Source organism: Xenopus tropicalis, chromosome 5 (genome assembly GCF_000004195.4).
Source record: "Xenopus tropicalis strain Nigerian chromosome 5, UCB_Xtro_10.0, whole genome shotgun sequence".
NCBI classification, from domain to species: domain Eukaryota; kingdom Metazoa; phylum Chordata; class Amphibia; order Anura; family Pipidae; genus Xenopus; species Xenopus tropicalis.
In genome coordinates, this window is record NC_030681.2 from 62,154,335 (window position 1) to 62,437,943 (window position 283,609).

Genomic DNA, 283,609 nt, shown 5'->3' on the forward strand with positions numbered 1-283,609 from the left:
ATTAATGTGGTACCCGTTGCATCCCCTTTATGATATTCACAATAATGGTGTGGGACGCTATGATTGGTCTTTTTGGCTTTGATATTCCGAATGTGTTCGCCTATTCTACATCCGACTGACCTTTTAGTTCTCCCTACATAAAACTTTTTGCAAGGCAAATTAGCAGATAAATAATATAAATATCTAACTATCTATTAGAGAAATATCGCCATATACATATTATTTAGGAAGAACAAACTGACAGGCCCCACATTTTTTCCGCTCACATTTATAAGTGATATTAAAATATTCATGTTCTGAGTGCCAACTCACTGCCCCTAAAGACATACTGACCAACTAAGGCACGCCCTTTATGTCCAAAGTCACCAGAGAAATGTGTAAATTATTTAAGGTGACCCAGTTTTGAACCTCAGTGTACCATCCTCAAACAGATGGCTTAGTTGAGAGGTTTAAAAATACCCTAAAAACTATGTTAAAAAGAGTAGATGGAAGGATCTGGGACTATCTTTTGCCATACCTAATGTTTGCTATTCGAGAGGTGCCCCAGTCCTCCACAGGTTACTCACCATTAGAGTTGTTGTATGGTAGACATCCCCAGGCTAGATGTAGCCAGGGAAACCTGGGAAGGACAAACAACTCCCTTCAAAAGTGTCATAGAACATCTTCCTCAAATGCAGGATTGGATAGCTGCTGTTGAGCCCTTAGTAAGGGAACACATGGAACAGGCTCAGCAGGCACAATAAAGAGTATATAACCGCAATAAGCGAGTGCGTACATTTTCCCCAGGGGACTGTGTAATTGTCTTGGTGCCTACAGTAGAAAGTAAGTTTTTAGCCAAATGGCAGGGGCCTTTTGAGATTGTTGAGAAGGTTGGGGATGCAAACTACAAGGTTCACCAGCCAGGTAAATGGAAACTAGAACAGATTAACCATGTAAATCTTATCGAACCTTGGAAAGACAGGGTGTCTCTCTCTGCTGAACCTGTCCACCAGGGATCCAGTACATCTGGAATACCAGAGGTAAATTTTGCTGAAACACTGAGGTACAGAAGAAGGAAGTGAAAGAGTTTGCGATAGAAATAAAGACTTACCAGGTTGCACCTCTGTAATACAGCATATATGACCGAACCTGGTGTAAATTTAAAATAGAGTGCCTGAAGCCAAATGAGAAGCAATTTCAAAAGAGGTTAAAAAAATGCTTCAACTGGGTGTCATTGAAGAGTCTCATAGTGACTGGTCAGGGCTGTTTTTAATTCCAAAACAGGATGGGAGCTTACGTTTTTTGTAATGACTTTAGAAATTCAGAATTCTGTCTCAAAATTTGATGCATACCCAATGCTGTAGGTTGATGAATTAATTGAAAGACTTGGGGAAGCTAGGTATTTAACAACACTAGATTTGACCAGTTTTGCAATTGGAAAAATAGTGTTATTATTTTACTATTAAGCAGGAGCTGCTGTTTTGAGTGATTTTACAACCCTGTAAATCTGAAACCTTATTTGTGCAATTGGTATTGTAAGGGATTGGGGCACAATGTCCTTGTCCTGGGTTAGAGAGGGAAAAAGATCTCTGTATTAGTTAGAGTTGGAGAGGCTTAGGATTTGTTGTTTTCTGTATTTCTTTTTTCCCTACTGCACCCAAACGTCTTTTCCCCAGTGAGACCATGGTCCAACTACCTGAAATCTAACAATATATACCATTACACAATATATCAATTGAAATTCAAAAAATGTGATTTATTTAATCACATTTGAATACACCCTCGGGTACTGAGAGAGCTAGGGGCAGAATTGCAGTGGCCCTTGTTTCTGATATTCTCAGACTCGCTCTCATCAGGTATGGTACCTAGGGATTGGAAGAAGGCGAATGTCACTCCCATATTTAAAAAGGGAGTAAGATCTCAGCCTGGCAATTATAGGCCTGTAAGTTTGACATCCGTGGTGGGCAAGTTATTTGAAGGCTTGTTAAGGGATCACATTCAAAATTATGTACTGGAGAATGGCATTATGAGCAGTAATCAGCATGGCTTTATGAAGGACAGGTCATGTCAGACCAATTTAATTGCTTTTTATGATGAGGTAAGTAAGAAGCTGGACAGTGGGGATGCAGTAGATATAATCTATTTGGATTTTGCCAAAGCATTTGATACCGTTCCCCACAAACGACTGCTTTCTAAGCTAAGGTCTATTGGTCTTAGTGAAGTCGTTTGCACATGGATAGAAAACTGGCTACAGGATCGGGTACAGAGGGTGGTTGTTAATGGCACATTCTCTACTTGGAGTAAGGTTCTCAGTGGGGTCCCTCAGGGTTCTGTACTGGGTCCACTTTTGTTTAATTTGTTCATAAATGACTTAGGGGAGGGTATTATGAGTAATGTATCAGTGTTTGCAGATGACACAAAACTCTGCAGACCAGTCAATTCTATCCAGGATGTGACATCCCTGCAGCAGGATCTTGACCAACTGGCAATCTGGGCAGCTAAGTGGCAGATGAGATTTAATGTGGATAAATGTAAGGTCATGCACCTGGGATGTAAAAATATGCAAGCCCCGTATACCCTTAATGGGACTGCACTAGGCAAATCCATAATGGAGAAGGACCTTGGAGTCCTTGTAGATAATAAACTTGGCTGTAGCAAGCAATGCCAGGCAGCAGCTGCAAGGGCAAACAAGGTTTTGAGCTGTATTAAAAGGGGTATAGATTCACGGGAGGAGGGGTTATTCTTCCCCTTTACAGAGCACTGGTAAGGCCCCATCTAGAATATGCTGTTCAGTTTTGGTCTCCAGTGCTCAAACGGGACATTATTGAGTTAGAGAGGGTCCAGAGAAGGGCAACTAAGCTGGTAAAGGGTATGGAAAGTCTCAGTTATGAAGAAAGACTGGCCAAGTTGGGTCTGTTTACACTGGAGAAGAGGCGCTTAAGAGGTGACATGATAACTATGTATAAATATATAAGGGGATCATATAATAACCTCTCTAATGTTTTATTTACCAGTAGGTCCTTCCAACGGACACGAGGGCACCCACTCCGTTTAGAAGAAGGGAGGTTCCATTTAAATATTCGGAAAGGATTTTTTACAGTGAGAGCTGTGAAGTTGTGGAATTCCCTCCCCGAATCAGTCGTACTGGCTGATACATTATATAGCTTTAAGAAGGGGCTGGATGGATTCTTAGCAAGTGAGGGAATACACGGTTATGGGAGATAGCTCTTAGTACAAGTTGATCCAGGGACTGGTCCGATTGCCATCTTGCAGTCAGGAAGGAATTTTTTCCCCTCTGAGGCAAATTAGAGAGGTTTCAGATGGGGTTTTTTGCCTTCCTCTGGATCAACTTGTAGTTAGGTAGGTTAGGTATAGGTATTATGGTTGAACTTGATGGACGTATGTCTTTTTTCAACCCAACTTACTATGTTACTATGTTACTATGTATTTAAAAAATATCTTAAACAATATGTTGGTCAGACTAGTTGTCCTCGGAAAGAAAGAATAAGAGAACATGTACATAATATAAAGAATATTAGATCTGAAACTACTGTACAGGGCTGTGGAGTCGGTAGATAAATTCTTCCGACTCCAACTCCTCAGTTTCTGATACTTCCGACCACGACTCCGACTCCACGACTCCGACTCCACGACTCCGACTCCTCTGTTTTTAATATGCTAATGGATTTTATACATCCAGGAAGGGGAAGGGGAAGGGGCACTTAAAACACAACTGAACTGATAATAAACTGATAGACAATTTTATCTATACTCCTACTCCTAATGATTTCCCTAGAATCCCATAGTCATGTTTAAAGTTTAAGCTAACATTACAGCTGAATTACAGCAGTTTTTCAAATGTTTTAAAGCTTCAGTCTTAAAGGAACAGTAACACCAAAAAATAAAAGAGCTTTAAAGTAATAAATATATAAATGCTCTGTTGCCTTGCACTGGTAAAACTGGTGTGTTTGCTACAGTAAAACTACTGTACCAGTGCAGGAATGGCTGCCCCCGGGGCTACACAGCGGGGTATTTATATAAATTATAGTAGGGTTTCTGTAGCAAACACCCCAGTTGTACCAGTGCAGGAATGGCTGCCCCCGGGGCTACACAGCGGGGTATTTCCAAAGAAGATTTCCAAAGCCTTGAACATCCCACGGAGCACTGTTCAAGCGATCATTCAGAAATGGAAGGAGTATGGCACAACTGTAAACCTACCAAGACAAGGTCGTCCACCTAAACTCACAGGCCGAACAAGGAGAGCGCTGATCAGAAATGCAGCCAAGAGGCCCATGGTGACTCTGGACGACCTGCAGAGATCTACAGCTCAAGTGGGGAAATCTGTCCATAGGACAACTATTGGTCGTGCACTGCACAAAGTTGGCCTTTATGGAAGAGTGGCAAGAAGAAAGCCATTGTTAACAGAAAACCATAAGAAGTCCCGTTTGCAGTTTGGCACAAGCCATGTGGGGGACACAGCAAACATGTGAAAGAAGGTGCTCTGGTCAGATGAGACCAAAATGGAAATATGGTGGTGGCAGCATCATGCTCTGAGGGTGCTACTCTTCAGCAGGGACAGGGAAGCTGGTCAGAGTTGATGGGACTCCGACTCCAGGTACCCAAAATTGCCTCCGACTCCGACTCCTCGACTCCAACTCCACAGCCCTGCTACTGTAGCTAGACATTTTGCGGATTGTACAAATAGATCTTTAGACTTATTTACAGTGACAGGTAAAGAAAGAGTCAATATAGGTAATAGAGGTGGAAATACTTGGATACTTGGCTTTAGGGATTTTTCATCTAGGTACCAGTTAACCTTTGAGCAAATTTCTTTATAAAAACAGCAGGCACAACTCCAAATCACCACCAGAATAAAATTAAGGATATTAGGTTTGTATTAAAAAGCAAAGTTTATTATTTATACACTGTCATGATATAGGCCTGTAAGGGTTAATCAAGCAGGCCAAGGTATCCTAAAATCTTCCAGAAATGTGCCAGAAAGAGATATATAACAGGCCTCTGGTCACTAGGGTCTGGAACCAGCCACGTGTAAAGGCCTCACAACCTGGAATGCCCAACTCTAATCCCTGGCTGATAAGGGCCATGCCATGTGGGGGAGTGAAAGCCCACGTGGGGGTGACTTAGAGTTCACATTGGAACCCATCTTAGGTGATGTGGAGGTCACACCATAACCCAAACTCACAAACATTTATTGTCCCAAAACCCATACCATTTATACTAGAGGTACCAAAACCTGAGTATATGTGTAATTTACGATGGCCTTTTATACAAGTCCAAACATCATTGGATTTGGGCACTTGGTTTGTCAGATAGGAATATCTGGGCAGGGGCAGGTCAGACAGTAGTGATGTTTAGTCTGTAAAATAAATAGTCAGCTCTTCTGACTATACTTTGATATTCTGTGGAGGACCAATTTCTATTGGAAGTTTATCCTGTGGTTTCCCCTTGCCTCCAGGACTAGAAGGACTTTGCTTGGTATAGTATAGGACTTCTATATTTTTCTCTTTTATTTTAAAACTGTTTGTACTTGTTTTATCGTATGTCCTTTTTTGTAACATCTTGTTTTAAACTTGCACTGTTATACTTTTTATAATATTAAATATAAAATGTAATAAGTTTGTCCTTGATGCTCTAAAACGTACCTAACCTCAGAGTGTGTAACTGTGTTGTGTGCCTTAGCCCTCTGTATGCTGTGTGCTGATTAACCCTTTGACTGCTGGTAAGGAGAGTGTGTGTGTCGGTTCTTTACATTAACCCTTTCTCTACCAGTGTGCTTGGCATCTCTCATCGCCAGTGTAAGAAGTATGAGAGTGGTGGCAGCAAGTTGTGTATGAGTTTGTGAGCATTGGTTGGTCTTTGGGGTGCTGGGATGCTAGTCTGACCTGTGTGTCAGGTGTGTGAGACTGAGCAAGGGACCCTTAAGACAGCCACGCCTACAGTCACGTGCGTCTGAAGTGCCGTAACCATGACAAGTTGATTGGCAGTGGTGTTATTTAGAGCATTGCTTGGATTAAGTAATTGAACCTTGCACTAAAGACTGTGAATCCTTGAGAGGAGGAACAAACTCAGTGCAGACTAAATTTTTTTTAAGACATACGGGTTGCAAATAGTTTCCCTTCCCTTCTTGTTTTTCTTTTCTATCTTTTATTTTGGTAAATTGTTGCAAGATGGCAGCATTTTATAAGAGGCAAACCAAGGAGACCCTCATCAACCTTTGTGAGCAAAGAGGCATTGATGCAGCTGACAAATCAAAGGAGATGTTGGTTTGTGCCTTGGTGGAACAGGAGCAGCAGACCTACACCCCTGAGTCAGGAGACTATTCCACTCAGGACATGCCAGTGATGAACTCTGTTCCGGGATCCTCTCAGCGAGAGGATAGTAATAGCTGCAGTGGGCAGGGTGACAGGAATTCATCCTTACAAGCAGCTTTGCAATTGTTGGGTTCAGATGACCCCCAGCTGCGCCTTCAACTGATCCTGCAATATCAACAGGCGGAAGCAGGAAGAGAGGCAGCAGCGGCAGAAAGAGAGGCCGCAGCAGCAGAAAGAGAGGCTGCAGCAGCAGCAGCCGAAAGACAGGCGAAACGCCAGTATCAACTGGAGTTAGCAAAGCTCCAGCAACAGAGATTACCCCCACGTTCCAGTGAGTCCTCGGAATTGCGCCCTTTGATAACCTCTGCAGATAAATTTCCAGTCATGGATAAAGATGGTGACCTGGATACCTTTTTTGCGTTGTTTTGAAAGAGCTTGCAGACAGTATCACTTACCCCGTGAGCAATGGGCAATTTTTTGCCACCAGAGTTTGATGGGGACTATGATGCTATAAAAAAGCTCTAATAAAAAAATACCATCTCACCCCAGAGGTGTATCGTAAAAAGTTCAGGACTGTACAGCGTGGGCCTACAGACAGCTACTCTGATGTTGTGAGTAGTCTGAGAACCACATTTAAATCTTGGCTGAGGGGACTCTCTGTTACCACATTTGATTGCCTGGAAGATCTGATGATAAAAGATCAGTTTTTGCACACGTGTCCTGTGGAAGTGAGGCAATTCATTATGGACCGTGAACCCAAAAGAGCGGATCAGGCAGCAGAGATAGCAGACACCTATGCTGCAAATAGGATGTCCAACAACTGCAAAGCATCTTCACCAAGCTGCCGGGAGAGACCAACAGGAGAAACAGCACACAGCAATCCAAAATCTGGTGAGAGTTCATCATTTTGGGGGTCTGTTGCATCTGTGGGGCAGAAGGAGACCCGCACATGTTTTTCTTGCAACCAGACGGGCCATGTGAGGACTGACTGCCCTCTAAAGAGGGAACCAACTCCACCTGTACAGCCAGTGGTAATGCCTGTGTCGGGTAAGATGGAGAATCTATCTCACCATATGCAGCATGTAACTGTTGGTCACAAAGTAACTCAGGGACTAAGCGACTCAGGATCTAATTTTTCTCTGGTGCGTCCAGAGATGATAAACACTGGGGACATTATTCCTGGGAAGACTTTGTCCATAAAGGGAGTGGGTAGGAGCCACCCAAAGGTGCCTGTGGCAAAAGATTTCTTGGATTGGGGTGCGGGGAGAGGTCTAAGGGAAGTGGGGGTAACCAATGAAATTCCTGTAAGTGTGTTGTTGGGGAATGATTTGGGTTGCATGGTAACTGCTTATGTGCCTTATGACCAGGTCGCACTAGGTCCAGCCATGCTGGAGTGTGGCCACCCACCTCAACAGGTAACTTTTAAAAGTAAAATGCAGCAATGTAACTGGGAGGGAGGACTGGGACACAGGAGCCAGTGTCAACCAGTGCCTGAACCAGTGGTGTCCCAGGGTGGGCATCAGAAGGGAGAGGGGGAAAAGCAGTTTCCCCTTGGAGTCTCCCTGGTGCAGACAGGTAGCGTACCTGCAGTGAGGGATTGCCAGCGTGTAATCTCTGATCCTGTATCCAGATTGCCTGAGGTCTTGAGTGGGGGTCAGCAGATAGGCCAGACTCAGGAGTCAGTGCAGGAGAGTGGGAAACAGGTGGTTAGGACTCAGAGTAGGGTCCTGGTGGACAATGCAACTCAGACTGGGGAGAGCGATGGTAGCTGTGGGCCAGGTATAGCTCCAGTACCAGAACCAGTACTGAGGGGTGGCCTAGTAGTCAGTAGTAAGGAAGAATTGCTGACAGTACTGGGAGTTGCCCCTGAGGCAGATAGCAACAAGACAGTCCAGGTTTTCAGGTCCAGGTTTCCAGCCTAGGACTGGTCAGTGGAGACTGGTCAGGATTCCATAAAATGGGTCGAAAGCTGCCAGAATAGGCCAGATGTCTAGGGAAAGCAGAATGTTACCTAGCATTCAAACCTGCACTCCATCCGGTGGCACAAATGACAAAAGGGAAGTGGAAAGTGTGTCTTCTTTATCACACTCAAGCACCTGTGGTTATGTGGGCACAGACCTCAAGGAGAGAGATTTCAGGCCTGGGAGGTAGTATTATGCCTAAGAATGGGTAATGTGGATGGATATTTTGGTATTGACCTGGCTATGTGTTATAGATGCATGTTATTTATTGTGGCAAGGTTATGATTGACCTTTGAGTCATGATATAGGCCTGTAAGGGTTAATCAAGCAGGCCAAGGTATCCCAAAATCTTCCAGAAATGTGCCAGAAAGAGATATATAACAGGCCTCTGGTCACTAGGGTCTTGAACCAGCTATGTGTAAAGGCCTCACAACCTGGAATGCCCAATTCTAATCCCTGGCTGATAAGGGCCGGGCCATGCCATGCCATGCGGGGGAGTGAAAGCCCACATGGGGGTGACTTAGAGTTCACATTGGAACCCATCATAGGTGATGTGGAGGTCACACCATAACCCAAACTCACAAACATTTATTGTCCCAGAACCCATTTATACTAGAGGTACCAATTTATACTAGAGGTACCAAAACCTGAGTATATGTGTAATTTAAGATGGCCTTTTATACAAGTATGTACCGTATTTTTCGGACCATAAGACGCACTTTTTTTCCCCCAGAAGTGGGGGGAAAAAGTCCCTGCGTCTTATGGTCCGAATATACTTTAAAAAAAAGTTTTTACTTGCCCGTGTGGTCTCCGTGCAGGGCCCTCCTCTATTCACTGGCGCTTAGCTGTGGCGCTGTGCGCATGCACAATGACGCGCATGCCCGTCATTGTGCATGTGCACAGTGCCACAGCTAAGCGCCGGTGAATAGAGGAGGGCCCTGCACGGAGACCACACGGGCAAGTAAAAACATTTTCTTAAAGTATATCTGTAGGCTATATGCTGGTACAGATGGGGGCAATATGTTGGGTGCTGCTGGTACAGGTGGGGGGCAATATGTTGGGTGCTGCTGGTACAGGTGGGGGGCAATATGTTGGGTGCTGCTGGTACAGGTGGGGGGCAATATGTTGGGTGCTGCTGGTACAGGTTCGCTTTTAATGCACATAAAATATTTTAGGACAGTATTTGTTTCAGAATCTTTTTTTCTTCATTTCCCTTCTCTAAAAACTGGTGCGTCTTATGGTCCGGTGCGTCTTATGGTCCGAAAAATACGGTATGTATGTATATTTTTATTTATAAAGCGCTACTTATGTACGCAGCGCTGTACAGTAGAATACATTAATACAAACAGGGGGTTAATAAGATAATAGATAAATACAAAGTACAACAATAAATACAAATAAATACAAGATACAGTTACAGTTGCAATAAGATAAGAGTCAAAGACACAAGAGGATGGAGGTCCCTGCCCCGTAGAGCTTACAATCTATATGGGAGGGTAACTTACAGATACAAATAGGCAAATATAAGTGCTGTAGGTCACAGTGGGTGACATTACAATATAAGTGCTATTTCCCAGATCAGGTGCTGGGCGAGTGCTCCAAAAGGTAGTCTTTTAGTTTAGTTTTAAAAAGACTGAGGGAGGATTCTCTCCGGAGGGAATCAGGAAGGGCATTCCAAATGTAAGGGGCAGCAAGGCAGAAAGGTTTAAGGCGGGAAACAGCAGTAATAGTGGGGGGCGCAACCAAACGGTTGCTCTGCGAGGAACGAAGGAGTCGGCCAGGAACATACGGAGACACAAGGGAAGAGATGTAGTGAGGAGCAGAGGAATGGAGGGCTTTGAAGGTTAAGAGAAGGAGTTTGTAAGATATTCTTTGTTTAAAAGGAAGCCACGATAAGGACTTTAGCAGGGGGGCCTGAACTCTCCTGGATGAGAGGAGGAGAATTCTGGCAGCAGTATTTAATATAGACTGTAGGGGGGAAAGATGGGAGTTAGGGAGGCCGGTTAATAGCAGGTTGCAGTAGTCAAGTCGGGATAGGATGAGCGCATGCATGAGCAGCCTGGCTGTTGCAGTAGAGAGAAAGGGACGGATTTTGGCAATATTGCGTAAGAAAAAGTGACAGGTTTTGACAGTGGAGTTAATGTGGTTAGAAAAGGAGAGACTAGAGTCAAAGATCACCCCCAAACAACGCGCCGAATCGACAGGGTTGATGAGGGTGCCATCAAAAGAGATAGAAAAGGGGGGGTAGGACCAGGTTTAGGCGGAAAGATCATTAGTTCAGTTTTTGTTAGGTTCAGTTTAAGGTGGCGTTGGTTCATCCAATTGGAGATAGCCAGGAGGCAGTTAGAGATTTGAGTCTCAGTTTCAACTGTAGGGGTGAAGGGGTCGACAAATAAATTTGTCCAAGTCCAAACATCATTGGATTTGGGCACTTGGTTTGTCAGATAGGAATATCGGGATCATCTAGAATTGATGAATTTAATTTCATATTTCTATTATGTTCCCACAAGGAGCTATGGACATTTGTATCATTGGTCCAGTCCATACACAGGAGGCCATAAAACTCACACTGTGTCCTGCTAATGGTGACACCCCTTGCATTCCTGAGGGAGGGGGGAGTGTCCAGTTACCTGATCCCCTGCAAACTGGGATAAATAGTCAGCTCTTCTGACTATACTTTGATATTCTGTGGAGGACCAATTTCTATTGGAAGTTTATCCTGTGGTTTCCCCTTGCCTCCAGGACTAGAAGGACTTTGCTTGGTATAGTATAGGACTTCTATATTTTTCTCTTTTATTTTAAAACTGTTTGTACTTGTTTTATCGTATGTTCTTTTTTGTAACATCTTGTTTTAAACTTGCACTGTTATACTTTTTATAATATTAAATATAAAATTTAATAAGTTTGTCCTTGATGCTCTAAAACGTACCTAACCTCCGAGTGTGTAATTGTGTTGTGTGCCTTAGCCCTCTGTATGCTGTGTGCTGATTAACCCTTTGACTGCTGGTAAGGAGTGTGTGTGTGTCGGTTCTTTACATTAACCCTTTCTCTACCAGTGTGCTTGGCATCTCTCATCGCCAGTGTAAGAAGTATGAGAGTGGTGGCAGCAAGTTGTGTATGAGTTTGTGAGCGTTGGTTGGTCTTTGGGGTGCTGTGATGCTAGTCTGACCTGTGTGTCAGGTGTGTGAGACTGAGCAGGGGACCCTCTAGACAGCCACGCCTACAGTCACGTGCTTCTGAAGTGCCGTAATCGTGACATACACAATTATACATAAATAGCCTTACGTGTTTCTTGCCTCACAGGGCACTTAAAGGACAAGGAAAGGTTAATATAAATTAAAAGTAAGTCTAAAGGCATTCTTTTTAAGTACTTATTGCATATCTAAATTCCCAGATCCCTGCTAGCTTGGCAAATTGGACGACTTCAGAACAGTTGGAGAAAAAAACAGCAAGATACCCTTTTTACTTTATGGAAGATTTTTAATTCTACCATTGAGATTATTTCCCAGATACCATGTCATGGATTTAGATTCTGTATGGCAGTGGAAAGACATCCCCAAACTATGCCTTCAAAACCATTTTTACAAATGGGACAACTTCAGAACACTTGAAGGAAAAAAAAAGCAAGATTCGCTTATACTCTATGGAAAAAATTTTAATCGTACCAATTAGATTCTTTCCCAGATACCATGGGAAGAGTTTTGATATTGTATGGCAGTGGAAAGGTATTCCCAATCTACTCCTTCAAAAACATTTTAAGAAATGTGACGACTTCAGAATTGTTGGAGAAAAAAAAGCAAGATTCCCATGATACTATATGAACCTATTTTAATCCAACCATTGAGATTATTTCCCTGATACCATGTGATGGATGTTGATTCTGTATGGCAGTGGAAAGGCATTTCCAAACATATTAACATAGTAAGTTGGGTTGAAAAAAAGACATACGTCAATCACGTTCAACCATAATGCCTTTCTGAAGGACCTACTGGTAAATAAAGCATTAGAAAGTTTATTATATGATCCCCTTATATATTTATACATAGTTATCATGTTACCTCTTAAGTGCCTCTTCTCCACTGTAAACAAACCCAACTTGGCCAGTCTTTCTTCATAACGAAGACTTTCCATACCCTTTACCAGCTTAGTTGCCCTTCTCTGGACCCACTGTAACTAATGTCCCGTTTAAGCACTGGAGACCAAAACTGAACAGCATATTCTAGATGGGGCCTTACGCTGGTAAGAGCGCTGGCTCTGTAAAGGGGAAGAATAACCCCCTCCTCCCATGAATTTATACCCCTTTTAATACAGCTCAAAACCTTGTTTGCCCTTGCAGCTGCTGCCTGGAATTGCTTGCTACAGCCAAGTTTATTATCTACAAGGACTCCAAGGACTTCTCCATTATGGATTTGCCTAGTGCAGTCCCATTAAGGGTATAAGTGGCTTGCATATTTTTACATCCCAGGTGCATGACCTTACATTTATCCACATTAAATCTCATCTGCCACTTAGCCGCCCAGATTGCCAGTTGGTCAAGATCCTGCTGCAAGGAAACTACATCTTCAAAAACATTTTGACAAATGGGACGACACCAGACTTGGAGAATAAAAGCAAAATTCCCATGATACTCCCAAACTACACCCTCAAAACATTTTGACAAATAGGACTACTTCAGAATAGCTGGAGAAAAATAAACCAAGATTCTCTTGATACTCCATGAAAGATCTTTTAATCGCATCATTGAGATTATTTCACAGATACCATGTGATGGATTTTGATTCTGTATGGCAGTGGAAAGCCATTCCCAAACTACACCTTCAAAAACATTTTGACAAATGGGACGACTTCAGAACACTTGGAGAAAAAAGCAAAATTCCCTTGATACTCTATGGATCTATTTTAATCCTACCGTCAATATAATTTCCCAGATACCATGTGATGGATTTTGATACTCTATAGCAGTGGCATTCCCAAACGACACCTTTAAAAACATTTTGACAAATGCGACGACTTCAGAACACACACACACAAAAAAAAGCAAGATTCCCATGATACTCTAGGGATGTATTTTAATCCTACCTTTTAGATTCTTTCCGATATACCATGTGATGGATTTTGATTGTGTATGGCATTGGAAAGGCATTCCAAAGGCATTCCGTTAAGATTATTTCCCAGATACCATGTGATAGATTTTGATTCTGTATGACAATGGCATTCCCAAACTACACCTTCAAAAATATATTGACAAATGCATGGGACGACTTCAAACACTTGGAGAAAAAAAGGCAAGATTCCCATGATACTCTAGGGAATATCTATTAATCGTACGGTTGATATTTTTTCACAGATACCATTTGATGGATTTTTCTATGGCAGTGGAAAAGCATTCCCAAACTACACCTTAAAAAACATTTTGACAAAAAAAAAAAAGCAAAATTCCCATGATACTCTATGGATATTTTTAAATTCCCAGATACCATGTGAAGAATTTTGATTCTGTATGGCAGTGGAAAGGCATTCCCAAACTACACCTTTAAAACATTTTGACAAATGGGACTACTTCAGAATATTTGGAGAAAAAAAAGCAATATTCCCTTGATACTCCATGAAAGATCTTTTAATCGTATCATTGAGATTATTTCACAGATACCATGTGATGTATGTATGTATGTATAGCTTTATTTATATAGCGCTACTTATGTACACAGCACTGTACAGTAGAATATATTAATACAAACAGGGGGTTAATTTAATATAATAGATAAATACAAAGTATTACAATAAAGACAAATAAATAAAAGATACAGTTGCAATAAGAGTCAAAAACACAAGAGGATGGAGGTCCCTGCCCTGTAGAGCTTACAATCTATATGGGAGGGTAACTTACAGACACAAATAGGCAAATATAAGTGCTGTAGGTCACAGTTGGTGATACTACAATAAAAGTGTTAGTTTCCAGATCAGGTGCTGGGTGAGTGCTCCAAAAGGTAGTCTTTAAGTTTAATTTTAAAAAGACTGATGGATTTTGATTATGTATGGCAGTGGAAAGGCATTCCCAAACTACACCTTCAAAAACATTTTGATAAATGGGACACCTTCAGAACAGCTGGAGGACTTCCTGTTTGGCGCCGGTTAGGATTGGAGGCTCAGGGATAAAGCTCCTGTTTCCCACGGGTCAAAAATCTGCATTAAAAAGCTACTGTATATAGTTTTTACACATAATCTTCCCCCTGAGGTGGAAGAGAAGCCGAGGTAGTGACAGGCTTTTTTTTTTTTTTTTTAACTTCTTTTATTTTGCTCGTACAACTGTTACATTTGTAAATTAACATTTGTGATGTATACATATGTTGTTCATCTTTAGCTTTATACATGGTTATTTTCTTTTCCAGGAAGAGGGGAGGGAGAAGGGATCGCATCGTGGTCTTCTTTCAGTGAACCAGGTAAGAGGGGAAGGGTGGGTAAGAGGGAGGGGAGGGTAAGAACTGGGAAGGGTTAAACAATAAACATATAGCTTGCTAAAATTGTCAGAATTATACAGTGTTTGTTTAATTTCTGTATTGACACCGGGTTTGTCTTTTCTTTGTTAGGTATTATTAAATTGTTTGAGCTTTAGTTCTCTGGAGGGGGATGTGCTTATAATAAAAAGGAGAGGAGGTATTGCTATAGGGGGGATGGCTGTTTTCCTATTCTAGCCCACTGACGTGACACTGCCGTTAGGTGTTTCTATATTATTTTCTTTTTCTTGATATGTGGTCCATGGTTGCCATATCATATTGCATTTCTCTTGTTTGTTTTCTTTTCCAGCCGCCATTTGTTCCATTGTTGCTCTCTGGTTCAAACTTTGTTTGATTTGATTGATATCACAGGGGCCTCCTGTCTTCCAGTGTTTTGCAATGTGCATTGTTGTTGTGTTGAATATATGGAATAACAGTTTCCTCCATGTTTGTGATGTTTTTTCTGGTAGATGTAGTAGTAAAGCTACTTCAGGTTTGTTCGGCAGTGGTTTTTGCAGGTCTATTGTTATTAGGTTATACACCTGTTTCCAGAGTTCTGCTATTGGTGGGCATTGCCACCACATATGCAATAGCGTGCCTGTGTGGCCACATCCTTTCCAACATAAGGGAGAGTATGTATTTGTGATTCTGTTTATTTTTGTTGGGGTTAAATGCCACCTGTAGAGCACTTTCTTGTATGATTCCAGGTGGTTTGTACATCTCGTTGCTCCAGATGTCACTTCCAGTATAGAGGACCATTGCTCTGGGGTTATTTCAATTTGCAGCTCTCTCTCCCATTTTTCCATAAATGGGTGTTTGTGATCAGGGGGCAGTTCAAGGAGGAATCGATAGCATGCGGATAAGATTCCTCTTGGGCCATTTTGTGCTATTCTGCATAGTTGCTCAATTCTGGTTGGTTGGCGTTTCTTTTTGTAGTTTTGCATGTTTTTTTGTAAAACATTTGTAATCCGATTGTATGTAAAATATTCTTTGTTTGGGATTTGGTATTTTTCTTGTAGTTGTTGAAATGTTAGGTAGGTGTTAATTGTGTATAAGTCCGCTATTGTCCTGATACCTTTGTCAGACCATTGTTTTAATGATAGATCTTGTATCAGTAGTTGCATGTTAGTGATCGGAGTTATCGGAGAAGGAAATTGTCCCAGTTTTCCATTTTTGTTAATTGTGTCCCAGTTTTGTAGAATTAGTTTGGTCGTTGGTAGTATTGACTGGTTTTTCGGTCTGTATTTGGGCGGCAACCATAGTAGTTCTGGCAATGTCAGGTTATTGAGAAAGTTCGTTTCTATGGCTATCCATTGTCTTTGTGCTATTGGGGAATGCATCCTGACGGCAGTCTCAAGCAGTGAGGCTTTGTAGTAGTATAATAAATTTGGGATCCCCACCCCCCCACTAAGGTTGGGTTGTTGTAGCACTTTGGCTGCTATTCTCGGTTTTTTCCCCTGCCAAATGAACGCATTCATTTGGGATTGTAGTAATTTGATGTATCTAGGGGGGAGTTGAATCTGTACCGTTCTAAATATATAGAGAATTCTAGGTAATACATTCATTTTGACCGTAGTTATTCTACCCCACCATGATATGTTTTGTGACCTCCAACTGTGGTAATCCTTTTGCAGTTTCTTTTGTAGTGGTGTATAGTTCATAGAGAACATCATTTCAGGGTCTTTAGGTATTTTAATTCCTAGATATGTAATGGTTTTTTCTTTCCATTCAAATTTGTATGTTTGTTTAAGTGTTTGAAGAAGTTGGGGTTGGAGATTTATTGGTAATGCTTGTGTCTTTCCCGGGTTGATTTTATACCAAGAAATGTGGTAGAACTCTGTTAGTTCATGCATAAGGTTGGGTACTGCTTGATTTGGGTTGGTGAGTGTTAAAATGATGTCATCTGCAAATAGTGCAATGTTTTGCTGATTCTGTTGTGTTGGGACCCCTGTGATTCGGTGGTTCTGTCTGATTTTGCATGCTAAGGGTTCAACCATTAGTGCAAATATAAGGGGCGATAAGGGGCACCCTTGTCTGGTTCCATTTGAGATTTTAAAGGCATCTGACAGGATGCCGGATATATTAACTTTTGCTGTTGGGGTTGTATATAGGGTTAGAATTGCTTTAATAAAAGTGTTTCCCAGTTGAAATTTACTTAATGTTTTCTTCATATACTCCCAGTGGATCCTGTCAAATGCCTTTTCGGCATCTAATGATAGTATTAATGCAGGGAGTTTTTGTTGTTTAATTATGTGTAATATGTTATGTAACTTTCTGGTGTTGTCTGGTGCTTGCCGATTCATAATAAATCCCACTTGATCGTTGTTTATTAATGAGGGGAGAATTTTGTTCAATCTTTGTGCTAATATTTTTGAATATAATTTAAGGTCTGTGTTCAGTAGAGCTATGGGTCTATAGTTCGGACAGCTGTCTTGTGGTTTGCCTGGTTTGGGGATAGTGGATATATGTGCTTGGAGAAACTCTGGGTTTATGTTCCCTGTGTCCATGATAGCTTGAAAGGTTTTGAGTAGGTGTGACGCTATTATATTTTTGAAGGTTTTGTAGTACACGTTCGTAAATCCATCGGGGCCTGGGGCTTTTCCTATCTTTAGTTGGGTGATTACTTGTAGTACTTCTTCTGGGGTAATTGGGGCGTTGAGGTATTCTTTTTGGGGAAGGGTAGGGTGAGGAAGTTGTATTGAGTTGAGGTAGTCTATAATTTGCGTTGATGTGGGTTGGGGTTCATTCCTTTGGTTTTCTAAGTTATAGAGGTTTTTATAATATGATGCGAATTCATTAGCTATTTGCGTTGGGTCTGTTATTTTGCTGTTATTTTTTGTTAAGTGAGATATTCTATGTTTGGCTTGTTGGATTCTTAATTTATTTACTAATAAGCGATTCGCTTTGTTACTATGGGTATAATAGTATTGTTTTAACCTTTTGAGTCTGTATTCTGTCTTAGCTAATACTAACTGTGTTAGGTCATTCTTATCTTTTTGTATTTGTTTTTTGAGTTTTTGTGTGGGGTTTTTATGGTATGTTATTTCTGCCTGTTTTATTTTCTGTTCAAGACTATTTTGTCTTTCTTCATTTTGCTTACGTATTCCTTTTGATATGTTTATCAGTTCGCCTCTCAGGGTTGCTTTATGGGCCAACCAAATTGTTTGTGGGCTCATGTCTGGAGTAGTGTTATGTTTAAAGTATTCCTGTAGTATTGTTTTGATTTGATTTTGCACCTCTGTGTTTGTTATTAATGTTTCGTTTAAGCGCCAGGGCGCCAGGTGTTTTCTTATGTTGGTTGGGTCTGTTTCTATTCCCACTGGGGCATGGTCTGACCATGTTCGTAGTCCTATCCAGGCTTTAGTGGTTGTTGTTGTGGTTTGTCTATCTGTTAATATATAGTCTATTCTGGAATACATATCGTGTCTGGGAGAGTAAAACGAAAATTCCTTGTTTCTTGGGTTTTTTGCTCTCCATACATCTACTAACGCTAACTTATGAAATAAATCTCTTGTTTTTTTAGTAATTTTTTCTTGTTGTTTGGTGGTAGTGGTTTTGGTATTTCTTTGTATGTCTAAGTTGGGATCTAGTATGCAGTTATAGTCACCCGCTACTATGCAACTGCCTTTTTGATATTCTAGTAAACTTGTTAAGGTTCTCGTTATGAATTGTAGTTGATTATCGTTAGGGGCATATAGGTTTATTAATGAGTACTGTTGGTTTTCTATTGTTGCGATTACCATTAGATATCTGCCCTGTGGGTCTGCTATTACTTGGTGTTGTTGGAATGCCAGCTTAGAGCTGATCAATATGGATACCCCTTTTGATTTCGTTTTGGAGTAAGCATGGAAGTTGTATGGATAGTGCTTGTTCAAAAAGTTAGGGTGGTTTGATCTTTTGAAATGCGTTTCTTGGTAGAAAAGTACGTCTGCTTTAGCTTTGTATGCCTCATGAAGTGCTATATTTCTCTTTTGGGGTGTGTTTAACCCCCTAGCATTTAATGAATAAAACCTTACCATGGTTATATAAATTCTTGTGTTGTGCTATATTCAATACATAATCACATTTGTTTTGGACAGTGACCCGGTGTCTTTTGATCAAAAATAAACATTTAACATACATAAAATAACATAACTTGATTAACTTTTTTACCAAAATATTCTTTCTTTTGGCATGTGCAAGACAGGCATTTAAATATAACTTTCCTTTAGAGTGGTATTTAATGGTTGCTGTCTTGTGGCGCAGTGGTGTTTTAGCGGGTCTGCGCCTTAATGTGTCCTTAAGCTTCATGGCTTGTGGACTGGGGGGGTGAGACTGATGGTTAGTCTCCCGGGTTGGTCTGAGTGTTAGTCAGCCCTGGAATATTCCACTTGTTGTGTCTATGTGGGAATAAAGTTGTGACCTCGGTTAGTTTTTATACTCACGCCACCTGCCATTCTTTGCTTAGCTTCCTTGGTGATGCTGTGTTTGGTGAGGTGCGTCTTGTAGGGGATTTGTTGAGATCTAAATCCCAGCTTTGCATAACTTTTTGCGCTTCTTCAGGTGAGGACAGTGTTGTTAGGGTTCCATTTCTGATAACTATTAATTTCACAGGGTAACCCCAACGGTATGGGATTTTCTTTTCTCTGAGTTTCGTTGTGGTATCCATGAATGCTCTCCTTCTGGAAAGTGTTGTTTGTGATAGGTCTGTGTAAATTTGTAGCTCCGCGTACTTTGTTGGCCAATTTTCTTTTTTCCTTGCTGCTTGTAAGATCTTTTCTTTGGTTTTGAAAAAGTGTATCTTTGTCAGTACATCCCTTGGTGCCGATTCCGGTGCAGTTCTGGGCTTTGGAATGCGGTGGATCCTATCGATCGTTAGGTCCATTTGGGGTGTATCTGGTAAAATGGCTTCTAGTAGGCCTTTCAAATACATTTCTAGCTCGTGTGGGGGGACCGATTCTGGTATTCCTCTTAATTTTAGGTTGTTTCTCCTAGAACGGTCCTCCAAGTCCGCCACTTTATCTTTTAGTTTACCTACTTCAGATTCAAGTCACGCATGCAAGATCATTATGGGCCGCCGCGTATTCCGCCATTTTGGTTTCTATGTGCGCTGTGCGGTCACCTATGTCTTGCACTTCTTTGCGTATATCATTTGCCAATTGTTTTATATCGGCTTGCAGAGTGTTTTTTAAGTCCAGTATCATGTTTTTTAGGTCGTCTATTGGGGATGTATCTGAAGGCTGCGCAGTGTTACCTTCATGGAGCTCTGTCTGTGTATCCAAGATGGCGTCCGCCTGCTGCAGTGTCCCAGCTTGTGGAGCAAAGTATGCCGTCACCTGCTGTGGTGACTTTTTGTTTTGATGTTTTGGAGGCATAGCGAGTAGCGATCGCTTATTAATCCTTTGGGGTAACTTGTGCTCGTTTTATAACGCTTTTTCCCACCGCTTTTGGGCTGCAACTCAGAGAGCTCCGGACTCACGCGTCCATTCTGGATGCAGGCTAGCTCCGCCCCCCGTGACAGGCTTTTTTTTAACAGTATCTGTGTCGAGTTTGCAACATTTGTTATAGGCTGCTGACATTGTATCAAATGGCCTCTGCCTGACCCTTGTCAGTCGAGTTGGTAACAGTCTGCTAACATTGTTTCAAATGGTCTCTGCTTAAAACTCGTTGTCTTGAGGTGGAATTGAAGCCTGATGTAGTATCAGGTGTTTTTTTTTTTTTTTTTTTACCATACTCCTCATCAAGTAGCAACAGACAGCTGACATCATTTTCCAATGGCTGCTGCATAAGCCACTTCTCCTGAGGTACTGTTTAAGCTGCTTAGTACTGTTCTGAACTTTGGAACCACAGTGCTTTTTGCTCATTATTCATGAAGCTACTCTGCCTTTTCATATAATACTTGAATGTGTTCCAAATATTACTCTGTTATATTGGTTTCTAAGTTAGTGAACTAGTGTATTTAACCTGAGTAATTGCTACTTTACCTGCAGCTACCCAGAATTACTATTGTTTCTCAAAATACTAGTTCTGTCTTTACCTTCTACCTGAGAGATACAGTATATCAAGGGGGAGGAGGGGAGGAGAGAAAGGAGGAAAGGAAGAATAAAAAATAGAAAAAGAAAGGAAGGCGCGAGAGCAGGGTGAAAACAACTCTTGACTATTGTATGTGTGTGTATATATATATATATATATATATATATATATATATATATATATATATATATATATATATATATATATATATATATAATTTTTGTATTTTTTTTTATGGAAACATATTCTCATACATCATCTATGGCTTCTAAAACAAATGTTAAAACATATGAAAAAGTCAGGAATAGTCCTGACTGAGGACTATTCTCTCATTGCAGCGGAAGTTGCCAGGCTCATCAATCCTGTCATTGAGGTTACTATTGAAAAGGCTATTGATAAATTACAAATAAACATTACCAACATCTTTGAATAACTCAGCAACCACAAGAAATGTCTTGATGAATTTGATTTAACAGTTTCTCAAATTCAGAATGATACACTGAACTTGCAGTCTTGGTTGGATTTTTTGGAAAAACAGGCACAAGAATTAAAACTGAAACTAGACGATCTGGAAAACAGATCAAGAAGAAACAATCTTAGATTTATCAGCATACCAGAGTCTTTCCAGAATGATTCTCTGTATAATCTTGTCTCCAAAACAATTCCTCATAAACTTGGACTTCCTCCAGAATGTGGCAATTTCAAGATTGAAAGATTATACAGGATTGGTCCATTCAAATAGTTGACAAAAGTGGATGCTTCTAAAGGATCATTAAAGATTCTTGTACCAGAAGGCAAGAAGATTTTGAGTTTTGCAGGGTACATTAGAGAAAAGTTGATGTTGCAGTTTATCAGCGCTTGGCAGACCTTTGAGAATTCAAAGGAGAATTCAATTATTCACTCAGTTGACATTCAAAACCCAAGACCAAGAGTTGTAATTGTCAAATACTTGTTTCAAGCATACAAAAAAGCGAAAATGCTAGATTTAGAATGAAAAAGAATCCTTTTTTTTCAGGATTATTCACTCTTCCTTTCTCAAAAACGTAAACAATTCTCAAAGGTCTGCCAAGCGCTGATAAACTGCAACATCAACTTTTCTCTAATGTACTTAATGTACTTACATACTAAACTAATTTTAGCAGGTGACTTAAATGAATCTTATTTATGGTCCCTTGACAGAACTGACTGGAAATTTAAAGATCATTTCAAAAAATCTAAACTTTTACACACTGGCCCAAATGATACTTGGAGAATTTTCCATCCAACAGAGAAAGACTTTACCTTTTTCTCCTATCCCCACAATATAGGTACTAGAATAGATTATATTTTGACGTCAAATAATTTACTAAGTAAAATTATAAGAGCTGATATAGGTAACATCAATATATCTGACCATGCGCCAGTTTCTATCCAGTTCTCCAATTCAACAACATCTAAAAGTTTTGTTTCTTGGTCCTTCCCTAGTCCTTTGAAAGATAACCCTGACTTCATCAAAATGCTTTGAGATAGATGGGATATGTTTTTAATTGATAATAAAGACCATTTAGATAATCTCCCATTGTTTTGGGAAACTTGGAAAGCTGTGATTAGGGGAGAGATTTTATCTTTTAGGTCTCATTATTATCGTAAGGTACAAAAAAACTTTCTAAACTTAAGTAAAAGGCAAAAAGATTTATATCTTCGCCTTAAACAATTTCCCTCTTTGGAGAATGCTTTAAAATACAAAAAAGTTACTGAAGACCTCAAGACCTGGATTGACTTTAGAAACACCTTTTTTCATTTGAAAAGATTTTATTTATTTTTACAGAAAAAAGAAAAAACAAAAGAAGCAGGCATATTAAGAAAACATTTTGTACAGTCTGGTTATTGTATTAACAGTAGTCCAAACAGTGTCTTTAATATTGGGTCATAAGTAGACAGGTAGATAATCGTACGCTCCTCATGCGTTAGTTTGTTTCCTGTCTATTTGCCTCCTGCTGACTGTCAGCGTTTGGCCATAGAGATAAAGTTCCAAATTTTCCTCTTATGCCTTAACCATAAAGAAAATTTATTACAGAATAAAGAAAAAAGAAAAAAGAGATGTAATAACAGTAAACAATAATAAAAACCTTTTTGCGTACATTATGTGGTGTGTATATTTTTTATTCCTGACTGGGTATTAGGTATCCATTGGGGTTTTTGCGCGGCATTATTGTTTTTTTGAGTACACTACTATGGGTCCTGATCTATACCCGTGTTGATAGGGTGTCTGCTTATATATGGGTACCATATTTCTCTGAATTTCTGTACTTTATTGTTTATCAGTGCCGTAATTGTTTCCATTACCATGATTTCCCCCAGTTTGGCTTCTATTGCAGCCCATGCTTGGGGGATTGGGCCTTTCCAATGTCTAGCTATGACCATTCTTGTGGCTGAGCATATTTTAATTATCAAGCGTTTAGCACTTTCATTGTGAAAGGCCTCTATTGGGAATAGGTTAAGAAGGGCGATTTTTGGTTCTGGAGTCAAACCATAGCATGCATTAATTTCCTGAAAAGCTAACTCCCATACATTCTTTGCTTGTGGGCATTCCCACCACATGTGCATGTATGTGCCTATCTCCCCGCATCCTCTGAAGCATGTGGGGGGTATATTATTTTGTATTTTATGCAGCTTTTGCGGTGTCATATACCATCTGGCAATGGTTTTATAGCCATTTTCTTTTAGTAAGGTATTAGTTGAAATTCTGGAGATATTTTCGTATACCTCTTCCCATGCTTCTTCCTCTATGGGGTGGTTTAGGTCCGTGGACCATTGTTCTTGAAATTTGGGGGGGTTGCTATTAGTTTCATGTATCATATGGTAGTATATGCGGGATATTGTACCCTTAGTTTTCATACCTTTTTTGCATTCAGATTCATATTTCGAGTAGCTTCCGTCACATCCTCCCCTCAGGAGGGTATTCACCCAGTGTGTTATTTGTAAGTACCGAAAATGTTCACGTGGGGGGATGTTATATTTTTCTTTCAGGGTGTTAAATGACTTGACTCTGCTCCCAGTAAGTAAATCGCCTACTTTTGTAATTCCATTCTGTGCCCACCATCTGAAATCAGATATTGTAGTACCTGGTAGGAAAGTTGGGTTTTGGAGTAGTGGTGTCATTAAGGATTTTGGTTTGCATAGTTTGTCCCTATATTTATAGGGTGCCCATAATTGTAGTGAATGGGCTATACATGGTGGCCCATGTTTCAGGATTGCTGAGGGGGTGGGTTTCCACATTATCTCAGACAGTTTTGTGTCTTGGATCAGCGCTTGTTCTAACGTAACCCAGCATGGTTGCCCATCTAACATGTGCCATGCTTGTACTTGGGCAAATTGGGCTGCTTTATAGTATCCGAACAAGTCTGGAACCCCTACACCTCCTTTATATTTACTTTTCTGTAGTAATTTTCTGCTTATTCTCGCTTTTTTTCCTTCCCAAATGAATTTATCCATGGCACGTTGTAGTGACTTTTCCTCTGTTTTGGGGTATTTGATTGGGAGGGTGCGGAAAAGGTACAGGATTCTAGCTAGTATGTTCATTTTCATACAGTATATGCGGCCCATCCATGATATGCTGTACCCATGCCATCGCTGTATATCCTTTTTTAGCCTATTAGTGGGGAATAATTATTCTTTGATAGGTCATGTGAGTTCTTAGTGAGCATTACCCCCAGATATTTAATTGCTTTTGGCTTCCATTTAAAATGGCAAGATTGAGCCATTGCTATTGCTCTATCATGGGGTATGTATAGGTTCAGGGCTTCACATTTTGTTAAGTTTATTTTGTACCCTGATATTTTACCAAATTTGTCCAGTTCTCTATATAGATTGGGGAGAGCTATCTGCGGGTTAACCAGTGTTAGTAATATATTGTCCGCAAATAAGCTTAATTTATAGATGTCCTCGCCAATTGTTACCCTTGTGATGTCTGGACTTAGCCGTATTGTCTGGGCTAGTGGTTCAATGCATAGCGCAAAGACGAGGGGTGACGAGGGGTGACAAGGGGCAGCCTTGTCTTGTGCCGCTCCTGATTTCAAAGGGGGGTGACCTCAGTGGGCCTGTTTTAACTTCAGCTTTCGGATTGGTATAGAGGTGTTTGATCGCGTTGAGGAATGGGCCTATTATACCAAATGCTTCTAAGGTAGTGTTAAGGTACCGCCAATCTACGCGATCAAATGCTTTTTCAGCGTCTAATGATAATAGGATGGTTTGTTGTTTGTTAGCATGCACTTGGTCTATTATGTTTATCATTCTCCTTATGTTATCTGCTGCATCTCTGCCTCTAATAAAGCCAACCTGGTCTGGATGTATCAGGTTTGGTAGTAGTAGATTTAGGCGTTCTGCCAATATCTTTGCAAAGATCTTTATGTCGGTGTTTATTAATGAGATTGGGCGGTAACTTGAGCAGAGTTTGGGGTCCTTACCTTCCTTATGTATTACTATTATTTGAGATATTAGCATTTCTGGGGGGATGGGGGTTTCTGTCAGGAATGCATTATATAGTTTCACCATCTGCGGGGCTAGGGTTTCCTTGAATGTCTTGTAATATTTCCCTGTAAAGCCATCTAGGCACGGGGCTTTTGATGGTATCTATAATCTCCTCTATTGTAATGGGGGCGTTTAAGAATGTTAACTGGTCATGGTTGAGCTTTGGGAGTTTACACAATTGCAGATACCTGTTAGTACTCTGTGTTACGTTTGCTGTTAGCTCAGTTTTTCCCCATTATATAGTTCAGAGTAAAATTCTACAAAGGCGCTATTTATCTGCTTTGGGTTGTTAGTTATTGCACCTGTTTTTGATTTAATTAGGGGTATTGTTTGGGCTTTCCGGAGGCCTCTCAGGCTCCTGGCTAATAGGGTATCCGGTTTGTTAGCTTTTTCGAAAAATTGTTGTTTTGTCCATAGCATAGCCTTATATGTGTCTTCAGATAGTGCTAGGTTAAGTTCTGTTTTTATCTTTACCAGCTCTGGGTATATTTTGTTGTCCCTATGTGTTTTGTGTTGCATTTACTAGGTTTTTTAGTTCCGCTTTTAGCTTATTTATCCTTTCCTGTCTTTTTCTTTTCCGGTGTGTGGCAATTTTTATCAGGGTACCCCTTATTACTGCCTTATGTGCTTGCCACACCGTAGGGGTGGGGGTATCCCCTGTATCATTTTCTAGGAAGTAGTTTTCCAGGTCTGCTAATATGCTTGTGACCACTTCAGGGATGAGGAGTAGCATTTCATTAAGTCTCCACATATAGTTAGGGCGTTCTGTTAGGAGATCTACTAATGTGGTAGTGACTATAGCGTGGTCTGACCAGGATATTTCACCTATGGTGGACTTCGCTATTTTACCTGCGTGGGGTTGATTCAGTAGTATGTAGTCTATCCTTGTGTAAGTCTTATGGGGATGGGAGTAAAAAGTATAGTCTCTCCCTGTGGGGTTTGCAAGTCTCCAAGTGTCGATTAGGTTATGTTCCCTCATAAGGCTCTGCAGTCTGCTTCTGTTTGGGTGAGATTCCCCTGCCTGTGCTGGGGAGTATCGATCCATATGTTTGTCAGCTATAGTGTTGAAGTCCCCTGTAATTATTACTAAGGGTTTTCAGTTTGTGTCCAGGATCGTTGATATACCTTTGTAAAATTGAGTGTCTGCCTGGCTTGGGGCATATACATTACCCAATAAACATTCTTTTGTGTTTAGCGTGCCCTTTAAAAAAAGATACCGCCCTTCCTGATCAATTATTGATTCTTGCAGTTGAAAGTTGAGATTTCTGAGATTTCCCTGGGTGTGTCGCATGGTATATGTTTGGGAATGCGGGATCCCACCATTTGGGGATTTGACCCGTTTTAAAATGGGTCTCTGGTATCATGACTATGTCCCCTTTGCATGCCTTATAGTATCTGAGGGCTTGCCTTCGCTTTTGGGGTATATTTAGGCCCTTAGCGTTGTGTGTGATTATATTAACTGCCATTGTGTACTGTTGTCGTTTGCACAAATACCTTTACCTTAGTTACTAGTCTGAGGTTGTTATACCCATAAGATCGCCCTATACTTTCCACATGTTGTCTGAATACACATTCTATAACTTCATAATAACTCATAACAACCATTGTTTAAACATAAAACCAATAAACGTTTCGGTATATGGGTGGTGGGGTATATGTGCTTTTCAGCTGGTACCAAGGTAATGACACCCTTGGTGTATATAGTGGGGGGTATTTGGGTCAGGTCGGGGGAGGGTTAACCACAGAGTTCTCCGGCTCTTTATAAGCGGCCTCTCCTTTGCCGGGTACGTATTGTCCTGAGTAATTGCCCATTACTATCCCTGGGAATGGTATAGTTGGGTAGGATTGTTCATTGTGACTTACAGTTTTAGTTGATCGCCTGGCGTTGTATAGCGGGTGGGGCTGCGAGGCCTAGTCGTTGTAGGCATCGGGGGCCCTCTGACGGTGATCGGATGAAGGTGGTCACTCCGTTATGTGTGACTAGCAGTTTAAAGGGGAAGCCCCATCTGTAGCGGATGCCGTGTTGCCTTAGGGTGTCTGTGATGTGTCGCATGTCCCTCAGTTTGGCGAGGGTAGTGGGAGACAGGTCCATGAAAAGTTCCGGCGTCGATCCATCCAGATTGATAGAGTTGTTTCTGGCTGCCTGTAGTATCTTTTCGTTAGCTGAGTAGAATCTCATCTTTATCACTATATCTCTGGGTCGTTCACCCGGTCCTGGTTTTTGTCTCAGCGCTCGGTGTATGCGCTCCATACGCAGTTCTTGTGCAGGTAAGTCCGGGGTCAGCGTTGCGAAATATCTTTGCATGTACTCCTCGATGTTCCCGATGTCCTCCGATACTGCTTTGACTCTGATGTTGGATCTCCACGTCCTATTTTCTAGGTCCTCATGCACATCTTGCAGGGTGTGGACCTCTTCTTGTAAATCTTCCACGAGCGCTGGCTCCGCCCCCCCCAGAAACACCTTTTTTGCTTCATATTTACATGCTAAATATAGTAATTTAAATAACAAAGCTAATTATATGCTTTTTAATCTAACAAAATTACATGATAGACATACTAAAATAATTAGAATTAAAGATAAAAACAATGTATTAACTAATGATTCCAATAAAATAGTTGATATATTAAAAAATTACTATGAAAAGCTATACTTACATAACACTCACATAACAAAAAGACATTGTTTCTTACTAACTGCAAGATCCCCCAAATTTCTTTGGAACAATTAAAAGATCTTAATGGACCAATTTTAATTGAAGAAGTTACTTATGCCATTGACAATTTAAAATCTAGAAAAGTGGGTGGTCTGGATGGCCTCCCCCCACTTTTTATAAACTTCTGAAGGACAAAATGTCTCCTTTCCTAACTAATCTTTTTAATGATATTCTTCTATCCGGTAAAAAACTTCCTTCTAGTGAACTTTCTAGCCTTAAAGTTATACCGAAAAAAGATAAAGATCTTTCTCTCCCCTCATCTTATAGGCCAATATCTCTATTAAATCAAGATATTAAGTTATTATCAAAAATTTTGGCTGATAGATTGTCCCTGATCCTTCCTTCTGTTATCTCCAGAGCTCAAAACGGTTTTATTAAAAATAGATCAGGGGTTAAGAACATAAGAGCTTTACTTAATATAATATTTTATACCAAGAAACATTAGATTCCTTGCTCCATAATTAATATTGATGCTGAGAAAGCTTTCGATTCGATAATTGATTTGGGACCATCTTTTCAGTTGTTTGGATTTATTTGGTATTAATGGCCCATTTTATCATTACTTTCAATATCTTTACTCTAATCTCAAAACTCAAGTCATTTTAGGAGGGGCCCAATCCAAACCTTTAAAAAATTTTAAGGGGACTAGACAAGGCTACCCCTTATCTCCCTTGCTATTTAATATAGCTTTAGAACCATTGATTAGAGCTTTCAATTCTTCTAAGGCTTTCCAAGGTATTACTATTAACAAGCAGCAATAAGTCTTTTAAAGCTGTTTTTGATATGCTTGTGAATTTTCAGTCCTTTTCAGGATATAAAGTAAAGAAGCTGCAATTAAGACCCCCAAAAACACAACTCAAATATTTGGGCTTAACTATTCCCATAGATTTAAATAAGTTCTATTCCTTGAACATCACTCCTGCCATTAATAATATCATCTCACTGTGTAAAAAATGGATGTATTCCCCATTAAATTTAAAAGACAGGGTGATCTTTTTCAAAACTTTAAGCTTTCCTAAACTGATCTATTCTTTAATCAACTTACCTTTACTTATTAGACATTCAGATATTAGAAAGCTAGATTCTGCACTTGTGAAATTTATTTGGAATAAAAAAAAAAAAATCGAAAATAGCTTTGTCCAAATTAAGGGGACCTGCTAAACTTGGTGGACTAAAAATACCGAATTTTAGAACATTTAACCTGTCTGCTCTAACAAGATACCTTATTGAATGGATCTTTCAAAGTAACAAATACACCAACCCAGAAATAGAATTACTCCATGAACCTTATTCTGATATATTTTCTGCATTACATAGTGTCAGGGAAACACCACTTACAGACGCGCCTGACACGGGGACAGGGAACAAGGGGGTACACTCAGTCACCTTTCACACAGGTTAGACTAACATCAAGCACCCCCAAACCAACCACCGCCCCAAATACAACTATTCGCTGCCACCATGGAGAAGGATCTAGGGGTTTTTGTTGATAACAAGTTGTCTAATTCCAGGCAGTGTCATTCTGTGGCTACTAAAGCAAATAAAGTGCTGTCTTGTATAAAAAAGGGCATTGACTCAAGGGATGAGAACATAATTTTGCCCCTTTATAGGTCCCTGGTAAGGCCTCACCTTGAGTATGCAGTGCAGTTTTGGGCTCCAGTCCTTAAGAAGGATATTAATGAGCTGGAGAGAGTGCAGAGACGTGCAACTAAACTGGTTAAGGGGATAGAAGATTTAAACTATGAGGTTAGACTGTCGAGGTTGGGGTTGTTTTCTCTGGAAAAGAGGCGCTTGCGAGGGGACATGATTACTCTGTACAAGTACATTAGAGGGGATTATAGGCAGTTGGGGGATGTTCTTTTTTCCCATAAAAACAATCAACGCACCAGAGGTCACCCCTTTAGATTAGAGGAACGGAGCTTCCATTTGAAGCAGCGTAGGTGGTTTTTCACGGTGAGGGCAGTGAGGTTATGGAATGCCCTTCCTAGTGATGTGGTAATGGCAGATTCTGTTAATGCCTTTAAGAGGGGCCTGGATGAGTTCTTGATCAATCAGAATATCCAAGGCTATTGTGATACTAATATCTACAGTTAGTACTAGTGGTTGTATTTATAGTTTATGTATGTGAGTGTATAGATTGGTAGGTGTGGGTTAGGTGTGCTGGGTTTACTTGGATGGGTTGAACTTGATGGACACAGGTCTTTTTTCAACCCTATGTAACTATGTAACTATGTAACCATCTATCATTAACAGGCGATAGAAACCTAGTTACCCAAATATTTCATACACAAACTTTCCTACTGCGGTGAGGGATAGTTCTACTACTTCCAAACACACACCAGCAGCCACGGTTAATTTACATACACAGTGTCCTACTGACAGTCCACTAGCTAATTAGTATACACACAGCCAGTTAATACACCTGAGTGTAGAGTTTCTAGCGATGACAGCCAGTGGGGCTGTCGAGCCAGGGGGGGCTGTCATGAGGGTCCTGCAAAGCGATCGTCGCAGGACCCTTCTGGAAGCAGCAGACGCGATCGCAGGTAGATGTTTGTTTTTGAACTTACACACTTACATACATTTATACACACTTACAGCACACAATTTAGCAGGTTTTTTTTTCGTTTTTTTTTTAATTTTTTTTATTTTTAACACTTTTATACACTTATTTACACTCATACACACTGTCACACAACTTTTACACATGTACACACATGTATACACAAATTTTGTTTTTTTTTTGTTTTGTTTTTTTTCATTTTACCACTTTGTTTTTAGTTTCTTTTACCTACAAACTGTTTATTTTGACAGCGTGACTATTGGATCAGATATTCTGACCACTAATTACACCGTCATGTGACTTATTTTGTTGTTTCACTGATTTGTGCAATTTTTGTGGTTTTATCGCATTTTATCCCTGTATAAGTGTTACTAATCTGTTTTTAGCGTAGCTTTGCTAGATGTAACTTTGGTGTACAAAAATAACTACCTATTTTGAATTCATCAAAATGTGTACTTTCCAAAAATATGTGGTTTTCTGGGGGTCTAATGTGTACTTTCCAAAAATATATGTTTTTGTGGGGGTCTCTGTATAGTTAGGGGAAGTTTCGGCACATAATACACTGACAGGGGGCTCTGTGTGCAAAAGCTGAGCTGGCAGGCGAGAAATCCATATGCGCTATTTTCCTTTTGGGTTCAGTACATACCGCAGACTTTGGTATATCTATGCATATTGGGCATCAAACTGTTCAGTAGACCTTAGGTGTTACTATTTGGGGTGATTTGCCTTTATCTGATCTTTATCAAGAAATTGTGAGAGATAAATGCGGCAAATTGCAACATTTTTATGCGATTTTCTAAATGTCATATAAATCTGCAAACTTAGGAAAGCTTTACAGCTTGGTACTTTGGAGCAAAAAGAAATGTTTACCCATTATAGATTCGGGGGGATGTGTACTTTCCAAAAATATATGGCTTTCTGGGGTGAGTGTACTTTTTTTGTAGCATTATCCCACATAAAGGATGTAAATGTGTTGATTTTGCAGGAGCTGAAATAACAGAAATGATTGATCATATGGGGGTATGTTCCCATTGGGGCCCCTACATGCCACATATTTGAATAAACCTATACATATTGGGCATCAAACTGTTCAGTGGACCCCTGGCGTTCAAATTCAGGGAGTTTTATCTTGGTACCTAATGCTATGTGGGAGATAAGATGCAGCAAAGTGGAAGCTTTGAGGGGATTTTTGGAAATGTCATCAAAATTGGTAACTTTAGAAAAGCTGTGTGGCTTGGTACTTTGGAGTAGAAAGACATGGGTACCCATTTTAGATTCGAGGGATTGTGTACTTTCCAAAAATATATGACTTTCTGGGGTGAGCGTACTTTTTTTTAGTTTTATCCCACATAAATGATGTAAATGTGTTGATTTTGCAGGAGCTGAAATGACAGAAATGATAGATCATATGGGGGTATGTTCACATTGGGGCCCCTACATGCCACATACTTAGCTAAACCTATACATATTGGGCATCAAACTGTTCAGTGGACCCCTGGCATTCATATTTAGGGTGTTTTATTTGGTTACTTTATGACCTGTAGGAGATAAGATACTATAGACTGGAAGCTTTGAAGCGATTTAAAAAAAAAAATCACAAATTTTGATAAAAACCAATAACTTTAGGAAAGCATTGTGACTTGATAGTTTGGTAGACAGACAGTTCTACCTATTCTGTATTCCCCAGAATCTGTTCTTTCCAAAAATGTACAATTTTCTGGGATAAACCTTCTGTTAGTGGAATTTTTGTCCTTGAAATCTAAAGTATGCAGCTTTCTGGAGCAGTGCTTTGGAAATTTGGTAGCGTACTGCTGGGAGTTTTTGACCTATACAAGTGAGAAATCTCCATAAAACTATATATATTTGGTATTGGCACGTTCAGGAGACATAGGACTTTCCAAATCAGTTGTATATTCGTGCATAAAGTAATTTTTGTTTCTAGTATGTGTGTTTATATTATGGAAAATTTGATTATTTTTTTTTGCATTTTTAGACATTTAGAAGCCTATATCTTGTTACAGAATTGGAATTACACAAAAATTCTACCATATTTTGAAAGCTTAGGTTGTTCTGAAAAAAACGATATATTGTTTTCCTGGGTAAACTAAATGTCCCCCCGAGGAAAGGCCCCTAAAGTGAAACTGTTCAAAAACTGGCAATACAAGTTCCGCTTTGACACGGCTGTGGTCGCTAAACATAGACTGGCTGAAGTAATATTAGAATTTAAAGACAAACCACATAATATAAAAATCAACATACTTTCTGGTACATTCTGGGATGTTTTTACCCAAGATAATCATCCCTTAGAGAATGTGTCTGCTAAGTGGTCTGTTTATCTACAACACTCTATATGTCCATTTAGGATATGGAAAACTTTTGTTCGTAATAAGAGCTTTAAAACAAACTCTTATTGCCCCAAATGTAACGAAACTGGTGTTAATTTATTTCACTACCTATGGTGTTGTCCGAAGATTGGTAACTTCTGGAACATGGTGGAAAGATTCTTGAACCACAGGTTGAATTTAAATATTAAGTTATCTCCTAGTTTCGCTCTATTACACATTAAAAAAGAGGAGGTGTTATCAAGCATTTTACCAGTCTCCTTAGCACAAAAAAATGATAAATTATTATTTTTGTTTATGGCTGCCTCTAAAAAAGCATTATTTTATTATTGGTTAAAAGAGGAAACCCCTCCTATAACAGAAATGATTTCTTATCTTAATCAGCTTAGCTGGCAAGAGGCCATCAAAGCAAAAACAAGTGAACCTAAATCCAGGATTCCTTTTAAAAATACATGGTCATTTTTCTTTAATGCTATAGATATAAGTAATAAGGATCAGATTTATAAAATGCTACATATATAGATTTATTTCAATAATTCACAAACATATAAGCAAAATTATCCTTGATTTTGCTCTCTAGGAAACTTTTCTTTCCTTTTCTTTTTATAGTTTATCCACTGGGCAAAGTTAGTTAATTTGTTTTTGTTTTGTTTTTCTCTATTTAACCCTTTAAGTGCCAGCCGAATTCGTCATTTCGGTTCCCCCCAGTGCCAGACGTTTTTTAAGCATTTTGTACTCATTCACTTTAACAATGTTTTTGGTAGGAAAACCTCCACGAAACTAGGGAAATTATATATCGTTTTTTTCGTCACTAATTGGGCTTCGACGTACATACCAAATTTTATAACTTTTCTGGAGACATGATGTGTATTTTGGGTGAAATATGTAAAAAAAAAAAAAAATTATGAAAAATTTCTGTATATTTTGAGGTTTTTTTCCATAGAAAAGTTAATTTTACTCACTTTTTTTTATTGTTTGTAAAAGCCCTGATACTCCCAATTCCAACGATACCAAATATGTGGTGGTACCCCACAGTTCCTGTCCAGAAGTAACCCCCAAACTAAAGCAATACTTAGTACAATATCACACCAGAACAAAGCAGAAAAGCGCTTGTAACAGTTAATGCAGCATAACTTATATGTAAATCTAAAATATCCCCTCATGTTTGGTATCTTTAGAAACTACAGACCTTCAGGTTTCTAGGTGCAATGTAGTTTTCACTCAAAAGCCAAATACCTTTTGTCAGTTCATTGTGAAATTTGGAACTTTTTATGCCATTTTTTTTTTTCTAAAACGTAAACTTGGACGCATGATCAAATGTGGATTTGACAAAAAAAAATCTCATAAAAATTTTCTAACAAAGGCATATTTGAAAGACAAACTTCTCCTGAATAAAATGATGCCCCATATGTATGGGTGCACATAAAGACATGGGCACCAAACACTCCAAAGCAGGGGCAATGCACAAGGGCAATTACAGCTAAAAATGTGGGGGCTGCGCTCTATGTGCACTTCCTGCAGTTTTTCAGCGTTAACCCCCACAAACTATATATTTCTGAAAAGTGCACACCTTCAGCTATTCAGAGACACCACTCTTCTCTTTCTACATGGAAAATTGTGGCCCCAGTCCCTTGCAGAAGTTAGCGCTTTGGTCAGAAATCAAGGAAAAACCAGATACAACCCTAGATTTTGGTCAGAAATCAAGGAAAAACCAGATAAAAAACCTAGATTTCTCCCCAAAATCTCCATGGCAACTACCAAAAACTTACTAACCATCAATCTGCAAGTTCCCCTGAATAAAACGATACCCCATATGTATGGGTGCACATAAAGACGTGGCCACCAAATGCCCCCAAACAGGGGCAATGCATAAGGGGGGGCTGTGCTCTATGTGCTCTACCTGCAGTTATTTAGTCTAAACACCCCCATACCTGTGAAATAACCCCCGCAAACTATATATTTCCAAAAAGTGCACACCTTCAGCTATTCAGAGACACCACTCTTCTCTTTCTACATGAAAAATTGTGGCCCCAGTCCCTTGCAGAAGTTAGCGCTTTGGTCAGAAATCAAGGAAAAACCAGATACAACCCTAGATTTTGGTCAGAAATCAAGGAAAAACCAGATAAAAACCTAGATTTCTCCCCAAAATCTCCATGGCAACTACCAAAAACTTACTAAACCTCAATTTGCAAGTTCCCCTGAATAAAACGATACCCCATATGTATGGGTGCACATAAAGACGTGGCCACCAAATGCCCCAAAACAGGGGCAATGCATAAGGGTAATTTCAGTTGAAATTTTGGGGGCTGCGCTCTATGTGCACTACCTGCAGTTTTTCAGTGTTAACCCCCCCTACCTGTGAGATAACCCCCACAATCTATATATTTACGAAAAGTGCACACCTTCAGCTATTCAGAGACGCCACTCTTCTCTTTCTACATGGAAAATTGCGGCCGTAGTCCCTTGCAGAAGTCAGCGCTTTGGTCAGAAATCAAGGAAAAACCAGATAAAAAACCTAGATTTCTCCCCAAAATCTCCATGGCAACTACCAAAAACTTACTTACCATCAATCTGCAAGTTCCCCTGAATAAAACGATACCTATGTCTGGTTGCACATAAGTACATGGCCGCCAAACCTGAAAATGCATAATATTGGGGCTGCACTCTATGCACCCCTTTTTTTTTTGCCTGCACCCGAATGAATGGGATACGCTCGGGTGCAGGCACATGTAGCCGATATACGCATGAAAACGCGTGAGAATGCAAAGTCTCGCGTTTTCATGCGTATATCGGCTACACGTGCCTGCACCCGAGCGTATCCCATTCATTCGGGTGCAGGAACAAGTAGCAGGCGTAGGGCTGAATTTTCGGCAAGCGTTTTTCCACCTGCTGAAAAAATCAGCCCTACGCCTCGTGTGGCATCAGCCTAACCCTTGGCAATAGAAACTACCAGAACAATCTTAGCACCTCTGGACCTTTCTAGAACAACTGAAATCAAATGGAATAAAACCACTAAAAGCAATCAAAGAACAATAGTTGCAATGAAATCGGTAAGAGCCCTGGATCCACCAATGTCACTGCAAAAGCAACCTTTTTGGGGGCACTAAACACACAATAAAGAACAATGCAAAGATAAAACACCATAAAATCAGTAAAATCCAATAAAACCACCTAAACCAACAGAAGAACAATAATTGCAATGAAATCGGTGGTCAGAGCCCTGGATCCACCAACGTCACTGCAAATTCAGCACCAAATAGCAATAAAAAAAGTTACAGTGCAATAGAATAATTCAAAAACAGAAATCAATTATGAAAATGCCAAAAAAACACTAAAATGCAACCAAATAAATCAGATAATTATAGAGCAAGATCAGAAATAAAGTTTTAGTAAAAAAAAAGACTGCCAAAGAAAGCAAAGAAAGAAAGAAAAGAAAAGAAAGAAAGAAAAAAAAAAAAAAAAAAAGTGTAAGTGTAAGTGTGTGTGTAAGTGTATGTGTGTGCTTGGGAAAGTTGTAAATAAGTGTGTATGTGTACAAAAGTGTAATAATGACAAAGATAGAAGAAAAAATGCAAAAAAAAAAAAAAAATTTTTTAGACAGTTGAGATAGAAATAAGCAAAATAAACAGTGGTAGAGAGTTGTAGTTCAGCTTACCCAAGGCAGGCAGACGATCAGGGGCGATCAATCCAGCAGGAAGGCAGCAGGGGAGCTCCATCTTGTCCAACGTGCGCAGCAGGAGTGAGGAGCCGACAGTAGGCGGCGATATTTAAAGGGACAGCAGTGGACACGTCATCAACGCGTGTCCACTGCTGTCATTGGCTGGCGACGCGATCGGTGCGGCTGGGGGACCCGGATCGGTGAGTATGTCTATGTTTGCTCGTTGCCTAGGGGGATCTGAGGGGTTTACAAGCGCTGCGCTGCTTTAAAAGCGAGCGCAGCGCTTGTAAACCCGACAGTGCCATTGGACGTAGATTCTACGTCCCATGGCACTTTGGTCCTTTAGTGCCTTGGACATAGAATCTACGTCCCATGGCACTTAAAGGGTTAAATTACTTATTTTGTTTCTCTGTAAGTATTCTATTTTCTTAATTTCTTATCTTTTTGTAGGACAAACTGTCGAATGTGACTATTGTTGTACAACCTATGTTTAAATAATTTGTCATTGGGGGCGGAGCCAAGATGGCGGCTTGAGAAGACGTGTGTGCTGTCAGCTCCTCACCTGCTCGATTATCCTGACTACTACTTAGCCTCTAAGACACTCATTTTGCGTACACGGGAGTCTCCTCATATCCCTGCCAACAATGGGGAAACATACAGCTAAATCTGCCACCGCTAAGATGGATAAATACCTAAGTTCGTCACAACCACCACCGGAGGTCAAACTGGAGCGGGAGCGGGCTGCCTCCCCCTCTCCCCCCATTGCAGAACAGGCCCCAACTCCACAAATAGAACCGACAAACCGGGATCTACTCCAGGCCATAACTGAATCACACACGAGCATGACATCACAGCTGGACACTATCAAAATTGATATCTCACATTTATGGCAAGACATGCAAAACCTGAGAGAGAGGACATCGGAAGTGGAACTCCGTGTATCGTCCCTGGAAGAGACGACTCGGCCGATACCAGGTGAACTCTCCCAACTAAACAAACAAATCGCCGATGCTATGGCTAAAGCAGACGACTTAGAAAATCGGCTGCGTCGCAATAACCTGCGAATGGTTGGCCTACCGGAGAACTCCGAATGAAACCAGCCAGAGCGGTTTACCGAGGATTGGCTGCGTCAAACCCTGGATGCGGAACACTTCTCTGCTTTCTTAGTAATAGAACGGGCACATCGAGTCCCTACCAGGCCCCTACCACCTGGGGCCAATCCGCGTCCGCTGATCATGAGATTCCTGAATTACCGGGACCGTGACGCCGCCCTGTCTGCCGCCCGGGCCAAAGGCCAGCTGACCTTCAACAGAGCGCCCATCTCGCTATTTCCCGACTACTCCATCTCGGTCCAGAAGCAGCGCGCCTCCTTTACCGGGGTGAAACGCAGGCTGAGGAACGAAGGATTGCTATACTCGGTGCTATTTCCCGCTAAACTACGGATTATAGATGGGCCGGACACCCACTTCTTTACCGCTCCAGCAGATGCAGACCGATGGCTCGACTCCAGAGGGGTCCGCGGGAATCAACGGGTCGGCTCCCCAAGGCAGTGAAGCCGCTGTGCACTCTCAGTACATACCCCAGAGATATACCATGTGTATTTGGCCTTACCTACCCATATGTGCCTTCCTCGGTCACTGAGCAGGCCCCTCTCTTACTACCATGGGCATCGATATGGAGGCCTTAACCAATACTATAATCCCTGCCCAATCGGGAATACAAGCACTAATAAACTCTTCGCATTACACAGCATACGCTGTTAGGACCCATATCTGACTCCCGCATACTACGGTAGGCCATAGCACCAAAATGCTGGACGACCTATGGCATACAATTTACCAAGCCCACGATATAGGCACTCCCTCCCACTATTGGGCCGACTTCTCCTACCGGCCAACATTAAGGCCTGCACTAGTTATGGATCCAGGCCATGGAACCCCACCCAATACAAGTTCACCAACTTCTTATCTTACCGCGGTCAGTCCCAAGGGGCCCCCTGAATAAGCCGCCAACGCTAGCTCTACTCAGTGAGGGAACATATTCCTATACCCCTCCGTTAATACAGGATGGCGACTTTACCAATTCATCCCTGTGGCCAAACTGGCACATCGAGGCGCAAGTTATAATGGTGAGGATGGATGATGGCTCTCAAGCAAGATGCTAATACTCCTTCTTCACAAAAGTTTTAACGTTCTGGGCATAGGCCCACCCAAGTTTGGGGGGTGGGCAGGGGAGGGGTTGGGATTTATTTGGGCCCGTTTGTTCCCTTTCCACTCCTTGCCCCCTTCTTTACACCCTGCAACGGATCTACAAACTCACCCAGAGTACAATAATGGCAAACTACATAGGCGACAGCACACTTCAAATGATGCAGCACCCCACTGAGGAGGTAACCACCACTCCAAACAGTGTCCCACCTTTCCCACTCTACATACCAGGATGGATACAAGCATAATATCGTGGAATACTAGGGGCCTAAACTCCAAGTTTAAGAGGGCCCTACTCTTCGATTATATCAAGCAAAGGAAACCTGCTTTGTTATTACTACAAGAAACTCACTTGGTCGGCCAGAAACTCTTGTCCCTTAAAAAACAGGCCCAAGCCTATCACGCTCCTTTTTCAACCCATGCACGGAGAGTATCTATTTTGGTTCGTAAAGGTGTCCTATTTGAATGTTTGGGATTGAATACTGATTTTTATGGTCGGTACATTGTTATGCATTGCAGAATCGCCAATCAGCTCCTGACACTGGCCAATGTTTATAGCCCTCCCCCCTCCGATAATGACCTACTGGGAAAAATTTATGCCCTAATAGCATCATTCCCCAGTGCCTCCTTGGGGACTTTAATGCAGTCCTCGCTCCTCATTTAGACAGACTGGGGCAGACTGGAACCCAACCTACCAGCCTAGCTAAATGGGCTGACGCCCTAGGCCTTACGGAACTGTGGAGATGGAAACATCCCGGGGAGAGGCAATATTCCTGCCATTCCCCAAGTTACGGCTCACTATCCCGAATTGACTTGGCCCTTGCATCAACCGACTTTGCACAATTGACGGTCTCCGCGGAATACCTTCCCAGAGCCTTTTCCGATCACTCCCCACTCCACTTAACACTAAATTTATCCACCAAAGCCAGACGAGCTGATTGGCAGTTATGCCCTCTGTGGTTGTCTAATGAAGATGTACGGGAATCCTCGCAAACTGAATATGCCGCATACTGGGAACACAACCAGGACACAGCCCCTAGGGAAGTACTATGGGAGGCATCCAAGGTAGTGGCTAGGGGTACACTAATATGCGAAATCACTAAAGCTAGAAAAAAATTCAAAGCAGAGGTCAAGATAACTGAGATAGCCCTGGGGGAAGCAGAAAAAGAGTATACTAACACACAATCAGAGGAATCACATCAACTCCTTAACCAAGCACAAAGAGAGGTAGAGCTAGCCTATACCAAAATTACAAGGAAAAGGCTACTTTACACTAATCAAAGAATTTTTGAGCAAGGAGAGAAGGCTGGCAAATTGCTAGCCTATCTCTCCAAATCCAGGAACTCACAAACCCTTATCCCCAGAATTAGAGACTCCACTGGTGCCTTTGTTACCACTCCCCCTGAAATTCTTGATACTTTCACGAAATACTACCAGAAGGCTTACCAGTCAATATACCATGCTACTCCAGAGGAACTTACACACTTCCTTGATAGGATAGAATTTCCAAGCCTACCCCTGACAGAGGCAGCTCACCTGAACGCCCCTATTACGGAATCAGAAGTGGCAGAAGCACTAGCGGCTCTCCCCTTAGGTAAGACCCCGGGACCTGATGGATTCCCAGTAGCCTGGTACAACCTACAGGGTCCTCTCTTAGTACAACATCTTCACCAAACATATCTCAATGCTATAGGGTCAACTACCTCCCTCATTTTACGATGCCACCGTGGTTCTTATAGCCAAAGAGGGAAAGGACCCAGAAATATGCGATTCCTATAGACCCATTTCACTTATCAATACTGATGCTAAAATATTTGCTAAAATTTTGGCACGTAGACTAGCCACAATAGCCCCTCTGCTCATACACCCAGACCGGCTTCATGCCTGGGAAATCCACCTCTCACAACCTCAGAAGGGTCTATACCCACCTTCAACTCAAACATGACAATAGTGGCTCACATGCCCTGGTCTCATTGGATGCGGCCAAGGCATTCGATTCAGTAGAATGGCCTTACTTATGGGAGGTACTGAGGAGATTTGGATTCGGACCGCAATTCATCAGTTGGATCCAACTGCTATACAAAAAACCAATGGCCCGCATTAAAATTCACGGAACCCCATCTAAGCCACTCCCACTCCATAGAGGCACCAGACAGGGCTGCCCCCTGTCCCCCCTACTATTTGCATTTGCCATTGAACCGCTTGCCCTGCTAATACGACAATCCCCCAATATAACCAGTTTCAAACAACACACTATGGAAGATAAACTAGCCCTATACGCGGATGACCTACTACTTTTTTTAGCTGACACTTCCACCTCCATGCGGAGGTTACTATGTTACTATGTTACTACTCGGGTCTCCACATAAATAAAGAAAAATCAGTAATACTCCCGGTAGACCCTATACTGAACCCCCCCGATAACACCCATGGCCTACGCTGGGTTACTAAGCTTAGATATCTAGGAATACAGATCTCACCCTCAACCACACCTTACATAGCCGATAATATTGAACCTCTCATTACTCAGCTCAGATCCACCATAACCTTCTGGGCCAAACTCCCCCTTACGCTATGGGGCAGAGTGAACTTGTACAAAATGATTTATCTCCCCAAACTCCTGTACAAGCTACACAACTCACCGGTCTGGGTTCCCAAAAAGACCTTCCAAAAATTAAACTCAATACTAATTCCCTTCCTATGGGCCAACAAGACCCCTAGAATATCCTGGAAATCCCTCACGGCCCCGGTGTCAGAAGGGGGACTGGCTCTCCCACACTTACACCTATATTTCCTGGCCAGTCAGTTATACTACATCCACACCTGGCTTCATGCAGATGAGAAAGACCCGGGATTCCTTATCCTGGCCCACCAGATTGGCTCATCAGAGGCAGTCCAAAACACTATATACAGAAGGCCCTCAGACTATCCTAGATGCCCCACAACAGTTACTGTCCCAGTCAGGGCATGGAAAGCAGCATCTAAATTACTCAATTATCTTACTCCCCCCATTTCTCCTTTCCTCCCCCTATGGAGCAATTCTAATCTACCGCACCTGCAGGGCCTCCAAGACGTACATTACTGGGCCTAAATGGTACCTAGTACAAGTACCTAGGCAACATAGTGGTTGAGGATAAATTTCCCACCCTAGAACAGCTTCAAGGGAAACTAGATAGAAGGGACATCCAAATATTTCGCTACTTTCAACTCAGGCACGCTTTCAAAGCTCAATTTATGACACTGGAGCTAGCACCTGCCCCCTCAAATATCGAGCTAGTAGCAAGGAACCCCTGTACAGGCAAATTAATTTCCAGATTTTATAAAACTCTGCTGAACAGTATTTCCCCCCCTTTTAAAACGGCCCGCTGTAAATGGCAACAAAAAATCCCCAACATGACAAACGAACAATGGGATGAATCTATTGATGTGCTATATACTGATCTGATCTCAATTCGTGACAGACTAATACAATATAAGTTTATTCACCAACTGTATGTTACCCCTCTCAAACTGCAAAAAATAGGACGCAGTCCTGAGGCCACATGCCCTAAATGTCACAACACAGGGTCCGCTTTCCTACATCTAGCCTGGGAATGTCCACCAATCCAAAACTACTGGTCTAGGGTAACTAAATACATGGCAGACAACTTGGGCCTTCCTAATCTATGCACCCCAGAGGTATGCTTGCTGGCTCAGATCGAAGATCTTGTGCCACTCAACAAAACTAGATCCCTATACCGAACTATTCTGTACTATGCTAGGAAAGTCATAATACTAAACTGGATGGGCAATACTGTACCCTCACTGGAATTATGGCAAACCCTCATCAATGCAGCGCTGCCCTCTATCAGACTCACTTATGAAGCTCGTGGGTGCCCCTTGAAGTTTGAAAGAATCTGGTCCCCTTGGTTGGAACTAAATCCTGGTATACCCGATGGGACATGAAAATCCCAGTTAATTAACCCCTACACCCTTAAATGGACCGCTATACTAACTTCGCCCAATCCATCCAGTGTAATAATTACTGTAATAGTGTTGCAAAATACAAATATCGTACTGTTCGCCCTCTGTATGGTAAACCTCTGTACAATGTTATCCTCACTATGCATGTAAACTGTACCGTGACAATGTAATGTACTTCCGTTGATCCCCCTTCCCCCTTCCCTTCCTTCCCACCTTTTTGTGTTAAAAAACAATAAAAAATGAAACTTTAAAAAAAAAATAATTTGTCATTATTCATCTTACATGTTTATTGCAAAACTTCAATAAAATGTTTTTTTTTAAAAAGCAAAGGAAAAAAAAAAAAGTTGTTATGCAGCAAGTTTATAAACTTGTTCCCATTTACTGTCCTGGCAGTACTATGGCTCCAGTCAATATCAGGATAATTAAAATCCCCCATTATTATCACTTCGTATTGGCATGTTCGGGAGACATGAGGCCTCCCAAATCAGTTGAACTTTTGTCCATAAAATAAAATATGTTTCTGGTATAAATCCCTATATCATGAAAAATATCAATTTTTCTTTTTTTGTATTTCGAGCTCTAAATCTTGTTCCAGAAGTGGAAATACAGAAAAACTCTGGCAGATTTGGAAAGCTCAGGTTCTCCTGAAAAAAACCCAATATATAGTTTGCCTACCTAAACTTACCCCTTCTCCCAGTACAAACCCCTAAATTAAAAGAAGAATGTTTACAAAACATCTGGCACTGAGGGGAACCGAAATGTGAAATACTGCTGGCAATTAAAGGGTTAAACAGCACTTTACCTGTAGGACTGAAGGAGTCATTTATATGCTCAGGTGCCGTGTGATAAGATATAAAGTAAATAAGAAAGATCTATTGGGTTTTTAAACAGAGAGTACTTGAGCATGTTTTTCGTATTGACAATTGATTTGGTAAAAGCATATAAAAAACTACCACCTGTCAGCAGAAACTTTCACGAATGCCATAATGGTCACAGTATGAAATTGAGACCTATGGGTTTATCACATTTTTCCATGGGGATTAGAGGCAGAGATTTAGGAACAGCTTTGTTGATCAAGGAGAGTGAGTGGATCTTTCTCATGAACACACGTGGATCTGGGGGGTTAAGACCATTACTCTCAATGTTTTTATCTGAAACATGGGCCCAAGGAAATACTATATCTGTTTGATTTTGATTTAAATCCCGTGATTTTGATTTAAATCCCGTGTGCCATTGTGATATATTTCCCTATTCCCTATAGCACTCCCTGTAATTTATGATGCTCATATTGAAGTATAGAGTAATGGTTATCTCAATACCATGACCCCTTAAAGACCATTTCTTGTCTGCATACATAAGCGCATTTATATCGAACTAATGTCCATGTCCAGTTAAAAGTATTTATAAAATACCCCCAAGTGTGTAATGGAAACAGACGCGAAACTGGATCTCCCGTAGCAGCACGCTTGTTTGAGAGGGGCTTAGTGCTCGTGCTGGGAGAGGCATTACTAGTGAAACGAGAGGCCGGAAACCCTGTAGTGCCGCACCTATTTTATATAAAACGTTTCCATGGAGACACATCTCAGTGTACGCGTGCAAAGGAAAGGTCGGGGGGTGTGGCACTGGGTATGACAATTCCCGGGGGCATGCGTGATTGGTCCATTCGAACCGGGGGGGTGGTCCTTTGTCTATTTCATTTTCCCCATGATCCTTCTGACCTTGATGCTTTTGAAAAAGTTTGGGCTTGCCGAGCGAAACGTGCGTCAGGCACTTTTTTTTTTTAACCTAGCTGGGTAGGCAGGTGTTGAAGAGGGTATGGTTTGGTAAAGGGTATGTAGTGGTCCTGAACGATGTTGGTGGGCGGTATGGTGTGTCATACAAACAAGCACAGGTAGAGTTAACCCCGCACTTACCTTTCTCCCCACCAGCTCTCCTTAAAGGATATGTAAATTATCCCGTTGGATCAGGGACCGCATCAGCTCATTTATGTGGACCTCGGTCCAATGGCCCATATACCCACCCTATAGGGCCAAGCGATCTAATTAGCCCGAAATCGCCCACTGTAGGTAGACAGATTGGGAGACGATCCACTCATTAGTATAGGAAAGCACATCTGCCATATAACAGTGTATAGTGTAAGAAGAGACAATATCAGTACGTGTGTTATTAAACAACGGGGCATATAATGTATTGGAAGATGTAGTATTGGATATACCTGCTTTGTATAGATAATGGGGATCCACATAAGTGGTTTTCCCATTTCCCCATTGTTCCCTAGCGTTACTGGCCACAGGAACAAAAATCCATATACTTGCTTCTGTATCCTCCATGGCAATGTGGTAAGACAAAGTAGAGCATGTCAGAAAGATATGGAGGTTGGGTACACCTCTATGGTGTACAGTAAGCTGTTAAACAAAAAATGTCTAGGTTTTCTCTTTCTTTAGAGGTACCCCTCGAGTGGAATGTTTTAGATGTATAGCCTTTTTCTGTTACAAAGACCACAAGATCAGGTAGGGGTGTATTTTCAGCCTTGCTTTATTTGAAGCATAATCACAGAATTATTATAGTACTAATAAAATAAAGGCCCCTGAATGTGTACAGTAATAGAAAGGACAGAGTCACAGCCACATTTAACAAACGTACATAAATAAATTGCAGGTCTGCATTGCATATTTATGGCTGTCAAAAACTCCAGCAATAAATGAGTTAAAAAGAGTTTTAGTAGAGTAAAAAATGTACAAACTTTGAATGCAAGTAAAAAGGTGAGATTTGCAATGTCAGTATATACAAATATTATAAAGATAACAGTACATTAAATGATGCATTCAGTTAATAAAAGGGACATGGAATGCTATTTGAACTTTAAGAAGTAAATATTTTTACATTAATATTGCTTAAAAGGTAGAAAAGCTGTTTTCTTTGGTAATCTCAAATTTTGCATTTCTTTTTTAGATGATAAAAACAATGGGCTTATTTAGCATGACAACTAGTACACATTCTTTTGCAGTCAAGTGATCTAATTGCCAAACAATGCAAGAGTTACAAAGACGGCTCATAGCTCAAGCTGAAGAAAGACAAACATGTATCCAGCAGCTTTCAAGGCAACAATACATTTCAAAGCAATATGAAATACTGCAAAACAATGTATTGAAGGCACTTATACTAGTAACACAGCCTAAAGTTCCCTTTAGTAGAAACGTACACACTGCAATGGTTGGATTGTATGCAGCACTCAAATTGCAGCTCACTAGAAAACTTCATTAAATCTTAAGTAGAAGTTCACTATGAGCTTACAATATGAAAATCAGTATTTTTGCATCAACCCTGGGCTTGTATGGCTGCACAGCAGCTGAAATTTACACAAGAAATTATTAAAAAAAAAAACAAAAGTACCAGAAAAATTAGTAAATAGCACACAATTGTGTTACTCTGACAAACCCATTACCAACCCTCAAATTTCAACCAATGCAAAAAACTATGTTTGGAATAAAGACTATTCTATAAGCAGTATGTTCAAGGCAATGAATATATTATTGTTTAGGACAACTCAAAGTAAAAATAGCTGGCACAAACTTTGTTCCACTACAACTAGTTGGAGGAATCAGAAGACATGTTCTGGTCTGCAAATATTTGAGAAGCTGATAGGAGTTAATAGATCTAGAGCAAATGTTGTTTAAGGTTCATAAAACACTGAGTTTTCTACTGATGCACTGGTAAATCTCTGCTTTTACTTCCTATTGTGCAGTTGCTGCATACCAAACCAAGCCCAACCAAATGCTAACTTACATGGAAGATAACACATCCTTCAGTTAACAAGTGCTAAGCAATGACCAACCTTGCTTTTTCAGGGCTAGGGCATTCCCAGTGCTTCCGTTACTTTATACATTTCAGTAAGCTACAATGAGGCATTCAGTATTAAATTATTTCCCCTGTGCAGCCACTAGCAACATCTGTGCTCTTTTCTAATAGTGTGTTAAAGTTTATGTGCAGTATGTGGTTGGTCACTTCTTTATCAGCACTGTAACAGATATCGAGACTCTTTGTGCTCAACAAAAGAGGACCCTTTGAACAGCTGCTATCCACTGTTTCTGAACCCTCTCCTTCTCCTTCACATATAACAGTCATTGGGCTACTCTGGAGACGACTACGGACATTGTATTTGCTACTAGATGCAGAAGGGGGAGTCTTGGCGCGGCTGCACCGGACAACAGAGCCAGACATACTTCTAGGCATCAGCCCTTCACTTTTTGCCCATTCCTGTTGCTCCTTCTTGTTCTTGTTTGGTGATGACAATGTGGGGCTTTCTGGAAACTCCAGAGATGATTCTGATCTTGATCTCTGAAACCTTGGATCAGTATGTTTCAGCATTTCTGCAGCAGACATGCGGAAGCCACTTTCAGACCTGCTTCCCTTTTTTAACAGCAGTGCTTTGAAACTGTCACTACTTGTTGTAGTTTTTCTGACACTTCTTTGGATTGAACCTGTCTGCTTGAAGGAACTTAGATGCATATTACCAGTTGGGGTAACTGGAGAAGAAGGCGAGTGATCTCTGCAACGATCATCGTCAGAATCTTTGCGTCCAAGAATTTTTTTTTTGGATCTGCAATAAAAAAAATTACATTAGAATAAGTGACCAGTGACATCACAAGATCTGTTATATATCCTAATATATAATCCTATATATCCTAATAGCAATAATAAAATTCACATCCCTTTTTCTATAATACATAGTAACATAGTAAGTTGGGTTGAAAAATGACATACGTCCATCACATTCAACCATTATGCCTATATATAACCTGCCTAACTACTAGTTGATCCAGAGGAAGGCAAAAAACCCCATCTGAAGCCTCTATAATTTGCCGCAGAGGGCCTTCCTAACTCCAAGATGGCAATCGGACCAGTCCTTGGATCAACTTGTACTAACAGCTATCTCCCATAACCCTGTATTCCCTTCACTTGCTAAGAATCCATCCAGCCCCTTCTTAAAAGTTATATAATGTATCAGCCAGCACAACTGATTAGGGGAGGGAATTCCACAACTTCACAGCTCTCACAGTAAAACATCCTTTCCGAATATTTAAACGGAACCTCCCTTCTTCTAAACGGAGTGGGTGCCCTTGTGTCCGTTAGAAGGACCTACTGGTAAATAAAACATTAGAAAGGTTATTATATGATCCCCTTATATATTTATACATAGTTATGTCACCTCTTAAGCGCCTCTTCTCCAGTGTAAACAGACCCAAGTTGGCCAGTCTTTCTTCATAACCGAGACTTTCCTACCCTAACTTTTCCATACTAACTTTCCATACTCTAACTCAATCATGTCCCGTTTGAGCACTGGAGACCAGAACTGAACAGCATATTCTAGATGGGGCCTTACCAGCACTCTGTAAAGGGGAAGAATAACCCCCTCCTCCCGTGAATCTATACCCCTTTTAATACAGCTCAAAACCTTGTTTGCCCTTGCAGCTGCTGCCTGGCATTGCTTGCTACAGCCAAGTTTATTATCTACAAGGACACCAAGGTCCTTCTCCATTATGGATTTGCCTAGTGTAGTCCCATTAAGGGTATAAGTGGCTTGCATATTTTTACATCCTAGGTGCATGACCTTACATTTATCCACATTAAATCTCATCTGCCACTTAGCCGCCCAGATTGCCAGTTGGTGCAAGGATGCTACATCCTGGATAGAATTGACTGGTCTGCAGAGTTTTGTGTCATCTGCAAACACTGATACATTGCTTATAATACCCTCCCCCAAGTCATTTATGAACAAATTATACAAAAGTGGACCCAGTACAGAACCCTGAGGGAACCCCACTGAGAACCTTATTCCAAGTAGAGAATGTACCATTAACAACCACCCTCTGTACCCGATCCTGTAGCCAGTTTTCAATCCATGTGCAAACGAGTTCACTAAGACCAATAGACCTTAGCTTAGAAAGCAGTCGTTTGTGGGGAACGGTATCAAATGCTTTGGCAAAATCCAAATAGATTATATCTACTGCATCCCCACTGTCCAGCTTCTTACTTACCTCATCATAAAAAGCAATTAAATTGGTCTGACATGACCTGTCCTTCATAAAGCCTTGCTGATTACTGCTCATAATGGCATTCTCCAGTACATAATTTTGTATGTGATCCTTTAACAAGCCTTCAAATAACTTGCCCACCACGGATGTCAAACTTACAGGCCTATAATTGCCAGGCTGAGATCTTACTCTCTTTTTAAATATAGGAATGACATTCGCCTTCTTCCAATCCGTAGGTACCATACCTGATGAAAGCGAGTCTGAGAATATCAGAAACAAGGGCCTCTGTAAATCTGACCCTAGCTCTCTCAGTACCCGAGGGTGTATTCCATCTGGCCTAGGTGCCTTGTTTACATTTATCTTGTGTAACCCTTTAAGCACCATATCCTGTGTCAACCACTGTGTAGTTAGAGCTGAGGCAACAGTGCATCTATTGGGTGGGACTTTTCTGTATCTGCTGTAACCATATTGTTACTATAACTCAATGGGGCCACACCCTCTTTTTACTATTAATATACTTAAAAAACATTTTGGGGTTAGTCTTGGCCTCTGCCGCAATGCGCTCCTCATTTTCTATCTTTGCCTTCCAGATTGCTGTTTTACAACACTTATATATATAGTGTTTATATTCATTAAACGCAGCTACTGTCCCCCTCTGACTTATATTTCTTAAAAGCTTTACTTTTTTTCCCTATTCACTTCTTTACCTCAGAGTTAAGCCACATAGGGTGATTCTTAACACTGCTACTTTTTCTTATTAATGGAATAAACTGAGAACAGTAATGATTTAAAGGAGAAGGAAAGGCTAAGTCACTTGGGGGTGCCAAAATGTTAGGCACCCCCAAGTGACTTAGAGCGCTTACCTTGTAAGCACCAGCCCGGGGTAGCAGCGAGCGCTTCCTCATTCCTTTTCGCTTGCGCGCACATGCGCAGTAGAGTGAAAAGCCGAACTTAAACAAGAAAGTTGGCTTTTCACTCTACTGCGCATGCGCCAGCCAACGGATTTCGCCGGCAGAAGAAAAAGGAAGGAGGAAGTGCTTCCTACAGGTACCCTGGGCTGGTGTTTTTTTCTCCTAACAGGGGCACCAGCCCAGGGTACAAGGTAAGTGATCTAAGTCACTTGGGGGTGCCTAACATTTTGGCACCCCCAAGTGACTTAGCCTTTCCTTCCCCTTTAATATAATTTTAAATGACAACCATTTCTGCTCTGTGTTTTTATCAGAAAACCTACTGCCCCAATCTGTGCCCTGAAGCGCTGCCCTTAAGGAGCTAAAATTTGCCTTCCTAAAATTCATTGTCTTTGTTGCCCCCGTGTAAATTTGTTTCCTGCACCAAACATCAAATGAAATAACATTATGATCACAATTACCCAGGGGTTCAACCACTTGCATATTTGCTATACGTTCTGGGTCATTAGAGATCACTAGATCCAGTATAGCATGGTTCCTGGTTGGCTCCTCAACAACCTGTGACATAAAGTTGTCATGCAGCAAGTTTATAAACTTGTTCCCATTTACTGTCCTGGCAGTACTATGGCTCCAGTCAATATCAGGATAATTAAAATCCCCCATTATTAGCAGCCTTTTCTATTTGCAACAGGAGCTGAGCCTCCTCCTCCTCCTCACTTATATTAGGGGGTCTTTAGCATACCCCTACAATTAGTTTGGTAGATTCTTTCCTATCTGTGAGAAGCTCAACCCATAAGGATTCAGCTCCCTCTGTTACCTCCATCACTTCCTCTTTAATATTTGCTTTTAATTCATGATTAACAAACAGACACACTCCTCCTCCTTTTCTATTGCCCCTGTCCCTCCGAAACAATGTATAACCCACAATATTAACAGCCCAGTCATGAGACTCATTCAACCAAGTTTCCGCAACACCAATCACATCATATTTCCGCTCCAATGCCAGTACCTCCAGCTCTCCCATTTTACCAGTCAGACTCCTTGCATTGGTAAACATACATTTAATACTGGTACCGGCACGAGAATGACATGTAAACAACTTATGGGCCTCCCTGCCATTATCAGTATCCCGAAGCAAGTCTCCTCCCCCATTTTCCCTTACTATGCCCACTACCTCATCTATCCTGTCTACCACAGAATTTCCCGCTGCACCCTCCCCCCCCCACTCCTTGTTTAAAATCTCCTCCAACCCTCTAGCCATCTTTTCCCCCAAAGCAGCTGCCCCATCATCATTGAGGTGCAGCCCATCCCTGGCAAAGAGCCTGTAGCCGATTGAGAAATCAGCCCAGTTCTCGAGAAACCCAAAGCCCTCCTCCCTGCACCAATCTCTCAGCCACGCATTAATCTCCCTGAGCTCCTGCTGCCTTAACATTGCTCATGGCACAGGTAATATCTCTGAGAAAATTACCTTGGAAGTCCTCGCCCTCAACTTCTCGCCTAGCTTTTTAAAATCGTTCTTGAGGTCTTTCCCCCCTCCTCTAACTTTGTCATTGGTACCTATGTGCCAGGTCTTCCCCAGCCCCTCCCAACAATTTGTCCACTCGTTCCACCACATGCCGAACCCTAGCACCAGGCAAGCAACACACAGTTCGGCATGTAGGGTCTTTGCGACAAATTACTCTATCCACCTTTCTAATAATTGAATCCCCTACAACTATAGCACTATTCCCCCCACCTGTATTAGAGGAGCCGGCTCCCAGGGTGCTCTGAGAGTCAGCCTGCTCCATACCTGCCAGCTCAGAGCTGTCTTCCCCAGCATCTTCACCTAAAGCAGCAGATCTGCTGGTTTGTACAAGCTGTGAACCAGCCCCCCTACCCCTGCGCCCCCTACTGCCCCTCTTAACTGTCACAAACCTGTCTACCTCATTAACCTCCACTGTCCCTTCTCCACCCCCCACTACACCTGCCAGTGGTTGCTCAGTGAGCCTCCTGTTCTCCCTCATGTTTGCAGCTGCCCTCAGTGCTGCCAGTTCCCCCCTTAGATTCTGCACCTCAGATTCCAAGAGGAAAACCCACCTGCATCTCTCACAAGTAAATGCTGCATGGAACTGCTGCTCCAGGACCACATACATGCGACAAGATGCACACTGAGTAACACCAGCAATCATACTGCAACTCATATTGCCACCGGGTACTTACAGTCTCCCGAGTGCAATCCCTTGTCTATATAGTTTCAAGCACCTTTTTGTTTTTAACGCCTGCTAAAACACTTAATTCACATGCAACACTTAGATTACATGCAACACTCGCTTAGCAGCTCCTCGCTGTGCAGTCAGAAACTTATAGAGGTTCAAAACCAGAACTTATAGAGGTTCAAATCTTTGTCACATCACATTTTCTAGCAATTAATTTACAATAGGTTTCATTCACTATAACCTATAAATATGTCAACAAGGGATAGGCGATCCCCACATTTATGGGTTAATTCTCTTTTTTTCCTTTTTTCGATGGTTACAACTATAGGATATAGGATTTAGGATGAACAACTCAAGGTCACAATCCATTATATGCGCATGAGAAAAAACGTTAAGCAGAATGCTACAAACTATGTAACAATAATGATAGAAACTGGATGTAAAATGATTATTGTGAATTTCATACTTCTACTGCAATGTATACATTTTTACCGGATACCACAAAATAAACGCTGAATAAACAAAAAGAACAAAAAACCTATAAATATGTCTACATAAAGCAACTGTGAAATTGATTGTTTGTCAATCACATGATACAGATGATGTCACCAAAATATTTCATACTAAATGGTTCTTCACCACTGTCCCAGGTGCAAGAGCACTAAAAATTGCATCCCTTGGGGGGACAAATCCAAGATGACTACCTGAGAAAACGCACTTGCAAGTAGCTCCATACCTTACTTTGAATGCTCACTGCCATCTTGAGCCTGTGCATTATATTTCCTGCCACCAGGCTGCCCCATTTACTTCTAAACAGAACAGCAAACAGTTAAATCCAATGCGTGCACACAGAAAAATACCTTAACCTGCATCTGATCCAGATACACGTTGTATGGGGAGTTGTGCCTCCACCACTGGCTACTACTGAAGGCACACCAGCACAGACAGTGGAGCTATCCAATACGGGTCTTCTAAAGCCGATCAATGCATCTATTGCTAGTATGTCCATACAGTTGATCTCCTGCTTGAGACATGATATTCAGAATCTGGCTGATAGAACTACAGAGGAGGAAAACAGTGTCTCCGCGGTGGAGGATTTGGTGCATCCCCTTCCAGTGGAGCTCACTTACCTCTCTAAACAACTGCAAAAACAGACGACTTAAAGAACCAGCTCCACCGGAACAATCTGAGGCTCATATGCCAGAGAATACCGAGGGACAGATGCCAGAACAAAACAAATCCTATGCCATTGATAATGTGGCGTCTGCCGGCACTGGGCCTCAGCTAATCGGTACTGTTCCTGGCAAAGCTTCCACTTCTTCACAACATCCAAAAAAAGATTGTTGGCTGGACAGCAATCAATGCCTCTGTGGTCCACAAAATAGCCCTCCCAGACAATAAAGTCGACCAGGTCTTGCTAGCCAGCTTCTGATCTCTTCATGAAACAGTCTCTGCTGCCAGATTGGCGGATCCACTAGATCCACTACTCCCGGTCGGAAACTGGCAATAATGTGTCTATACTTTCCCTATGGTGTATCCTACAGAGCTCTGCAGGATTGTACCTGTAGCAATATGTGTTAGATTTAGCCACTCTTTTTAGACCTGGGTACAAGTTAGCTAACAGAGACTTATTGGTAGCTGCAGAGAGTGTGTTCAGCAGTAATGGCTCCTGTTACAATCATCTAATAAAGTTTGATCCTGAGATTGTGTCACCTTGATTTGGCAACCTATCTTAACATCGTGGCAGCAGGGAACAGAACCTTGAAATGAACAGCTGACTAGAATCACTTGAAGTGAAAGTAAAAAATAAAGCAGCACCCTGCAGCTGTGACTGGAGGTACAGCTATAACTAACAATCACTGCTAATATTCACATAACACGGAGAGCGGACTAAAACCCCCTGAGAGACTAAATGTAATGTCTTCCAACCTGTCACAAGCTTGGAAACACTGGAACGAGGAGTTTGGCCTGTATGTGGAACTCACAGTAGCACCCAGTGATGAAAACCGCAAAATAAAGCTCTTTCATTATTTGATTGGGGAAAAGGGCAGAGAAATCTCACAGACTTTAAGCATAACAAGTGGCAGAGATGATAATCCCACTTTAAGAGACATAATCCAGGCATTTGATAAATACTGTGATCCAAAAAAGAATGAAACTGTGGAAAGATATACATTAATTTCAAGGAATCAGGAGCCTGGGGAAAATATTGACACATATGTCACAGAACTGAAAATACTAGCATCCACTTGTGAATTTGGGGATATACGAGATTCCCTCATTAGAGACAGAATAGTATGTGAAATACACACACCCGAGAGAGATTGCTTAGGGAAGAGAATTTGGCCCTGGAAAAATGTCTCCAGATCTGCAGAGCCTCTGAGCTGACAAAAGATAGTCTGAAAATGATTGAGGGCCCATCTGAGATTATGGTACATGCAGTAACTGGCAAAGACAAAATAAGATATAAAATCCAGGGAGTATCAATACTGTGTAAATACTGTGGTAAAAGGCATGAAAGAGACAAAGAGAAATGCCCTGCTTCTGGTCAGACATGCAGGCTCTGTGGCAAAAGAAATCATTTCTCAGCCCAGTGCAGGCAGAGCAGCAAGTCACAGCACAGAGCTGTAAACACAGTCACACAGGACACAGACTCTGACAGCACAGATGTGCACAATGTGGCTGCAACTACAGTCAGCAGCAGAGAGTCAAGTCAAGTAGGTTTTTATTGTCATTTCAACCATATACAGTACAGTACACAGTGAGACGAAACAGCGTTCCTCCAGGGCCAAGATGCTACATACATACAACACAACATAAGATATTAGATATAATAAAAAAAAAACAAAAAACTACCACATAAATAAATTAAAAATATTGTGCAAATAATTGAGAATATTGTGCAAATAATTGCAGATTGCAAAGAGCAGTTCAGTGATTTTTATGTGTGAACGGTCCATTGAGTTGAGAAGGCGTATGGCTTGTGGATAAAAACTATTACAAAGTCTGGATGTGATTGCTTCGGTATCTTTTTCCAGATGGCAGAAGGGTGAAGAATGAGTGTGAGGGGTGTGACCGATCAGCCACAATGCTGGTGGCTTTGCGGATGCAGCGCATGGTGTATATATCATCGATAGAGGGAAGAGAGACCCCAATGATCTTCTCAGCTGTCCTCACTATCCGCTGAAGAGACTTACGATCTGATATGGCACAGTTTCCAAACCAGACAGTGATGCAGCTGCACAGGATGCTCTCAATGGTTCCTCTATAAAAGGTGGTAAGGATTCTTGGTGTGAGCTGGGCCTTCCTCAACCTTCTCAGGAAGAAAAGGTGTTGTTGAGCTTTCTTGTGCAGTGAGTTGGAGTTGAGGGACCAGGTGAGGTTCTCCTCCAGATAAACACCCAGAAATTTTATGCTCTTGACCATTTCCACAGTAGATCCATCTATGTTGAGCGGAGAGTGAACGCTCCATGTCCTTCTAAAGTCAACAACCGTCTCTTTTGTTTTGTCGACATTCAGGGACAGATTGTTGTCTTTACACCAGCTCGTTAGCTTCCTCACTTCCTCTCTGTACGCTGACTCGTTGTTCTTGTTGATGAGACCCACCACGGTTGTGTCATCAGCAAACTTAATAATATGATTGGAGCTATGTGTCGCTACACAATCATGAGTCAGCAGCGTGAACAGCAGGGGGCTAAGCACACAGCCCGGGGGGGCCCCAGTACTCAGTGTGATGGAGTTGGAGTGTAAATGTAAATGTAAGTAAGAGTGTAAGAGTGTAAATGTGGTAAAACCACCAATGGGTAATGACTCAAATCACTTTTTGGCCGATTTTCTTCTAGATAAAAAGCCCATTAAGTTTCAGCTGGACTGTGGGGCAAGCTGCAATGTTATTCCTTGCCATATGCTTAAAAAATAAGTTAAACTAGAGCACACTGACCAAGTACTTATGATGTACAACAAAAGTATTCTGAAACATATGGGTAAATGCAGACTAAAACTTCATAACCCGTGTAATAAAAAGAGTTATAGGCTGGGAGTAAAAGCTGTGCAGGCTATGGACTTCATAAAAGTGCAGTTTCACAACATAATGACTCTACAGGGCTGTGCAAGTCTCCAAAGTTCTCCAGAAAAGCAGGACTATGATTTAGATTTACAGATAATACAAGCAAACTATGCTGACCTATTTAAAGGGGGATGGATGCCTGGAAGGCAAGTTTAAACTGGAGGTCAATACTGCCATAGAACCACCCAGGCTACCCACAAAGAGAGTACCTGTAGCTTTGATGCAAACACTAAAAGAAGAACTTCAGGATTTACACAGCAGGCACATTATAGAACCAGTACAGAAGAGCACTGACTGGATAAGTAGCTTGGTAATAGTAAAGAAACCATCAGGCAAACTAAAGATATGTATAGATCCTAATCCACTTAACAAAGCCCTAAAAAGGAATCATTACCCAATGGCTACAATAGAAGATATTCTGCCAGATTTATCAGAAGCCCGGATATTTTCAGTATGTGATGTTAAAAACGGATTCTGGCATGTGGAACTAGATGAGAAATCAAGTTACTTGACAACTTTTCCACCCCATTTGGATATAGATGGCTCAGAATGCCAATGGGAATAAGTCCAGCTCCAGAAGTATTTTAGCAAAGACTAAATCAAGCTCTAGAGGGACTTGCAGGTGTTAAAACAATAGCTGATGACATACTTATTGTTGGTGAAGGTGAGCCTAGAATCTGCCACCCGGGATCATGATCTGAAAATGATCAAGCTTCTAGAAAGATGTATACAAAAAGGCATTAAACTCAACCTGGACAATGAAAGGTTAATATAAATTAAAAGTAAGTCTAAAGGCATTCTTTTTAAGTACTTACTGCATATCTAAATTCCCAGATCCCTGCTTGCTTCTCTGAGATATGGTGCTGCCAGCCTACAGCAGTGTGAAGACTACAGTGACATCACTGAAATCTCTCTGTCCTTCCTGTAGGCTGAGATGGCTGCCTGTTCTAGAAAATATGAAGTAAGTGTGACTGAGTAAATATTTGATTAGGTGAGCCAAAAGTGTGGCGTTTTTACTTAACAATAGGAGGACTATTGGGCAGTATGCTTTTTACATTTTGACTTGCATTCTCCTTTAAGCTTAAAATGACTGACGTGCCATATATAGGGCATCTTTTGACATCAAGTGGCTTAAAAGTGGATCCAGAAAAAGTCAGGGCAATTCAGGAAATGCCTGCCCCAACAGATGTACGGGGAGTTCAGCTCTTCTTAGGCATGGTTAATTATCTCTACAAATTCTGTGGCCATTTGTCAGATATGTGAACCACTGAGACAGTTAACACAAAGATTCACTCTGGGAGTGGACAGAAATACAGCAAACAGCTTTTGACTCGGTAAAACAGGGTATTGCAGATGCAGCTACTATCAAATACTATAACCCTTCGCAAACAGTGGTAATACAATGTGATGCCTCGGAAAATGCAGAATGCAAAAAAATGCAAAAAACCGATGCAGGAGAAAGAACCTGTAGCATTTGCAAGCACAGCTCTCATAACTACAGAACGTGGTTATGCTCAGATTGAGAAAGAACCCTTAGCTGTTGTTTTTGGTATGGAGAAGTTCCATCAGGACACATATGGAAGGCACGTAAAAGTGCATTCAGATCATAAGCCTCTGGAGACCATTACAAAGAAGCCTCTAATAAATGCTCCAAAAAGACTGCAGCGCATGCTTCTTAGATTGCAAAAGTATGATTGTGACATTTCCTACTGTCCAGGAAAAGATTTACTAATTGCAGATGCAAACCATCAATGTGTGTGAATATTTGCCAATGAGTAAAGATAGGCTTAAAGAGATACAAACATGCACACAACATGATTCCACAATGCAAATTCTAAATACTACAATTTTACAAGGTTGGGCAAAATATAAACAAATATACCCCTGTTGAAATTTCTCCCTTTTTTCACATCAGAGATGAACTGTCAATACATCAGGGTATCATATTCAAGAGAGAAAGAGTTGTCATACCAGGGAGTCTCAGAAGAGACATTATGGAAAGATTACACTCCTCACATATAGTATAGAAGGGTGTCTACGCCGTGCACGGGAATGTGTTGGCCTGGTATGAATGATCAAATTAAAAAGTTCATCACGCAATGTGAAATATGTGCATCTTGTGGAGACAAGAAGCCGAAGGAAACACTGCAACCCCATGAAATCCCTGACAGACCATGGTCAAAAGTTGGTACTGATTTGTTCACTTGGAATGAAAGAGACTTTCTGATAACAGTTGTTTACTATTCCAATTTCTGGGAAGTAGACTACCTCCAAGACACCAGATCAAAAACAGTAATAAAAAAAACGTAAGACATGGCATTCCAGATATACTGTTTTCTGATAATGCTGCCCAGTTTACTTCAGAGGAGACAATTTAGTAAGAAGTGGGAATTTGAGCACAATACCTCCTCTCCAGGATACCCTCAGAGCAATGGCAATTGCTGAATCTGCAGTGAAAATGGCCAAGAAACTGATGCGAAAAGAAAAACAAGCAGGTACAGATATCTATCTTATGTTATTGGAGTTAAGAAATACACCCACACAAGGCTTGGGCAGTAGTCCAGTTCAGAGACTAATGAGCAGACGCACAACGACTCTCTTACCAATAACTAAACAACTTCTGAAACCAGAACTTTAACATAAAATCCAAACTGAAACTCACTCAAAATCGCCAGGCACAGTACTACAACAAATCAGCAAGAGATCTACCAATTCTTAAGATAAATGATAATGTTTGGGTTCAACCACTTGATAAATATAGCAAGCACTGGCAGAAAGCAAAAGTCATAAAGACCCTAGGACATCGGTCATACCTAGTCAGAACAGAGGAAGGAAAGGTACTGAGAAGGAATCGTAGACATTTAAAGAATACTGGAGAACCTGATGACTGGAAGCCACACAGACCATTTGATAATGATCAAAATTGGCCTTCACCAAAAACTCCAACAGCAGATCAGGTCTGGATCCTTGAATAAAGCCTTTTTGAAGTTTTACAACCGCTGTCCTGGAGTCAGCATGCCAGTGATTTTTCTACGCAAGAAAATGGACAGCCCACAACAGACAATGATTTGCATGTCTCCGAAGTGCCACATTCGTCTAAAGAAATAGCGTATGTGTCAATAGCTGGGAGAATGTGCAGAAAGCCAGCCGACCTCAAGGATTATATATAACTGGCCACAACATAGTGTTATACGTTAAGCACTGTTGTTATGTACAATGTTTGCAGTTATAAATTTTTGTTTTCTTTAAAAGAGAAAATATGTAGCAATATGTGTTAGATTTAGCCACTAGAGGTCTCACTCTTTTTAGACCTGGGTACAAGTTAGCTAACAGAGACTTGTTGGTAGCTGCAGAGAGTGTGTTCAGCAGTAACGGCTTCTGTTAGAATCATCAAATAAAGTTTGATCCTGAGATTGTGTCACCATGATTTGGCAACCTATCTTAACAGTACCCTTAAAACTGTGTTACATGGGTAAGTCACTGATCTACTTTTAATTTGGGGACCCAGCCACTTTCTATGAAGCTTCCTATTCCAATATCCGCTACATTATTCTGCAGTGGGCTTCACAAATTTATGGCATACTCCATACTCTAACTTTGCAGCTGGCATCCAGCCTACTACTATGGATGTTCGCAATAGTACAGGGGGCTGGATACCCTCCTTCCTCCGGTGCCAGTTACTGCCACAAGTGTGTCATTGACATAATTACACCTCTGCAGGCCAGCAGCAAAGCACTATATAAAACTGAATACATGGGCCTTAAATGGTAACCCTTCGCTCCTAGTAATATATGTCTTTGCAAAAATCATGCAGCCACAGGGATCATATGCTTATTTTATGGGCCACCGGACAAGATAAACCTAGCCTAGCTGTTTTGAAACTCACTGTTTGCAGAGGAAACTGTGGTTAAATACTCTCTGTACAATATATTAGCATGAACTAGGCATACCAGCATAGATGTGTTGGCGTCCAGATTGACATCCTGGCATTGGATACACTACCTTGACTGAGCTAGTTTCGGCCCCCACTGGGCTTTAGCTTCTGTGTTACTGTTTAGGTGGTATGCTTGAAACCACTGACCACAAACTAACTCTAGACAAGTCACTAACACTCAGTGGTATGTTAATCCCTCTCTGGCACCAGGGCACATTGCTACTCAGGTACAGTACAATTTAACTGCCAACATGGGATGGTAACCGATACAGCTGTTGGTTACCCTCCCTGGAGGGAGGTGGACAGTGTGGGTATGAGTTTCAGTGGATTATTTTATCTTATTTTTACTTTTTCCTATTCTACTTTCTATAACCGATTGTACAGCGCTGCGGAATATGTTGGCGCTTTATAAATAAATGTTAATAATATAATGGTACTTACTTTATCTGTTCTTCAGCAATCTAAAACATGGTTTGCAAGGTACCATATTAACTGGTCTGCAACATCACCCCTTACTGCATGATTGCCCTACACTACCTTTAATGTGAAACATGGCTATTATTAATACCATACCATATATACATGACTGAACAGATGGAAGACAATCAATTGCTTCCGAGCCAAGCTTAAAGAAATCTAAGAAAAAACTAAGCTGACTAGGGAAAGGCTCCTATATTCCAATTACAGGGTATTTGATTAAGGTGACAATGCTGGAAACCTCTTACACCCCCCACCCACCCAGCTACTATTAGAGACACACAAACTTTAAAGGAGAATGCAAGTTAAAATTTAAAAAGCATACTGCCCAATAGTCCTCCTATTGTTAGTAAAAAAATGCCGCACTTTTGGCTCGCCTAATCAAATATTTACTTTAGTCACACTTACTTCACATTTTCTGTTTTCTTGAACAGGCAGCCATCTTTAAAAAGGTATTCTCCCTTCCTTTCCCTCCTTGCTTCTGCACATGTCTTTCATCCCCCCGCCCCCCTGGCAGATCCGCTTCTGAGCATCTCTTTGGGCATCTCTCTGGGCATGTGGACAGGAGACAGGATCAAGTTACACACATGTGCACACACTACAGGAAGGGGAGAGAGATTTCAGTGATCTCACTGTAGTCTTCACACTGCTGTAGGCTGCCAGCACCATATCTCGGAGAAGCAAGCAGGGATATGGGAATTTAGATACAGTGGTGTGAAAAACTATTTGCCCTCTTCCTGATTTCTTATTCTTTTGCATGTTTGTCACACTTAAATGTTTCTGCTCATCAAAAACCATTAACTATTAGTCAAAGATAACATAATTGAACACAAAATGCAGTTTTTAAATGAAGGTTTACGTTATTAAGGGAGAAAAAAAACTCCAAATCTACATGGCCCTGTGTGAAAAAGTGATTGCCCCCCTTGTTAAAAAATAACTTAACTGTGGTTTATCACACCTGAGTTCAATTTCTGTAGTCACCCCCAGGCCTGATTACTGCCACACCTGTTTCAATCAAGAAATCACTTAAATAGGAGCTACCTGACACAGAGAAGTAGACCAAAAGCACCTCAAAAGCTAGACATCATGCCAAGATCCAAAGAAATTCAGGAACAAATGAGAACAAAAGTAATTGAGATCTATCAGTCTGGTAAAGGTTATAAAGCCATATCTAAAGCTCTGGGACTCCAGCGAACCACAGTGAGAGCCATTATCCACAAATGGCAAAAACATGGAACAGTGGGGAACCTTCCCAAGAGTGGCCGGCCGACCAAAATTACCCCAAGAGCGCAGAGACAACTCATCCGAGAGGCCACAAAAGACCCCAGGACAACATCTAAAGAACTGCAGGCCTCACTTGCATCAATTAAGGTCAGTGTTCACGACTCCACCATAAGAAAGAGACTGGGCAAAAACGGCCTGCATGGCAGATTTCCAAGGCGCAAACCACTTTTAAGCAAAAAGAATATTATGGCTCATCTCAATTTTGCTAAAAAACATCTCAATGATTGCCAAGACTTTTGGGAAAATACCTTGTGGACCGACGAGACAAAAGTTGAACTTTTTGGAAGGTGCGTGTCCCGTTACATCTGGCGTAAAAGTAACACATCATTTCAGAAAAAGAACATCATACCAACAGTAAAATATGGTAGTGGTAGTGTGATGGTCTGGGGTTGTTTTGCTGTTTCAGGACCTGGAAGGCTTGCTGTGATAGATGGAACCATGAATTCTACTGTCTACCAAAAAATCCTGAAGGAGAATGTTCTGTTCCATCTGTTCGTCAACTCAAGCTGAAGCGATCTTGGGTGCTGCAGCAGGACAATGACCCAAAACACACCAGCAAATCCACCTCTGAATGGCTGAAGAAAAACAAAATGAAGACTTTGGAGTGGCCTAGTCAAAGTCCTGACCTGAATCCTATTGAGATGTTGTGGCATGACCTTAAAAAGGCGGTTCATGCTAGAAAACCCTCAAATAAAGCTGAATTACAACAATTCTGAAAAGATGAGTAGGCCAAAATTCCTTCAGAGCGCTGTAAAAGACTCGTTGCAAGTTATGGCAAACGCTTGATTGCAGTTATTGCTGCTAAGGGTGGCCCAACCAGTTATTAGGTCTGGGGTTCAATTACTTTTTCACACAGGGCCATGTAGGTTTGGATTTTTTTTCTCCCTAAATAATAAAAACCCTCATTTAAAAACTGCATTTTGTGTTTACTTGTGTTATCTTTGACTAATAGTTAAATGTGTTTGATGATCAGAAACATTTTGTGTGACAAACATGCAAAAGAATAAGAAATCAGGAAGGGGGCAAATAGTTTTTCACACCACTGTATGAAGTACATAAAAAGGAATGCCTTTAGACTTACTTTTAATTTATATTAACCTTTCCTTGTCCTTTAATTCAGAAAATTAGGGACTCAGGGGGGAAACTTGGTTACTACCCCGTTTTGTATAGTTTTGCTTCATTTTATAAAGCACTTCATAGTTCCAAAACCACACTACTGGACAGCTGTCTCAGTTCTTAGATACCATAGTTTTTTCCTGTATAACACCTGAGGAGACTTATTACTAGTGATGAGCTAATTTTTTCGCCAGGCATGGATTCGCAGCGAATGTCCACATTTCGCCATTCGCGAATTTCCTTGCCGTTTCGCAAATTTTATGGCGAAACGGGACAGATTCACTCATCACTACTTATTACCTAGGTCGCTCTAGATCACAGAGACAGAAGTGGCGGAAGCAATAGCTGTACTTCCACCCGGTACAAACCATGGAACCATAGGCGGAGGGTGCCTTTTTTTTGTTTGGGGAGGCTAAAGATGGGCCATACATAGACTGACCTAAAGCTAATGTAAGACTTAGTGGATTTGCTGCTGGTATAAAAAATGAACCTCCCAACTACCTCTTGCCATTCCCACTGACTTCCAAGGATTCTGTACAAAAGTGCGGGGGGTGCTTTTTTTTACCCTAAAATGCTTAGGATGTAAAAGTATTCATACGTGCACTTCTGTGAGGGGATCTGCAAACATTTGTGTTTGGGATCAGTTAGCTTAAAGGGGTCGTTCACCTTTAAATTCACTTTTATTTTTAATGGTTTTTCAGTTATTTAGCTTTTGTTCAGCAGCTCTCCATTTGGTAATTTAACAGCTATCTGGTTGCTAGGGTCTTATTTACCCTAGAAACCAAGTAGTGGTTTAAACAAGAGATTGGAATATGAATAGTTAAGGGGCCTACATGAAAAAATAAGTAATAAAAAATGATGATAAAAATAAAATTTTAGCCTCGCAGAGCAATAATTTTTGGCCCCCATTTGAAATCTGGAAAAAGGCAGAAGAGAAAGGCAAATTATTCAAGAACTATAAAAAAAAAATTAATTAGGAAGACCAATTGCAAAGTTGCTAGGAATAGGCCATTTTATAACATACTAAAAGTTAACTTAAAAGTGAACCACCCTTTTAGATGTGTTCATGTTAGTTTTATAGCAAGAAAGGCAGTGGGTACTGACACCCCAGGCACGTTATATACAGTGAGACGCAGTCTGTATTTACAAAACCAGCACATTATATACAGTGAGATGCAGTCTGTATTTACAAAACCAGCACATTATATACAGTGAGATGCAGTCTGTATTTACAAAACCAGCACATTATATACAGTGAGATACAGTAGGTACTGATAGCAGATATTCAGGCCCTGGCACTATAACACGGGCACGGATACACAACATTGGCTCCACTGTAACTAACTAGAAATGAACAAAACAATGACAAAAATAAAAAAAACAACAAATATATAAAAGCACAATGAGCTTTTTCAGAGGGAAAAAGTTAACTTACCCTCCATCTGTTAGGGTAGGGGATAGATTTAATGTAGGCTAGGGATTCAGCCTTTAGAACTGTTTAGTACCTGTGGGAGTGGGATGAAAACTGCAGCAAAAGTTCAGAGTTGGTTCTCAGGTAAAATTACAGCCTGCAGATTCTTCTTTTCAGTCTTCATTTCTGCACTGCCTTTAGTTTGTAATATCTCCCAAGCCCTGACTGCATCTGTGCTTTGATTGGTCAATTTTACTGTCTGTTAAAAAAGCTGTGCTCTGATTGGAGAATCCACAAGAAGAAAGATCCAATCAGAGCACAGCAGAACCAGAGCTTGCAGGAACAAAAGATTTCCAGGACAGTGCAGAAACGGAGTGAGGGTTTTTTTTTTAATGTGCCAAGCAGGTTTGGGGAGGCCTATGTATGGAACAGACTGTTTTCCTGTAGCCTGGTATAACTTGGCATGGCAACCTTTCATCATCATTTTATACTGCGTTAATAGTCCTGATCTTTAAAGATGGCAAAGAAAGTGACTGCTCAAGGCAGAATTAACGGTTTGCTCAGTCCCCGCTTGACCTGATTTCAAAATTTAGGAATACTGAGCTAGTCTATAATTTAGAAAAGTTCAAAACACCAGCACATCCTTACCTCCTCCAGAAAATTTTCCACTTGGTGCACGGCCGAGAGAGCCGGCACAGTGTAGCACCCCGGGTAAAACTCCCCACATCATGTCTTTTGCTGATATTGCTGCTATTACGGAGCAGAAAGCTGAAACCTTTGGTTACACTGAAGCAGAGAGGAGAAGAATTTTAAACTCCTCACAGAATTTACCTTTAATTGCTACAACTAGTGAAAGCGACATTTTTAAGAAGACCAGCTGAAGCGTCGAGAGACAGCATGGATGCTTCACTCTTCTTCCCTTACAGAATATGTAAAAGCACAGAGGATACCGCGGGGTCTACGTGTTTCCCTAAGGCCGGTGTTTTTAAAAGATGACCGTGAATTTCTAAACAAATGGCAAGGTATCCTGAATCGTTGTAGCCTTGATTTACTCACCTTAACTATTTAGCAGCTGCAGAGTGGTCTGAAAGATCTTAAACAGCAAATCTATAAGGTAGAGGAGGAGCTGAAGGCTACCGGGGGGAGAGAGACCGTTGACAAACTGCAGGAACTGGACCGGAGGATCGAGACGCTGCAACAAGAGATCATCCAGAGTAAGTTGCGCAAATTCCGCAGAGACACGCGAGATTACGAGCGGGGAGAGGTCTACACGTGGAGGGAGTCATGGAAGCAACAGCGCAGACCCTGGCGTTCCCCAGCCGCATCTAGCGAGTCTTTAACTCGGCAGCCAGTGGGTGAACAAAGCCAGTCCCCGGCTTCCTCTTCTTCTCAGTCCTCTGCGGGGTCTTTTTTATCCAAGGATCATCGCAGCCGAAGAAGAATAAACGAAAGACACGGAGGGGGCGCAGAACTACAACTCACTCAGCAATGGAACAAGCTCCAGAAACTGGTAAGGGGGAATTGGTAAATATATTTAATCTTTCAGCCTATGAACTTAGCTCTAATGTACTGTCGGTGTTGAATAGAGGTTTGAACTTTGTTCCGGTTTATTCTAATGCACCACTCAAATTTGTGATTGATTTGTTTAAATTTGTTAGATCTTTAAAATTGAAGGTTTATTTTGCTGATAGACCCGGTACTACTACTAAGAAAAGTGAGGAGCAAGCACAATTGAGACAGAAATTGTCTAAAAAAAATTGCTTTAATCCCCCAGGAAATTATTCGGTGATTGATGCCTTTGAAGTGGAAAGTGGAAAAAAGCTTAAGTACTAAACATTTTAAATCTTCTAACATTTCCTTTCCTGAGAGAAAGGATTTACAGACTTTAAAGAATAATACTTCCATTTATATCACAAAGGCGGATAAAGGATAAATAGATCTGATTATGAAATTGAAGCCCATCGCCAATTGGATAACCCTCTTCATTATGAAAAACTAAATACTGACCCTACCGTTAGGTTTAAAACAGAGTTAAGCATATATCTAAATGCAGCGGTTATGAAGGGAATAATTTCAGAGGATTTATATAATTTGCTTTTGGTTGACCATCCGAATATTCCATATATTTATTTTCTTCCAAAAATCCATAAGAGTATTGTAGATCCTCCAGGAAGACCCATAGTGTCCAACATAGGGTCCCTTTTTCAACCACTAGCTTGTTATGTTGATATGGCCTTACAAGAACTAACACCATTCCTAACGCACTGTTTGTGGGATACTACCCAATTAATTATAAACCTTCAGTCCCCATGGTTACGGAAAAGGGAAGAGGAAATGAATCGTTTAAAAAACCTGGAAAAGTAAAAAGAGAAACGACACTAGCTAGACATTTCTTTGAATATGGCCATCAGGTTTCGCAACTTAGGTGGCAAGTATTGGAACAGGTTAAAGGAAGGGAAGTGTGTGATATAAAAAGACATTTATTGCAAAGGGAATGCTACTGGATTTGGGCCCTAAAAACAAAATATCCTAGAGGATTAAAATGAAGAGTGCATCATGTCTTGCTTTTTATGAAATGCGCTAGTAGTTTGTTCTAGTGAATTATACCTATAAATTATTTTTCCCTGCAGATAATTTATTATACAGGTGAGGAAGCATGCAGAGCTGCAGTGACAGGGATTCATTCATTTCTTGAATGAGTTTAAATTTCGATCTGGTAATTTTTTGTAACCTCTGGTAACAAAACTTAGGTTCTGTAGTTAGGATACATTGTATAGGGTCACAAGGTGAAATGAGACTATGTAATATTATTGCATAGGTCACATGGCTAATTGTGACTTTGTAACAACTATGAGGATAAGGGACACAGAAAACTATGTAAGGGGATAATGTTTTTAAGTAAGATTTATGGAACTTGTTTTTATGTTTTTTTATGTATTAATTTTGCAGATCCAATTACACTGTTTGAATTGTGCCCTGTTTATGGAGGTTTCACTTATGGACATAGGATATTGGAAAGTATTGTGATTCATGTATAACACTGTTTATTATGACCCTTGTGAACTTTGTATTGCACAAAATTCATTATAACCGTAGTTTATCTAATGGCCAAAAAGCAATTAAAGGAGCAATATTCATTCAAGCCCCTAGAAGACAATGGGCCTGATTCACTAAAGTCCGAAATAAGGAGTGCTATTTATAGCATGCGTTAAAAATCTTATCACTTCTTATTTTTTGCTCGATTCACTAAAAGGACACTTGTCATAATTAAGAAGCGATGTTCTTGGCGTTATTTATCTTGTGACGACATATTTTCAAGCAATATATTACGCAGCGCACAACATATTACGCAGCACGTTGCTTGAAAATATGTAGTCGCAAGATAAATAACGCCAAGAACATCACTTCTTAATTATGACAAGTGTCCTTTTAGTGAATCGAGCGAAAAATAAGAAGTGATAAGATTTTTAACGCATGCTATAAATAGCACTCCTTATTTCGGACTTTAGTGAATCGGGCCCAATATGTCTAATTTCTTTATCCAAAATGTTTCACGCTGAAGGAGTAATCTAGATCGATCCCCCTCCCCGCGTCTGGGCATGGGTACATGATCTATAGCTATCTATCTAAATGTGGGCAATCTATGGCCACACTCGAGAAAACGTTTAGCCACTGGTTTAGTAGTTTTATTATCACGATAAGCTGTATTTATTGCCGATCTATGTGCATCCATCCGTAATCGTAACGTCAAATCAGTCTTTCCCACATATGAAAGACCACAGGGGCACGTGATTAAATATATTACATGTGTAGTAGTGCAAGAAATATGATGTCTAATCTTAAAGCGCTTCCCCGTGTGGGGATGCAAAAATCTACCCCCCGGGGTCATATACCGACAAGACGTACACGAGGGGCATCTAAAAAAAACCATTTTGTTATTATTCAACCATGTTGTAGGGCCTTTTTCCGGGGCATAACTTGAAACCGGATCACTGACCACCAAGAGGTCCCTCAAATTCTTCCCTCTACGGTATCCAACAATAGGAGGATTCGGACATAGTTTACCTAAGGTCTCATCAGCCTTGATAATAGCCCAATTCACACGTAAAACTTTACCTAAACTGTGTGTTACATCATTATATTGCGTGGAGAAGATTAAACTTGTATTTTCCTTATCTCTATGTGTTCTGCTCACAACCTCCCTTGCTTTCTCCATAGTAGTATCCAGAACCCGCTGACTATAGCCACGCTGCAAAAAACGGACCCTCATCTCTATTAATTGTTCTTCACAGATTGCAGGGTTAGAGTTATTACGCAACACCCTGCAGAACTGCGATACCGGGATAGAACGTTTCAGGGCAGGTGCATGCACACTGGTAACATGTAATAAAGAATTTTGATCGGCCTTTCGGAACAATGAATATTCAATACCTGTCTCACCGACCTTAAGATGTCTATCCAAAAATTGCACCTCACTCCCACATGAAACTGTGAACTTAATCTCCTCAGTACAAGAATTCAATTCATCTACCATTGCCAAAAGTTAAATTTTGGTGCCAAGCCATAATATACAGATATCGTCAATAAATCTCTTATATAGCAGCATCTTCCGACCATACTTTGGAAGGATATACTTACTCTCGAATTGATGCATAAAGAGATTTGCGTATACGGGCGCCATCGAAGCCCCCATCGCCGTGCCCATCAGCTGTTGATAAAAATATTACTCAAAGCGAAAATAATTGAATTTTTGACATAACTCCAGTAAATCCAAAACAAACTGCACTGGTGGTCCTGAGTAGTCACTGAAACTTTCCAATGACATCCTAACAGCTGCTAAGCCCTCAGCATGTGGGATGCTGGTATAGAGGCTAACCACATCAATGATTGCAAGCACCACATCATTACCCAATGGAAATATAAGGCCTTTTATACAATTCAAAAAATGTGGAGTATCACGTAGATATGAAAAAGTTGACTGCACCACCGGTTGAAGAACCTGATCTAAATACACGCCCACTGGATGTAACAAACCATCTCTTGCCGACACTATCGGTCTCCCCGGTGGTGCAGTTAAACTTTTATGAATTTTTGGCAACGTATAGAGTACCGGGCATTTGGGATGTATTAATGTCAAATAATCAAAAAGAGTCTGGGAAATCCACTTATTATTCAAAGCCGATGCCAATACTTTATCATTTCTAGACTTAAAACCCCATACAGGGTCCCCGTCGAGCTTTTTATAAACTTTAATATCTAAAAGTTGACCCAAAATTTCACTTCTGTAATCGGAATAATTCAATAATACAATGTCACCCCCCTTATCAGCTGGGCGGACAATCAAAGACGTAGCATTATGTAAAGTGTCAATAGCGAATCGTTCAGAGTGAGACAAATTATTTCTTCGTGCATGTGCAGGGGTACCACCCAGGCCAATGTCTTTCTCAATTGCATTTTTAAAACAGCAGCATTAAGTGTCGGTGGACAAAACTGGCTCTTTAATTTCAGTGTATCTCCGCCCAAACCAGAATCCATAGTCCCAGATCCAAAATGTTCAATGTCTTAACAAAACGAAAAAGATCAATGTCCCACTGGAACTTATCAAAACCAGATGTTGGCACAAAAGTTAACCCCTTTCGCAATAAAGATAATTCTGCACCCGATAACGTATGGGCAGATAAGTTAAATATCTGGGTAGTCATCAGCGGCGGGGTCTGCCTCTTCTTCCCCCGCCGTGTGGGGAACCTCTTGCGCTTAAATCTGGAGGGGGTAACGGGGGCCCGTGTGGTCACCCTCTCGTTCTCTAAAAAATCAGACTGAGCGGATAGCTCAGTAGCATTGGTTTTACTCACCCCTTGGGTTTTCACAGAAGTACTAGGCACCCCCTCATCAGGATCAGAGTCCCCAGAACTAGTGTCCACAGTGATCAACAGTCGTGCATATGCACGCTGCTCACGCAATCGTCTCCTAGGTGCTTTAAAGTGTTGCGCCTTCTCTCCACTCAGCCAACGGTAAACATTATGTGACGAATAGTCTTCGTTCACCCTCCCTTTCTCAGGTCCCGATGGGGACCGAAACGTTACGTCGGCTGTTTATGCTACTTTGAATATATGTTTTGATTTTTCACAAGAAATCCCGGAGTTGCTGGTCTTTTTTTATACTATTGGAACCCTTTACCGAGCACCCGAGGTATGTTATGTAGCGGTGTGCCATCCTTTGTGTGTATATATATATATCAGGAACGGGACTTGGTACCAGACTGTTTAGAAAACCTACTGACCGCAACTCAATACTTCACGCCTCAAGCCACCACCCTCCAGCCACCATCAGAGGTATCCCCTTTTCCCAATTCTTACGGGTCATTAGGAATAACAGTTCGCCCGATACAGCTCAAGTACAGCTAGGTGAAATGTATGACAGATTCCTGCAACGGGGCTACACCGATACCCAATTGAATGAACAACTACACAGAGCCCTTCAGTACACGCAGGACAAACTACTACATGACAAGCACTCTATAAAAACCCAACAGATTCCTCTAATTTTCACTACAACCTACAATTCTGCTTCATCAAATCTTTCCAAAAGCGTTCAAAGAAACTGGCCAATGATTAGCCAGGATGAGACTTTATCTTTACATTTAGCCAACAAACCCATGATGGGCTACAAAAGGAACAGCAGCCTGAGGGACTTGCTGGTAAAAACAGACTTCAAAGGGAGTCCTACCACCCATACTAACTGGCTTTCCACTAATAAAAAACTGGGCTGTTATAAATGCCCGGACTGTGTAACCTGCAGATGTTTGCTTACAGGACCTGACTTCCCCCACCCATACACTGGAAAGAGATTCAAAATTAACCACAGACTAACGTGCACCTCAGTTTATGTGATATACATTATTACCTGCCCATGCGGACTATATTATGTAGGTAAAACCATCACCACACTACGTGAACGGATCGGTAATCACCGCTCGGCTGTCAGCAAAGCATTGAAGGAAGGGAAAGCGGACCAACCAGTGGCCAGGCATTTTCTCCGTATGAAGCATTCTCTTCCCACCTTCAAGTGCATGGCAATTGACTACCAACCCCCCCTATCACGAGGAGGGAATAGGGACCAAGCACTTCTCCAAAAGGAATCAAGGTGGATCTATAAATTGGACTGTGTGAGTCCCAGAGGACTGAATGAGACTTTGCCATTGGGCTGCTTTATATAATGTACTTCATTCTACCCCCACACAGCTTTCTGTATCAAGAACAACGTGTTACTATGTATGTGTTACAACGAACTGCTACAACGGTTGCACTGCTGTATGCAACCTTTGATGTTTCAATTTTCAGTCTTATTGTTTCTCTTTTCTTCTCTTTCAAACAATGTGTACTCCCCGGTGTCATTGGCCCCTATGTTGTAAATGCCCTTCCGTAGAATGAAGCCTTGGGTAGCAGGAGTACCCCTAGGACCAAGTGGGGTGAGACTTATGCGTATAAGGACCCCCGACCAGCAGTTTCCAGCTAGAAAGAAGGCGCCCCGCGTGGGGCTAATTCTCACCAGGACAGGCGCTACCAATACGGGACAACTAACTACCCCTGCTGGCATGGCGCTCTCGTGCTCTGTGTTGCCCACTAAACTTTTGTTTCGGACCATATCGGTGGAGTGCACCCCCCTGGTTATAACCAGCCGAGTTGCAGCTCTACATGTCCTTGCTTGATGCGCATTACGGGCATAACATCTCCTGACACGCCAATGAGTCAGCCAGCCTTACGGGGGATCGCGACCTAGCTACACTGCGATGTCGCTGTGGATAAGTGCCTTAGCTATAAGCATACAGATGAGCACCATTGGTTTACGAGCACCTATCTGTCCTGCATACGGTGAGTTACAGTTCCGCACTGGCAGAGAACATTCTCTGCCTGCATGAGAATTACTGGTCTGCTGTACATTGGCGATTTCAATACTGGGCTGAAGTATGCAACAAGGGACCCCCAATAATGACACCACACGCATGTTTGATAAAAACTTTATTTTCCTTTACTTTTCACATTGCACTCTTTATTTCGTGTTTGTATACTTTTGGTTGCTTAGCAACGGCGCTTTTTGGCGCCAAAAGATGTACTTAAAATCTCTGACACTAACGCTGTATGTTCATCCCTGACGAAGGTTCCAGTAGGGAACTGAAACGTAGGTCCAATAAAAACCTCACTATTTGCATCTAGCAACTTTGTTATCTTTTTGATTATTTTTGTGAAAACCCGTGAGTGCTGTCACTCTGTTATGTTTATTGTATTCCTTGCTCTGGCACCCGGGTATCGCTACAGATTGAAGGAGTGCTTCCTGTACTGCACCTTTATATATATATATATATATATATATATATATATATATATATATATATATATATATATATATATATATATATATATATATATATATATATATATATATATATGTTTGTGGCTGTAATGTGACAAAATGTGGAAAAGTTCAAGGGGGCCGAATAAGTCTGGATTATTTAATAAAAGAAAGGTAATCATACCTATGGATACGAGCAAAAAGATCCTCAGTTGTAGCAGGCCTTGTTGGAGTGGTCTCTTCTACATTTCCCATAATGTCGCTGCTTGTCCAGAGAACTGAATTCACCGTCTCTGTATTAAACACTTCAGCTGCATGGGAAATAAATACCAACTTTTATTGTGCAAGGTTTGCATTTAAATTATGCAGGAATAGAAGCAACAGTACAATCATGTCAATAATAATCTGATGTTACGAGGCTGTAGATGGCAGTGAAATAATAACTGAAGTGTTCCCTATCAATCCTTTATTTACTATATAAATACTGGCTTGTATCATCCCATAGTTAAAAGCATCACTACTGTATAGTACAGATTTAGAAACAATTCTCATATTGTGTAGACCAGTGCTGTCCAACTTCTACGGTGCCGAGGGCCGAAATTTCTCTAGCATACATGGTGGAGGGCCGCTAATGGAAGCCAGTTTTGACCACTCCCCTTTTTGAAACCACACCCACTTCAAACCACACCCATTTTATCACAATGGTGGTAGCACAGCAAAATCCCAAATGCTTGGTCCTTACTGTGGGGATATCAACCAGCATTCATATGTGAAAGAATTATGTCATATTAAGATATACCCTTAAATTCCATATGCCTCCTCCTCCCCTGTGGATAGCAGAGCAACCCCCAGTACATAATTACACACCTTTGGGACCATTTAATGGCTATTTCCAACTGCTAACAAACTCCCACAACAAACCCCTGCCAGGTTCACCTCCCACAAGCAGCATGGGGCAAGCAGAGTATGGCACACACAGGCAGCACTCTGCCTGTCCTATGCTGTCTGTGTGTGCCATACTCTGCCTGTCCTAACCTGCCTGTGTGTGCCATACTCTGCCTGCCCTACTCTTCCTGTGTGTGCCATACTCTGCTTGCCCTACCCTTACTGTGTGTGCCATACTCTGCCTGCCCTACCCTTACTGTGTGTGCCATACTCTGCCTGCCCTACCCTTACTGTGTGTGCCATACTCTGCCTGCCCTACCCTTCCTGTGTGTGCCATACTCTGCCTGCCCTATGCTGCCTGTGTGTGCCATACTCTGCCTGCCCTACCCTGACTGTGTGTGCCATACTCTGCCTGCCCTACCCTTCCTGTGTGCCATACCCACCCTGACCTATGCTGCCTGTATGTGCCATACTCTACCTGCCCTATGCTGGCTGTATGTGCCATACTCTGCCTACAGTACCTATGTCTGAGGTGTGAAGAAGTGAACAATGGGAGTGACTACAGTCTGAGCCTGAGGTGTGAACACTGCAGGGGTTGAACAATGCAGAAACTAAAAGGTGTGAAAAACACAGGGGATTACATTTTTAAACAATACAGGGGGATTACAGCCTGAATCTGAGGTGGGAACCATGCAGGGGGCCAGTTAATCTCAGTACTGATACCATTTAATGCTTACTCAAAGGTAAGCCATCAAAGCAGCCAGACAGGTGGGGGGCCACACAGAGGGGGGTCGCGGGCCGCATGCGGCCCGCGGGCCGCCAGTTGGACAGCACTGGTGTAGACCAATATGAGGGACCATGTTCCCTCTTCATAAACCTTTAGCAGCACAGGCTTATAGCAGAAAACCTCAAAAAATGATGACAGATAAGGTATCCTCAACTTCAAAAATAGTTATATAGAAATTATTTTGCAGTTCCAAGAGCCTTATAACAGCACTCACAGAACCCTCTAAAAAAGGGAGGCAGAATATAAATAGGAGAGGATCTGAATAGAAAGATAAGCAATATTAATCACAGAGCTTCTCAGGTCAGTGACCCCCATTTGAAAGTCAAATAATCTGGAAAAGACTGGTTCATTTAATGTGCAAACATACAGTGGCTTGCAAAAGTATTCGGCCCCCTTGAACTTTTCCACATTTTGTCACATAACAGCCACAAACATGAATCAATTTTATTGGAATTCCACGAGAAAGACCAATACAAAGTGGAAGTGGTGTACATGTGAGAAGTGGAACGAAAATCATACATGATTCCAAACATTTTTTACAAATAAATAACTGCAAAGTGGGGTGTTTGCTGTGTCCCCCACATGGCTTGTGGCAAACTGCAAACGAGACTTCTTATGGTTTTCTGTTAACAATGGCTTTCTTCTTGCCACTCTTCCATAAAGGCCAACTTTGTGCAGTGCACGACTAATAGTTGTCCTATGGACAGATTCCCCCACCTGAGCTGTAGATCTCTGCAGCCCGTCCAGAGTCACCATGGGCCTCTTGGCTGCATTTCTGATCAGCGCTCTCCTTGTTCAGCCTGTGAGTTTAGGTGGACGGCCTTGTCTTGGTAGGTTTACAGTTGTGCCATACTCCTTCCATTTCTGAATGATCGCTTGAACAGTGCTCCGTGGGATGTTCAAGGCTTTGGAAATCTTTTTGTAGCCTAAGCCTGCTTTAAATTTCTCAATAACTTTATCCCTGACCTGTCTGGTGTGTTCTTTGGACTTCATGGTGTTGTTGCTCCCAATATTCTCTTAGACAACCTCTGAGGCCGTCACAGAGCAGCTGTATTTGTACTGACATTAGATTACATACAGGTGCACTCTATTTAGCCATTAGCACTCATCAGGCAATGTCTATTGGCAACTGACTGCACTCAGACCAAAGGGGGCTGAATAATTACGCACACCCCACTTTGCAGTTATTTATTTGTAAAAAATGTTTGGAATCGTATGATTTTCGTTCCACTTCTCACGTGTACACCACTTTGTATTGGTCTTTCACGTGGAATTCCAATAAAATTGATTCATGTTTGTGGCTGTAATGTGACAAAATGTGGAAAAGTTCAAGGGGGCCGAATACTTTTGCAAGCCACTGTAATTGCTACATTTTTATTAGCAGTGTGTATGTCCTTAAAACTTTTTAAATATGGCATATTCACAAATTGCGAATATGTATGCGTACAGTCTGCATCCAAGTTACGCCACAACTTTAGCGGTGGAAAAAATATTAGCTAAACTAATTTATATTCACAAAGAGAAAAACTGCACTATATTTGCACATAATAATACAGAGGGCATACTGATGCAAATCTCAATTTAAAATTTTTGTGCGCAATTTGCATTTCACTGCGATTTGCAAAAAACGTAAAGACGGGCACAGCCGTGCAAAATTTAAGCATTTAGGGGAAAACATGCGCAAGCAACCATTTGCAAAAAAAAAATATGCACTGCGCAAACTTTATAAATGACCCCCAGTATGTCCTATTTTTAGCAAGTTTTCATGATTTCATTAATTAATGATTTTTTTCTAAATTATTTGTTTTGCTTTTTTTTTTTTTTTCATAGGGAGTAATGTAATATAAGGTGCAATATTTATTGCTACACATCCTTTTGGATGTAAGGGTTACAGCTCCTGGGCAAATTTTGTGCCTATTATTACCTATGATAATAATATTATAGAAAGGATAACCCCTTAAAAGTTAACTTGACATACTACCCCTTTAAACATATTATATACTTACGGTATATAAACATTGACATCTATGCACCCATTTGAGCAGCCAAGTAAAATATGTGCCCCAGCTGTGGAACCCCCCAGTGGCTGTGCAGGGGCCACACACAAAACAGGAGAAGGAATGTGTCTCTGCTGCCAGTAATGAGAACCACATAGTGCAAACAAATCTTCAGGTCTGTGCTTCTTATTACAAAAATTTCAACATTTCAAGCACCAGCTGTGCTCTTCCTTCTTCACAAACAAAAAAAAAAAAGGGGGGAGGCATGCGCGTCATGGAACAGTGAAGATGTCTCAGATGTGAGCTCCACGCGAAAGGGATAAAAGCAACCTAATGCCTCTAATCCATCTACAGCTGTACAGGAGCCATGGGGAAAAAAAGAATTAGAGACACTACCTGCACTATATCCCCATTTTTACAAAAGCCTGAGACAAACTGATGCGGATCCAAGATGGCGGCGGTGATCAAGAACCAGATTTCCGCTCAGCGGCTAGCTTGCCATTGCAGCCTCAAACGCCAGAGGGACACTCCGAATCCTCTCCTCTACACCCAGAAGGTACTGACTCTATTATAACACAAACAGTGACTACAGACATACTTATTAAACAACGCTCTGATCTGCGAGACTTTCTCTCATTAGCGATAACCAAGGCAGTTAAGTCTGCAGTACAGGATATTAAGGCAGACATTTTCTCACTAGGTCAACGGGTTGACCACTTGGAGATCGTTTCAGACAACATAATTGTACACCATAATACACTGAAAGATGACCTACTGACTCTGAGAGAGGAATTAATTTCATTGACAGCACACTGAGAGGACCTGGAGAACAGGAATCACAGACAAAACCTAAGAATCAGAGGTATCCCTAAAAACATACAACCCAAGGACCTCAGACAATACCTCAGAACTTTATTCTCTACACTACGCCCTGACCTACCGGCTGGTGGTTTGACCGGGCACACAGAGCGCTAGGCCCTAAAAGGCCCAACCAGCAAACCCAATATGTTGCCACTACTTTGAAAGCAAGGAACAAGTAGAGGCTCACACCAGAATGCTCCTGCATGTGGAGTTTTAAGGAACCAAGTTACAGATTTACAATGATATCTCTCCAATCACCCTAGCTAAGAGAAGATAGCTGAAACATGTGATGCAGCACCTAAGGGCCCACAACATCAGCTACAGATGGGGCTTCCCATTTAAGTTAATCGCCACCAACAATGGTCAACAATATACGCTCATGGATCCTCAACAAGCCAAGAAATTCCTACTCTCCATGGGCCTCCTGCTGATACCACAGATGGGATCTGAACCCCAGAAATCTCCAAGCAAAATGACCACCGAATAAGAAAGAGTCAGCTCCAACCAACCAAGGCCTCCACGGTGGCCATCTCCGACATCCGGATCACCAACTTGACTATACTGACGGACCGTCCTCACCTAAGCAACCGCTGCAGATATACCACTTCTACCATAGTGACAATGACAAAACCCTGTCTGCAAAGTTCCACAGACCCGGATATTTCACCCTGTGAGGCCTGGATGTTCCAATCGGCACCGGTACAACAACGTTAGTGCCTCACTTAAAGTGCCTGCAGTTACCAATCCAAGGGTAACACCCCAATAACTGACCTCTCATAACAGTTTATTTTCTCCCCTTTTTTTATTGAGTTATTTACCAGTGAACTTTTTCATTGCCCCCCTTCTCTTTTCTTCTCTCTCCCCTCACTCCCACTCCTCTCCTTCCCCCCTTTCTTTCCTTCCTCTTTCCCCTTTTTTCTTCCCCTATCTGCCTTTTATTCGGTTACTTGCATATTGATTTACCACTCCCAACTTGAAAACAAACAAAGGCTTCAAAACCTTATAATAAGATGGGCAACAAGTCCTGCAAAACACACCAGGTACCACTATGTATAAATCAATCTATAAATGCTACGAATTTTGATAGCACTACAGTAGCAAAATACATGATTCATGTACTAACACAATCTTCCATAACCACATTAAACATGTGGTACTACAAACATCAGAGTACAGTTCTCGATGTTATTGTTAATATGTTTTTTATACTATATGTAAATATGTCATTATGCAAAACTATCTCAAACTCTGTCGCTTGAAAGAAATATACCTACACTATTTTCTAGTAAGGTCCTAAACCAAGTTTTAACTGTATGGTTTAATCATTTTACATTTGACTTTAATACCATCTTAACCTATAAAATCTTTGTACTAGCTAACATAGCAGTACTCCCCAGCAGGAGGAAGTATGCATAGGATCCCAAAGCACCCACTCCAAAACTTTCAAAATGATCAAGTTACTCTCCCTTAATGTCAAAGGACTTAACAGTGCCCGAAAATGTACCCTAGCTATAAAAGGGATTCAAAGACACGGGGCACATATTGCAGTGCTACAAGAAACTCATTTTAAGGCCTCTGACAATAACAGAGTGCGCTCTTGAATATACACACAAAGCTACCAAGTGTGTAGCAACCAAAAGAAAGCCAGGGTTCTTAACTTTAATCCGAAAAGACTGCCCATTCTCTATAACTAAGCAAATTGCTGATCCTAAAGGCCACTACCTCCTGCTTCAGGGCACCTATGTCAGCACCCCTATTACACTTGTAAATGTATACCTTCCTAATGTCAAACAGCTCCACAGATTAAGAAAGGTACTATCTAAACTAGCAGAAGCAACAGCTTCTATAATTATTATTGGAAGAGATTTTAATATGGTACTCTCAGATATATTTGATAGGGACATCCCCCACAACCCCAAATCTCGATCAACACATCAAGCAAAACAGTTTAGATCAATGTTGAGAGCTCATTCCTTATTAGATATTTGGCGCATCAACCACTCTAAGGAAAAAGTGGTTCACATTTTACTCCTCACCCCACAAAATCTCTACCAGACTAGACTACTTTTTTTTTTTTTCTCTCCTCAACGTCTGAAATATCCTACAGACTCCTCCATACAAGCCATATCCTGGTCTGATCATGCTCCCATCACAGTATCCATCTCACTACCTCACTACTATACAGCACTATCTCTGGTTAAAAATAAATTGGTCCAAAACAGAGGCACTCTCCTTAAATATAGAGGGCCATACAAAAAGGGCATTGACACAAAACTTAAAACACAAATGGCAAACGTCCCACTTGAAATATATAGGGATTCACATCACCCCCAAGTTTGAGGATCTCTATAAGGCAAATTATACACCACTAATTAAACAAATCACACAAGACCTTAAGGAATGGAATAAACCCTCTATCTTGGTTTGGCCGTATAGCTTCTATTAAAATGAACATATTACCTAAACTATTATATCTTTTTGAAACTCTACCTGTCACGGTTCCCAGAACTAGCTTAGAAAGTATTCAAAGGGAAATTTTGAAATTTATCTGGAAAACTAAGAAAGGCAGGATCCCAAGGTCGGTCCTACTCACAAGCAGATATCAAGGAGGATTAGCTGTGCCAGACATCTCCAAATATTACGATGCATCCCAATTAAGACAAACCCTACCATGGATCCAACCATCACCCCCCACAAGGTGGGCACAAATAGAAACCTCTTACACCCACCCTTACCATATTAGCAGTCTTCTATTTACTGAAAACCGCACCTGCCCCAATAATATTCACTGTCACAACTTGGAATTGATGTAAACAGAAATACAAAATACGTGGACCCTCCTCCCCCCTCACCCCTATATTGGGAAATCCTGAGTTCTCACCGGGGCTACTTTGGAATCATAAAACGACCTGGGCACCGATCAATATGACTTTTTATAGACCCAAGGAATCACACTTATTGTACAGTGCTGCGGAATATGTTGGTGCTTTATAAATTAATGTTAATAATAATAATAATCACAAGCCCTACCGCTATATAAGACTCAAAGAGAAATATAAGTGGGCTAAAGATAAATCTATGGAATATTGGCAAGTCCAACACTTTATAATTTCCAAACTGGGCACAGCCGCAGCTAACCCTCTGACCCTGTATGAAAAAATCCTTAGTTCTCCATGTCCATGTCTCTAAGTCACCTGCGCACACAAAAAGAACGTTTATAAGGTAATAATGAGATGGTATATGACACTAGACAGGCTATCAAAAATATATCCAAACAGCTCCCCATACTGCTGGAGGGGACGTACAACCAGAGGTACCTTGAACAATATATTATGGCAATGCCCTTGGGTAACAAACTATTGGATAGAGGTGAGCAACCTTATCTGCTCGGTACTTGCAATACCACTCAATATTAAATTACCACATCTCCTACTGGGACAACCCGTAGCGAAACTTAACCGCCCAGTTCAGAAATTAATAAAACCATAACAGCGGCATGACTAGCACTCACTTCCAAATGGAAGTCACAACAATCCCCAGCATATCAGCATATCTGAGGTAATAACAAGAGTGGAAAATAAAAAACGATTTGAAACTATGACGGCTTATATAATAAACAAACACCACCGTATGGTCACCATGGGAGGCCTACTTTGCACTGAACCCCCAAGAGAGCTAAAAAAACCCCATAAATACAATAAATGATGGAATTTAAAAACCATACGTTAGCAATAGCCCACGCAGAGGTTGCTGAATTACGAAATATGCTATGTAATAATGTCCGGATTTCATTACTCATTGGCCTATTGGTTTTGTATCTGTGTTCATACCATGTTTTTCTCACTTACATGCTAAAGAAAAATGTCAACTAATCAGCTGTCAAGATACTTTGATGTGCAATGTTTCACATGTACTGCGTTACAACCTTTCAAACTTGGCAAATAAAAATTTGAGTTACAAAAAAAAAATAAAAATGCAAGCCTTAAAAATGACTTACCACTGTTGAAAATAATCCGCTTTTAGAGTAACCGACTGTCAATAAGCTGTAACATTTACAAATCATTTATCTGACTGTCAAATGCCTCTGTGAATTCAATAATAAAAAATATAAGTTACAAAAAAAAAAAATGACTTACCACTCTCATCATCTTGAGATGCATTCTGGTTGCAGCTTGTATTCTCAGTCTCAGAAATGTTACCACTAATGTTGAATTCATCTGACATGGATTGCTGCTCTTCCTTTTGCTGATGATTCTGAATTTCTGGAACTGATGGTAGTATGAAAATCATATTTTTAGCAGCTTTGCATGGGGATAACCAGGCTTCTTGTTCTTGGTGAGCCAAACCATTGGTTGGACCTGCTATGTCTTCATCTTTAGTTCTGTCATTTATCTCCCCCACACAACATTTGCTAACTGAATCTTTTTCAAAGGCATTTGGCATGCTTCTCACATTTTCAGTGACTTGAGCTATTTTTTCTGCTGCCAAATCAAGTTGTGGCGTTGGGGCAATAAGTACAAGTTTAGGCTTCTTTGAAACAAGAGGCGGCTCCTTGCTAAGAGATGAATTTGGTGTGCTTTGTGACATACTTGGTTTCTCATGAGGAGATAATTTGGGCCCTGATGAGTTTCCATTGTATGCTGAATTTGTATTTTTTTCTATGTGCTCTTTATATGCCTTGTCTGCTTCTATTTCACCAATAGTTAGTTTCACTGCATTGCTTTTAAAACCAGAGACTTGCTGGGCAGGAATGCTGAAATTTTCTATTTGGCTTTCACTAGAATTTAGTTCTGGAGAAGCAGCTGGTACTAAACATGGCTGTACCAATAAGGCGGATGTCTCATCCTGTAGGTGGGATTCTGACATGTGTTCTCTTAATGTTTTAGTTTCCAGTTGTGATGCTTTTTTCACAGATCTCAAATGAACCATTTCTAGTGCATGAGAAGTAACTATAGGAACAGTTGGTATCAACAGTTCATGTTTACTGTGATCATTATGTACAAAATAACTGCTTTCAGAATTTCTGAGAGGAAATGATTCTGTTTCAATTTTCAGCATTTCAATGTTAAGTGGAGGTACAGGTGATGGGACCATGCTGTGCATCATGGAAAGAGAAGGTGGAAAGGAAGGATATGGAAGACTGTCCTTAGGTTTACTCATGGCAGTGTTTTGAGAGAAGGGAAGCCACATATCCATGCTATCCGCTGTTAGCCTTGTAAATTCAAGGGAAGGAGGTGGACATTTTGGTGAACACTCGACAAAAATTGTGTTGGTTGCATTCATTGCTGGGGGTGGGGGCATGTCAGGAGTGAGTTGTGGGGTTGGAAGAGTGTGATGGGCTGACAACATAACAGTTGAAATTTGCATGTTCTGCTGCAGAGAGTCCAATGTATTTGAAGAAAGGGAAGTAGAGGAAGATGAAACTGAAACCGAGGATACCAATGAAGATCGTCTTTCAGGTACTTTTGGTTTTAACTTGTATTTTCCATTTTCTGGATATATATTCTTTGAGAAAAGAGGCACTGGTGTCAATGTGGTGGGAGTGTTTGACTGACTTGAATATCCACTAGATGGTGATGTAACTCTGTATGTTTTTTCTGAAGAGGAATTACTAACTTTAACTGATCCAGTGTACCCATGTGGTGCTATGGTCTTCATTCCATAGGTCAGCTCACATGCACTGTAATTATTAAGACCATCAGGATTACTTAGATTGTGTTTTGCAAATGATTTGGGTTGCTCTTTTGGAGTCTGTGAACAGTCAATAAAGGAACTCCACTGATCCGCATATTCAGATTTCATGCTACTGGTTTCACTCTGAGAGGGTGTCACAGTACAGAGAGTGTACATATTTGGAGCAATAACAGATTTTCCACTACTAGTGCTGCTAAGTGTACTCTGGCTACATGAGCACATGATGCAGGGATCTGCATAATCCATACAGTGACTTGACTGCAAAGTGGACCCAGTGCTCTTACTCTTCAAGTTTAGTTGCAAGGACTGTTGAAGCGTAGCAATAAGAGTTTCACTGAGCACCTGCCCACTGGTCTGAATATCTTTCTTAGATGGCCTTCTAAGTGAGTCTGTCCTGGAAGGTGGGGGGGGAGGATTTTTAGATTTCTTTAAAGATATGCTACGTGGAAGTGATTTGTCACTATATCCTGTTTTCACTTCTATATTTGCAGCTTTTTTTGTTTCAAAGATATTTATATTATAGTGTAGATTCTGAATGCTTTGGTCCGTCAAACTAATTCCAGAATCTATATGCATTGATGTGCAAAAATCATCATGGTTCAGAAAATACAAAGAGCTGGAATCTACCTTCCCCTTAGAACTGCAGGCGCTCATATTGCTAACAGGAGACCCAGAAATTACAGAAGATAGTTTCCTAGATGGAGCACCGTCATTGTGCCTAGATTCATACAACCAGTTGTCAGCACTATTAATGCTGCTAGTTATACTACCATTTCTTTGACGACCATCTGAGTAGCTTAATTCACTTTGATTGTCACTGTCAAATGAGTAGTTGTTAAAGCCAGTGTTAATTTTGCAAGGAACGTTGTGTGGAACATCTCTTTTTTTACTGATAGGTGACTTTGTATCTGATATCTGTGAGTTCCTAGATGAACTGTTTTCACGCCAGTTACCAGGTGAGGAATTATCTTTAATGCCAGAAGTATAGTCCCTGCTAATACCATTTCTGTTAGAAGATGAACTGTGGACTCTTGGTTTCTTGTCCAGAAGTCCACCTCTGTGGGGAGTGTGAATACTTATTACTTCTGAGGAATATGAAAGTATGGCATTTGGAATAATGTTTGTTGAATAAGAAGAATGAGGCGAGACCATACATGCTGGACTTGAGGCAATTTCACTAGTAGAATTTTTTACTTCTTGAGACTCAGGCCTTTGATTAATAGTTGACCTAGGGTTACTCCTTAATTGAACATTAGTATCATCCACTTGCAGTTTGTTTAACTGCCAAGGCAAAGTTGTAAAAGGGTCCTCCATGTTGCTGTAATAATAATTTTTTTGGTTAAGGGATTGAAGAGATTCTCTTGCACCAATCCTGGGCAGACTACGGAAGTGCAGGTTACCATTTAGATATGAAGAACAAGCTGCAGAGTCACTTAGAGTAGACATGTTGCCAGAGGAAGTGGACATCAGAATTCCAATTCCTTGCCCTTTCTGTGCTCTGATTCTTCTAATTGATGGTGGCACTATTTTTATTTTATTGGTTTGGCAGCCAAAATCTCTGGTGTCCAGAAATTGCATTGAGTGGTGACAATGTTCCAAAGTATTAAAATCATCAGGTATGAGCACTGAATTCCTTCTTAGGTCAGAGTGTCCAGTACCTGCTGTTGGGTTCAAATATAAATGAGAAATTGATATGTAATTATTTGTTCTAGAATACCGAACAACTGAACATATAAAAATGATACACACCTGTTATCATACATTTTCTTTAAAATGCACTGTGGAAAAACAACTAGACCATGCAAGGTCCACCACACCATGCAAAGATATAAATTACATTTTTCATCCTGTACAATGTCTTGGCATTAAAATACTTCACTAATCAATAAATATCAAACCAGCTTTATTAGTCAAAAGTCACGTTTATGGAACCTACGCATTCTTACACAGTTCAAAGAATAACAGGACTTTTTCTGCAGGGAATAATGGATCAAACTACTACGTAACTATCATATCAGCAACCTCATGCTCAACACATACAGATAATTACAGAACCATGCAACAATGAGACTGCATTCAATGTTTCAGGATCTATACTTGTTCTGAATAGAGCATAAGAACAATTGTTAATCAGTATTCAGTAAAAGAATAAACAATACATTTTGGTAGCACATTAGCTAGCAGTTCTATCTGGATGCAATACATTGTCTTTTGATTAGTCAAAATATACTCAGTTAATGGTGAAAAAATCTTGTAAAATAATAAAGAAATAAATGAAATGAAATAAAGAAATGTTACCATCTTAACATAATTTGTCTATGAAGATTCTCATTCATCCAGGTCATGATATACAGTATCTAGTAGAAGTAAAAAACAACTGGACTTTTCTGATATTTTCTCAAAAATGTTTCACCACTCATCCGAGTGGCTTCTTTAGTCCAAATGAATTCCCCGGCAGAAAACTTGCAGATTACAGAAACCATGTTCTTTTTAAACTATACAATGCTGCTATCAGGGAATCGCACCATGAAGCCTACGTCTGGGTTCTTCGGTTAAAGGTCACAGGGCCAAGGTGATCCTTCCCAGAAACAACTGTTAAATGAACGGGGTAGACAGACTAACTTCTCAATCGAGGTCCTGGTTCATAAATTTGATAATATAAAACAGAGACTGACAGCACAACTACGAGTGCGGACTTAGCAAAGAGTGGTTGAATTCTCAGAGCGGCCGCAACTTGCGCAACATGCCATGGGCAAGGAGACGCAAATAACCAAATTCACCAATTTCTTATCACATACCAACAACACCCAACGAACAGACAAATCAACAGGGAGGAAGATGAGAACAAGACATGCCAGAACATCAAGGACCTGCGGGTAAAGAACTTATCAGACAGAAGATTGTCTTAGCCAAGGGACTAAACTTTGCGGTGGCCCCAAGGTATGTCTCAGTGGTAGACTTCATCACAGCCACACAGCCATCCATCCATAACAATAAGGTACCAGTGAATGAGGTTGAAAACATCCAGTTGAAAGTATCAGCAGCCCTAGCTAATGCTAAAGCCCCCCCGTCCAAGTTTGCAGGAGAGGAGGGCTCTGACATCACTTGCCAAGGACTCAAGTGTCACTATCCTGCCAGCGGATAAAGGAAGGCGTACAGTGGTACTAAATACAGACTGCCATGCCAAAGTGTCCACACTGCTCAATGATTAAGACACATATGAACAACTCAAGAGAGCTCCAACAAGCAACTACAAGAAAAAGGTTATAGACTGCTTGCAACACCTTGAGAAGGAAAGGGTCATCAGTCCATCTTTGTACCATAGCCTTTACCCAGGTGAAGCCAAGCCACTCCATGCCTGTTAATGTCTGGATGAGTTCTTGAACAAGCATAATATCCAAGGCTATTGTGATACTAATATCAGTTAGTATTAGTATATATAGTTTATGTATAGATTGGTAAGTATAGGTTGTGTGTGCTGGGTTTACTTGGAAGGGTTGAACTTGATGGACTTTGGTCTTTTTTCAACCCTATGTTTCTATGTAACTAACTATGTAACTATATATGGACTCCCAAAAATACACAAAGAAGGAGCCCCTTTGAGGCCAACTGTCAGCAGCATTAACTCTGTGACTTATAACATCGCTAAATACGTGGGTACCATCTTAGCTCCCTTAGTTGGAAACACAGTACACCACATTCAGAACTCAATAGACTTTGTCAAAAAAGTGCAGGAGTTAAAACTGGAGATCGATGATACAATGGTTTCCTATGACGTTACATCTCTGTTCACATGCAAACCCACTACCGAGGCAATTGAAACAGTGAGGAAACGACTGAAACAAGACAACACCCTCAGCAGCAGAACAAAGCTGTTTTTCTGTTTGTCTCCAATTGTAGTGAACTTTTACATGGAAGAAGTGGAAAAGAAAGCCCTGGACACCTTCAAGGGAACAACACAAAGTCATTGGTTCAGATATGTGGATGACACCGAGGTCAAAATTAAAGCACACAAGGTTCCAGCCTTCACCAAACACATAGGGGGGAATACACAAAAGTGGAGATAGCCCTTTTTTGGAGTAAAAGTGGTGGAAAAACTGGTGGAAAACACTTTCTCCAGATTCACAAACAGAAATCCGCCTAAATTCCGACTCAACCGCCACTTTTCCGTTTTTGGTGAAGGAAAGACAGTTTACAGACACTTTTATGAATTTGTCGTTTAAACAAAATTTATACGACGTTTTAACAACATTTTTTCCCGACATTTTCCCCCGACATTTTCAAAATGGAGTAAAGCTCAGTGCAACTCTGTCAGATCAATTCTCAACGCTTTTGTTTTGTTTTGTTTCCCCCAGTCTCCATTTCACACCTAAGGTAGGGGCCCCATTGGGGGATCGTTAAAATATTAATGGGGATTAGCAGCCTATTGTTAGGGGACAAGTTTCTGTCTAACCCTAGAACAATAGGTGCAAAAAGCCTCATTAACATTTTATAAACAAGTAAAACACTGATTAAAAAAAAGTTTAATTTATATCTTAAATATAAAAAGTTTTTACCTCACATTTGCATTGTTATGCTAGCTTTAGCATACAATAATACATTTTGTGTGAATATATTGTAAACATTTTTATTAAAAGGAAAAGTAAAGCCTCCCAGTCAAATTTTTAGTTTAAGCAACAGTGCCCCCTCTTTCACTGACATTTGCCCCAACTTATCTGTGCCCCCATAGCATGTCCAGAACTACAGAGCTGCTTAACTGCATTGCCCCCCACCTGTTCCCAGCAGCCATCTTGGTGATCAGCAAACAGCACATACACACTGGCACCCAAACTGGGATATTGGGGTACAGGGTTGGACTGGCCCAACAGGGCACTGGATAAAAACCCATTGGGCCCTAGCTCTATTCACTGGGCATGTTGGTGTGTGGGCTGGATTGCTGCTGACCAGTAATGATTAGAGAAGAAGGTATTTAGACCCTTAAATCTTGTTACAGTAGTGGAATTACACAGAAATATAGAAAGCATTTGAAAGCCCAGATTGTCCTGAAAAAATGAAATATAGTTTCTCTGGGCAAACTAAAATTATCCCTTAGGAAATGCCACCAAGTGAAATGACAAATGGCAAATGAAATGCAAAATCCTGCTGGTAAAATCCTTATCCCAAGGCTCGTGTAGCTGTGGGACTGGGTTTGATGGCACCGACAGATTTACTAAGAGCTAAAGGCAAATTAAAAAAAAAAATGTCGGGAAAATGACAAAATCTGAAAACAGTCTGTTAAAAAGACAACTTCACAAAAGTGGAGATAGAGGTTTGTGAATTAGGTGGAAAATCCGACAAACCTGTCTCCACTTTTATTTTGTCTCAATATCACCACTTTTGTGAATTCCCCCCATAAAGTCGGTGGACAAAAACATCACATTCAAAAGGGAAGATGTGAAAGACAGCAAACTGGCTTTTTTGGACTGTGCAATAATTATCAAAGGGGGGGGGGGGCTGGATATTGAAGTATACAGGAAACCCACCCACACAGATCAGTACTTGCTGTTTGATTCCCACCACCCTTTGGAACATAAACTGGGTGTCATTAGGACTCTACATCATCGGGCAGAAACTGTGGCATCCAATGCAAAGGCTAAAGAGAAGGAACACAAACATCTAAAAAGGAAAACTTGTGGGTACCCAGACTAAAGTGAACCCAGTCTGCAAAAAGACCAGACCAACAAACAGAAGTGACGAACACAGCAGGCGAAGCAACATAGTGATCCCATATGTTGCTGGAACATCAGAAAAAAAAAAGAATTTTCAACAAACATCGCATTCCTGTGTTTTTCAAACTCAGCAACACTCTGAGACAAAAGCTGGTGCACCCTAAAGACCCTACACCAAAGCACATGAAAACTAATGTGGTATATGCTGTCCAGTGTAGTGAAGAGTGCTCTGACCTATACATTGGGGAGACAAAACAACCTCTCTGTACAGGGGCGATTCTAGACAAATCGCCGCCTGAGGCGGCTCCTGGATGCCGCCCCCCCGCTCACCTTCTGAGCGCAGGAGCGGGTCCGGGGGCGGTGAGATCGCTAGTGCAGAGAGCGCAATTGCGTTCTCTGCACTAGAAGAGCCGAATTTCCGGTTTAAAAAACGGAAATTCGGCTCTTAAAGTTACCAGGAGCGGCTTTTTGCCGCCCCTGGTAACTGGGGCGCTTCTGCCGCCTGAGGCGAGTTTCTCAACTCGGCTAATGGCAGAAGCGCCCCCTGTCTCTGTAAGAGAATGGCCCAACATAGTAGGGCTAACTCTTTAGGACAAGACCCAGCAGTCTATCTACACCTCAAGGAAAAAGGACACTCTTTTGAGGACAGTAACGTGCATATTTTGGACCGAGAGGACAGATGGTTTGAAAGGTGTGTGTAAGAGGCCATTTATGCCAGCCTGGAAAAACCATCCCTGAACAGAGGAGGGGGCCTGGGACACCGCTTGTCATCAACATACAATGCCGCTTTGAAATCCTTACCCCGGTGGTTTCACAACAGTTCACACTTCCAGTCATGTACTTAGAAGAATTAACACCTGCACCAATGAGAATCATGGTACCATTGTGACTGGATCATACCTTCTTACACCTGTCAGTTTCAGCTAACACCTAACTGAATAAGTTCAATGGAACCATTGTGATTGGATGTCTGTGACTGTACTACCCCCCAAGGGTTTAAATGCCGGGGAATTCCCTACCAGTCATTTGAACTAAAGAAGCCACTTGGTTGAGTAGTGAAACGTTTCCAAGAAAAGTTCAGTTGTTTTTGACTTAATTCTACTTACCATAATTTCAATTTCCAAGTCACTTTTCATGGCAGCATTCACCAACATTGGGTAATCCACACAATTCTAGGTCATTGGACAAGAAAAGGTCCAGCTCCTTTGCCTTAGTAACCAAGAAGAACTGAAGGGAGGGAAGTTGGTGCATGCTGCCATGAAGAGTGACTTGGAAATAAACATTATGTTAAGCTAATAACATTTCTCTATTTTCCAGGTCACCATGGCAGCAAACACCAACAATGGGAACTATCCAAGCTTAGATGAAGGCTGCTTAAAAAATGATTACAGAACCTTCAGTGTATGTGTAAAGACTTTTTGCTCGCCCCTTGAAAATGTAACACATCCAGTTTGTAATGTTAGATAAAGGTAGATGCCAAAGTCCATATTGATGCTTTGCAAATGGCTTCCGGTGGGGCCCTAGTTTCTGCCACCCAGGATGTAGCAATTACCCTGGTACAATGTGCTCTAAGGTCCCTCTTGTATCCCCCTTGTCCCTTCTTCTCAGTCACCTTCCACAATGTGCTCCTTAATTGATAAATATGAACAGGACATCTAGCTTTTTCTTTTAAAAGTTGAAATAATTTGTCTGTAGTAAAGACTTTAGGAACTGTTGCAGTCCTGTGCTAAAAGCAGAGTATTGGTATTTAGACAGCAATTGGAACCAAAATACCTTTGCTCTGACATCAACAGTGTGTGCTGAACATCTGGCTTTACACCCCACTTCTGGGCAATAGAATGCATCCAGTCCCTGCATCTTTTGGTGTGCATGTCAAAACAGCAAAAAAGTCTCTCACTGGCTCCATGGTAACAACTGACCTTTCGTGCCTTAATACCAGCTGTGGACCAGAACTGGGCAAAACATATACTCTTGTCATGGTCTGAATATCAGCCTTCCAGGAAATCTGCAGACTATGTCATAATCCCAAGGGCAACATCTAAACCAGAGGTAGAATCCTATGCCCCTGCAAACTGGTAAGGGTTGTACATATGGGGGTGGGGGGGGTGGGGGGGGTGGAGGCTTATATATAATGTTAAACCATACCCTGTTCAGTGACCTAGAAGGGCAGGGATTACCCAGTGTTGCCATAGTGACTTCGGAAATATAAACACATTTAAAATATAATTTTGATACAATTAGGTGGTAATTTATTTCAGCATTATCCAGCAGTCTGGTCTATGAAAGGCTTTACATTTCTTGTTCAATATTTTGTAGGACATTAGATTGTGTTGATTTTGATGGCGACAGTAGATGTAATTAAACTAGTAGTGGTGAGCAATGAGGATGGTTTCGTGATTTGGAATACAGATCTCATGAGCCATACCTAGCTCCTTCTGTAAGTTGTTTGGGACGCCTGTTATAGTCTTTCTCCTTTTGACTTTCTTCGAACATCTTACGGCAGTGTCTGTATAAATAAGTGACCGCTGAAAGCTGGCCTGGCGGTTGAAATTCTCCCCTGATATACAGTAGTAGAACAAGCAAGGTAATATTAATTTTAAGCACCCTAACATCATGCATTGGTTACCTCTAGATTACAATTACTGATAAGATGTTAATAGATGATGTTAGTATAGTAAGTCCTACAGCAATTAAAAACCAAAATCATGCACATTGTCACAATAAGTCTAACGGTGCACTACAGGCCAATGGGGGTAGGAAGTTCATCTCTTTTGCAGATAGCTGCTGAAATTTTTAAAATGCAGAGCTATTGAGCCAAATGAAGAAAACTTTCCACAGTTACCCGGTGATGTGTGACCTGCAGCAATCTTTATTATTCCAGACATGAAGATATTTTAGATGATTTGTCACCGGTTGGTACTACAGATCCTGCAAGTGACAAATTGCTCTGTGCACCTTTAAATTTTGCAGAAAAGTGCAGTTGAAAGTGTAGTTTTGTTTCCTTTAGTAGAACAAGTGAGAATGGAGAAGACATTCAGTAGCTCAATGCCAATGCCTAATGAATTTAGCTGCGTTAGAAGTCCATTGACTTCTTGGGGGCCACTATAAAGAGTTTATTTTCAATCAATTCTTATTAAGGTAATTAATATGCAGAGGATAATTTTAGTGTAAGGTTACACACCAGTGTGTCATGTTGTGGAAGTGATTAAAATGGCAGCAGCTGCCCCAGATCACATTAATCTGAACTAAATGGGAAATTACAATGCAGGCATTACCCTGTACTAAGAACTATGCAGCAGGAACATTTTGGGTACAGTCAGTGACCCTTAGAAAAAAATACTGACCACACTGACACACGTGTCAGTGGAACCCTACCACAGCCCCATGCTTCTGCCTCCATCTTGGCATATTTTTGTCTTTATTCTGCAGCAGCCAAGCACCAGTACTTAGTTTTATCAATACCATATTCCAGCTTCTGTTGGTAAACAATTAATTCCCGTCTCCTGTGTCTGGATAATATGAGTTGCAACTTAATAAGAGCTGGGAGTTTCAAGCTTGCTCCGGTGACAGCCATTTTACTTTTCTAAGATTGGAAAAAATAACCAGGCCTTATTGTGACAAAGACAAAATGCAACAATTAACTAAAAATAACTGGAAATTAACCCCATCACTTCCACTGAATAATGCCACCATGTTTATTTTAAAATATGCATAATATATATATATATATATATATATATATATATACACAGTATATCCTGTATTAGCTGAATTCAATGCATTATGCATATAAAATGAATGCAGACATTAAAATTTAAATGTAAAGTACAGATAACAGAACATGCGTAATGCGACTCCAGGAACCAATCAATGCATTATGCTCAAGAGAGGTGAGGTAGACTGGTGACCAAGCAGTTATGTGTGCTATATATTGTTTCTTGCATTACCATAGTGTCTTATTTTATAGTAACTAATTTGCTAAAATAACCTTTCATTGATAATGTGAGTTAGAATTTTAGAATTTCAAACTACTCAGTGTTATCATAGATTGCATTTGGAAGACATGTACATTTCATGTTGAAGCACATATCTAGCCAGTGTCTGATAAGGGTTTCCTAGAGCCACTATAAAGAGCCACTGCCAGAGCAATTAGATATAAATATTGCCAGGTTAGTTTTTTTTTTTTTTTTATATATATAGGCCCATGGTGGATACAAGGACGGCCAGATGGGAATTCTCCTAGGCTGGGCCCACTGGAGATCCTCTTGGTAAGTCTTGCCCTGCTTCCAGCACAGACCAGTACAAATATAATTCATTTAAGGCTCCATTTATATGGTAAGGGTTCAACTCTAAATTAAATATCTATGGCTTGAATTATTCAGTTGAATTATCAAGTTTTAAATGTTGAGGTGGTCATTAGTGTTAAAGTTTGATTCTGAAGGTATCTTTCTACAGAAATATACCTTCAATGAGTTTAAAATTTGCTCTCTTAAAAATCTACCATACCCTTTCCCAACTGCAATAGTGGATGCTGGATGGGCCGGATGTGGATATCCCATCTAGGATAGTTGGCTACTTTTTCTGAGACACAGCAAATATTGACACAGCCCAGAGGTATATCTGGGCATGCACATTTGGGGGGAGTCGAAATGCTCAGGGAGTTGTGTAATTACTGCGAAGTGCCTACACTGTCAACAGGTTGGTGGGCTGGCCTGTGAAACATGGCCCATACAACAAGGTTGGTGGGCTGGCCTGTGAAACATTGCCCATAGCCTTGTGGAGAGGAAAGCTTTAGCCCATAGAAGGGGTTGCGTCCGCTTCCTTTTCAAACCTGCACAGTCAACCACTCTGTCTTGAAACAAGACCAGCTTACTAAAGACAGCAAGGGTCATTTATTAACACTGGTCAAATTTGCCCAAGGGAAGTAACATATCAAATTGTTGCATTCATTGCTCTACATGCAGCTAGTTGAAAAAAGTCAATCATTGATTGGTTGCTATGGGTTACTGCCCATGGGCAAATTTGCCCTGGAGTATCAACTCCAGAAATGGATGAGTGTGAGGATGACTTCCCCTTAGAGGATCCATTGGCCAGAGAGTCCCAAGCCTTACACCTCCCTGTCACTTTCCATCCTGGCAGAGGACAGCATCTTTTTGGTTTCCTCAGGCTGTGCTGACCCCCAAAAGCTCTGCACTGTATCCATGGTGCAAAAGGTAATCAACTGCTGTGTGCTTTACCTACATAACTCACACCCAAGAGTGGGTATATGATTTCATGGAAAAGCACCTTGATGAGTGGTTCTACAGGGAACTTCTAAGCTAATGAGAGAATGTGATGAAACGCGTTGGGCATTAGCAATAGTGACGCTGCAGGAAGCCATTAGCACTTAGGAAGGGTACATGTGGGACGCGGCTCCTGATAGCCGTAGTTAGTGTTGAGGCAGCACAGTCGGGAGGGCGGGTTAACTGTGAGGTCCAAAGTGACCAGATTGAATGATACAGCAGAGAGCCGCACACTAGTATGATAGCGACATCTACCCGCACTCTCTCCGCATATTGTACTCGGCTCCTGATAGCCGCTTCCATTTACATAGGCAACAAGTGTGGCTGAGGATAGCTGCGCAACTTTTTGTGCAAGATACTGGGGGGTTTTGAGCTAACGGGTAACGGGACTTATCATTACGGCCATTGGTGGCCCTTGTGTGCTTTGTATAAGTTGAGTTGTTTTTAATTTACAATCATGATATTGATCAATGAATTTAGGTCTCACTTTGGCAATTGACATTTTATTGTATTATTTGCCAAGAAAAAACTTTTTACAGATTGTTTAATAAAAGTTAAGTATTAAGGTAACACACAAAACTTTGTAAAACCTTTGTTCACATTTTGATTTGGGTGGTAGACACCTTGTGCAATCTCTAGTAGTTAGTCTATATACTCACTGTTGGTCTCTTCTCTATTAAAAAAAAATATAATAAAGAATAATTATAAAAAAAAAAAATTATTATAAAATAAAATATAATAGATACTATGCCTGAAACCTTCGCTACCTGCTAGCTAAACGTATTTGGCACTGGTTTTCTCTCTGCAAGTTCTGGATTTACCTGTTATGTTTATAGGAATTACATCTGTCTGTACTGCCTGAGCCTCCTGACGCATCTTTTCCTCTGGAGTAGGCAGTGGCAGTGACTTGGTCCAGTTAGTGAGCGTTTCAGAAAACTCAAGCAACACAGGAGTCTTGGGCCTTTTGGTTGAAAGGATCTGTTCCTCTTCATTAAATGAAACAGAAAACTGAAAATAACAATAATTGCCATTAGCACAGTAAGTTAAATCTGAAAAGTATCTTTCATGAACAACAGAGGGTATAAATTACAAAAAAAAGCTAAAATGATCTGTTTTACACAGTTTGACAACTGATTCGGAAATCCTTATGTCTCTTGAATGTACCAATACCATTAACGTATAGTTTGAGATTTCTGACTTCTATAGATCTCCCAGCAGTAAGTAAATTGCCAATTTTTTTTTTTTTTTTTTTTTTAACAGCAGAATACAGCATACTTTAGATGGCAAAGCTAAAAATCCTGGAACATTAGATTTACCTCAGAAAACCATATGTTTTTGAAAAGTACACATTCAGCTTAATAGGAAGAATGCACCTGTGAGAGCTTCACTCCCATCCCACTACAATAACCTAAGATAAGCAGAGTGACCGGTCCACATCGCTTCGTAAAAAGCCTTTCATGAACCAGGATCACCCACTGGTCACCATAATGAGCCCTTTGTCGGGAAAGAAAAAAACAGAAGCCGCAAACACCCCAGATGTTTCAGCGATGCACAAGGGAGAGCTCACAAGCGCCATCTTTGTCCCCCTATGCAGAACACAGCTCCGACTCTGACCCGCAAGTAACCAACACAGACACACAAGCTGCACTTCAAGTGATACAAAAACTGTTTAGTGTGGGAGGGCAACTTCAATCTCATCTTTAAAGGAGACATTTTATATAAAGTTCATATTCAGTTATAATATTCATCCTCCCTCAAAATGTGAAATGATGCAGAAAGAAAGATGTTTTGAAAGCATTTTACCTCCTATACACAAGCTCACTGATCAGAAGTCAGAGCCAAATGAGACATGGGAGTGTCCTTCAGTCTCCCACAGGAACTGGTCACAGCACTGACTGACAGGCTTTACTCAGCAGCAGCAGGGAAACCCCTCCCTCCTCCTGTGTCTCTGCTTGTGCTGCTGCCAGGGGAGGCATATGTTTTATAGATACGCAAACAAATCTGATAAAATGATGGCATCTCTACTTAAATCGGAAAACAAATGGAAAATCTCTCCCTCCTGAAATGAATGAGGCCCGGATTACAGTTATTCCCAAACCCAACAAAGACCCCCTATCCCCAAAAAAGTATAGACCAATATAACTACTGAATGCAGATATAAAAATATTAGCTACAATAATGGCAACCCGCCTGAATAAAATCTTAGGATCTATAATCCATAAAGACCAAATTGAATTTATCCATACTCGACAGGCACCTGATAACATTCGCAAGACCCATAACCTAATAGCTTACGCCAACAAATCAAAACTCCCCATATGCCTTTTAGCGTTAGATATAGAAAAAGCCTTTGATACAATTGACTGGACATATCTATCCTCAATTATAGAAAAGCTTGGGTTACGTCACATTCTCCTTAACACAATTAAAGCATATTACCACTTACCAAAAGCTCAACTGAACTTACCTATTACTAAACCTGCTGTTTCAATAAACATTCAGAAGGAGACTAGACAAGGGTGCCCGCTGTCACCAGCATTATTTGGGCTAGCTATGGAACCCCTTGTAAGAGCTATCAGAGAAAATAGAAATATAAAAGGCCTAGAAATTAAAGGCAAGGAGTATAAACTTTTTCTGTTCGCTGATGACCTCTTAGTACACCTAATGCACCCCCTTACATCTCTACCAAATGTACAAATATATTATATGGTATATATCCTGGATTGGTAGAATCCATTGCACTAAAATGGTACTACAACTACTAAAGATACTATAGGGTCAATTCACTAAAGTGCGTTAAAACGAGCACGATTTATAGCATGCATTAAAACTTTTATTGTGTCTTTTTTTTGCGGCTTCACGCACGATTCACTAAAAGGACACGCGTCAAAATTACGATACAATGCTGTTTGCGTTATTTAACTTGCGAAGACCATTTTCGTGTGGTATTTGACACAACGCGCACTAATTAACACAGCATGCACAAATTGTCACCGCGTGTGAAAAAACGCATGCCATATTAGCCATACACACCATAACTTTCGGAAAACTACTGTTCTGAAAATGACCATATCCCTGCAAACTGGAGGCTACATCACTCTAGGGCCAACACATACTTGAATAAATCACACTGCAAAGTCCATATTGTGTTGCCAAAAGCTCATGAACTGTACTTTTCTATAATTACCGCCTGCCCTAAGTAGGTGTTAATTTTCGCATAGACTAATGCAATATTTAGCGCGTCTAATGCTTCTTATGTGTTTGTGAATCATGCGTTAGTATAATTTCTATGCAAGAATTAACGCAATGCGTTAAAATTAATGCCTTGCGATCATGCATTATTTAGCGCATGCGATATGCATCTTAACACACGTGATAATACTTTAGCAAATTGCGCGGTTTTTTTTGCATCAATTTTAACACAATAAAGCATGCGATGGCACTTACCGCACTTTAGTGAATCAACCCTTATATCTTTTCAGAACTTTGCCCATACCGATACAATGATCAGACCTTATTAAACTACAGAAAGCTATGATGAACTTCATCTGGCAGAACAAACTCCCATGAATCTCGAAACGCATTATGTTTCTACACAAAACTAATGGAGGTCTAGCAGTGCCCAATTTGGATAAATACTACCAAGTGGCCAGACTGCCTCAATGGGTCCCTGCGCACGAAGGCTCACAAGCACCATCATGGGTTTAAATTGAAGATGATCTCCTCTACCCATACATGACTAGCCAAATACTCTGGCTCAATACAACCCCCTAGGAAGAACCTTAAAGATCCCTCCCCAATAACACTTAATATGCTACATCTATGGCAACTCCTTTGAAAAAAACCCCATTTAACATCTTCACCATCTCTTCTGGGTCCATTGATGAATAACCTAGATTTCCCGACTCCAAGAGGTCATTTGTGGCAGAGCAATGGAGTAACAAACTTATATTCTCTAACCCACTGTGGCAAACCATTAACCCTATTGAAAATATAATCCTCCTCCGCAAGAAATGTATAGAACTTTGCAACTCTCAAATTATGTAACCAAACAAGCGAAACACTGGGAACACAACACTATCACAGCATCTAGCTCTGAATCAATATGTCAAACATACCCGTTAGCCCCTGGAACATTGAGCTTAACCTCCAATATACTTAATCAAAAATAAGAAAACAACCTTAAGCTCAATTATATGCTTAAATGGGAAAGAGATCTGGGCAAGACTTTGACAACACAACAATAATCACAATGCAGCCTTACAACCGGGGAAGCACATGTGTGACTAATATGGAAACATCACTGAAGATACTACATAGGACCTATCTGGTCCTTTCTCGACTAGGCAAAATATATTCTTCATGTGATCCACACTGCTTCAGAGGATGCCAGGAGGAAGGCACTATGCTTCATATCTGGTGGGAGTGTAACATAGTTTTAAATACTGGAACTCGGTATGTCATGTACTATCCAAAGTACTCCATGTCACGTTTCAAAAAGACCCCTTTGCCTTACTCTTAGGTAAAAAACCTAAGAAATTTATGAACTCAACCCACAACACTCAACATATACTTATGGCAGCAAGCAAAGATAATCAATATAGCAACCAACGAAAAACTAACTTATATGCTGCAAAACAATATGGAAGCATATGACAAGATCTGGCTCCCTTTGTTAGCATATGAAGATGACCCCTTGTGGTTTTCAGCCCTACATGCTTAAAACAATCTTCAGTACAGACCCAGGGGTAAAACATCTTACCCGCCCCAGCCACTTCACTGTCTTAGTATAAGGCAACAAAATCCAGCCACCAACCCATATTAAATTATATATATTTTCCATTGTTACTTTTGTTGCTTATGTGTATCATCTTTTTTCTATTTCTGTACAATGGGGCCAAAAGTCAAATATGCTAAACCCCCTCCAAAACCATATATTTTTGTAAAGTACACATTAAGGTGAATTTAAAATGGGTACCCATGTCTTTCTGTTTCAAAGTATGGAGTCACAATGCTTTTCCAAATTTGACAGTTTTGATGAAATACCTAAAAATCACTTCAAAGCTTCCACTTTCAAGCATCTTGTCTCCCACACAGTATTAGATACCAAGAAAAAACATCCTAAATATGATGTTCAGTTTAATGCCCATTGGGCATAGGATTACCAAAGTATCTGGCATTTATAGACCCCACAATTAAGTTAGTGCATACATATTTCTTGCCATATAGATCAGATGGTGTATTTTTTGTGGTAGTAGAAATATATGTGGTAAAAGTGGGAAGTAAGTTGACCCCAGAAAACCTTTCAGAAAAAACACATTCTGCCAAATGTAAAATTGGTAAATATGTCTTTATATGGCAAAGCACCAAACAGCAAAGCTAAGCTAAATGTAGCAATTTTTATGTAACTTTTGAATATTGTCTCAAAGCTTGCATACCCACATTTTATAACTTATCAACATAAAACATTCTAAATATGAATGCCAGGGGGTCTATTGAACAGTTTGATGCCCAATATGCATTGATTTATCTAAGTGGTGTATCGAGGCATCCAAATGAAAATAGTGCATATGGCCGCTGCAAGATAAAAACCTGGTATATGTATTATGTGACGTATTATGTGACCCCTAACAGTATGGAGACCCTATAAAACCATATATTTTCTGGAAACATATTCTGACGAAACAAAAATGGGTAAATACATCTTTCTACTGCAAACTACCAACTACAAGGCTATGCTAAACATAACAGTTTTTACAAAATTTCTGAAAATCCAAATAAACCCAAAGCTTGCATTTTACCCCATTATATACCCCCACATTTTGTAATGTATCAACATAAAACATTCTAGATATGACCATCAGGGGTCTAGTGAACAGTTTGATACCCAATATGCATAGATTTACCAAACTATATGGCATGCAGAGGCACCCAAATTGATATATAGCAGAAAATATTTACATGGGCAAAAACAAGTAACAAAGAAAAATGCAGATTGCAATAAAATAGCTAAAATCCAATAAAACCACGAAAATCAATGTTATTTTATTTCACCCAGTTTTAGTATTTTTGCTTGACCAAATTAGTTTAACAGAAAAAATTAAGCAAACACCACCTATGCAGAGCTAAAAATGCAATAATATGACTAAAAATGCACGCAAATCACCAAAAATTTAATATAACCACCAAAATAACATGCAAAAGGTATTTATCAGTGTGGTTAGAGAATACGCTATCCACATTGGCTATAAAACATTTTTCCAGGCAAAAAAAAATCCACAAAATTTTGTAAGTGTGTGTGTGCTTGGCAAAATGCATGTTGTGTGCAAGTAAGTGTTAGTGTTGTGGATGTGTTAAACCCCCGACCCCCCCCCCCCCAAAAAAGTATGTGTAAGTATAAGTGTGTATTAATGTTATAAGTGTGCGTTTGTGTGTTGTTTGACACTAACCTGGGGTTGACAGGCAGATCATCCTGGAGGAGCTGAAGGGCAAGCAAGAACCAAAGACCATCTTTCTTTCCCTGATCTTGTGAGTGGGTGGAGCTGGGGGCTGGTAGAAAAACAAGGAAACAGGCATGTATCATCCACATGTCTGCCGTTTCCTATAGGGCCCCTGGGCAATAATGCCTAAGGGGCCACTCGTTCCCTGCCTCAGCTCGTTGCCTAGGGGCTGGGGAATGAGCGGGGAGCAAAGGAGCAGCTTTAAAAGCCTCTCCTCCACTCCCAAACTCAGAAGTGCTGCAAAATGTAGAATCTACGATCTGTGGCACTTCAGTCCTTTTATCCACAGAAGGTAGATTCAAAGTTCTGTGGCACTTAAAAGGTTAATAAACGTTTAAATGTATTGCTCTGAGAAATGTTTTTCCTAGGTTGCCATACTTTACCATGTGCTCATGTGTAAATCCAGAAAATGATCAGTAAAGCTGCCATTTTTATACTGCTCACTGCTAGAGATTCTGAATCTGCAGCAATCCTACCCCATCCTGCCCTGTAGTAGCATCGTTGGTAGGTATTATGAATCCCCAACACTGATTTATAAATGCAGAGATTATTTTCCTGTTTTGTACTTGAAACTAGGCTATGATAGATGCTGCTCACCTTATGTACATTTGTAGTGGCATTGTAGGTAAGTATTTCCAGTGCTGGTTTATCAATACAGACTGTTATTTTTCAGTTTGTAAAAAACATTTAGAACCTTTATGCAGCCACCTCATGGCACCACCTTGTTAGGTCTTTACCTACGTATATAGTTGTAGTTCAAAACAGATGCCTCCCACCTTATACACATCCTTGTATGTTGTTTCATTATGTGTATTTTCTAGTATTTGCTATGCTTTATTATGCTGTATAGTTGGTAATACTATAGTCGTGCTGTATAGTACGGTCTTGTCTCAGTGAATAAATGACGGAAAGAGTTTAGCTCTATTTAAAACCACACACTGCCTCAGAGAAACACTTGTGAGGACGGAACGCTGGTAATAAGACTGCAATTTGTTCTTAATAAAATGTGATAGTTGCAGTATTACACATAACACAAGTAAATGCTTTAGCTATAAGCAAACTAATACCAAGGGCTGTGACAGACTGGGAGATTAGTTGCTGCACAACAAATCTTCCTGGTCGCAGGTGACTAATCTCCTCGAAATGCCATTCCACCGGCTAGACTGTAAATCGCCGGTGGGATGGCATACGCAACGCCAAAATCGCCTTGAGAGGAAAATTGCCGTGCCGTGTATACCATCCCACTGGTGATTTACATTCTAGCTGGTGGGGTAGCATTTTGGGGAGATTAGTCGCCCCGCGACAAGGAAGATTTGTTGCATGGTGACTAATCTCCTTGTCTGTCACAGCCCTAAATGTTTATCATTATACATGACCCCAGCACCCCCACTACAATCTCACTCTGCCCTAATTACTCAATGAAATGCGTGACAATATCACTGGATCACATAATGGCCACAGCTTTATTGAAGAATTACAGACAGTACACAACCATTGCATAAAACAGTTTTCCAACATGTAATACAATTAGACCTGCATATCTTTATACAAGTTTTTAAAAAACAATGACATTAACATGTATTGAACAGTAAATAACCAGAGCCCCTGTCAGTCTGCCCTTCCATAACATATATCACTATCCTCCAGCCAACTTAAGTCCTGGCTCGGAGAATACTCCCACAAACCAGGCTCAGCAAGCCACCTGTTAAAAAAAAGTGGCCCTTTTAACCTCAAGCCCACCATCCCTTTACTGAAAGTTTTTCTTAGATTCCATCCACACACAATGGTCACCCACCTAAGGGGTTACACCATCCCACAAAATAATTTTACAACAGCACCGCTGACATGGGCCCGACACAGCATGCAGAGTTGGCCCCGTAGAGTGAAGTTAAATAGGTCCATTCCTACCTCATTTAAATGGACCCCATCAGCACTACAGCACACTGGCTGGTTGTCCAAATAATTAGCCTGTACAAATTTTGAAATATCGCTTTTTATGATCTTGCCCACCCTTCAGGGCAACCTAGGGATAATGTTGGACCACATCAAGCTTATTTCGGAGAACACTGACCGTAATCTCCTGCAGTCTCCTTCTAATATTCTTTATCAACTGCTTCACTGGGCAGTAAGCCCATTCTCACTGCAATGTAACAGAATTATGTTTGGCGGACCCCATAGTTTTGCCCTTTGAATAACCAATGGTACGAACTCCTCCCAGAGGAGACCAGCTACCCCATGGCACTAAATCACCTGGGATTCCTTAAAACCTAATTGCTCCCTGTTGACCCGGACTTTGGGTTGCTGTTCCGCCTGCCGATAAAGGTCACCCCATAGGATTGCATTGTTTTTTCTGCCTATTCTCGCTGAACAATTTCAATATCCTAAATGCCCCATAGAAGGCCCATGAGAATGCCAGTTTGAATAAAGTGATTTCAAAAGCCAACTGTGCTGATGTCTCTAGCTGATTGAACAGCCCTACCGCTTTTTTGCCCTTGCTAAAATCTTTGTAGCTTGTTTTATGGCAAAACCTTTTGTATATTCCCCCCACCCATAAAACTTAAACAGGAAGGCCAGAGCTGCAATTTTCTGTAGTAACACCCTGACCAATATGCCCCGTTCAAAATCTAAAGACTGCCAGGCCAGTAGGCCCAGCTTGTCCCCATCACTCTCCACTCCCCTTACTTCTTCCTCCAAATTAATCTACTCTGTCCATACTCTACTGTCTGTGTCCCACATCTTGGAGGTGACTGACCGATTGACCAAGTCCAGCATACCTTTTAAACGAGTTTCCAACCAGTTTGGGTGATAAAGCATCAGCAATTTTGTTTTTGGGAGGTGTTTTGTGCCGCAGGACTGGCCTTGGCCCCACAGTTCCACCGCCATAATAATTGGAAAAAGTTCCAAGAATGTGAGGTTGCCAGTTAGCTTAACTCCACCCATTCCTGGCGCACACCACCTCCGACTATAGTAGGCTCCAAACCATCTGTGAACAAGTTTATCTCCCAATTAGCATGCGCTCCCTGCAACCAGTAGGACTGGCCATAAAAGTCCTGGAGAAACACCCTCCATTACTGCCAGGTCTTCCTTGTGTTCTTGATGGAGGCAGATGAAAGTGGTGGGGCCTGCGCACACCTGTGGTAGCCAGCGCCAATGCCCTAGCAAATACCCGCCAAATGGGAATAACCCTGTATGCAAAGTTAATTTTGCCTAGCAAGGACTGCAGTTGCCGGAGTGTGACTTTCTTTGCTTTCAGGGAGAAGCATGCATTTCTGGAGTACTGTATCAATTTCTAGTCCCAAAAATTTTAGGTAGGTGGCGGGGCCTTCGGTTTTATCCCCAGCTTAGTGGTGGTCCGCTACCTCCTGCAGTGAAGGAGCACCACGCAAAGCCCAGAGTTGCCGGTGCCGACACACAGGAAGTCATCCAGGTAGTGAATTACCGTGCTGACCCCCCGCTTGTTTCAATACTACCTACTCCATAAATATAATGAACGCTTCGAAGTATGCGCAGGAGATGGAACAGCCCATAGGCAGACTGTGATCTACATAATAGCTTCCTTTGAAAAAACAGCCCAGTAAGTGCAATGAGTCCTACTGGTAGTAGGTGTAAATGCAGATTCTATGCTGGCTTTCACCATTAGTGCACCTGGCCCTGCCTCCCGCACCAGCCAACCTGCTTCTTCAAAGGAAGTGTAGCAAACCTGCCAGCTCCCTATCAATGTAATCACTGACAGAACCCCCTAAACTTTCCAGGTTCCTTCTTGGGTACTAACCCTAGTGGGGAAACCCAGAGCCTGTGGAGCAGAGGAACTGGGAAGGGGCCTGCCATGCGTCCCAAAGCCACCTCCTTGTGTAGCTTTTCTTGCACTAGGGTCGGGTATTCATTAGCTGACTTTAGTGACACTGCTTCCTGGAATCCTAAACCCAAATTTGAACCCCTCCGCAACAGTGCCGCCTTTGCCTCAAGCCTCACCAGCGTTGTTCCCTTTCCCAAAACTGGGTTTTCCCGTAGTTGTCTTGCTTCTTTTGAAGCATCAGCTGTATGAAGGGCTACCTGTGCGCAACAAGCATTCATGTCTGAACCAGCATGAAAAGCTCCCCACTTACACTGACTATTGTTTTACAATCAGCAGACACCTTTTTTTGTGTGCTCCAGCAATGCTCATGTTTTGCCCGCTGGAGCTCCCTGGAAAGGGCTGGGAAGCCCCAGCCCCTGACCCACTGTAGCTCTGATTCCCTTTATTGTGCATCCATAGGCAATGTCCCTATGGTCCCATTGCAGATCTGACCTCATTACCATCCTCTGCCTCAATTGCACGTCATAACGGAAGCCAAGCCATGCCTCCGTACACTCAATGGGCCTCCCAGATGCTGTCCAGGTAGCGTGCTGAGCACTGCCGGCTGTTTTCCCCCCACTATGATGAGCAAATGCAAAAAGCTTGCAACAAATGTCGCCAAATGTTTTGGGGATAAGCCTGAACCTTTTCCTATCCTCATCCTAAACCTTCCTGTGTTCCTTTCCCTTCTCAAAGTTTTCAATGTTGAACTGCTCAAGGGGGAAGTAGTGTAAAGGTATCTACATACTCGCTTTTGCCTACCTTTCCCCATACCTCTGGCTTCAAGTGGACTCCCGAGTCATTCAAAGCAGAGATAAGCGCAACCCTCTGCTACATCTGAAATGGGGGTGCTTTCTTGTCTGTGTCCTTACCCTTTTGTATATTGGGATGGTGGGAGTGGTCATAATGATGTCAGGGATTGGGACAATGATGTTGGGTGGGGTTATTGATCACTGGATTTCTGTACACTTTTCTCAGTGTTTTAAACTAAATGGTAAACCCTTTGAAAAAAAGTGATGCCCAGTTTAAAATCGGAGAGGTGGCAACCCAAGCTATGTCTATATCCTGCCTGCGGAGTAAGCCAAATCCTTTAACTGTAAGTATGGGATCTATTATACAGAAACCAGTTAAACAAAAAGCTCTGAAATACAGCAATGACAATTTCTAATTTTTTTTTTTTAAAGATTTTTTTTCTTTATTGCGTTTTTCATAGTTTACATAAATCAAACAAATAAGGAAAGGTAGGGACAGAAGAAGAAGAGCAATAGTGTGGGTGGGGGGGTGTTGGGTTTCCGTACTTGTCGAGTGCATTTTTGACTTTGTCTCATGTTTGTCCCATGGCCCTATATTGTGTTTTTAATAAAGATGCTTAAGAATTAAACTGCTAGTCCAGTGTCCATTCTTTTGTGTCCATTCTTTTGTTATACACCTCTGTCCATAATCAGTGTTTCTGTTGTGACCTGTGTGTAACTTCCCCATCCGTCCCATATCTTGTTGAATTTATCTGGGCATCCTCTAGCCAGGTATGTTAGTTTTTGACAAAGAAGCGTGTCGTTAATCATTTTTTTCCAGAAGCCCAGGGTTGGCGGAGCCGTTGCCTTGCAGGTCATCAGGATTGCTTTTTTGGCAAAGTGTAGAATTTGAAGGAGACATAGTTCGTTGTATTGGTTAAGTGATAGTCCTTCCGTGTATCTGAGTAGGCATAAAGTTGGAGAGCAGATATGTGGGAGTCTCAAGACTGTGGTGCCGTAATTCAATACATCAGACCAAAATTTTTGGATCTCTTTCCAGGAACCCTCATCTAGCTGAGGGAAGTCCTGCTGCCACTTGTGCTTATGTGGGTCAAAATCATCCTAAAGAAGGATGGTGTAAAACCAGCTCACCTGTTTGTTGAGGTCAGAGCACCTCAGGTATCGCTCTAGTGATGTTACCGTTATATCAGGGGCATTGCCCGGGAATTGAGTGTTTTAAGTGCGTGCTGCAGCTGGAGAAACCTAAACAACAAATGGTTGTGCAGCCCAAATTCAGTCTGCAGTTGTGGAAACTGCTTAAATCTCCCAGCTGAGATTACATCCAAGGTGTTTCACCACTGCAGCTGCCCAAGTACTAACGGAAGCGCATCGTTGCCCCATAGTATGGTCCATTTAGACCATTTAGATATTATTATACGTGTTAACCATTGGTTTTTGGAATACTGTAACTACTGTTTTCATAACCGGTGTAAGGGGGTATATGGATGAAGAACTTCTGTGCAATTGGTTTGCTAGTGCCTCAAAGGAGGAGATCACCCCTGCCTCTACTAGCACTGCTTGGTTATTTGGGTTGGGGTTCAGCCACCACCAAGTGAACACCAGCTGGCTTGCGTAGTAGTACAGCTGGAAGTTGGTTAAAGCTAGGCCTCCTGTGTTGAGTGGGGCTTGGAGGGTCTGCCATTTTATTCTGGGGTGTTCCCCTGCCCATATAAACCCTCTGCCTATTGCATCTAAGTTTCCAAACCATTTTTTGGTAGTATTACCGGGGAGTTGTGGAACGCATATAGCAGTTTGGGTAGAAAGACCATTTTAATTATGTGTTCGGGGAGGAAGAGTGGTAGCGTGGCCCAGTTTTGGGTTTTGAGCCTTAAGGATCATATGATTGGGGTTAGGTTGAGATGTGAATTTTGAGAGGTCATTATGAATTTCAATTCCTAAATACCTAAATCTGTCTACCCATTGAAGTTGTGGGCCGTGTGCAGGGTCTCTGTTTGAGAAGATATTGAGAAGATCAAGGACTTTTCCCAATCTCCCCTCAGTTCCGAGAATCCCCCAAACTGGCTCGTCACAAGCAGGAGTTCAGACAGGGATTCCCTTGGGTCTGTCAAATATACCATACCAACATATCATCTGCATATATCATCTTCTAGTTTTTGCAGTTGGAGTCCCTTTATGTTGGGGTTCGCTCTGATTTCTATAGCTAGGGGTTCTATGGCAAAAAGCAAGGGTGACAGTGGGCAGCCCTGCCTGGTTCCCTTTGCCAGATTGAACTCCTGTGACACACCTAGAGCTAGGATATGGGTAAATTCGGGTCTATCATATAGGGCCTTGATCCATTTTATGAATTTATCTCCCAGTACATATCTTGCTAATATTTGCCACAGGTAGGGCCAATCTACTGTATCGAAGGCTTTCTCTGTGTCCAGGGACACCACTATTCTCTCTTCCGAATTCTGGTGTACTGTGGTAATGTTTATATATAAAAGTCTTATATTGATGTTCGTGCCTTTGTTAGGCATAAAGCCAGTCTGATCCGGGTGAATTAGATGTTCAATTATCTGCTTTAGGCGGTTTGCTAGAATTTGCGCTAGGATTTTGACATCCGAGTTCAGGAGAGAGATTGGTCTGTATGATCCACATTTGTGTGGTGGCTTGCCTTCTTTTAGAATTAGAGTGATAGTGGCCAGTCTGGAGGATTCCGGGAGTGGGGTTCCCTGGGGGATCTTATTGAAAAGGGTTGCCAAGAAGCGTGTCCCCGTGCACCTTGTACCACTCAATAGGCAGCCACATTTGTCGTTTTTTTCGTACCAGCTGGCTACTCTCGAGTTACCTTTGAGAGTATTTTTCTGTGTAAACTAAATTGACATTTCTCTGTGCTGTCGAGAAGACCTCCCCTACAGTTTCTGAGGGATCCCTAGTGTAAACCCCGCTGTGCTTCGTCTAGGCCTCTCTAGCTTCTGAGAGTGTTGTGTCTAGTCTACGTCTCGCTTCTTTAATCAGGGAAATGTATGTTCCCCTGGCAAAGGCTTTGCCTGCATCCCACACTACTGGCTCCGATGCTGAATCCATCTGGGTGGTAGTCTTCACTGACTCGCTCCCTTCCCATCCGGGACTATGAGGACCATCTGTATTGCTGAGTGGCAGGAGAATTGCCGTGTATTAGGGTGGGACCACCTCCACACGTCCGTTAAGTTGGATGCCCGGAGCCAGTCCCCTAGAGCGGCTTTGTTTTTTCTATTTGGACACAGTCGATCTAGGTCTGGTGCAGGGACAGCATTAAAGTCCCCCATCCATATTGTGGGGTAGTCTCCAATGGATGCAATTTTCCCTAGAATTAACTGGAGGAGTGCCGTGTCGCCTGGTGGTGGGGGATAAACATTTATTAGAATAATTGGAGTTGTGGCTATGTTAATTTTTATTATTAGGATCCGGCCGTATCTGTTGGACACTCTTTTTCTATTGAGGGAAGGCTGGTCTTTCTAAAGAGTATCACCACACCCATCGAATAGGAGGAGTACTCTGCATGCAGAGTGGGGTGAACCCAGTGTTGCCTGAGGGCCCTGTCTCTCTGGCCTATAAGGTGCATCTCTTGCACCAACATGGTGTCTGCTCCTAATTTTTTACAGTGGTCTAGGACTATTGATCGCTTAATTTTGTCGTTGAGACCTCTGACATTCCAAGATACTAGTCTGATTTTACTTCCTGCCATGTTGAGTGTGTGTTCATGTAGTGAGGTTGTATAATACAAAATAGGTACTCACAGGCTGGCCGCGGGTCCATGGTGGGTTTGCACTGGAAGCCCATAGGGGTAAGGAGAAGAAAGGAAGAGCAAAGATAGGTGAATAACATAAAACCCCCGATATACCCACCTCCCTGTATCCCCTCCCAAACATGGAGATACACTGTTCCCATAACTGTAACTCTTATTGGGTGTGAAGCTTTATAGAGAGAACTTGACTGGGTCAATTCTCATGGGTTCTTTAACCATTAACTATAAATAAGAGTCTCGTCTCAGTCCGGCTGTAGGGACAGCTTTCTCAACTTTAACTTGTAACCTTCAGCAGGCTTGTCCTCTCTGGGTACTGGCCCCAGCTGTGCACATATTTTGGTTGTGCCCCTCTACTTTTCATGGGAATGTGGAGGGTGTTTGCACTGCGGGCCCCCTCTGTGAGAGTAGGCTCAGAGGCTTGGTGTGGGCTCCTGGACACTTAAGTAGCCCTGGTGATATCCACCATGTGTGTACCATCTTGCTTGAGAAGGGAGATTTTGCCTTTTCTTAATGTAATAATAAAAAAAGAACGGTTCATGATAATAATCATAACTGTATTGTTATTGTTTTTCATTTACTGTCCAGATTCTTATTCAGTTTTCACAATGTGGAAAACCCAACAGGTGGCAACCCTAGCGTGAACCCACTGGCCCTGCAAGCTGGTAAAAAGTGAATATGGACACAAGTAACTTGTGAAAGGCATCAGTGCATGCGTGATCTAGTCTGGGAAAATAGCAAGAAAGGTTTACTGGTCGGGTTGGCTTGACTTACTGGGCCAGCACAATTTTTGCCTGGGTTTGAAGATAGCCCCATTTAAGGTTTAAATAAATGTGTTTACCAATTAGAGTTATTTTTGAGAGTACCAATATTGTTAGAATAGGAAATCAAAACTTCCGATTTCTTGCTATGGTTGCAATGGATTATTATGGATAACCACAGTATACTTTTTGCTTTATTTGTTAACTTTATGTTTGTGTATACATTAGGGGTCATTTATCTGACACTGAGTGCCAGATATAAAATCCAGTGCTCAGTGCAGAGAGCAGTGTCAGGAGACGTAGCTCAGTTCTATCCTTACCACCTGCCTCATGGTTCAGATGTGGGCTGTTTAATATAAATCCCATGAGAACAATACAAGCAAGTTCACATTGCAATATTTACATTTCTTGATAATATAAACTGAGTGCTTACACACATAGTTACATAGTTACATAGTTACATAGGGTTGAAAAAAGACCATTGTCCATCAAGTTCAACCCATCCGAGTAAACCCAGCACACAACCTATACTAACCAATCTATACACTCACATACATAAACTATATATATACAACCAGTAATACTAACTGTAGATATTAGTATCACAATAGCCTTGGATATTCTGCTTGTTCAAGAACTCATCCAGGCCCCTCTTAAAGGCATTAACAGAGTCTGCCATTACCACATCACTAGGAAGGGCATTCCACAGCCTCACTGCCCTCACCGTGAAAAACCACCTACGCTGCTTCAAATGGAAGCTCTGTTCCTCTAATCTATAGGGGTGACCTCTGGTGCGCTGATTGTTTTTATGGGAAAACTACTTCCTTGGGAACTACTAGTTGCTCTCTAGAATATGGGGCAAAATGGGTCATGAGATTCTAGAATTATTGGCTTTGAATGTGCCAAAAAGCTTTTGATTTAAGAAGTGATGTATTTATGATTATGTTTTAGCCAGTTGTGAGGTTTTTGCTATCTAGCCAACACATATTCACCCTAAAGTCTGCAGAAATATGTGACACAAATAATAAATGTAGAAGCCTCTTCTGGTCACAATCATGAAGTGGACTGGGAAATGCTCAAGTCAACCATTGCAACATACAAAGAAAGTCATAATTTTGCAAGCAATGCTCAAAGGACAGCAAAGAATGGGCTGGTATTTGTTTGTGTATGCAAGGAATGATAAAGAGATCAGTGAAAATGATGTTGCAAATAGTTAACATGGTGGCCCCAAGGGTAAAGGCTTACTGATAAGTTCCAGTAAATATAGTGTGTTAGCTTAACATTTACAGTCCAATCAGTGGGTATAAATATGTTGGAGTCTTCTTTAACACTACAGGGTTATCTAATGAAAGGCACTAAGTTACTGTACACAGAGGTAAAAGTTAATAAGTTACTTTACACACAGGTACAATAAAGGTGGCCACACACGTGGCGATTTCCGATCGTACAATTGGCCACTAACCGTTCAGACCTGAAACAGCAGATAAGGAGGTAGAAACAATAGGGATACAATAGGTACTAGTAAGTAGCTTGTGTACTTTGATGTTCCAGGGCACCAAGTTTCAGCAGAAACTATGACAAGACTGACAGATGCATCCTAACACATTTTAAATGCGAGAAGAAAAAAATATGAATAATAGATAAAATACTAGAGAATGCAAACACACAGTCTGTTTTAGATAATGCAAATATCCTTGTTCAGATGCTACTTTTAGAATTTGGGACAGAGTCAAGTATTCATCTGGTCTTGACCTCTTGGCCCTCTGCAGCTCCCATATTCCAGAACCCCTTATTCCCTCCAGGTCAAAACCTAAAGGCTTATAAATGGTGGCTAGATTAAAAAAAAAACAAAAAACTGATCAAGTAAGAGGTCCTGTGACCCTATCATATCTCCATGAATAGATGCAACATCCCACTACTGAATATTTCAGAGCTAAGCAAATTTTACACTATTTAACCACCTTAAAGATCCACTGGAATAATACATCTGGTATATATCTGGCAGTCTATACTTGTAAGGGATTCAATTATTAGAACGGTGGAAAGGGTAATTTGTTGCAAGGACCCTACATGCTGAACTGTGTGTTGCTTGCCTGGTGCTAGGGTTCGGCATGTGGTGAACGAGCAGACAAATTGCTGGGAGGGGCTGGGGAAGACCCGGTGGTCTTGGTACACATAGGTACCAATGACAAAGTTAGAGGAGGGGGGTAAGTCCTCAAGAACGATATAAAAAAACTAAGCGATAAGTTAATGGCTAGGGCTTCGAAGGTAATTTTCTAGGAGATATTACCTATGTGACTAGCAACATTAAGAAGGCAGTGGGAGCTTAGGGAGATTAATGCGTGGCTGAGAGATTGGTGCAGGGAGGGGGGCTTAGGGTTTCTGGAGAACCGGGCTGATTTCTCAATCGGCTACAGGCTGTTTGCCAGGGATGGGCTGTACCTCATAGTTACATAGTTATAGTTACATAGGGTTGAAAAAAGACCATTGTCCATCAAGTTCAACCCATCCGAGTAAACCCAGCACCAACCTATACTAACCAATCTATACACTCACATACATAAACTATATATATACAACCAGTAATACTAACTGTAGATATTAGTATCACAATAGCCTTGGATATTCTGCTTGTTCAAAAACTCATCCAGGCCCCTCTTAAAGGCATTAAGAGAGTCTGCCATTACCACATCACTAGGAAGGTCATTCCACAGCCTCACTGCCCTCACCGGTAAAACCACCTACGCTGCTTCAAATGGAAGCTCTGTTCCTCTAATCTATAGGGGTGACCTCTGGTGCGCGGATTGTTTTTATGGGAAAAAAGAACATCCCCCAACTGCCTATAATCCCCTCTAATGTACTTGTACAGAGTAAACATGTCCCCAAGCAAGCGCCTCTTTTCCAGAGAAAACAACCCCAACCTCGACAGTCTAACCTCATAGCTTAAATCTTCCATCCCCTTTACCAGTTTAGTTGCACGTCTCTGCACTCTCTCCAGCTCATTAATATCCTTCTTAAGGACTGGAGCCCAAAACTGCACTGCATACTCACGGTGAGGCCTTACCAGGGACCTATAAAGAGGCAAAAATATGTTCTCATCCCTTGAGTCAATGCCCTTTTTTATACAAGACAAAAATTTATTTGCTGTAGTAGCCACAGAATGACACTGCCTGGAATTGGACAACTTGTGATCTACAAAAACCCCTAGATTCTTCTCCATTAAGTATGCCCCCAACACACTACCATTCAGTAGATAGTTTGCGTTTATATTATTTCTACCAAAGTGCATAACTTTGCACTTGTCAACATTGAACCTCATTTTCCAGTTTGCTGCCCAGTTTTCCAATTTTGTCAAATCGCTCTGCAAAGCGGCAGCATCCTGCATGGAACTTATAGTTTTGCACAATTTAGTGTCATCAGCAAAAATAGAAACGGTACTCTCTATGCCCACCTCCAGGTCATTAATAAACAAGTTAAAAAGCAAAGGACCAAGGACTGACCCCTGCGGTACTCCACTAACCACACTGGTCCAATTAGAAAATGTTCCATTTACCACCACTCTTTGTACTCTATCCTTCAGCCAGTTCTCTATCCAATTACAAATATTATGTTCTAGGCCAATATTCCTCAATTTGATCATTAACCTTCTGTGAGGTACTGTATCAAACGCTTTAGCAAAATCTAAGTAGATGACATCAACTGCCATTCCAGCATCAAGGTTCCTGCTCACCTCCTCATAAAAGGCAACTAAATTAGTCTGGCAAGATCTGTTACGCATAAAACCATGCTGGCACAAACTAATAGTATTGTGAACTGCAATGTATTCAACTATCCTATCCCTTATTACCCCTTCCAGAAGCTTTCCTACTACTGATGTCAGACTAACAGGCCTATAGTTTTCAGGCTGAGAACGAGATCCCTTTTTAAATAATGGCACCACATTAGCAATCCGCCAGTCTCTCGGCACCATGCCAAACCTCAACGAATCCTGAAAAATTATGTGAAGAGGCTTGGCAATCACAGCGCTCAGCTCATTTAATACCCTGGGATGAATCCCATCCAGTCCAGGACCTTTGTTTACCTTTACATGTTCAAGTCTCTTTTGAATTTCCTCCTGAGTGACCCACGCGCGTCAGTAGCTAGATTACTAGCACTGGGTATATAAAAAGGGAAGCCTTCATTATCTGGCTCCTCAGATGTATAGACAGATGAAAAATAAGAGTTCAAAATTTCTGTTTTTTCCCCGTTCTCATCAACCAACGTACCCCCCCGTGATAATAAAGTTCCCACCCCTTCTTGCTTCATTTTTTTACTATTCACATAATTAAAAAATAATTTTGGATTCTTTTTACTCCTAGCTGCAATATCCCTTTCCATCTCTATTTTAGCTTGCCTGATAGCTTTTTTGCATTCTTTATTTGCTTCCTTGTACCTGATGAAAGTTTCTGCTGTCCCAGCTAACTTGAATGCTTTAAAAGCACGTTTTTTTATTACCAACCTCGACCCTAACTCTTTTATTCAGCCATAAAGGTTTTGCTTTGTGATGCCTCTCCTTGCTTACAAGGGGAATATACTGTTGTGTATACTTGCAAAGCAATGTTTTAAAGATGTTCCATTTTCCTTCTGTGTCTAACCCCATGAAAAGCCTTTCCCAGTTGACATATTGCAGAGATGCCCTTAAACTGGCAAAGTCTGCACGTCTAAAATTGAGCGTTTTAGTTACTCCCTTATAGAGCTGTTTCTGCAGCATTATCTCAAAGGAGACCATGTTGTGATCACTGTTCCCCAAATGCTCACCCACACAAATGTTTGAGATAAGATCAGTATTATTAGATATTACCAGGTCCAAAATAGAATCATTCCGAGTAGGTTCTTGAACCACCTGAAATAAAAAGTTGTCATTTAGCATATTTACAAACCTACTAGCTTTTTCTGACTTAGCCACCCCATTACTCCAGTCAATGTCCGGATAATTAAAGTCCCCCATAATAACAACTTGACCCAATTTTGAAGCCTCAATGATGATGTGGCAGAAGATGGCTAGAGGGTTAGAGGAGATTTTAAACTAGAAGTGGGGTGGGGGGAGGGTGCAGTGGGTAATTCTGTGGTAGGCAGGATAGATGAGGTAGTGGGCATAGTAAGGGAAAATGGGGGAGGAGACATGCTTCGGGTTACTGATAATGGCTGGGAGGACCATTAGTTGCGACATTCTCACTCTGGTACCAGTATTAAAGGTATGTTTACCAATGCAGTCTGACTGGTAAAATAGGAGAGCTGGAGGTGCTGACGTTGCAGCAGAAAAATTATGTGATTGGCATTGCTGAAACTTGGTTGAACGAGTCGCATGACTGGGCAGTTAATATTGGGGGTTATACATCGTTTCGGAGGGACAGGGGCAATAGAAAAGGAGGAGGAGTGTGTCTGTTCGTTAAGCAGGAATTAAAAGCAAATATTAAGGAGGAAGTGATGGAGGTAAAAGAGGGAGCTGAATCCTTATGGGTTGAGTGTTGAGTGTCGACCAAATTATTGGTAGGGGTATGCTATAGACCCCCTAATGTAAGCGAAAAGGAGGAGGCTAAGATCCTATTGCAAATAGAAAAGGTTGCTAGTTTGGGGCAAATGATAATAATGGGGGATTTTAATTATCCTGATATTGACTGAAGCCATAGTACTGCCAGGACTGTAAATGGGAACAAGTTGATAAATTTGCTGCATGACAACTTTCACAGGTTGTTGAGGAGCCAACTAGGAACCATGCTATATTGGATCTAGTGTTCTCTAATGACCCAGATTAGATTATTGCTATCTCCTACTAACCGGCCTCCCAGACTCCCACCTCTCTCCCCTGCAACCAATCTTAAACTCTGCTGCCAGGATCCTCATGCTCTCTCCGAAGAGGGAACCTGTTCAGCCTCAATTAAGCTCTCTTGCATGGCTGCCTGTTAAGCAAAGGATAGCTTACAAAATCCTTCTGCTAACATTCAAAGCCCTTCACTCCTCTGCTCCTCACTACATTTCTTCACTGGTCTCCCTGCATGTTCCTGGTCGTCTCCTCCGCTCCTCTCAGAGCCTCCATCTTTTTACATCATCCACACCCACTGCGCTCTCTCGTCTTAAATCTTTCTATCTCGCTGCTCCTTTACCTCTGGAACTCTATCCCTGAATCCCTCCGTACGGAACACTCACTAACTCTCTTTAAGAAAAAGCTCAGCTGTTACCTTCTGGAGCACTAAAACACTATTTTGCCTAGTCCTGCGCTTAAGGGCAAATGCCCATACCTGATGCACTCTTACCTTCCAATTCGTGCCAGTATGTTACCCAACCACTTAGATTGTAAGCTCTATGGGGCAGGGACCTCTTTCCTACTGTGTCTCATACCACATGGCACATACTCCCTGTGTATTTATATATATATATATATATATATATATATATATATATATATATATATATATATATATATATATATATATATATATATATATATATATATATATATTTATTGTATTTATTTATTATAACACTTGTCCCCCCTGTGTGTAATTTTGTAATATTGTTCAGCGCTGCATACCCTTGTGGCGCTTTATAAATAAGGTTATACATACATACATAAACACTATAACAAGTGTTGTAAAACAGCAATCCGAAAGGCAAAGATAGAAAATAAGGAGTGCATTGCGGCTGAGGCCAAGACTAACCCCAAAAAGATTATTAAGTATATTAATACTAAAAAGATGCAGGTTGAGGGTGTGGCCCCATTGAGTTATAGTAACAATATGGTTACATCGGATACAGAAAAGGCAGATATGCTTAACCAGTTCTTTCCTTCTGTGTATACAGTAGAGGAGCCAATGGGCCAAGTCCCACCCAATAGCTGCACTGTTGCCTCAGCTCCAACTACACAGTGGTTGACACAAGATATGGTGATTAAAGGGTTACACAAGATAAATGTAAACAAGGCACCTGGGCCAGATGGAATACACCCTCAGGTACTGAGAGAGCTAGGATCAGATTTACAGTGGCCTTTGTTTCTGATATTCTCAGACTCGCTTTCATCAGGTATGGTACCTAGGAATTGGAAGAAGCCGAATGTCATTCCTATATTTAAAAAGGGATTAAGTTCTCAGCCTGGCAATTATAGGCCTGTAAGTTTGACATCTGTGGTGGGCAAGTTATTTGAAGGCTTGTTAAGGGATCACATACAACAGTGCTGTCCAACTGGCGGCCCACGGCCCGCGACCCCCCATCTGTATGGCCCCCTACCTGTCTGGCTGCTTTGATGGCTTACCTTTGTGTAAGCTTTAAATGGTATCAGTACGGAGATTAACTGGCCACATGCATGGTTCTCACCTCAGGTTCAGGCTGTAATCCCTCTGTATTGTTTAAAAAATTAATCCCCTGTACTGTTTACACCTTCTAATCTCTGCATTATTTACCCCTGCAGTGTTCACACCTCAGGTTCAGGCTGTAATCACCCATATTGTTCTCCTGTTCACACCTCAGACATTGTATGTACTGCCTGGCCTATGCTGCCTGAGTGTGTAGACAGCATAGGGTAGGCAGAGTATTGCACATAGGCAGCATAGGTCGGGGAGGATATGGCACACACAGGCAGGGTAGGGCAGGCAGAGTATGGCACACACAGGCAGGGTAGGGCAGGCAGAGTATGGCACACACAGGCAGGTTAGGGTAGGCAGAGCATGGCACACACAGGCAGGGTAGGGCTGAGTATGGCACACACAGGCAGCATAGGGCAGGCAGAGTATGGCACACACAGGCAGCATAGGGCAGGCAGAGTATGGCACACACAGGCAGCATAGGGCAGGCAGAGTGCTGCCTGTGTGCCATACTCTGCCTACCCTATGCTGTCTGTGGGAGGTGAACCTGGCAGGGGTTTGTTTTGGGAGTTTGTTAGCAGTTGGAAATAGCGATGAAATGGTCCCTAAGGTGTGTAATTATATGCTGGGGGTTGCTTCAACAGGGGAGGAGGCATATGGATTTAAGGGTACGTCTTAATATGACATAATATAATTCTTTCACATATGAATGATGGTGTGAGTGAGGACGAAGCATTTGGGGTTTTTGCTGCACTACCACCATTGTGATAAAATGGGTGTGGTTTAAAGGAGGAGTGAGAGAAATGTATGTGAGAGAAATTCCAGCCCTCGGCACCGCAGAAGTTGGGCAGCACTGACATACAAAATTATGTACTGGATTATGAGCAGTAATCAGCATGGCTTTATGAAGGTCATGTCAGACCAAATTATTTGCTTTTTATGATCAGGTTAGTAAGAAGCTGGACAGTGGGGATGCAGTAGATATAATCTATTTGGATTTTGCCAAAGCATTTGATACCGTTCCCCACAAACGACAGCTTTCTAAACTAAGGTCTATTGGTCTTAGTGAAGTCGTTTGCACATGGATTGAAAACTGGCTACAGGATCGGGTACAGAGGGTGGTTGTTAATGGTACATTCTCTACTTGGAATAAGGTTCTCAGTGGGGTCCCTCAGGGTTCTGTACTGGGTCCACTTTTGTTTAACTTGTTCATAAATGACTTAGGGGAGGGTATTACAAGCAATGTATCAGTGTTTGCAGATGACACAAAACTCTGCAGACCAGTCAATTCTATCCAGGATGTGGCATTCTTGCAGCAGGATCTTGACCAACTGGCAATCTGGGCAGCTAAATGGCAGATGAGATTTAATGTGGATAAATGTAAGGTCATGCACCTGGGATGTAAAAATATGCAAGCCACTTATACCCTTAATGGGACTGCACTAGGCAAATCCATAATGGGGAAGGACCTTGGAGTCCTTGTAGATAATAAACTTGGCTGTAGCAAGCAATGCCAGGCAGCAGCTGCAAGGGCAAACAAGGTTTTGAGCTGTATTAAAAGGGTATAGATTCACAGGAGGAGGGGGCTATTTTTCCCCTTTACAGAGCACTGGTAAGGCCTCATCTAGAATATGCTGTTCAGTTTTGGTCTCCAGTGCTCAAATGGGACATTATTGAGTTAGAGAGGGTCCAGAGAAGGGCAACCAAGCTGGTAAAGGGTATGGAAAGTCTCAGTTATGAAGAAAGACTGGCCAAGTTGGGTCTGTTTATACTGGAGAAGAGGCGCTTAAGAGGTGACATAACTATGTATAAATATATAAGGGGATCATATAATAACCTTTCTAATGTTTTATTTACCCGTAGGTCCTTCCAACGGACACGAGGGCACCCACTCCGTTTAGAAGGGAGGTTCCATTTAAATATTCAGAAAGGTTTTTTTACTGTGAGAGCTGTGAAGTTGTGCTATTCCCTCCCCGAATCAGTCGTTCTGGCTGATACATTATATCTTTAAGCTTTAAGAAGTGGTTGGATGGCTTTAAAGCCATCCAGCCATATAGCTTTATAGCTTTAAGAAGTGGCTGGATGGATTCTTAGCAAGTGAGGGAATACAGGTTTATGGGAGATAGCTCTTAGTACAAGTTTATCCAGGGACTGGTCTGATTGCCATCTTGGAGTCAGAAAGGCCCTCTGCGGCAAATTATAGAGGCTTCAGATGGGGTTTTTTGCCTTCCTCTGGATCAACTAGAAGTTAGGTAGAGGTTATATATAGGCATTATGGTTGAACGTGATGGACGTACATCTTTTTTCAACCTAACTTACTATGTTACTATGTTAAATGCTACACTCTTTAAAATAACTAGTCATCAGGACCATTGCTTTGTAGTAGCTTTGGAAAAGATCTCAACACATGGGTGCCCAGACTTCACCCTGTGATCTACTCTTGCCACCTGGCCTCCGTCATGAGATCTACCACAGTTAAAATAGTGCAACGTCTATCATTTGATGCAATAAGCAAGAAAAAGTATCAATGTTTAACAAATACACAAAGCAATATACAAATGCAGTGCCAAATTCACATTTAATGCCCACATAACATTATTCAAGTGCCAACTTCAAGTTTAATGTGAAAGGATTGTAGTAGTTTTTACCCACTGCATTCCACCTCAAGGTGGTGATCTACTGGTAGATGGGCAATCTACCTTTTGGGCACCCCTGTCTTAACAGATCCACAGTTTCTTAAGACTGGTCTGCCAATTGGTCACCAACTAAAGTATGAAACATTATTTTATTGGCAGTTTTGTGTAAGAACGTTAACCCCAACTGTTTTAGAAGACGTTCACATCCAGGCTCTATGTATCATATATAGTGTACCAGCCCTATTCTTACCAGATTTTGGATCCAGGTGTATAATGATATTTTGTTATTTCCCTCCCACAAACTTTACCTATTCATTTTTGGAGCCTTGAAATAAACCTTTGATTTAATAACAATTCTAAGGAACATATTTATAAAGTTATGTTACAAAAAATAGTATTTACAGGGTAACCCTTTTGAAATAAAAAGTAATAAAAGTGGTATAAAGGTGATACCTTCATTGGCTAACTAAGATAATCATAGCAAGCTTTCAGAACATTTTTGTTCCTTTTTCAAACACTGTAATGTTATGAATTTTGGTGTATGTGTATCAGCATGTAAAAAAGAAGGGTCTTTTTTTTATTCAGAATGTGATTCTTCTATGAATACAACGCTGCCTACACTTGGCAACGCTGTATTCATGAGGGCAGGCTGAAGGTGGCATTTGGGTGTCCCCTGTCACAGCCACTCACATCTTTCAGAAATGCAAGTTTAGGAGAGCCAGGTGCAGCAGAGCCATGTAGTTACCTTCTGCCATAGGTAAGTACAGGTCTGCACTCCAGTGCAAAATGCATCAGTGCCCTGCATGCAATTGCTGGATGAATGGCTTTCATTACACCAAATATTCTATTTGTGTTTCCTTCCCTATTTAAATCTCCTGCTGAATGGTGCATTTCAGGAAAATACATTTGCTGAAAGCATGGTATGCTGTATCTCTGTACATACAGCCACAGTTAACTGGACACCCCACCAATGACACTAGACATCCTTTACATCATGTTAGCGTCAACAAAATAGGCATTTGGAACACATTTGCATAAGTTTTCTTGTGTTTTATTTATACTCATCTCTCGTCTACCATAAAACATCAAGTATAACATTACCTTTGACTCATGTGTATTTTCCTCTTCCTGATAGCTTGTGCAATCCAGTCTGAGTGTCGAGAATGTTGGTCCCTGGGAGTAGTACTGTGAACTGCGACAGCCATCCTTCCGAAGCTTGTCACATTCTGCAGAAACAAATAGAGGGTAGTGTAAACCTTTATAGCAAAAATAAGGAAAATACAGCTTATGACAGTCCATACGTAACATAATGTGTGGGGAATACAGAAAGCTCAAATATACTAACATACCACCTCTCACTAACGATGTATCAATATAAACATTAAAGCAATATAATATAATGCTGTAGGAAAATGTGATCACAAGGGCATGAAGTAAAATTATGTGTTTTTCCTAAATCAAAATGAAATGAGTTGTGTCTCACTCTGTATGACATGTTGCCTGTGTTCTGTGGCACTGCATATAAAAGAGTTGGAGGAAATGTGGAGGTCCCTTTAAAATACCCCCATAGTTATTTTCTGCCGATATGTTTGCTGTTTATTTGCACTTTGCGTTTGTGCATAAATAAATATGCAGTTGAAGTACTGGCCATTTAAAGGTTTCCTTTGTCAGACACACTACTACCTGCAGTGCATTGCTTCCCAAGCAAGTCAAAGTTTTTGCAGAAAAAACTACAAAAGATCATTTAGACCTTCTTGCTTTATTTCTCAGCATGCAACATATGATTCAGATCAGTTAAGAAAATGACAGGCCCTGAAACATACAAAGGATATTGAGATAACTAAAGAAGGCCAAAAATCAACTTTTTGTTAATTTTGTACATTGGTATTATTATTGACTTAAAGTGGACCTGTCACCCAGGCATAAAAAGCTGTATAATAAAAGTCCTTTTCAAGTTAAACATGAAACCCAAACTCATGTTTTTATTAACACATCCATACCCATTATAAAAGCATTTAAAAATCCCAGCTGTCAATCATATATTGCCTGCCCCACCTCTATGCCTAAGGCATAGAGGCGGGGCAGACACTTACTTTCACTTTGAATTCAGAACTTCTTAAATGTTGCTGCTCTCCTCACATTCCCCCTCCCTCCTAACCAACTAATCGTATAACCAGTGCATAGGCATGAGCATCAGGTCCCCCCATACAGGCACAGAAACAAGATTTTGGCAAGATACAAAGCTTTCCTTAATAACAGTGTCCACAAAATGGTGACAAAATGGTCTTCTTGCTGCAATTGTGAATTCCAAGGCTAAAGAAAATAAGATTAATATAATTTAAATAGTGTATGTGAAGTTTATTTTACTTGACAAACACAATAGAAAACTATTTGGAATTATTTCTTTTTTTTTTTGTAACTTAGATTTTTATTAGTATTTTATGCATATTAGTTATAACAGGCATTCAATAGGTCAATAATGGCAATATAACGGTACAGTTATATGGGTCCGGCGAGTTGACCATATTACAGAGTATAGAACAGGCCTGTTAATTGGCAATTCTCGGCTATCGTTAGCAATATAATGTAAAATTTACAGTTGCAATTGCAAATAGTAATGAAAGGAAGGGAGGAAAAAAAGGGGGAAGGGGGGGAACAAAGGAAGGGGGAGAATACACAAGGGGAGGAAAAAAGGAAAAAAAAAAATTGGGTCCCTTGGGAGGGGGAGATTGGAGGGTCATGGTTATAGGTCAGGTAGGAGATCAATCCTATGTAGGGTATATCTTACTCTATGCCTTGGAATTATTTCTTAGGGTGACCGGTCCTCTTTAAAGGGGATGTCATCCAAAATAAAAAATTTTTGTGCCATGCTACTGAGCATCAATGATACTCACAATTTAGAGCCCATGGTTGTAATAAATTAAGCATGGATGACAAAACGTACTGTATGCCACTGCCCTCAGGAATACATCTGATCTTTACTGCCATTTTGTTATTTTTGCATTATGCTAGGGGAAAGATTTATCAAAGTACGATTTTCGTACATTTAAAAAGCACGTTACAAAAAAATCTTATCAAATACGATTTTTTTTGTATCATGCTTTTTAAGGTACGATGAATTTGTATTTCAAAATGTGAAAAAATCGCATCTGATCGTATAATAGCCGAAAAGTAAAAATTTTTCGTATTTGAACTATCATAAAATGCAGGAAAACCTTGCTGACTTTGATCCTTCTGTGCATGATTTTGGAAGCCTCCCATAGGACTCAATGGCACTCTGCAGCTCCAACTTGGCCCAAGGAAAGTCACAATACCGAAGCTTGAATGAATCCAAGACTTTCATACTCTGCACGACAATACGATTTTGTCGCAAAGTACGGAAAAGTTATGCAAATGTACGAAAAAGTCGCAGAAAATACGCAAAAACTTAAAAAAAAAAAAAAAAAAAATACAAATTTTTTATATTCGGACCAGTCGTACTTTGTCTGCTTTTCCTCGGGTCATGCTATACGTTATCCTATACATTGGATGCAACCTGATGCACACTGACCTGGCTCCCTTTATTTTAGTAAAAACAGTTGTATAGAATTAATTCATACAGAAATTAAGTAGTATTGACCGCAGCATATTGTATATACACCATCTTAATCATTCACACAAATCTGTAATTTTGGAAGGATTGAGGATGCCTTTGAACATATGCCCTTCTTCTACACCAAATGGTGGGCAAAACTCTCTCTTCCGGGGGAAACCATGACCTCATCAATAGTTTAACCAGAAGTTCCCTCCTTATCTCTTGGCTATGAATATACAACAGGTACTGTATTCACTTGGAAGATATTGATGCTAAATACTCTCTTGACTTGTTCTACTTCCTTTCCCTCTCTTCTTTTCAGTTACTCTTTATAGATATTTTTATATTGTGGTACTAGACAATAGTCTTTTTTTACAATATCGGCCAGTAACTCTTAGGGCTCTGGCACATGGGGAGATTAGTCGCCCGCGACTGTAGCCAAATATTGCTTCTAGCTGCTATGTAGCCTTTAAACTAATGAACTACTTTCATGTGTGTGTTAATGAGCTGGGGCTTAAAAGCTTCCTGCTTTCTCACTAGAGCCTTTGAGCTAAAGGTAGGTGCAACAGGGTCTTACTACTCAGTCACATTGTTTGCTGGGGGACTTTATTTTAATTGCATCACAGACTCAATGTTAATAGGCAGTGTAGGACTCACGTACACAATGAGGGGCCTTGACATGGCATGTGAGCTTACATATTTTGGCCAAAGTGTGGTACTAACACCTCATTTTAGTAATAATTACTTTTAAAGGCAAACTAAGCGCTGGCAATCTTTCTTTCTCTTTGTGTATAAACAATGGCTTTTTATCGTTTCTAGCAGCTGCTCCACTCCAGAATGTGGGTTAGGTCGAGTGCTGGCACAATAGTGTTTCTTGCAGCTGGTCAACGCTAGAGCTAGGTTAGACCGATCGCTGGCTATTTCTTTCTGTGTTTTGTGTCCAAGTAGATGACATCAACTGCCATTCCAGCATCGAGGTTCCTTGCTCACCTCCTCATAAAAGGCGACTAAATTAGTCTGGCAAGATCTGTTATGCATAAAACCATGCTGGCACAAACTTATAGTGAACTGCAATGTATTCAAGTATCCTATCCCTTATTACCCCTTGCAAAAGCTTTCCTACTACGGATGTCAAACTAACAGGCCTATAGTTTTCAGGCTGAGAACGGGATCCCTTTTTAAATAACGGCACCACATTTGAAATTTGCCAGTCTCTCTGCACCATGCCAGATCTCAACGAATCCTGAAAAATTAAGTGAAGAGGCTTGGCAATCACAGCGCTAAGCTCATTTAAGGTCCTGGACCTTTGTTTACCTTTAGATGTTCAAGTCTCTTTTGAATTTCCTCCCGAGTGACCAATGCGTCAGTAGCTAAATTACTAGAACTGGGCATATTAAAAGGGAAGCCTTCGTTAGCTGGCTCCTCAGATATATAGACAGATGAAAAATAAGAGTTTCTGCTTTTTCCCTGTTCTCATCAACCAACTGACCCCCTCGTGATAATAAGGTTGCCACCCCTTCTTGCTTCATTTTTTTTTTTTTTTAATATTCACATAATTAAAAAATAATTTTGATTCTTTTTAGTCCTAGGTGCAATATCCCTTTCCATCTCTATTTTAGCTTGCTCAATAGCTTTTTTCATGCTTTATTTGCTTTCTTGTACCTGATCAAAATTTCTGCTATCCCAGCTAACGTGAACGCTTTAAAGGAGAAGGAAAGTCAAAAGCACACTATTAAATAGTACTACTATTGCTGTGTAAAAACACTCTATTTCTGGCTTGCCTAATGAAAGATTTACAGAGACACACTTACACGCCATCTTTAAAAAGGGATGCCCATACCCTTTCCCTCACCATCTCTACTTCACATGCGTCGCCAAACCAGCTGACAAACCAACAGCCCGCCCCCCGCACCTGCCAGCACATACCCACCAGTGCAGAAACATCTCCCCCGCTCCACTCTCCAATCCACGCACAACAGCACAAACAATCGCACCCCCCTGTCTGTTCCCCGCACCTGCCGGCACACGCCAGTGCAGAAACATGCCCCCGCCCCCCCGCTCTCCACAAAAAAGCATGACATTACATTAACATTTATTTATAAAGCGCCAACATATTCCGCAGCGCTGTACAGTAAGTGGGTTACATACATTGGACATACAGAGTAACATATAAAGCAATCAGTAACCGATACAAGAGGTGAAGAGGGCCCTGCCCAAAAGAGCTTACAATCTACAAGGAGAAAGGGTTGAGACAAAGCACAAGTGATTTCACCCCCCCGTCTTCCGGCACACACCAGTGCAGAAACATCCCAGACCCCCCTTCCCCTCTGCTCTGGACCGGCTGCCACTGCATGCGCTACTTATATAGCGCGTTGCCATAGCAACCAGACGCTTGCTGGTTCTGTTGGAAGGGGGAGCGCGCCTGCTTGTGCAGAAGAGGGACATGTGTGCATGCGCCACCTACAGTAACAAGTCGCCAAGTCTGGGAAGGAGCGATGCATTATGGGAATCTTCTCTACACTGCTCAGTGGTTTTTTTTCCTGTTTGGCTTCTGATCTTCTGATTGAGAGAACTGAAGGTATGCCTGCAGCTTGAGATTAACTCTTTATTAGCCTTTCCTTCTCCTTTAAAAGTATGTTTTTTCTTACCAACCTCGGCACAAACACTTTTATTTAGCCGTAATACTTTTATTCAGCCTTTATACTGGCAAAGTCTGCACGTCTAAAATTGAGCATTTTAGTTAATCTCTTAAAGAGCATTATCTCAAAGGAGACCATGTTGTGATCACTGTTCCCCAAATGCTTACCCACACAAATGTTAGAGATGAGTTCAGTATTATTAGATATTACAAGGTCCAAAATAGTCATTCCTAGTAGGTTCTTGAACCTCCTGAAATAAAAAGTTGTCATTTAGCATATTTACAAACCTACTAGCTTTTTCTGCCACCCCATTACTCGTCAATGTCCGGATAATTAAAGTCCCCCATAATAACAACTTGACCCAGTTGTAATGCCTCCTCCATTTGCAACAGTAGCTGGGCCTCATCCCCCTCACCTATACAGGGTGGTTTATAGCATACACCAATGATCATTTTCTTTGTAACCTTTAGCCCTACTGAAATTTCTACCCAAAGAGATTCAACATTTTCATTGGTAATGTATTTACTACAACCCTAACCAGGCCAGTCTTTCTTCATAACCGAGACTTTCCAAACCCTTAACCAGCTTAGTTGCCCTTCTCTGGACCCTCTCTAATTCAATAGTATCCCGTTGGAGCAACGGAGACCAACACTGAATAGCATATTCTAGATGGGGCCTTACCAGTGCTCTATAAAGTGGAAGAATTACACCCTCCTCCTGTGAATCTATACCCCTTTTAATACAGCTCAAAACCTTGTCCTTGCAGCTGCTGACTGGCATTGCTTGCTAAAGCTAAGTTTGTTATCCACAAGGACTCCACCTTGCACCTTACATGTATCCACATTAAGACAAAGCTGTGTACATAAGTAGTGCTTTATAAATAAAGATATACATACATACAGTAACCCTTTCACTGACAGACGTTTTGGTCAAAGCGAAACTTCTACTTCTACTTCATTTTAGGGGCCTTTCCTAGTGGGTACTTTTAGTTTATCCAGGAAAACAATATATCATTTTTTTCTGGACAAACTAAGCTTTCAAAATTTGGTAGAATTTTGGTGTAATTCCAATTCTGTAACAAGATATAGGCTTCTAAATGTCTAAAAAATTTAAAAAAATTATATTTTCCATAATATAAACACACAAACCAGAAACAAAATAAATATTATATATATATATATATATATATATATATATATAATATATATAATATATATAATATATATATATATATATATATATATATATATATATATATATATATATATATATATATATATATATATATATATATATATATATACATATACATACACATACATACAGTGGTGTGAAAAACTATTTGCCCCCTTCCTGATTTCTTATTCTTTTGCATGTTTGTCACACAAAATGTTTCTGATCATCAAACACATTTAACTATTAGTCAAAGATAACACAAGTAAACACAAAATGCAGTTTTTAAATGAGGGTTTTTATTATTTAGGGAGAAAAAAAATCCAAACCTACGTGGCCCTGTGTGAAAAAGTAATTGCCCCCTGAACCGAATAACTGGTTGGGCCACCCTTAGCAGCAATAACTGCAATCAAGCGTTTGCGATAACTTGCAATGAGTCTTTTACAGCGCTCTGGAGGAATTTTGGCCCACTCATCTTTGCAGAATTGTTGTAATTCAGCTTTATTTGAGGGTTTTCTAGCATGAACCGCCTTTTTAAGGTCATGCCACAACATCTCAATAGGATTCAGGTCAGGACTTTGACTAGGCCACTCCAAAGTCTTCATTTTGTTTTTCTTCAGCCATTCAGAGGTGGATTTGCTGGTGTGTTTTGGGTCATTGTCCTGCTGCAGCACCCAAGATCGCTTCGGCTTGAGTTGACGAACAGATGGCCGGACATTCTCCTTCAGGATTTTTTGGTAGACAGTAGAATTCATGGTTCCATCTATCACAGCAAGCCTTCCAGGTCCTGAAGCAGCAAAACAACCCCAGACCATCACACTACCACTACCATATTTTACTGTTGGTATGATGTTCTTTTTCTGAAATGCTGTGTTACTTTTACGCCAGATGTAACGGGACACGCACCTTCCAAAAAGTTCAACTTTTGTCTCGTCGGTCCACAAGGTATTTTCCCAAAAGTCTTGGCAATCATTGAGATGTTTTTTAGCAAAATTGAGATGAGCCATAATGTTCTTTTTGCTTAAAAGTGGTTTGCGCCTTGGAAATCTGCCATGCAGGCCGTTTTTGCCCAGTCTCTTTCTTATGGTGGAGTCGTGAACACTGACCTTAATTGAGGCAAGTGAGGCCTGCAGTTCTTTAGATGTTGTCCTGGGGTCTTTTGTGGCCTCTCGGATGAGTTGTCTCTGCGCTCTTGGGGTAATTTTGGTCGGCCGGCCACTCCTGGGAAGGTTCACCACTGTTCCATGTTTTTGCCATTTGTGGATAATGGCTCTCACTGTGGTTCGCTGGAGTCCCAAAGCTTTAGAAATGGCTTTATAACCTTTACCAGACTGATAGATCTCAATTACTTTTGTTCTCATTTGTTCCTGAATTTCTTTGGATCTTGGCATGATGTCTAGCTTTAGAGGTGCTTTTGGTCTACTTCTCTGTGTCAGGTAGCTCCTATTTAAGTGATTTCTTGATTGAAACAGGTGTGGCAGTAATCAGGCCTGGGGGTGACTACAGAAATTGAACTCAGGTGTGATAAACCACACAGTTAAGTTATTTTTTAACAAGGGGGGCAATCACTTTTTCACACAGGGCCATGTAGATTTGGAGTTTTTTTTCTCCCTTAATAACGTAAACCTTCATTTAAAAACTGCATTTTGTGTTCAATTATGTTATCTTTGACTAATAGTTAATGGTTTTTGATGAGCAGAAACATTTAAGTGTGACAAACATGCAAAAGAATAAGAAATCAGGAAGAGGGCAAATAGTTTTTCACACCACTGTATATATATATATATATATGTTGCAAGAAGACAGGCACTCACGTATAAGTAGGTCCAAGGGAGCCTGGGTGCAGTCCCAAAATAATGGAATAGCTGTAGAGAGAGTCCGCACTCACAGGTCTTAAGAAAATATAGAAGTTTTATTCAAATCAACATCTAACGTTTCGGCTGCATCCACAGCCTTTCTCAAAGACAATGTGAAACAAACAATGGTGCACTGAAAAAAACGAATTTGGCGCCAAACAATGACGTCATAGGTGTGAATACATTAGCATACAGTGTGAAAAAACGCTCTCAAAACACATTGAATCAACAAAAAATGTTAAGATAATATGGATTAGGCATAGAACACAAACAAAAGGACTGTCAGGGGAAAGGAAAAATGGGTGTGTATTAAAAAAGCCCGCTTATGTATCTAGTGCTGAACTGCAACTCACATGTCGCAAAGACATCCCCAAGTTATAAGTTTATAAATGTACAAAATCGAACTGGCCCAAGGAATAAGAAATACTGAGGGACAGTAGGGCAAATATACATCAAGGAGTTGCTGAAAATGAGTAACTAACATGACTGTTCTGTGCAGCATGTATTGCCTGACATGACTGACATGACTTTCAAATAATGCATTATATGGTGTGCCTTATGGGGAATCGGTCCGCTTATTTGTAGTAAAGCTAGGATAAGGGGAATAGAAGAGGCAGATGGGAAGAAAAGTAGTCAAAGAGAAAGATGGAAAATAGTAACTGAGGAGAGACAAAGTAGAGAGGACAGAGTGAGGTAATGAGAAAGGGAAGATGACGGTGCAATGGTATGGCCGTGGGAGGGGACTCTGCGCTCCATACAGAGCAAAAGCAACGGCACCAATTAGTGCGTTTGTTAGCGTGGAAAGCCGATCAGTAGTACTCGGCCATCACCAAGAACATTATAGATGCGACTCTCCTTTGCAGGTGCTGTCAGGTGGCGAAGGGCTCAATACTATGGGAGACAGACCAATGATGTAAAAGGCAGCGGGGTTACTGGTATGCCAGAGTAGGGAGATTAAAAGGTATCGTGTCATTCTCAACGTATCTTGGACGCAGGTACCAAAGGAGGGAAAATTTCTCAAAAAAGATAAATATTTACATCATTGGTCTGTCTCCCATAGTATTGAGCCCTTCGCCACCTGACAGCACCTGCAAAGGAGAGTGGCATCTATAATGTTCACACCTATGACGTCATTGTTTGGCGCCAAATTCGTTTTTTTCAGTGCACCATTGTTTGTTTCACATTGTCTTTGAGAAAGGCTGTGGATGCAGCCGAAACGTTAGATGTTGATTTGAATAAAACTTCTATATTTTCTTAAGACCTGTGAGTGCGGACTCTCTCTACAGCTATATATATATATATATATACAGGTCCTTTTCAAAAAATTAGCATATTGTGATAAAGTTCATTATTTTCTGTAATGTACTGATAAACATTAGACTTTCATATATTTTAGATTCATTACACACAACTGAAGTAGTTCAAGCCTTTTCTTGTTTTAATATTGATGATTGTGGCATACAGCTCATGAAAACCCAAAATTCCTATCTCAAAAAATTAGCATATCATGAAAAGGTTCTCTAAACGAGCTATTAACCTAATCATCTGAATCAACAAATTAACTCTAAAAACCTGCAAAAGATTCCTGAGGCTTTTAAAAACTCCCAGCCTGGTTCATTACTCAAAACCGCAATCATGGGTAAGACTGCCGACCTGACTGCTGTCCAGAAGGCCATCATTGACACCCTCAAGCAAGAGGGTAAGACACAAAAAGAAATTTCTGAACAAATAGGCTGTTCCCAGAGTGCTGTATCAAGGCACCTCAGTGGGAAGTCTGTGGGAAGGAAAAAGTGTGGCAGAAAACGCTGCACAACGAGAAGAGGTGACTGGGCCCTGAGGAAGATTGTGGAGAAGGACCGATTCCTGACCTTGGGGGACCTGCGGAAGCAGTGGACTGAGTCTGGAGTAGAAACATCCAGAGCCACCGTGTACAGGCGGTGCAGGAAATGGGCTACAGGTGCTGCATTCCCCAGGTCAAGCCACTTTTGAACCAGAAACAGCGGCAGAAGCGCCTGACCTGGGCTACAGAGAAGCAGCACTGGACTGTTGCTCAGTGGTCCAAAGTATGTCATTCGGAAATCAAGGTGCCAGAGTCTGGAGGAAGACTGGGGAGAGGGAAATGCCAAAATGCCTGAAGTCCAGTGTCAAGTACCCACAGTCAGTGATGGTCTGGGGTGCCATGTCAGCTGCTGGTGTTGGTCCACTGTGTTTTATCAAGGGCAGGGTCAATGCAGCTAGCTATCAGGAGATTTTGGAGCACTTCATGCTTCCATCTGCTGAAAAGCTTTATGGAGATGATTTTTCAGCATGACCTGGCACCTGCTCACAGTGCCAAAACCACTGGTAAATGGTTTACTGACCATGGTATTACTGTGCTCAATTGGCCTGCCAACTCTCCTGACCTGAACCCCATAGAGAATCTGTGGGATATTGTGAAGAGAAAGTTGAGAGACACAAGACCCAACACTCTGGATGAGCTTAAGGCCGCTATTGAAGCATCCTGGGCCTCCATAACACCTGAGCAGTGCCACAGGCTGATTGCCTCCATGCCACGCCACATTGAAGCAGTCATTTCTGCAAAAGGATTCCCGACCAAGTATTGAGTGCATAACTGAACATAATTATTTGAAGGTTGACTTTTTTTGTATTAAAAACACTTTTCTTTTATTGGGCGGATGGAATATGCTAATTTTTTGAGATAGGAATTTTGGGTTTTCATGAGCTGTATGCCACAATCATCAATATTAAAACAATAAAAGGCTTGAACTACTTCAGTTGTGTGTAATGAATCTAAAATATATGAAAGTCTAATGTTTATCAGTACATTACAGAAAATAATGAACTTTATCACAATATGCTAATTTTTTGAAAAGGACCTGTATATATATATATATATATATATATATATATATATAGAGAGAGAGAGAGAGAGAGAGTTTTATGGAGATTTCTCACTTGTATAGGTCAAAAACTTCCAGCAGTACACTACCAAATTTCCAAAGCACTGCTTCAGAAAGCTGCATACTTTAGATTTCAAGGCCAAAAATTCCACTAACAAAGTTTATCCCAGAAAATTATACATTTTTAGTAAGAACAGATTCTGGGCAATCCAGAATAGGCACTACTGTCTGTCTATTCCAAACTACCAAGTTGCAATGCTTTCCTAAAGTTATTGGTTTTTATCAAAATTTGTGAAATTTAAAAAAAAAAAAAAAAAATCGCTTCAAAGCTTCCAGTCTATTCCTATTCTATTCAGTCTATTCCTTAGTATCCTATCTCCTATAGGTCATAAAGTAACCAAATAAAACACCCTAAATATGAACGCCAGGGGTTGACTGGTTTGATGCCCAATATGTATAGGTTTACCTAAGTATGTGGCACGTAGGGGCCTCAATGTGAACATACCCCCATATGATCTATCATTTCTGTTATTTCAGCTCCTGCAAAATCAACACATTTACATCATTATATGTGGAATAAAGCTAGTATAAAGAACGCTCACCCCCACCCCAGAAAGCCATATATTTTTGGAAATTACACATTCTCCCAAATCTAAAATGGGTACCCATGTCTTTCTACTCCAAAGTACCAAGCCGCAAAGCTTTTCTAAATGTAGCAATTTTGATACCATTTCCAAAAATCCCCTCAAAGCTTCCACTTTGCAGCATCTTATCTCCCACATAGCATTAGGTACCAAGATAAAACATCGTAAACCCCAGGGGTCCACTGAACAGTTTGATACCAAATATGTATAGATTTACCCAAATATGTGGAATGTAGGGGCCGCAATGGGAACATAACCCAATATGATCTGTCATTTCAGCTCCTGCAAAATCAACACATTTACATTCTTTATGTGGGATAATGCTACAAAAAAAAGTACACTCAGAAAGCCATATATTTTTTGAAAATACACATTCCCCCTAATTTATAATGGGTACACATTTCTTTTTACTCCGAAGTACAAGCCGCAAAGCTTTCCTGTTTGCCGATTTTTATGACATTTCAGAAAATCGCTTAAAAATGTTGCAATTTGCCGCATTTATCTCACACAATTTCTTGCGTACAAAGGCAAATGACCCCAAATAGAAACACTTAAGGTCTACGGAACAGTTTGATGCCCAATATGCAGGGCTGTGGAGTCGGTAGATAAATTCTCCGACTCAGTTTCTGATACTTCCGACTCCGACTTCTCTCTTTTAATACTTAAAACACAACTGAACTGGTAATAAACGGATAGACAATTTTATCTATACTCCTACTCCTAATGATTTCCCTAGAATCCCATAGTCATGTTTAAAGTTTAAGCTAACATTACAGCTGAATTACAGCAGTTTTTCAAATGTTTTAAAGCTTCAGTCTTAAACTACACCAAAGTTACACATGGCAAAGCTATGCTAAAAACAGATAAGGAACACTAATACATGGATAAAAATGCAATAAAACCACAAAAATTGTGCAAATTAGTGAAACAACAAAATAAGTCACACGACAGTGTAATTAGTGGTCAGAATATCTAAGCCAATAGTCACGCTGTCAAAACAAACAGTTTTTAGGGAAAAGAAACTAAAAACAAAGTGGTAAAAAAAAAAAGTTTGTGTATACATATGCGTACATGTGTAAAAGTTGTGTGACAGTAAGTGTGTATATAAGTGTATATAGGTGTAGATAAGTGTGCAAAATGAAAAACAAAAAAAGAAACTGCAAAATTGTGTGCTGTATGTGTGTATAAATGTATGTAAGTGTGTGTAAGTGTGTATAAATGAAAAAAAATTAGCCTTACCTGTCCTGAAGCTTGCCAGGTCCTCGGTGCTGCAGTCCTGGAGCAGGAAGTCCCCCTAGGCATTGGGCCGGCACTGGGGAAGCAGCAGACGCGATGTGATCGCGTCTGCTGCGACGATCGCGTTGCAGGGCCGACACGACAGCCCCCCGGCTTGTTGCCCATCGCTCATCACATGCCGCTTCTGCAGAGAGTACGGCGCACGTCGTTGGCAGATAAAGCCTTTTACTGCAACGACGTACGCCGTAGGCAGTTAAAGGGTTAAATCTCATCTGCCTCTTAGCCATCACTCACTAAACTTAAAAATACTCTAAAAAAGTTGTGTGTATATAATAGCAGCCTTTATATCTTTTTGACTATTCATAAGGAAGCACAGATGCTTCTGCTTGTGCCTGTCCTGAATAAGGGGTACTGGATGCATCTTACGTGCTTCTGCTTGCATCTCTTGAATAAAATGAAGAGCATCTTTGAAATCTTTCAGTATCTGCCATTCTGGTTGTTCAAAGAGTAATAGGCTGCAGCATCCCCTTAATCACTTAAGGGCCCATTTATTAAAATTTGAGTTTATTTTTTTTCACGAATCGAGAAAAGACGAATTGAATATTAATTGAATTGAGATTAAATTGAGATTAAAGAAAAAAATCCTAGAAAAGTTGCCAGAAAAATACTCTGCAACAAAAGCTAGCGAGGATCAATAGAAATCAATGAGAATTGTCACTAACAAATTTATTTATTTTCCCAGTTATTAAAAGCATTCAAGTTTATTAGCCTCATTGAAAATGAATGGAACAATACGATTCTCACCAGTGTGCAACAGGAATGCGCAGGAATGCTCTGTTGTGCTTTTTTCTTAAAATAGCATACAAGAAGAAAAGTTGCAAGAGGTTTGTTGCAGGTTTTTTTTTCACTCCACAGTTTTTTTTCATGAACTCCAATTCTGAAAATCTGCCCCTTCCATTTCCTTCTCCTCCTCTAACTCACTTGGCCCCTTCCATCAGCATATTTACTTTGGCTGTTGGCTCCTGGGCATGCTCAGTTTTATTAACTTCCCAGGGTGCCACAACTATGTTACCTGTGCATCAGCCGATCAGCAGAACAATGAGAAGGTAGAAAGATAGCACCTCCCAGTCGATATCAGAATAGCACTCAACAGTAAGAAATCCAAGTCCAGCTTGCGAATCCTCCAGTTACTAATGTGTGGTGCTGGCTCCTTCTGAAAGCTCAGGCACAGGGCGATTTGGCTGAAAAGTTTAAAATTCCCCTACTGATACAAAGTTGGCCCAAAGCAGAAGCTGAGGAAGGCTTTTAGCATAGCAAAGGAAATACCACAATGGAGGTGTATTAATAGTAACTTTATTTTTGGTGTTTGTTAGGCTAAAGGCACACAGAGCTGGGTATTCACCTTTTTACATCTATTTATGGTATGAAGGCGGAGTATAGCCAATCCACTCTCATCAGCTCCTATGAGTAACAGCACTGAGTCAGCTTATGTGAAGACACATGGAGCGGATTTAATGTTGAAAATGCATTTTTGCAGCCAAATCTTCTCTGTGTTTCTGCACACAGACATGCCTGACAGAGCAGATACATGCAGGAGTCAATGAGAGTTTTGTTTACAGACAGAGAAAAGCACATCCACAGCTTTTGTGCCATTACCCTTGGGCAGAGAATCCTAATTCCCTTGGTATGCCATACGGTACAGTGAATAAAAAAGGGGTAATTTATAAACAGAATTGCAAGTGCCTGGACCCAAAATGGATGCATTCATAATAGGCACTTGCTCCCCCTACATGCTCCTTGCACTTGAGTGTACAGGTATGGGATCTCTTATCCGGAAACCCGTTATTCAGAAAGTTCTGAATTACGGAAAGGCCATCTCCCATAGACTCCATTATAAGCTTCTCCCTGTACTTGCGGGGAGCCCTGCTCTACAGAATTACATGCAAAAGTGCAAATACTGATGCAAGGGAACCCTAGAATTACCACCAGCCTGGAGTATTCCCAGGGTTTTACTAGTGTGTTGGTTAGTAGGCGCTACTTTCTTGCGGCAAGCAAATCAAGCAATTAATCCATTATTAATGACACACCCACCCTCCACATAAAGCGACTTTAACATGATTCAGGGAAATTCTAAAGTTAATTAGCCCACATTTTTGCGAATCACAATTGCGGCAGACATATTATATTCTATTAGAATAGATGGTGCAGCTGCACTGTTGCTGGAATAAATGGTGCAGTGTGGGAAATCTGAAAGGAAGCCATGCACTGTGTTCATAAATAAGCCTTGAAATCTATCCAGAAGCCTCCATGAACAGCAGTTCTGCTCACATTCATAGTGTGTTTTGCATTAATGGAACCCCAAACCTTCTCCAAGAAGATTCTGCAGGCTGTTGGAGGATACTGGGTGTGATATAAACCTATTGCCAAAGGTTTGCAGTTTGTGCATTGCTGGCTTACACTTTTTTTTTGTACAAGCTAGGAGTCCCAACCCCAACTGCTCTGGGACCCCTTCTTTTCATCCCCAAGCTTTATAAGTACAAAGGCTTATGGGCTGCCAACATACTGATGCATATATAGGTAAGGACTTATGGAATAAATGTTTCTGCTTTTTTATGGGAATGTAATATTGTGATTAACTAAAGCAAGACCAGTCTTTCCTAAATGGACCACTAGAAATTGGCTCTGCCATGGACAGCATATTGAGTTGGCATGTCGGGCCACAAATATATAGAATGCAATTTGTTTTTAAAAAAGCCAGATAAAAAAATAAAAAAAAATCAGTGAATGAATGGAAGGGTGCATGCTTTTCCATGGTATCAATTTGACTGGGAGGCAAAGTTTGCTTTATGTTTTCCGGTTTTAAACCAAAAGATGAAAAGAAGCAGCACCTCAAAAATCACTGTTCAGCAATGTGAACACACTTCTTGACGCCAAACCTACGGGCTGAAATTTCAGCAACCATTGTGGGTTTGGGTTGGGTGTTGGTTAGACTTAAGACGTACACTCCTTCGGAAGATTCCCTGTTTAGGAACCAGAGGTGTGCATAGAAGTAGTGTATAGGAAGATGCTGGTTAAGGCTTTGCCCCGTGGACGTGCGTGCTTGACGAATGCCAGTGTCATTGAAACAAATCTCTGCAGCGGATTGTCTTCATTGATTAACACATACATCAATAGGTACTCAGTGCAGTGCTGACTAAGTCTCAGTTTCCCAAGATACAACATGTGCAATGAAGAGAGATGCAAATGCTAGCCATTTGTACAGAATGCAACAAAATAAATGTGGTACCTCATAAAGCTGACAAGGTAAAAAGTAAGTATGCAATCAGGAATAATGTGAATCAATAGGGTAGATACAGCTACAGCTACAGTCCTTCCTTTCCAGCATAAATTGCTTTTATAGGACTATATGTACCTTCGACTAGGCAAATCAAAATTTGTGCAATGAAAATAGCATTCAGCAGCACAGATTCCTACAAACCAAACTGGATTAGAAGGGTTAAAAAGAGGGCTGGGTGATTAAAAGGCCAAACTGCTGACTGTCCATCTAATGGCAACCCAGCTGCAGGTCTTTTTTATTAAAAGCTCTTTAAAATCTTTTTTTATATCAAGATATATATAACAAGATACTGAAAAGTATGAAAATTGGCGGTTGTTCAATAAAAGTAAACACACTGAACTTTGTCTGTTTATTAAATGGGGTATGATAGATGATGTGGCCACATTAGTACATTTAGCACTCTCAGGACTCCCATTATTAGTATGACAACTTCCTTACCCTTCCCAAACTTGCTTTTGTCTGCTGCTGTAGCATTTTTCTTTCCCTGAAGTTATCAGCAGTGCTCTTCAAGGCAAGGCGGGGGCAAAAGGTCCTCCATCCACCTTTCCCTAATCTGCAGCTGCCAACATGATTTATTTATGAAGAGTTCACAGGGGGTCACGCTGAGTGTCCTTTTATTATTTATTTGATTATTGAAACTTAGCAGTAGCTGCTACATTTCCCACCCTATGCTTATACTCGAGTCAATAAGTTTTTCCAGTTTTCTTAGGTAAAATTAGGTACCTCGGCTTATATTCGGATCGGCTTATACTCGAGTACAGGAATTCTTCCTGACCTGTGTAAGAAATCGTTTATCTTAGGTGTCATTATTTGTGATATATATATGTGTTTGGGAGAGGGGAGCTCTACTGATTACTATAAACCATTATTCAAGTTTCACCCAAAAGCCAAATCTCCATATCAAAGGGTTTTTCTGTGGATGGTGGTGGGACAGTACGTCTGCGAGAAGCCATAAAACTCAACAGTTACTGAACAATGGGCAAGGCGTGGTTTTTATCAACCCCATCTGATCCATTGGTATGTGGGGGGCAGTGGCTGAAAGGTGTATAAATGTAGGCTGGACAGTGGTCAAGGGAGCAACCTGGGAAAGGAACCTGGGGGAAGAACCTGGGAGGAGCACCGGGAGAACTACATCAGAAGTGACCGGGCAGGATGTGAGACAGACCAGAGAGGAGGCCATGGCTAGAGAAAGGGAACCAGACAGCCATGTTCTGTGTTTGTCGGTAGCTATGATGATGTAGACTTCGTTATTAATTTGTAACTGTAAATAATGTAAATATATTGTGTTTTGTTAACTAATCCTTTAATTGTAACAATCCATTGATTTGCTACTCAATATATGTGGGTTATTTGTCTGCTTCTCAAAAGAACTGGAGCCCTAGTAAGAGGGGTGATTAATATTATTATTAATATTATATTATTATTATATATAGTTCAAACCTTACACCTGCCACACCACTAATTACTTCTCTATTTCTAGCTCCAGCTTGCAGATCTGTGAACAGCTAACCATGCTAAAGTAATTTTAGTCCAAATAAATAAATAAAGCTAGGACCAAAAAATGACTGTGTAAGTAGTATTAAAGTAGTAATAAAGTTTTGTGCAGTGCTGAAAAAAATCTGTTCAGTTCTTACGGTGACCTCTCCATGGATCACAGCCCTCCAACCTAAAATAGTAATATTACATAAGCCCTTAAGTAGGTTTAGAATCTACACTGCTTGAAAAAAAAAAATCATTTAAAAGTAATTGTTAATTAGAGATGTAACTTATACAAATGTAGATGCGTCTGTATATAGGAGGATAGGCATTTGCATATTATAATGAACATTTTGTGACTGAATCTAACTAATACTCTTAAAAAGCCAACTTATGCTAAGAAAGCAATCAGGTTTCATTTCATGCTGCTTATAACATTCCTAGATGCAAGTCTAAAAGCCATTATGTTTAAAAACAAAAAGTCTGTTGACTATGTTTACATGGGGAGTATACCCTCCTATATAACACAAGTTCCATGAATAGGGCTTGTGTTTAACACATGTATTGTCTATAGTTTTAATTAGGAAATTTGTAAGGGTTTGTGTTATATCTTGCTGTAAATATGGCAAAATCTAAAAATGAAACCCTATGCAAGGTCCAAACAAAGAGCACTCCAATGAGAAGCTTCTGTCTTATATCACAACCTAAAGGGCTTTAGCTGGGGAAAGGGAGGGTTTGTTTTGACTGTAATATTTGACTTTAGTTTCAATTTTAGATTTTGCTCTATTTTGTGCAGGAAATAGCAAAACTTATATAAGACCTAAAGGCAAAAAGTATGTTTAGCTAAAGCCCTATTTCATTTAACTCATGTAAAAAAAAGGGTTTATACTGTCCCTTTAACCAGAGCTGTGGAGTCATGCAGTCAGAAGCAAAAATGTACTGACTTCAACGCCTAATAAATTTAAAGTGTAATGGATAAAAAATACTATGTTACACTGTCCTATTATTTCATATATAATAGTCATAATAAAGTACTTCTCTGCTTTAAGAATAAAGCCCAGTGAGAAGTCCAGATGAGCTACTGTAATTTTATTGTTTTCATTTGTCTTTGGTTAAAACTTTAGGTTTAAGGAATATTTGTAGTTCTTTAATTAGTGAAATAAAAAGCCACAATGACAGAGACTTAGTTATAGATTTAGACCCAAACTTGAACATCTTTATATAGCTTTAAAATTGCTGAGCTTGATCAGTGATGAAAATGTGTTTTATGTTGTGCATGTCTCCCATAGACTCCATTTTAATTAAATAATTCAGAATTTTAAAAATGATTTCCTTTTTCTCTATAGTAATAAAACAGTTCCTTGTAATTGATCCCAATTAAGATATAAAATATCCTTATTGGATGCAAAACAATCCTATTGGGTTTGATTAATGTTTTATAGATTTTTTAGTAGGCGTATGGTATGGAGATCCAAATTACGAAAGACCCTTTATTCGGAATACCCTTTATCCGGTCCCGAGCATTCTGGATAACAGGTCCTGTACAACATTTTAGTTGCTGTCTTCTGGTTTATTGAATTAATAAGGTACATGAATATATATAACTTATTGACTGGAGTTTAAGTCTAGGGTGGGAAATGCAGCAGCTACTGCTAAGTTTCAATAATCAAATAAATAATAAAAGGACACTCAGCGTGACCCCCTGTGAACTCTTCATAAATATATTATGTTGGCAGCTGCAGATTAGGGAAAGGTGATTAGGGAAAGGTGGGAGGAGAACCTTTTGCCCCCCCTTGCCTTGAGGAGCACTGCTAATAACTTCAGGGAAAGAAAAATGCTACAGCAGCAGACAAAAGCAAGTTTGGGAAGGGTAAGGAAGCTGCCATACTAATAATGGGAGTCATGAGAGTGCTAAATGTACTAATGTGGCCACATCATCTATCATTCTCCATTTCATAAACAGACAAAGTTCAGTGTGTTTACTTTTATTGAAAAACCGCCAATTTTCATACTTTTCAGTATCTTGTTGATATAAAAAAGATTTTAAAGAGCTTTTAATAAAAAAAGACCTGCAGCTGGGTGCCATTAGATGGACAGTCGGTAGTTTGGCCTTTTAGTCACCCAGCCCTCTTTTAACCCTTCTAATTCAGTTTGGGGTGTAGGAATCTGTGCTGCTGAATGCTATTTTCATTGCACATGAAATTTTGATTTGCCTAGTCGAAGGTACATATAGTCCTATAAAATCAATTTATGCAGGAAAGGAAGGACTAATAGTTGCATCTACCCTATTGATTCACATTATTCCTGAGTGCATACTTACTTTTTACCTTGTAAGCTTTATGAGGTGCCACATTTATTTTGTTGCATTCTGTACAAATGGCTAGCATTTGCATCCCTCTTCATTGCACAGTTAATGTTGTATCTTGGGAAACTGAGGCTTAGTTAGACTAATTTACTGTATATACTCGAGTATAAGCCTAGTTTTTCAGCACCCAAAATGTGCTGAAAAAGTAACCCTTGGCTTATACGCGAGTCGGGTGCCATGGGTCCCTCCAGACTAGCACCCTCTCTCCTCTTCTCCTAAGCATATTGCACTGTAGAATAGGACCCATTCAGGCAAGGATTGATAGAACACACCTACCCCCATTTGGAACACAGTGGTTGAAGCAGATCTATAGGGAGATGCAATAAAAGAGCCATTTTTTAAGATAATGATTATTTTTAGCCCAGAGTCAAACTATCACTATATATTATTCATTATTAGGAGTTATGCTATATGTCTCCTTTAAACTAATTATAAGTACACCAATAAGTATACTGATTCTTTATAATCCCTACTGTGATTTTGGTTATGGTTAATATATATGAAGAATGTTAATGAATGTTAAATGCAAATTTCCAGTGTCCTTTTTGTCCTTATTATAAAAAAAATAAACAGGTGAAAATTAGGCCCCCTGCAACCAGACCCTCCAGTGCCCTGGCCTAGGCTCCCACTAGCAATACTTATTCCCCCTTACATCTCCTCAGGGACCGGGTCTGCTGCCAGTTTGCCAATGTGCAATGAGCGTGGGGTAGTACTCATATTGTTTTTGTTTACCCTCTTCTCCGCTTACAGAGCTAGTTTACTTTGAAATACATTTTGAAAAACATATACCCAACTGATGCCTCAATTAATGTAATTTTATTGGTATTTATTTGTATTTATTTTGATGTTAAAACTTAGCAGTAGCTGCTGCATTTCCCACCCTAGGCTTATACTTGTCCTATTTCTTTCTATGCTTTTAATATATAGGATTTTTTTAATAGACCTAATAATCTAAGAAATACAGGTGTGCCTATATAAAATTTCTGTGTCTTTTTTCTTTAAAATCCGTAGACTTATATTCGAGTCAATAATTTTTTCCAGTTTTCTTAGGTAAAATTAGGCACCTCGGCTTATATTCGAGTATATACGGTAATCGCCTTTTATGAGGTGGTGAGCAGGAACCTCGATGCTGGAATGGCAGTGGATGTCATGTACTTGGACATTGCTTAAAGAAGAAATTTTATATTAAGTTCATATTCAGTTATAATATTCATCATCCCTCAAAATGTGAAATGATGCAGAAAGGAAGATGTTTTGAAGCATTTTACCTCTGTTAGTGGAGTACTGCAGGGGTCAGTCCCTGATCCCTTTCTTTTTAACTTGTTTATTAACGACCTGGAGGTAGGCATAGAGAGTACTGTTTCTATTTTTGCTGATGACATTAAATTGTGCAAAACTATAGGTTCCATGCAGGATGCTGCCACTTTGCAGGGAGATTTGACAAAATTGGAAAACTGGGCAGCAAACTGGAAAATGAGGTTCAATGTTGATAAGTGCAAAGCTATGGACTTTGGTAGAAATAATATACAGGGTAGGCCATTTATATAGATACACCTTAACATAATGGGAATCCATTCCCATTATGTTAAGGTGTATACATATAAATGGCCCACCCTGTAAACAAACTACCTACTAAATGGTAGTGTGTTGGGGGCATCCTTAATGGAGAAGGATCTAGGGGTTTTTGTAAATAACAAGTTGCCTAATTCCTGGCACTGTCATTCTGTGGCTACTAAAGCAAATAAAGTGCTGTCTTGTAAAAAAAAAGGGCATTGACCCAAGGGATGAAAGCATAATTTTTCCTCTTTATAGGTCCCTGGTAAGGCCTCACCTTGAGTATGTAGTGCATTTTTTTTTTTTGCTCCAGTCCGGGATAGTCCAGGATATTAATGAGCTGGAGAGAGTGCAGAGACATGCAACTAAACTGGTAAAGGGGATGGGAGATTTAAACTATGAGGTTAGACTGTCATGGTTGGGGTTGTTTTGTCTGGAAAAAAAGCTGCTTGCGAGGGGACATGATTACTCTGTACAAGTACATTACAGTATCCAATATGTACAAGTACATTTGAAGCAGCATAAGTGGTTTTTCACGGTGAGGGCAGTGAGGCTGTGGAATGCCCTTCCTAGTGGTGTTGTAATGGAAGATTTTGTTATTGCCGTTAAGAGAAGCCTGGATGAGTTCTTGAACAAGCATAGTATCCAAGGCTATTGTGATACTAAAATCTACAGTAAGTATTGTTGTTGGCATATATAGTTTATGTATCTGAGTGTACAGATAGGTCAGTAGAGGTTTGTGGGTGCTGGGTTGAACTTGAAAGGGTTGAACTTAATGGATTTGGTCTTTTTTTAACCCTATGTAACATTGTTCAATCTCAGGCAGACTGTAGCAGTAATGCTGGTATTGTGTCACTGTATGAACTGCAGTACAAACTGTTCATGTTGGAGTGGCCTTGATCACTTACATACACATGATAGGTTTCCCTGTCTCCTTCCCTACTCTGCCTGCCCTGCCTGTGTGTGCACCATATTCTGCTTGCCCTGCTCTACGCCGTCCGTGCCATACTCTGCCTGCCCTATGCTGCCTTTGTACGCCATAATCTCCCTGCCTGTATGTGCCATACTCTGCCTGTCCTATGCTGCCTCTGGGAAGTGTTCTGGGAGTTTGTTAGTACTTGAAAATAGTTTTTAGGGGGCCCCTAAGGTGTGTAATTATGTGCTGGGGTTTGCTGGGTTATCCACAAGGAAGGAGGAGCCACATGGAATTAAGGGTATGTCTTAATATGACTTAATAAGATTCTATTACATATGAGTGAAGGGCGATAGTGATGACCAAATATTTTTTTTTTTGGTGTGCTACCACCTGCTACCCATAATGTGGGTATGGTCTTAAAAGCTCTCGTGATAACATGGGTGTGGTTTAAAAAAAAAGGGAGTGGTCAAAACTGGCTTACATTATCGCCATCATGTAGGCTACAAAAATTCTGGCCCTAAGTACAATAGCAATTGGACAGTGCTGCATTAAATCAATCAATACAGTAAGTAGGAATTGTCTTTGACACCACAGACCACCCTTTCAAAAAGCAGGTTACCCGAACCTAGAGAATGTTTTTACCATTGAATAGATCAAAAGAAGTAAAATATCATTTGCATTGCTTAAAAAGGGGTAGTTCACCTTTTGGTAACTTTTAGTATGTTTTAGAATGGCCAATTCTAAGTAACAGATTAGCGAGATAAGCAGGCACTCCGGAATTCCATATAAGTAATTTTAAAGCTGAAATCATAAGTAAAATCATGAGTAATTTATTGAGATAATACACATAAATGAATGCTTCTAAGCATTAAGCATTTATTTTTAAAATAAGTTTACACAATGTTTTTCTTTTACTTTTACTCCTGTAATTACTATTTAATTACTCTTTCCTATTACGATTGGTTGGAACTAATGATTCTAATTGTATGTTTGTAATGATTGGTCAGCACTATCACCACCTGATTGGTCAGTCTGACTTTAAATACCTAGTGTTTATAGGAAGTTATCTAGCCTATGATTAAGTACCCAGAATGGTACGAAACGCGTAAGGCTTAGAAGCATTAATTTATGTGTATTATCTCAATAAATTACTTATGATTTTACTTATGATTTGAGCTTTAAATTTACTAATATGGAATTCCGGAGTGCCAGCCTATCTCGCTAATCTGTTCCTATATGGCTCCCCCATGCTGAGGGTCTGGGGAATGAGCACCTGGACCAACCCTGCACAACGGGTAAGCTTTTGTCTATGACTGCTTAGATCTATATATTTTTATGGAGATTTATTACTTTAGGCGCAAGTAAGTTCGTAATTGTTCTTCATTATTTAATTTTTATCATTTTTGAATTGTGTGCCTTCTTCTTCTTCTAACTCCATGCAGCTTTCAAATGGGGTTCACTGACCCCAGCAGCCAAAATGTTATGTGAGGCTACAATTTTATTATAATTGCTGCTTTGAATAACATTTTTCCATTCAGGTCCTTGCCTATTCATATTCATTCATTCATACTGAATGAGAGACTGATATATGGAAAGGAGAGGACATGAATAGAAAAATTTAAAATAAACAAAAACAATAAAAAAATTGTAGCCTCACAGAGAAATAGGTTTTTTAGGCCATTTGAAAGCTGGAAAGAGTCAGAAGACAAAGAAAAATTATTCAAAAATGATCAAAAATTAATGAAGACCAACTGAAAAAATGCTCAGAACTGGCCATTCTATAACATACTAAAAGTTAACTTTAAGGTGAACCACCCCTTTAAAGTTAACTCGAAAGTTAACAACCACTTTAAATACTTCCATGCTTTACCTAGAGATGGACACAGGAATAACACCCAAGCAGGAGAAAGACAAGTCAGTGAATGATTTGGGAATCTGAAAGCTGTTGCATCATGCTGTGCTGGTTCTTTCTGAAAGCACAGAACCAGGCACAATGGACAATGGCTGCCCACACAGAGATTTCACAATTTAAATGAATACATTTATTGATTGAAGGAAAATATAGTAGACTGAATTATTTACAATGTACACACAGTGTAATTTAGTAAAGGTATTGGACCCCTTTTCCAGAAAACCATTATCCAGAAAGTTCTGAATTACGCAAACTCTACTTTTTTTTTTGGAAAAGGTGTATTTTTTTGATTTTCATAAAAACATAAAACATATCGGACAATTCAAAAGGATAGAATGGAATACTTTTTTTTCCGGGTTAAATTATATCTTTGCTGTATACATCGTTATTACAGGCTTTATTAGATGAGTATAACTTTAGAGGGTATAGGTCCGGCAGCGGTTCCAGTGTATTATGTTCATCAACCAATTGGACTAGATAAGTTGAGTTGATCAAAAAAAATGGGGAGGCTCCGGGAGTCAAGAGATTTGTATGGGTGTGGAACTGCTCAGTTACCCTCTAAGTCACACCAGGGACCCCAAACTCAAATTTGTCAGGTGCCTGTAATGGTGGGCAAAGTAGGGCCCATCCAGTGCATTGCAACCGGGTTTTTTTTTTTTTTTTTTTTTGCGTAAAACAAGAGTATCCTGTAGCGTAGCCAGGAGCTATTGTGAGGGATTATACTATGTAAGACTCCTAACAGGCAGGTTTCGGGAGCAGTCCCATAACTCCATTTTATTCAAATAATTCACATTTTTAAAAAATGGTTTCCTTTTTCTCTGTAATAATAAAACAGTACCTTGTACTTGATCCCAACTAAGATATAATTATTCCTTATTTGACCCAAAACAATCCTATTGGATTTAATTACTGTTTAAATTATTTTTTTTAGTAGATTTAAGGTAGGAGATAGAAATTATGAAAAAAAACCCTTAATCCAGAATACCCCAGGTCCCGAGCATTCTGGATAACGGGCCCCATACCTGTACTAGAAATTACATCAGAAAAATCATGACAGAATCCCTTTAATCATGCCCACTCCACTTTAGATGTAGCGGTTTGCTTACCTCTAAGCACAGTTTTAAGGTTCACTTTAGCTTGCCTGTGAAGGTCATCTACACATAAAGGTCTAGATGATGAGAGGAACACATTCTCTTGTTGATGACAAGAGGCTGTGTAATGGACTGTCCATTTACTTTCTTCATCTAGATTGGAAACCGCTAGAAGAAAGAAGACAGTATTTCAGCCAATATAATCTGCAAAGCTACAATGAAAACATGTAAAAACTAGTTTAGGAGAGAAGTTGACTGCTGGTTATTTTAACTTTACTCTTTAGGATCATGAAGTAGAATGTGGCTTTAGGTTCATTTTCAAATTTCACCCTGTTAAGAGCAAGAAAGTACAATAAAAAAACATTTTATTACAAAATAAATCATCTTGCTAAAGTCCTTATGCGGCGATGTGTGTGTGAATGCGTAAATAGTATATGGGCTAGAACAGCGATCATACCTTAATATAACGTACAAAATGTGTTACCAGAGGTACAAAAATATAACAAAGATATAACACAACGGCCGTGTCTCTCAATAGATATGGGTGGAGATCACTGTTAAAATAGATCAGTGTAGCGGCGATCGCTCCTGTGGGGAAACAGAGCGGTATATCGTTAGAAAAGGCCACTCACTATATCACTAGGGATTACAGGGTTGCTATGCACATTTGTGTATAGTAACCTAAGGCCGGTGGATAGCGATAGCACCATTTGAACAACCGTTAAATCACGGTTAAATACACAAGAATTACATGAAGGTAAATGTGAACAGAGAGTAGACAAAGTAAATGACAAACAGCAAGAACAGAAAAAAGAAAAATAGAAAGGTTGAGCTACCGCAGGAATCTTGGTCTAACGGAACAAGCCTCAGGAGTACAGGTTACTTACGGCAAACCAGCATACTAAGAGGGGTCGCGTAGTATTGCGAATGAGTACCAGTTCAACAAAGGACCACCCGCAAGTAATAGTCCCAGATAATTGCTATCGGGTGTATAATGCTGTTAGCACCCGAATAAGCACAAGAAGTATGGTGCTGATGGCATGGAGGGAACTGAAGGTGGTGCAATGGAACCATGATATAGTTGCATGCGAAGCCACACATAGATGAAAGTAATTTAGGGGTTAGCCATTTCATTGATATCCTTCAAGTGCAGCCACACTATACTGGATCGCCCCCAAATATGAGCGAAAAATATCTCAAGTAGAGCATAAGAATGGTACAGGTCATCGTAGACGCATATAGCAGTATCGTGTGCATAAAGGCCACCGCATAGGGGGCTTGAGCGGCACTAACTGCAAATGTCAGATGTTAACAAAGGTACCCTCTTGTGTAGCTGGAATGGGGGTGCAGTACCCACTGCATAAGGGGTAAGTTCAGCCCTTCCGCTTGCCACTCTGGGTCCATATAACGTGCTTTTGCTCATAGAACATGGCCATTAGTCAGGACTGTGAGACAAGGTTGGTGGCACAAGATGGGGACTATGGTAAAATGGTAATAGATACGAGTTGTGGGTAGAGGACTAGTGAACTGTAATTTTAGGGACAAAAACCTGCGTAAGCTGAGCCATATCCCCAGAGGAATCTAAATGAAACGAACATGAAACATTGTGTATATATGGAAGAGAAAATACACAGTATATATAACATATATAACATTTTTTTTTTTAACATCTGACATTCGCAGTTAGTGCCGCTCAAGCCCCTTATGCGGTGGTCTTTATGCACACGATACTGCTATATGCATCTACGATGACCTGTACCATTCTTATGCTCTACTTGAGATATTTTTCGCTCATATTTGGGGGCGATCCAATATAGTGTGGCTGGACTTGAAGGATATCAATGAAATGGCTAACTCCTAAATTACTTTCATCTATGTGTGGCTTCGCGTGCAACTATATCATGGTTCCATTGCGCACACCTTCAGTTCCCTCCATGCCAACAGCACCATACTTCTTGTGCTTATTCGGGTGCTAACAGCATTATACACCCGATAGCAATTATCCGGGACTATTACTTGCGGGTGGTCCTTTGTTGAACCGGTACTCATTTGGAATACTACGCGACCCCTCTTAGTATGCTGGTTTGCCGTAAGTAACCTGTACTCCTGAGGATTGTTCCGTTAGACCAAGATTCCTGCGGTAGCTCAACCTTTCTATGTTTCTTTTTTTTTGTTCTTGCTGTTTGTCATTTACTTTGTCTACTCTCTGTTCACATTTACCTTCATGTAATTCTTGTGTATTTAACCGTGATTTAACGGTTGTTCAAATGGTGCTATCGCTATCCACCGGCCTTAGGTTACTATACACAAATGTGCATAGCAACCCTGTAATCCCTAGTGATATAGTGAGTGGCCTTTTCTAACGATATACCGCTCTGTTTCCCCACAGGAGCGATCGCCACTACACTGATCTATTTTAACAGTGATCTCCACCCCGATCTATTGAGACACGGGCCATTGTGTTATATCTTTTAGTTATATTTTTGTACTTCTGGTAACACTATTTGTACTTCATAACGTTATATTAAGGTATGGTCGCTTTTCTAGCCCATATACTATTTACGCATTCACACACACACCGCCGCATAAGGACTTTAGCAAGATAATTTATTTTGTTTAATGCATACAATTATATAGTCGATGCATACTCTGTGGAGAAGACACAGTTACAATATTATTATTTGGAATTTTTGCATATTTTCTCTTTTTTGTATTTTTGACGTTTTGAATTACACTCGTTTGGCAGTCTACACGTCACATTTACGTTATGATTTTTGTTTCCCGCCACTTGTTGTATTTAGGTCTGTTTCACTATCAGTTTTGTAACTTTGATATATATGTATATATATACACACATATATATATATATATATATATATATATATATACACACACACATATATATATATATATATATATATATATATATATATATATATATATATATATATATACATACATACATACATACATACATACATATACACATAACCACACACACACACACATCAGGACAGAGCCGGCACTAACGTCAGTCGGGTCACAATAGCCTGGGTGCAGGTCCAGGTGAAGAATTAGATACAGCAACGAAGAGATCCACACTCACAGGACTTATAGAATTAGTATGGTGTTTATTGAGAAGACTAACATTTCGGCTATATCACTAGACTTTTTCAAAGTGACTCGCACAGCAAAACCAGTGTCTCTCTGAATGTTTATTTGACACTGGTTTTGCTGTGTAAGTCCTATGAGTGCGGATCTCTTCGTTGCTGTATACACACACACACACACACAAAATACCTTCTTTAGGAATCCAAAAACACAAAGACAACCAACCCATATTCACTCACACTAACAAAGTAAAACATAGGTTACTTAACGTTATCTTTCCACCATCCAGATTATTTTATGATGGCTTCACAGATACATACTGTCAATAATCTGAACCACAGATATTCAGGTGTGAACAGCAAACAGCTATAAATGACAAAATTATGGCAATTGACAGCCAAACTAGTGTATAAGTGTATATAAATTTGGTCCTAACTTGCTCTGCCATTTAACTCAAATTGTCTTATATACGTATAACTGCAGTTTCGTTACATACATTTTATTTTATATTATTAATTTAGTATCGGTCACCAAAATAAGTTTCATTCCTTAGTATTCAAGCTTTACATAGAACAGGATATAATTAATATATTAGGATAGCCTCAGTAACTTAATTAAACCGTGTCTGAGAACGGACGTTGATCCAGTAGTGGTACTAATGTAAACTAATGGTACCGATACTTTAAGCATTAAACCCACCATTTAAAGGTTTTAACACTCAAATACACTGAAAACAGTATAGGTTTACAAGTTAAACTCTTTAAATTAGCTTGTCTTTTTAAATTTTTAAGAAAATGCATGTGGAGACTAAAATACCCCTGGCACAATCAGGTTGTCATGAGAACAGGAAACAATACTTATAAAAGGTGGTAGTGATATACCAGTTTAGAAAAAATAGCAGGTAATACCCCTGAGAGACATACACAAGAAATGGCATGCTGGTATATAATTAGCTTAACTATGCATTTGTGGGGGATGGGCTGATGTGTTGAAAAAAAACCCCAAAAAAACTAATAGGTGCATTTCATGATTTAAAAAAAAAAAAAATTTACTTAATATCCATGCTACACAAAAGAGAAAGCATTTATAAAAATGTATAGGCGTTTTTTAAATCTATATTTAATAAAGAAAGATAATGATAACTGAGCCACAAATGCATAAATTATACTATCTTAACAAGACCTTTTCATTACATGCTCCTAAGGTTGAATTCTTTTGTTGTTGTATCTCATACACAGGATTCTTTCCCAGGCAAACACGGCAAACAGCTATACAAATTCTATAATACTTTTCATCTGCAAGCCAAAGAGAAGGAATACAGCCTGCAATTAAGCTGTGTTTATTTGTTACCAGTGATATATGTTAAGGCTATCAAAAATGTACTTACTTTTTTTCTTGAACATACTAATAAATGATTTCAGCATTGCATTAACGAATATAACCATTTCCAAAGTGTCTCCCGCTTTGAAGTTAAAAATACATAGAAAATGAGCAGGTTCCACAGATCCTCCTTATCGGTCTTTTCCTTCTGTTGCAGAATTGGAGATGAAAAGCCTCTAACAACCACTGACCCTGAAAATCCTTTTTCCCAGTATGTAATCCCTGAGCCAACACAGCAGATGTAAGGGAAAAGATCTATGGTTTTGCCAATCACTACATCATCCGCTTTACACAAGAAGCACTGTTTCTGCCTACATGCATCTTTCTTGAAGACTTTTCCACCTCTCTATTCTCTTTGGTCTACTCCCTGTCTGAGTTGTGATGGTGCTATATGCCCCTCCAACAGTTGCCAGGCCTCTGAATAGAGGAGTATTGGTTTTCAGCTATTGTTATTCAAATGCATTCCCCCACCTCCATGAAAATCACTAAAACCCTTGCTCTCTCTGCTGGGCTGTGAAAGGATGAATGCTTATATGTTTGTATTTATTTCCAGCTCTTCTCAGTCACCACTAAGGCACTGTGCAGGTGCCAGTGATCAGTCCTGTGTGCACAAAGCCAGTCAAGCAGTTATATACCTAACAAAACTATCCTATTAAAGGAATGTTGTCATTAGAATACTTGTCTTTTTCTATCACTTAATATTGCTTCTTCAGTAGAATCCAGCACTGATATCCGTTACTCAAAAATGCAAGCAGATTTTTTTTTTTATATTTAATTTTGAAATTTCACATGGGGCTAGCCATATTCTTCATTTCCCAGGGTGCTACAACCTGTGCTCTGATAAACTTCAGTCACTGCTGAGCTGCAAGTTAAGGTGGCCATACACGGTGCAATCTGCTTGTTTGGAGAGGTCACCAAAACGAGCAGATCGGTTCCCAATATGTCCACATATGGTGGGTGACTTATGGACAAAAGATTGAATTAAAATGGTGGGTAAAAGGACAGAGGACCGAATCAATGAGCCGATGCAGTCCCCGATCTGCTGATTGAGATCTGCCCAATTTTTGGACAGATATCGTTCGGGTAGGCCTGTCAGGGGTGACCATACACAGTCAGATAAGCTGCTGAAACAGTCTGATGGGCCTGAATCAGCAGCTGATATCTGCCCGTGTATGGTCACCTTTAGGCTGATGGCTCCATGGAGTGAGTTAGTTGCTTACGATAGATCTCTGCTATTGCGGGCAACGCGCAAAGTAGCCTGCAGGAGCAAACTTCATGCAGCTTTGGAAAACCGAAGCGATGCGTAGGCTATTCCACCGGCAACTCCTTTTGTTGCCGATGGAAAGGCATTGCGGAGAAGTTAGATGCCCAGGATAGCAGAGATCTACGGTGCGCAACTAACTCACTGTGTGGGGCATAAGCCTTAAAGGAGAAGGAAAGGTAAAAACAAAGTAAGCTTTTTCAGAAAGGTCTATGTAAATACAGCCATAGGCACTCACAGAAACGCTGCACTGAGTTCTCCTTCAAAAGATACAGGATTTCTTGTCTATTTGTTTTCCACAGGCAGCTCTCTCCTGCTCTCCCCTCCCTCAAGAACGCTAAGAACTCCCTGCCCCCTTAGGAATGTGTGATCTGAGGCAATCAGCAGGAAGCTTCCTCATAGTCTTACACACTGAGCATGTACACCAGTCTTGGTCTTGGAGCAGAAGCGAGGCATTATGGGAACTTTCTTTACAGAGCTCAGCTTTTTTTTCTAGGAGGCCTCTAATCATCTGAATGGGAGAAATATGGGGGGATTTATTTGATAATACAGGTGTAGCACTCATAGTACAGTGTGCTCAGATGAGGTAGATTTAGATTAAGAAGCAACCCTAAGAAAGGAATTGAATACAGTTTCTGAGAGGGTGTCCAGTAGAACAAAGCAGAAATACACTGGCACCACTTCACCTTGGAGGTGGAGTTAGTATGCTTAACTTCACCATTTTAAATACCAGCTAGTTACTTGGGGAAATGAGTAGATGGCAAAAAATGCACCGATTCTCTTATAAGGTTAGAAGGCCAAAATGGTCAGCTGGGAGAAAAAAACAAACCAAAAAGTCTAGTGGCACAAATTTACCTCCTCCAGGGAGGATTGCCGATCACCATTCTGTGTAGATGTAATTAGACTGACGCTGGCGCCCTGTGTCAGTGCAGCTAGACACAGAAGTGTATAGCCTACAAAATGCAGGAGGAGAGAAGCGGACCCTACACTTAAGGTGCCCATACATGCACCAATATTATACAAAACAAGGTTTCATACAATATTTGTGCGTGTATGGTGAGTTGATGAGGCGAGTGATCTCAGCAAAAGCTTAAGATATTGATTGTCTCATCGATCTGCCAGGGTAGAAAATTTTGATAGAGCCTTTGAAGGCACCCAAACATCGGCAGTACCTTAATGCTGAATAGTTAAACCTTAGTGGAGTGGATGAACGATGTTCCTGCAACCAATGGTCGCAGGAAAGATCATTACTGTAACGTGTATGGCCACCTTTAGTGTGACCCTGCCCTAAGGCTCTGTTTGACGCACAATGTAAAACAGCACAATGTCTAGGGTGATGATGAAATGTATAAACAATTTTTCAGTTTTTATTAAGAACACAGTTTTTGAACTGCTGCATATTAAGTGGAGGCAGACTGTTCTGAGAAGTTTTCTTATGTCTAAGTCAAACATAAATCAATATAAATTTGTGTGTTTTTCCACTAAAAAAAAACCCTATTTAACTGTCCAGTTTTATTTCAGTTTCCTCACAATCAAAGCTAGTTTACCACTATCACAGATTCCTACCATTTGTTTATTTTTATTATTAATGTTTGCTTAAAAAAAACCAAACTATGCCACAATGTGATAAGACGTTTAAAAGTATTTTAACAAAGCAAAAGAAAGAATAAATTAATAATGTGAAAGGAGGGAGGGATATAAATACTATATTTGACTGCCTATTAGACATCGGTAATGCGATGCACAGAAGCATTCTCACCCATCACCCCCATCCTACAATAATTTTCCAGTTGACCTGCTCAGTGCAGCCATCGGGGACAGACACACCCACACTCATATACAAGATGCTTGCAGCTTACCCTGCCTGGGAACAAAACATACGCAAATACACAACACACTGCAATTTCAAAGCAGGCAAGTAGTTTCAGCAGAGCTTGCCTTTGTGCACTACTGCACCTTTCCACTCTCTTATATATACACCAGAATTCTAAGCTGTATTCTACTATTTATATAATGTATAATTTTTAGGCAAAAAGGCACTCTCCTTATAAGGTCTCCCTGGAGTCAGGCACATTCAGCAGACCTCTAGTCAACAATGTCAAGAGGCTCACAAAGATTTCTTGTATATCAACGGCCACCACCCGTTATTTTAATTGTGAGCTTTTTAAACTTGAAAGCAATGACAACTTACTGGCTTGCAATGACAGTGGATAAGGGTAAAATAAATGAATTACTTATCTCCCTGTATGTAACAGATCGCATTACTTGCTTGTACTACTCAGTCTGTTGTATCCACACCCTGTAAAATTGTATTGTAAATTAAAATAAATATAATACTTTGAATTATCCTTCTATGATATGAGGTTATAATGTCTTAAAAGTATCAAATAAAGATTATGAAAGATCATTTTATTTTTGAAATAAGTAAATTATTGCAGACATAATAGATGCATCAAATAATTAAATTACAGTTTCTTTTAATTTTTGCAGTGTGCCTAATTCTGTGTGGCTCAAAGTGGGATCTAAAAATAGGTTTTTGTATAAATGTACAGTGCACACAGTTTATAAAAGTATAGCAGGAGCTATCAGCTGAAAGTATTAGTTGTTAGTGGAAATTTGTTTCTTCTTTTTCATCAAAAAAATCAAAGCATACTCTATTGGTAGATGCCTAAAAGGCACATCATTTTGATTTTTCTACTATCGTAGGCATGAAGTGAATGAAACGAATGTAGGGACCCTTAGGGTTAACATGCCCCTATGGCTTTAAATCCTACAACTTCCTAGTTTATGCTGGGCAAAGACCCATGTACACAGTTTATAGTTTGCATACGTGCCTTATTGAATTGCAGGTTGACTCCACCCTTTGCACTCCAATATAATGTTTAGCAGAAGGGTGGGTCTTCCTCTTTGGCTGCCACTGATATCTCAGGTGGAAGGTTTACCGAGTCTGGGATCAGAATAGGCCCCAGTAAAGCCGAAGCCTGCCCTAGAGTTACCATCCACTCTAGATAAGTCGGGGGACAGGGACCTTGTGAATAAGGACCTGTTTATATAGTTACACTCTGTCGAGCACTTTCTAGGAAAGTGATTGTAGTGAAGGAAGGAAGCAAGAGCAGCTTTTGGCTCCATCCAGGAGATTAGCTGGAAGTACTCTTCCATACAGGCACTGTTGCTTTAGCATAGGGCCACGGTTAAGACAAAGGATACAGGGCTAGTACCATAACCCTGATTCAAAGTCGGCTGTAGGACTCTTTAAAGCTAAAAGGTAGTCAACCTGAGGACTGAGTTAGTTACTTATCCAGACTGCCCTCCATAGTGGTGTTGAGCTGACCAGGTGCTTTACGCTGCCTAGTCTCCCAAATAAGTGGGATAAACCAGTGGCATCCTCTCTTGTTGTCCTCAGAGTGTACTACTGCTATAGCATCTGCATTTGTGAGTATATGAGCTAACCCTGTGCACTAATTGTCTTTTGACAATAAAGCAAGTTATTATTTGTTCATCAGCAAAGAACCTTCTGACATCCATTATTTGCTATTTTACTCTGCACACAGTACAGTGAGTTGTAGGTGCACTACACCCCAGGATATTTCCACTTTGCGAAAGCCCATCTGAGGGATTGAGTCCTATGTACCCCATGCTCTAAACCATCCTAGCTGGTGCTTGTCTGTTTTGCAGCCAAGGGGTTACACGAATATGTTTAATAGATCAAAAGATATTGCATTAGACACCTGTTATCAAGACCACTGCTGGATGTGGCCCTCTAAGGTATCTTTTTACCACCCCCACCCCAAATTTCCAAACACTCCATAGAGTTAACATCATCATTTTAGTATAAGCTGGCCCCAAAGATTTAATACAGTCAATTAATGACCCACTAAATGGAAAAAGCATTACACGTGAAAACACCTTTGCTAAAAATAAGAGCACAATAATAGACTTTGTTATCAAATGCAGTATCATCATAATATCCTAATTTTTGTAAATCACTAAATGGGTTTTTCAACTGAAAATCCTTCCCATCCCTTCCCCACCCGATGCAAATTATAAACAAGGCTATTTGTTCAGAGGTCCTTATCTCCCTTTAAAAAGGCAAACCTCCTCCCTTCCCTAAACTACAGACTCTGAGCAGCTCATTATCAGGGGGGCTTCTCAGCAAACTCATAAGTTTTATCAGCCACTCGTTTTGCTTGTCAGAACCAGGAAATGATAGGAAGAGCTTAAAAAGGTTTAATTTCCTTTTTCAGTTTCAGTAATAAATCTGCTCTCTTCCCCTCCATGTGTTTGCATAGAGGGCAATGCCATGCAATAAGAATTCTACTGCTTCAATATACATTTATCAAAGGGACTAGGTTTTGCCTGCAACTTGCTTGATTTCAAGGTTAAAACCCCAAAAATAGTTGCCTTTCTATTGGCTGTAGCTGGAAAGGGTGGCAGTACAACATGGAGCTGGCCACTGCTCCTGTATAAACTATAGCGCAAAAAAAAAAAAAAGTCCCAGGTGATCCCAATCGCCCAATAAAAGGGCAACCATTTGGGGGGTTGTAACCTTGAAAGCAAGCAAATTGCTTTGTTAAATGTATAGTGGAAGCAGTAGAATTCTGCTAAATTTCAGTTCAGTGTAAAAATAAAACTCGGTAAATAGGCTGTGCACAATAAGAAGTTTATAATATAGTTACTTAGCCAAAAAGATTCAGAAGCAAACTAACTGAAGTTATGTCCCATATGGTGCCCACTCAAGTCACTGATTGGTTACTGACTGGTAACAGGTTAGAGGGCTGCATATATTGTTCTGGCTATTATGTTAGACATCCGATAATTCCAGCCTGTATAGATTACATTTTTGGCTATATATACTAAAAACATTTTTATTTTGCACAGCCTCAGTCTAGCCAGTTTCATTTTTACACTGAACATTTCCTTCAAGCCCCAATCAACCCCAATCTATCTTACCCATGTCTTCCCGCCCACCACAGCCTGGCCAGTAAGAATTTTTGAAAGTTGGCAACCCTACTTTAGATAGTAGGACAACTTTTATTTATATAATGTCTTACTATTTGAGCTCTTTATATGCATTCTGACATTCTTACAACTAAGCAGAACGTAAACGCTGTAGTGAAAAAATGAAGGACAAATGATACAGTTTGCTAGTTGCTAGTAACTTTACTTAGATAAAATGGGACAGTGAGGAAATAAACATATGGTACCACTGTTACATAAATAAGTGCAGGTATTGGACCTATTACATAAAGTCATGGCACAAATTGTTGGCACCCCAGAAATTTTTCCAGAAAATCAAGTATTTCTCACAGAAAAGTATTGCAGTAACACATGTTTTGCTATACACATGTTTATTCCCTTTGTGTGTATTGAAACAGAACAAAAAAGGGAGGAAAAAAAGCAAATTGGACATAATGTCACACAAAACTCCAAAAATGGGTTGGACAGAGTTATTGGCACCCTTTCAAAATTGTGGGTAAATAAGATTGTTTCAAACATGTGATGCTCCTTTAAACTCACCTGGGGCAAGTAACAGGTGTGGGCAATATAAAAATCACACCTGAAAGCAGATAGAAAGGAGAGAAGTTCACTTAGTCTTTGCATTGTGTGTCTGTGTGTGCCACACTAAGCATGGGCAACAAAAGGAGGAGAAGAGAACTGTCTGAGGACTTGAGAAACAAAATTGTGGAAAAATATCAAAATATCAACAATCTCAAGGTTACAAGTCTATCTCCAGAGATCTAGATTTTCCTTTGTCCACAAGTGTGCAACAGTGGGCGTGGACGGAAGAGAAAAACTGATGAAAGGTTGGAATGCAGGATGGTGGATAAGCAGCCCCAAACAAGTTTAAAAGAAATTCAAGCTGTCCTGCAGGCTCAGGGAGCATCAGTGTCAGCGCAAACTATCCATCGATATTTAAATGAAACGCTATGGCGGAGGAGACCAAGGAGGACCCCACTGCTGACACAGAGACATAAAAAAGCAAGACTACAGTTTGCCAAAATGTACTTGAGTAAGCCACAATTCTGGGAAAACGTCTTGTGGACAGATGAGACCAAGATAGAGCTACAGTGAAATATGGTGGAGGTTCAATGATGTTTTGCGGTTGTTTTGCTGCCTCTGGCACTGAGTGCCTTGAATTTGTGCAAGGCATCATGAAATCTGAGGATTACCAAAGGATTTTGGGTCGCACCGTAGAGCCCAGTGTCAGAAAGCTGGATTTGCGTCCGAGATCTTATGTCTTCCAGCAGGACAATGACCCAAAACATACGTCAAAAAGCACCCAGAAATGGATGGCAACAAAGCGCTGGAAAGTTCTGGAGTGGCCAGCAATGAGTCCAGATCTAAATCCCATTGAACATCTGTGGAGAGATCTTAAAATTGCTGTCGGGAAAAGGCGACCTTCCAATAAGAGAGACCGGTGTAAGAAGCTTATTGATTATATTATTATTATTGATTATAGGAAGCAACTGATTTCAGTTATTTTTTCCAAAGGGCATGCAACCAAATATTAAGTTATGGGTGCCAATAATTTTGTCCAGCCCATTTTTGGAGTTTTGTGTGACATTATGTCTAATTTTCCTTTTTTTTTCCTCCCTTTTTTGTTCTGTTCCAATGCACACAAAGGGAATAAACATGTGTATAGCAAAACATGTGTAACTGCAATACTTTTCTGTGAGAATTACTTGATTTGCTGGAAAAATTTCTGGGGTGCCAACAATCTGGGCCATGACTGTACCTCCTAACATTTTGAAAAAGGAAAGAGGGACAAAAATAAATGCTTGCGCGCATTGTGGCAAAATTTTTGACCACTCCCATTTTTGTGACACCCCCCCTTCCAAAATACCACTCCCATTTGACTAAATTTGACAGGTTATTTAAAATTTCAACACATTTCTGGTGGTTTTGGGGTCCTGCTTTATGTGTTACAATTTTGCTGAAAAGGTGAAATTGCCCTTTAAGCTGCAAGTCTTGTTTCGCCTAAGGCTGATGCCACATGCGGCGTAGGGCTGGGATACGCTCGGGTGCAGGCACATGTAGCCGATATACGCATGAAAACGCGAGACTTTGCATTCTCTCGCGTTTTCGTGCGTATATCGGCTACATGTGCCTGCACCCGAGCGTATCCCATTCATTCGGGTGCAGGCACAAGTAGCAGGCGTAGGGCTGAATTTTCGGCAAGCGTTTTTCCGCTTGCCGAAAATTTCAGCCCTACGCCTCTTGTGGCATCAGCCTTAAAGACCTGTTTAGCTTATTATTTACAGTTGTATCTCAGTGCAGGAGGGGCTTTTTACCTTACTGGGCTCTCTGCCAAAAGCTATTTTTAATTAAATTTGTATCTTTTTTTAGCTTTAGTGCAGGAGATCAAAGGGAAAATCAGGGACTTTTCAGTAAGAATCCGGGACTGAGGGTTGAGCTGTCAAAGAGGGACTATTACAAACATCAAATGCAGTAAAGTTTAGGAGCATGTAGTTAGATTTAAAAAAATATCACTTCAGTACAAAAGCACTAGGCCTTCAAAATGTTTATTACAACGATTATTCCATTATACGCAGTTTATCCTAGAGGAAACAAACAAGACAAACTGATCTAGACATACAAAATATTACATAAACGGTAAGAGAACAAACTTGTTATCCCATACACTACACCCTAATCTCGTTTGGCCAGCATTCAACTGCCTCTTGACTAACTGCCTTTCTTTGCTGCTCTTTTGGATCTTAGTGACCAAGGTCTGCATATTAAAATGTTCTCCTTATCAGAGATGATATACAATTTAGCTCTCAGCAAGCAGTTCACTATTTGGCTAGAAGACAAGCAGTAACTTAAAGGATGGGTCTGGCCTTTTCCTTACTTGAGCACACATTTGGGGGGGGGGGGGGTCCACATCCAAAGGGATATGAAAGCACAGATCCCAAGAAGGACAAAAACCACATTGGGGGGGGATCCACATCCAAAGGTATATGAAAGCACAGATCCCAAGAAGGACAAAAATCACATAAGTGTCAGACCAGTTGGGCAGTCTTAGTTTGCAGCAGCACCATTTTTTGTTGGTTACATTATCTACGAGGTAAGCACATGACGACAAGAAATGAAGAGCAGGAAGGCTTCTATCTTGCAAAAATGTTAAAACTTTCTAATCTCAGATTACACTGCTGTTGCTTTAATACCAAGGCCATATGCATACATGTCAACACTCTAGAACAGGGCTGTCCAACTGGCGGCCCGCGACCCCCCTCTGTGTGGCCCCCCCCACCTGTCTGGCTGCTTTGATGATTTACCTTTATGGAAGCTTTAAATGGTATCAGTACTGAGATTAAATGGTCCCCTGCATGGTTCTCACCTCAGATTCAGGCTGTAATCCCCCTGTATTGTTTAAATATGTAATCTCCTGTACTGTTCACACCTTGCATTGTTCAAACCTCAGGCTCTAATCACCCACATTGTTCCCCTGTTCACACCTCAGGAGCAGTTCCAGCATTATGTCAGTGTATGCTGTCTGTGTGTGCCATACACACAGGCAGCATAGGGCAGAGAGAATATGGCACACACAGGCAGGGTAGGGCAGGCAGAGTATGGCACACACAGGCAGGGTAGGGCAAGCAGAGTATGGCACACACAGGCAGGGTAGGGCAGGTAGAATATGGCACACGCAGACAGGGTAGGGCAAGCAGAGTATGGCACACACAGGCAGGGTAGGGCAGGTAGAATATGGCACACATAGGCAGGGTAGGGCAGGCAGAGTATGGCACACAAAGGCAGGGTAGGGCAGGCAGCGTATGCACCATACTCTGCCTGCTCTATGCTGTCTGTGTGTCCCATAATGTTGCCCAAGGCATCCAATCAGTAATCAGATTTCAACAGTAGCAAAGCATCTATTCCCTGCTATGAGCAACATCACAGGTATGTCTTACTCCACTTTTTACACATTGTGATAAATATACCCCTTAGTATCTTACTAAGTATATTAATAAAAAATTTGGCCCGTGACTTAGCCTGTGTTTTAGATTTCGGCCCCTGTGATTTGACACCCCTGCTCTAGAAGATTACTGAAAAATACTTTAGAACTTTATGTACAACATTTTCTTTTGCTAAAAGATGAAAGAGGCAAAAGATGGCAAATTAAAAAAAAAAAAAAAATTAGGACTAATTAAAAAGTTGTACAAGACAGAACATTCTATAACCAACTTATAATTAAAGCTGTATATTGTATGAAATGTGCTCCTAATGTAACGCTTTTATTTCCAAGCATGTATGTGATACGTGAGTGCCAATCACATATGTGCTTACGCACTTCCTGCTGCAGATACTCTGATTGTGGGACCCTCTGTGCAGCCAAGGACCCTCCTGCTCTCAAAACCTGTAAGTGACCTTTTTTTTACCCATATACACACACATTTACACACACACACACAACATACCTTTTTCTAACTTTGTTTTTTGCTTTTGTACATATTTACACACATTAAATTTTGTTATTTTATTGATTTGCCTAATTATATTTCATTTTTGTGATTTTATTGCAGTTATACACTGCATTGTTGGTCATTGCATTTTTTTTAGCGTAGCTTTGCTGTTTGGTAGTTTGGTGTAGAAAGACATATTGACCTGTTCCGGATTCGTCAGAATATGTACTTTCTAAGAATATATGGTTTTCTGGGGGTCTCTGTACAGTTAGGGGGTGTTACGGCATATAATATGCAGTCTGGGGCTCTATTAGCAGAAAATTAGTTGAGAAAATTCATATGCACTACTTTCATTTGGGGTCAGTACATAAGCACATACTTTGGTATATCTATGCATATTGGGCATCAAACAGTTTTGCAGACCTCTAACATTCACATTTGCGGTAATTTGCCATTGTGTGTTGAGAAATCGTCAAGTTTAGGAAAGCTTTGTTGTTTGGTAGTTTGGTGTAGAAAGGTTTCTTTACCCATGTTTGATTTGTCAAAATGTGCACTTTCCAAAAATATATGGTTTTCTGGGGGTCTTACGACAAATTATACGCGGACTGGGGGCTCTATTGGCGAAATGGCGTTAACAGGCTATAAAATTCAAATGCATTACTTTCCATACATAACCACATACTTAGGTAAATCTATGCATATTGGGCATCAAACTGTTCAGTATGTCTTTGGAATTCATATTTGGGGTGATTTACGTTTGTAAGTAAGAAACTGTGCAAGATAAAAATGTCTAAGTACCATTAGGGTTTTAATATGCTTTTAATATTTATTATTTCTAATAAAAATGTGATTTTTCTTCTTTGAATTTTTGGGATACATTTGATAAATTTATTTGACCTACCCTTTAATCTGGAGGCTGTCTCACAATCACTTTGGCCCTGTTTGACTGGCCATTTGGAATCCTTTTTGATTAAATCTGTTTTATATGGTTACCTAATGACCTGTGAGAGTAAAAATGGTGCAAAGTTGAAGTTTTAAGGTGATTTTTGGAAGTTTTGTCAAAATCGCCAATTTTAGAAAAGCTTTACAGCTTGGTACTTTGGAGTAGAAAGACACAGATACTCATTTTAGATGCGGGGGAATGCGTACTTTCAAAATATATATGGTTTTCTGGGGTGAAGGTACTTTTTTAAAGCTTTACCCACATAAAATTCAGTAAATGTGTTGATTTTGCAATAGCTGAAATGACAGAAATCATAGATCGTATGTGGTATCTTCACCTTGGGACCCTTACATGCCACATACTTAGGTAAACCTAGGCACATAGGGCATCAAACTGTTTAGTGGACCCCTGGGGTACACATAATTAGGATGTTTTATCTTGGTACCTAGTAGAATGTTGGAGGTAAGATGCTGCAAAGTAAAAGTTTTGAGGTGATTTTCATAAATGTCATCAAAATGGCCAATTTTAGGAAAGCTTTGAAGCATGGTACTTTGGAGTCGAAAGACATGAGTATCCATTTTATATTCGGGGGAATGTGTACTTTCCTAAAATTTATGGTTTTCTGGGGTTAGTGAACTTTTTTTTATAGCTTTACTCCACCTAAAATGCAGTAAATGTGTTGATTTTGCAATAGCTGAAATGGCAGAAATGATAGATCATATGGGTTAACTTTACCTTTGGGCCCCTACATGCCACATACTTGTGTAAACCTATGCACACTGGGAATCAATCTGTTCAGAGAAGCCCTGGGGTACATAATTAGGATGTTTTATCTTGGTACCTAGTAATATGTGGGAGAAAAGATGCCACAAACTCCTCAAAATCACCAACTTAAGAAAGTAGAGAGACATGGATACCTATTATAGTTTCAGAGGAATGTGTACTTTCTAAAAATATATGTTTTTTTGGGGTAAACTTTGTTTTTTGTTGCTTTACACCCCCCCCCCCCATAAAATACATTTTTTTTTTTTTTTTTTTTAAGAAGGTTTTCATTGTGCATTTTTCAAACTTGGCACTTACATCATCATTAAGTACAATTGTTTGCATTATGTACTTCGTAACAGTTTTAAGATAAAACTCCATGTGGTATCAACTTGTAAAGGTACACCAGGGGTTACAAAGTTAGAGGAGGGGGGGGGGGGACGTCATTCTCACGCTGGTACCAGTATTAAATGTATGTTTACCAATGCAAGGAGTCTGGTAAAATGGGAGAGCTGGAGGTACTGGCGTTGGAGCGGAAATATGATGTGATTGGTGTTGCTGAAACTTGGTTGAATGAGTCTCAAGACTGGGCTGTTAATATTGGGGGTTATATATTGTTTCGGAGGGACAGGGGCAATAGAAAAGGAGGAGGGGTGTGTCTGTTCGTTAAGCAGGAACTAAAAGCAAATATTAAAGAGGAAGTGATGGGGGTAACAGAGGGAGCTGAATCCTTATGGGTTGAGCTTCTCACAGATAGTAAAGAAGCTACCAAACTAATTGTAGGCGTATGCTATAGACCCCCTAATGTAAGTGAGGAGGAGGCCCAGCTCCTGTTGCAAATAGAAAAGGCTGCTAGTTTGGGGCAAGTGATAATAATGGGGGATTTTAATTATCCTGATATTGACTGGAGCCATAGTACTGCCAGGACAGTAAATGGGAACAAGTTTATAAACTTGCTGCATGACAATATGTCACAGGTTGTTGAGGAGCCAACCAGGAACCATGCTATACTAGATCTAGTGATCTCTAATGACCCAGAACGTATAGCAAATGTGCAAGTGGTTGAACCACTGGGTAATAGTGACCATAATGTTATTTCATTTGATGTTTGGTGCAGGAAACAAATTTACACGGGGGCAACAAAGACAATGAATTTTAGGAAGGCAAATTTTAGCTCCTTAAGGGCAGCGCTTCAGGGCATAGATTGGGTCATTATGTTTTCTGATAAAAACACAGAGCAGAAATGGTTGTCATTTAAAATGATATTAAATCATTACTGTTCTCAATTTATTCCATTAATAAGAAAAAGTAGAACTGTTAAGAATCACCCTATGTGGCTTAACTCTGAGGTAAAGAAGTTAATAGGGAGAAAAAGGAAAGCTTTTAAGAAATATAAGTCAGAGGGGACAGTAGCTGCGTTTAATGAATATAAACACTGTAACAAGTGTTGTAAAACAGCAATCCGGAAGGCAAAGATAGAAAATGAGAAGTGCATCGCGGCCGAGGCCAAGACTAACCCCAAAAAGTTTTTTAAGTATATTAATAGTAAAAAGATGCAGGTTGAGGGTGTGGCCCCATTGAGTTATAGTAACAATATGGTTACAGCGGATACAGAAAAGGCAGATGTGCTTAACCAGTTCTTTTCTTCTGTGTATACAGTAGAGGAGCCAGTGGGCCAAGTCTCACCCAATAGCTGCACTGTTGCCTCAGCTCCAACTACACAGTGGTTGGTATAGGATATGGTGCTTAAAGGGTTACACACGATAAATGTAAACAAGGCACCTGGGCCAGATGGAATACACCCTCGGGTACTGAGAGAGCTAGGGGCAGAATTACAGTGGCCCTTGTTTCTGATATTCTCAGACTCTCTCATCAGGTATGGTACCTAGGGATTGGAAGAAGGCGAATGTCATTCCTATATTTAAAAAGGGAGTAAGATCTCAGCCTGGCAATTATAGGCCTGTAAGTTTGACATCCGTGGTGGGCAAGTTATTTGAAAGCTTGTTAAGGGATCACATACAAAATTATGTAGTGGAGAATGCCATTATGAGCAGTAATCAGCATGGCTTTATGAAGGACAGGTCATGTCAGACCAATTTAATTGCTTTTTATGATGAGGTAAGTAAGAAGCTGGACAGTGGGGATTGCAGTAGATATAATCTATTTGGATTTTGCCAAAGCATTTGATACCGTTCCCCACAAACGACTGCTTTCTAAACTAAGGTCTATTGGTCTTAGTGAAGTCGTTTGCACATGGATTGAAAACTGGCTACAGGATCGGGTACAGAGGGTGGTTGTTAATGGCACATTCTCTACTTGGAATAAGGTTCTCAGTGGGGTCCCTCAGGGTTCTGTACTGGGTCCACTTTTGTTTAACTTGTTCATAAATGACTTGGGGGAGGGTATTATGAGTAATGTATCAGTGTTTGCAGATGACACAAAACTCTGCAGACCAGTCAATTCTATCCAGGATGTGACATCCCTGCAGCAGGATCTTGACCAACTGGCAATCTGGGCAGCTAAGTGGCAGATGAGATTTAATGTGGATAAATGTAAGGTCATGCACCTGGGATGTAAAAATATGCAAGCCCCGTATACCCTTAATGGGACTGCCCTAGGCAAATCCATAATGGAGAAGGACCTTGGAGTCCTTGTAGATAATAAACTTGGCTGTAGCAAGCAATGCCAGGCAGCAGCTGCAAGGGCAAACAAGGTTTTGAGCTGTATTAAAAGGGGTATAGATTCACGGGAGGAGGGGGTTATTCTTCCCCTTTACAGAGCGCTGGTAAGGCCCCATCTAGAATATGCTGTTCAGTTTTGGTCTCCAGTGCTCAAACGGGACATTATTGAGTTAGAGAGGGTCCAGAGAAGGGCAACAAAGCTGGTAAAGGGTATGGAAAGTCTCAGTTATGAAGAAAGACTGGCCAAGTTGGGTCTGTTTACACTGGAGAAGAGGCGCTTAAGAGGTGACATGATAACTATGTATAAATATGTAAGGGGATCATATAATAACCTTTCTAATGTTTTATTTACCAGTAGGTCCTTCCAACGGACACGAGGGCACCCACTCCGTTTAGAAGAAGGGAGGTTCCATTTAAATATTCGGAAAGGATTTTTTACAGTGAGAGCTGTGAAGTTGTGGAATTCCCTCCCCGAATCAGTCGTGCTGGCTGATACATTATATAGCTTTAAGAAGGGGCTGGATGGATTCTTAGCAAGTGAGGGAATACAGGGTTATGGGAGATAGCTCTTAGTACAAGTTGATCCAGGGACTAGTCCGATTGCCATCTTGGAGTCAGGAAGGAATTTTTTCCCCTCTGCAGCAAATTAGAGAGGCTTCAGATGGGGTTTTTTGCCTTCCTCTGGATCAACTTGTAGTTAGGCAGGTTATATATAGGCATTATGGTTGAACGTGATGGACGCATGTCTTTTTTCAACCCAAATTACTATGTTACTATGTACAGGTATACTGGGGTTGGCATCTAGCCAGGGTTCCCACCTGCACCCCAGGTGTTGTATACCAATTTGATCAGTGGTAGTGCCCCATTTATTAGTTCTATCTATTGTTGAATTGTGGGAGGAATTGGGCTCATTCACTTCATTATTACTACCTTTTTTGCATAGAACATGACGGAGCGCAGTAATGCTCTAGATTTTTGAAGGGGTACTAATTTGTCTATTATTCCTAACAAACATACTTTGGGGGACCTGATGCCAGAGAGAGGTGTTCCCCTATATAGTGTGTGACGTCTGTCCAGTATGTTAAAGGAACAGTAACACTAAAATTTTTTAACTAAAAAAATCTATTCTACCCTCCCCCCATAATTGCCCTATCCTAAAAACTATTTGTTATTTTGAATGCTTTAGAAGAAAATACCTGTTAAACTTGGCTTCCGGTCATTTGAACAAAGACGATACGCGATGCAGGGGAAAGTATCAGGGTGAGCATCAACTATGCGGCGATCGATTAATCGAGCCTAGCCTGGCTCCTTCCTATACAGAAGGAAGGCTAGGCTCGATCAATCGATCACTGCATAGTGGACGCATCCCCTGAAACTTTCCCTACATCGCCGTATCGCCTATCAGCCAAGTTTTTTACAGGTATTTTCTACTAAAGCATTCACAATAACAAATGGTTTTCAGGATAGGGCAATTATTGGGGGAGGGTAGAATAGATTTTTTAGTTAAAAATTTTTAGTGTTACTTTTCCTTTAATACCTTAGGACAGTCCCAGATCAAGTGGAGGGGTAATGTATATTTGGTGAATCATCTTAAATTGGATAATTCTGAGTGATATTAAGAAGTTGTATAAGTTATCGGTTGTTTCGTCCCATTGATCCTCATCTAGGGATAGAATATTTGCCAGTCATTTATGTTTTTGCCTTCCTCATAAAATACATTACATGTGTTAATCATTGGTAGCATTTTATTGACTAAATTGATCCATTGAGAAACAGTGGGAGTAGCAGGTTTTAACCATTGCAGAATTATAGTTTCTTCAGGGTAAAATAGTAGTGATATGCACAGTATACAAGACTTAAGTGGTATTATTTCATCCATAACCCCAAAGAGACAGAATTCAACTGCTATGATGTGAGGTATGGCTAGGTTATTGTTTAGGCACTTCATGATCCCTTTCCAGTCTTTTTGGATTTGGGGACAGGACCATATGATATGATAGAAGTCAGCTTAAAGGAGAAAGAAAGGTAAAAACTAAGTAAGCTTTATCAGAAAGGTCTATGTAAATACAGCCATAAGCACTCAGAGAAACGCTGCACGGACTTCTCTGTCAAAAGATTTCTTGTGTCTATAATTCATGTGCCAGAGACTCGCTGCTCTCTCCCCTCACCTGTTTCCTCCTCCCTCAAGAATGCTAAGAACTCACTACCCACCCTTACGAATGTGGATCTGAGCCAATCAGCAGGAAGCTGAATCATAGTCTTACAAACCGAGCATGTACACTTGGTCTCGTTCTCAGTGCAGGAGTGAGGCATTATGGGAACTTTCTTTACACAGCTCAGCATTTTTTTCTTCCTGTTTGGCTTCTGATAATCTGAGCAGGTGAAATATGGGGAGACTTAAGGGCACTATTAAGACAACTGAAGATATGCCTGCAGCTGGAGATTAACTCTTTATTAGCCTTTCTTTCTCATTTAAGTAGCCTGGCATCTGGGGCACGCTGAGGTTCTATCATGGTAGATTCTGTTTAATCTGACTGGGGTATAGTAGAATTGATGCAATATTTTAAAGTTTATCAGTCTATCCCTGGTAGATATTAAGAATTTATATGCAGATTCTGCAGCCTCTTCCCATTATTCCTCGGTGATAGTGGGGTTAGATTGGTGCCATTTAGCAAGTGCTCTACCAAAGGGGGATTTGAAAGTGCCTTGCAGCACACTGTATAGATTGGATACCAGTACCAAGTATAGAGTCAATGGAGTAATTCGGATATCTAATTTGGTATTTTCCAAATTGGGCTTTGAATGCATGTTTTAATTGCATATACCTGAACTGGCGAATTCTTTGGCCTAGTGTGCCATTATCAAGGATTTGTCCCAAGGTTTTAAATCCTAGTCTAGGCCAATATATAAAAGAGTACAGAAACCGGAAATGTGTAAAATGGGAATTGACCCATAATGACATATGTGGAGCCAAGTAAATAGGGAGTTGATTTGGCTAATTTTCTGGCGGTTTGCCACGAGTGATACGTTACTTGTAATACCGGAGGAAGGGGGTTGGAGTCTCGTGGCTTGCGCAGGGGACTATGAGTCAGTGACTCCAGTGAGCCTAGAACAGAGGCCAATAATGACATATTGGGGTCTTCTGCATCTGTGAGGAACCAGGAGTGTAGGTGGGACAGTTGGGTGGCAATATTATATAAATATAGATCAGGTAACTGAAGGCCTCCTCTTTCAAGAGGCGCAGTAAGGGATTTCCAGGAGAACCGCAGTTATTTGTCCGCCCAAAGGAAGGAAGAGATAATTCCATTGACTTTAGTGAAGAATGATTTGGGGATTGCATTGGGTGAGTTTCTAAAGAAATATAAAAATTTAGGAAGAAATAACATTTTCTGGTCTGGTGGCAGACCAACTGGTTTGTGCATGCAGAGATTGTATTGCCTCCATGATTTCTTGTATTGTGATGGGGTTATCTAAGTAGGTTCTTTGTTGTCGGTCGAATTTTGGGACCAGCAATTTAGCTAAGTATTCAGCAATAGATTGGGCAGATTGTGTGATTTTGGATTTGTACAGCAAAGCATAGTATTTTTGGAATACTTGCTTTATTTCTTGGGGTTTGGTAACTACACTTCCCTCTTCTGATAGCACTCTAGGAATTACTGTAACTGAGTTAGCAGAGGCAGCTAGATATGCTAGGGTTTGCAATTTTTTCTCCCTGGTCAAATATCCTTTGGGCTGTTTTTTATTTGTCAGGGTCGTGTAGGTGAGTTCTAGGTGTTGTTGGGTTAATATGGGCTTCACTAGTTGGATTTCTTGCATTGGCCTGTTCCGCTAGGTGGTATTGGTTTTCAGCATCTCTAAAAGCTTGTTTGGTTTTGTTACGAGCGGCAGTTACAGCATGTTAGATTTTCCCTAGTTACCGCTTTGGAAGTTTCCCAACAAACGGAGATGGTGGCGGTGCCATCATTGTTCTCCCAGTAATTTTTTATAATCCCTAGAATTCATATCCCTTACTAGGGTGTTTGTCAGCCAAAGAGGGCTGAATCTCCAAAATTAGGTGGAAGGGATTTGGCCTAATCTCAGTTGTAACAGTAGGGGTGAATGATCAGAGAACTCTCTGGGAAGGTATGTGATTTCGTCCACCAAAGCAAGTGCTTCAGGGGAACCGAACACAAAATCTATGCGAGATAGCGTTTTGTGAGAAATAGTGTGGGGTATTGGGTGGTGTTAGAATATTTCCATCTCCAGATTTCAGTGAGATTCACATTGGCTGCCCAAGTGGCTAAGGCAGTAGGGGTTTGGTTTAGTGAATTTAGCTTACCCATGTGAGGGTGAAGCAGGGCATTAAAATCGCCCAAGATATAGAGAGGAGCTAGAGGTGGATCAACTATCTTAGAAAAGATTGTCCTCAGCGTGTCTAGGTTGCCTGGGGGGGTTGTATAAATTGACAAATCGTTATTGGGAGGGAGTTAATTTTGCATTGTAGTATCACATACCTTCCCTGTGCATGCAGGCATACAAGCAAAGTTTCATGCATTACATTTTTCCGAATGAGAATAGCTACCCCTCTTGAACGAGAGGAGAATGGGGCATGGAAGTGGTGGGCTACCCAGGGTTTTGTGCAAGGATTTTGGAGCCCACCCAGTGGGATTCTTTTAATAAAGTTATTATTGGGTTGTGTTTCTTAAGATAGGTGAATAGTTGGGCCCTCTTAAACTTAGAATTAAGTCACCTGACATTCCAGGAGCATAAGGAGATGCTTGTCATTGTTTAACAACTTTTGTGGTTGTTGACATATTGTTTAGTATGGTATCCAGAAGTCTGACAACTCTGTTATAGTATATATACAATAAACACATATTAACGTAAATATCCCCAACCGATTCCCCCAACCCTTTTCCTACACTTCCCACCCTTAGAACTAGGCAGGGGTTTCTCTCTGTTAATATACATGCTGGTAGTGAACAGTGTGTTGGTGCTGAGTGGAACTCTCCCAGTTATGCTTACATAACAAAATGAAACATAATAGGAATTTTCGCCGTGTCTTAGCATAAATTCTCTGTTTTATACTTAGGTTTCACCGCCATGATGTGTAGGGTAGCTGAGAAGTCTCAGGTGATATGAAAGTCAGGTTGTCTTAGTCCAGGATCTACAGTTTAATTAATCTGTTTTTGTGGCCTTTCAGACTCAGGTAGGGCCTCATTTCAGAGTCTCTAAGGGGATCTCAGTGGACCTTGGGCCCTTGGTTTGTTTTCCAGCTATTGTGTAGCTGATTTAGGGCGGTCAAATAAAAATGTGGTGTCTACATCGATCACCCACAATTTAGCTGGAAATAGCATAGCATTCTTCATATTGCTATTTCGAAGGCATGGTTTGGCTTCAGTAAAGGTGCTGCATCATTTTTGAATAGTGGTTGAGAAGTTGGGGACACTTTAGCGTTATTGCATCTTATTTCTCCCTTAAGTCTGGCTTCTTTAAGGGCTGCATCGCTATCACTGAAGTTTAGGAGCATGAGAAGCAGGGGCCGTGGTGAAGCACCAGGTGGTGGTTTATGGAAGGGTAATCTGTGGGCTCTTTCCACTGCAAAGTACGGAGAAAAGGTTTCTGGTCCCAGTTTGTCTTTTAACCAGGATTCTGTGAATGTGGCTAGATGTTGGCCCTCGGTTCCCTCTGTGAGGCATGTGCAGGTTGGACTTTCCTTGTCTATTCTCTAAATAATCTACATGGGCTGTTAGATTAGCCTGTTCCTGCTGTTGTTGCACTTGCCTTTGTAATGGAGAGAAAGTATCCTCGATGGTACACCATTCTGCTTCCGATGTCCCTTCCCTTAGATCAACACGTAACTCTTCAATTTTGGTTCTGTTCATGATTTTCGTTGACAGGATAGATTTAGATTCTACTATTGCCGACATAAGATTTTGGAGCATGGGTCTGGAAAACTCGGCTGGATTTTGCGGCGGGTGCGTCTGGAGTGTAGGCACCGTGGTATCTCCTTTACCGCCGCCTTCTTGGATAAACGTTTTGGAGAAAAACTTTTGTACGCCATCAGGAGGGTTATTTGGGGGCATTGCAGCTGTCTAGGCAGTGTTGTATATTGCGTGGTTTCAGGAAATTGGGCTTAAAGCCACAGCTAAGTTCCTCAGAATAGAGTTAGAACGAGAGCAGTCCCTCAGTGTCTTTCTCCGTTCACATCCTGGCCACGACCCCATGCTCTTTCAATTTTTATGGGCCTTTTCTGGGAGGGACTTAGTTTACCTAGGAAGACTATATAAAAAAAAAAATGCAGTTTTAACAGTTGATGCCAAATATGTATAAATGTTCCCAAGTATTTGACCCTAAAATAAAAATATTGTATATGAATTTTTTTCAGCTGGCAATTTAGCTTCTGCAAAGTCCCATTTTGTCTGTATATTATGTGGCAGAACATATACATATACAAAGAAATGTATATTTAGACTTATATTTTTGTAAAGTGCACATTCTGAAAAATCCAACATGGGTATATAATTCTACTCCAAATTAACTACAGGTATGGGACCTGTTATCCAGAATACTCAGGACCTGGGGTTTTCCCGATAATGGGTCTTTCTGTAATTTGGATCTCCATACCATGAGTCTATCAAAAAAATATTTAAACATTAAATAAACCCAATAGGCTTGTTTTGCCTCCAATAAGGATTAATTATAACTTAGTTGGGATCAAGTACAAGGTACTATTTGTTTATTACATAGAAAAAGGGAATAATTTTTAAAAATGTTAATTATTTGCTTATAATGGAGTCTATGGGAGATGGCCTTTCCATAAACCGGAGCTTTCTGGATAACGAGTTTCCGGATAATGGGTCCTATACCTATACCAAATGCAAAAAATGCATTAAAATTATGCAAACCAATGAAAGCTTGCATTTTACCCCATTATGTACCCCCACATTTTGTAACGTATCAACATAAAACATTCTAAATATGAACACCAAACTGATTTGATTTACCAAACTATGTGGCGTACAGGGGCACCCAAATAAAAAAAGTGCATATGAATTTTCACATATGATGCTCCAGCTCGTGCAATTTTTGCACTCGGTATGTGTGGAATGGTTTTTATAACATTTCTGAAAATCGTCAAAAAGCTTGCATTTTGCCCCATTATGTACCCCACATTTCATAACATACCAACATAAAAATAAATCTAAATATTAACAGCAGGGGTCTACTGAACAGTTTGATGCCCTATATGCATAGATTTACCAAACTATGTGGTGTACAGAGGAAGCCAAATTGAAATACAGCAGACAAAATGTCCATGTGCAAAGACAAAGAATAATGTGAAACGCAATAAAATTACTACAATCCAAAAAAAAAAAAAAATCACTAAAATCAATTTTTTTTCTCCTAGTGATATCTGCATCAGAATCACAGTTTGAGTATTTTGGTTTGGGCAAATTAGTTTTACAGACAAAGTCAAGCAAACAACAACTATGCATAACTGAAAATGCAATAAAATAACTAAAAATGCACCAAAATCATGGAAAATTTTATAAAAACACCAAAATAATACAAAAAAGGTATTGCGCGGTGCGGTTAGCGAATACACTATCCGCAATGGCAATAAAACATTTTTTCAGGCAAGAATAAAAACGATGCAATAAAAAAAAAAATTTACAAAATTGCATAAGTGTGTGTGTACACTAGGTAAAATGTGTTGTATGCATGTGTGTGCGTAGGTAAGTGTAAGTGCTTTAAATGCTGTGAATGTGTGAAACCCCCCCACCAAAATGTATGTGTTTGTGTGTATTAGTGTATTATGTGTGTGTGTGTATATGTGTGATTTTTAGCACCTACCTGGGACAAGCAGTCAAACAGATCCTCTGGAGGTGGGAGGAAGGACCCAGGAGCCGAGCTGCAGCTTCTCCCTGCGATCGTGAGTCTTCAGAGGGAGGGAGGGGGAAAGCAGGAAATGTTAGGCATGCACAAACAGCGTGCCAGACTTTTCCTATGGGGCCCCTGGGTGATCGCACACCAGGGGCCACTCTTCCCCACCTTTGCTCGTAGTCTAGGGGCTGGGGAACAAGAGGGGAGCGAAGGAGCGGTTTGAAAAGCCGCTCCTCCACTCCCAAACCCGGAAGTGCAGAAGGACGTAGAATCTACGTCCTGTGGCACTTAGGTACTTTTATACACAGGACGTACGTTATACATCCTGTGGCACTTAAAGGGTTAATTTAGATTCAGTGTTGTTTTGTGTGTTTGTTAGCAAGATCAGCCCAATCCACAACTGGCATTCCAGTGTTCACAATGCCACCTTTTTCATACAATCTAGCAAATCTGCTAGGATGCACAAACACCAGATCAACCTCCCTTTCACTAGACTTTCTGCTATATCATAATTTTGAGTACATGCAATCAACTCCAGCTCTCCCATTGTACCCCAAGTACAAATCAGCCTCGTGCTCTACGAAACCAAACCCTTCTTTCCTACACCAAGAGTTAAGCCACATATTTAAGCTCCGGCTGTCTTCCAAATGTTGTAAGTGGCAAAGCTATAATTTCCAAAAAAATCACATTGGAAGACATTTCCTTAAAGGAGAAGGAAAGGCAAAGTCACTTGAGGGTGCCCCCAAGTGACTTAAATCACTTACCTCGTACGGGCTGGTGCCCCTGTACGGAGAAAACAGCACCAGCCCGGGGTACTTGGAGCGCAGCGCTTCCTCCTTCCTGCTTCCCTTTCCGAAAATGCCAGCGGTCGGCGCATGCGCAGTAGAGTGAAAAGCCAACTTTTCTGTTAAAGTTCGGCTTTACACTCTACTGCGCATGAGCGCCGCAGGGAACCAGTAAGGAGGAAGCGATCGCTGCTACCCTGGGCTGGTGCTGTTCTTTCCGAGCAGGGGCACCAGCCTGGGATAAAAGGTAGGCAATTAAAGTCACTTGGGGGTGCCTAACATTTTGGCACCCCCAAGTGACTTTGCCTTTCTTTCTCCTTTAATCTTTAAGGTCCTCTTATCCACCATTAATTATGTCATTAGTACCAAAATTTACCAAGACGCACACCCAGGGCCACCCAATAATTTGTCCATGTGATCAACCACATGTCGAAACCTGCTATTAAGAAGACTGTTTGGTTATAGTGACCTGAACGACCGGATAGGGTTGCCATTCGGTAACACCAGCTAGAGCCAGGGCCGAATTACAAATATACTGGAAATGTATGTGCGGTAAATTTGCAATACCCTATACATCGGTCCCATTTCTTAACTTCTCTGCTGCCAGATTCTACCTTTATATGAACAGGCCCACATATGCTCCACCCATTTCCCTGTCCCATGTCATTATCACCCCACGCCCCAAGTGCCATCATTGCTACCCCCACACAAAGGCCAGTATAATGCAGGCGTAAATGACAGAAAACCCTATCAACGTTCCTAATAATTGAATTCCCTATAACTATAATCTGTGTAAGACTAGCTTTGCTTGCCTCATCAGCACTACTAGAGAGGATTGTCTCCCAGTTGATAGAAAGATCAGCCCCATCTACAATCATTCCACAGATCACAATACCATCTACTTCAAACAAATGGTAAATCTGTTGGGATGCACAAACTCCCTTTTCCTTTTCCCCACATTAGTGGGCTTATTCATCAGTTTTTGAGTTTGTGGATTCTAGAGTATTTTTCTAATCCAAATAAACTTGCATTTCCAATGCTTGCTTATTTAGGGATAACTTGTTTTAAGAACAAGGAAACCCTTTACCATATTATTGGGAACCATTTGTTGCACTTAATTGCTAACTTCTTTTCCCAAAATACCATTTATTTTATGTTTCGTGCCATCTCCTAAGTTAAAGATGAAAGCTCGGTTGCGGCTGCCATATTGCTCCATTAATTTGGCTGCCACGATTACTCTGCACAAGTGCAAACGTCCCTTTCTCTCCCACGCCTCCTGACCTGGTGTGCATTTCTGATTCTGTGCAGAGCTGGATATAAAACAGGACAGGAGGCAGAAAAAAGCTGGCACACACAAACACTGATCACTGAGGAAGTACAAAGCCCTTGCCGATCAGTGTATGACATCCTGCTTTCGGCCCCATAGCAACCATGTGCATACACTGCTTACTGAGTCTAGTTAATGCGCATGCTCCGGTCTTGGGCTTAGTGCAGAAGTGATGCATTATGGGATATTTTTTCATTAACTCACCAGTTTTTTCTAAAGTGTGCTGTTTAAACAGCTGAATGGATGGAAATAAAGGACAATTACTAGCACTGCTCATCAAACAAGAGGTATGCCTCCCCTAGCCTCTAAAGTGACAATGGCTAATGAGAATGACAACAAAATGTGAATGCAAAAAAAAAAAAAAAAAAAAAAGAAATGACTCCTTTTATGTGTATATCCAAATATTTAGAGGAAGGAAGAAAGGATGTTCTGTACACACCCTAACCCCAGCCTTAATACTTAAATGCCAATATAAAGTAAAATACATATTAGATAATAGTGCTCATAAAGCTCATAAAGACAGTATTTAACTTTAATAAGAATGCGTTGTTGAGCAGCACCTTTTCTAGTTTTGGCGTACAACAATTTCATCCACTTATGTGTCTAGAAACAATTTTTTTCAGGTTACCCAATTCGTTAGAACTTGTTTAATGTCGATAGCCTAGGGGAAAGGTGTAAATCTAAACTGACGTAAGCTCCAAGGCTATAATTAAATACAGTATTTTCAGTTTAAAGAGTTTAAGCAGTGCAAGAAAACATCCCTTGTGTGAAATCTTATTAAAAACAAAGCTTCATATTCACATTGCCCTGTTGGTAAACACTCTAAAAAAATGTAAAATGTAGTATACATAATGCCTTATGAAAAAGAATTAAAGGAACCATGCAGTGTAAAAATAAAACTGGGTTAATTAGATTAAAAAAAATGTCCTGCATGCTCAGGATAAAAAGCAAACTAAGTATAATGCGATCATTGGTCTGGGGCCAAACAATTGGATCAGATTGATTTGGCCCAGATTGTAAGTGGCCACATATCCACTTGTTTGGCAACCTCTACACAAGAGCAGATCTTATTGTCTACAGCCATTTTAGGATTGACAAATATTACCATATTCCTACCATGTATTTTGTTCTTTTTTAGTATGCTGCCTGTCATGAGCACTTCCTATTAGCAAAACTAAAATTATATTTGGTTTTTGTATTAAAAAAATAAAAATAAATTTTAAATCCAGTCTGAATTACTGTGATTTAAACAGCCATAAGACATGCCAGAATGGAAGCTTTGCAAGAACAAGAAGTGAAGAATTAAGCATTTCCTAAGTAAAAGTAATAACTTTAATAATTTAAAAGGCAGGTCCACCCAATAACTATTTTTGAATAATTAAAGAAAATGTAAGCAACTTTCCAAATTACATTCATAAAAATGGTTTAACCCTTTAAGTGCAACAGGACATAGGTACTTTATACACAGGACGTAGATTCTAAGTGCCACAGGACGTAGATTCTACATCCTGCTGCACTTCCGGGTTTGGGAGCGGAGAAGCGGCTTGAAAAGCCGCTCCTTCACTCCCCGCTCGTTCCCCAGCCCCTAGACAACGAGCAGAGGTGGGGAACAAGTGGTCCCTGGGGCGCAATCACCCAGGGGCCACTTAGGGGAAGCCAGACAAGTACATTCTACGTGTCTGGCTTTCCCTGCTTTCCTCCTGCCTTCCTCTGCTCCCCCCCCTTCGCCCACTCACCAGACCCGACTGCAGCTAATACACATTTATACTTACACATACATTTTTGGGGGGGTTGGGGGGTTTCACACATTCACAGCACTCCCACTTTCACACACATGCACAAAAAAACGTTGCCTAGTGTACACACACTTACACACTTAATTAAAAAAAATTTTTTTTTTTGCATTATTTTTATTCTTGCCTGAAAAAAATGTTGTATTGCCATTGCAGATAACGTATTCACTAAACGCACTGCGCAGTAGCTTTTGTGTATTGTTTTGGTGTTTTTACTACTTTGGTGTTTTTCTGTGATTGTGGTGCATTTTTAGCCATTTTATTGCATTTTCAGTTATGCATAGTTGTTGTTTGCTTGACTTTGTCTGTAAAACTTATTTGCCCAAGCCAAAATACTCAAACTGTTATTCTGAGCGCAGATATTACAAGAAAAAAAAAACTGTGATTTTTTTGGATTTTATTGCATTTCACATTGTTCTTTGTTACTTGTATTTGCACATGGACATTTTGTCTGCTGTATTTCAATTTGGTTTCCTCTGTACCACACATAATATTATTAACATTTATTTATAAAGCGCCAACATATTCTGCAGCGCTGTACAATAAGTAGTTTGGTAAATCTATGCATATAGGGCATCAAACTGTTCAGTAGACCCCTGGCGTTCATATTTAGAATGTTTTATGTTGATACGTTACAATGTGGGGGTACATAATGTGGTAAAATGCAAGCTTTGTGACAATTTTCAGAAATGTCATAAAAACCGTTCTGTTTAGCATTGCTTTGTAGTTTGGAAGTTTGTAGTAGAAAGATGTATTTACCCATTTTTGTTTCGTCAGAATGTGTACTTTTGGAAAATGTATGGGTTTCTAGGGTCTCCGTACTGTTAGGGGGTCTTATGTCACATAATGCACATGCGGTAGCTTATATTGCAGCGTATACACTTTGTATGCACTAACTTCCTTTTGGGGTCTCTAAATGCCAGATACATCTGTGATCCTATGCACAATGGGCATAAAACTGTTCAGTGGACCCTTGGCTTTCATATTTAGGATGTGTTTTCTTGGTACCTAATGTTATGTGGGACATAAGGTTCTTGAAAGTGGAAGGTTTGATGCGATTTTCAGGTATTTCATCAAAACCAGCAATTTTGGGAAAGCATTGCGACTCTGTTTGGACTAGAAAGATATGGGTACCAATTTTGAATTCGCTCGAATGTGTACTTTCCAAAAACATATGGTTCTGGGGGGGGGGGGGTCAATGTATTTTTTTGTGTGTTTTTACCTCAAAGAAAATGCAGTGTTGAATTTTCAGTAACTAAAGAGATCTCCGGGGCAATTTGTATGTACTAACTTCCTTTTGGGGTCTCTAAATTCCAGATACATTGGTGATTCTATGCACAATGGGCATCAAACTATTCAGTGGACCCTAGGCTTTCATATTGAAGTAAAAAAGGGTTGGGAGAGGTGGATTGGGAGAACCTGATATAAATATAGAAGTCTAGGCATAAGCATCATTTTTACCGCTTGTATCCTACCGAACCAAGAGAGTTGCAGTTTTCCCCAGTTACCTATAATCTCTTGCAAAGTTGTGATTAGGGGCAGATAATTATCTTGATAAGCTTTTCCTATATTAGATTGTATTCTAACCCCAAGGTATTTTATGCAAGGGTCAGCCCATTTGAATGGGAAGTTTTGCTTTAGATTGTATTTCAGATTTAGAATAGTTTACTTTAAAATTCAATAACTCACCAAAGGTTTTCATAAGGGAGATCAGATTAGGAAGGGAGATGATTGGTTTGGTGATAAAGAGCAGTAGGTCATCAGCAAAGGCTGCACATTTGTATTCTTTTAAGGCTATTAAAATACCTGATATATTTGGGTTATTTCTGATTTGAACTAAGAGAGTCTCCATGACTAAGATAAATAAGGTAGGGGATAGAGGGCATCCTTGTCTAGTTCCATTGTACATATGTACTTTGGGAGATAATATACCACTGACTCTGATTCTAGCTGTAGGTTTTTATCAAATCTAGAATTCTTTGTCTGCTTAGTTGTCCTAGGTCTATACCGGCTAATATCCTATCTAGGAAGTCCCAAGAGACTCTGTCAAAAGCTTTCTCTGCATCGGTAGTAAGTATTAGAGATGGAATGTGTTTTTTTTGCGAATACCTTATCAGAGAAATCACCTTAGCCGTATTTTCTTTTCCTTCCCTTTTAGGTATGAAGCTGGCCTGGTCTGCGTGAATCAATTCGGGTAAGTATTTCTTTAATCTATTTCCTATGATTTTTGCGTATATTACTAAATCTCAGTTGATTAAAAATATAGTTACATAGGGTTGAAAAAAGACCAGAGTCCATCAAGTTCATCCCATCCAAGTAAACCCAGCACACACAACCCACACCTACCAATCTATACACTCACATACATAAACTATATATACAACCACTAATACTAACTGTAGATATTAGTATCACAATAGCCGTGGATATTCTGCTTGTTCAAAAACTTATCCAGGCCCCTCTTAAAGGCATTAACAGAATCTGCCATTATCACATCTCTAGGAAGGGCATTCCACATCCTCACTGCCCTCACCGTGAAAAACCACCTACGCTGCTTCAAATGGAAGCTCCGTTCCTCTAATCTAAAAGGGTGACCACTGGTGCGTTGATTGTTTTTATGGGAAAAAAAGAACATCCCCCATCTGCCTATAATCCCCTCTAATGTACTTGTACAGAGTAATCATGTCCCCTCGCAAGCGCCTCTTTTCCAGAGAAAACAACCTCAACCTCACCTCATAGTTTAAATCTTCCATCCCCTTAACCAGTTTAGTTGCACGTCTCTGCACTCTCTTCAGCTCATTAATATCCTTCTTAAGGACTGGAGCCCAAAACTGCACTGCATACTCAAGGGACCTATAAAGAGGCAAAATTATGTTTTCATCCCTTGAGTTAATGCCCTTTTTTATACAAGACAACACTTTATTTGCTTTAGTAGCCACAGAATGACACTGCCTGGAATTAGACAACTTGTTATCTACAAAAACCCCTAGATCCTTCTCCATTAAGGATACCTCCAACACACTACCATTCAGTAAATAGTTTGCGTTTATATTATTTCTACCACAATTCATAACTTTGCACTTATCAAAATTGAACCTCTTTTTCCAGTTTGCTGCCCTGTTTTCCAATTTTGTCAAATCGCTCTGCAAAGCGGCAGCATCCTGCATGGAACTTATAGTTTTGCACAATTTTGTGTCATCAGCAAAAATAGAAACAGTACTTTCTATGCCCACCTCCAGGTCATTAATAAACAAGTTAAAAAGCAAAGGACCAAGGACTGACCCCTACGGTACTCCACTAAACACACTGGTCCAATTAGAACATGTTCCATTTACCACCACTCTTTGTAATCTATCCTTCAATTCTCTATCCAATTACAGATATTATGTTCTAGGCCAATATTCCTCAATTTGATCATTAACCTTCTGCAAAGTCCAAGTAGATGACATCAACTGCCATTCCAGCATCGAGGTTCCTGCTCGTCTCCTCATAAAAGGCGACTAAATTAGTCTGGCAAGATCTGTTATGCATAAAACAATGCTGGCACAAACTTATAGTATTGTGAACTGCAATGTATTCAAGTACCCTATCCCTTATTACCCCTTCCAAAAGTTTTCCTACTACTGATATAGTTTTCAGGCTGAGAACGGGATCCCTTTTTAAATAACTGCACCACATTAGCAATCCGCCAGTCTCTCGGCACCATGTCGGACCTCAACGAATGCTGAAAAATTAAGTGAAGAGGCTTGGCAATCACAGCGCTCAGCTAATACCCTGGGATGAATCCCATCTTGTCCTGGACCTTTGTTTACCTTTACATGTTCAAGTCTCTTTTGAATTTCCTCCCGAGTGACCCATGCATCAGTAGCTAAATTACTAGAACTGGGCATATTAAAAGGGAAGCCTTCATTAGCTGGCTCCTCAGATGTATAGACAGATGAAAAATAAGAGTTTCTGCTTTTTCCCTGTTCTCATCAACCAACTGACCCCCCGTGATAATAAGGTTCCCACCCCTTCTTGCTTCATTTTTTTACTATTCACATAATTAAAAAATAATTTTGGATTCTTTTTACTCCTAGCTGCAATATCCATTTCCATCTCTATTTTAGATTGCCTGATAGCTTTTTTGCATATATAGGTCAATAACTAGAGCATAATTGTGGGTCTTTTCCTGGTTTAGGTATTATAGTAATGTGTGCCTCTTGAGCTTGATGATGGAAGCAGTTAGTTTTTGAAATAGAATTAAAATAGGATAGCAGGAGGGGGGAAAGAACTTCTTTATAGGTTTTATAAAAAATTGCTAGGTATCCATCTGGACCTGGGCTTTTCCCTGCAGAGAGTGAATCTATACATTTTTCGATTTCGGATAGAGTAAAGGGGGCATCAATCATTTGAGATTGATCAGGTGTCAATCTTTTAAGATCAGCGACTTTTATAAAGTTATCTATTTTGTCTATAAAGTCTTTAGGTGGTTTAAAGGCAGGGCTGTGGAGTCGGTAGATAAATTCTCCGACTCCGACTGCTCAGTTTCTGATACTTCCGACTCCACGACTCCGACTCCTCTGTTTTTAATATGCTAATGTATTTTATACATCCAGGAAGGGGAAGGGGCACTTAAAACACAACTGAACTGATAATAAACTGATAGACAATTTTATCTATACTCCTACTCCTAATGATTTCCCTAGAATCCCATAGTCATGTTTAAAGTTTAAACTAACATTACAGCTGAATTACAGCAGTTTTTCAAATGTTTTAAAGCTTCAGTCTTAAAGGAACAGTAACACCAAAAAATAAGAGCTTTAAAGTAATAAATATATAATGCACTGTTGCCCTGCACTGGTAAAACTGGTGTGTTTGCTACAGTAAAACTACAATAATTTATATAATAAGCTGCTGTGTAGCCACGGGGGCAGCCATTCAAGCTGGAAAAAGGGAGAAAAGGCACAGGTTACATAGCAGATAACAGACAAGTTCTGTAGAATACAATAGTGTTTTATCTGTTACCTGCTATGTGCCTGTGCCTTTTCTCCTTTGAATGGCTGCCCCCATGGCTACACAGCAGCTTATTTATATAAATTATAGTAGGGTTTCTGTAGCAAACACCCCAGTTGTACCAGTGCAGGAATGGCTGCCCCCGGGGCTACACAGCAGGGTATTTATATAAATTATAGTAGGGTTTCTGTAGCAAACACCCCAGCTGTACCAGTGCAGGAACGGCTGCCCCCGGGGCTACACAGCGGGGTATTTATATAAACTATAGCAGGGTTTCTGTAGCAAACACCCCAGCTGTACCAGTGCAGGAATGGCTGCCCCCGGGGCTACACAGCGGGGTATTTATATAAACTATAGCAGGGTTTCTGTAGCAAACACCCCAGCTGTACCAGTGCAGGAATGGCTGCCCCCGGGGCTACACAGCGGGGTATTTATATAAACTATAGTAGGGTTTCTGTAGCAAACACCCCAGTTGTACCAGTGCAGGAATGGCTGCCCCGGGGCTACACAGCGGGGTACTTATATAAACTATAGTAGGGTTTCTGTAGCAAACACCCCAGCTGTACCGGTGCAGGAACGGCTGCCCCCATACTACACAGCGGGATATTTATATAAATTATAGTAGATTTTCTGAAGTAAACACCCCAGCTGTACCAGTGTAGGAATGGCTGCCCCCATACTACACAGCAGCTTATTTATATAAATTATAGTAGATTTTCTGAAGTAAACACACAGTGCAGGGCAGCAGCACATTATATTTTAGTTACTTTTACTTATACAAGTATACAAGTATTTCTAGTCCTGCAAATTTTTTTTACTTTATTAGTTATCAGTGAGAGTTAGGCTAGGTTCCCAGTGGGCATTGGGTTCCCTGTAACAGAGGAACACGACGCAGTGGAGCTGCCGCACCTTAACTGTGCGTTACATCCCATTTAGTGAAGCATACAGTCAATGAAAAGCATGCTTCATGGTCGCTCAACGTGTTCGTTTATGCACTGCGTGCATTGGGCTTTATTCTTATAGCAGAGAAGTAATTAATTATGACTGTTTGTGAATTGGGACATTTAAACTTGCTTTATTTTTTTATTCCCATTTAAATTTAGTAGGAGTCGGAGTCGGTTCATTCTTTGCCGACTCCGACTCCAGGTACCCAAAATTGCCTCCGACTCCACAGCCTTGTTTAAAGGTCCTTATTTTGTATAGAGATTGATAATAGTTTTGAAAGGCACTAAGCTATGCCTTTAGTGTCACTGATTAAAGTGTCACTATCATTTCTTATTGAATTAATTTGGGTTATGGGTTGTATTTCTTTTAGTCTGTGCAAAAAGTTTGTTGCACTTGTCCCCTAATTCATAATATCGCTGTTTGGTCCTCATGTAGGATTTACGCACCTTTTCATTAAGTAAAGTTTTCAGTTGTATCCTTTTGCTTTTTAACGTGATCCAGTGTGTTTTTTGTTAAAGTGTCCTTATGTATTTGCTCTAGTCATGTTATATTGCTTATTAAGTTGCCGATTTCTTTCTCTTTTTCTTTTTTCAGTTTACTGCCCAGTGCCATCAAATGACCTCTGAGCACACATTTTAAAGTTTCACAAATCGTTGCCTGGGAGACATTATCTGAGGAATTGTTCTGGATTATTTGGGTAATCAAAGACTGAATTTGTTTTCTGGTATCGTCTTTATGGAGCAAAGTCTCATTTAATCGCCAATTAAATTCATGTTTGGATGTCTGGGGTATTTTAAATTTTATTCTGACTGGTGCATGATCTGAGAGATGAAAATTTCCTATGTCTGCAAAATTAAATAAATGCAACCATCTTTGAGATGTGTAAATGTAATCAATCCTTGAATAAACTGAAAACGTTTTGGAAAAGTGCGTAAAATCTCTTTTCTTGGGTTTTTTTTGGGTTTATAGCCCTGAATATGTTACTTCTTTTAGGGGCGGTATCTACTAAAGGGTTTAGTGCCATATTAAAATCACCACCTAATAGTATTGACCCTTTGCTGAAGTTTTCTAAAGTGTTTAAAAAATCGTATTTGCCCTGAATTGGGTACATATACATTAGCAATTGTACACATACATTAGCAATTGTACACATTTGGTCCACCAGAACTCCCTTAATAAGGAGAAACCTTCATTATCGGATAGGGCGTCCGTAAGCTTAAAAGGGAGATCCTTATATATTAAGGGAAGTACACCAGTTGCTTTCTTTATGGCGTTATTACTCATATACACCTGGGGATATATCTTAAGTGACAGATATGGGGAGTGTTTTTCTTTAAAGTGCGTCTCCTGTATCATTACTATCATGGCTTTACTCTTTTTGCACTCATGGAGAATTTGGGCTCTTTTGACGGGTTAATTAATACCACTGACATTGTAAGAAAGAACACAACAATCCATATTTGTTTGATCAGCCATTTTGAGGAGGGAGTTTAACCTGCAGATTTGGGGTCTAATGTTGATTATTGTTATACTTGTTGTTAGCTTGCAAAACCAGGGAGGGGATAAAAAAAAGGGTAAAAGAACTTTGTAACTCTTAATACAACTGGGAAAAAGGGGTAGGGTATAAAGGATTTGCCACAGTAGACTTACAGAGGGTAAAACCCCTTTGCTGGGTTGGTTTGACGGCGGCAATGGTGACCTGCACCATTTTTTTGGGAAAGTGAGGTTGGTTGGAGGTGGTTAAGATTGTTTCCATACCTCTTATCGTCCCTGGGTGTCCCAGACCCACCATACTGTGTTAATGTAAATAGGTCTGTTTGTACAGGAGATGGGGGGTTACCTAACTAATTTATTAACTTGTAGGCTTTCATATTTAGAATGTATTTTCTTGGTACCTAATGTTTTGTGGGAGATATGCTGCTTGATTTTTTTTTAGAATTTTCATAATTTCTTCATAGAAACTAATAAATTCAGTAAAGCATTGCTGTTTGGTACTTAGGAGTTGGAAGACATAGTTAGCCATTTCGGATTCGTCAGAATGTGTTCTTTTCAAAAATTTATGGTTTCTTGGGGTAAATCTAATGTTCCAGGATTTTTGGCTTTGGAATCTAAAGTACTGTATATACTCGAGTATAAGCCTAGTTTTTCAGCACCCAAAATGTGCTGAAAAAGTCACCCTCGGCTTATACTCGAGTCGGGTGCCATGGGTCCCTATAGACTAGCACACTCTCTCCTTTGTGTGCAAATTAGGCCCCCTGCAACCAGACCCTCTAGTGCCCTTGCCTAAGCTCCCACTAGCAATACTTATTCCCCCTTACATCTCCTCCAGGACTGGGTCTGCTGCCAGTTTGCCAATGTGCAATGAGCGTGGGGTAGTACTCATATTGTTTTTGTTGACCCTCTTCTCCCCTTACAAAGCTAGTGTACTGTTTTTCTTTGAAATAAATATTGAAAAACATATACCCTACTGATGCCTCAATTAATGTAATTTTATTGGTATTTATTTTGATGTTAAAACTTAGCAGTAGCTGCTGCATTTCCCACCCTAGGCTTATACTCGAGTCAATAAGTTTTTCCAGTTTTCTTAAATAAAATTAGGTACCTTGGCTTATATTCGGATCGGCTTATACTCGAGTATATACAGTATGCCATATTCTGCTGTAATGCTTTGAAAATTTGGTAATTTACTGCTCGGAGTTCAGGTATTGGCACATTCAAGAGACATGAGGCTTTCCAAATCAGTTAAATTTTTGTCCATAAAATAAAATATGTTTCTGGTATAAATCCCTATATAATGAAAAACAACATTTTTTATTTATTTATTTTTTTTGTATTTCAAGCTCTTGTTCCAGAAGTGGAAATACACAAAATCTCAGGCAGATTTGGAAAGCTCAGGTTCTCCTGAAAAAAAACCCCAATATATATAGTTTGCCTACCTAAACTGAACCCCCAGTAAATGCCCCAAAAATAAGAGCACAAAATGTTAAGAAAACGTCTGGCACTAAGGGGAACCGAAATGTGAAATTCTGCTGGCACATAGAGGGTTAAGAAAGTGGTTTGTAAATGGGATTGCAAATGAAAGCAGTATCCCCTTTCTGTTCTCTCTGGTTCTGAGAATATGTCAGAAGTCAGTTCTCCACCAGGGCTGTTAATCAGCTGTCTTCTACAACATTGTTTCAAGAGTCAGAACTTGCAAAGCAGAGAATAGAAACATACAGACAGATACTGTATTTACCGTATATACTCGAGTATAAGCTGATCCGAATATAAGCCGAGGTACCTAATTTTACCTAAGAAAACTGGAAAAACCTATTGACTCGAGTATAAGCCTAGAATGGGAAATGCAGCAGCTTCTAAGTTTCAATAATTAAAATAAATTCCAATAAAATTAGGATCTATCAATCTTACTGTACAAATACGTGCAGGGAATGAGTATGCGAGATGACAGGCTCCCCCCTACTGCCTCCTCTAGCAGGGGCACCTAGAGAAGTAATCACTCATTAATGCCTTGCTCCTCAACCTGTCTATCAAAAGGCACACATCATAAACTGAGAGGATTCAGCTTGAGGTTTACTTCAAGGAGCTCCCTCCCTCCCCACCTCAATAGCATGCATGCTTGATGTTCCGTTGCCTGCCTGCTTCAAACAGTTCCATTCATGCCTGCTTGTAAAGGCTCTCCCTCCCCCTCAGACACAGACACCGGAGCTGAGAGCAGGAAGCGTGTCATGTCACGCCAGGGGGCGGGGCAAGGAACCAGGAAGGAGCGGAGCACAGAAGAGCACACAAGGAATCAGGTAGCAGAGGGTGTTAGTTGGAGGGACTCGAGTTTAAGCCAAGGGTTAATTTTTTCAGCACATTTTGGGTGCTGAAAAGCTCGGCTTATACTCGAATATATACTAAATAAACTATATAAATAATAAACGTTCAGTGGATAAACATTCATGTAAACAAAAATAAGCTGTTTTGGGCAGGGCCAATTTTACCTGTAATTAAGGAAGAAAGAAAGATCAAAACACTGCACCACCCACAGCTGTATTAGTTCGTAGGTTAAGTTAAAACTTAACCTTTAATTAACCATTAAAATATATCAAATAGTTAAACGTAAGGGCTCTGGCACACGGGGAGATAAGTCGCGGGCAACTAATTTCCCCGAGTTGCCATCAGTTGCCATCCCACCGGCGAACATGTAAGTCGCCGGTTGGATGGCACACACGGCGGAAGAAGAGTAAATGTGGGATTAACTATACCTGTGGTGATCCTATGCACAATGGGTATCAAACTGTTCAGTGGACCCTTGGCTTTCATATTTAGGATGTGTTTTCTTGGTACCTAATGTTATGTGGGAGATAAGGTGCTTGAAAGTGGAAGATTTGATGCGATTTTCAGGTATTTCATCAAAACCGACCATTCTGGGAAAGCATTGCGACTCTGTAGTTTGGAGTAGAAAGACATGGGTACCAATTTTGAATTCGTCCGAATGTGTACTTTCCAAAAATATATGGTTTTGGAGGGTCAATGTATTTTTTTGCGTTTTTACCCCACAGAAAATGCAGTAAACGTGTTGAATTTTTAGTAGCTAAAGAGATCTCCTGGGCAATTTGTATGTACTAACTTCCTTTTGAGGTTTCTAAATTCCAGATACATCGGTGATCCTATGCACAATGGGCATCAAACTGTTCAGTGGACCCTTGGCTTTCATATTTAGGATGTATTTTCTTGGTACCCAATATAATGTGGGAGATATGATGCTTGAAAGTGGAAGATTTGAGGTGATTTTTTAGAATTTTCATAATTTTTATAGAAAATGCTAAATTCAGTAAAGCATTGCCGTTTGGTACTTAGGAGTTGGAAGAGATAGTTACCCATTTTGGATTTGTCAGAATGTGTATTTTTCAAAAATATATGGTTTCCTGGGGTAAACCTAATGTTCCAGGATTTTTGGCTTTGGAATCTAAAGTATGCCTTATTCTGCTGTAATGCTTTGAAAATTTAGTAATTTACTGCTGGGAGTTTTTGATCTATAGAAGTCAGAAATTCCAATAAAACTATACATATCAGGTATTGGCATGTTCGGGAGACATGATGCTTTCCAAATCAGTTAAATTTTGGTCCACAAAATAAAATATGTTTCTGGTATAAATCCCTATATCATGAAAAATAGCATTTTTTCTTTTGTATTTCAAGCTCTAAATCTTGTTCCAGAAGGCAGATTTGGAAAGCTCAGGTTCTCCTGAAAAAACAATATATAGTTTGCCTACCTAAACTTAACCCTTCCCCCAGTAAAAGCCCCTAAATTGAGAGAGCACAGAATGTTTACAAAACGTTTGGCAAGGGGAACCGAAATGTCAAATTCTGCTGGAACTTAAAGGGTTAATACCAGTAGATATATATAATGTATAAACATTATATATATCTACTGGTATTAATAACCTGGGGCTAGGGATGGATAATATCTACTAACAATGCTTCCACAGGGCTGGATGGGGTAGGATTTATGCAGGATGACAATGTTTGAGTTTGGGTTTATAACTCTTTATGTGCAGATACCTCATGGCCCAACTGTTCTTGCCCAGGCATCTAGGCCTCTTAATCAGATGCTGCTTTTCCTTCATACATGATGGTACATTATATGAACCACAATGTTTATTTATGCTGTATAGTAAATGCTGCCATATTTTCTGTTTCCCCAGTTTCACCCTTCCCCTTTGTTAATAAACTGAAGCCTACCAACCTGTCTCAGTGAATTGATGGAGGGAGGAGTTTAGCTGTATGTCAAACTACACAGTGTCCAAGGTAATACGTAGTGAGGACAGAATAGGAGGTTAGGAGAAAAACTATTAGCAGACAGCTAGAACTGAGTTTTTACAGGAACAAGCAATGCTATCTCTTCATTGGCATTTCCTCTGTTGCTCTGAGCCTGCAAAAATGTGGATTGCATTATGGCAAAGGCTAACACTAAAACCAAAAAGTTTAAGTATATTTAAAGTAAAAAGATGTAGGTTAAGAGTGTGGCTCCTTTAAATTATGGTAAAAATAGGGTTATAACGCAGCTTTGCAATATACATTTATTACAAATCTGTAATTATTTTTGAGTTATTTGTATATATAATTGCTATTAAAAGCAGTCTTTGCCTGTCCTTTTCTATTCCCTGCCCTGGTGGCTCTGACTGTTGAAACAATGTAACACAAGGCAGCAGATTGACAGACTTGACTTGCTGGAGGAGACTGATAGTTGCAACATTGTTTAGAACGTAACAACCGGGAGTTTAGCAAATGCTGTTTTCAATAGCAATTACATTTACAAATAACTTTTAAAGAGCTACAAAATTTTTAATTATTCCATATTGGAAAATTGCTTAGAATCGTTTTTTTTATTATGCAAAAAAATATTTTTGGGTTGACATGCCCTATAATAGATGAGCCAGAGATCCAAGACCCTCCCGATAACTGCACTGTTGGCTCAGTTTAATCAGTGGTTGAAGCAGGATATGGTACATGAGGTTTACTCAAAAATAATGTGAAAGCCGATATAATTGCTATATTTAAAATAGAGATGCACCAAACCCAGTTTTTTGGGTTTGGGCTAATACCAAACAGTATTCTAATCCTAATTAGCATATACTAATTAGGATCCTGAAGGGGTAAAAATTGCCACATGCAGCGGAAATTTTTTCCCTTCAACAGTTAACCCTTCCAAAGCCTAATTAGCATATGCTAATTAGGATTCAGCCGAATCCGAACCCTGCTGAAAGGCAGAATCCTGGCTAAATACCGAACCAAATCCTGGATTCGGTGCATCCCTAATTTAAAAACAGATTATGATATCAGCCTGGCAATTATAGGCCAGTAATTTTAACATCTGTGGTGGGCAAGTTATTTGAAAATTATGTTCTGGAGAAAGGTAGGTCATGTTAAATTCCTTTTTATGATGAGGTTAGTAAGAAGCTGGACAGTTGGGGTGCAGTAGAGGTGATTTGGATTTTGCCAAAAGCCTGCTTTCTAAACAAAGGTCTGTGGATATTTCTAAATTCGCTTGCACATGGATATGAAACTGGCTACATGATCGGGTACAGAGTGTGGTTGTTAATGGTACATTCTTAGTGGGCTCCCTCAGCGTTCTGTATGGGGTCCACTTTTATTTAACCTATTCATTAATGACCTTGGGGAGGGTATTTTAAGCAAAGCATCAGTGTTTGCAGATTACAAAAAACTCTGACAAAATGGCAATCTGGTCGGCTAAGTGGCATATAAGATAAGAGGCCTTCTATTGAGGCCTCTGAAACACTGATGCAAGATATACATAAATTGTTTAATGGGGCTAAACATACCATGGTACCATGGTATTAAAGGAGATGGAAAGGCAAAATCTATTAAGCACACTATTAAATAGTACTACTATTGCTGTGTAAAATCGCTATATTCCTGGCTTGCCTAATGAAAGATTTACAGAGATACACATACTAGAACCTACATACTTGTTTCAGTGAACGGCACCGCCATCTTATCCAGCGTGTCTCTATGGGCTGAAAAGCATAAGCCAGCTCCCTGCTCTTGTCACAAAGTTTCTGCAGCTCCACAAAGCCCCCCCCCCCGCTCCTGCCACAAACCCCCCTCAAGCTCCACAAACCCCTGCTCCTGCCATAAACAATCGGCGCTCACAACACCAGCCGGAACCACCCCTTCCCCCTCCTCCTGCTGCTTGTGAGAGAACTCGGCAACGCTGCGTCGCCGTGGTAACCGGACGCTTCTGCTCTCTGCCCATGTGCTGCCTGTAGGAACGAGTCCTCAAGTCCTGGAAAAAGCTAGGCTTTATGGGAATCTTCTCTACCCAGCTCAGCGTTTTTTTTCTCTGTTTGGCTTCTGAACGGGTGAAGTATGGGGAGACTTAAGGGCACTATTGAGACAACTGAAGGTATGCCTGTAGCTTGGGATTAACTCTTTATTAGCCTTTCCTTCTCCTTTAAATGCCACATCTTACAGGAATGAGGCTGAAGGAAGTTGGGGAAAACACCTCCACATTTGTTTAGTGATCCTTCTTATAAGCTCAAGGAGGATATAAATGTTTTTCTGTTCTTGGCAGAAATGGAAGGCATGCTGTTCAAGGAAATATATAAATTGTTTTATTGTGAGCATACCAACCAAGACACCACATATCAATATAATCCCCTGGGTCAGCCCACCGTTTCAAATGTGGGATCTGTGTTACAACAATGTATGCAATATATGTGGATATGCCTTTGCAGGAGATGTTGCAGTACTGGAAGCCATGCTTGCATAAGACCACTGAATTTCTAAATCGATTATCAGATATTGTACCACTTAATACAGATTTTCTCTTATGTTCTTTGGGTGTTAATCCCCTCTCATCATGGGGTATGGATTTAAAGTGCATGCACTTATTTACGTTGCTCTAATTTACAGTCTCGTGAAATATGGTTTGTATATTACTGGAATTGGTACTCACAAATAACTTTTTTCATATGGGAATGAATTTAAACAGTATACAGTTGGGTCCATAAATATTTGGACAGAGACAACTTTTTTCTAATTTTGGTTCTGTACATTACCACAATGAATTTTAAATAAAACAACTCAGATGCAGTTGAAGTGCAGACTTTCATCTTTAATTCAGTGGGGTGAACTAATCTAAAGCATTTTTTTTAACACAATCCCTTCATTTCAAGGGCTTAAAAGTAATTTGAATAATTGACTCAAAGGCTATTTCATGGGCAGGTGTTGGCAAGTCAGTCCTTAAGTCATTATCAATTAAGCAGATAAAAGGCCTGGAGTTGATTTAAGGTGTGGAGCTTGTATGTGGAAGATTTTGCTGTGAACAGACAGCATGCGGTCAAAGGAGCTCTCAGTGCAGGTGAAAGAAGCCATCCTTAAGCTGCGAAAACAGAAAAAACCCATCCGAAAATACCTGGAAGTCCACAGAAAACAACAGTGGTGGATGATCACAGAATCATTTCTATGGTAAAGAGAAACCCCTTCACAACAGCCAACCAAGTGAACAACACTCTCCAGGGGGTAGGCGTATCAATATCCAACATAAGTCTACCATAAAGAGAAGACTGCACGAAAGTAAATACAGAGGGTGCACTGCAAGCCTCTCATAAGCCTCAAGAATAGAAAGGCTAGATTGGACTTTTCTAAAGAACATCTAAAAAAAACCCAGCACAGTTCTGGAAAAACATTCTTTGGACAGATGAAACCAAGATCAACCTATACCAGAATGATGGCAAGAAAAAAGTATGGAGACGGCATGGAACAGCTCATTATCCAAAGCATACTTCATCATCTGTAAAACCTGGTGAAGGCAGTGTGATGGCTTGGGCATGCTTGGCTGCCAGTGGCACTGAGACACTAGTGTTTATTGATGTGACACAGGACAGAAGCAGCCGAATGAATTCTGAGGTGTTCAGAGACATACTGTCTGCTCAAATCCAGCTAAATGCAGTCAAATTGATTGGGTGGCGTTTCGTGATCCAGATGGACAATGACCCAAAACACACAGCCAACGCAACCCAGGAGTTTATTAAAGCAAAGAAATGGAAAATTCTTGAATTAGCGAAGTCAGTCATCTGATCTTAACCCAACCGAGTATGCATTTCACTTATTGAAGCCTAAACTTCAGACAGAAAGAGACACAAACAAACAGCAACTGAAAGCCGCTGCAGTAAAGGCCTGGCAGAGCATTAAAAAGGAGGAAACCCAGCATCTGATGATGTCCATGAGTTCAAGACTTCAGGCTGTCATTGCCAGCAAAGGGTTTTCAACCAAGTATTAGAAATGAACATTTTATTTCCAGTTATTTAATTACTTTTGAGCCCCTGAAATGGATTGTGTTTAAAAATTGCTTTAGCTGCCTCACATTTTTATGTAATCATTTTGTTCACCCCACTGAATTTAAGCTGAAAATCTGCACTTCAACTGCATCTGAGTTGTTTCATGCAGAATTCATTGTTGTAATGTACAGAACCAAAATGATGAAAAAAAGTTGTCTCTGTCCAAATATTTATGGACCTAACTGTATATTAGTGACAACACTTTTTTTTTATTTGGGCAGGTACACTGGAAAATTGCACAAGTTGCTGAATTGACATTGCACTGAATAAAGTTTAATGGTACCCTACTCTCACAACTACCCTTTACATTTATCTCACTGATCGTAATACATTTGTTTCCTTTCAATTTTTATCCACTTAGTTTGCTCAAAGGGTTGCCAAAAAGCCTATTCACTAGTATACGCAGGAGTAAATTAACTAAAACCCTTTATGAGCAGGAGGTGGAGAAAATGGTAAAATGGTAGGAGAATTCTGTTTGTAAGAGCATATGATACGAATTCAAAGGCATATTACAAGTGGACCCCAAGATTGGGAAGTTATTTGTACAACCTCCTATGTTCTCATATAGAAGGGGAAAAACACTGGAGAATTTAAAAAAAAAAAAAAAAAAAAAAAAGCATGGGTTTCTGGTCACCAAATCCAATTTAAATCATATCCCTGCCTTAATTGTGGCCACTGTAGCAGAATAATCAAAAGAGAATCTGTGGTCCACCCTCTGAGTGTATTAAGTCAACCTATTAAAGGTTTTTTTACTTAAAATTCTAAAGGGACTATTTACTTTAAGTGCCCCTGCGGGCTGACCTCACTAGACATAATTAACATAAATCAGCTATTATTATTGACCAAAATACTAAACTTGAGAAATCTAAAAAGAAGATTCGATGGCCTGTCACTTTGAGAAGAGACATCGAATAGCCCAGTTGAGACCAAATTAGACCACTGGAATTGCTACTACAGTAAACCCATGTAGATTAAATGAAAAGTTTAATCTCTCCTGTTTTCTTTAAATTGCCAATAACTTCATCTATTGGTTTTTAGACGTTTAGGGCAGTGACAGACGGGGAGATTAGTAGCCCACAACAAATCTCCCCTGTCGTGGGCGACTAATCTCCCCGAAATGTTATCCTACCAGCTAGAATGTAAATCGCCGGTGGAATGGCATACGCGGCGCCGCAAGTGTCACAGTTTGTATTAGACTCTGCACTTGTGTATAGGGTGGGTACTGGACAGTGAAGGGTTAAAATGTTTGGTGGTATTTCCTATTCTATGTGAATTAGCACCCACCACTATATCTGTATAGCTGACCATGAAGTCAGCCCCCAAACATTGCGTCTTACATAAAGGCCTACCATCAGCATGTCCTTGTGTGTCGATCCTTAATTGCAAGTTGCGACATACTCTCCCTCAATCAGTCATACTGGCTGATACATTAGATAGCTTCAAGGGGTAGATGGCATATTAGCAGGTGAGGAAATCCAGGATTGTTATGGGTGATAGCTCTTATAGCTCTTAGTACAAGTTGATCCAGGGATTGGCCAGATTACCATCTTGGAGTCAGGAAGAAATTTATTTCCGCCTATGTGGCATATTAGAAGCTTCAGATGGGGTTTTTATTTATTTATTTATTTTTTGCTTTCCTCTAGATCAGTGCTGTCCAACTGGCGGCCCCCCTGTGTGTGGCCCCCCACCTGTCTGGCTGCTTTGATGGCTTACCTTTGAGTAACCTTTAATTGGTATCAGTACGGAGATTAACTGCCCCCCCCTGCATGGTTCTCACCTCAGATTCAGGCTGTAATCCCCCTGTATTGTTTAAAAATGTAATCCCCTGTGTTTTTCACACCTTTTAATCTCTGCATTGTTCACACCTCAGGCTCAGGCTGTAATCACCCCCATTGTTCACTTCTTCACACCTCAGACATAGGTACTGTAGGTACCTATGTAGGTACTGCCTGGACTATGCTGCCTGTGTGTATGGCACACACAGGGAGCATAGGGCAGGGAGGGTATGGTACACACAGGCAGGGTAGGGCAGGCAGAGTATGGCACACACAGGAAGCATAGGGTAGGCAGAGTATGGCACACACAGGCAGAATAGGGCAGGGAGGGTATGGTACACACAGGCAGGGTAGGGCAGGCAGAGTATGGCTAACACAGGGAGCATAGGGTAGGCAGAGTATGGCACACACAGGCAGCATAGGGCAGGGAGGGTATGGTACACACAGGCAGGGTAGGGCAGGCAGAGTATGGCACACACAGGCAGGGTAGGGCAGGCAGAGTATGGCACACACAGGCAGGGTAGGGCAGGCAGAGTATGGCACACACAGGCAGGGTAGGGCAGGCAGAGTATGGCTAACACAGGCAGGGTAGGGCAGGCAGAGTATGGCACACACAGGCAGGGTAGGGCAGGCAGAATGCTGCCTGTGTGTGCCATACTCTGCTTGCCCTATACTGCTTGTGGGAGGTGAACCTGGCAGGGGTTTGTGGGAGTTTGTTAGCAGTTGGAAATAGCCATTAAATGGTCCCTAAGGTGTGTAATTATGTTGCTGGGGGTTGATGTGCTATCCACAGGGGAGGAGAAGGCATATGGAATTTAAGGGTATATCTTAATATAACATAATTCTTTCACATATGAATGATGGTTGATATCCCCACAGTAAGCACCAAGCATTTGGGATTTTGCTGTGCTACCACCATTGTGATAAAATAGGTGTGGTTTGAAGTGGGTGTGGTTTTAAAAAGGGGAGTGGTCAAAACTGGCTTCCATTAGCGGCCCTCCACCATGTATGCTAGAGAAATTCCGGCCCTCGGCACCGCAGAAGTTGGACAGCACTGCTGTAGATGAACTAGCAGTTAGGCAAGTTATATATAGACACAAAAGGTTGAACTTGATGGCTGTGTGTCTTTTTTTCAACCTAACTTACTATGTAGCTTCTGCCTGCATGCAGCTACATGAAGCAGAAGCTGTGACCATCAGTGCAGCTACAGGGATATGTCGATCAGGGCGGAACCTCTTTTCTCCATCGGATTTAAAAACTAGAGCAGCTCCGTTGGACAATCCCCATAATTTTGCAAACAGTCCTGGCACAGATTGTTACATTAGTATAGGAAATACAAGCAGGCAGGCAAGGGCCACACATAAATAATCAAGTAAAGGGGGAATTAGTTAAACGCACAGTTAAAAAACAACAACAAAGTACGAATAGCACGGAGTTATGTAGTGAGGTGGAGGATTGTTATTGTATAGACACATACCTAAACTTGTAAGGAAGCGACAGCACTGTCATAAGAAAGCTGTGAACTCTGGCCCAGTTTGGTCACCGTTGTATAAGCCAACACGATTTAGCTGCGTCTTCAGATTCTTCCTGTCAGTCAAGCTTAAAGGAACAGTAACATCAAAAAATTAAAGTGTTTTAAAGTAATTAAAATACAATGTGCTGTTGCTCTGCAAAAAAACTGGTGTTTTTGCTACAGAAAAGCTACTATATAAAAAAGCTGCTGTGTAGCCATGGGGGCAGCCATTCAAGCTGGAAAAAAGGAGAAAAGGCACAGGTTACATAGCAGATAACTAGTAGATAAGCTCCATATAATGGGGGTTTACCTGTTATCTGCTAAGTAACCTGTGCCTTTTCTCCTTTGAATGGCTGCCCCCATGGCTACACAGCAGCTTACTTATATAAACTATAGTAATCTTTCTGAGGCAAACACACCAGTTGTAGCAATGCAGGGTAACAGTGCATTATATTGTAATTACTTTTATACACTTTCATTTTTTGGTGTTACTGTTCCTTTAAGTTCCTCCTTACAAGCACTTCAGTCCAGTTTACATAGAAAATGGTCAGATTGAGGAAAATGGTCTATAGGACATATACGCACATTTTTTATGAATACAATTCTGGTAAGACCTGGGAAGTTTCAGAATCTCTTTAACCCTTTCCCTGCCAATGACGTAGCTCCTACGTGCTGGCATTAAAAGATGTTAAGCGCCAAGCACATAGGAGCTACATTTTCTTTATCTTGCGCTTGTTCTCTGCGCTCGCTGCTTAACCTGAGTGCAGAGAACAAGCTCAGGGCAAAGAACCCCCTAGGGAAAGAGCAGAGGGGGGGTAAATAGTGCCCCCCTGGGGCGCGATGGGAGAAGCCCGACACGTAGATTGCTACTCTCCCCCCCCCCCCTTCCTGAGCTCCCCCCTCACTTCCTGTACCGCCCACACATGGACCCGACTGCTGCGCCTGTGATCTTCGGTGTTCCTCCTTCGATCTCCAGCTGTTTGTGCCCAGGTTAGTGCCAGATACACACACACAGACACACAATCACACACTTATTCTTACACTTATACACACACTCTTACATTTGGGGGGGGGGGGTTCACATATTCACAGCACTTACAGCACTCACACTTACTTGCACACTCACACACAAAACACATTTTGGCATTTGTTACACACACACACTTTGCCCAAGCCAAAATACTCAAACTGCGATTCTGACTGCAGTTATCACTAGGAGAAAAAAACCCATTGATTTTTGTTTGTTTTTTTTTGGATTTTAGCAATTTTACTGCATTTTACATTCTTCTTTGTTACTTGTCTTTGCACATGGACATTTTGTCTGCTGTATTTCAATTTGGCTTCCTCTGTACCCCACATAGTTTGGTAAATCTATGCATATAGGGCATCAAACTGTTTAGTAGACACCTGGCGTTCATATTTAGAATGTTTTATGTTGATACATTACAAATAGTTGGGCTACATAATGAGGTAAAATGCAAGCTTTGTGACGATTTTCAGAAATGTCATAAAAACCGTTCTGTTTTGCATAGCTTTGTAGTTTGGTAGCTTGCAGTAAAAAGATGTATTTACCCATTTTTGTTTTGTCAGAATGTGTACTTTCGGAAAATGTATGGCTTTCTAGGGTCTCCATACTGTTAGGGGGTCTTATGGCACATAATACACATACCGGGTGCAAAAACTGCACAAGGCGGAGCGTCATTTGTGAAAATACATATGCACTATTTTTTTTGGGTGCCCCTGTACACCCCATAGTTTGTTAAATCTATGCATATAGGGCATCAAACTGTTCAGTGGACCTCTGGTGTTCCTACTTGGGGTGATTTGCCTTTGTATACAAGAAATTGTGTGAGATAAATGCGGCAAATTGCAACATTTTTAGGCGATTTTCTGAAATGTCATAGAAACCACTAACTTTAGGAAAGCTTTGCAGATTGGTACTTTGATGTAGAAAGGACTTTTTACCCATGTTGGATTTGAACATGGGTAAAAAGTAGGAAAAATTAAAAAAAAAAGAAAATTTCCCTACTTTTTCTATTTCTTTCTAAGAAATACAGGTGTGCCTATATAAAATTTCTGTGTCTTTTTTTCTTTAAAATCCGTTACTAATAACACAGTGTGCACCCTGAGACTATAGTGCATTATAGTGCAGGGTTGCTCCTTCTTTTGCTCAAGTAAAAGTCTAGGCATCCATTTCTTTTAACACACCAGCACACTAGCTTGTGTCCGAGTAGTAAGGGCAGTGCCGGCCAACCATCTAAATGTTATCATTTTAATTTTGCAAAACCTGATGGGGCTGAACCCTTATTAATCAGTTAAAAGAAACTGCTGGATTACTTATATACTTTACTTGTTTATGTAAAGACTGCCGGATTATGGTGCTACTATGTAGCACCATAGCAAAGGTTCTGATTCCTCTGTAGGAAATCTGTGTTACTGAAAGCAGTGTATTGGGTTCCCCAAGAGATATTTTATGGCCCCCAGACTCGAGCTTCATAGTTGGATCATTCTATTTGGTACTGAGCTACTATATGGAAACTGCTGGAAAGTGCGGATTTAAAGCCACGCCCCTGCCTGAATATAAAACATAGCAGTTACTCACTCTGTGCTACTTGTATGGTTGTCCTCCGGACTTATCTGGGTGCTCCCCTCATAGTTCGCTCCAGAAGGTAATGGATTACGTGGGCCTTGGCGAGAGCTGTATGGCTTGTTTTTGGTTGAGTTCTCTCTGCTGGTTTCTGGGCCTGCTGTATGGAGCAATTCCCGGTGTGCGCCCGATGGAGAGGTAATACGGCGCTGCCTTTGATACTCGCCTCGATTATAAGCCGAGAGTTCCTTTTTAAGCACATTTTGTGTGCTGGAAAACTCGGCTTATACTCGAGTATTTACGGTATTAATATTTTGAAAAGTAGTTTTTTCGTGTCAGTATCACTTTAAGGAACTTTTTTCAAGGCCGTGTGGCTCCCCAACACTTTTTACATCGGAGTGTGACTCACTAGTCAAAAAGGTTGGGGATCCCTGATCTACACCATGAACAGGGTTTCTGTAGAAACTGTTCAAAAAAACATTTGCACCAACTGTGAAGCATGTACATCGGAATTCTTCATCCATGCTTTCAGGAACCTATTGTTTCTCCTACTCCTATGTAACTCGAGGAATCGCAAGCCGGACTTGTATTTCTTGCTATTGAGTGCTATTTTGATATCTACTGGGAGCTGCTATCTTGCTACCTTCCCACTGTTCTGCTGATCGCCTGCTGGGAAGGGGATTTATGTATCACTCCAACTTGCAGCTTAACAGTTTTCATGGGGGGCGAAAAAAGGATGACTGGGTATCAGTTGATCCTCTCTGGAGGCGGGGGAAAATAAAAAAAAAAAAACTTTCTCCCATCTTTTTCTCCATCGTAGCTCCTGTTACAGTGATTAAAAAATGGGATTGTGATTGCAAAGCTCAGGAGTCCTGCCCTTTAGCTGGAATATTTTTGCGGCGCACTTTGGATTGGTTTTGCCAGAAGGACTTGAATCATTGGGCTGAGGTTACAGTTGAGCTCTAGAGCCTCTCTGCTGTCGATTGTTGGAGGCCCATGGGCGGTGGTGGTAAGTCCTTCCTGGGTCATTTAAAAAGGCACCTTTACTGCCTGTGACCACAAAAATTATCTGCTTTAGTTCTGGGCCAAAGAGTCGCAACCACTAAATTTAAAGAGATGTAAGCTTGTGTTTTGAATCTGTATCGTCTGACCACTGGCGTAATCATAGGGCCCTGCGAGAACTGACAGATGCCGCTGAAGCTCTGGCAGACAGACAGTTTCGCTGTCTCCATGACTGCCTCACCTAGGAATGCTAGAGCAGACTTAATTTTCTCTAACTCTGCTGAGAACTGCTTTTGGTTGGTGGGGGGGTGTCTTTGTAGTTCTTGACACCAGTATTTTGCCGTTCTGCCGATGTGGCCACTGGTCTGAATATGGCTGTAGTAGTTTGAAATTCTGTTTTTAGAGCAGAGTATTTTTTTTGTCCATTGGGTCTTTTGCATCCGCAGCAGGTATATGTTGCGTGCCAATCTAACAACGGGTGGATCTACCTTTGGAATTTTGTCCCAGTTTGTATTCATCAGGTATAGGGTACATGTTGAAAAAATTGTGCGGAATATTGGATTTTTTTATCTGGTTGGTGCCATTCTGATTCAACGTATTTAGCAATAGATTTGCAGACCGGAAAGATTCTCGCATTTTTGGACGTATTACCCAAAACCTTATCTGCTTTAGATTTGGATATTTGTTCCTTTTTAATTTCTAAAGTGGAAAAGATATCTTTAAGGATATTTTTTTACCTCTTCAGGTTATTTAGATGGGTCATCAGATTCGCTACACTAACTTTCAGATGAGAATTCCTCGTCTGAATCTATGGTACTTAATTCCTCAGAAGAATGGTATGACTGAATGGTGAGCATTTACGCTTCTTCCTCTTACTGTTCGGTGGTAGTAAAGGAGCCGATAAGGCCTGTTGAACGGATGAATGTAGATTGAATCCATGACATGAGCTGTGACAGGTCAGATGTTGCTAAGGGATTTTGTATTGTGTGGTGTTGCATCATTTGTATCTGTAGATGCATTCTGTAATTGCGACTGAGTGTCCTGAGTGGTATGAACCATTGCTGTAGTAGTCATTTGTGCAGGTTCAATAATATACCCACCCTCCCTCCCTATGTGGTGAGGAAGAATAGTCCCTTGGTTTAGAAGCATATTTTACATGCTTTTTTACTCTTGCTTTGATTTTAAGTGGTCTGTAAGGGAGATCTATCTCCTCAATTAAAGGACCCATTATCTGGTGCAGACATTTTGTAAAATGTACCTTATATATCCATGGTAGGAAGAATGGTAGGTCTTGGTCTTTGGAGAGTGGGTTCTAGCCATTCTCCTAGTATTGAAGCTAACTGCAGTCACAGTTGGAGCTGTGTGGCCCTGTGACTGCCCCGAGTATACAGAGCCTCTGAAGTGTATACTGTAACAGGGTATGCTAGACTGCCCTCTGTGGATCATGCAGCCTGTATGATAATGCTGGTTCAATATGCGCTGTGGAGATATTGCAGCCTGTATAATGGCCCACTGGTCTGATGTTACATACATAGTTACATAGGGTAGGGTAGGCAGAGTATGGCACACACAGGCAGGGTAGTGCAGGCAGTGTATGGCACACACAGGCAGCAAAGTGCAGGCAGAGTATGGCACACACAGGAAGCAAAGTGCAGGCAGAGTATGACACACACAGGCAGGGTAGGGCAGGGCAGGCAGTGTATGGCACACACAGGCAGCAAAGTGCAGGCAGAGTATGACACACACAGGCAGGGTAGGGCAGGTAGAGTATGGCACACAGGCAGGGTAGGGCAGGCAGTGTATGGCACACACAGGCAGCAAAGTGCAGGCAGAATATGGCACACACAGGCAGGGTAGGGCAGGCAGAGTGCTGCCTACGTGTGCCATACTCTGCCTGCCTGCAGTGAGGACCAAGCATTTGGGTTTTTGCTGCACTACCACCACTGTGATAAAATGGGTGTGGTTTGAAGTGGGTGTGGTTTAAAAAGGGGAGTGGTCAAAACTGGCTTCCATTAGCGGCCCTCCACCATGCATGCTAGAGAAATTCCGGCCCTCGGCACCGCAGAAGTTGGACAGCACTGATTTAGCATATTTACAAACCTACTAGCTTTTTCTGACTTTAAATCTGACTTTACATAAAGACAAACCCCTCCACCCTTTTTAATCTCTCTGTCCCTCCTAAAAAGTGTATAACCATTTAAATTCACGGCCCAGTCGCATTTTTCATCCCAACAGGCCTCAGTGATACCAATTAAATCATAATTTTCAATAGATGCAATAGCCTGCAGCTCCCCTAATTTACCCAACAAGCTACATGCATTAGTTAGCATGCAGCAGAGATTACTACTTCTCCCTCTGATGTTTACATTAGCTAACGGAGAGTTAGAGCTATGGTGAAAATTAGTCTTCCCTTAAGGTGTTCACACACGTGGCGATTTTAGATCTTTCGTACAATCTGCCTCTAACCATTCAGGACTGAAACGGCAGATAAGGAGGTAGAAACAAAAGGATTTTTTACCTCCTTCTGCCGATTCAGCCCTGAAGATAGATTTTGCTCAGGCGCCCGATCAAAATCTTTTAACCGGCCCGATCAGTGAGTCGACCGATATCAGCAACATCCTGTGATATCGGTCGACTCACCAACTTGCCATACACGCACTGAATATCGTTCGAAACGAGGTTTCATACGATATTATCGGTGTGTGTATGGCCAGCTTTAGTTTCCCTTGTAACAATGGAAGCTCCCTATCTGATAAACTATATGCCCCCCTCACTCCTCCCCACAACCCTTTACTAGTCCCACTGCCCCGTCTACACTAGCTTTCACATAAACTGTAGCTCACCCACCCCCCCTTGTCAAGTTTAAACACTCCTCCAGCCTCTTAACCATTCTCTCCCCTAGCACAGCAGACCCCCTTCCATTGAGGTGCAATCTGTCACGGCTGTATAGATTGTACCCCAAAGAAAAGTCAGCCCAGTGCTCTAGGAATCCAAACCCTTCCTTCCTACACCAAGACTTTACCCACGCATTTAGCTCCCTAAGCTCCCGCTGTCTCCCTAAACTTGCACGTGGCACCGGCAAAATTTCAGAAAAACCGACATTGGAGGACCTTTCCTTAATCTTAAAGCCTAGATCCCTGAACTCTTTAACACTTTTAACGTCATCCACCTACCGTTCATTTTGTCGTTAGTACCGATATGTACCAAGACAGCCGGGTCATGCTCAGCCCCTCCCAATAATTTGTCAACCCGATCAACTACATGCCGAACCCTGGAACCAGGAAGGCAGTAAACTGTTGAAGCGATCCACTCGACAGATTACCCAGTCCACTTTCCTAATGATCGAATCCCCAATAACCACCATCTGTTTAGGCCTAACTCTGCTCTCCTCCCCACCACTACTAGAGTAACTGGTCTCCCGGCTGTTAAAGAGATCAGCCTCATCTAGAACCGCCAGTCCAGAGTTCACACTCCCATCTTCTTCACACAATCTGGCAAATCTGTTGGGATGAGCAAACCCTGGCGCAGCCTTCCTATTCCTTTTCCCCACACTAGATTGTCTAACTGTCACTCAACTTACTGCCTTATCATCCCCCCCCAAAGATGTGCACTGTGAAAGCCTCAAATGTAAGACTGTTGTATGCACCCAACAGAAGGCGCACAAACCGGACGCTTAATGATGACACAGGCGTGTGACACCGTTAGTAAGCCCTGGAAGAGGCAGTTCAAAAGACGCGCAAAGGCGTCTATGGTGATGTCACCTGTGCCTGTGTTGCAGTCTGAGGGGCTCAACCTGGGCAATGCCTGGGAGCGCACACACTTTAGTTGTCTGAAAACAGCATAAAGAGCACACACAGGGGGGCTCTACTATGTTTGCCATTCAAGATCATTACAATCAGGGAAGAGTTCAGGGAGAGTTCTCTTCCATACCCAACAGTGGGAGCACAAACAAAGGGGCTCTACCTACTGTTGACTAGATCCGTACCAGTATTCTTCTGCGCCAAAATATTCAAAATTAGGTAAAAGAAAAGAAAAATAAAAACTGAAAAATAGTAAAAGAAAAAAAAATAATATCTATATCTATATCTATCTCTATCTCTATCTCTATCTCTATCTCTATCTCTATCTCTATCTCTATATCTATCTCTATATATCTCTATATATCTCTATATATCTCTATATATCTCTATATATCTCTCTCTCTCTCTATATATCTCTCTCTCTCTCTCTATATATATATATATATATATATATATATATATATATATATATATATATATATATATATATATATATATATATATATATATATATATATATATATATATATATATATATATATATAGATATAGAGAGAGAGAGAGGAGAACTTGCTGCCTCCTAGGTAGGACAAACTGAAAAAAAGGAGGAAGAGGTGGAGCTACGATGGAGAAAGAGATGGAAGAAAGGTTTTTTTCAGTTTGTCCTGCCTCCAGAGAGGATCAGCTTATCCCGAGTCGACCTGCACTGACAGGTAGGGGCAACCGAGAAAACACATTATCCACCTTGGTGTAGAGAGAAATTTTCCTCAGACGAGAAAGCACCTTTTGTACCTGGGCTTGATGACAGTTAATAATGTCCTTGTAAAAGACAAGAATTTCATCCAAGTGAATGACCACAGATTGACCCAGAAGATCCCTGAAGATGTTGTTGATGAACAGCAGGGGCATTGCATAGCCCAAAGGGCATCACTAATTATTCATAATGCCGATCTCTGGTGTTTAAGGCCATCTTTCACTCAACCCCATCGCATATATGGATCAGGTTATAAGTCCCATGGAGGTCTAATTTAGTGAAGACCCTAGCCCCTTCCAACTGTTTATATAGTTTGGAGATGAGGGGTAGGGGATAGTGGTTCTTAACAGTAATCTTGTTGAGGCCCTTATAATCAATACAAGGACAAAGACCCTTATAATCAAGGGACAGAGGCCCTTATAATCAATACAAGCCTTGCTAAAAATTATCTTGGATGTAGTCCTTCACTGCTTGGATCTCTGAAGAAGATAGGGGATAGGTATAGCCTGGTTCCAGGAAGAAGATCGATGGGACAGTCGCGCAGGGGTGATGAGGAGGAAGAGTTCCAGTAGAGGCAATAGGTATTGACTTGATAAATGTGGGGGGCAAGCAATTCTTGTGGCAGTATTGATTTCAGTGGGAAACTTGGCCAGTGGACCAATCAATGACTGGGTTATGTAGACAGAGCCAAGGTAGACCCAATACCACCAGAGCAGAAGGGCAATTGATGATGAGAAAGGATAATTTATCTTTATGTAGAGACCCTTCAGTCAGAGGTAATTCCCTGTTGTCACAGAGATGATTTTGGACATTAAGGGTCAATTATCAATCACCACAAAGGTGTAGAAACAGGGTAGAGGGGAATACCAAAGATGCTTGGCAAATAATCCAATTTGCAGTACCCAGAGGTTTACAAAGTTTGTGCTCGTATCCAGGCAACAGTTCAGGGCAGACAGCTATTAGACATAATCAGAAGACAAAGCAGAGAGGTTAAGAGCCAGAAGTGAGTCAGATATGAATTATAATGCACCCAGGAAGCACTCAAGTAGAACCTATTTTCGGGCATTAAAACAAGGTCCTTGGTGTCCCTTTATTCTGAATTTTTGCACCGAAATGTTGCGCAATGACATAATGCGTCGCTGCATCACAACGTGCCGTGATTAAATCAATACACGCCCTTGGGCACCTCCATCTTTGCTGTGAAGTGGAGCACTCTACATTGGAGCACTCCTGATAGGAATCACTGCTAAAAGAACAGGAAGGAAGAGGTTCGCTTGCCTTTACCTTGGCCTGGTGCAGTTTTCTCCTAACAGGAGAAATGCCCAGAGGTTTCAGGTATACAATCACTGGGGGGGCTAACATTTGGTTCCTCCCCAGTGATTTAACCTTTCCTTCTCCTTTAAGAGTAGATAACTTGTACCTACTGGAGCACCCCATAGAAACGCATTTGTGTATTATTAGTCAAATGAGTCATGGGTGTGTCACTCAGAAGCACAGCTGTGGCTTCATAAAGAGAAAGATAAACTTCAGCGACCTTTCAGGTATGCCTAGCTTTAAAAGTACCAGCTAAACCTGCACAACCTGGGAAATCATCATGCAGGAAGTAGAACAGAATAGTTATACTAGCATTTTTTTCTGAAAAAAAAAAACCTCAAGAAAGTAGCACAAACCTCACTTTTAAAAAGTGGTAGATCACCACTTAGTAACATACATAGTAAGTTGGGTTGAAAAAAGACATACGTCCATCAAGTTCAACCATAATGCCTATATATAACCTGGCTAACTACTAGTTGATCCAGAGGAAGGCAAAAAACCCCATCTGAAGCCTCTCTAATTTGCCACAGAGGGGAAAAAATTCCTTCCTGACTCCAAGATGGCAATCGGACCAGTCCCTGGATCAACTAGTACTAAGAGCTATCTCCCATAACCCTGTATTCCCTCACTTGCTAAGAATCCATCCAGCCCCTTCTTAAAGCTATATAATGTATCAGCCAGTACAACTGATTCGGGGAGGGAATTCCAGAACCTCACAGCTCTCACTGTAAAAAATCCTTTCCGAATGTTTAAATGGAACCTCCCTTCTTCTAAACGGAGTGGGTGCCCTCGTGTCCGTTGGAAGGACCTACTGGTAAATAAAACATTAGAAAGGTTATTATATGATCCCTTTATATATTTATACATAGTTATCATGTCACCTCTTAAGCGCCTCTTCTCCAGTGTAAACAGACCCAACTTGGCCAGTCTTTCTTCATAACTGAAACTTTCCATACCCTTTACCAGCTTAGTTGCCCTTCTCTGGACCCTCTCTAACTCAGTAATGTCCCGTTTGAGCACTGGAGACCAAAACTGAACAGCATATTCTAGATGGGGCCTTACCAGCGCTCTGTAAAGGGGAAGAATAACCCCCTCCTCCCGTGAATCTATACCCCTTTTAATACAGCTCAAAACCTTGTTTGCCCTTGCAGCTGCTGCCTGGCATTGCTTGCTACAGCCAAGTTTATTATCTACAAGGACACCAAGGTCCTTCTCCATTATGGATTTGCCTAGTGCAGTCCCATTAAGGGTATACGGGGCTTGCATATTTTTACATCCCAGGTGCATGACCTTACATTTATCCACATTAAATCTCATCTGCCACTTAGCTGCCCAGATTGCCAGTTGGTCAAGATCCTGCTGCAAGGATGTAACATCCTGGATAGAATTGACTGGTCTGCAGAGTTTTGTGTCATCTGCAAACACTGATACATTACTCATAATACCCTCCCCTAAGTCATTTATGAACAAATTAAACAAAAGTGGACCCAGTACAGAACCCTGAGGGACCCCACTGAGGACCTTATTCCAAGTAGAGAATGTACCATTAACAACCACCCTCTGTACCCGATCCTGTAGCCAGTTTTCTATCCATGTGCAAACGGCTTCACTAAGACCAATAGACCTTAGCTTAGAAAGCAGTCGTTTGTGGGGAACGGTATCAAATGCTTTGGCAAAATCCAAATAGATTATATCTACTGCATCCCCACTGTCCAGCTTCTTACTTACCTCATCATAAAAAGCAATTAAATTGGTCTGACATGACCTGTCCTTCATAAAGCCATGCTGATTACTGCTCATAATGGCATTCTCCACTACATAATTTTGAATGTGATCCCTTAACAAGCCTTCAAATAACTTGCCCACCACGGATGTCAAACTTACAGGCCTATAATTGCCAGGCTGAGATCTTACTCCCTTTTTAAATATGGGAATGACATTCGCCTTCTTCCAATCCCTAGGTATATATATATATATATATCCATACCTGATGAGAGAGTCTGAGAATATCAGAAACAAGGGCCACTGCAATTCTGCCCCTAGCTCTCTCAGTACCCGAGGGTGTATTCCATCTGGCCCAGGTGCCTTGTTTACATTTATCGTGTGTAACCCTTTAAGCACCATATCCTGTGCCAACCACTGTGTAGTTGGAGCTGAGGCAACAGTGCAGCTATTGGGTGGGACTTGGCCCACTGGCTCCTCTACTGTATACACAGAAGAAAAGAACTGGTTAAGCACATCTGCCTTTTCTGTATCCGCTGTAACCATATTGTTACTATAACTCAATGGGGCCACACCCTCAACCTGCATCTTTTTACTATTAATATACTTAAAAAACTTTTTGGGGTTAGTCTTGGCCTCGGCCGCGATGCGCTCCTCATTTTCTATCTTTGCCTTCCGGATTGCTGTTTTACAACACTTGTTATAGTGTTTATAATCATTAAACGCAGCTACTGTCCCCTCTGACTTATATTTCTTAAAAGCTTTCCTTTTTCTCCCTATTAACTTCTTTACCTCAGAGTTAAGCCACATAGGGTGATTCTTAACACTTCTACTTTTTCTTATTAATGGAATAAATTGAGAACAGTAGTGATTTAATATCATTTTAAATGACAACCATTTCTGCTCTGTGTTTTTATCAGAAAACATAATGCCCCAATCTATGCCCTGAAGCGCTGCCCTTAAGGAGCTAAAATTTGCCTTCCTAAAATTCATTGTCTTTGTTGCCCCCGTGTAAATTTGTTTCCTGCACCAAACATTAAATGAAATAACATTATGGTCACTGTTACCCAGGGGTTCAACCACTTGCACATTTGCTATACGTTCTGGGTCATTAGAGATCACTAGATCTAGTATAGCATGGTTCCTGGTTGGCTCCTCAACAACTTGTGACATAAAGTTGTCATGCAGCAAGTTTATAAACTTGCTCCCATTTACTGTCCTGGCAGTACTATTGCCCCAGTCAATATCAGGGTAATTAAAATCCCCCATTATTATCACTTGCCCCAAACTAGCAGCCTTTTCTATTTGCAACAGGAGCTGGGCCTCCTCCTCTTCGCTTACATTAGGGGGTCTATAGCATACCCCTACAATTAGTTTGGTAGATTCCTTACTATCTGTGAGAAGCTCAACCCATAAGGATTCAGCTCCCTCTGTTAACCCCATCACTTCCTCCCTAATATTTGCTTTTAATTCCTGCTTAATGAACAGACACACTCCTCCTCCTTTTCTATTGCCCCTGTCCCTCCGAAACAATGTATACCCCCCAATATTAACTGCCCAGTCATGAGACTCATTCAACCAAGTTTCAGCAACTCCAATCACATCATATTTCCGCTCCAACGCCAGTACCTCCAGCTCTCCCATTTTACCAGTCAGACTCCTTGCATTGGTAAACATACATTTAATACTGGTTCCGGCGTGAGAATGACGTGTAAACAACTTATGGGCCTCCATGCCATTATCAGTATCCCGAAGCAAGTCTCCTCCCCCATTTTCCCTTACTATGCCCACTACCTCATCTATCCTGTCTACCACAGAATTTCCCTCTGCACCCTCCCCCCCCACTCCTAGTTTAAGATCTCCTCCAACCCTCTAGCCATCTTTTCCCCCAAAGCAGCTGCCCCATCATCATTGAGGTGCAGCCCATCCCTGGCAAAGAGCTTGTAGCCGATTGAGAAATCAGCCCAGTTCTGGAGAAACCCAAAGCCCTCCTCCCTGCACCAATCTCTCAGCCACGCATTAATCTCCCTAAGCTCCCGCTGCCTTCTTAATGTTGCTCGTGGCACAGGTAATATCTCTGAGAAAATTACCTTGGAAGTCCTCGCCCTCAACTTTGCACCTAGCTTTTTAAAATCGTTCTTGAGGACTTCCCCCCCCTCCTCTAACTTTGTCATTGGTACCTATGTGTACCAAGACCGCCGGGTCTTCCCCAGCCCCTCCCAACAATCTGTCCACTCGTTCCACCACATGCCGAACCCTAGCACCAGGCAAGCAACACACAGTTCGGCATGTAGGGTCTTTGCGACAAATTACCCTATCCACCTTTCTAATAATTGAATCCCCTACAACTATAGCCTGCCTTCCCTTCCTAGCACTATTCCCCCCACCTGTATTAGAGGTGCCGGCTCCCAGGGTGCTCTGAGAGTCAGCCCGCTCCATACATGCCAGCTCAGAGCGGTCTTCCCCAGCATCTTCACCTAAAGCGGCAAATCTGTTGGATTGTACAAGCTGTGAACCAGCCCCCCTACCCCTGCGTCCCCTACTTCCCCTCTTAACTGTTACAAATTTGTCTCCCTCATTAACCTCCACTGTCCCTTCTCCACCCCCCGCTACACCGGCCCCTGCCAGTGGTTGCTCAGTGAGCCTCCTGTTCTCCCCCATGCTTGCAGCTGCCCTCAGTGCTGCCAGTTCCCCCCTTAGATTCTGCACCTCAGATTCCAAGAGGAAAACCCACCTGCATCTCTCACAAGTAAATGCTGCATGGAACTGCTGCTCCAGGACCACATACATGCGGCAAGATGCACACTGAGTAACACCAGCAATCATACTGCAACTCATATTGCAACTGGGTACTTACAGTCTCCCGAGTGCAATCCCTTGTATAGTGCCTTTTAAGTTTCAAACGCCTTTTTTGTTTTTAACGCCTACTATACACTTAATCTACATGCAACACTTTAGATTAAATGCAACACTCGCTAGCAGCTCCCAAACTCGCTGTGCAGTCAGAAACTTATTGAGGTTCAAACCAAACAGCCAAAAGTCTGCTGAGAATTTACCAGATTTACTCCACCCCCTTAATTAGTATGCTCAATCAGCCAGGTAGCCCTTACAAGTCACACAGCAGTTAGTTAATTGCACTTACTTCCTTCTTTCAGCCAGCACTCTCAGCATGCACAGTAAAACCCCAAGTGCCTTTTTTGTTTTTAACGCCTACTATACACTTAATCTACATGCAACACTTTAGATTAAATGCAACACTCGCTAGCAGCTCCCAAACTCGCTGTGCAGTCAGAAACTTATTGAGGTTCAAACCAAACAGCCAAAAGTCTGCTGAGAATTTACCAGATTTACTCCACCCCCTTAATTAGTATGCTCAATCAGCCAGGTAGCCCTTACAAGTCACACAGCAGTTAGTTAATTGCACTTACTTCCTTCTTTCAGCCAGCACTCTCAGCATGCACAGTAAAACCCCAAGTGCCTTTTTTGTTTTTAACGCCTACTATACACTTAATCTACATGCAACACTTTAGATTAAATGCAACACTCGCTAGCAGCTCCCAAACTCGCTGTGCAGTCAGAAACTTATTGAGGTTCAAACCACTTGCTCTATTGTTTGAGGCCATAACCAATGAGGCCCAATATAGGCAGTAAAAATATTATATCTTGTTTCAGAGGGGCAGGAGAAATAACGGAGAAGGGGTAGGTTTGTATGTATGGCAACAAAAGTTTAATAAAAAATAAAATAAAAGAAAATGCACAGGTTTTTCAAAATGCACCTCTCATGGCCCATAGCTTTTTCAAGCTCCCTGGTGTCTTTTAGGAGGATTGGCTCTCTGAACCGAAGGCAAGGACAGAACTCAGAGAAATCTACTTGCACCTCCTGTTGGCTGCCCGTGGCAGGAGTCTCAAAAGGAGTCATTTCGAGTCTCTGCGATGCTTGAAATCTGAAGCTTTTCTCTTTCTTGGCCTGCTCCCTGCTATATTTACATGCGCATCAATCCTGACCTCTCTGCACACACCCCCTCAGATAATCAGAATCAAAGAGTCAATTCTATGACAATGCTCGATTTCTCCCTTTATTCATCCCGCAAACTGCTATGGGGCATCAACATAGCACGAGTAGTGCACAGCGAAAGGCAAGAAATATTTATTTTTATGACTAAAAGCACACATTTAAACATGCCTGTGGGGTTGGTTGGGGGGGGGGGGGATAATTGGCGCATGCGCAGTAACAAGCAGTGAGGGAAAGGAAGAGGGAAGACCTTATTCAAGAAAGGAAAAACAGGCTGAAGCTTTGATATATGGATAAAAATGTACATAGCAATAGCAATTTAACTTTCTCTGTGAGAACTGCAAAGGGGAGTATAGTGTGTTAAATTTGACTTTCATTTTCCTTTAAGCATCATTTTAAAGCCAGTATAAGAACGCAGACAGACGTGCCTATTAGTCACCGGGAGTGTGGCGACTAGCAGCGGCAAGAAGCACCATATGGAAACATTCAAGTTGCCGCAATGGAAGATGTGGTACGGGACAAACCGCTATTGTTCTGACTGTGACGATTAGTTGCCGTGATTGGATTTTTCAAAATTGCACTGATGCATCACCCCCATATGTCTTTGCCCTAAAGAATACGTTGTAGTGAAGAATGAGAGGGCTAAATCTTATGGGTTGAGCTTTCCAAAGATTGTAGGCGATAGGCAAGTTAATTAAGTATGCTACAGATCCAATTATGTAAGGAAAAAGGAAAAGCTTTGAGCCCTGATTTTAACAGAAATTAGGTATATTAAATACCCATATACTGACTATAAAATTTGTATGCCATACTATTGCTTTAAAGAAAACTTACACATTTGCTGCATGACAGTATTATGCCACAGACTACCGAGACCCCAACCAGAAATTATGCTTTACTGGTACAGGTATGGGATCCCTTATCCGGAAACCCATTATCCAGAAAGCTCCGAATTACGGAAAGCCCGTCTCCCATAGACCCCATTTAATCAAATAATTCAGAATTTTAAAACTAAATTTCCTTTTTCTTTGTAATAAAACAGAACCTTGTAATTGATCCCAACTAACATATAAATCATCCTTATTGGCTTTAATTAATGTTTTATTAATTTTTTAGTGGACTTAAGGTATGGAGATCCAAATTACGGAAAGACCCCTTATCCGGAATACCCTTGGTCCCGAGCATTCTGGATAATGGGCCCTATACCTTTATTAGTTATTTATAACAAGTAGAAATGTACTAGAATGTGCTAAGTTCACATAAGGGTTCTTACAATCAAGCTTTTTTAAATCTGTTATCAAACACACTGTGAGCATGAAAAAAAGTCACATTCTCCTTTAAACAGAGTATATAAGTCCAAATGTAAAAAGCATACTGCCCAATAGTCCTCCTATTGTTTAGTAAAAACGCCACACTTTTGGCTCACCTAATCAAATATTTACTCAGTCACACTTACTTCACATTTTCTAGAACAGGCAGCCATCTCTAAAAAGGTATTCTCCCTTCCTTTCCCTCCTTGCGTCATACTGCACATGTGTTTCATTCCCTCCCCCCCTCCCCTCTGCCAGATCCGCTTCTGATTGGCTGGTGGGCATGTGTAGCTCAGAACAGGAGACAGGATCAAGTTACACACATGCTCAGAAAATAGGAAGGCTGCCGCTGGCAGCCTACAGGAAGGACAGAGAGATTTCAGTGAAGTCACTGTAGTCTTCACACTGCTGTAGGCTGCCAGCACCATATCTCACAGAAGCAAGCAGATATCCGGGAATTTAGATATGCAGTAAGTACTTAAAAAGAATGCCTTTAGACTTACTTTTAATTTATTTTAACCTTTCATTGTCCTTTTAATATAAATTAAAAGTCTAAAGGCATTCTTTTTAAGTACTTACTGCATATCTAAATTCCCAGATCCCTGCTTGCTTCTCTGAGATATGGTGCTGGCAGCATACAGCAGTGTGAAGACTACAGTGACATCACAGAAATCTCTCTGAGCTACACATGCCGTTCAAAATATTTCAGCCCGCACAGCAAGTATTCAAAGTGCAACGAAGGGGTACACCCCCGAAGCGTTGCATTTTGAATAAACACGCAAGGGCTAAGCCCTGCTTGCATCTTACTTGCTGTGCTGGCTGAAAAATTTTGACCGGACTGTGTGGAGAGTGCCGACTCTCTAGGCTGTGCACCAAGTAGTAATTCTCTGGAGGAGGTAAGGGTGTGCTGGTGTAAATATTTTTCCTGAGCTACACATGCCCACCAGCCAATCAGAAGCGGATCTGGCAGAGGGGAGGGGGGGGGAGGGAATGAAACACATGTGCAGTATGAAGCAAGGAGGGAAAGGAAGGGAGAATACCTTTTTAGAGATGGCTGCCTGTTCTAGAAAATGTGAAGTAAGTGTGACTGAGTAAATATTTGATTAGGTGAGCCAAAAGTGTGGCGTTTTTACTAAATAGGAAGACTATTGGGCAGTATGCTTTTTACATTTTGACTTGCATTCTCTTTTAAGTGCATTTTTGTTAGAATAAAAGGTTGCGTTTGGAACTGTTTCTATTCATGTAGTACCTAAAAAAATGTAACAAAATATGAGTGCAATGAACTGCAACTGGGAACGCAAATGAGTATGGCCAGCCAGAATGTAATGGAATCAATTAGCTGATGTGTTTAGGTGTAGTCAAACCTGCATCTCAAATAAAAAAAAAAAATACAGCGAGCAAGAGCCGTAATGAGTTTTAGGACGTCTCTGTACCGATACTTATCTTAAACAAATTGTTTGTGGCCTGAATTTCTTAAATAGATGTACGCTTGATTTTGTCTGTAAAACTACTTTGATTTTGACTGGAGATTTCACTAACTAAAAAAAACATTGATTTTAATGGTTCTATTGGATTTTAGCTAGTTACTGCATTTCACTGTTCTTTGTTACATGTTTTTGCTTTATATTGATTTGGGTGCCTATGCATGTCACATAGATTTACTAAACTATGCATATTGGGCATCAAACTGTTCAGTAGACCCTTGATATTCATATATAGAATGATTTATGTTGATACATTATGAAATATGGGATAACAGTGTAAAAAGCAAGCTTTGTGAAGATTTTTAGAATCTTTTTAGAAAGATTTTTTTTTTAGGCTTCTTGTTTTTACATATGAATCAAATAAAATTTATACTTTTTTAATGTAAACTTCTTTTTTGGCTGCCTTTTTCCACATTTTGGGAAAAAAATTTTTTTGATTTTCCCAAGATTTTTAGAAGTTTTGTAAAATCTGCTACATTTAGCATAGGTTTGTAGTTTGGTAGTTTGCAGTAGAAAGATGTATTTACCAATTTTTGTCAGAATGTGTACTTTCAGAAAATATATGGTTTTATAGGGCCTCTGTACTGTTAGGGGGTCTTATAGCACATACCGGGTGCTTATCTTGCAGCAGCCAGAGCGTCAGATGTGAAACTTCATATGCACTATTTTATTGCTGTCCAACTGGCGGCCCATGGGCCGCAGGCAGCCCGCGACCCCCCTCTGTGTGGCCCCCCCCCCACCTGTCTGGCTGCTTTGATGGCTTACCTTTGTGTAAGATTTAAATGGTATCAGTACTGGCCCCCTGCATGGTTAACATCTCAGATTTAGGCTGTAAACCCCCTTGTTTATAAATGTAATCCACTGTGTTGTTCACACCTTTTAATCCCTGCATTATTCACCCCCTGCAGTGTTCACACCTCAGGCTCAGGCTGTAATCACCCACATTGTTCTCCTGTTCACACCTCAGACCCACAAATAAAAAAAGAACATATGCTGTGGTGGTACTGCAATTAAAAAGTTTAATATATAGTTATTGTGCAGACTGTAGGAGCAGTGCCAGCATTGCGTCACTGTAGGCTGCCTGTGTGTGCCATACTCTGCCTGCCCTATGCTGCCTGTATGTGCCATACACACAGGCAGGGTAGGGAAGGCAGAGTATGGCACACACAGGCAGGGTAGGGAAGGCAGAGTATGGCACACACAGGCAGGGTAGGGAAGGCAGAGTATGGCACACACAGGCAGGGTAGGGAAGGTTTTTGCTGTACTACCACCATTAATATGGCTATGGTCATGCGATAACATGGGTGTGGTTTTAAAAAGGGGAGTGGTCAAAACTAGCTTCCATTATCGTCCCTCCACCACGGAGGCCGGAAAAATTCCGGCCCTCTGTACCACAGAAGTTGGACAGCACTGCACTATTTCCATTTGGGTGCCTCTGTACACCACATAGTTTGGTAAATCTATGCATATTAGACATTAAAAAACTGTTCAGTAGACCCCTGACTTTCATATTTAGAATATTTTATGTTGATATGTAGAGATGTAGCGGACCTTCGCAAAAAAAGTCAGCACGTTCGCGAACTTTGCGAACCCCATAGACTTTAATGGGAAGGCGAACTTTAAAACCTAGATAAGCCATTTCTGGCCAGAAAACTGATTTTAAAGTTGTTTAAAGGGTGCCACGACCTGGACAGTGGCATGCAGGAGGGGGATCAAGGGCAAAAATTTATCTGAAAAATACGTTGTTGACATAGCGTTGCGTTTTGTGCTGTAAAGGGCAGAAATCACACTACATTTCTAAACTTGTGTAATAAACTGCTTTTAAAATGTCCGGTGTCTACATGCCAATCAAGTCGTGTAAAGGTTACTAGCCGGTTCACACGCAAAGATAAAACGCCGCGTTTACTGCAACGAAAAAAAAAACGCAATAAGCTTTAATGATACCGTCAAATGAGCGAATAATAGTTTTTACTAGTGGTGTGTTTAGCAGTCACCGTGCTTGTAATTCAATGTACAGTGAAGTGAACCAAAAAACACTGATTCTGCAGTGTGGGCCCAGTTTTGGCCTACTTTATTGATCACCTGCGGTGACCATAAAAGATACGATTTTGCCGCTGTTGCAGAACCCTGAAAAATCAGGAATGTGTACATTCCTGAAAAATTTGGTTTTTTTTAACGCAGCCACTAAAGCACAGAGGCCAGAAAAAATATGTTAGATAAATGTTGAAAATCTTTGTTTTTTTGTTGTGGAAGCCACTGAAGCACATTTTGCTCTGCAAACTCTTTCCAAAAACTAATATAGAGTACCAAGCACTGATCAACCATGTTTTAACAGCGACTCGAATTGATAGCTGCACATTGGAAAACTCCAACGCTGAGATCAGCAGGACAGCTGCCCACAGCAGCTACATACAGAGCAGTAGAAAGTAGATTACTAGCCAGCAAACCTACTTAAACTGTCCCTCAAATCACTGCACAGCTTCTCTCCCTACACAAATACAGAGCAGTAGAAAGTAGATTACTAGCCAGCAAACCTATTTAAACTGTCCCTCAAATCACTGCACAGCTTCTCTCCCTACACTAGCTCTTCAAGCATACACAGGCAGAATGTAAAATGGCTGCTGGGCTTCGGTTTATATATGGAAGGGAGTGGTCCAAGGGGGGGGGTCCAGGAGGGAGAGCTGCCTGATTGGCTGCCATGTATCTGCTGGTCTGGGGTGAGAGGTCAAAATTTGGCGACAGCTAAGGCGAACCCAAATTGCGACCATCGCTGAAAGTTCGCGAACTTGCGAACACCCGATGTTCGCGCGAATTAGTTCGCCGGCGAACAGTTCGCTACATCCCTATTGATATGTTGTTATGTGGGATATAATGCAAGTTAAGACATACAAATACATACATACATATTACTATATTTAGCTTAGCATTGCTGAGCCATACAAAGACATATTTACCCATTTTATATTCAACATGAGTATTTTCTGAAAATGAGGTTTTCAGGGATCAACTTACTTATTTCCCCCATATATATCTACTACCAAAAAATACACTGTCTGGTTTATATGCCATCATATACCGTATGTATGCACTAACTTCCCTTTGGGATCTCTAAATGCCAGATACTTTGGTAATCCTATGCACAATGGACAAACTGTTCAGTGGACCCTTGGCTTTCATATTTATGATGTTTTTTCTTGGCGCCTTATGCTATGTGGGAGGGGCTTGAAAGTAGACACTTTGAGGCAATTTTAAAAGGTATTTCATCAAAACTGCCAATTTTGGGAAAGCACTGCAACTGCATTTTTGGAGTAGAAAGACATGGGTGCCCATAGTGTCTGGTCTATTGTTTTACAAATTGAAGCCTGTTGGCTACTGTGTTAAATGGAAATATCAGTATTCTAGGAAGACTAGAGACAATGGGTGGAGAGTAGGAATTAAAGTTTTGAAAGTGGGCCCATTGTCCAGGGTTTGCTGGTAGGCATACAAAGAATTATGGCAGGAGCGCATGTGGAAAATAAAGAACAAAGAACAAATAATAGTGCAATATTGTAATGCAAATCAGGGATCAGGAGGAATAACTACCGAATCCCAAAGAAAGTGTGTGAAAGGCTAATTTGCTTAATGTATCACCACGTGCTGTAATGTTAAATGCTCACCAGATAGCAATATTGAGTAGGCAAATAGAAATTTCTGATTCAACTTGTAGCCGTCTCCTCACATATAGGCACAAAATGGAAGAGAAAGCAGCAAATAGTGCAAATCATTTATTAAAAGTAACAGAATAAGATGGATCTACTTACAAAGTGTAGATAATGTACAGGCTTTCATAAAACTCGACGCGTTTCACGTACTGGCGGTACGCTTTCTCAAGAGTATTTACAGTGTGGCCTCCTTAGGGCCCTTTTATACAGTACTACAGCATGGGGTGAGTGCCCATCCCCCTCGTAGTAGATGTGGCTGGTAATGATGACATCACCGCTAGTGTGTGACGTAAGTGTAGAGCCCCTGCTGGCCACAGTTGGGAAGTGCAAGGGATCTGTCCCTCCACACATAACTCAGGAAGGGCAGACTAGAAGAGTAGAGCGTTGCCATAGCAATTTCACAATTTTTTTTTTATTTTTTTTTAAACTTTTTTAAAAACTTTTTAAAAATTATTTCAATAAAATTATTTAAATAACAATTACTTCCATAAAATCAAAATGCAGCCAAATCTAGATCCACATTAAGTCCTTCAGGATGCAGTGTATTCAGTTTGAAAATCCAATAGGTTTCACGCTGTCTAAGTCTAGTAAATCTGTTTCCCCCCCTTAATTTTGAAGAGATATGTTCAAGTCCCATAAAGAAAATCCCTTTCGGGTCACTATTATGGAACTGTCTAAAGTGTCTGGATACTCCATGGTTCATCCTCCCTGCTTTAATGTTGCGGATGTGCTCATTAACCCTAACCCCCACCGATCTTATGGTTCGCCCCACATAAAATTTATTACAGGGACAAATGAGTATGTAAACCACATATATAGTGCGACAATTAATGAAGGTCTTAGGGGGTGGAATATCCCTCACAATGTGTTTCCTAGGCATGACATAGGAACAAGATGCGCAGAGTTTCTTACCGCATTTGTAAGTGCCCTTAAGGCCAAATGCATTTTGTTTGGTGTGTGGATGATCTCGGCCCCAGACCTTAGAAGGTGCTATTATGTTACTAATGGTTCTGGATTTGCGGAAGCATACCTTAGGGGTTTGTTTACATAAATTGCCCAGTAAAGGGTCTGCCGACACAATGTTCCAGTGTCTATGGATAATCCTGCGGATGTGATGTGCAGAGTTGTTAAATTTGGTGTAAAAATTAAAATTAAAGTCATGGGGAGAGGACACATCCTTATGTTTCTTGACTAACAAGGTCTCTCTATCTTTATTAATAGCTGTTAGCTCTGCCTCGTTTAACCAGGAGGGTTTGTATCCCTTTTCCAAGAATCTCTCTTTTAGAACACCACATTCCTTAAAGAAATCACCTGGCCTTGAACAATTTCTCTTTGCTCTTAAGTATTGTCCTTTTGGGATATTTTTTATGCATTGTTTGTGATGACTGCTGGTGGCATGGAGTAACCCATTCCGATCTGTGGGTTTGCGGTATAATTTGGTTTCTATCCTATCGTTGGCGATGAACAGCGTGAGATCTAAAAAATCTACTGTAGTAGTGTCAATGTTGGCAGTAAAGGTTAGATTAAAGGTATTGGTGTTGATATGTTTAATGAATAAATCAGCAAGTTCCTTAGGGCCATCCCAGATAAAAAGCAGGTCATCAATGTAGCGTGTATAAAGGATAATGTGTTGATTAAACTTCGATGAACCCCAGATATAGCTATCCTCCCAGACAGACATGTATAAATTGGCATATGAGGGTGCAAATTTACTCCCCATTGCGGTACCTTCTTTTTGCAAGTAGAAAGTATCATTGAAAATAAAGTAATTATGTGTAAGAATGTAAGCTATACTATCCGTTAGGAAGGATTGGAGGTTTGAAGGTAGATCACTGTCTATGTCCAATTTGGATTTGATGGCCTCTATGCCTTTTATATGTGGAATGTTCGTGTAAAGGGCAGATACATCACACGTAATCCATGTGTATGTGTTCTTCCAACTAATGCTCTTTAGTTTGTTGAGCAAATCAACCGTATCCCGTAAATAAGATCTTTGTTTAATGACTACTTCCTGTAGGAAATGGTCAACGAATTCTGAGAGATTACTTGTGAGTGAGTTGATGCCGGAGATGATGGGCCTCCCTGGTGGCTCAAGAGGATTCTTGTGAATTTTAGGAAGGTGGTAATAAATGGCAATGCTAGGATGTCGTGTAAAAAGGAAGTTGTATTCTTTGTCCTGTATGGTATTGGCAGACCTAGCTGTTTTCAATAAGTTATCCAATTCCTTAGTGTATGTATTGGTAGGATCCAGTACCAGTCTTTCATAGACTGTCACATCCCCAAGGATTCTGTCCGCTTCTTTATAATAATCACTAATATTCTGAATGACTATCCCCCCTCCTTTGTCGGCTTGTTTGATAACTATGGAACCATCTTTCATAAGATTCTGTAGGGCAAGAGTTTCCTCACGTGTGAGGTTGTTTCTGGAGTTAGGAGATATGGTAAAGAGCATATCGAAATCACGTTGTACCAGTTTTTGGAACATTCTGATGTGTTCCCCCTGAGCATCCTTAGGATAAAAATTATTCTTGTTATAACATTTAAACCTCTTAACGGGATCAGGGTTTGTATCTATTTGAGGAGAATCTATAGGGGCTCTTGTAAGATTATATCTCTTTAATGTGAGTTGTCGTGTAAATTTATGTAGGTCTATATATAACTCAAATTTGTTTGGCCCCTTACTGGGGGCAAACTTGAGGCCCTTATTAAGGACTCTGGTTTCATTTATAGAAAGGATTTTGTTTGATAAGTTAAAGATGGGAGTGACACTTAGCTGCGATAATCTCTTTTTCTGCACCCTCTGTCCTGCTCGAGTTCCTCTATATGTTCTGCCCCCCCTCTTTTGCCCTCTCGGTACTGGGAATGAGTGAAAATCCCTTGTTTCCTTTCTTTGTGGTTTAGTAGTGGGGACAGTGTTTTTACCACCCGGATGGTTGGTATTGGAAAAGGTGGACGTATGGGGGTCAGTTTTACCTGTGGCTGTCGCATAACTCATTGACCTTGTGTTGGGCCGACCCACATTCTCATTTCGATGTGCACTTCTAGAAGAATCATGGTAATGATTGGAGGATAAAGAAGAGGACAGAATCCTTGGGGATGTGACAGTCTATGAAAGACTGGTACTGGATCCTACCAATACATACACTAAGGAATTGGATAACTTATTGAAAACAGCTAGGTCTGCCAATACCATACAGGACAAAGAATACAACTTCCTTTTCACACGACATCCTAGCATTGCCATTTATTACCACCTTCCTAAAATTCACAAGAATCCTCTTGAGCCACCAGGGAGGCCCATCATCTCCGGCATCAACTCACTCACAAGTAATCTCTCAGAATTCGTTGACCATTTCCTACAGGAAGTAGTCATTAAACAAAGATCTTATTTACGGGATACGGTTGATTTGCTCAACAAACTAAAGAGCATTAGTTGGAAGAACACATACACATGGATTACGTGTGATGTATCTGCCCTTTACACGAACATTCCACATATAAAAGGCATAGAGGCCATCAAATCCAAATTGGACATAGACAGTGATCTACCTTCAAACCTCCAATCCTTCCTAACGGATAGTATAGCTTACATTCTTACACATAATTACTTTATTTTCAATGATACTTTCTACTTGCAAAAAGAAGGTACCGCAATGGGGAGTAAATTTGCACCCTCATATGCCAATTTATACATGTCTGTCTGGGAGGATAGCTATATCTGGGGTTCATCGAAGTTTAATCAACACATTATCCTTTATACACGCTACATTGATGACCTGCTTTTTATCTGGGATGGCCCTAAGGAACTTGCTGATTTATTCATTAAACATATCAACACCAATACCTTTAATCTAACCTTTACTGCCAACATTGACACTACTACAGTAGATTTTTTAGATCTCACGCTGTTCATCGCCAACGATAGGATAGAAACCAAATTATACCGCAAACCCACAGATCGGAATGGGTTACTCCATGCCACCAGCAGTCATCACAAACAATGCATAAAAAATATCCCAAAAGGACAATACTTAAGAGCAAAGAGAAATTGTTCAAGGCCAGGTGATTTCTTTAAGGAATGTGGTGTTCTAAAAGAGAGATTCTTGGAAAAGGGATACAAACCCTCCTGGTTAAACGAGGCAGAGCTAACAGCTATTAATAAAGATAGAGAGACCTTGTTAGTCAAGAAACATAAGGATGTGTCCTCTCCCCATGACTTTAATTTTAATTTTTACACCAAATTTAACAACTCTGCACATCACATCCGCAGGATTATCCATAGACACTGGAACATTGTGTCGGCAGACCCTTTACTGGGCAATTTATGTAAACAAACCCCTAAGGTATGCTTCCGCAAATCCAGAACCATTAGTAACATAATAGCACCTTCTAAGGTCTGGGGCCGAGATCATCCACACACCAAACAAAATGCATTTGGCCTTAAGGGCACTTACAAATGCGGTAAGAAACTCTGCGCATCTTGTTCCTATGTCATGCCTAGGAAACACATTGTGAGGGATATTCCACCCCCTAAGACCTTCATTAATTGTCGCACTATATATGTGGTTTACATACTCATTTGTCCCTGTAATAAATTTTATGTGGGGCGAACCATAAGATCGGTGGGGGTTAGGGTTAATGAGCACATCCGCAACATTAAAGCAGGGAGGATGAACCATGGAGTATCCAGACACTTTAGACAGTTCCATAATAGTGACCCGAAAGGGATTTTCTTTATGGGACTTGAACATATCTCTTCAAAATTAAGGGGGGGGAAACAGATTTACTAGACTTAGACAGCGTGAAACCTATTGGATTTTCAAACTGAATACACTGCATCCTGAAGGACTTAATGTGGATCTAGATTTGGCTGCATTTTGATTTTATGGAAGTAATTGTTATTTAAATAATTTTATTGAAATAATTTTTAAAAAGTTTTTAAAAAAGTTTAAAAAAAAATAAAAAAAAAATTGTGAAATTGCTATGGCAACGCTCTACTCTTCTAGTCTGCCCTTCCTGAGTTATGTGTGGAGGGACAGATCCCTTGCACTTCCCAACTGTGGCCAGCAGGGGCTCTACACTTACGTCACACACTAGCGGTGATGTCATCATTACCAGCCACATCTACTACGAGGGGGATGGGCACTCACCCCATGCTGTAGTACTGTATAAAAGGGCCCTAAGGAGGCCACACTGTAAATACTCTTGAGAAAGCGTACCGCCAGTACGTGAAACGCGTCGAGTTTTATGAAAGCCTGTACATTATCTACACTTTGTAAGTAGATCCATCTTATTCTGTTACTTTTAATAAATGATTTGCACTATTTGCTGCTTTCTCTTCCATTTTGTGCCTATATGTGAGGAGACGGCTACAAGTTGAATCAGAAATTTCTATTTGCCTACTCAATATTGCTATCTGGTGAGCATTTAACATTACAGCACGTGGTGATACATTAAGCAAATTAGCCTTTCACACACTTTCTTTGGGATTCGGTAGTTATTCCTCCTGATCCCTGATTTGCATTACAATATTGCACTATTATTTGTTCTTTGTTCTTTATTTTCCACATGCGCTCCTGCCATAATTCTTTGTATGCGTTTGGGACCCAGTCAAAGGGGTGACTTGAGGAGGAGCAGCAGGAACACACAGAGTTTTCGTCACTTTCTTCACTGACTCTATATCATTAATCACAAAGCGCTGAGGACACGGTATTGTATTTACCACACTAGACCTTTTGCTGGTAGGCCCCTGACATCTCAGTCCGACACTGGTTATGGTCATATGGGCATTACATTGTTGGTCCAGTCCATATTCATAGGAGGTTATAAAAAATTCTGTGTCCTGCTTGTATAGACACAAGCTTGTTCACATTTAATTCACCACACATTCACATTTTTTTTGAGAAAGGTCCCATTGTGGACCGAAATTCTTGTTTGTTTGGTTTTTTTTTTTTAAACAAGAAATCTCAATGATGCTATACTTTTTTGTAGTATTGGAACCCTTTACCAGGCACCCAAGGCAAGGTATTTAGTGGTATGACTTGGAAATAGAGCAATTTTATTAGCTTACCATGATTTCCCCAAGTCACCATGGTAACAAAGGGATGTACGCAAGCTAAAGAAGGGAGGAACACTAAAAGGCTCCCAAATCCTGCCTCTTGAGAATGCAACACATCCAGCTTATAATGGATAATTAAGGTAGAAGCCGAAGGCCACCCCTGGCTGCCTTACAGGTATCTTCTGGTGGGGCCCTGGCTTCCACCACCCCCCAGCCATCGCTCTGGTAGAATGCGCTATAAGGACTTCTGGAACCTCCCTGCCAGCCAACTGATAAGCCAGCACAATACAAAAATCTGTTACGTTAGAAGGAGACAATCCCCTCCCTAGGACCACTAGGAGTATGTTCCATATAGTGAGAAATACTTTGGACTGAATCCAAAGTCTGCCACAGCCTCTCATGCTCGGATTTAGGATCTGGGCAAAATGGCAGCAGAACAATCTTCAGATCTAAATGAAAATTGTGAGACTACTTTTAGCAGGAATCCAAAGACTGACCTCATGAGGACTTAAAGACCACTGTGTGCAGTTCTTTGGCTGAAAGTGAACATATTCCTCCCACTCCTCATGCTGATGTAATTGCTACCAAAAATAATATGTTAAGTGTAGCATGCCAATCAGAAGCTTTTCTAAAGGCTCAAAGGGAGCTGACATCAAAGCCTTTAAGACCACTGGAAGGTCCCAAGGAAGAACCCTTACTTTAGTTTGAGGGCATTAAAGTCATTAAAGAATCTTCCAACTAGCAAATGCTCTGACCAAGATCTCTCTGTTAGGGCTGACAGTGCCGGGGACAGGAATTGGACCATCAAATTGGAATCGGGATTTTGAGGGTCAGCCTTTCTTTCTAAGGCAAAGAGACCAAAACAATTCCATACACTTTAATACTGAGCTGAAGTGGAGACTTTTCTTGACTTTGACAGAAGAGTTCATCATGACAGCCTCTATTAATAACCTCTGCCTCTCAACCAGTCTATTAAGGACAAATGACACACCTCCTTCACAAAAAGACTCGCCCTTGCACAAGAAGATCCTGCCCTCCTTTACAAAAAGACTCGCCCTTGCACAAGAAGATCCAGCCTTAGTGGAAGCCTCATGGGTTCCTCCACTGACAGTTGACACAACAGGGCTATTACTAGAGCTTTCTTCCAATCAATCTTGCATAAGCTCCATATCATGGAAAAGGGAGGAAATGCATAAGTGAAGATCTTGCTCCAATCTTGAAGCAAAGCATCTACCCCCAACAAGGACCTTGCCGGATTTCTTGAAGAGAATTTCCAACATTTTTGGTTTGAGTCTGTCGACATGAGATCTTCCACTTGGAGATTCAAGCTTTTGAGTGACTAGTTGAAACCCCATTCATTTTGGTCTAAGGTAATGCAGTCTGCCTGGGACCATTTAACACTGCTTCCCAGCCTCACTCTGAAGCATCTGTGGTGTCCGTCTCCCACTGAGATTTGTCAAGCAGAAGTCCTTGAGACAAGTTTTCTGGATTTGTCCATTAGTCCAGACTTAACTTCACTTCCTCTGGAAGTGGAAGAAAACAATATCTAATGGGCTTGAGAGCTCCCGATTTGTAAGGAAAATCTGAAGGGGCCTCATATGCCACCTTGCCCACTTCATCTGGATAGCTGAAGACATCAGCCCCAAAATTGACATACACAACCTTACAGACACTCTGGTTTGCCACACAAAGGAAGTCAGCTGCTCCACCATTCTTAAGATTTTTTCACAAGGAAGAGAGATCAGATATTCTGTTTTATGATCCAACCAAACTGCTAAAGTCTGGAAATGGTTCTTTCCCTGTTTACAAGTGCTTCTCCTTCTGTACACACTACCAACAAAATGTTGTCCAGGTAATTATAAGATGGGATTTATTCTTCCCCTACGATGGCTATAACGGCTACGAGAACCTTCAAAGATGCATCCTTTAAGTCGAGATTTATTAATCAAGACTTTGGAGGTACTGCCAGGAGTATGAAGGCCAAGGATTTCATCTTAAAACACCTAAAGAGAATGAATTGGTTCAGAGTAGTGATGGGCGAATGTTTCGCCAGGCATGGATTCGTGGCGAATCTCCGTGTTTCGCCATTGGCGGATTATTTTGCGAAACGGATGAAAAAATTTCTGGAAAGATAGAGGAACAGGCTCCACTGCCCTCGAACTTTTCAGTAGATCCAAACATTCCTGAAAGATTCCCTCTACCTGAGGATATTTTTGGGGTACTGACTTATGGAACACACTTCTGGGTTTTTTCTGAAATTCGAGATGATATCCTTCCCGTACAACATCCAAGACGCAAGAATCTCTGACACTCATGGCCCAGACTTTGTGAAAAAGTTATAGCTTTTCCCCCACTCTCAAAGTCTGGACCGGCCGAACCTCATTGTGATTTTCCTGAGGCTGAGGGGAAAGCAGAGTTCTTCATAGTTTAGACTTCCATCCAGATTGGCCCTTGAAAGGACCACTCCCTTATAGATTTCTCCCTGGCTCTCAGACGTTTATACTTTCTTTGCCGAGGCAAGAAGACACTCCTACCAGATGCCAGAAGTACATTCTTTACCATGTTAAAATGTAATAAATGTGTATGTGACAGGTTTCACACAAACATGTCAATGGAGGGGGGGTTAGTTTAAAAACCTTATAGGACATCTGAAATGCTAACATAAAATTACTCTTTAATATTTGCAAATTAACTCACTAAAATAGGAAACCCAAGACAATTCTTGTAATGTAATTGGAGGAGTGTGTTGGGCCATCGTTGGGCACAGAACTGTAGAAAGGCTGTGGAGAAAACAACCTGTGTCACATTAGCCTAACAAGAACATGTATCGTGGCACAACAATAATCAGAACACACTGTATTTTTGTTATATGGGTGTTACAGAACAAGATTAAACAAAAAGGAAAGTGGGTGTCAACATTGAAAGAGGGCAAGCATCAACACCATTACGCAAAGATAACATGTCCCCCCTCTGAGTAGGACAAAATAGTAATTTATAGAAAACCAACGTACAAAAGATAGCTGACAATTATTATACAATGACTGAACCCCTTAATTTAAATCAACAACACTCTTTGATGACTGGAATGCTTTGCCCCAGATGTTCAGTTGCAGAGGGAATAATACTAATAACTGGTAAATACTGTGCACAAGTTCCAAACCATTATCATATTTAAAGGGACACTAAACCCTGCTGCACAGTGGCTCAACCAAACTTTACTCAGCTGTTGCTGGACTACAAATCCCAGAATATTATAATGAAGGGTGAGGCATGCTGGGAGCTGTAGTCCAGCAATATCAGGGTTGTATTCTTAATGCAATATTGCACAATTTCAGGCTCTCCAGTGCCCGCGGCAGCATTGAAATGCAAAAAAATCCTCCAATGAGCATCCCAGCTGATGTGAGTAAATCTTGTTCCATGTTCTTTGTTCCTGCAATTGGAGTTGGGAGCAATAAGCACAGTTTCCCAGCACTGAACAAGTCTGTCCCTTTATCCCCATGTCTGATTCCAGTGTCATATAATAAAGGGAAATAATGATAAATTTATCTCTATATGTAAGGTACCAGCAAGATGCCCGACACAGTGCTGGGAATCAGCATTCTCATTGGTTAATTCTCTTGCATCTTTAATTAAGTTTTCAGTCAGTAGAATTCTCATTAGTGAATTGGTTTCCATGTGTAATTAAGTTTTTCATCAATTTCAATAGAGAACTAGGGGGCGCAGTGGGACAGCTTTACAGTTGGGTTTAGTGTCCCTTTAAAGAGTTATATTGAAACAAAATCTTACCTTTTAACTGATTTAAAATGTACAAAGCACTGAATGGCACTTGATGTTAAAGCATACATCCATGCCGATAGCAAAATAATCCTACTTTAATGTTTTTAGTAGCCTTGAGGTATGTGCTTCACTATTGTCGATTTATGGGAATGCCATCTCCTATAGACTCCATTCTAATCATTTAAATAAAATGTTTAAACGTGATTTCCTTTTTCTCTGTAATAATAAAACAGTACCTTGTACTTGATGGTAACTAAGATATAATTAATCCTTATTGAAAGCAAAACAATTGTATTAGGTTTATTTAATGTTTAATGTTTTTAGTAGACTTAAAGGAGAAGGAAAGGCTAAGTCACTTGGGGGTGCCAAAATGTTAGGCACCCCCAAGTGACTAAAATCTCAATGTGTATGGCCACCTTTTAAGACACGCTGTAAGTCTACTACCATAGACCATGTCAGTCTCACAAACATGATGACTTTGGAAACTGGAAAAACAACAATAGAACTGCCACACCTGAAAAAGAAACTAGGCTAATGTCACCAGACTTTGGTTTTCATACTGTCTAAAGTAAAGGAAGCAGATTTATAACAAGGTAATTTTAATGTTAACGGGTGTGCATGAAAGTCGCAAATGCTATTAATCTGCATTTTTCATCAAACAGAAAAAAAAAACCTCTTTGCCTATGACCTAAAGAGGTTGTCCATGAAGTTGAGATTCAGTGACAAAAGTTGTGGGTTCACAATTTGTGTAAACTAAAAATAAAGCATGGGAACTAGCAATTTTGCTTTGATTAATGGCTGTGACAAATAAATTAATAATAATTTACTAAGTAAATAACAGCCAAATCAAACTCAATTTTATTGTGATAGAATTTGTGGATAAAAGCACAATTTTGCCTTTGTAATTCCCTGGTAAGGCTTCATCTTGAATACGCCATATGTGCAGGAATGAGTGTAGAGACAAGCAACTAAACTAGTACAGAATTAAACTATGAGGAAATACTATGAAAGTTGCATTTGTCTTCTCTGGAGAAAAGAGTCTTGCAAAGGGACATGATTTTTATTAATAAGTACATTAGAGGACACGGTCATGATTTTTATGGTATACTTTTTATTTCTAAATTACACTGTTACATAATATATAATTTACTCTACAATTTAAAATTTTATTCTTGAACCAACATATGTATTGTTTGTTAGTTATAATATAGGTGTGTAGGCAGGTGTGTAGGCAGCCATCTCAGTGCCTGATTCTAAGCTTTCAGAAGGAGCCAGCGCTACACATTAGAACTGCTTTCAGAAAATCTTTTGCAGTCTATGTGACCTTCAATAACCCTAGACAGAGTGCAATAATACCTTTTGCTAAGTGGTTATTCACTTAGTGGAGTGGAGATGTGGAAATTTCATGTGTCAAGTGCTTTGTACTTTCAGATCTTGCACACCAAAGTATTTAACTGACTTATTGGTTGTAACAGACTGAAAGAAACTAAAGAGACTGAAAGAAAAAATCTGTAAGAGAAATAGATCACAGGTATTGCTAAACAAGCCTTAACTGACATCACTAATTACTTTTTCAATACAATGCTAAAAAGCACTGTGGTAGCAACATATAACGTTTTTAAACTTTGAGTGATTTCAATGGTTGGTTAATTAAAACATGATGTTAAGAAGATAAGAAGAGGGTAAACAATATGACAAATGCAAAGACATTTAATAAAAAAACTGTATGAAAGCAGATGCAGACTTTTTTGATACTTTGGGTGATAAAATCATATTATACCCACCACAAAACCCTTTTAAGTTAGAAACGAATATACTTACGCACTGTAACCCTTTTATGGTCCAGGTGGCTAATATTATGTTGTAGAAACGAAATTCTGTGCTTCAAGCGGGTAGTTCGGTCCCCCAAAGAGGACGCCTCAAAATGAATACTGGAAAAAATGTTCTCAGCATGTCTGCAGAGATCGGAAAGTTGACGGACGATTTGCCGCAGCGAGTATGAGCTAACATCCTCCAATGAGTTAAAGATCAAATAATTGCCTCCTCTGGGCGCTTGGGCATCTGGGTCACCCAGTCGGCACACATAAATTGGTTGCACTAGCCTGAGGTGAAATGGCATGGCACCTGTTCTCAACTGTATTACTGCAACTTAATTCTATTTCCTTTAGACGCAGTGCACTGTGGTTTCAAAGGACCATACGTCTCCATGCCGCGCAAAAGTCCCACTTGTCGCGAAACAGTCGCGATTTTCATAACAAAGCCCGAAGTCCTGTATAAGTTGTTCAAAAGTCCCGCAACGCCATTTAAACATCCAGTGGTTCAGATCCTGCAGACAAAATCTCCCAGTAGTTCGTGTCAGTCTGCGAGAAGAGACTATGACGTCTCGAAAACAGCGTATATAAACGCAGTGACGGAGCACGTAGTAGGGGCAGGCAAATAAGTGACGCACTGTTGGGTGTAATATAAACTGACAAAAACACGCGGTAATTTCTGCAAGGCACAGCAGGTCGCTGGCGTCTTAGTGCAGTCTCTTTTACCATACTCGCAGCGCATCCTTTTGCTGGGGAACAAAGGAAAAAAGCCTTTGTATTTTCCGTGGTGATTGTTCGCAATATTCACTGTCACCAGAAAACTGCGGAGGCTCTCCCAAAATATAACCAAAAGTGCAGTCATTTTCTCTGCTTAAAGCTCTGCCTGCGAACGATAAACAACACATTTTACCCGTTTTCCAACAATATCTGCCACCATCAGAGCCTACGCCTGACTGAAAAAGTAGAGCACCTTTAACCGTTTCACTGCCAGCCGTTTTGAACCAAAGTGGAACTTCTACTGCCGGACAGTTTTTGAACATTTTGCACTGTTTCACTTTAGGGGCTTTTAGTTTACCCAGGAAAACTATATATCGTTTTTTTCAGGACAACCTAAGCTTTCTAAATATTTTGTGTAATTCCAATTCTGTAACAAGATATAGGGTTCTAAATGTCTAAAAAAGGAAAAAAAAAAATTTGCCATAATATAAACACATACGCCAGAAACAAAAATTATTTTATACACAAAAATACAACTAAGGTATGGTACCTAGGGATTGGAAGAAGGCGAATGTCATTCCTATATTTAAAAAGGGAGTAAGATCTCAGCCTGGCAATTATAGGCCTGTAAGTTTGACATCCATGGTGGGCAAGTTATTTGAAAGCTTGTTAAGGGATCACATACAAAATTATGTACTGGAGAATGCCATTATGAGCAGTAATCAGCATGGCTTTATGAAGGACAGGTCATGTCAGACCAATTTAATTGCTTTTTATGATGAGGTAAGTAAGAAGCTGGACAGTGGGGATGCAGTAGATATAATTTATTTGGATTTTGCCAAAGCATTTGATACCGTTCCCCACAAACGACTGCTTTCTAAACTAAGGTCTATTGGTCTTAGTGAAGTCGTTTGCACATGGATTGAAAACTGGCTACAGGATCGGGTACAGAGGGTGGTTGTTAATGTTACATTCTCTACTTGGAATAAGGTTCTCAGTGGGGTCCCTCAGGGATTAAAGTCACTTGGGGGTGCCTAACATTTTGGCACCCCCAAGTGACTTAGCCTTTCCTTGTCCTTTAAATCTCATATTTCTCCTGTTCAGATGATCAGATGCCTCATAGGAAAAAAAAAACCACTGACCTCTGTAAAGACAATTTCCACAATGCCACTCTCCTCCACCAAGACCCCTGTACATGGACAGTGTGTAAGACTATGAGGAAGCTTTGGCAAAATCCAAATAAATTATATCTACTGCATCCCCACTGTCCAGCTTCTTACTTACCTCATCATAAAAAGCAATTTAATTGGTCTGACATGACCTGTCCTTCATAAAGCCATGCTGATTACTGCTCATAATGGCATTCTCCAGTACATAATTTTGTATGTGATCCCTTAACAAGCTTTCAAATAACTTGCCCACCAATGGCTCAGATCACAAATTCCTAAGGGGGGCGAGGGAGTTCTTAGCATTCTTATGGTAGGGAGGTGCAGGAGAGAGCTGTGCAGACTCTGGCACAGGAATAACAGAGACAAGGAAGGAGACAAGAAATCCTGTTTCATATGATAGAGGACTCAGTGCAGCGTTTCTGTGAGTGCTTATGGCTGCGTTTACATCAACATTTCTGATAAAGCTTACGCTTGAATGACTGGTTGACACTGGAGCCGTCCGATCAGTTTAAAAGAAAACTGAAGCCCAAATTTGCATATCACAGGTGAATTGAATGGTATTGGGTTAGGGGGGAAATCCATCCCGCTACAAGAAACCGTTTAAACAGAGGTTTATGTGCGACCACTTAAAACCTCTCTTTCTTGGTGCTCAGTGATTCAGTTTCATGTAAACTGCTTGGCAAGGATGCTTTGAAACTGAAAACAAACATCCTGTATACCCAGGATGGTCCAATTGTCACTGCTACTAGCACCACAGAGGATGTCAACCTACTTGAAAGCATTGTCCCTGTGATGGCTGCAAGGGTTTGTGAGGACTTGGGAGTTCCCCCTGATCTAGCGGGACTTCCCAAGTCTCTGTGGGCTACAAAGGGTGGGCCACGGATCTAATTCACAAAGCAAATCCTGTTCTCATAAAGATAAAGCCGTGCCAAATTGCCCCAAGTTCCTCAATATCCTTTGAGCCAAAAGCAGATTAATGGAGATTAACTCACACTATCCTAGGAGATATGCCTCCTGTTTTCGATCTAGTACATGCTTTCTATTGTGTGCTATTACACCCAGACTGACAGTACCTGTTTGCCTTTACCTTTGAGGGCCAGCAATATATGTGAACCCGCCTCCCTATGGCCAGAGTTTTCACGCCCTTTGAGTTTGGAAGGGTATTAGACAGGTGGCATCCCCCACAGGGAACCAGTGTTGTCCAATATGCGGATGACCTATTGCTGACAGCTACCACAAAAGTCTTGTGCAAGAAAGCCTCTATCTCCTTACTACAACATCTATACCAGGAGGGATGCAAGATCTCCTCCTCCAAATTACAGTACTGTCAGCAAAAGGTTATTTTCCTTGGTCACTGCATATCAAAAGGTACCAAACATATTACCACTGGCAGAATCTCATTCATACAAAAGGCACCTTACACAATACCACCAGCAAAATCTCAGTCATACAAAAGGCACCTTATCCACAAAGTGCCAAACAAGTGACACCAGTCCTGGGTCTGGTTGGGTATTGCACGCAGTGGATTCCTAACATGTGACAGTTAGCCACTCCCTTGTATGCTTTAACCTCACAGACAGGACACATCATACTCACTGAGGAACAAAAATCCTCAATAGACCAACTGAAGTTGGCAGTCCTGCGGGCCCCCTCCATCGCACTTCCCAATTACAAAAAGCCATTCTTTTTGTTTTGTCATGAGCAGGAGGGGCAAGCTTTGGGAGTACTGACACAAAAGTCTGAAGGCAGGTAGAAGCATGTGGCATAATTCAGCTTCAAGTTGGACGCTGTTATCAGTGCAGCAGCAGGGTGTGTGAGAGCAGTAGCAGCTGTTGCTATGCTTGTGAAGAAAACCTCAGACATAATGTTGGGCAATAAACTGTTTGTGAGGGTTCCACGCTGTATTGCAGAGTCTCACAACAAACCACTCTCTCAACAGCCAGTCTCACCAAATATAAGGTTGGAGTACTAGTCCCTGCACTCTTGTCAAGTGCAGTGTACTAAACCCAGCAACTTTGCTTCTTACAGAGCACTAAGAGGACAGTAAAAAAGACTCTGAGCATGACTGCCAACAGGTAATGGAGCAATTGTATACTCCTCCTAATCCAGTGCAGGATGAACCAATACCAAATGCCGATCTTGATCTGTTTGTAAACTGCACCAGGAGGATATGGTGCAGGGTTTGCTGTGGTTAGTGACTCAGGGGTATTATACTCAGAGTCTCTCAATCCCACTGAACACTCCGCCCAGAGTGCCGAGCTGCTTGCTCTCAACAGCTAACATCTACACTGATTCCAAGTATGCCCATAGAGTTGTTCATGGTTTTGTGGAAGCACAGGAATGTGTTCCCAAGTGTGGAAGCACAGGAATTTCTTTACTTCCAGTGGGAAGGTGGTAAAACATGCCACCCTAATCAAAGAATTGCTAGAGAAGGTACAACTCCCTAGGGCTGTGGCTGTGTCAGGCACATCAAAAGGTCAAAGATGACATTACTGCAGGTAATGATAAGGTAGACAAAGCCGCCAAACAGGCTGCTTTCATGGTACTAAAAGTAACACCAACAAATTAATTATCTTGGACATCCTTAAAACCCCGCAAAAGCAGGCTGGTGCACAAATTCATACTAAGTGGATCAACAAAGGATGCAAGGTAAAGGGTGAAATTTGGAAACACGAGGATGATCATTTGTGTGCTCCTCCCGTTTTATTTCATTTGCTAGCAAACACTACACACCTCCTATCTCATGTTTCCAAAGGGGGAATGCTATCTATGATAAACAAACTCTGGGTTGCTCCTGGATTTGCTACAGATGTCTGTAAGAAATGCATTTTCTGTGCTAAACAAAACATGGGTATAACAGAAAAGACACCTTTAAAACACCTGGTTAAACCACTCTATCTGTTTCAGAGGTTACAGATAGATTATATATGAATATGTATTGGTTTGCATAGACATGTTTTCAGGGTGGATTGAAGCATGGCAAGTAACGGCTAAGAAACTGATAACAGAGATTGTCTGCCACTATGGACTCCCTGAGACTATTGAATCTGACAGAAGCACACACTTCACAGGGCAAATATTGGCAGAAATGCTAAATCGGTTACAAATACACCAGCACCTACACACCCCATATTGGCCTGAGGCTTCAGGCCGTGTTGAAAGAGCCAATGGGACCCTAAAAACAAAGTTAGGCAAACTTTGTGAACAGACAAAGCTAACTTGGGCACAAGCTTTGCCTCTTGCATTGTTATCTATGAGACATAACCCTTAGGAGTCCCAATCAAATATCTCTCTGAGAGTGGTGATAAAGATATTTGTGAGACAGCAACTTGAGCCCAGATATGACGGACTATTTCAGGTTCTGCTTACCGCTGCCACTTCAATCAATTAAAATGGAAGAGAAACCAAACTGGATCCACGCCTCACACTGCAAAAAGTTATTTCACCCGCAAAGTCCTGGCTCTCAGCCAGAGCAGAGTGCCATCTCCAGTGACTGAACCTGACAAGATCAAAGACCAAAGCATACCAACAGGAAGGCAACAAGAACAGACTGACCCAATCAAGAGGCTAAACAGAATCCTTGAAGTAAGTCAGATGAGAGTGGTAACAATAAATCCGGCAATTTGTTAACCACCGGTCCCAGTTTAAGGTTTTGACACCAAGAGAGTGGGTCTACTCTGGGTGAAGAGGATCACCATCAGGAAGAAAGGACTTTAATGAAACAATTACTCTGTGTTTGTTATTCTGGGTAAAGGTTCTTATTTACTTATTACACCAGTAGATGGGGGGGGGGTTGGCAAACAAATTCTATTTGGCTTTTACGCCAGCAGGCTGCAAAGCAACTAAATACTATGAACTGCTGGATATGTTCACATGTTCCAGTCAACCAAAAGGGGATACCTTTAGCGGGATACCCATCTCCATGAAGAATCTAAATTTTCAAAACGCAATCAGTGATTAGGGAACATTGTAAAAATTGTAAAAATGCCACTCTGAAATTCTATATGGAATATATGGGGGAGAAATGTGACAAAACACATAGTAATTGCAATTATTTTTGTTGGTGTAGGAAAATTCTTGCTTCTTGTGCCCCCAGGTGTTACTGCCCTAATCAAGGAGAAGATGAAGATGGGAGCTGTGATTCCAAGGTGACAGATACCATAAGATGGTTTCAGACTTAGCTAGGGTATCACAGTGCAATCATTCCTAGGGTACTCAGACAAGGACTATATTATATTTGTGGAAACCAAGCTTACTCGTGGCCCCCTATGGGAGCATGGGGAAATTCTACCATAGGAAAAGTTGTACCTGCTATCAGACAACTTCTGAACATCTCATGCATAGACAACTAAGGTATCCATTCCAGGGTAGATAAACTAAAGAGGGAGTTATGTTCCACTGAAGATGAGGCATGGATGTAGTTCCCTGCATTGACAGGATGCGGAACAGAATTAGCCAATAGACTAAACAAGTATGCCAGCATAATGGATGGCATAATTAATGAAACCACATGTTCCATCCAAATAATAAATGAAGAACTGGCCTAAGTCAGAAAAGGTGGCATTACGCTGCAATCTGGCTTTCAGCCTGCGCACTCTACTGAGACGGCACTTTGTAGAGTTACGAATGATCTTCAGGTTGCCAAAGCCAAAGGTCACTTTTCTATACTCCTAGATTTATCGGCTGCATTTGATATGGTTGACTACTCCCTCCATTCGATTGGTCTCCGTACTCAGGCTGCATCCTGGATCTCCTCTTACCTCTCTTCACTGTCTCCTATGCTTACAAAACCTTATCTCCAGTTCCTCTTAATGTGGGGGTACCCCAAGGCTCTGTACTTGGGCCATTGTTGTTCTCCCTTTACACGTTGTCTTTGGGAGAGCTTATCCGTTCATTTGGCTTTAAATATCATCTGTATGCTGATGATACCCAAATTTACTTTTTGACCCCTTCGTTAACAGTTGAAACTGAGACTCAAATCTCTAACTGCCTCCTAGCTATCTCTAATTGGATGAACCAACACCACCTCAAACTGAACCTAACAAAAACTGAACTAATGAAGCCTGGTCCTACCCCCCCTTCTCTATCTCTATTGAAGGCACCCTCATCAACCCGGTCGATTCGGCGCGTTGTTTGGGGGTGATCTTTGACTCCTGTCTCTGACCATATTAACACCACTCTCAAAACCTGTCACTTTTTCCTGCGCAATATTGCCAAAATCCGTCCCTTTCTCTCTACTGCAACCGCTAGGATGCTCATGCATGCTCTCATCCTATCCCAACTTGACTACTGTAACCTACTACTAATCGGCCTCCCTAACTCCCATCTTTCCCCCTACAGTCTATATTAAATACTGCTGCCAGAATTCTCCTCTTCTCATCCAGGAGAGTTCAGGCCCTTCCCCTGCTAAAGTCCTTATCGTGGCTTCCTATTAAACAAAGAATATTTTACAAACTCCTTCTCTTAACCTTCAAAGCCCTCCATTCCGCTGCTCCTCACTACATCTCTTCTCTTGTGTCTCTGTATGTTCCTGGCTGACTCCTTCATTCCTCACAGAGCAATCGATTGGTTGCGCCCCCCCCCCCCCACTACAACTGCTGTTTCCCACCTTAAAACTTTCTGCCTTGCTGCTCCTTACATTTGGAGTGCCCTCCCTGATTTCCTCCGGAGAGAATCCTCCCTCAGTCTTTTTAAAACCAAACTAAAAGACTACCTTTTGGAGCACTCACCCAGCACCTGACCAGGGAACTAGCACTTATATTTTAATGTCACCCACTGTGACCTACAGCACTTACAGTATATTTGCCTATTTGTGTCTGTAAGTTACCCTCCCATATAGATTGTAAGCTCTACGGGGCACGGACCGCCATCCTCTTGTGTCTTTGACTCTTATCTTATTACAATTGTATCTTTTATTTATTTGTGCTTATTGTAATACTTTGTATTTATCTATTTTAATACCCCTGTTCATATTAATGTATTCTACTGTACAGCGATGCATACATAAGTAGCGCTTTATAAATAAAGTTATACATACATACATTACAAAACAGAATGGCCCTAGATTACCTACCTACTCACAGTTGAAGGCAGGGACTGTGAAATCATAGGTAAAGAATGCTGCACCTGTATTCAGGACTCACTTGACCCAACTGAGGCCCACATGAGCAAGGTAAAGGAGTTCCAGCAAAAAACTAGGGACTTATCTAAGGATGGATGGAACCCTTTCTCATGGATGGGAGGCATAGGAACCAAATTTTTTCAAAAAAATGATTGTACTTATAGTGTGTGTGATTGCAATAGGCCTTATGTTTTATACTATAGCTAAGTTGATTTTGTGTTGCTATGAATATAGTACTTCATCCAGAGGCTACATGGAGGGGCAGCTGAATAGAGGGTGTTCATCCATTTAGCTCCTGGATCAATAATACAACAGCCCTCCTTATCCATAGAAGGTTTCCATTCCTGTTTGAGCAGGTTAAGGAAGTGCTTGCTGATTTGGATGAGAGCTCAGATAGGCAACTCTGTACCGCTACTGCCTTTAATAAGTATGTGGGGGAGAGGTCTGAGTAAGAGGGGGTTGTGTAAGTATGTTCAATATTCCTATATTTAATAAGGGAGTAAGATCTCAGCCTGGCAATTATAGGCCTGTAAGTTATTTGAAGGCTTGTTAAGGGATCCCATACAAAATTATGTCCTGGAGAATGGCATTATGGGCAGTAATCAGCATGGCTTTATGAAGGACAGGTCATGTCAGACCAATTTAATTGCTTTTTATGATGAAGTAAGAAGCTGAACCAGAGACCTTCCTTGCACACCCTTGGCTCTCCAAATTAGATTATGTGCACACTGCTGGAGGGATCGGCGCCCTCCTAAAATCCAAATAGTAACAAATGCAATGGCACTCAGAGCTGCAGATGTGACAAGCCCTTTAAATCAAACTTTATTGTGGAGATGCAACATTTCAGGGCAAAGTGACCCCTTTATCAAGCATACAGATCAGTGAAAATGACAAAGATTTTATATACAAGCTCATTAACAAAATCACCATAGTTAATTAGTAAGTTGATTAAATACGTCATCCAGCAAGAGTGCATTATCTTTAAATATACAATAATTACAACATAATACATTTTCCAGCAGACATAGTGAATATTTCATCCAACGATATGTGTTGTATATAAATATAAATATAAACAGGCATAAAACCAGTGCATGTTTTCAATATAGTTCAAAAGGTGTAAGAACACAGAAGTCCATGGTAAAATTCAGTCACATAACCGAATGAAACAATGTGTAGAAGAAAAAAGCCCATAGGATACTAAAACACAAAACAATACTTGTCACATTTAAAAGTTACATAATAAGACACAGTTAAAAACATTATTGATTTAACCCTCTGCAAGTTGATATCATATGCCTCCAGGAAACGCACTTTTCCCATACTTCCTTTCCTAAGTACTTCCACGGGAATTTTCAAGATCTATATTATCAACGAGTTCTACTAAAACCAAAGGGGTTGGTATATTCTTTCACACTAGCCTAGCTGTAACAATTGACAAAACGCTCATTGACCCTGAAGGTCGCTATATAATTACAAACGTTCACATAGGGGATACTCCGTTAACTATAGCAACCTACTATACCCCCAACACTGATCAGATAGAGTTTCTCACTAAATTATTTGACTTATGTTGCAGTAACCAATTAGGCCCACTAATAATATGCGGAGACTTAGTTTGGAATGACGGACTTGACCGTCTGTCTTTCTCTGGCAAACAGACACCCCTTAGCGCTCTTAAAGCAACTCGGTCTTTTAGGGAGCTCCTTAACTCATTTTCGCTTGTAGACGAATGGCGGGAAAAAATTCCAGATGTTAAACAATTTTCTCACTATTCTGCTCCCCATAAAATCTCCTCAAGAATAGACCATATATTTCTCTCTCCTTCTCTTGTCCCCTTACTTTACTCTTCCAGAATGTTAAATATTAGTTGGTCTGACCACTGCCCTATTTTAACAACATTATCTCAACTTCAGGAACGCCCGAGGGTTAGATACTGGAGGCTAAATGAGTCATTATTAAGCTTCCCCGATGTAATTGAAAACATTAAAAAGAGCCTGACACAATACTTTTCTGAAAATTCCCAGTCTGGCCCCTCGGCCTCTACACTGTGGACAAACCAGTGATCCGGGGGCAAGTCATTCAAATAGGTTCACAGCGAAAAAGGGCGAGACAAAAAGCGATTCAGGTCCTTACCCAATCCTTAGACCAAATGACCCTCAAACAATTGGAGGACCCTTCCGTTGGCTTTCAACCCCAAATATCCCAACTCCAGAAAGAGCTAGATTTGCTGTTAACCACTGCAGTGGAAAAGAAACTTAGATGGGCCAAACATAAACTATTTTACTCACTAGATCAGGGGTCCCCAGGGGACGGGTTTCAAGCAAGACAATTTTTCCAAGGACCAGCGGGGGTGAGAGCGCATTTCAGGTGCATAATAAAACACAATAAACGAATCAGTGCATAGTATATAATTATTGCACATATAATGTAAATGTAATTATTTTATATTATGCACTTTATTCCTATTATTATTACATTTTAATATATAAATTACACACAACGTACCATAATCAGTGGGAGAACTGGGCTTGTTTCCCTGCAACTAGGCGGTCCCATCTTGGGGTGATGGGAGAAAGTGACACCCGAAGTGAGTTCCTTATGTCCAGTCTACTCCGTAATCTTATTTTGGTTGCTGTCACTGCAGAAAACCCAGTTTCACAATGATAGGATGTTGGAAATGGAAGAAGGGTTTTCAGTGCTTTTGTGGCAATCCCAGGATATTCCACCTTGACTCTACACCAGAACATATGGAGATTTGAAGTTGTCTCAAACATACTTTTCAGACCACCATCATTTGCAACGTCAAGCAGTTGATCCTCTTCCAGCACAGACAAAGTTGATTCACCTGGCTTGTTCAAAAATGGGTTGCGGATCCATTCCTTCCCACTTCGAGGGTCTTTTGCGGTTGGGAAGTAATGCTCAAACTGTTTTGCAAGCTGAGATAGGTGATCCTGCACCAACTGGGAGAATGAAGGCACAGGCTCAGTCTCTTCCAAAATCCCTGCTAATGTTTGAAACATGTCAAAAATCCCAGTGTTCACTCGGCGTCCCCATGATTGCAGTTTGGCTTTGAATGCAGCCACTCTATCTGCTGACTTGAATACAAGTTTTGCGACCCATTCTGTGCTACTGAAATGTGCTGCCAGTGGTGATTGTTTTTCTAAAAGAAATCTCTCAAGGGGCTCTCGTAACTCAAAAACTCTGGCCAGCGATCTACCTTTAGAAAGCCATCTCACTTCTGTGTGTAAGAGAAGATGTTTGTGCTCAGCATCCATCTCCTCACAGAGCTGCTCAGACGCGAGTTAAGGGCATGTACTTTGATGTGGTTGATCATTTTAATAACATTGTTCAAAACGTTGTTAAGTTCAGATGATATCTTCCTGCTAGCCAGCATTTCTCTATAGATGAAACAGTGCGTAGATTCACATTCAGAAGTAACCTCCTTGATCCGAGTAGTTAAACCAGAAAGCCGTCCAGTCATGGCAGCCGCTCCATCCGTGCATACACCAACACAAAATGACAAATTCAATTTTCCTGATATGTAATCATTCAAAGACTTGAATAGTTCTGCAGCTGTGGTGTTGGTTGGCAACAATAATGCACATAACATATCCTCATGCACATCCTCCTGAAAAATATATCGCACAAAAACAAGCATTATTGCCTTGTTTTCAACATCGGTAGACTCATCAACCTGGATTGCGTACCACGGTGACTCATTGATCCTCTCTAACAATTGTGCCTCAACATCCTCTGCTATTTCATCAATTGAACACGTGCCACCTTTTGAACTGCAGCCTCTCCTAAAAGTTCACGGCAAATGTCCTTAGCAGCAGGCAGGATCAACTCGTCAGCAATAGCAAAGGGCTTCTTAGCTTTAGCAATGCGGTTAGCGACTAAGAATGATGCCCTTAGTGCAGAAACATTTAATGAAGTGGTGGCCTTAAATAATTGCTTTTGTCCTTCATGTTCACTTTTTTTTCTTTTGAAAAATTCCAAAGGCTTGTCTTTTAATGCAGGGTGCTTGGTCTCAATGTGATGAAGCAGTTTTGAAGGTTTCATTGCTTCATTGGATAGCCGTTCACCACATATTATACAGAGTGGGAATGGAGTATGTGAATCCCCTGTTGCAATGAACCCATATTTTAAGTAAGACTCTTGGTACTTTCTTTTGAATACAGCTTTTTTGGGGGGGGCAGTGCTGGAGCCTTCTGCAGCCTCTTTTTGGGTCTTTCCCCCTTTTCAAAGAGGCTTTGCAGTGACATTTCTTTAGTCATTTTTGTGTATGTAGTGATGCAGGGTGCACCTGGCACAGGGCAAATATCTCTTTGTCTAGCTAGCCCTAGCAGAGCGTGGAGACAGTTGAGAACTATACACTCTTTGCAGTTATCAGCCAGTATCCATTAAATCCTGGTCAAAGTGCAAATCTTTACACATTAAATGCAGTGATTTTATGCTGCTCACAATAGGCCACTTTTGCACATGTGGGTAGAAGCTATTCAAGATAGCTATGGTATTGATTTGGTTCACCAGTCTTTTATCCTCCTCCTGAGCAATACAAAGACAGTAATTGCTTTATTTGAAACTGCCTAATCCTGAGCAGGGAATAGCATATAAGGCAGAGGGACCAAGATCCAACAGCAGCTGTACAGGACTCAGAACCAGGCGAATACGTGATGCCCAAGGAAACTGTCACATACCAGGAGGGCAGCTGTATGCATCCGGCTGGCTATGGGACTGGCTATGGCAGGGGTCCCCAACCACATTCCCCTGTCAGTATTGAAGCGCGGCGCGCATTTACAGCGCGTCGTTAGGGGCGGCGTGATCGCGTCATTACGTGCGCGACATGATCATCGCGTCATTACGTGCGCGACGTGATCATCACGCCATTACGCGCGCTGCAAATTGCGGTGGTACACACGACAGAGACTTCCATTGCGGCGGCCCAGTAGAAAGGAGCCCACGGCCCACTAGTGGGCCGCAGCCCGGCGGTTGGGGACCCCTGCACTAGATAAACCAGGTAGATCCTTAGCACGCAAACTAAACAACCAGGATTCTTCCCCCTCTATCCACCGCATATGTACAGCTCAAGGGTCCCATACAGGGAACCCTCAAAGGATTGCTAACGAGTTTGCTGCATTTTACCAAAAACTATATACTAATCCACATACGATAAGTTTTTCCGAGATTTTAATCTCCCTAAACTTTCCCGAGACCAGCTCGACTTAACAGAACAAGAGATTTCTGCTGAAGAAGTAATCAATGCTATAAGGAATCTTAAATCAGGTACTGCTCCCGGTATAGATGGCCTGCCCAATATCTACTACAAAAAATTTGCAAAGGAGCTTACCCCACATCTTACAGCAATGTTAAATAGTCTTAGGGCCAGTGGTATACTAAGACAGGAGTCCCTTCAAGCAAAAATCTCAGCTATACCAAAACCTAACTCAGATTTATCTGATGTCAAGAATTACAGACCTATCTCTGTCTTGAACACAGACATTAAACTACTTGGGAAAATAATAGCGCACAGAATTAACACCTTTCTCCCCACACTAATCCATAAAGATCAAGTGGGGTTTATACCAGGGAGACAAGCCTCCGATGCAATCAGACGACTCACTTTACTATCCCATTATGCTACCCAAAGTCTGTTCCATCTATGGTCCTTACATTAGGAAAGCTTTTGATTCTCTATCATGGGACTACCTATACTATATGTTAAACAAATGGGGCTTTGGAACAAACTTGATCTCGTGGGTTAAAGCGTTATATAGGGCCCCTACTGCTTTGGTAAATATATTAGGATATTCCTCCGCTATCTTTCCTATATGCCGTGGGACCAAACAGGGTTGCCCCCTTTCACCGATATTGTTCGATCTGGCCATTGAAGCCTTAGCAGCAGCGGTCAGAGCCAACCCAAACATTATGGGCTTGGAAGTAGGCGAGACTCACCACAAAGTTAGCCTTTTTGCAGACGATCTGACTTTGATTGTCTCCAGACCCTTAACGTCTCTCCCTAACTTATATAACATTCTACAGGCTTTTGGAACTATTTCTGGGTTATATATTAACCATAATAAAACTGAAGTTCTCAATATTAACCTATAAGAACCAGCCGTGAAGCTTTTAAAACTGAACTTCGATTTCCACTGGCAGCACCATTATATTTGTATTTTAGGCGTTAAGTTAACTAAATCATACGATTCCCTTTATAAATGCAACTACCCAGCAATGTTTAAATCTTTAATGTCGCTCTTAGAAGGGTGGGGTTCCCACAATATATCCTGGATAGGTTGTATTAATTCTATTAAAATTACCCTACTGCCTAAGCTTCTTTACCTATTTCGAACTCTCTCTATCCCTATACAGAACGGAGACTTAGCTAGATTTGAAGCACAGGTTATAAAGTTCATATGGAATAAGAAACCTCCAAGAGTTAACAAATCCCCCCAATGCATACCCAAGTGGATACCCCTCACTGGGTCTCTTTGGAGTCCTATTTTTCACACCCTTTCTCTCCAACTGGGTTGATATGGTGCCCAAAAGTGCTTAGGCCTCCTTCATGTAGCCCTTGTTTACAGTTAACTTTGAAAATCTGGGATTCTATAGCTAAGCCTTTATCTCTCGGGTCACCCCATACACCAGCTGCTCCGTTTTTGGGTAACCCCAAGTTCGCCCCGGGTCTCAGCTCCACCCTATTTACATGGTGGATTGCCAATAACAAATGGGCAATTGGGCCCCTGTTAACCAGGTCTTCCACTGCAAACGTTCTTAGATACCTACAAGGTTCCTTTATCCGAATGGTTCCGTACGAGACAACTTTTACATTTTGCCCATTCGCAATGGTGTTTACACAACCAAACTGAGACTTTCTTTGAGAACTGGTGTCTGAAGAACCCCAAACATAGGAAATCAGTCTCTCTGCTGTATAGTGCCTTTTTCCCAGATGAAATAGCCACAGGCCTTCCATATGTTTCAGCATGGCATACGGATTTACAACGCAGCCTAGCACTTGAAGAATGGGAAGCCATATGGTTAGCGGTTAAAGGTTTTTCACGTAATGTTTCCTTTGTAGAGGCGAACTATAAGGTGCTTCTTAGGTGGTACCTAGTTCCAGCTTGCATAGCTAAATTTGTGCCCACAGCCGACCCAAGATGTTTTCGGGGATGCGACCAAACCGGTTCAATGTTTCATATATGGTGGTCTTGCCTAAAGTTCAGAGATTCTGGATAAGAGTATTCACCATGGTTCACTCTATATTTGGGGTCTCAGTCCCTAAACGCCCAGCTATTGCTCTATTATGTCAAAAACCTGAGGCTCTCACAGTAAAACAATTTCAACTCTTAACAGTTATTACGACAGTAGCTAAACGTATAATCGCAAAAGCATGGAAATCAAAACAAATCCCATTCGAGGCCCTTAAAAATCAAGTTGATGGAATCATGGCTATGGAAAAAATGTCTAGCATCCTATCTGACTCGCATAAACAGTTTATTAAAATTTGGGAACCATGGCTTGTTTATAGATATGGAGAGGCTTACCTTACCCCTCTTCTTTCACTGTAACCTTTACCATGGCCATAGACTACAGAAACACAATATATGCCCTGCTTGGTCGCCATCCCCGAGTGTAATCTTTATAAATACATCCCGTCCATTGTACATAGTTACTGTTATTCTGTTCTGAAAGAACACAAATGAAAGGGACCCAGGGTGAACCATGGCAAGCATTCCCCTGGCCCCTAATGGTAAAGTCTCAGACTATACATTTATAATGCTCACAATTCTCATCTTACCCTAAGGCTCCAGTAATCTACAGTTTTTATTTTATGTTTGTATACATTGTGATACCTGGAAAGCAGTCTGTATGTCTTTTACTACTTTTATTTGAAATAAAAAATATTGAAATAAAAATAAAAACATTATTGATTAGTTACAAAAATCTAACACGCACAGTTCAAGAAGAACATTTTACCCTAACACGAAGTGGAAAGAGAATATCTATCCCTGATGCATATCCAAGAGGTTATTTATCTGTAATAAAAACATATATAAATTAACACCTTATATCTATAAGAGACAAGACATGTTAAATTCATAGATAACCCTTTTGGATGGCATGTTTGCAGAAACCAAATCCAATAACATTCTCTTTGAGACAGTAACCTCTTTTTTCTTGGCCCTGTTTAATGATTATTTTTTCTAAAATCTGCCACCTAACTTGTGCCACCTGATGTCCACAGGTGAAAAAATGTTTGGCAAGTAAAGTCTCCCTTTTTTTCTCACCATCCTTACTTTTCTCATTCTTCTTAATTCTCTGAGGGGATCGTGGTAGGTAATTGCATATAGTAGATTTATGCTCGTTGAGCCTAACCTTAATAGGTCTAGTGGTCTGCCCAACATACACTAACCCGCACGGGCATTTGACACAGTAGATGATGTCCTTACTATCACACGTAAAGAAGCCACCCACTTCGTGTCTAGTGCCATGTTGCGGGTGTGTAACAAAGGCACCCGGGATAATGCCATTACAATGGCTACAATTCCTACTTGGATAGGTTCCTTTTGTTGTGGTAGTAGCAAAAGACTGACTAGAAACTGATCTCTGTTTACTGTAAACTGAGGTAATAAAATTAGAGCCTTCAACTTTTACCAAAAAGTCCAAAAAATGCATCTCAGAGGAATCTACCTCTAAAGTGAATTTTATGGTAGGATGTATACTATTCAAGTAAGATAAAAATTTGTTTAACAAATCCATCGTGCCAGTCCAAAGGAAAAAAGTGTCATCCACATAGCGCATATAGCTGTAAATATACGGTTGATAACGCGCATTAGAAAAAACATGGGTCTTTTCAAAATTATCCATAAAAATATTAGCATAAGCTGGTGCCATGTTGGTATCCATGGCACAGCCCTGCAATTGTAGGAAATATTCATCATTAAACTTAAAATAATTACGCGTCAATACCATTTCCAATAAATCACAAATAAAGTTCACATACGTAGATTTGCCGCAGTTAAATATTGGCGTATACACTCAATCCCCTCCTCATGCAGGATGGACGTGAAAAGATCCTTCACGTCCAATGAGCAGAGGAAAAACTCACCCGATGGCATAATGACATCACCATCAAGAAATCTGTGGTATCTTGCAAAGAGGGCTCTAAGGTAGGTAATATCTCCTCTAAGTGCATGTCAATCAGTATGGCCGGTGGTTGCCATAGTGATCCAACATTAGAAACGATTGGTCGGCCTGGTGGATTAACTAGGATTTTATGAATTTTTGGTAAGAATAAATATTTGGTATCTTTGGATATTGTAAAAAAATTAATTGATACATTTCATCAGTAATCGCCCCTTCCATCACTGCAGAGTTAAGAAAAATATTTAACTCATTTTTAAACCTTAAAGTTGGATCACCCTCTAATTTACGATAATGCAGCTCATTCTCCAACTGACAAAAAGCTTCCACTTCATAATCACTTTTATTTAAAACTACAGTCCCTCCTCCCTTGTCTGCCTTTGTAATGGTGATAGTCATGTTTTGCTGCAAAGATTTCAAAGCCTGTCTTTTGGCATAAGAAATATTAGAACCACTTCTACTAGGATATAAATCCTTATCCTGAGAAATTTTGTTAGCCTCTAACATGACTACCGCCTCAAAGGTGTCAATGGTGGTAACAGTACCATGGATCTTCTTATACTCCTCCTCGGTAGAATTAATCTGTTGTTTAAAGTCCTTAGTTTTATGCTGTAGCTGCTGCATAGTTAGCGCAATCAAGTCCATGACATGGTCAGCGTCAAGTCTTGACCCTTCCTCCCCTCCAAAAACCCACACCCCTTTCTTACTGACACTCCAACACCGTATGGGTTTGAAAAGGCAGCAGCCACGTTTATTGTATATAATCAACAGTCATATAATTTTACAATGCCAACATATTAATATATAATCCAATCCAGCGAGATCTCCACCCTTAGCCGCTAAAGGCTGCTCCTATGGAGACCCCTTGCCGCCAGAGACTCCTCTCCTTATCTTTTGTCCTTCCGCTTTAACAATAATTAATCACCACCATCCCCATCCTCTGACCTGCACCACCTTAGCTCTTACTGCCTACCCTTTATTCCTTACCAAAAGCTGCGACAGATTCCTCTCAATAGGGTGGGTGGGTGGGCTGTTTCTTAAAATTGGTGCCAAAACCGTCTAACTCCGCCCCTTTTAATACCCCCCCTTCCCTCTACCAATCCCTGCCTGGACTACAAGCCCCATGAACCCTTGCACCTAATACTAATGGATCCTCCTCCTAGCCCTGTCATGGCCCCGTCCCTCCACTTTCTTCCGGTCCTAAATGGCCTCCTAGCTACAACGATTTAAAATGCAGCGCCACAAAATCCTGGTCATCTTTAAACAATGCGGGCTGCAGCATAATCCTCAGACCGCATGGTATCCTCTGAGCCTTTGCATACTCGGCTAGGGCAAATGAATGTAGGGCCCATGATATGTTCCGGCGTTTTAATTGTTCCAGTCTACGGTTAAACAATGAATTTAACATGTTTTGTTTCTTATAGATATAAGGTGTTAACTTATATATGTTTTTATTACAGATAAATAACCTCTTGAATATGCATCAGGGATAGATATTCTCTTTCCACTTCGTGTTAGGGTAAGATATTTGTTCTTCTTGAACTGTGCATGTTAGATTTTTGTAACTAACCAATAATGTTTTTTAACTGTATCTTATTATGTAACTTTTAAATGTGACAAGTATTGTTTTGTGTTTTAGTATTCTATGGCCCTTTTTTCTTCTACACGTTGTTTCATTTAGTTATGAGACTGGATTTTACCATGGACTTGTTCTTACACCTTTTGCACTATATTGAAAATATGCACTGGTTTTATGCCTGTTTATATTTATATTTATATACAACACATAGGGCCTGATTCACTAAAGTGCGATAAAATTTATCGCACGCTTTTTTGCATTAAATTAGTTGCGATAATTAGCTCGCGATTCAACATAGTATTATCGCGTGCGTTAAGTCGCCATATCGCATGCGTTAATTTTCGCACGACCGCATGCGCTAGTTTTAACGCATGCGTTAATTTTTGCGCTGAAAAGAATACGATGGCATGATTCACAAACACTTAGGCGCGCTAAATATCGCATTGGTCTATGCGAAAATTAACACCTATTACAGGCAGGCGATAAATTATAGAAAAGTACAGTAAATTAGTTTTTGGCAATAAAATATGGACTTAGCAGTGTTATTTATTCAAGTATGTGTCTTTTTACCAAATTTTACCAAGTCTTGGCATGTATGGAATTTCACTACTATAGCGGTAAATATTTAGTCGCCATAATATACAGTACTATAGAGGTAAATATTTAGTCACCATAATATACAGTACTATATAGCAGTAAATATTTAGTCGCCATAATATACAGTACTGTAGCGGTAAATATTTAGTCGCACAAAATACATTACTAGGTATATTTTGGAAATTTCTTTGTTGCAACTTTGTAATCTCGCGACTTGCGGACATTTTGTAGCAATTTTGTAATCTCGTGACATGTGCGACTTGGGGTCATTTTCTGTCATTGAGCCTGCAGTCACACTGAGAGGAGCATCATGCCTGGGGTTTCTTATCTGCTACCAGGGGAGAGGCGCTATAATGTCAGCTTTTTCCTACGCTCAGGATATGACAACCCGCTGCTGGGGCCCTTAGGGGGCCATCCTGTGCGACCTCCAAGCCGGGTTGCGCAGGGGCTTTGGAATTGATTTGGACCTCCGCCTGCTCCAGCGCATATGGTCTGACCTGAAGCGTAGGAATTCAGATGTGATCGCTGAAATTGCGGAAGGTAATTATTGTACTTTATTATGCTTTTACAGAATACGTTCAGGAAAAGATTTAGCAAGTAATTTGAACTAAAAGTACAAATGTAAGAAATGTCAGGGATGACGAAAGTAACATAAGTAACATAGTAAGTTGGGTTGAAAAAAGACATACGTCCATCACGTTCAACCATAATGCCAGTGAGGAACTGAAATGTTGGTCACAATAAACCTCTGAATATTATTTCACATCTTTGTGACTCCTTGTGAAAATCCTGTGTGTGCTGTCACCCCATGCCTGTCTAGATTTTGTTTTGCCACAGGCACCCAGGTATTATTGTTCCTTATGGTGTGCAGCTTCCCAGCACTTCGTATTGTATATATATATATATATATATATATACACACATCTATTTTCAAATACATATGCATAGTTACATAGTTACATAGGGTTGAAAAAAGACCATTGTCCATCAAGTTCAACCCATCCGAGTAAACCCAGCACACAACCTATACTAACCAATCTATACACTCACATACATAAACTATATATACAACCAGTAATACTAACTGTAGATATTAGTATCACAATAGCCTTGGATATTCTGCTTGTTCAAAAACTCACCCAGGCCCCTCTTAAAGGCATTAACAGAGTCTGCCATTACCACATCACTAGGAAGGGCATTCCACAGCCTCACTGCCCTCACCGTGAAAAACCACCTACGCTGCTTCAAATGGAAGCTCTGTTCCTCTAATCTATAGGGGTGACCTCTGGTGCATAAATGAGTTTAAAGCAGGGGGGAAGCAGCAGGGAGCGGCCCATATTATGAGTCATTTGGGGAAGGGCCACGAATGTTTTAGGGGGCCCTGGCTAACAATGTCTGTGTGTCCTTTGTATTGATGTGAGGGTTCACAGGGGGAGGGGCCATTGGGGGCGTGGGAGGAGGGGGGCCCAAAAAATGTAATTGTAAGAGGCCCCATTATTTATGATGGTGTATGAATGTATATATATATGTATAATAAATAAAAATAAATAATAAATAATGGGGCCCCTCACAATTACATTTTTTGGGCCCCCAAAAAATGTAATAACACAAAATAACATCTTGCAATACTATCTCACAGAACTTCAGCTGGCGCCTCATCCCCAGGCACAACCCCAGGCACACCAGGCTCCTGTGGCCCCCGAGGCCCACCAGGCTCCAGCGGCCCCCGAGGCCCCAGCTCAAGTGACCCCCGAGGCCCCAGCTCCAGCGGCCCCCGAGGCCCGACCACGAGCGGCGCCCCAAGGCCGAAGAGGCCCCCGAGGCCCCAGCACCAGAGGCACCAGCACCAGTGGACCCCGAGGCCGAAGAGGCCCCTGGGTCCCCGAGGCCACGGACACTCCCTCCTTCATTCCTCCCCCAGTTTCCCCCCAGGCCCTTGAGTTCTCCCCCCAGGCCAAGCGCTGGGCACCAGGTTCTCCTGCAGACGAGGGACCATCACGCCGGTCAATGCATGAGGACCTGGATTACATCAAGGCCGAGCTGGCCCAGCTCCGGGGGGAAATGAACGAACTCAGGAGAGAACTCAAGGGCAGGAAGCCCTAAGTTTTACTTTCCCTATTTTTTTCCCCTTTAAGTGTTAAAATAAAAGTTTTTATTTTTCTACTTTTGAACTTGTTAATGTCTAATTATTTTTCCTTCCTTGATATGGTATTCTATACTTTCATGTAGTTTCTCCTACACTCTTACATTTATCAGTAACAGCATCAATATGCTATATGCGTTAAATTTTTGCAAATATTCTGCCAACAATTTTGTCTTTAGCCCATTTGGCTGAATAGTAAAACTTGCGTTAATTAGTACGTAGCGTATTATCTGGCGAGTGTGATAACTGCCAATCAAATGTTTTGTTGCCAGAATAATTGCAATATTATATTTGTTCCCGTTTAATAAAGTGCCCATAACATATTTGCCATTTATTCTGTGTCTAAAATCTCCCACTTAATTTAAGCCACTTTAGCAAACGGACCCCTAAGTATTTGGCTAAATATTCTTAAATGCCCCCCCCCCCCTTTTTTTATTATCTGTAGCACTTCTTTTTTTTTCTTACTTATATTTTTATTGTTTTTTTGGGGTTTTTTTGGCAAATAAACATTTATACAGCACCTCTCTAGCACTCTGTGCTCTCCCAGGGCAAAATGTTGGCAGTTTTATACTGGTGATTGCCGCATGCGTAATGTCGTGACAATTAGCGCTTGCGATAATAAGCATGCATGCGAAAAATACCAGGCACGTTATTTATCGTGACAAAAATATTGCATACAATATCGCGCGTAAAATAGCGCAAGTGTGCTAATAGTGAATCGTGCGAAAAGTCGCGAAAATTAAGACGCAATAACATTTTTAACGTACGCTATAAATAGCGCACGTTTTATCGCACTTTAGTGAATCGGCCCCATATTGTTGGATGAAATATTCACTATGTCTGCTGGAAAATGTATTATGTTGCATTATTGTATATTTAAAGATAATGCACTTTTGCTGGATGACGTATTTAATTAATTTCCTAATTAACTATGGTGATTTTGTTAATGAGCTTGTATATAAAATCTTTGTCGCTTTCACTGATCTGTATGCTTGATAAAGGGGTCACTTTGCCCTGAAACGTTGCATCTCCGCAATAAAGTTTGATTTAAAGGGCTTGTCCCGTCTGCAGCTCTGAGTGCCATTGCATTTGTTGCTGTGAGTAAGAAGCTGGACAGTGGGGATGCAGTAGATTTAATCTATTTGGATTTTGCCAAAGCATTTGATACCGTTCCGCACAAACGACTGCTTTCTAAACTAAGGTCTCGTTTGCACAAGGATAGAAAACTGGCTACAGGATCGGGTACAGAGGGTGGTTGTTAATGGTACATTCTCTGCTTGGAGTAAGGTTCTCTGTGGGGTCCCTCAGGGTTCTGTACTGGGTCCACTTTTGTTTAACTTGTTCATAAATGACTTAGGGGAGGGTATTATAAGTAATGTATCAGTGTTTGCAGATGACACAAAACTCTGCAGACCAATTCTATCCAGGATGTGGCATCCTTGCAGCAGTTTCTGCTGTCCCAGCTAACCTGAATGCTTTAAAAGCATTTTGTATGTGATCTCTTAACAAACCTTCAAATAACTTGCCCACTACGGATGTCAAACTTACAGGCCTATAATTGTCAGGCTGAGATCTTAATCCCTTTTTAAATATAGGAATGACATTCGCCTTCTTCCAATCCCTAGGTACCATACCTGATGAAAGCGTGTCTGAGAATATCAGAAACAAGGGCCACTGTAATTCTGCCCCTAGCTCTCTCAGTACCCAAGGGTGTATTCCATCTGGCCCAGGTGCCTTGTTTACATTTATCTTGTGTAACCCTTTAAGCACCACCATATCCTGTGTCAACCACTGTGTAGTTGGAGCTGAGGCAACAGTGCATCTGTTGGGTGAGACTTGGCCCACTGGCTCCTCTACTGTATACACAGAAGAAAAGAACTGGTTAAGCACATCTGCCTTTTGTGTATCCACCTTAACCATATTGTTACTATAACTCAATGGGGCCACACCCTCAACCTGCATCTTTTTATTATTAATATATTTAAAAAACTTTTTGGGGTTAGTCTTGGCCTCTGCCACGATGCGCTCCATTTTCTATCTCTGCCTTCCGGATTGCTGTTTTACAACACTTGTTATAGTGTTTATATTCATTAAATGCAGCTACTGTCCCCTCTGACTTATATTTCTTAAAAGCTTTCCTTTTTTTCCCTATTAACTTCTTTCCCTCAGTGATAAGCCACATAGGGTGATTCTTAGCACTTCTACTTTTTCTTATTAATGGAATAAATTGAGAACAGTAATGATTTAATATCATTTTAAATGACAACCATTTCTGCTCTGTGTTTTTATCAGAAAACATAATGCCCCAATCTATGCCCTGAAGCGCTGCCCTTAAGGAGCTAAAATTTGCCTTCCTATAAATATTTGATATTCAAGTGTAATTTAGCAATAAAAATTATCACAGTATGCAGTTACACATATATATATATATTCTATAGTATTGTTCATCTGTCCCTAAACTCAGTAACTGACTGTAGCACAGAGCATGAGCAATGAATCAGCAGTAAACACTGTGTTTTGCTTAAACACTGTGTTGCTGAAATTACTCCGGCTCATACTCACATCTCACATCAAACAGGCCTGTGTCAAGCCTATCCTTAAAAATGCCACCCCGTCCTGTCTCTCTAACTACCGTCCTGTCTCGCTTTTACCGCTTGCCTCCAAAATCTTAGAGCTTATTACTAACTTTCTTAATGCACATAATTTATTGGACCAGCTGCAATCTGGCTTTTGGCCTGCGCACTCTACTGAGATGGCCTTGTGCAGAGTTACGAATGATCTTCTGGTTGCCAAAGCCAATGGTCACTTTTCCATACTAATCCTCCTAGATCTATCGGCTGCGTTTGATACGGTTGACCACTCCCTCCTGATGCAAATTCTGCATTCGATTGGTCTCCATAGTCAGGCTACATCCTGGATCTCTTCCTACCTCTCTAACCATTCATTCACTGTCTCCTATGCTAACAAAACCTCATCTCCAGTTCCTCTTAATGTGGGGGTACCCCAAGGCTCTGTACTTGGGCCGTTGTTGTTCTCCCTTTACACGCTGTCTTTGGGAGATCTTATCAGCTCATTTGGCTTTAAATATCATCTGTATGCTGATGATACCCAAATTTTCTTTTCGACCCCTTCGTTAACAGTTGAAACTGAGACTCAAATCCTCCTGGCTATCTCCAACGCCACCTCAAACTGAATCTAACAAAAACTGAACTAATGATCTCTCCGCCTAAGCCTGGTCCTACTCCCCCCTTTTCTATCTATATTGATGGCACCCTCATCAACCCTGTCGATTCGGTGCGTTGTTTGGGGGTGATCTTTTACTCCAGACTCCTTCTCTGACCATATTAACACCACTGTCAAAACGTCACTTTTTCTTACGCAATATTGCCAAAATCCATCCCTTACTTTCTACTGCAACAGCTAGGCTGCTTATGCATGCTCTCATTCTATACCGACTTGACTACTGTAACCTGCTACTAACCGGCCTCCCTAACTCCCATCTTTCCCCCCCTACAGTCTATATTAAACACTGCTGCCAGAATTCTCCTCCTCTCATCCAGGAGAGTTCAGGCCCTTCCCCTGCTAAAGTCCCTATCGTGGCTTCCTATTAAACAAAGAATATTTTACAAACTCCTTCTCTTAAACTTCAAAGCCCTCCATTCCTCTGCTCCTCACTACATCTCTTCCCTTGTGTCTCCGTACGTTCCTAGCCGACTCCTTCGTTCCTCACAGAGCAACCGTTTGGTTACACCTCCCACTACTACTACCGTTTCCCACCTTAAACCTTTCTGCCTTGCTGCCCCTTACATTTGGAATGCCCTCCCTGATTTCCTCCGGAGAGAATCCTCTCTCAGTCTTTTTAAAACGAAACTTAAAGACTACCTTTTGGAGCACTCGCCCAGCACCTGATCTGAAAACTGGCACTTATATTGTAGTGTCACCCACTGTGACCTACAGCACCTACATTTGCCCATTTGTTTCTGTTAGTTACCCCTCCCAAATAGATTGTAAACTCTATGGGGCAGGGACCTTCATCATCTTGTGTTTTTGACTCTTATTGCAACTGTATCTTGTATTTATTTGTATTTATTGTTGTACTTTGTGTTTATCTTATCTTAATAACCCCGTTTGTATAAATGTATTCTACTGTACAGCGCTGCGTACATAAGTAGTGCTTTATAAATAAAGATATACATACATAAATCTTTATGTATGTCTTTGAGAAAGGCTGCAGTGGTAGCCGAAACATTAGACACAAATTTTGAATAAATATTTCTTTAATAAGACCTGTGAGTGCGGTACTGGCTATTTTGTATGATACTATCCCATTTTTGGACTGCACCCAGGCATCCTTGATTTTCGTTTGTCGAGAGTGCCTGTTACCACATTTTGTGATTACATAAATCCTTACAAACACTATGCACAATTCCATAAATGTTTTAGCACAAGAAACAGCTTATAAAGTATTGAGTAGATGGTACTTAGTCCCAAGCCGTAAGGCAAAATGGATCTCCGGTGCAAACCCGAATTGTTACAGGGGATGCAATAATCCAGGAACAATGGCACACATTTATTGGTACTGTAGTAAGGTACAGCGCTTATGGATTAGGGTCTACCATCTGATCCATACAGTATTACAAGTCAATATACCCAAAAGGCCAGAGGAGGCCCTCCTGAATAAGACAATAGACACGGTTTCCAGAGCACAACATACTTTAATTATGCATATATTTACAGCAACAAAACAAGTGATAGCAAAAGCTTGGTTATCTCCCCACTTATCATTTTCAGAGGTAAAGACAAGAATAGCTACAGTTCTAATTATGGAAAAGTTAACTAGCATACTACTGGATAGACAGAAACAATTTGTAAAGGTTTGGGACCCATGGATCAAATATAGATATTCAAATGGTTTTGGTAACTCCGCATTAACCTATTAATAAATAAGTTCCGTTAAGTATATTAGATGGACAAAGTATATGACATAATCCAGAGCAGCGACTAGGCGGCAAATTTAAATCTGGTTTTCCCCCCTTTTTTTTCCTTTCCCCAGTTATAAACATCCCTACTTTAAGCCTTCTACTTTCCCTAAGACCTTTTCATATCGCATATCCCTGTTCCTTCCTTCCCCTCCCCTCTTCTCCTACTTCCTACAGTTTTTCCCCCCTCTAATCCATGTACACTAATGGATAAGCGGAAGGATTTCACGGAATGAGCACAAAAATAAGAGAAACGAAAACATATAGCAAATGTGAAATTGCAATACATTGATACTAATGTTGTATAAGTGGAAATGTATACGTAACTACCCTTTTCCTTCTGTATATGTCTATAAAATGAAAACTTCCAATAAAAAAACTATTGAAATAAAAAAATATATACATACATACATACATAGTAAAGAAGATGGGGAGCTATTGGGGCATTGTTGGAGGCACAGATCTTCCCTGCTAAAGTGCTGTGGTTGCCTAGGGCTGATACAGAAACCCAAAACATAATGTACAGCATTTCTAGCCTATTTCTTTCGCTAAGCTTTAGTTCTAGATTAAAGTCCCCCTTAATAACAACTTGACCTAGTTGTGAGGTCTCCTCCATTTGCAATATCAGCTGGGCCTCATCCTCCTCAGTTATACAGGGCGGTTTATTGTTTACACCAATGATAATTTTCTTTCTAACCATCAGCCCTGCTAAAATTTCTACCCAAAGGGATTCCACAACCTCCCCATTGCTATCTCTGACAATTTTTTTAGCACATGGCTTTACATAAAGACAAACCCCCCACCCTTTTTAATCCCTCTGTCCCCCTTAAAAAAATATTATTATTATTATTTTATGATCTCCTTATATATTTATACATAGTTATCATGTCACCTCTTAAGCGTCTCTTCTCCAGTGTAAACAGACCCAACTTGGCCAGTCTTTCTTCATAACTGAGACTTTCCATACCCTTTACCAACTTAGTTGCCCTTCTCTGGACACTCTCTAATTCAATAATGTCCCGTTTGAGCACTGGAGACCAAAACTGAACAGCATATTCTAGATGGGGCCTTACCAGCGCTCTCTAAAGGGGAAGAATAACACCCTCCTGCCGTGAATCTATGCCCCTTTTAATACAGCTCAAAACCTTGTTTGCCCTTGCAGCTGCTGCCTGCCTGGCATTACTTGCTACAGCCAAGTTTATTATCTACAAAGACTCCAAGGTCCTTCTCCATTATGGATTTGCCTAGTGCAGTCCCATTAAGGGTATAAGTGGCTTGCATATTTTTATATCCCAGATGCATGAACTTACATTAATCCACATTAAATCTCACCTGCCACTTAGCCGCCCAGATTGGCAGTTGGTTAAGATCCTGCTGCAAGGATGCCTGATCCTGGATAGAATTGACTGGTCTGCAGAGTTTTGTGTCATCTGCAAACACTGATACATTACTTATAATACCCTCCCCTAAGTGATTTATGAACAAATTAAACAAAAGTGGACCCAGTACAGAACCCTGAGGGACCCGCTGAGAACCTTACCCATGTGGCACAGACATTGGAGGACCTTTCCTTAGTCTTTGTGTCAGAGTTCATCTGCGGCTAAGATTCGGTGCATGCACGTTAAAACACACGCTCACAAGCTTGCTGTCAAGCACATATGCGTTAATACTTGTGCGTGTGTTTGCATGCACGCTTCAACGCAAGCCCGCATTCGAGTGTGTGTATGCACGCAGGTGCACATTGTTTCTGGCACATGTGCATCTAGCGTAAATAGACACTGAGGCCTACGATCCAGTGCAAGGTGATTGTCTCTGACTGACACTGAGCATTCCTGTACTTCTGATCTGATCCTTGCAAATTCTGATTACAGCATTGTTTCCTGGCTACTCTTCGGTTCATCACTTGGCTTTGACTTCTGACATTGATTTCTGGTTTTGACCCCGGCCTGTTTTGTGACCTTCTCTTCTGCAACCGATGCCTGCTATTGTGTACCTACCTGCGTTAAAGACTTTCCTGCTCACAGGTACCTACGGCACTTCTGCTATTCTTTAGCTGGGCCTGTTACTGTTATTATATCCAGTGTTAGGGTTCAGTGGAAAGCACAGGGGAGGCTAGTTATCATCTGACTACCGTGATACTTGACAGTATCACCTCGCCATGGAGTCTGATGATCAATTAGCCTCTTCCTTTGATATGCTTTCCCAGCAACTGGCAGCACTTACCCAAGCAGTTCAGGACTTACATGGGGGCTATGAGCAACTGCAGGCTCAGATCCAGGGCCTTGGTGCAACTGCTAATCTGGCCCCAGTGAATCCTGCTGTCTCTTCTGGTGCTGCAGCTACTCACCCGCCGATCCTCGAACCCAAGATTCCGCTGCCTAAATGATTTTGTAGTGACAGAAAGAAATATTGTGCCTTCCTAAATGATTGCCGTTTGTTATTTCTTTTGAAACCCCAGATGTGTGCTTCTGAACAGACTAAGGTTGGGGTGGCAATTTCTCTGCTGTCCGGAGAGCTTAAGACCTGGGCACATCAGCTGCTGGAGACTCGGAGCCCTCTGTTAAGTGACTCAAATGCTTTCTTCGGTGCCATGGGACAACTCTATGATGACCCTAAGAGATCATCAACGCCCAGTAGAGGACTATGTTACTGAAATACGTACTTATGCCACTGATACTGAATGGAATGACAAAGCTCTCAAACATCAATTTAGGTTAAAGGAGAAGGAAAGGCAAAGTCACTTGGGGGTGCCAAAATGTTAGGTACCCCCAAGTGACTTTAACCGCTTACCTTGTACCCCGGGCTGGTGCCCCTGTTCGGAGAAAATAGCACCAGCCCGGGGTACCTGGAGCGCAGCACTTCCTCCTTCCGCCTTCAGCTTCCTAAACTGCCGGTGGCCGGGCATGCACAGTAGAGCGAAAAAGCCGACTTAAATGTTTAAGTTCGGCTTTTTACTCTACTGCGCATGCGCGCGCAGCGAAGCCGGAAGGAGGAAGTGCCGACAGCTACCCCGGGCTGGTGCTGTTTTCTCCTGACAGCGGCACCAGCCCGGGGTAAAAGGTAGGCGGTTAAAGTCACTTGGGGGTGCCTAACATTTTGGCACCCCCAAGTGACTTTACCTTTCTTTTTCCTTTAAGTGAGTCCATAAAGAATGAGAACATAATCTGTGTCTCTACTGTGGTCTTCCAGGTCACTTCTCAAGAGATTGTCCTACCCGGCCCGCGGGTAAGCCAAAGCTACCGTCCTCATTTTCAACTCCCACTATTTCCAAGGACATTCCTCTGCTAATTGTCCCTATCTCATTACAGTGGTCCCAAGGTTTCCTAAAGAACCAAGACATCGTTGACTCCGGAGCCTGTGGCTGTTCCATTGACGCTAGCTTTGTCAAGATAAACAACTTACCTACATGTTTGAAGCAGCAGCCTCTTCTTGTGAAGACGGCGGATGGCTCTCAGATCTCTTCTGGGCCTGTGACATTAGAAACTTTGACATTTTCAGTTATAATTGACTCATAGTAAGTTGGGTTGAAAAAAGACATACGTCCATCACGTTCAACCATAATGCCTATATCTAACCTGCCTAACTACTAGTTGATCCAGAGGAAGGCAAAAAACCCCATCTGAAGCCTCTCTAATTTGCCGCAGAGGGGAAAAAATTCCTTCCTGACTCCAAGATGGCAATCGGACCAGCCCTGGATCAACTTGTACTAAGAGCTATCCCCCATAACCCTGTATTCCCTCACATTTACTGAGAGCTATCTCCCCTACCCCTGTATTCCCTCACTTGTACTGAGAGCTATCTCCCCTACCCCTGTATTCCCTCACTTGTACTGAGAGCTATCTCCCATAACCCTGTATTCCCTCACTTGCTAAGAATCCATCCAGCCCCTTCTTAAAGTTATATAATGTATCAGCCAGTACAACTGATTCCGGGAGGGAATTCCACAACTTCACAGCTCTCACAGTAAAAAATCCTTTCCAAATATTTAAATGGAACCTCCCTTCTTCTAAACGGAGTGGGTGCCCTCGTGTCCGTTGGAAGGACCTACTGGTAAATAAAACATTAGAAAGGTTATTATATGATCCCCTTATATATTTATACATAGTTATCATGTCACCTCTTAAGCACCTCTTCTCCAGTGTAAACAGACCCAACTTGGCCAGTCTTTCTTCATAACTGAGACTTTCCATACCCTTTACCAACTTAGTTGCCCTTTTCTGGACCCTCTCTAACTCAATAATGTCCCGTTTGAGCACTGGAGACCAAAACTGAACAGCATATTCTAGATGGGGCCTTACCAGCGCTCTGTAAAGGGGAAGAATAACCCCCTCCTCCCGTGAATCTATACCCCTTTTAATACAGCTCAAAATCTTGTTTCCCTTGCAGCTGCTGGCTGGCATTGCTTGCTACAGCCAAGTTTATTATCTACAAGGACTCCAAGGTCCTTCTCCATTATGGATTTGCCTAGTGCAGTCCCATTAAGGGTATACAGGGGCTTGCATATTTTTACATCCCAGGTGCATGACCTTACATTTATCCACATTAAATCTCATCTGCCACTTAGCTGCCCAGATTGACAGTTGGTCAAGATCCTGCTGCAAGGATGTCACATCCTGGATAGAATTGACTGGTCTGCAGAGTTTTGTGTCATCTGCAAACACTGATACATTACTCATAATACCCTCCCCCAAGTCATTTATGAACAAATTAAACAAAAGTGGACCCAGTACAGAACCCTGAGGGACCCCACTGAGAACCTTATTCCAAGTAGAGAATGTGCCATTAACAACCACCCTCTGTACCCGATCCTGTAGCCAGTTTTCAATCCATGTGCAAATGACTTCACTAAGACCAATAGACCTTAGCTTAGAAAGCAGTCGTTTGTGGGGAACGGTATCAAATGCTTTGGCAAAATCCAAATAGATTATATCTACTGCATCCCCACTGTCCAGCCTCTTACTTACCTCATCATAAAAAGCAATTAAATTGGTCTGACATGACCTGTCCTTCATAAAGCCATGCTGATTACTGCTCATAATGGCATTCTCCAGTACATAATTTTGTATGTGATCCCTTAACAAGCTTTCAAATAACTTGCCCACCACGGATGTCAAACTTACAGGCCTATAATTGCCAGGCTGAGATCTTACTCCCTTTTTAAATATAGGAATGACATTCGCCTTCTTCCAATCCCTAGGTACCATACCTGATGAAAGCGAGTCTGAGAACATCAGCAACAAGGGCCACTGTAATTCTGCCCCTAGCTCTCTCAGTACCCGAGGGTGTATTCCATCTGGCCCAGGTGCCTTGTTTACATTTATCGTGTGTAACCCTTTAAGCACCATATCCTGTACCAACCACTGTGTAGTTGGAGCTGAGGCAGTGCAGCTATTGGGTGGGACTCGGCACTCTGGCTCCTCTACTGTATACAGAGAAGAAAAGAACTGGTTAAGCACATCTGCCTTTTCTGTATCCGCTGTAACCATATTGTTACTATAACTCAATGGGGCCACACCCTCAACCTGCATCTTTTTACTATTAATATACTTAAAAAACTTTTTGGGGTTAGTCTTGGCCTCGGCCGCGATGCGCTCCTCATTTTCTATCTTTGCCTTCCGGATTGCTGTTTTACAACACTTGTTATAGTGTTTATATTGGTTAAACGCAGCTACTGTCCCCTCTGACTTATATTTCTTAAAAGCTTTCCTTTTTTTCCCTATTAACTTCTTTACCTCAGAGTAAAGCCACATAGGGTGATTCTTAACACTTCTACTTTTTCTTATTAATGGAATAAATTGAGAACAGTAATGATTTAATATCATTTTAAATGACAACCATTTCTGCTCTGTGTTTTTATCAGAAAACCTACTGCCTCAGTCTGTGCCCTGAAGCGCTGCCCTTAAGGAGCTAAAATTCATTGTCTTTGTTGCCCCCGTGTAAATTTGTTTCCTGCACCAAACATCAAATGAAATAACATTATGATCACTATTACCCAGGGGTTCAACCACTTGCACATTTGCTATACGTTCTGGGTCATTAGAGAACACTAGATCCAGTATAGCATGGTTCCTGGTTGGCTCCTCAACAACCTGTGACATAAAGTTGTCATGCAGCAAGTTTATAAACTTGTTCCAATTTACTGTCCTGGCAGTACTATGGCTCCAGTCAATATCAGGATAATTAAAACCCCCCATTATTATCACTTGCCCCAAACTAGCAGCATTTCTATTTGCAACAGGAGCTGGGCCTCCTCCTCTTCACTTATATTAGGGGGTCTATAGCATACCCCTACAATTAGTTTGGTAGATTCTTTACTATCTGTGAGAAGCTCAACCCATAAGGATTCAGCTCCCTCTGTTACCCCCATCACTTCCTCTTTAATATTTGCTTTTAATTCCTGCTTAACGAACAGACACACTCCTCCTCCTTTTCTATTGCCCCTGTCCCTCTGAAACAATGTATAACCCCCAATATTAACTGCCCAGTCATGAGACTCATTCAACCAAGTTTCAGCAACACCAATCATTTCAATCACCCATTTTACCAGTCAGACTCCTTGCATTGGTAAACATACATTTAATACTGGTACCAGCGTGAGAATGACGTGTAAACAACTTATGGGCCTCCCCGCCATTATCAGTATCCCGAAGCAAGTCTCCTCCCCCATTTTCCCTTACTATGCCCACTACCTCATCTATCCTGTCTACCACAGAATTTCCCGCTGCACCCTCCCCCCCCCCCACTCCTAGTTTAAAATCTCCTCCAACCCTCTAGCCATCTTTTCCCCCAAAGCAGCTGCCCCATCATCATTGAGGTGCAGCCCATCCCTGGCAAAGAGCCTGTAGCCGATTGAGAAATCAGGCCAGTTCTCGAGAAACCCAAAGCCCTCCTCCCTGCACCAATCTCTCAGCCACGCATCTCCCTAAGCTCCCGCTGCCTTCTTAACGTTGCTCGTGGCACAGGTAATATCTCTGAGAAAATTACCTTGGAAGTCCTCGCCCTCAACTTCTCGCCTAGCTTTTTAAAAACGTTCTTGAGGACCCCCCCCCTCTAACTTTGTCATTGGTACCTATGTGTACCAAGACCGCCGGGTCTTCCCCAGCCCCTCCCAACAATTTGTCCACTCGTTCCACCACATGCCGAACCCCAGGAAAGCAACAGGGTGCTCTGAGAGTCAGCCTGCTCCATACTTGCTAGCTCAGAGCTGCCTTCCCCAGCATCTTCACCTAAAGCGGCAAATCTGTTGGTTTGTACAAGCTGTGAACCAGCCCCCCTACCCTTGTGTCCCTTACTGCCCCTCTTAACTGTCATAAACCTGTCTCCCTCATTAACCTCCACTGTCCCTTCTCCACCCCCCACTACACCGGCCCCTGCCAGTGGTTGCTCAGTGAGCCTCCTGTTCTCTCCCATATTTGCAGCTGCCCTCAGTGCTGCCAGTTCACCCCTTAGATTCTGCTCCTCAGATTTCAAGAGGAAAACCCACCTGCATCTCTCACAAGTAAATGCTGCATGGAACTGCTGCTCCAGGACCACATACATGCGACAAGATGCACACTGAGTAACACCAGCAATCATACTGCAATTCATATTGCCACTGGGTACTTACAGTCTCCTGAGTGCAATCCCTTGTATATTGCCTTTTTAGTTTCAAACGCCTTTTTGTTTTTAACGCCTGCTAAACACTTAATTCACATGCAACACTTAGATTACATGCAACACTCGCTTAGCAGCTCCCACACTCGCTGTGCAGTCAGAAACTTACTGAGGTTCAAAACCGACTCTAATCATACTGAGACTTTGTCTTTTGATGTGGTTTCCTCTCCTCTTTTCCTGTTAATTCTCAGTTTCCCCTGGTTAAAGCCACATAAGCCTTCAATAAACTGGAGCACTGGTATCATGAACTTTTCCTCTGAATGTTGCATTTCTCATTCTGCATGCAACATTCCTGACGCAAGACTGTTGTCCTTGTGTCCCGTACAGGATTCTCGGTTAAAATCCCTACCTTGTTATTTACAAGACTTTGCTGACGTCTTTGATGCAAAGGGTGCAGATACTCTTCCTCCGTCATAGATTCATCGAATCTATGATTGCCTGGAGCTCCTATTCCCGTTATCTGAACTTGCTGTCTTCAAAGACTAAATTCACCCGCCGGAGCTGGCATCTTCTTTGTAGAAAAAAAAAAGATTATTCTCTACGACAGTGTATATATTACAGACATTTAAATCAAATCAAGATTAAAAACCGTTACCCACACATTCTTGTTCCAGAATTGTTCCAAAATCTTCGTAGGGCCAGTATTTTCTCTAAGTTAGGTCTACGTGGGGTATACAACGTTATGGTCATTTTGAGTACTTAGTAATACCTTTTGGATTATACAACGCTTCAGCAACATTTCAGCACATTTTCAGAGACTTTCTGGATCAATTTCTTATTGTGTATTTAGACGACATACTTATCTTTTCAGCTTCTGAAAAATAACACCAGATTCATATGAGGAAGGTTTTTGAGCGTTTACGCCTCCATCGCTTATTTGCTGGAGAAATGCGAATTTCACAAGTCTTCAATTGAATTTTTGGGGTTCATAATTTCAACTGATGGGGTTCGGATGGATCAAATGAAGGTCTCTGCTATTATTGACTGGCCAGTCCCTTCTGCTCGAAAAGCAGTGAAAGTTTGAGTTTGCTAATTTTTATAGAAAGTTTATTAAAGATTTTTCCAAGATCATAGCACCCATTACTGACTTGACCTGTACCTCCAAACCTTTCTTTTGGTCTGCTCAAGCACAATCAACTTTTTATCATTTAAAGAAATTATTTGTTTCAGTGCCAGTTCTAAAACATTCTGACCCTACCCTGCCTTTCGTCCTGGAAGATGATGCTTCAGAGACCGCTATTGGAGCTGTTTTGTTTTAGAGAGACATTGGTAAAGATTTGCTTCATCCAGTTGCTATTTGTTTTAAGATACTTACCTCCCCTGAAAAGAATAATAATGTTTCCTATAGAGAATTATTGGCCATTAAGGCAGCTTTTGATGAATGGCGTCACCTTCTCGAGGGAGAAGCCCATCCTATCATCATTTTTTCTGATCACAGAAACCTAGAATACCTCCGTACTGCCAAACATCTTAAACCTTGTCAAGCCAGGTGGGCTTTGTTTTTCTCTCGTTTCAATTTTCACATTACTTTCAGACCTGGGAGCCAAAATAAGAAAGCTGATGTCCTGTCTCGGATGTTTTCTGAAGAAGAGAAGCCCCTGGTCCTCCTGACACAATTCTTCATCCACATAATTTTTCTTATTACAAAGTGACTTAATGCCTAAAATTAAAGAAATATCTTCTTCCCTTTCACCACCTGACGAATTACAAGCCTGTGATGGACTTTATTTCTTAGATTGGAAACTTTGCTTTTCTAAGACTTTGCTAAAAGATTTTTCCACTGGCCTCATATGGCCAAAGACTGCAAAGCTTATGTTTCCTCATGTGAGACTTGTGCTCGTTTCGAGGATTCTCATACTAAGCCCCTGGGGTTACTTCATCCTTTACCTGTACCCACCAGACTTTGGGGTTCTATATCAGAGAACTACTCTTCGGTTCATCCTTTGACTTTTGATGTTGATTTCTGGTTTTGACCCTGGCATGTTTTGTGACCTTCTCTTCTGCAACCGGTGCTTGCTGTTGTGTACCTACCTGCGGTTAAAGACTTTCCTGCTCACAGGTACCTATGGCCATTTCTGCTTTTCTTCAGCTGGGCTTGTTACTTTTATTATATCCAGTGTTCGTGTTTAGGGGGAAGTGCAGGGGAGGCTAGTTATCATCTGACTACCATGATACTTGACACTTAGAGCTGAGATCCCTTAAGTCACTCTTTAAAATCCTCCACCTAGTGCTGGGCGGTATACCGGTTTAACCGGTATACCGTTTTTTAAAAAAAAAACGGTATGAGTTTTAAACATACCGCTATACCGGTATGCGCGCCTCCTGCTGTTTTTCTCCAATCACATCCGGGTTGCGCCCGTGCGTACGTGACGTCGGCGCGCATGTGACGTCAGCGCGCACGCGACGTCGCTAGGACGCATCGCTGGAGCTGGAGGAACCACAAGTTGGGTAAGTTCTGCTGGGGGGTTGTGGCTGGGGTTGGGGGGGCTGGCTGGGGGGGTTGTGGCTGGTGTTGGGGTTGTTGGGGGGGGGCTGGGGTTGTTGGGGTTGTTGGGGGGGGTGGGGGGCCACCAATATTTATTATTTATTTTTTATTTATATACCATCAAATACCGTGATACCGATATAATTTTGAAAAATACCGTGATATAAATTTTTGGTCATACCGCCCAGCTCTACCTCCACCTACCATTAATTTTGTCATTAGTACCAATATCTACCAAGACAGTTGGATCATGCCCAGCGCTACACAACAATTTGTCAACCCGATCAACCACATGCCGTACCCTGGCACCAGGAAGATAGCAAACTGTTCGTTTGTAGCAATCCGGTCGACAGATTATCCTGTCCACTAACAATAATAATGTTCTAATAATTGAATCCCCTATAGCTACAATCTGTTTAGGCCTAGCTCTGCTCTCCTCCCTACTAGAGAAACTGGTGTCAGCCCCATCTTCTTCACACAATCTGGCAAATCTGTTGAGATGCACAAACCCCAGAGCAGCCTCTGTTTTCCTTTTCCTCACGTTAGATTTTCTAACTGTCACCCAGCTTACTGCCTCATCATCCTGCCGTTGCCGCTAGCTTCTGCTCAGTGAGCAAGAGACTCCTCTCAAGATTGTCAAACAACAAACAACAACAAACTTTATACCCTTGCTTTAAACTCCCTTAATTTGCAACTCCTGTGTTTATAACTCAACTTACAGAGCCCCCACTTAAAGAGCAGTTGGTTAAAGAGCAGTTGGTTAAAGAGCAACAACCACCAGAGCAAGCTCCACTGGAGAGCCAGCGGTTCTATTAATACTGTCTGTTCAGGTGCACCGAATCAAATCCCACCCACCTCAAACTGAGGGTAACTACAAAGTAATGCAACGTTTGGCAAACTTGCTGTAAGCCTTATAATTCACCAAACTTTGCAATTTAGCACCAAAAACAGCAAAAACTTTGAACAATTAAACCACAACAGTAAAACACCAATGACTTTAACCCTTTAAATGGCAATGTAGAATCTACATTCTGTGGATAAAAAGACTGAAGTGCTACAGAATGTAGATTCTACATTCTGAAGTACTTTTGGGTTTAGGAGCGGAGGAGCATATTTTAAAGCCCCTCCTTCACTCCCCGCTCATTTCCCAGCCCATAGACAATGTGCAGTGGTGGGGAACTAGTGGCCCCTGGGGTGTGATCACCCAGGGGCCCCATAGTAACGTACAGGCATGTGGTTATTACTTGCATGTCGTTTCCTGGTCTTCTACCTCCCCCCGCGCCGCTCACTTACCAGATCAAGAAGAGAAGACAGTCCTCTGGTTCCAGCAAGCCCTCCAGGATGATCTGCCTGCCTGCCAACCACAGGTTAGTGTCAAACAACACATAAACACACACTTATTACACTAATAAACACACATTTATTACACTTATACACACTTATACTTACACGCACACACATACATTTTGGGGGGCTTTGCACAATTGGTGGTTTCTGTGGAATGCCTTCCCAGAGCCTTTTCGGACCACTCCTCATTGCTAGTTACATTAAACTCTTCCACTGATGCCAGAAGAGCTGGTTGGCAGTAACAGTATGCCCACTGTGGTTATCGAAACTGTGAAGGAAACCTCACAGGCTGAATATGCCTCTTATTGAGAACTGAACCAGAATACTGCCCCCGTAGAGGAACTCTGGGAGGCATCCAAGGTAGTGGCTGGAGGAGTATTCATAGGCGAAATTGAAAAAGCCAGGAATACGCTGCTTTTAGGGAAGCTGAGGAAGAGTACACAACCACACAAACTGAGGAATCGCATCAAGAACTTGAGGAACAACAGTTCCAAAGTGCATACCTCTATTGTGAATGTAAGCGAATTGCAACTTAAAGAATAAGTAAACCTTTTTTTTCTATGAGTAAAATTACTCTAAACAGCCCCCAGAATTACTTACCTTTGTCCCAGCATTCTCTCTGACCTGTTTCCTCAGTGAGAAGGTATTCTTTATCGTTGCATCAAAAAAAAAAAAACCGGCTAATGCACAGACTGGCTCCTGCTGCCTCCAGGCATGCCCAGAAGGCTCTCCACTCCGACAACCTTGTTGAATTGAAGAGAGAACTGAACAGGAAGTGGGGGTGGGGCTTCACTCTGCACAAGGAAGCAACCAGAAAGAATACCTTCCGAACAGTTACATAGTAACACAGTAAGTTAGGTTGAAAAAAGATGTACGTCCATCAAGTTTAACCATAATGCCTATATATAACCTGCCTAACTTTCTGACTCTGATAGCAATCGGACCGGTCCCTGGATCAACTTGTACTAAGAGCTATCTCCCATAACCCTGTACTCCCTCACTTGCTAAGAAGCCATCCAGCCCATTCTTAAAGCTATATAATGTATCAGCCAGTAATACTGATTCGGGGAGGGAATTCCACTTCACAGCTCTCACAGTAAAAAATCCTTTCCGAATATTTAAACGGAACCTCCCTTCTTCTAAACGGAGTGGGTGCCCTCGTGTCCGTTGGAAGGACCTACTGGTAAATAAAGCATTAGAAAGGTTATTATATGATCCCCTTATATATTTATACATAGTTATCATGTCACCTCTTAAGTGCCTCTTCTCCAGTGTAAACAGACCCAACTTGGCCAGTCTTTCTTCATAACTGAGACTTTCCATACCCTTAACCAGCTTAGTTGCCCTTGTCTTAATACAGCTCAAAACCTTGTTTGCCCTTGCAGCTGCTGCCTGGCATTGCTTGCTACAGCCAAGTTTATTATCTACAAGGACTCCAAGGTCCTTCTCCATTATAGATTTGCCTAGTGCAGTCCCATTAAGGGTATAAGTGGCTTGCATATTTTTACATCCCAGGTGCATGACCATACATTTATCCACATTAAATCTCATCTGCCATTTAGCTGCCCAGATTGACAGTTGGTCAAGATCCTGCTGCAAGGATGCCACATCCTGGATAGAATCGACTGGTCTGCAGAGTTTTGTGTCATCTGCAAACACTGATACATTGCTTATAATACCCTCCCCTAAGTCATTTATGAACAAGTTAAACAAAAGTGGACCCAGTACAGAACCCCGAGGGACCCCACTGAGAACCTTATTCCAAGTAGAGAATGTACCATTAACAACCACCCTCTGTACCCGATCCTGTAGCCAGTTTTCTATCCATGTGCAAACAACTTCACTAAGACCAATAGACCTTAGTTTAGAAAGCAGTCTTTTGTGGGGAACGGTATCAAATGCTTTGGCAAAATCCAGATAGATTAAATCTACTGCATGCCCACTGTCCAGCTTCTTACTTACCTCATCATAAAAAGCAATTAAATTGGTCTGACATGACCTGTCCTTCATAAAGCCATGCTGATTACTGCTCATAATGCCATTTTTCAGTACATAATTTTGTATTTGATGCCTTAACAAGCCTTCAAATAACTTGCCCACCACAGATGTCAAACTTACAGGCCTATAATTGCTAGGCTAATTACTCCCTTTTTAAAAATAGGAATGACATTTGCCTTCTTCCAATCCCTAGGTCCTATACCTGATGAAAGAGAGTCTGAGAATATCAGAAACAAAGGCCACTGTAAATCTGCCCCTAGCTCTCTCAGTACTCAGTATTTCATCTGGCCCAGGTGCCTTGTTCACATTTATCGTGTGTAACCCTTTAAGCACCATATCCTGTGTCAACCACTGCATAGTTGGAGCCGAGGCAACAGTGCAGCTATTGGTTGGGACTTGGCACTCTGGCTCCTCTACTGTATACACAGAAGAAAAGAACTGGTTAAGCACATCTGCCTTTTATGTATCCACTGTAACCATATTGTTACTATAACTCAATGGGGCCACACCCTCAACCTGCATCTTTTTACTATTAATATAATTAAAAAACTTTTTGGGGTTAGTCTTGGCCTCTGCCGCAATGCACTCCTCATTTTCTATCTTAGCCTTCCGGATTGCTGTTTTACAACACTTGTTATAGTGTTTATATTCATTAAACGCAGCTACTGTCCCCTCTGACTTATATTTCTAAAAAGCTTTCCTTTTTTTCCCTATTAACTTCTTGTGCTAAAAATGTAATTTGAATCAATAGTGCCCTTAAGTATCCCCATATTTCACCTGTTCAGATGATTAGAAGCCAAACAGGAAGAAAAAAACGCTGATCTGTGTAAAGAAAGTTCCCATAATGCCTCACTCCTGCACCGAGACGGAGACCAAGTGAACGTGCTCAGTTAGTTAGACTATGAGTCAGCTTCCTGCTGATTGGCTCAGATTCACATTCCTAAGGGGGGGAGTGAGCTCTTAGCATTCTTGAGGGAGGGGGGAGCAGGAGAGAGGAGAGAGATGCGTGTCTGTGGCACATGAATTACAGACACAAGAAATCTTTTGGCAGAGAAGTCAGTACAGCATTTCTGTGAGTGCTTATGGCTGTATTTACATAGACCTTTCTGATAAAGCTTACTTAGTTTTTACCTTTCTTTCTCCTTTAATGCATTCATAATGCGCCATAAGTTCTAGCATGTGTCTTGTTAGTCACCCCGCACCTCAGTTCACTTATACCAGCAGCACAATACAAGTGCTATCCTTAACCAGAGAAATACTGTAACTAGCCTACAGCACCATAGCTCAAATACAAAAAGCTGAATGCCTAGACTAAGAACAAGCATAGGCTAGCAGCAAAAATATTTTTTTTCTGCCAACCTGCGCAAAAAGACTTTAGGGTGCCAAGTCATACACCATAAATCCAGAGATCCCTACTTAACCAAAAAAAAAAAACAAAAACCCTTATATGACACACCCTGACAAACTTTTCAGCACATATATCTATAATCTAGTTATAAGTGAAGTGCGGACCTGCCAGTATAATAGATTTCAAAGTCTGAAAACAATTGCCCAATAACAAATTCAAAATAAAAAACACTTTGTCACTTTGCCAGCACACCTAACTGGGATTCCTACAACCTTGTGCATAAAAACCTAGAATATGCCAAGTGCAATATTCAGATATACTAAATCCTTTTACCACCAGAAACCCAAAGAGCCCTAACCAACCAATACAACACAGAATTCAAGTCCTATCATAGTGTACCACAGTATTGTACTCCACAAAACATGGTTGGAAACACAAAGAATGCTTGTTATGGCACTTGGGACAATGAGAACGGACATCTCACCTAACATCCTTGAAACAGCAAACCTTGGGGCATTTTTTTTATTAGGTGTTGGTGGAATTTGTGCTATGAAATACTTACCCACCATTCGGCCAACATTGTCATTACCCGGCATGTCTGGAACCTCCTCTACATCTCCAAATAACAAGGCAGAAAGCAGCTGCAGCAGATAAAAAGATAAGCCTTGTAAAGGACATAAGAATTATGAAGGGCCATTTGGATCATATAAATTGCTGCTTTTTTGTACCAGGCCCTGGTTTCCTGGTGGTGGTGTGATAATGTTGGATTTGGTCAGTTTTATCAACGCCACCCATATGCTTACTATATTCTTTGTTTTTGAGGGTCTACCACTTCTGTGTTGGACAATAATGGTTCTCATCGTGGATTGTAGTAAGCATAACAACAATTGTTGTGACTATTGTGGTGAATATTTTACGGCCAAGAGCTCATTGCTTCTTAGAGATGTACTCCTCCACACAGTACAGTTAATGAGTTTTTTGCAATAAAATATGGACTTAGCAGTGTTACATAGTTACATAGGGTTGAAAAAAGACCAGTGTCCATCAAGTTCAACCCATGTTATTTATTCAAGTATGTGTTTTTTTACGAAATTTTACTAAAGTTTTGGCATGTATGGAATTATATTTAGTCGCCATAATATGCAGTACTGTAGCGGTAAATATTTAGTCGCCATAATATGCAGTACTATAGCAGTAAATATTTAGTCGCCATAATATGCAGTACTATAGCGGTAAATATTTAGTCGCCGTAATATGCAGTACTATAGCGGTAAAATATTTAGTTGCCATAATATGCAGTACTGTAGCGGTAAATATTTAGTCGCCATAATATGCAGTACTATAGCGGTAAATATTTAGTCTCACAAATACATTACTAGGTATATTTTGGCGACTTATTTGTCGCGACTTTGTAATCTCGCGACTTGCGGCCATTTTGTAGCGACTTTGTAATCTCGTGACATGTGGCCATTTTCTGTCATTGAGCCTGCCTGGGGTTTTTGATCTGCTACCAGGGGGAGGCGCTATATTGTGACCTTTTTCCTGCGCTCAGGATATGACAGGCTGCCGCTGGGGCCCTTAGGGGTCCACGAGAGGAAGAGGGCGATCCTGCGTGAGCTCAAAGATGGGTTGCTCGCCAGGTTTGCCCTTGATGTGGACCACCGCCTGCTCCAGCGCATATGGTCGGACCTCAAGCACAGGAATTCAGATCTGGTCGCTGAAATAGCGGAAGGTAATTATTGTACTTTATTATGCTTTTACAGAATACGTTCAGTAAAAGATTTAGCAAGTAATTTGAACTAAAAGTACAAATGTAAGAAATGTCAGGGATGATGGAAGTAACATAGTAACATAGTAAGTTGGGTTGAAAAAAGACATACGTCCATCACGTTCAACCATAATGTTTAAAGCAGGGGGGAAGCAGCAGGGAGCGGCCAATAGTATGAGTCATTTGGGGAAGGGCCACAAATGTTTTAGGGGGCCCTGGTTAACAATGTCTGTGTGTCCTTTGTATTGATGTGAGGGTTCACAGGGGGAGGGGCCAGTGGGGGCGTGGGAAGAGGGGGGCCCAAAAAATGTTGTTATGAGGTGCCCCGTTATTTATGATGGTGTATGAATGTATATATATATATATATATATATGTATAATATATCACACAAAATAACATCTTGCTATACTATCTCACAGAACTTCAGCTGGACGTAGCGCCTCATCCCCAGGCCCAACCCCAGGCACCCCAGGCTGCAGAGGCTCTTCAGGCCCCCGAGGCACCACAGGCCCCCGAGGACCCACAGTCCCCCGAGGACCCCCAGGCACCCAAGGACCCACAGTCCCCCGAGGACCCACAGTCCCCCGAGGACCCCCATGCTGCAGAGTCCCCCCGGCTACACCACCAGCTCTGGACTCTCCCCAGGCCAAACACTGGGCACAAGGTCCTCCACCCTCATGACAGACCGAAGATGTGGGGACCCAAACAACACCTGGATGGACTGACCCCACACTTCGGTCAGTGCAGGAGGACCTGAACACTATAAAGGCCCAGTTGGCCGAGCTCCGGGGGGGACATGGCCCAGCTGCAGCAGGATGTGGGGGAAATCAAGGCCAGCAAGGCCTAAGTTTGTAATGTTTTAAATTTTATTGTTAAAATAAAACTTGTTATTTTTCTACTTTTGAACTGGGTAATGTCTAATTATTTAGCCTTCCTTGATATTGTATTGTATACTTTCATGTAGTTTCTCCTCCACTCTTACATTTATCAGTAACAGCATCAATATGCTATATGGGTTAAATGTTTGCAAATATTCTGGCAACAATTTTGTCTTTAGGCCATTTTGCTGAATAGTAAAGCTTGCGTTAATTAGTACGTAGCGTATTTTCTGGCAAGTGTGATAACTGCCAATCAAATGTTTTGTTGCCAGAATAATTGCAATATTATATTTGTTCCCGTTTAATAAAGTGCCCATAACATATTTGCCATTTATTCTGTGTCTAAAATCTCCCACTTAATTTAAGCCACTTTAGCAAACGGACCCCTAAGTATTTGGCTAAATATTCTTAAATGCCCCCCCCCCCCCATTTTATTTTATTATCTCTAGCACTTTTTTTTTTTCTTACTTATATTTTTATTGGTTTTTTTTTTTTTTATTTGCAAATAAACATTTATACAGCACCTCTAGCACTATAGCACTTTTGTGCTGTCCCAGGGCAAAATGTTGCCAGTTTTATGCTGCCGATTGCCACGTGCGCAATGTCGCGACAATTAGCGCGCGTGTAAAAGCTATCGCACTTGCGATAATTAGCGTGCATACGAAAAATACTGCGCGTGCATTATTTAGCGCATAAAATATGGCATGCAGTATCGCGCGTAAATTAGCGCAAGTGTGCTTATAGTGAATCGTGCGATAAGTCACGAAAATTTAGACGTGATAACATTTTTAGCGCACGCTATAAATAGCGCACTTTAAAACGCACTTTAGTGAATCAGCCCTAATTTAGCAGTTTTTTTTTTTTTTCATTTTGCACACTTATATACACACTTACACAACTGTCACACAACTTTTACACATATACACACATGTATACACAGACACTTTTTCTTAATTTTTTTTTTTACCACTTTGTTTTTAATTTCTTTTCCCTAAAAACTATTTTGACAGCGTGACTATTGGATCAGATATTCTGACCACTAATTACACTGTTTGTGTGACTTATTTTGTCGTTTCACTAATTTGCACAATTTTTTTGGTTTTATTGCATTTTTATTCCTGTATTAGTATTCCTGATCTGTTTTTAGCATAGCTTTGCCATGTGTAACTTTGGTGTACAAAAATAACTTTACCTATTTTGAATTCATCAGAATGTGTACTTAACAAAAGTATATGGTTTTGGGGGCCTCTGTATAGTATATAGTGTTACGGCACTTAATACGCTGACAGGGGGCTCTGTATGCAAAAGCTGAGTTGGCAGGTGTGAAATCCTTATGCGCTATTTTCATTTTGGGGTCAATACATACCGCAGACTTTGGGCATCAAACTGTTCAGTAGACCTTAGGCGTTCCTATTTGGGGTGATTTGCCTTTGTACGCAAGAAATTGTGTGAGATAAATGAGGCAAATTGCTAAATTTTTAGGCGATTTTCTGAAATGTCATATAAACCACTAACTTTAGGAAAGCTTTGCAGATTGGTACTTTGGTGTAGAAAGGACTCTTTACCGATGTTGGATTTGTCAGAATATGTACTTTCCAAAACTATATGGTTTTCTAGGTTTTTCTGTATAGTTAAGGGTATAGTTAAGGGTTATAGTTAAGCTGATTACCCAGCTTGAAAAAGGAACTAAAATGTTCTGAAAGCTTGCTATGATTATCTTAGTTAGCCAATAAAGGTATCACCTTTATACCACTTTTGTTATTTTTTATTTCAAAAGGGTTACCCTGTAAACAGGGTATTTTTGGAAATGGCATCAAAATTGCTACATTTAGAAAAGCTTTGGTACTTTGGAGTAGAAAGACATGGGTACCCATTTTAGATTTGGGAGAATGTGTACTTTCCAAAAATATATGACTTTCTGGGGTGAGCGTACTTTATACTAGCTTTATTCCACATATAATGATGTAAATGTGTTGATTTTGCAGGAGCTGAAATGACAGAAATGATAGATCATATGGGGGTATGTTCACATTGGGGCCCCTGCATGCCACATACTTAGGTAAACCTATACATATTGGGCATCAAACTGTTCAGTGGACCCCTGGCATTCATATTTAGTGTGTGTTTTATTTGGTTACTTTATGACCTATAGGAGATAAGATACTATAGACTGGATGCTTTGAAGCGATTTTTTTTTAAAATTTCACAAATTTTGATAAAAACCAATAACTTTAGGAAAGCATTGCGACTTGATAGTTTGGAGTAGACAGACAATTGTGCCTACTCTGGATTCCCCAGAATCTGTTCTTTCCAGAAATGTATAATTTTCTGGGATAAACCTTCTGTTAGAAGAATTTTTAGCCTTGAAATCTAAAGTATGCAGCTTTCTGAATCAGTGCTTTGGAAATTTGGTAGTGTACTGCTGGGAGTTTTTGACCTATACAAGTGAGAAATCTTTACAAAACTATATATATTTGGTATTGGCACATTCAGGGGACTTGGGACTTTCCAAATCAGTTGTATTTTTGTGCATAAAATTATTTTTGTTTCTAGTATTTGTGTTTATATTATGGGAAATATGTTTTTTTTTTAGACATTTAGAAGCCTATATCTTGTTACAGAATTGGAATTACACCAAAATTCTAAAATATTTTAAAAGCTTAGGTTGTCCTGAAAAAAACAATACATTGTTTTCCTGGGTAAACTAAAAGTCCCCCCGAAGAAAGGCCCCTAAAGTGAAACAGTGCAAAATGTTCAAAAACTGTCTGGCAATATAAGTTCCGCTTTGACCACAATGGCTGGCAGTGAAAGGGTTAAATGTGAGCACAGAGCCTCAAAACGCGCTCACACATGGCACACACAGGCACCATAGGGCAGGCAGAGTATGGCACATACAGGCAGCATACAGTGAGACAATGCTGGCATTGCTCCTACAGTCTGCACAATAACTATATATTAAAAAACTTTTTAATTTCAGTACCACCTCAGTATATGTTCTTTTTATAGTGTGCAGGGTTTATTTGTGGGTTTACACTGAGTCTGAGGTGTGAAGAGGTGAACAATGTGAGTGATTACAGTCTGAGCCTGAGGTGTGAATAATACAGAGGGTGAACAATGTAGGGATTAAAAGGTGTAAACAACACAGGGGATTACATTTTTAAAGAATACAGGGGGTTTACAGCCTGAATCTGAGGTGTGAACCATGCAGGGGGCTAGTTAATCTCAGTACTGATACCATTTAAATCTTACACAAAGGTAAGCCAACAAGGCAGCCAGACAGGTGGGGGGGCTACACAGAGGGTAGTCGCGGGCCGCCACACAGAGGGTAGTCGCGGGCTGCCAGTTGGACAGCACTGCTTTAGATAAATACATTGTTGCAGCAAATTAATCAAACTATGAACTGCTTTCAAAAGTAACATCTTATATCAAATGTTAAATTCAGCCCTTGAGTTTGGCTTGTGCACAATTTATAAAACCACTTCACTTCTGCCCGTAACAGTTTTGATTGTATTTTGCCCCCTCTAGGTCCTGCGGTCACTTTTTCAATCCCTGCAGCCTCACATACCCTACATTACCATTACTGCACTCACTAAAGTGCCTAGAGACTGTTTACTTCTTGATTTTATTAAGTTTAAAGTTGTTTTTTTTTTTTATTAAGTTTTAAGTCCCTAGCCCTCTCCTTTAGTGGTCTGGTGGAACAGCCAACATATTGCTTTAAACATCTTGTGCAGGTAAGCAGGTATACAACTGACTTAGTATTGCAGTTTATATAACTCCTTATATCATAACACTTATTTGTCACACTGCATACAAAAAAATCTGAGACATGCACTGCTGTGCACGTCACACATTTCCTTGCACCAAACCTATACATCCCTTTACTTTGTAACCAAGTGGTTCTTTGATCACCCCACACATACAGACTAGGAGCTAAAATAGAACCCAAAGTGAGAGCCTTTCTCACTACCATCCAAAAACTTGAATCAAGGACTTCTTTAAAGGCATGGTCAACATACAACACTGGCAGATATTTTCCTATAATCTGTTTAATCTGGTCAAACTGTCTACTGTATTTAGTTATAAGCATCACTGGGCTAGCCTCTTTTCTTTCTCTGAAATTCTTATCATTGTCTCTTCTCGTATCTCTCTTAAGCAATTCATGTTTATCAGTTTCCAGTGCAGACTTAAATGCATCAAATAGCGACTTCACAGCATAGCCCCTGTCCAGAAACCTATCACGCAACTTGCAGGCCTCCTTAAAGCTGGTCATACACATACATAGTTACATAGTTACATAGGGTTGAAAAAAGACCTGTGTCCATCAAGTTCAACCCATCCAAGTAAACCCAGCACACCTAACCCACACCTACCAATCTATACACTCACATACATAAACTATAAATACAACCACTAGTACTAACTGTAGATATTAGTATCACAATAGCCTTGGATATTCTGATTGATCAAGAACTCATCCAGGCCCCTCTTAAAGGCATTAACAGAATCTGCCATTACCACATCACTAGGAAGGGCATTCCATAACCTCACTGCCCTCACCGTGAAAAACCACCTACGCTGCTTCAAATGGAAACTCCTTTCCTCTAATCTAAAGGGGTGACCTCTGGTGCGTTGATTGTTTTTATGGGAAAAAAGAACATCCCCCAACTGCCTATAATCCCCTCTAATGTACTTGTACAGAGTAATCATGTCCCCTCGCAAACGCCTCTTTTCCAGAGAAAACAACCCCAACCTCGACAGTCTAACCTCATAGTTTAAATCTTCCATCCCCTTAACCTCGTTTCGTACGATATTCGGTGCGTGTATGGCAAGTCGGCTAGTCAACCGGTATCGCAGGAGGCTGCTGATATCGGTCGACTCGCCGATCGGCCAGGTCAAAAGATTTTGATTGGGCGCCATAGAAGGTGCCTGAGCAAAATCTGCCGGTCAGGGCTGAATCGGCAGAAGGAGGTAGAAATCCTATTGTTTCTACCTCCTTATCTGCCGTTTCAGCCCTGAAGGTTAGTGGCGGGTCTGACGACCATCGGTCGCACGAAAGATCGCAGATCGCCATCCTCATCAGAACTACAGTTCCTGTGCAAGCTCAGAAACTGACCCCTTTGGAAAACCCCTATTAAGATGCCGAGGATGACATGAATCAGCTCTCAATAGGGAATTTCCAGAGCAAGGTTGGAACAGCAGATGTGGTTTCACTGTATTCCAGTATACCACATACAAGTGGGGTTGATGCGGTGAAATACCACTTAGATAAGTACACTGGGTATACTGAGGAAGTGAAAGAATTCATTGTGAAACCAATTTGGTATTTTCTCACACATAACTACTTCATGTTCAGGAGAGCTCTATTGCCTCAGGAGCGTGGGACCGTCGTGGGGGCACGATTTGCGTCCACTTATGCCAACCTCTATATGGGGTGGTGGGAGGAGACCCATGTCCTCCATGTCCTTGGGGGGTGATCGAATATGTGGTGATTTACCATTGCTACATTAACGACATGTTATTTGTATGGGATGGAACTGAGGAGCATTTTAATGACTTTGTTAAAGGTCTCAATAATATGTATGTATGTATGTATAACTTTATTTATAAAGTGCCACAAGGGTATGCAGTGCTGTACAATCTTACAATATACAGAATTACACACAGGGGGGACAAGTGTTAAAATAAATAAGTATAAATGCACAGGGAATAAGTGCCATGTGGTAAGAGACACAGTAGGAAGGAGGTCCCTGCCCCTTAGAGCTTACAGACTAAGTGGTTGGGTAACATACAGGCACAAATTGGAAGGTAAGAGTGCACCAGGTATGGGCAGGACTGGGCAAAATAATGTTTTATTGCTCCAGAAGGTAGCATCTGAGTTTAATCTTAAAGAGAGTGGGTGAGTGTTCCCTACAGAGAGATTCGGGGATAGAGTTCCAGAGGTAAGGAGCAGCGAGATAGAAAGATTTAAGACGAGAGAGCGCAGTGGGTGTGGATGGTGTAAAAAGATGGAGGCTCTGAGAGGAGCAGAGAAGATGACCAGGAACATGCAGAGAGACCAGTGAAGAAATGTAGTGAGGAGCAGAGGAGTGAAGGGCTTTGAATGTTAGCAGAAGGATTTTGTAAGCTATCCTTTGCTTAACAGGCAGCCATGCCAGAGAGCTTAAGTGAGGCTGAACAGGTTCCCTCTTAGGAGAGAGCAGGAGGATCCTGGCAGCAGAGTTTAAGATTGATTGCAGGGGAGAGAGGAGAGAGTCTGGGAGGCTGGTTAGTAGGAGATTGCAGTAGTCTAAGCGGGAAAGGATAAGGGCATGGATTAGTGTTATAGCTGTTACTTGTGAAAAGAAGGGGCATATCTTGGCAATATTGCTGAGGAAAAAGTGGCAGGTTTTGGCAGTGTTATTAATATGGTTAGAGAAGGAGAGGGACTGGTCAAAGGAGGAGATAGCCAGGAGGTAGTTGGCAATCCTGGTTTGAACGCCAGAGGTTGGTGCAGGGGTGTCTAAATATATCTGGATGTCATCTGCATATAAGTGATATTTAAAGTGATTCTGACACGAAAAAACTACTTTTTAAAATATGAATCTACATAAAAAGTTACCTATAGGTCATGTTGATTATTTTTCACTGATAGGGCTGCTTTTGTGAGTTATTGTTACTTGAAGTTCCTAAACCTGACTGTTTTGCCAACTGACCCTTCTCAGCCTGTCAGTTATAGCTTCTAATGTTAATGCTGCACAAATATGGCAGCCCCCTCATAGAGGAACATGGGGAATCAGATAGGGAATGTAAAATTCTCAGGAAATACATTTATGGCAAAATTATAAAGCTCATGCAAAGACAATGTTACGAAAGATGTAAAAAAAGGTTTCATTTCTGGTGTCAGTATCACTTTAAGACCAAAAGATGAAATAAGGTCTCCTAGAGAGAGAGTGTACAGGGAGAACAGAAAAGGACCAAGCAAAGAGCCCTGAGGCACTCCCACACTAAGCTGAACCGGGGTAGAGGATTATAATATAATAATTAATAATATGGCTCTGAACCTTATGTTTATCAGTGCCTGTAATGCAAACCAAATTGTCTATCTGGATCTATCACTGACCATTAAAGAAGGGGAGATAGAGACTACAGTATTCACAAAACCTTGCTCTGGAAATTCCCTATTGAAAGCCGATTCATGTCATCCTCGGCATCTTAATAGGGGTATTCCAAGGGGTCAGTTTCTGCGCTTGCGCAGGAACTGAAGTTCTGATGAGGAATTTGTTAAGGAGGCCTGCAAGTTGCGTGATAGTTTTCTGGAGAGGGGCTATGCTATGAAGTCACTATTTGATGCATTTAAGTCTGCACTGGAAACTGATAGACATGAATTGCTTAAGAGAGATACTAGAAGAGACAATGATAAGAATTTCAGAGAAAGAGGCTAGCCCAGTGATGCTTATAAGTACAGTAGACAGTTTGACCAGATTAAACAGATTATAGGAAAAGATCTGCCGGTGTTGTATGTTGACCAAGCCTTTAAAGAAGTCCTTGATTCAGGTTTTCGGATGGTAGCGAGAAAGGCTCTCACTTTGGCTTCTGTTTTAGCTCCTAGTCTGTATGTGAGGGGTGATCAAAGAACCACTTGGTTACAAAGTAAAGGGATGTATAGGTGTGGTGCAAGGAAATCTGTGACGTGCACAGCAGTGCATGGCTCAGATTTTTTTTAATGCAGTGTGACAAATAAGCATTATGATATAAGGAGTTATATAAACTGCAATACTAAGTCAGTTGTATACCTTTTTACCTACACAAGGGGGCCGATTCACTAAAGTGCGATAAAATTTATCGCACGCTTTTTTGCGTTAAAAAAGACGTGAAAATTAGCGCGCGATTCACCATAGTATTATCGCGTGCGTTAAGTTGCCATTTTCGCATGCGGTACTTTTCGCGCTAGTTTTAACGCATGCATTAATTTTTGCGCTGAAAAGAATACGATCGCTTAATTCACAAACACTTAGGCACGCTAAATATCGCATTGGTCTATGTGAAAATTAACACCTACTACAGGCAGGCGAAAAATTATAGAAAAGTACAGTAAATGAGTTTTTGGCTATAAAATATGGACTTACAATGTTATTTATTCAAGTATGTGTCTTTTTACCATATTTTACTAAAGTCTTGGCATGTATGGAATTTCGCTACTAATATACAGTACTATAGTGGTAAAAATTTAGTCGCCAAAATATACAGTACAATAGTGGTAAATATTTAGTCGCGATATTATACAGTACTATAGTGGTAAATATTTAGTTGCGATATTATACAGTACTATAGCAGTAAATATTTAGTTGCGATAATATACAGTGCGTTTTGTTGCGACAAATACACGTTATATTTTGGCGACTATTCGCCATTTGTAATCTCGTGATAGGCGCGACTTGCGGCCATTTTGTTTCAGAGCCTGCAGAGAGTGAACATGCCTGGGGTATAGGAGCTACGACTGGTGGAGAGGCGCTACATCTGCCGCTATCTCCTGCGCTTATCTTATGATAGGTAGCCGCTGGGGATGGTAGGGGTCCATGAGAGAAAGAGGGCAATCCTCCGCAGGCTGATGCGGAGGTTACAACACCGCTAAGCCCTCCGAATTGACCTCAGGACTCTCCAGCGGATATGGTCGGATATGAAGCGCAGGAGTCCCGAATTAATAGCTGAAATAGCAGAAGGTAATTATTGTACTTTTAAAAATTGAAGAAATGTTTAGTATATATATATATGTGTGTGTGTATAAAACTAGAAAGAATATGCTGCACACTCAGGTCTTAGATGCAAAAAACAAAATACATTTTTATTTGGATCAAGTCCTTGATCCAAATAAATTTTTTTTTTGTTTTTTGCATCTAAGACCTGAGTGTGCAGCATATTCTTTCTAGTTTTGTATGCTTACTTTTTACTGCACCCAGGCAAATTATTACATAGTAACATAGTAAGTTGGGTTGAAAAAAGACATACGTCCATCACGTTCAACCATATATATAACCTGCTTAACTACTTGTTGATCCAGAGGAAGGCAAAATACCCCATCTGAAGCCTCTCTAATTTGCCCCAGAGGGGAAAAAATTCCTTCCTGACTCCAAGATGGCAATCGGACCTGTCCCCGGGGCAACTTGTACTAAGAGCTCTCTCCCATACCCCTGTATTCTCTCACTTGTACTGAGAGCTCTCTCCCATACCCCTGTATTCCCTCACTTGCTAAGAATCCATCCAGCCCCTTCTTAAAGCTATATAATGTATCAGCCAGCACGACTGATTCGGGGAGGGAATTCCACAACTTCACAGCTCTCACAGTAAAAAATCCTTACTTATTTTTACATCCCAGGTGCATGACCTTACATTTATCTTACTACTTCGTTATACGTGAGTGCCTGCTTTGACCTGTTCCTATATATATGTGTATATATGCATAAAAATGTTGTTGTGAGGGGCCCCGTTATTTATGATGGTGGCCCTTTGTGTATGAATGTATATATATATATATATATATATATATATATATATATATATATATGTATAATATATTTAAATAACATCTTGCAATACTATCTCACAGACCTTCAGCTGGATGTAGTGCCTCATCCAGAGGCCCAACCCCAGGCACACCAGGCTGCAGAGGCTCTCCAGGCCCAACAGGCCCCCGAGGCACCTGAGGCCCACGAGGCACCTGAGGCCCACGAGGCACCTGAGGCCCACGAGGCACCTGAGGCCCACGAGGCACCTGAGGCCCACGAGGCAATTTCTGCTCCCCTGGCCGAAGACTGGGTTGAGGCAAGTCCTCCGACCGAAGAAGTGGGGACCCAGACATCACCATCCAGCTTAGACCTCACTCTTCGGTCCATACAAGAGGACCTTGCCTCCATGAAGGCCCAGTTGGCCAGAGTGGAGCAGAAAGTAGACTCTTTTATGGGCAGCAAGCCCTAAGTTTTTATTTTTTTACCTAAAAAGTTT

At 41.0% G+C, this 283,609-nt stretch overlaps 1 protein-coding gene and 1 pseudogene across 9 annotated transcripts; one reads left to right on the forward strand and one right to left on the reverse strand.

Moving 5' to 3' along the window:
• Nucleotides 1–6,165: 6,165 nt before the first annotated feature.
• On the forward strand, nt 6,166–8,233 carry LOC116410965 (annotated as a pseudogene).
• A 37,015-nt stretch (nt 8,234–45,248) lies between these two features.
• Nucleotides 45,249–230,644, reverse strand: nhsl1 (NHS like 1). Of its 9 annotated transcripts, XM_012962804.2 has the most exons (9): nt 229,712–230,285; nt 145,996–146,148; nt 120,409–120,533; nt 108,569–108,599; nt 94,542–94,728; nt 90,864–90,995; nt 81,173–84,391; nt 72,691–72,817; nt 45,249–47,331 (listed from the first exon to the last, which is right to left on the reverse strand). In XM_012962804.2, the coding sequence occupies exons 3-9, from the start codon at nt 120,510–120,512 to the stop codon at nt 46,647–46,649; spliced, it is 4,485 nt and encodes a 1,494-aa protein (XP_012818258.1). In that variant the 5' UTR covers nt 120,513–120,533; nt 145,996–146,148; nt 229,712–230,285; the 3' UTR covers nt 45,249–46,646.
• Nucleotides 230,645–283,609: the final 52,965 nt, after the last annotated feature.

Excerpts from the sequence above, each read along its gene's own strand:
- nhsl1 (XM_012962800.2), bottom strand. The coding sequence starts at position 230,009 with ATGCCATTTCACCTCAGGCTAGTGCAACCAATTTATGTGTGCCGACTG. Across the intron at positions 146,149-229,711 it reads CCATAAAAGGGTTACAGTGC|CGGTTTCCAATCTAGATGAA; the intron begins GTAAGTATATTC and ends TCTTTCTTCTAG. Across the intron at positions 120,534-145,995 it reads CCTTAAAACTGTGCTTAGAG|AATGTGACAAGCTTCGGAAG; the intron begins GTAAGCAAACCG and ends TTGTTTCTGCAG.